The sequence below is a fragment of the Asterias amurensis genome, chromosome 11 (genome assembly GCF_032118995.1).
Source record: "Asterias amurensis chromosome 11, ASM3211899v1".
Classification (NCBI taxonomy): Eukaryota; Metazoa; Echinodermata; class Asteroidea; order Forcipulatida; family Asteriidae; genus Asterias; species Asterias amurensis.
The window spans coordinates 10,001,401-10,235,421 of record NC_092658.1 but is presented as its reverse complement, the minus strand read 5'-3'; the positions used below and the strand labels follow the sequence as shown (position 1 = coordinate 10,235,421).

General features: G+C 38.7%; 12 protein-coding genes, 1 long non-coding RNA gene and 1 pseudogene across 14 annotated transcripts; 10 read left to right on the top strand and 4 right to left on the bottom strand.

Annotated features, from left to right (window-relative positions):
* Positions 1 to 9,742: 9,742 nt before the first annotated feature.
* LOC139943751 (dynein regulatory complex protein 11-like) lies at positions 9,743 to 57,598 on the top strand (annotated as a pseudogene).
* Positions 57,599 to 57,973: 375 nt separating this feature from the next.
* LOC139944114 (uncharacterized) lies at positions 57,974 to 66,162 on the bottom strand. The gene is made up of 4 exons (XR_011786919.1): positions 66,062 to 66,162; positions 64,123 to 64,223; positions 62,845 to 62,936; positions 57,974 to 62,318 (listed from the first exon to the last, which is right to left on the bottom strand). It is a non-coding gene; the product is annotated as an uncharacterized lncRNA (long non-coding RNA).
* A 1,014-nt stretch (positions 66,163 to 67,176) lies between these two features.
* On the bottom strand, positions 67,177 to 83,651 carry LOC139944442 (ADP-ribosylation factor-binding protein GGA1-like). The gene is made up of 16 exons (XM_071941462.1): positions 83,492 to 83,651; positions 80,893 to 80,977; positions 79,911 to 79,977; positions 78,638 to 78,745; positions 78,110 to 78,233; positions 77,331 to 77,431; positions 76,222 to 76,440; positions 75,933 to 76,014; positions 75,352 to 75,519; positions 74,632 to 74,781; positions 74,009 to 74,163; positions 72,996 to 73,483; positions 72,133 to 72,344; positions 71,183 to 71,346; positions 69,895 to 70,005; positions 67,177 to 69,267 (listed from the first exon to the last, which is right to left on the bottom strand). Exons 1-16 carry the CDS (start codon positions 83,532 to 83,534, stop codon positions 69,178 to 69,180), a joined length of 2,367 nt encoding a protein of 788 aa, XP_071797563.1. The 5' UTR covers positions 83,535 to 83,651; the 3' UTR covers positions 67,177 to 69,177.
* A 1,343-nt stretch (positions 83,652 to 84,994) lies between these two features.
* Positions 84,995 to 94,036, top strand: LOC139943926 (intraflagellar transport protein 70A-like). The gene is made up of 14 exons (XM_071940821.1): positions 84,995 to 85,128; positions 85,864 to 85,929; positions 86,381 to 86,590; positions 87,093 to 87,149; positions 87,495 to 87,735; positions 88,287 to 88,415; positions 88,817 to 88,866; positions 89,474 to 89,626; positions 90,009 to 90,271; positions 90,679 to 90,889; positions 91,354 to 91,425; positions 91,891 to 92,073; positions 92,822 to 92,951; positions 93,292 to 94,036. The coding sequence occupies exons 1-14, from the start codon at positions 85,075 to 85,077 to the stop codon at positions 93,414 to 93,416; spliced, it is 1,944 nt and encodes a 647-aa protein (XP_071796922.1). The 5' UTR covers positions 84,995 to 85,074; the 3' UTR covers positions 93,417 to 94,036.
* Positions 94,037 to 94,179: 143 nt separating this feature from the next.
* Positions 94,180 to 104,407, bottom strand: LOC139943925 (ubiquitin carboxyl-terminal hydrolase 1-like). The gene is made up of 7 exons (XM_071940819.1): positions 104,264 to 104,407; positions 102,792 to 102,969; positions 102,205 to 102,511; positions 101,145 to 101,245; positions 99,577 to 100,721; positions 98,856 to 99,048; positions 94,180 to 97,855 (listed from the first exon to the last, which is right to left on the bottom strand). The coding sequence occupies exons 2-7, from the start codon at positions 102,941 to 102,943 to the stop codon at positions 97,459 to 97,461; spliced, it is 2,295 nt and encodes a 764-aa protein (XP_071796920.1). The 5' UTR covers positions 102,944 to 102,969; positions 104,264 to 104,407; the 3' UTR covers positions 94,180 to 97,458.
* Positions 104,408 to 105,753: 1,346 nt separating this feature from the next.
* LOC139943763 (tuberin-like) lies at positions 105,754 to 190,476 on the bottom strand. 2 transcript variants are annotated; one of them, XM_071940552.1, is made up of 38 exons: positions 190,396 to 190,476; positions 189,533 to 189,715; positions 188,373 to 188,459; positions 186,970 to 187,080; positions 186,444 to 186,523; positions 185,840 to 185,950; positions 185,496 to 185,582; positions 184,810 to 184,984; positions 184,116 to 184,189; positions 182,684 to 182,810; positions 182,272 to 182,415; positions 181,634 to 181,774; positions 180,913 to 181,098; positions 180,217 to 180,372; positions 179,243 to 179,386; positions 178,678 to 178,800; positions 177,923 to 178,029; positions 176,707 to 176,842; positions 175,834 to 175,956; positions 174,584 to 174,718; positions 173,693 to 173,882; positions 173,356 to 173,449; positions 171,773 to 171,875; positions 170,839 to 170,930; positions 169,458 to 169,634; positions 168,298 to 168,633; positions 166,890 to 167,265; positions 120,593 to 120,866; positions 118,754 to 118,927; positions 117,926 to 118,047; positions 116,465 to 117,228; positions 115,090 to 115,168; positions 114,636 to 114,722; positions 113,972 to 114,158; positions 112,793 to 112,932; positions 111,624 to 111,702; positions 110,274 to 110,365; positions 105,754 to 109,207 (listed from the first exon to the last, which is right to left on the bottom strand). In XM_071940552.1, the coding sequence occupies exons 2-38, from the start codon at positions 189,668 to 189,670 to the stop codon at positions 108,983 to 108,985; spliced, it is 5,976 nt and encodes a 1,991-aa protein (XP_071796653.1). In that variant the 5' UTR covers positions 189,671 to 189,715; positions 190,396 to 190,476; the 3' UTR covers positions 105,754 to 108,982. The 2 variants fall into 2 exon arrangements, with proteins under 2 accessions (XP_071796653.1, XP_071796654.1); XM_071940553.1 differs by lacking the exon at positions 118,754 to 118,927.
* Positions 122,579 to 128,651, top strand: LOC139944084 (uncharacterized). Its single transcript, XM_071941040.1, has 3 exons — positions 122,579 to 122,971; positions 123,875 to 124,438; positions 128,208 to 128,651. The coding sequence occupies exons 1-3, from the start codon at positions 122,579 to 122,581 to the stop codon at positions 128,649 to 128,651; spliced, it is 1,401 nt and encodes a 466-aa protein (XP_071797141.1).
* LOC139944081 (ficolin-2-like) lies at positions 131,495 to 132,763 on the top strand. The gene is made up of 2 exons (XM_071941036.1): positions 131,495 to 131,863; positions 132,080 to 132,763. Exons 1-2 carry the CDS (start codon positions 131,495 to 131,497, stop codon positions 132,761 to 132,763), a joined length of 1,053 nt encoding a protein of 350 aa, XP_071797137.1.
* LOC139944079 (microfibril-associated glycoprotein 4-like) lies at positions 137,537 to 139,297 on the top strand. Its single transcript, XM_071941034.1, has 2 exons — positions 137,537 to 137,887; positions 138,629 to 139,297. Exons 1-2 carry the CDS (start codon positions 137,537 to 137,539, stop codon positions 139,295 to 139,297), a joined length of 1,020 nt encoding a protein of 339 aa, XP_071797135.1.
* On the top strand, positions 141,475 to 142,908 carry LOC139944078 (microfibril-associated glycoprotein 4-like). Its single transcript, XM_071941033.1, has 2 exons — positions 141,475 to 141,817; positions 142,226 to 142,908. Exons 1-2 carry the CDS (start codon positions 141,475 to 141,477, stop codon positions 142,906 to 142,908), a joined length of 1,026 nt encoding a protein of 341 aa, XP_071797134.1.
* Positions 152,957 to 154,476, top strand: LOC139943764 (ficolin-1-like). The gene has a single exon (XM_071940554.1). The coding sequence runs from the start codon at positions 153,433 to 153,435 to the stop codon at positions 154,474 to 154,476; it is 1,044 nt and encodes a 347-aa protein (XP_071796655.1). The 5' UTR covers positions 152,957 to 153,432.
* On the top strand, positions 159,859 to 161,129 carry LOC139944077 (microfibril-associated glycoprotein 4-like). The gene is made up of 3 exons (XM_071941031.1): positions 159,859 to 159,897; positions 160,017 to 160,301; positions 160,437 to 161,129. The coding sequence occupies exons 1-3, from the start codon at positions 159,859 to 159,861 to the stop codon at positions 161,127 to 161,129; spliced, it is 1,017 nt and encodes a 338-aa protein (XP_071797132.1).
* Positions 190,477 to 190,587: 111 nt separating the features above from the next.
* On the top strand, positions 190,588 to 210,919 carry LOC139944523 (chromosome transmission fidelity protein 18 homolog). Its single transcript, XM_071941565.1, has 23 exons — positions 190,588 to 191,009; positions 191,729 to 192,055; positions 192,479 to 192,804; positions 193,177 to 193,269; positions 193,747 to 193,799; positions 194,720 to 194,867; positions 195,465 to 195,674; positions 196,187 to 196,317; positions 196,902 to 197,025; positions 197,422 to 197,552; positions 198,591 to 198,684; positions 199,428 to 199,526; positions 201,960 to 202,087; positions 202,695 to 202,858; positions 203,583 to 203,635; positions 204,260 to 204,430; positions 204,868 to 205,017; positions 205,559 to 205,689; positions 206,527 to 206,611; positions 206,813 to 206,865; positions 207,581 to 207,704; positions 208,160 to 208,217; positions 209,241 to 210,919. Exons 1-23 carry the CDS (start codon positions 190,931 to 190,933, stop codon positions 209,402 to 209,404), a joined length of 3,096 nt encoding a protein of 1,031 aa, XP_071797666.1. The 5' UTR covers positions 190,588 to 190,930; the 3' UTR covers positions 209,405 to 210,919.
* Positions 210,920 to 218,556: 7,637 nt separating this feature from the next.
* LOC139944327 (protein singed-like) lies at positions 218,557 to 233,583 on the top strand. Its single transcript, XM_071941321.1, has 4 exons — positions 218,557 to 219,769; positions 230,068 to 230,230; positions 230,540 to 230,835; positions 231,114 to 233,583. The coding sequence occupies exons 1-4, from the start codon at positions 218,911 to 218,913 to the stop codon at positions 231,320 to 231,322; spliced, it is 1,527 nt and encodes a 508-aa protein (XP_071797422.1). The 5' UTR covers positions 218,557 to 218,910; the 3' UTR covers positions 231,323 to 233,583.
* The last annotated feature ends 438 nt before the right edge of the window (positions 233,584 to 234,021 follow it).

Sequence of the window (234,021 nt, the reverse complement as noted above, 5' to 3'; positions counted from 1 at the left end):
GTCAGTCTATGGTCAGTCTATGGTCAGTCTATGGTCAGTCTCTGGTCAGAACTGGTGTATACAGCGGGGGACAGCACTGTCAGCAGTCCACATTCCATGCTTGGAGAACGTCACAGCCAACGCTCTATCAAGGGGCTGGATTGCCCCTACAGAGTGGTCGCTGCTCCCACAAGTGGCCCGATCGTTCTTTTACCTGATCGACCGGCCGCAGGCGACCCTGTACCCCTCACATGCGAACAACCAACTACTGCGCAAGTGGCCCAGACCCCACTGCATGGAAGTTAGTGCAATGGGATGGCCTACTGGCCTATGCATTCCCACCCATCTCACTTGTCTCTTGGGTACTGACCAAGATCGAGCAGGAGGACTTCAGGGTCTTCCTCATTCGCCAATAGTGGTTTTCACGACTTGTCAAGCTCCTGTTCCACCGCTCGGTGATCTTACCGTAAGGTCCTCCCAATACGTCTCTAGGGGAGCTGGTAGATTTCCTGGTTTTTCTTCTGGACAGCGGCCTCACCATGGGAACGGTAAGGAATTACCGGTCAGCCGTCGCTGCAATCCACCCGGGTTCCCGAACGGTTCTTTCGTCTCGGAAAATGGGGCCATCAGATCAAGGGGATGTTCATTACCCGTCCTCCAGTATGCAAGCTTGTCCCGCCGTGGGACCACTTTAGCGTACTATGTAATTATGTAAGTTTGTAAGTATTTAAGTACCGTTACAATAAACAACTATGTTATTATGTAAGTTTTAAAACGGAGCTGAAACCAGTACAGTATGTAAGTTTGCTAGTATTTAAGTATTAAACGGGGCTGGAAACCGTTACAATAAATAAGTATGTAATTATGTAAGTTTTAAAACGGGGCTGGAAACCGTTACAGTATGTAAGTTAGTAAGTATTTAAGTATTAAACGGGGCTGGAAACCGTTACAGTATGTAAGTTTGTAAGTATTTAAGTATTAAACGGGGCTGGAAACCGTTACAATAAATAAGTATGTAATTATGTAAGTTTTAAAACGGGGCTGGAAACCGTTACAATAAATCAGTATGTTATTATGTAAGTTTTAAAACGGGGCTGGAAACCGTTACAGTATGTAAGTTTGTAAGTATTTAAGTATTAAACGGGGCTGGAAACCGTTACAATAAATAAGTATGTAATTATGTAAGTTTTAAAACGGTGCTGGAAACCGTTACAGTATGTAAGTTTGTTAGTATTTAAGTATTAGACGGGGCTGGAAACCGTTACAATAAATAAGTATGTAATTATGTAAGTTTTCAAACGGGGCTGGTAACCGTTACAGTATGTAAGTTTGTAAGTATTTAAGTATTAAACGGGGCTGGAAACCGTTACAATAAATAAGTATGTAGTTATGTAAGTTTTCAAACGGGGCTGGAAACCGTTACAGTATGTAAGTTTGTTAGTATTTAAGTATTAGACGGGGCTGGAAACCGTTACAATAAATAAGTATGTAATTATGTAAGTTTTCAAACGGGGCTGGAAACCGTTAAAGTATGTAAGTTTGTAAGTATTTAAGTATTAAACGGGGCTGGAAACCGTTACAATAAATAAGTATGTAGTTATGTAAGTTTTCAAACGGGGCTGGAAACCGTTACAGTATGTAAGTTTGTTAGTATTTAAGTATTAGACGGGGCTGGAAACCGTTACAATAAATAAGTATGTAATTATGTAAGTTTTCAAACGGGGCTGGAAACCGTTACAGTAAGTAAGTTTGTAAGTATTTAAGTATAAAACGGGGCTGGAAACCGTTACAATAAATAAGTATGTAATTATGTAAGTTTTAAAACGGGGCTGGAAACCGTTACAGTATGTAAGTTTGTAAGTATTTAAGTATTAAACGGGGCTGGAAACCGTTACAATAAATAAGTATGTAATTATGTAAGTTTTAAAACGGTGCTGGAAACCGTTACAATAAATAAGTGTGTAGTTATGTAAGTTTTCAAACGGGGCTGGAAACCGTTACAGTATGTAAGTTTGTTTGTATTAAGTATTAGACGGGGCTGGAAACCGTTACAATAAGTAAGTGTGTAATTATGTAAGTTTTTAAACGGGGCTGGAAACCGTTACAGTAAGTAAGTTTGCTAGTATTTAAGTATTAAACGGTGCTGGAAACCGTTACAATAAATAAGTATGTAGTTATGTAAGTTTTCAAACGGGGCTGGAAACCGTTGCAGTATGTAAGTTTGTAAGTATTTAAGTATTAAACGGGGCTGGAAACCGTTACAATAAATAAGTATGTAATTATGTAAGTTTCAAAACGGGGCTGGAAACCGTTACAATAAATAAGTATGTAATTATGTAAGTTTTCAAACGGGGCTGGAAACCGTTACAGTGTGTAAGTTTGTAAGTAGTTAAGTATTGAACGGGGCTGGAAACCGTTACAATAAATAAGTATGTAATTATGTAAGTTTTCAAACGGGGCTGGAAACCGTTACAGTATGTAAGTTTGTAAGTAGTTAAGTATTGAACGGGGCTGGAAACCGTTACAATAAATAAGTATGTAATTATGTAAGGTTTCAAACGGGGCTGGAAAACGTTACAGTATGTAAGTTTGTAAGTAGTTAAGTATTGAACGGGGCTGGAAACCGTTACAATAAATAAGTATGTAATTATGTAAGTTTTCAAACGGGGCTGGAACCCGTTACAATATCTAAGTTTGTAAGTATTTAAGTATTAAACGGGGCTGGAAACCGTTACAATAAATAAGCATGTAATTATGTAAGTTTTCAAACGGGGCTGGAAACCGTTTACAGTATGTAAGTTTGTAAGTATTTAAGTATTGAACGGGGCTGGAAACCGTTACAATAAATAAGTATGTAATTATGTAAGTTTTCAAACGGGGCTGGAAACCGTTACAATAAATAAGTATGTAGTTATGTAAGTTTTAAAACGGGGCTGGAAACCGTTACAGTATGTAAGTATTTAAGTATTAAACGGGGCTGGAAACCGTTACAATAAATAAGTATGTAATTATGTAAGTTTCAAAACGGGGCTGGACACCGTTACAATAAATATGTAGTTATGTAACTTTTAAAACGGGGCTGGAAACCGTTACAGTATGTAAGTTTGTAAGTATTTAATTATTAAACGGGGCTGGAAACCGTTACAAGAAATAAGTATGTATTTATGTAAGTTTGTAAACGGGGCTGGAAACCGTTACAATAAATAAGTATGTAATTATGTAAGTTTTAAAACGGGGCTGGAAACCGTTACAGTATGTAAGTTTGTAAGTATTTAAGTATTAAACGGGGCTGGAAACCGTTACAATAAATAAGTATGTAACTATGTAAGTTTTAAAACGGGGCTGGAAACCGTTACAATAAATAAGTATGTTATTATTTAAGTATTAAACGGGGCTGGAAACCGTTACAATAAATAAGTATGTAATTATGTAAGTTTTAAAACGGAGCTGGAAACCGTTACAGTATACAGTATTTAAATATTAAACGGGGCTGGAAACCGTTACAATAAATAAGTATGTAATTATGTAAGTTTTAAAACGGAGCTGGTAACCGTTACAGTATACCCCCTAACCCCTTAACCCAATAACCCTAACCCTCTAACCCTCTAACCCCTAACTCCCTAACCCAATAACCCTCTAACCCTCTAACCCCCTACCCTCTAACCCTCTAACCCTCTAACCCCCTAAACTCCTAACCCCTCAACCCTCTAACCACCTAAATTATAACCCCCTAACCCCCAAACTTCTAAAAATCTAACCCTCTAACCTTCTAACCCTCCTACCCTATAACCCAATAACCCCAACCCTCTAACCCCTAGCCCCCTAACCCAATAACCCTCTAACCCCCTACCCTCTAACCCTCTAACCCTCTAACCCCCTAAACTCCTAACCCCTCAACCCTCTAACCACCTAAATTATAACCCCCTAACCCCCAAACTTCTAAAAATCTAACCCTCTAACCTTCTAACCCTCCTACCCTATAACCCTAACCCTCTAACCCCTAGCCCCCTAACCCAATAACCCTCTAACCCCCTAACCCTCTAACCCTCTAACCCTCTAACCCTCTAACCCTCTAACCCTCTAACCACCTAACCCCTTAACCCTCTAACCCTCTAACCCTCTAACCCCCTGACCCTCAAACCCTCTAACCCTCTAACCCTCTAACCCCTAACCCTCTAACCCTCTAACCCTCTAACCCTCTAACTCTCTAACCCTCTAACCCTCTAACCCTCTAACCCTCTAACCCTCTAACTCTCTAACCCTCTAACCCTCTAACCCCTAACTCCTTAACCCCTTAACCATCTTACCCAATAACCCAATAACCCTCTAACACTCTAACCCTCTAACCCTGCCCTCTAACCCTCTAACTCCCTAATGATCTAACCCCCTACCCCCTAGCCATATAACTCTATAACCCTTACCCTCTAATCCTCTTACCCTGCCCTCTAACCCTTTAACCCTCTAACCCCCTTATCCCCTAACCCCTTAACCCCCTAACCCGCTAATTATAACCCCAAACCCTCTAACCCCCAAACCTCTAAACCTCTAACCCTCTAACCTTCTAACCCTCCTACCCTTTAACCCTTTAACCCTCTAACTCTCTAACCCTCTAACCCTCTAACCCTCTCACCATCTAACCATCTAACCATCTAACCATATAACCCTCTAACCCTCTAACGCTCATACCCTATAACCCTCTAACTCTTTAACCCTCTAACCCTCTAACCTTTTTACCCCCCAACACCCTAACGCTCTTACCCCCTAACCCTATAACCCTAACCCTAACCCTCTAACCCTGCCCTCTAACCCTCTAACCCTCTAACCTTCTAACCCTCTAACCCTCTAATCCCATAATCCCATAACCCCTTAACCACCTTAACCCCTAAACCTATAACCCTCTAACTCTCCAACCCTCTAACCCTCCAACCCTCTAACCTTCCTACCCCCTAACCCTCTAACTCTCTAACCCTCTAACCTCTAACCCCTTAACCCCTTAACCCCCTAACCCCCTAACCCAATAACCCTAACCCCTAACCCCTAACCCCCTAACCCCCTAACCCCCTAACCCAATAACCCTCTAACACTCTAACCCTCTAACCCTGCCCTTTAACCCTGCCCTCTAACCCTCTAACTCCCTAATGATCTAACCCCCTACCCCCTAGCCATATAACCCTATAACCCTTACCCTCTAATCCTCTTACCCTGCCCTCTAACCCTTTAACCCTCTAACCCTCTAACCCCCTAATCCCCTAACCCCTTAACCCCCAACCCGCTAATTATAACCCCAAACCCTCTAACCCCAAACCTCTAAACCTCTAACCCTCTAACCTTCTAACCCTCCTACCCTTTAACCCTTTAACCCTCTAACCCTCTAACCCCCTAAACTCCTAACCCCTCAACCCTCTAACCACCTAAATTATAACCCCCTAACCCCCAAACTTCTAAAAATCTAACCCTCTAACCTTCTAACCCTCCTACCCTATAACCCAATAACCCCAACCCTCTAACCCCTAGCCCCCTAACCCAATAACCCTCTAACCCCCTACCCTCTAACCCTCTAACCCTCTAACCCCCTAAACTCCTAACCCCTCAACCCTCTAACCACCTAAATTATAACCCCCTAACCCCCAAACTTCTAAAAATCTAACCCTCTAACCTTCTAACCCTCCTACCCTATAACCCTAACCCTCTAACCCCTAGCCCCCTAACCCAATAACCCTCTAACCCCCTAACCCTCTAACCCTCTAACCCTCTAACCCTCTAACCCTCTAACCCTCTAACCACCTAACCCCTTAACCCTCTAACCCTCTAACCCTCTAACCCCCTGACCCTCAAACCCTCTAACCCTCTAACCCTCTAACCCCTAACCCTCTAACCCTCTAACCCTCTAACCCTCTAACTCTCTAACCCTCTAACCCTCTAACCCTCTAACCCTCTAACCCTCTAACCCTCTAACTCTCTAACCCTCTAACCCTCAACTCCTTAACCCCTTAACCATCTTACCCAATAACCCAATAACCCTCTAACACTCTAACCCTCTAACCCTGCCCTCTAACCCTCTAACTCCCTAATGATCTAACCCCCTACCCCCTAGCCATATAACTCTATAACCCTTACCCTCTAATCCTCTTACCCTGCCCTCTAACCCTTTAACCCTCTAACCCCCTTATCCCCTAACCCCTTAACCCCCTAACCCGCTAATTATAACCCCAAACCCTCTAACCCCCAAACCTCTAAACCTCTAACCCTCTAACCTTCTAACCCTCCTACCCTTTAACCCTTTAACCCTCTAACTCTCTAACCCTCTAACCCTCTAACCCTCTCACCATCTAACCATCTAACCATCTAACCATATAACCCTCTAACCCTCTAACCCTCTAACGCTCTTACCCTATAACCCTCTAACTCTCTAACCCTCTAACCTTTTTACCCCCCAACACCCTAACGCTCTTACCCCCTAACCCTATAACCCTAACCCTAACCCTCTAACCCTGCCCTCTAACCCTCTAACCCTCTAACCTTCTAACCCTCTAACCCTCTAATCCCATAATCCCATAACCCCTTAACCACCTTAACCCCTAAACCTATAACCCTCTAACTCTCCAACCCTCTAACCCTCCAACCCTCTAACCTTCCTACCCCCTAACCCTCTAACTCTCTAACCCTCTAACCTCTAACCCCTTAACCCCCTAACCCCCTAACCCCCTAACCCAATAACCCCTAACCCCTAACCCCCTAACCCCCTAACCCAATAACCCAATAACCCTCTAACACTCTAACCCTCTAACCCTGCCCTCTAACCCTCTAACTCCCTAATGATCTAACCCCCTACCCCCTAGCCATATAACCCTATAACCCTTACCCTCTAATCCTCTTACCCTGCCCTCTAACCCTTTAACCCTCTAACCCTCTAACCCCCTAATCCCCTAACCCCTTAACCCCCAACCCGCTAATTATAACCCCAAACCCTCTAACCCCAAACCTCTAAACCTCTAACCCTCTAACCTTCTAACCCTCCTACCCTTTAACCCTTTAACCCTCTAACCCTCTAACCCCCTAAACTCCTAACCCCTCAACCCTCTAACCACCTAAATTATAACCCCCTAACCCCCAAACTTCTAAAAATCTAACCCTCTAACCTTCTAACCCTCCTACCCTATAACCCAATAACCCCAACCCTCTAACCCCTAGCCCCCTAACCCAATAACCCTCTAACCCCCTACCCTCTAACCCTCTAACCCTCTAACCCCCTAAACTCCTAACCCCTCAACCCTCTAACCACCTAAATTATAACCCCCTAACCCCCAAACTTCTAAAAATCCAACCCTCTAACCTTCTAACCCTCCTACCCTATAACCCTAACCCTCTAACCCCTAGCCCCCTAACCCAATAACCCTCTAACCCCCTAACCCTCTAACCCTCTAACCCTCTAACCCTCTAACCCTCTAACCACCTAACCCCTTAACCCTCTAACCCTCTAACCCCCTGACCCTCAAACCCTCAAACCCTCTAACCCTCTAACCCTCTAACCCTCTAACCCTCTAACCCTCTAACTCTCTAACCCTCTAACCCTCTAACCCCTAACTCCTTAACCCCTTAACCATCTTACCCAATAACCCAATAACCCTCTAACACTCTAACCCTCTAACCCTGCCCTCTAACCCTCTAACTCCCTAATGATCTAACCCCCTACCCCCTAGCCATATAACTCTATAACCCTTACCCTCTAATCCTCTTACCCTGCCCTCTAACCCTTTAACCCTCTAACCCCCTTATCCCCTAACCCCTTAACCCCCTAACCCGCTAATTATAACCCCAAACCCTCTAACCCCCAAACCTCTAAACCTCTAACCCTCTAACCTTCTAACCCTCCTACCCTTTAACCCTTTAACCCTCTAACTCTCTAACCCTCTAACCCTCTAACCCTCTTACCATCTCACCATCTAACCATCTAACCATATAACCCTCTAACCCTCTAACCCTCTAACGCTCTTACCCTATAACCCTCTAACTCTCTAACCCTCTAACCCTCTAACCTTTTTACCCCCCAACACCCTAACGCTCTTACCCCCTAACCCTATAACCCTAACCCTAACCCTCTAACCCTGCCCTCTAACCCTCTAACCCTCTAACCTTCTAACCCTCTAACCCTCTAATCCCATAATCCCATAACCCCTTAACCACCTTAACCCCTAAACCTATAACCCTCTAACTCTCCAACCCTCTAACCCTCCAACCCTCTAACCTTCCTACCCCCTAACCCTCTAACTCTCTAACCCTCTAACCTCTAACCCCTTAACCCCCTAACCCCCTAACCCAATAACCCTAACCCCTAACCCCTAACCCCCTAACCCCCTAACCCAATAACCCAATAACCCTCTAACACTCTAACCCTCTAACCCTGCCCTTTAACCCTGCCCTCTAACCCTCTAACTCCCTAATGATCTAACCCCCTACCCCCTAGCCATATAACCCTATAACCCTTACCCTCTAATCCTCTTACCCTGCCCTCTAACCCTTTAACCCTCTAACCCTCTAACCCCCTAATCCCCTAACCCCTTAACCCCCAACCCGCTAATTATAACCCCAAACCCTCTAACCCCAAACCTCTAAACCTCTAACCCTCTAACCTTCTAACCCTCCTACCCTTTAACCCTTTAACCCTCTAACTCTCTAACCCTCTAACCCTCTAACCCTCTAACCCTCTCACCATCTAACCATATAACCCTCTAACCCTCTAACGCTCTTACCCTATAACCCTCTAACTCTCTAACTCTCTAACTCTCTAACCCTCTAACCTTTTACCCCCAACACCCTAACGCTCTTACCCCCTAACCCTCTAACCCTAACCCTCTAGCCCTCTAACCCTCTAACCCTCTAACCCTCTAACCCTCTAACCCTCTAACCTTCTAACCCTCTAACCCCATAATCCCATAACCCCATAACCACCTAACCCCTAAACCTCTAACCCTCTAACCCTCTAACCTTCTAACCCTCTAACCCTCTAATCCCATAATCCCATAACCCCTTAACCACCTAACCCCTAAACCTCTAACCCAATAACCCTCTAACACTCTAACCCTCTAACCCTGCCCTCTAACCCTGCCCTCTAACCCTCTAACTCCCTAATGATCTAACCCCCTACCCCCTAGCCATATAACCCTATAACCCTTACCCTCTAATCCTCTTACCCTGCCCTCTAACCCTCTAACCCTCTAACCCTCTAACCCTCTAACCCCCTAATCCCCTAACCCCTTAACCCCCTAACCCGCTAATTATAACCCCAAACCCTCTAACCCCCAAACCTCTAAACCTCTAAACCTCTAACCCTCTAACCTTCTAACCCTCCTACCCTTTAACCCTTTAACCCTCTAACTCTCTAACTCTCTAACCCTCTAACCCTCTAACCCTCTAACCCCCTCACCATCTAACCATATAACCCTCTAACCCTCTAACGCTCTTACCCTATAACCCTCTAACTCTCTAACCCTCTAACTTTTTACCCCCCAACACCCTAACGCTCTTACCCCCTAACCCTATAACCCTAACCCTAACCCTCTAGCCCTCTAACCCTGCCCTCTAACCCTCTAACCCTCTAACCTTCTAACCCTCTTATCCCATAATCCCAAAACCCCTTAACCACCTAACCCCTAAACCTCTAACCCTCTAACCCTCTAACTCTCTAACCCTTTAACCCTCTAACTCTCTAACCCTTTAACCCTCTAACCCTCTATACTCTCTAACCCTTTAACCCTCTAACCCTCTTACCCTCTACTAACCCGGGGGTCTAAGGGCTAGGATTGACCGGGAATGTGTGCATGTACTGAGCCACTTCACACCTATGAAATGTCCCAGATGGTCAGCGTCTCCAACAGCCTCTCCTAGTCAAACTCCTACTGCCCGGCTTCACGTGCCGATCCCTGTTGCGAACTGTGGGCAGAGGTGTGATGGCGGGTTTCTGGCGCCTTAAAACCAGATTGCTCCGGGCAGATGGGGCTCGTAAGCCTAGGAAGGCAGCCCATCTAGGAGAAGGAAAACTCTGAATTCAAACCTGAGTAGGTGAGGTAAGAATATGCATGCCGTCAACAAGTACTGTCAGGCAGAGCTACCCGTAGCATAACCATCAAGTTGCAAAGCTGCCAAGGCAAAGGTACAAGCAGCAACTCGGGATATGAAAAACAACTGGTGGCTGAGAAAGGCTGAAGAGCTGCAAAGCTTTGCGGACACTAACAATGCTAAGGCCTTTTATGACTGTCTAAAGGAAATCTATGGCCCGACACAGTGCGGAACAAATCCTGTTCTTAGCCCGGACAATGAACAGCTGTACACGTCAACCAGAAGACATACTGCGACGGTGGAAAGACCGTTTTTGTAATATACTCAACCAACCATCTCGCGCTGATGAGGAAGCGATTGACCGAATAGAGCTAGACCAGCGAGCTAGACCACCCACCGACCATGGATGAGCTCGCCAAAGCTATCAAGAACACCAGCTCAGGAAAAGCTCCTGGCGCAGATGGCGTCCCCGCTGAGATCTTCAAGAAGGGTGGACCAGTGCTCCAGGCTGTTCTGCAGGACCTCTTTATTGATGGGTGAGCTACTTCAAGACTTCAAGGACGCCACTATAACTAATGTCTACAAGCGTAAAGGTGACCCGGCTCAGCTGTGGGAACCATCAAGGTTTCTCGCTGCTATCCATCGCTGGTAAAATCCTGGCAAAAATAATCCTATCTCGCCTGCAGTGCATATGTGAAGAAGTGCTTCCAGAAAGTCAGTGCAGTTTCCTCAGCAGAGACACACTCCAGCGCAGTCTTTAGAAGTATGGTTGCCCTCCAAAGCTAACCGCCCTCATCAAGGCTTTTCCCACCGACCTGAAGGCGAGTGTCTCGGTGGCTAGCGAAAGATATTAACCCTTTGACGTGTAGCATGGAGTCAAACAAGTCTTTTGCTTGCACCTACTCTTTTTGCTCTCTTCCTAACAGCAGTGATCAAGGACATATGTCAAGACCTCACCAATGGCATGTACATCCGCACCAGATCGGACGGTGGCCTGTTAAATCTATCACGGCTGCATTCTCACCGAAGAACCCTTGAGAGATGTCTCTCAATCTCCTGTATGCCGAAGTCACTGCACTGGTAGCTTACTCACATCCTGACATTCAAGAAATCCTGTGCCGCTTTGCACAATCATCAGCAAGTGCCTTCGGGCTGTAAACCAACATCAAGAAGACAGAGATGCTATATCAACCTGCTCCTGGTCAAACCCCCATGGAGCCTGACATTCTGCTGGATCGGAGCCCACTCGACGTCGTCCAAACGTTCAAGTTACTTGGCTCCACTCGCGCAGTTGGAAACACCCTAGATGCAGAGCTCAATGGCAGGGTTAAGGCTGCAGCTGCGTCATTTGCTCACCTGATGACAACCTACTGTGGATGTAAGTATGTAAATGTTAGAACAGGCTGCAAACCGATACAGTATGTAGCAGCATGACCTTGGTATAAGTGAATCCAAAATTCAAAATTTTGTTTCTATCAATGTTGAAACCCTGTCTGAGGAACTTTTGAAGTTCTAAAATAATGCTGTTTCCTTTACAGGTCTACATTAGAGACATGGCATGACAAACACATAGGAGAATGAGATGATTAAAAACCTCTTCAACTGTTTGCTTTCTGCTCAAACTTTGCCTAGCGACACTGGAATGCTCAGGTAATACTGCTAAGAAGTATTAATAAAACAAAATCATAAGTGAAAGGTCAAACACATTTTTAAAAGGGCATCAGTATGTGGGCATGAGTGCTGGTGGAACAGGTGAATTACATACTTGTCTATGAAGAAGCTTTAGAGAAGGTAATGGTGGTGTTTATGTAAAATCTGTTTTCATTTTGTTTGTATTTACAGCAATGTCATATCTACGTGTTGATCCTACACTAACATAAAAGTGCTCAAGGCCAAAACTATTGTAATTTTGTCTGTATTGAACCATTTCATATTTGGTGAAATACACAAAGTCAACAGTGGAATTAAGATGAACAGATGGGAAGTTTAGAATGTTTCCATAATCAAGTTGAGGGGTTGGAAAAGCTTGTTGAGCTATAGTGTGGTAGGGTAACCAATAATTCTCTTTATATAACACCCCAAGCAGATCCTTGCCATTTGACTGGAGAGTTGTCCTTCACATAATAGCAAATGAAAGTACTGTCGCACGCTACATCACTCATCATGCATGTTTCATTCCATTCACTGTACATTTTTCTATCCAACCAATTAGAACTATTGCACTGTGCCTAAAACATCACTGCGTGCGCGTGTCTTGTGTAATGCAGCTGTGTTACTGCAAGGCACATAATACATTTGCCGTCTGCTTAAATAACAAAAAAAGCTGTAAGAACGCGCAAGCTGTTGGTTGAATCCAACAGGCTGAACCAAAAGAAATGGTTGTTATGTCACAATTAGAAATTGTAGGCCTTAGCTTTATTTGTTTTGAGTGTTGTGTTCTTCAATCAAAATTACAATGGTCTACTTGGATGTTATGTAAAACAAGTAATGAATGTTTTTCGTTCGTGCAATAATGCAAATACTTTTATTCATTTAAAGATGGAATGTTCCATTCAACTCGGCTCCGCACCTTTGAATAGAACATTCCATCTTTCAATTCATGAGTTGTATACTACTTCTTAGTATTTTGGAAAACTTTTCAGTTTTTGTTTACTTATGATTTTGGTTTTTTTTTTACTTTGATTTTTGCAGTACTTTGATAACATCTTCTAGTTTATAACTCCTGAATTCATGAGAAAGCTGGCAATGGATTGCCTCGTCATTGGAAGAGACTGAAAGAGAACAAGTGAGGGTGTGCGACTCCACTATAGAGATGGCTAACATAGCAATTTGAGGATGAGGCGGCCATGGACGCAAGTATACGCCGAATGGTGGTGTGAGAGAGCAGGCGTTGATGGCCGAAAGTAAACTTGGATCGATCTTCCAACACAGTTTAATAGTAAGTTATTTAATGATGGGTCAAAATTAGTTCATGTTAGTAATGTCTCTATAAAGGCACTGGACACTGTAAGTAATTACTCAAAGTAATTATTAGCATAAAGCCTTACTTAGTTATGAGTATGGAGAGCTGTTTGATAGTACAAAGCATTGTGAGAAACAGCTCCTGCTGAAAGAAAGTAGTGTTTGAGAAAGATGTAATTTCTCACTGGAATATTTGAATTTGATTTTGAGGGCGAAATAAAGCATCTGAAAGCACACATATTGTGCAACAAGGGTACTTTTTTCTTCCATTATTCTCTTGCAACTTTTACGACCAATTGAACTAAAACTTTCACAGGTTTGTTACTTTATGCACCAAGTGAGACGACTGGTCTTTGACATTTACCAATAGGGTCCAGTGCCTTTAGAGACATTACCATCATCAGTTGTCATGTCACTCAAATATTTGCTTCAACGTTTGCCAAATGCAATTCACAAATGCTTTTGAGCGAAGCAGCAAAATTAAAAATGACGATGCACACAAAAATACATGGACATTTTGTTTTTCCTTTTATACTCTTGAACTAACACCAATTTTGTCAAAGCAAATTTGGCACTTCTCAAAATGGCGGACCATTTAAGTTTACACAGTAAAAGGAACACCACATACTTTTGATGATAAACCACTGTAAATAAATATACACTACTTTTAAAGGCAATGGACACTATTGGTCAAAGATAGTCTTCTCACTTGGTGTATCTCAACATATGCATAAAATAACAAACCTGCGACATATGCATATGGTGAGATACAACAACTGTGAATAACCAACAGTGTCCATTGTCTTTAAAGAGACACATTGCATTTGGAATGAACACTTTTGGCCTTAAATCAAGCAGTTGTGCTTGTACATCATAACAAACGCTTTTGTTGCCCAAATTGGCAAATGTTGAATTACCTTACACTTAAAGACACTGGACACTATTGGTAATTGTCAATGATCAGTCTTCTCACTTGATGTATCTCAATTGGTCGTAGAAGTTGAGAGATAATTATGAAAGAAAAAACACCCTTGTGACACGAATTTGCTTTGAGTTGTTTGATTTTGAGATCTCAAATTCTATGTTTGAGGTCTCAAAATCAAACTTTTGAAAAACTAATCGAAAACTACGTCACTTCAGAGGGAACTGTTTCTCACAATGTGCTATACTATCAACCTCTCCCCATTACTCATTACCAAGTTAGGGTGTTATGCTATTAATTACTTTGAGTAATTACCAATAGTGTCCACTGCCTTTAAAGGGACATTGCTTTTGGATTGCGCTTTTTGCTTTTGGAGTGTAAATTTGGGCTTAACAATGTGCTCTCTATGGAATGAATAGGGTTGGGAAGATTCAACATTAGAAAATGGTGAGCCACACAATTATACCTGAAAATTTACTGGTTTTCCTTTGACCCCCTTGAACTATCACAGTTTGCCTTTTTCAGTGAGGCCAGCGAATCACAAAAAAGCTGTAAGACACACAAGCTGTTGGTTGAATCCAACAGGCCGAACCAAAAGAAATGGTTGTTATGTCACAATTAGAAATTGTAGGCCTTCCCTTCTATTGTTTTGAATGTTGTGTTCTACAATCAAAATGACAAAGGTCTACTTGGATGTTATGTAAAACAAGTAATGAATGCTTTTCGTATATGCAATAATGCAAATACTTTCATTCATTTAAAGATGGAATGTTCCATTCAACTCGGCTCCGCATTGTTGAATAGAACATTCCATCTTTCAATTCATGAGTTGTATACTACTTCTTAGTATTTTGGAAAACTTTTCAGTTTTTGTTTACTTATGATTTTGTTTTTTTTACTTTGATTTTTGCAGTACTTTGATAACATCTTCTAGTTTATAACTCCTGAATTCATGAGAAAGCTGGCAATGGATTGCCTCGTCATTGGAAGAGACTGAAAGAGAACAAGTGAGGGCGTGCGACTCCACTATAGAGATGGCTAACATAGCAATTTGAGGATGAGGCGGCCATGGACGCAAGTATACGCCGAATGGTGGTGGGAGAGACCAGGCATTGATGGCCAAAAGTAAACTTGAATCGATCTTCCAAAACAGTTCAATAGTAAGTTATTTAATGTTGGGTCAAAATTAGTTCATGTTGGTAATGTCTCTATAAAGGCACTGGGGTGGATTTCACAAAGAGTTAGGACTAGCCTTTTCTTGAATTAGGACGAGTTACTAGTCCTAACTTAGGACTAGATGTACGTTTTTGATATCTCTTAGGACTAGTCCTAAGTTAGGACTAGTCCTAACTCTTTGTGAAATTGACCCCTGGACACTGTAAGTAATTACTCAAAGTAATTATTAGCATAAAGCCTTACTTAGTTATGAGTATGGAGAGCTGTTTGATAGTACAAAGCATTGTGAGAAACAGCTCCTGCCGAAAGTAAGTAGTGTTTGAGAAAGATGTAATTTCTCACTGGAATATTTGAATTTGATTTTGAGGGCAAAATCAAGCATCTGAAAGCACACAAATTGTGCAACAAGGGTACTTTTTTCTTCCATTATTCTCTTGCAACTTTCAAACTTTCACAGGTTTGTTACTTTATGCACCAAGTGAGACGACTGGTCTTTGACATTTACCAATAGGGTCCAGTGCCTTTAGAGACATTACCATCATCAGTTTTCATCTGTCACTCAAATATTTGCTTCAACGTTTGCTAAATGCAATTCACAAATGCTTTTGAGCGAAGCAGCAAAATTAAAAATGACGATGCACACAAAAATACATGGACATTTTGTTTTTCCTTTTATACTCTTGAACTAACACCAATTTTGTCAAAGCAAATTTGGCACTTCTCAAAATGGCGGACCATTTAAGTTTACACAGTAAAAGGAACACCACATACTTTTGATGATAAACCACTGTAAATAAATATACACTACTTTTAAAGGCAATGGATATTATTGGTCAAAGACTAGTTTTCTCACTTGGTGTATCTCAACATATGCATAAAATAACAAACCTGCGACATATGCATATGGTGAGATACAACAACTGTGAATAACCAACAGTGTCCATGTCTTTAAAGAGACACATTGCATTTGGATCGAACACTTTTGGCCTTAAATCAAGCAGTTGTGCTTGTACATCATAACAAACGCTTTTGTTGCCCAAATTGGCAAATGTTGAATTACCTTACACTTAAAGACACTGGACACTATTGGTAATTGTCAATGATCAGTCTTCTCACTTGATGCATCTCAATTGGTCGTAGAAGTTGAGAGATAATTATGAAAGAAAAAACACCCTTGTGACACGAATTTGCTTTGAGTTGTTTGATTTTGAGATCTCAAATTCTATTTTTGAGGTCTCAAAATCAAACTTTTGAAAAACTAATCGAAAACTACGTCACTTCAGAGGGAACCGTTTCTCACAATGTTCTATACTATCAACCTCTCCCCATTACTCATTACCAAGTTAGGGTGTTATGCTATTAATTACTTTGAGTAATTACCAATAGTGTCCACTGCCTTTAAAGGGACATTGCTTTTGGATTGCACTTTTTGCTTTTGGAGTGGGTAATTTGGGCTTTACAATGTGCTCCCTATGAAATGAATATGGTTGGGAAGATTCAACATTAGAAAATGGTGAGCCATACAATTATACCTGAAAATTTACTGGTTTTCCTTTGACCCCCTTGAACTATCACAGTTTGCCTTTTTCAGTGAGGCCAGCGAATCACAAAAAAGCTGTAAGACACACAAGCTGTTGGTTGAATCCAACAGGCCGAACCAAAAGAAATGGTTGTTATGTCACAATTAGAAATTGTAGGCCTTCGCTTCATTTGTTTTGAATGTTGTGTTCTTCAATCAAAATGACAAAGGTCTACTTGGATGTTATGTAAAACAAGTAATGAATGCTTTTCGTACATGCAATAATGCAAATACTTTCATTCATTTAAAGATGGACTGTTCCATTCAACTCGGCTCCGCATCATTGAATAGAACATTCCATCTTTCAATTCATGAGTTGTATACTACTTCTTAGTATTTTGGAAAACTTTTCAGTTTTTGTTTTCTTATGATTTTGTTTTGTTTTTAACTTTGATTTTTGCAGTACTTTGATAACATCTTCTAGTTTATAACTCCTGAATTCATGAGAAAGCTGGCAATGGATTGCCTCCTCATTGGAAGAGACTGAAAGAGAACAAGTGAGGGTGTGTGACTCCACTATAGAGATGGCTAACATAGCAATTTGAGGATGAGGCGGCCATGGACGCAAGTATACGCCGAATGGTGGTGGGAGAGACCAGGCATTGATGGCCAAAAGTAAACTTGAATCGATCTTGCAAAACAGTTTAATAGTAAGTTATTTAATGTTGGGTCAAAATTAGTTCATGTTGGTAATGTCTCTATAAAGGCACTGGACACTGTTAGTAATTACTCAAAGTAATTATTAGCATAAAGCCTTACTTAGTTATGAGTATGGAGAGCTGTTTGATAGTACAAAGCATTGTGAGAAACAGCTCCTGCTGAAAGAAAGTAGTGTTTGAGAAAGATGTAATTTCTCACTGGAATATTTGAATTTGATTTTGAGGGCGAAATCAAACATCTGAAAGCACACAAATTGTGCAACAAGGGCACTTTTTTCTCCCATTATTCTCGTGCAACTTTTACGACCAATTGAACTCAAACTTTCACAGGTTTGTTACTTTATGCACCAAGTGAGACGACTGGTCTTTGACATTTACCAATAGGGTCCAGTGCCTTTAGAGACATTTCCATCATCAGTTTTTATGTCACTCAAATATTTGTTTCAACTTTTGCCAAATGCAATTCACAAATGCTTTTGAGCGAAGCAGCAAAATTAAAAATGACGATGCACATAAAAATACATGGACATTTTGTTTTTCCTTTTACACTCTTGAACTAACACAGTTTACAGAGTAAAAGGAAGACCACATACTTTTGATGATAAACCACTGTAAATAATTATACACTACTTTGTAAGGCAATGGACACTATTGGTCGAAGACTAGTCTTCTCACTTGGTGTATCTCAACATATGCATAAAATAACAAACCTGTGAAAATTTGAGCAAAATCGGTCATCAAATTTACGAGATAATAAAAAAAAAACGCTTGTCACTCGAAGTTGTGTGCTTTCAGATGCTTGATTTCGAGACTTCAAATTCTAAATATGATGTCTCAAAATCAAAGTCGTGGAAAATTACTTCTTGCTCGAAAACTACGTTACTTCAGAGGAAGCTGTTTCTCACAGTGTTTTATACTACCAATCTCTCCCATTACTCGTTACCAAGTAAGGTTTTATGCTCACAATTATTTTGAGTAATTACCAATAGTGCCTACTGCCTTTAAATTGTGTTTTCAACCGGATTTATGTCTTTAAAAAACGTTTCAGCCCAAATCACCAACCCTAAAAACAATGTGTCTCTTAAAGGCAGTGGACACATTGGTAATTACTCAAAATTATTATGAGCATAAAACCTTACTTGGTAACGAGTAATGGGAAGAGGTGGATAGTATAAAATATTGTGAGAAATGGCTCCCTCTGAAGTAATGTAGTTTTCGAGAAAGAAGTAATTTTCCACGAATTTGATTTCGAGGCACCTCAGATTTAGAATTTGAGGTCTCGGAGGCAAGCATCTGAAAGCACACAACTTTGTGTGACAAGGGTGTTATTTCTTTTATTAATACATCACGCAACTTCGGCGACCAATTGAGCTATTTTATGCATATGGTGAGATACAATAACTGTGAATAACCAACAGTGTCCATTGTCTTTAAAGAGACACATTGCATTTGGAATGAACACTTTTGGCCTTAAAACAAGCAGTTGTTAAATGATTCACTCATTGATGCCTCAAAATTGTGTGATTTATCTTTAACTTTGTCAACTATAGTTCTAACAGTTTTGCATTTTCTTGAGACAATTTGTCGACATCACAAAATTGTAAACCATTTTAGTTCACAAAGTAAGAGGAAAACCACACAGTTTTGAGGCACTACTTTTAGATTATGTTTCCAACAAGATCTATGTCATTTCAAAACTTTCAAAGCCCTAAATCACCCAATCTAAAATCAATGCGTCTCTTTAAGAAGGTTTTGACATTGTTAAGTTAATTACCACATGCTTTAAGAGACACATTAAATTTGGATTGTGGGCAACAAGCAGTTGTTTTGCAATGAATATTGTTGGAAAGATCCTTTAAAAGTAGATTAAAATGATTCACTCAAAAATGTGTGGTTTTTACATTTATTTGTGAACTAACATGGTCCGACAGTGGCATTTTGTTGAGGCAAATATGGGACACCACCTTTAAAATCACAAAGTAAAAGGAAAACGTCACAGATTGAGGCACATTAGTGTCAATAATCTTACATGACATTGAAACGTCCAACCAGATAGCTGTTAAAACAAACGCTTCATAGCCCAAAGTGCCAATTCTAAAAGCAATGTGGATAGCTCAAAGACGCATTGCATTTGGAAGGGGCGTTTGGGCTTTAGATAGTGCTTGCTAGGAAACTAGAAATTTTAATTTCTAATTTCCTAGCAAGCACTATTAATAAACCACACAAATATACCAGGAATCTGTGTGGTTACCTTTTTTTAGTTTTGAATAACAATTTTTGCTGACCATTAATTCACAAGGTAAAAAGAAATCCACACAGATTTGAGCACATTAGTGTAAATAGTTTGTAGCCCTACTTCTTAGAACATGTTCCACCCAGATTCACAATATAACAAACGCTGTTGTTGCCCAAATTGGCAAATGTTGAATTACCTTACATTTAAAGACACTGAACACTATTAGTAATTGTCAATGACCTGTCTTCTCACTTGATGTATCTCAATTGGTTGTAGAGGTTGAGAGATAATTATGAAAGAAAAACCACCCTTGTGACACGAATTTGCTTTCAGTTGTTTAATTTCGAGACCTCAAATTCTATTTTTGAGGTCTCAAAATCAAACTTTTGAAAAACTTCTCGAAAACTGCGTCACTTCAGAGGGAACCGTTTCTCACAATGTTCTATACTACCAACCTCTCCCCATTACTCATTACCAAGTTAGGGTGTTATGCTATTAATTACTTTGAGTAATTACCAATAGTGTCCACTGCCTTTAAAGGGACATTGCTTTTGGATTGCGCTTTTTGCTTTTGGAGTGGGTAATTTGGGCTTTAGAATGTGCTCTCTATGGAATGAATATGGTTGTGAAGATTCAACATTAGAAAATGATGAGCCACACAAATATACCTGAAAATTTACTGGTTTTCCTTTGACCCCCTTGAACTATCACAGTTTTCCTTTTTCAGCGAGGCCGGCGAATCACAATAAAGCTGTAAGAATGCACAAGCTGTTGGTTGAATCCAACTGGCCGAACCAAAAGAAATGGTTGTTATGTCACAATTAGAAATTGTAGGCCTTCGCTTTATTTGTTTTGAATGTTGTGTTCTTCAATCAAAATGACAATGGTCTACTTGGATGTTATGTAAAACAAGTAATGAATGTTTTTCATTCGTGCAATAATGCAAATACTTTCATTCATTTAAAGATGGAATGTTCCATTCAACTCGGCTCCGCATCGTTGATAGAACATTCCATCTTTCAAATGAGTTGTATACTACTTCTTAGTATTTTGGAAAACTTTTCAGTTTTTGTTTACTTATGATTTTGTTTTGTTTTTAACTTTGATTTTTGCAGTACTTTGATAATATCTTCTAGTTTATAACTCCTGAATTCATGAGAAAGCTGGCAACGGATTGCCTCCTCATTGGAAGAGACTGAAAGAGAACAAGTGAGGGTGTGCGACTCCACTATAGAGATGGCTAACATAGCAATTTGAGGATGAGGCGGCCATGGATGCAAGTATACGCCGAATGGTGGTGGGAGAGACCAGGCATTGATGGCCAAAAGTAAACTTGAATCGATCTTCCAACACAGTTCAATAGTAAGTTATTTAATGTTGGGTCAAAATTAGTTCATGTTGGTAATGTCTCTATAAAGGCACTGGACACTGTAAGTAATTACTCAAAGTAATTATTAGCATAAAGCCTTACTTAGTTATGAGTATGGAGAGCTGTTTGATAGTACAAAGCATTGTGAGAAACAGCTCCTGCTGAAAGAAAGTAGTGTTTGAGAAAGATGTAATTTCTCACTGGAATATTTTAATTTGATTTTGAGGGCTAAATCAAGCATCTGAAAGCACACATATTGTGCAACAAGGGCACTTTTTTCTTCCATTATTCTCTTGCAACTTTTACAACCAATTGAACTCAAACTTTCACAGGTTTGTTACTTTATGCACCAAGTGAGATGACTGGTCTTTGACATTTACCAATAGGATCCAGTGCCTTTAGAGACATTACCATCATCAGTTTTCATGTCACTCAAATATTTGCTTCAACGTTTGCCAAATGCAATTCACAAATGCTTTTGAGCGAAGCAGCAAAATTAAAAATGACGATGCACTCAAAAATACATGGACATTTTGTTTTTCCTTTTACACTCTTGAACTAACACCATGGCGGACCATTTAAGTTTACAGAGTAAAAGGAAGACCACATACTTTTGATGATAAACCACTGTAAATAAATATACACTACTTTTAAAGGCAATGGACATTATTGGTCAAAGACTAGTCTTCTCACTTGGTGTATTGGCAAATGTTGAATTACCTTACACTTAAAGACACTGGACACTATTGGTAATTGTCAATGACTAGTCTTCTCACTTGATGTATCTCAATTGGTTGTAGAAGTTGAGAGATAATTATGAAAGAAAAACCACCCTTGTGACACGAATTTGCTTTCAGTTGTTTGATTTCGAGACCTCAAATTCTATATTTGAGGTCTCAAAACCAAACTTGTGAAAAACTTCTCGCAAACTACGTCACTTCAGAGGGAACCGTTTCTCACAATGTTCTATACTATCAACCTCTCCCCATTACTCATTACCAAGTTAGGGTGTTATGCTATTAATTACTTTGAGTAATTACCAATAGTGTCCACTGCCTTTAAAAGGACATTGCTTTTGGATTGCGCTTTTTGCTTTTGGAGTGGGTAATTTGGGCTTTAGAATGTGCTCTCTATGGAATGAATGTGGTTGGGGTGATTCAACATTAGAAAATGGTGAGCCACACAATTATACCTGAAAATTTACTGGTTTTCCTTTGACCCCCTTGAACTATCACAGTTTGCCTTTTTGCTGAAGCAAATTGTTTTACTCCACAAAGAAAATGGCTGACCATTAATTTTAGTTCACAAACTACCAAGTTTGCGCTACACAGTTTTGCGGGAGCACCTCACAACCATTAAAACACTAATTGCATGTTTCCATCCAGATTCATGTTGTAACATGCTTTTATAGCCCAAGGGCCCAATCTAAAAGCAATATGTTTATTCTAGGCACTGGACACTCTTGGTAATTACTCAAAATAATTGTCAACATTAAGGTATCGAGCACTGTACAGCTGTTGACAGTATGAAACATCGTGAGAAATGGCTCTCTCTAAAGTAATGTAGTTTAAACAGTGAGAATGAAGTGATTCTCACTCAAATATTTGAATTGACGAATCAAGGCATCTGAAAGACTGGTCGTTGATAATTACCAAATGTGTCCCTTGCCTTTTAAGAACTTGTTAATGATGAAAATGTAATTGTTGTAATTGAAATTGTTGAATTTAAATACAAGTTTTAACGACACATTGTTGCATTTGTCTAGATTGCATTTGTGCAAAAATGCATACCTGTTTCGTTTATAACATTTTCAAATTACTCAACTGAATTTGAAGTTATTTTTGTATTCGAAGCAGTTATGATCTATCCAGCCTATAAAACAAACCTATTTAGCATAATAACACGTTCAGTAAGCAATTTATGACTTAAAGGTGCAAAATTAATCAATATAATGTTTCATTGCAATTGATCATTAGGAACTAAGCAAAAGGCCCATAGAATAAATCAATGACTTCCGGGTGTCTGAAAATTTTAAACTTAAAGAGAAGGATTTTTCAGCAGCTGAAGCAAGAGATCTGTGATTTATTTTGTATTCGACAAGACGGATAGTGTAGTTTGATGACCGCAAGTCGACTCTTCCTGTTGAATGTTGTTTCCCTTGAACCTGAGCATGGTCTAGTTTGATCTCATGACACAGTTGTATGCTCTCTTCCCTAAAACCAGAGATAGGCTAGTTTGATGATGTGCTTCTTGAAAACTGGAGGATTAAATGCACCATCTCTTTGAATGACATTGCAAGTGTACGGGCAATTTGCAATACAGTTCTCCCTCTAACGCTTGCCCAAAAGTGGCCATTTTCTTAGTGTCTCTTAAAAAAAGGTCAACAGTTTGATCCCAACACAGCACCCATCCCATGCCCTTAAATGTTTGTTCGTGGTTGGCAAAGTAGCAAGGCCAAAGTTTTCTGCCCTCACAGCATCAAGCCTGGGCCCAATTTCATAAAGCCCAATTTCATATTAGCATGAAATTTCTTCCTTGATAAAAACAGGATTACCAACCAAATTGCTACGAGATTTTCAGAAAGCAAACAACAGCTGAATACCAGTATCAAGCAATATGCAACAAATGGAAATTTGGTTGGTAATCCAGTTTTTATTAAGGAAGAAATTTTATGCTAAGCATATTTTAGTGCTTACAGGCTTTATGAAATTGGGCCCTGTGGTTCATACTTCCTGCGAATGCACAATAATGTTTAGGTAATAATGGGTACGCTCTGTTTTTTCCTATTGGGACACAAGAAAATTTGCTTAGCATAAAGCATCCTCAAGAGGTATGAACAGGACTGCATTTTTTAAGCTGGTGACTACAATTTCAGACAGCCTAAAGTGCATGCCCACATTTAAAACTTGACTCGGATTTCTTGCAGAGTTGTGAGTGTAATTTTGCTGGGGTAAGCTGTAGAGGACACACATTATTACTGATACTGTGTGACATTGTCTCTCACCTCAGCTGGGTCTTTCTCCTTAAAGATGGCTGCTGAGCCACCTTCATCCTCAGCCGGGTAGTCTGGGAACTTGCCCGTTGCATCTCTGAAAGAAAAACGATACAGAGAGAACTGAAATATCTAGCGTGATCTACGTCTGATGTGACATAGGGGATGATCTTCAAGTGCCGTGAGTGCTACACATGGTGTACATTATCACCCTCATGAAGATTCTGCCTTTGGATTGGTTTAGAGCGCATCAGATGATATGTCTTAGTTTTACTATTGACCCATTACCACTGCCTTTAACTATCTCAGAGTTGACTGGTTTCCTTATAAACACTGGGACAAGCCTCCTTCTCTTTTGATGTGCCTAACTCGCAGGGCCTAAAGCTGTATTTTGAACCGGAGGGAATATAAACATGTGGTTAAAGTGAGAATTGGATTTGCTTGTTTCCCTAGAATGACATTGAAGTACCCATACCAAAGTACTTCATAAATGAACGAGCTAAGATCCTCCAGGAGCGTGAGAAGCTTCTTGGGCAGATCTTGGCTACGATGGGTCCTCCTGATGAGAAGACAGAAGAGGTTACCATGACAACTGATGAAGCAGCGAGACTCATCCAGGTAATCTTATCTTTCAAGTAGAGACTCTAGATTTTTACAAAAAAGTGTTTGCCAAATAATATTTATCCTGAAATTAGTCAATTTAACAATTACTTTGAAATGTTACCTCCTCACTTTATTCAATCTTATTTAAGAAATTATTATTATTTGTTTGCTTACAAAGCTCACACTGGGAGATATAAATAACAAGCCGGCAACAGCCAGTCTCTCTTATAAAAGCATTTGTCTAAGTCTGTGATTATAAATTGCTAAAATCAAATTTGTGATTCAGTAACATACACAGCAATTTTACTTTATTCAAGTCATTGTGAAATCAACAGTGACCTTAGCTAGTTTCAAACCTACAACCTTGTGATTGCAAGTCAAAGGCTAACCACTGGACCATTCTCCTGTGTCTAATTTTGTAATACTTAGTTTACGCTGTATATTTCTGGTAATGAAAAAACAAACAAACTCAAAGCCATAGCGTGGGCCTGAAGATACCTGTGGAGAGGGGGGATGAAGAAATGTAGGTTTTAGATTAGATGTGAGAAGAAACCCCCAAATCATAAAAGAGTATGCAATCAGAAAGGGATTAAATCCCCAATCCATTTATGGAAGGCTCTGGTCTGGGATTCAACCGCAGTCCACATAGATGGAAAACAGAAACCACTTAGCAAACATGAATGCTTGAAAAATACATTGAGTTCTGAAAAAAACTTTTCTCATAATATTTTCTTATATGACATTTTTTTACAGGTGCATGAGAGGGCACGGCAAGGTCGACTGAGGGCAAAGTTCATGCGTGAAATTCGTCTTCAGGAAGAGCGAGAAAGAATGGCCGCAAATCGCGGGGCACCAACTGTCGATGCTGATGTGGCAGCTGTTAGAATACAGAAGGTAGGGACCATCTTGGTATTTGACTGATATCCTTCAGGAGTCGATGTCTTCAATTCAGACTCACAGCTCACAACAACAACTTTTAATTCTTTATGTCATGATAATTTGAACTGTGTGCAGGCAGGTACGCACCTGGGTGCACAATTTTGAAACAAAACTCAAGCTAAGATTTCATCCTTTTTTTCAAGTGACTTGATCAATCTTGAAAGTGACTTTTGTTAAACATATTTTCTGAATAGGTTTGGAAAGGCTGTGCCATAAGGAAGAGAGTGCGTCGTGAACGAGAGGAAGAATTGATGTTTATAGGAATGGTAAGTCTATTATGTTCAATCAATTGTTATTATCATTAATGGTTCATTTTATTTAATTTTATTTTATTTGAATAAAAAAACAACCAAAAGCTTGACACCATTAAAAGTTCCAAAGTCGAAGTAAAAAAAAAAAAATTAACAATTAAATCAATACACACACACAAAAGCATTTTCAAAAGTCAAGGGATTACTCTTCCAATTCTGAGATTTATTTCTTTGTTTTGATCAGTACCATTAATTTGAATCTTTCTAAAATAATTGTTGTTGTTGTTGTCAAACTGATATAACCCCCCACCACCTCCAAGCAATCCGAAGTTGGCACCGACCGTCCTCGCAGACCGCACTGAGGGCAATCGTAGGGTGACACAGACCGAGCATGAGCGTGAATTCCAACAGGCATTGGTCACCATTAAAGACAAGCTTAGAGAAGTCGAGGGACCAGACATGAAGGAGAATATGCAAGACCAGATCCGTCAGTGGTTCTTGGAATGCAGGTAATAATGATAAACCTAATAGTGTACACTAAGTCTTGATGAATAGACCCCTTGGCAAATCGTCATCGTCATCACCATACATTTATTTCATTGCTATCCTTACATTTCACATTTCAATGCAAAGTTTGTCAATGCATTAGGTTCAAATTATAAGAAATACACAGTAATGGGAAATTAACATAAGACAAAATTGATGTCACACTCTCAAAAAGCGCCCCCTTTTAGACCAAAATGCGCCCTCAATGAGGCTAAACACTGACTCACTGAAGGCAAAAGAGGCAAATTATTGGACGATGGCTATTCTTTGCTATTTGACCACCAGACACGCCAGACATCAGCAACCATGTGGCCTTTTGTGTTATGTAAGAGGTCTTTTAGAGTCTTCAACCTTCATGTCCAAGGCTGAGTTCAGAAATCCAAGTCTACAGTGTCTGAGTCTTAAATGTGGGCAACAACTGATTCCCAAATCATGCAAGACTAGTAAACATAATATTGACTGCTTCAAATGCTAGGGTTGAAACGACGACTCCCGAGGTGATGATCCTTGGTGTGTTCGGTTTTCCAAAGGAGAAGCCTAGGGAAAATAGACCGGTCCGCGGATCATTGAGGGAGTCGAAGTTTCAACCATAGCACGAGTAAAAGCAGTCAATATTTGATTTAAACACCGCAAACATAGTTGTGCCTAGATGTCTAGATACCAAGTATCTAGACTTGGGTATAGACTGGGTATAGTACACTAGGTGCTATAAAATATTGGTCTCTACATGTAAATAGTACATTGATTGTTGTGTATTGACCCCTTGCACGCGTGTCACACGCGGTGACTGATGCCACGCTCACCATGTTGGTGGGCAGTTAGGTTTACGTGTATTAACGCCGCGTCGCCTAAAATGTGCAGTTCACTGTATAACGCACAGCACAGAGTTATATATAAAAACACACAGTGAAATTTCCCACCAGTATGGCGCATTCAAAATTGTTCTGCTGATGACGTCAGGTGTAATGGGTCAATAGTAAAACTAAGACATATCATCTGATGCGCTCTAAACCAATCCAAAGGCAGAATCTTCATGAGGGTGATAATGTACACCATGTGTAGCACTCACGGCACTTGAAGATCATCCCCTATGTCACATCAGACGTAGATCACGCTAGATATTTCAGTTCTCTCTGTATCGTTTTTCTTTCAGAGATGCAACGGGCAAGTTCCCAGACTACCCGGCTGAGGATGAAGGTGGCTCAGCAGCCATCTTTAAGGAGAAAGACCCAGCTGAGGTGAGAGACAATGTCACACAGTATCAGTAATAATGTGTGTCCTCTACAGCTTACCCCAGCAAAATTACACTCACAACTCTGCAAGAAATCCGAGTCAAGTTTTAAATGTGGGCATGCACTTTAGGCTGTCTGAAATTGTAGTCACCAGCTTAAAAAATGCAGTCCTGTTCATACCTCTTGAGGATGCTTTATGCTAAGCAAATTTTCTTGTGTCCCAATAGGAAAAAACAGAGCGTACCCATTATTACCTAAACATTATTGTGCATTCGCAGGAAGTATGAACCACAGGGCCCAATTTCATAAAGCCTGTAAGCACTAAAATATGCTTAGCATAAAATTTCTTCCTTAATAAAAACTGGATTACCAACCAAATTTCCATTTGTTGCATATTGCTTGATACTGGTATTCAGCTGTTGTTTGCTTTCTGAAAATCTCGTAGCAATTTGGTTGGTAATCCTGTTTTTATCAAGGAAGAAATTTCATGCTAATATGAAATTGGGCTTTATGAAATTGGGCCCAGGCTTGATGCTGTGAGGGCAGAAAACTTTGGCCTTGCTACTTTGCCAACCACGAACAAACATTTAAGGGCATGGGATGGGTGCTGTGTTGGGATCAAACTGTTGACCTTTTTTTAAGAGACACTAAGAAAATGGCCACTTTTGGGCAAGCGTTAGAGGGAGAACTGTATTGCAAATTGCCCGTACACTTGCAATGTCATTCAAAGAGATGGTGCATTTAATCCTCCAGTTTTCAAGAAGCACATCATCAAACTAGCCTATCTCTGGTTTTAGGGAAGAGAGCATACAACTGTGTCATGAGATCAAACTAGACCATGCTCAGGTTCAAGGGAAACAACATTCAACAGGAAGAGTCGACTTGCGGTCATCAAACTACACTATCCGTCTTGTCGAATACAAAATAAATCACAGATCTCTTGCTTCAGCTGCTGAAAAATCCTTCTCTTTTGCCGCTCCTAAACTTTGGAATAGTCTCCCCCTCTGCAAATTCACTTCATATTTTCAAGAAGCATCTGAAATCACACCTGTTCCCACAATGATTGTTTTGCTGTTTGCATTTTGTCTCATCGTTTATTTGTTTCTCTGTTTCATCACAAACCTCTGTGGGCTTGATGAAATGGCGGTAGTTAAAACATTTTGTATGTATGTAACTATTTCCTATTTCGTGGGACCAGTTAAAACCTCTCTGGCAAAGCAATTGTCTATCTTACAGCCCTTTTTGGCCCTATTCACAACCACAGCTTTTGCTTTGGATTCGGCTCAGGCTAGATTGGCTGTTGTGACAATTATGCGTGTTCGTACGCGCTCAGGGCCTCAGACGAGTTGATGGAGCCTGAAGTCGAATCCAAAGCTGAGGTCGAGGTTTCAAAAAGGGCTTATGTTCTAAGGAAACTTATTATAATGAATCAAAGTTTTTTTCCAATGATCAGACCTAATTCTCTTCATATCGATCATAAATTGTTGTCCTTTTTAGGTTGAGGCTGAATTGAGAGACAAAGAAGATGACAAAGGTAAAGGAAAGAAAGGAAAGAAAGATAAGAAAGACAAGAAAAAGGACAAGAAGAAAGACAAGAAAGGGAAGAAAGGAAAGAAGGGTAAAGGAGGAGATGATGAGGTAAGAGTTGACAAACAAAGAAAGAAAGATTATAGGGCTCCAATTTTACACTGGACCACAGTTGCAAATGTTTGCGCACAATTGCCAACAATTTCCAGTGGACTGAGTTGTACGCCGCCAGCGTTGGCAAATGTTGGAAACCTTACTCGAACATACTTTTTAAAATGGTGGACAAGCATAGGGTATTATTTTGATGTCAGAAACACAATTACAATGTATTTTCGATGGATGAAATAACGAAGTTAATTAGTTGATGTCATGATGTACAGACGAGGACTACATACAGCAAAAACAAAGTGTGCACATTGTGATACGTTTGCGCGAGTGGAACGCACCCCAGTTTGGTGCTGGGCCTGGCAACTTATGACTAGGCAAGTCCAACAGTCTCGTGTTTTTTCAATTGAATAGTAAAACCACTGTGTAATATTTTATACAAAAACAAGTGATGTTAAAATGTTGGTATTTGAGTCTGATTAAACACTTTTCATCACCAGGTATTGACCCAATTCACACTGGACGTCATCAGAATAATCTTGGATACGCCGTTTTGGTGGGCAATGTCACTGTGCGTTATTCAGTGAAGTGCACATTTTTAGGTGATGCGGCATTTACACGTAAACCTATTGTCCACCAAAACGGTGAGAGTGGCACAGTCGCCACATGTGACGTGCGTGCAAGGGGTCAATACAGTTCTATTGCATATTGGTATAGGGGTAAAAACCCAAACCACTTAGACCTTGTTATGATTATTTGCAGTTTTCTATTGAGTGAAACCTTTTTGTTTTCCATTCAGTATTTGTGACCAATGCTGTTTTATGTAATAATTCAAATTATTTGTGTGTTTTTTTTTTCAGGAAGAAGAAGAGGGATTTAAGCTTCAACCATCTAACTTTCTTGGCACCGTCACGGATTCAACCAAGGATTACGACAGTGAGTTGACCTTGTGACTTTAGTTACCCTTCTCTTATTTAATTGAAAACTATCTGCAGTAAGTGCTGCCTGGAGACTGCCATGTAAACTGTATTATAGGTTGAAGATGACCGACAGCTAATAAAAAACTAGTTCTTAAAGAGCGCATTTCACAAAAAGGCTCAATGGGTTTTACATTAGCGCCCTGGGCCCAATTTCATAGAGCTGCTAAGCACAAAAATTTGCTTGATAAAAACAGGATTACCAACCAAATTTTCATTTGTTGCATATTGCTTGTTACTGGTATTCAGCTGTTGTTTGCTTAATATCCTGAAAATCACGTGGAAATTTGGTTGGTAATCCTGTTTTTTTCATGGAAGAAATGTCATGCTAACCAAATTTGTGTGCTTAGCAGCTCTGTGAAATTGGGCCCTGGGGCCAATTTCATAGAGCTGCTTAAGCAAAAAATTTGCTTAAGCATGAAAATAGCTCGCTTATTTTACACATGTTACTGGCCAAAATTTTATGCCATATACATTGCTTATGACTAGTATTTAGCTGTTGTTTACTTAGCATAACAATTGAGTGGAGTCTTGGCCGGTAATCTGATTTTATTAAGCAATGAATTCTTTGCTTAAGCTACTCTATGAAATTGGGCCCTGGTCATTGGGCCAATAACATTCCTTTAATCTTTCTCAGCTCCCTGGGGAGTAAACAGCCCAGAGCTGCCACATAGTCTAGTGGCTTTCAATATCAACCTCTACCCTCGCATGTACCCATTTATACCCCTGGGTGAAGAGAAGCAATTTAAGTAAAACATCTTACTCATGGACAAAAGTGCCATGCCAGGGATTCAAACCCACACCCCGATGACTTAACCACCAGAACTTGAATTCGATGCTCTTACAACCACTCCGCAATGACACCTCTAAATATCTCCATTTGTTTTTTCTCACGATATTTTTAGCTGTTTGGAAGGAGCGTAATGAGGAGCATAACTTCAGTCAGAAGCACGACTCAGAGTTAATCAAAGAAGAGAAGAGAGTGGAGGTAGAGGTAGAGATAAGGACTCAAGTGGATGAGCTGATGAGACAGGAACTCAAGAATCTTAAACTGGTACGTTTTCGTCTTCCTTGTATCTTGATAAATTGGCCTATAAATCAGCAATATGTTTAGCAACAACCAATATATGACCCTTTAACATCGTTAGTTAAAGTTAAAGGCACTGGGGTGGATTTCACAAAGGTAGTCCTAACTTAGGACTAGTCCTAGGCAATGCTAAGAGGTAGGACTGGTCCTACTTAGCATTGCCTAGGACTAGTCCTAAGTTAGGACTACCTTTGTGAAATCCACCCCTGGACACTATTGGTATACTCAAAATAATTGTTAGCATAAAAACTTACTTGGTGAGAAGGGTCACGCCATATAATTGTTTGATAGTGTTTTAAAATGTGGATTTTCGGGTCATGATTTTTACAAACGAACGGTTTGTTTCCCCCCCCAAAAAAAAAATTAAAATAAAATAGCTTAGCAATGCATACAGTGCATACCTGCCAAAGGCTCAAATCTAATTGGAATTATCCAGATTTTCTAATAATAATAATATATCGAAGTCTTATTAGAGCGCATGTATCTACCAAACAATGTACTCATGGCGCTGAGTATATACAAACTTTCAGAAAGATAGGTTATTGTAGATCACAGGCCGCAAAAAATCATAACATTCCTATTTCTGAGAAGATGAATATTTGGACACCTATGTATGTATTTCCTGAAAACTAAAGGAATTAAATAATTCCTAAATAAACATCTCTTCTATGACACTACAGGCCGTTGACAGGGACAAGGGTAAAGGCAAGAAGGGGAAAAAGGGCAAGAAAAGCGGCAAGAAGAGCGGAAAGAAAAAGAAGAAGAAGAAGAGTGGGAAAAAGAGCGGGAAGAAGGGAAAGAAAGGCAAGAAAGAGAAGGATCTCACTCCGGACAGGTGAGTTATAATCTAAACTTTAAGATCAGTTTCGGAAATGATGATTTCGTCATCAAGATGAATTTTGCCAGAAGCAGGCATGTCACTGATGATGAAGCATTCATACCCAGAGAATGCTGAAAGTGAAATTGACTGCACTCTAAGGATACTTATGTGATTATCATAATTGGCAAAATTATATTGTGATATTGTTGAATGGCAAAATAGCGACACATGCATTGGGCATTTCTCTGTTAATAAATAGTAATAATAATAATTATACTTGGTTCTTATATTGCGCTTTGTCACACCCCTAAGGGGCGTATCAAAGCACACAGTATTGGTCGATCTAAATGAATAAAATTTGTGCCAAAATTGGTCCATACATGCATACCAGGTGATATCATTTTGCCAGACACCCATATAAAGAGCTGCTGCATATTCTCGGTTCTACTTCTATTGATTGGACTGAACTGCATTTGTGATGTATAGTTTTTTGGAAAATAAATTAACTGCAAGCAGTAAAAGCAGTAGTCCCAGCCGATTTTCTATACCTTCCGCCCAGGTAGTAGTTAAAAGCAGAACAGTTCTTTTCAGAAATAAGAAATCTCTTGAACAAGTAGTAGAATATAGTAGAATATAGAAAGACAGTTTTCTAAAGAACAAACTCTACCTGGCAAGTAGATACACACATGGTGTTACCACAAACCAAATATATATTGATACCTCACCATGCAATGCCTCAAATCATATAAAAGAATTGTAGGTTCACACATTGTAATTTACAATTTTCTTTTTTTTAGGACAATGGAATCTCTATATGAGGAGCTGGTTCATGAAGGAATCATTGTACGTACTCCAAAGTTTGGAATGAAGGATTACCTGGGTGAATTCAGCTACCTGGGTACAACGCTACGACAGAACAACATCGAGCCGATGCCCTCATTGTCAGATGTCAGACATCTTGTCACGCTTTATGGAATCCTACCATTAGGTAAGGAACATGGACTAATTTTATAGCTCTGCTTAAGGCCAAGTCACACAGGCCCCGATAATGAGAACGAAATTGATAACAATAAAAATGCACGCCCTCGATTGGTTGAAATGCTCAACGCAGAATACGACCAATTGGGGGCGTGCTTTATCGTTATCGTTTTTTGTTCTCGTTATTCGGGGCTTGTATGACTTGGCCTTTACTGCCGATTTCTGCGCTTCTGCTGACCGTTCCCTGCTTATTGTGCAAGCTTCAAATTACCGCGCTAGCTGTGTAAGCAAAGAATGCCTCTAGTAACATGGAGTACGCACGTGCACAAGCAAAATATTCCCCGCTGACCCGTGAAATATCACTTATAATTTGATACACGATGACATCACACTTTCATATACCTTTCTGTATCAGGGTTGGTGCTCATACAGTTTGAAGTTCATGAATTTTTCTGTTTGAAAATGAAAGCTCTGTAGAATTATTGCCCAGAAAAACCCCCAAACTTCAACACTAAACATAAAGAAAATGAAGACAAAAAATGTGATTGGGTCATACCCAGTTCCATTACTCAAAATAAAACACAAAATTAAATAATTTGTTTCCACAGGTTCCCAAGCTGTCCACGAGAAAGCACCCCTGATCAAGTCAATGCTTCTAGCAGGTCCCCGTGGCACCGGTAAACGCAGCTTGATCAATGCCATCTGCACCGAGACGGGAGCCAACTTGTTTGACCTGACGGCAGCAAACATTGCAGGGAAGTACCCAGGGAAGAGCGGCCTACAGATGTTGATGCACATGGTGATGAAGGTTGGGAGGAACTTACAACCATCGGTGGTATTCATTGGAGATGCAGAGAGGACATGGCTGAAGAAGGTTCCGAAGACAGATAAGGTATGCAGAGAAGCTTTTTCTTATCCCAATTCTCCTGAAGACGAGCAGAGTATACCACTGCGGCTCTTTTCAGATTCAACACTCCCTCAAAAGAGAAACTGTACATGGTTGTACTCGTAAGTTTACTATTAAGTACTTCTTATCCAAATTGTTGATGAAATAAACATGACAGTCGTGTGCTGCCTTTCTTGGTGTAGGCTGTTGAATAATAGGATATTTGGGTGTTCCGGCCATAGCCTCTACCAAAGCCTTTATTTATACAGAGCATATATATTCATAAGGGAGCCAGACTTTTTTTTATCCCAGCGAGCCCCTCTCACCCATAACCCCTGTTTTGCTAATTCAATAAGGCATAGGGTTGGTTCCCTCTACATGCATGTTTAACCGTGGTTACCCGCAAAAGAGGCATACAATCTTATAGCAACATGGCCCTCTCACCTTTGTTTAGGTCAACCTTTTAAAATATGATTAATTTTAAACAAAACTGTGTGCTTAAGTTTCATACACTTGAAGCGCCATACCAATGCTTTTAAGTTTGAAGCAAGCGTGCATGCAAACCAGTCCCTATCAGGAGCCAATCAGCATTGTTCTCCAGAACATCCCTACCAGGGGCTAGTTCATACTTCATTATGTGTATGCGATGCACAGGGCTGTTTTCGCAGCAAATGTTTTGTGTGAGTTGAGCACAAGTCAACTGATACGAATTATTTGATGCAAATTTGTGACATCAAAAATCGTATCGCATTTGCATTCACAGGAAGTATGAACCGGGCTTGAGGCAGGCAGAGATCTTATGTTGATTTTAAAGAAAGAAGCTCAATTTTTCTGGACCTATTCTATTTCTCCGATCTTAATTTTTTTGTCAGACTTAACCTAAGAGACTCAAGAAGGAGATCCCCAAGATGTTGAAGCTGATGAAACCAGAAGATTGTGTGTTGTTTGTGGGGACGTCCAGGTCGCCCTACGAGTGTGAGATGAAGGGACTGACCGGTGCCTTCCAGAAAGTCATCCTCATCCCGAGACCAGACTATGCGTCAAGATATTGTGAGTATAGCTACAGTTCAGAAAGCTTTGAGTCTGGAACTAGACTTCAGTTTAGCGAAACAACATGCATCAGCTTTACTCTTATATGCTCAAGTTGACAGTGAAAGTTAGTTTTTGAAAATATCATTGATAATGAGGGAAAAGGACTGACCTACGTTCATACGGTACAGGTTTTGATAGGCTTTCATAACCACTAAGTCACTAATGTCCACATAGGTGACTTACGACCTTGGTTGGGCGAGAAGTTCAGTGTGATGTTTGCAGTATCCTCAAACGTGACTCTACTTACACAAGTTTTTGCACTAAGCTTAGAGAACCGATACAAAACTTTTATGTATACACATTTCTCTTTCAACAGTGTTATGGCGCAATCTGATCATCCAGAACAGCGGCATACTGACCAATGTAATGGACATCAGCTCTCTGGCCAAGGTGACCGATGGCTACACCCAGAAGCACATCTTAACATCATGCCAGCAAGTCTTGACCGATCGCCGCATTGCTCAGCTCAACAAGAGGGCGCTGACAGCAGCTGAGTTTATCCCTCCACTGGCTCGGATTGATCCAATTTATAAAGAAGAGGAAGAGGCCTTCAAGGTAAATCAGCTATTTTACTAAATTCATGTAATGACATTGTTGTGCTACAATGGAAGAAGTTTGTGGGTGCAAGAGGGCAGCAAACTTACCGGGTAAATCCATTGGTCCAAAGATGTGCACATGCTCAGGGCTACATGAACAATGGATTTTACCCGATATTGCGCTAGGTGAGAACCTAGCGTTGACCGTTTTTCATTCTGTGTACAGAGGAAGAGTCCTAGATAGGGCTAACACATGTCCACCAACTAGACAAACACCCAAGCAAAATGACATTTGGTACCGTCCACTACCCTCTGGAATGGATCACTTGGACAGGTTGCGTTCTCTCAACCAATCGCAAGATTGTTCCTTGTGACCCCATACAGTATTTGTGTAATTGCTACTCCTACACATTTATTTTGCAATGAAAGTACAGACTCTCAAAATTTATTCAAAGGAAAGTACAACTGATGCATATGCCTTTTAAATCTAACCGAGATTGTAATGATCAAAAACTGCATGAGAATTTCTACTAAAACTGTAGTAGAAATGCAAAAGCTCAAATATTATTGATAGTCATTGAATATCAAATTCACTCTGGTTTGATTTCTTATAAACTTAATACTTGGTTATAATCATAGAACATATAAGAAAGAACATGTTTGTAAATAAAGAAGATTTCTTCCAGTGACACTGCAGCAGTAGTATGTATTCTATGATTATTGTGAAACTCTGCATAGAATTAGTTTTAAAAAAATTCAGCATCGTCATCAAGCCTGTTTCACCCCACTGCAGGAGGAAAACTTCTTCACCAATTCTCCATCTCACTCTATTCTGCGCTGTCTTTTGCCAAGAATGCCCCTGTACGTACTTGTTGTGTTTAATCAAAGGCCTCGACAGTCTCTCAGGGTCCAACAACTGATTTATTGCCCCATGAGTCCAATAACTCATTCATGACCTCATTTTATGTGGTGCTGCATTTGTACATAAAAGCTCAAGAATTAGTGGTATAACATAGACTGCTAGGAGCACATTGTCTGATTATCTAGGCCAAGGCAGTGTTTGGGTTAATGACAAGATGTCGGACCGTACTGTTGACATTGATTATCACAAATTTATTCTACTCAATAACACTGTTTAGTATGAGCATGGAGCCAATGTTCTTAAAAGATGGACTCAAGTTCAAATACATTTTGTACATGTGGTACGTGTAGGTAAAGGGGGAGGGGTTCTGAGCAGGGCTCAATTTCATAGAGCCTGTAAGCACACAAAAATGATAGTTACAGAAAAATATTGCTTAACAGAAATAGGTTACCAGGCAAAATTACATAGAGTTTACAGTCATTGTTGTGACTGGTGCCCCTCTCAATTTTTGCTTCGTCGGGAGAAACTTGCTGAGCATTATTTTTCTGCTTTAATGGCCTTATGAAATTGGCCCCTGCCACTGCCTAGATATAGATGATAGCCTTGTACACGCCCATATTTCATCAAAGATGGTGGTCAATGACATCATGTGCAATCCATCTACATTGTATAAACCATAACCAACAAGTCTGTCTTTGGATTGGCGACCTCGGTCTAAAGGAAGACACACTTCCTTCGCAGTATATCAGGGTCAATTTAGAATTGTGTTCTCTTTCTTATTTTTCTCCCCATCTTGTTTTCACAACAGCTGTTAACCAAGTGGGTTCTGAGTCAGAGCTGAAAATGCCAAGGTGCGCTTTGGCTTTGTCGTATAACCAACCTGTTGTACTAAAGTGCTGTTTATAGCACTTGGATTTGATTTCAATGTACAGTATAGGACACTGAGGCACGCACACTCAGAATTCAAGAGGCATAATTTGTCCAGTGGTGAGACTGCAGGACTTGCAATCCCAATGTTCCAATCCTAACGTGGGTTTGAATCCTCCCAAGGTAACTGCTGATTTGACAATGACATGGTTTAGGCGTATGTCACATTGCTATAGGTACTTCTGAGGGTCTATGAGGGTTTTCCTCTCACATCTTTGGAGGTATTGCTAAGTAATAGTCATTTATATGGTTTTATTTGATGTGATTTGATTTATTAGCCCCGTTCGTTCGAAAAGATACATCCCATTTCATGCCTTCTATGATAAACAGTCAAAGAAATGTAGAAGAATTAATTGGTACCTCCTCATGTTATAATGTTACAATTTAATTATACGAGATATCTAAAGAATTACAAAGGAATATCTCAAAGTTAGAGACATTCCAGAAATGAAATAATTTCTTGATCCCCTCCAGGCAGCACAGATTTAATTGATCTTTTCCATGGCATTTCATTCCAGTCCATTCCATTCCCCCAGTGGGATTTTTCCAAGGACACCCGAAGAGCTAAAAATCAATATTCTGTTCCCCCCAAAAATGGCATGCAGTCGTTTCAGGAGGAAGTACAGAATGCTGGATAGGTGTCAATGCTGCTTCTGGGAGTCAGCCAGGGTTGAAACCTGGGAATTGCTGAATACCTGATGACTCAGTCACAGTTCAAGCATTAGGGATTCAACACGGTGCTAGAAAAGGAATTATTTCATTTCAGAATCCTTGCAGTGTTCATCCCAAATAGTGCCGACCGTTATTTTAAAGCACAATGAATTGTGTGACTGTACATGTATGTGCAGAAGCATTAAAGGGACATTCGGAGAGCGAGAAAAGAAAGTCATAACCATCACTTATACATCTCATAATTATGGCTTAAGGGGACGTTTGGTATATAACTCGTCAAATTAATGGCACTTTGTAGTTCATAGATCTGTCATCTTCTCAAGTTGAAAGTAGTTTGACACATTGGGGCAACTAGTTCTCTAAGCCACTTGAGAAATCCAAATACCGTACTATAGGGTAGGTATACATGTACATTTTGGTTATCACTAGCAGTACAGCAGCTTTCAATAGTATCATTTTGAGAAACATTTCACTTCGATGGAATGTGGTTATTTGAAAACATATATACCCCAAATTTGAATATGAGAAGCCTTACTGTCAGTAATCTCAAAAACAAGATCATCTATTGAAAAGAAATTTTAAAATAGTTTTACTTAATATATACATCTCCATATAGGATTAAAACCAGCGAACTGTTCCATAAACACCAGAAGTATGCACAATGTACTTTCTGAATTCAAAAAAATTTCATCCTTGTAATGTGCTTGTTTTGTTATCACTTTTATTGAGTTTTTATTATACATTCTCCTTATGACAACTAAACCTAAGTGAAGTTTTATTAGCTGATCAGTATTAACACAAAGGTCAGTGCTGGATCCTATAGTCAGCTTAATACTGATAAAAAGAAAGAAACACTACTTCCATCTCCCACTTGACAGTAGTTGCCCGTTTTCATCTCGAGTGTTCTTTCCTTTCCCTTCAATCTCTTGCCAGACAGGTTGTCTCCTAGCTATAAGAGACATCCTGTAATTGTCTCAAACCAAACTCTCCAATTGATGTGACATTCTCCCCCTCTCATATTAAAGCCAAATCATAGACTTAGTGAATCGGAACCCTCCATCAACATTATCTTTGATTTACGTGGGTCCTGATGTGGAATAGAGTGCTTGTCTGCATTGTTTTTGTAGGCCTGCAATTTTATTAGGAAATTGATCACAGTCAAGTAGCCCTGCCTATGTCAAATCTCATAGAAACAAATTAGGAACCAACCATCTGTATAACATAGTCCAACCCTTTGTAGAATACAGGATGAATTGTTCACTAGTTTTGTAGCCAAATGGCTCATAATCCTAATGAGTATACCATGTAACAGCATTTATTTATTTATTTTATTTATTTTAAATCTTTAGACATACACAATAGTTATGTACAGGGGCTGTCAAGGTTAAAACAAAAGTATACAACTGTCATCAGAAGATGTGTAAAACCAGACCCCTGCCAACGAAAAAAATATATTTATACAATATAAAAAGGTGATTGCACTGAAACATTTTAAAATCACACAAAAGAAATCATTAAAACACAAGCAAAACCATACTATTTTTTTTTAAGCATTTGCTTTGTATGAGTGCGATAATCTACACAAATCCATGCACAGTGTGGCAACCAAAGATTATAGAGCGCCGCAAGGCGCAAGATGAGGAACTGAAGCTTTATCTATTGTTGGAACGTGAAATACGCATGGGCGCCATTTCAGCAAGTAAATGTTTTGTTTCCCATTGATAGGAATGGTCATTGTTTGCACTGATCTGCACTGATCTACTGTTGTATCAAAAGAGTTACTTGCCGAAATGGCGTCCAGCAGGATTTCACATTTCAGCCCGAGTTCCGCATCTTGCGCCTTGCGGCGCTCTATAATCTTTGGTGGCAACAGAGTCAATTAGAATACATGTGCCCTACACACCAGTGTGTAAAAAGCAAATCTCCACAAAACCCAAATAAAATTCTTTATCCCTGATTCAAAATAGACCTATACCACTGTAAATATATTCAACGTGAACACTGTCCCCCCCCCCCCCCATACTAAAATCTCTGCTCTCGGTTTGAAAGTAGAGGATTTGGGAGTGCATCCTTATCCAGGTTAAATCATGGTTGAATCCTCTCTTATTTCTATACATACCTGCTTTACCCAGCCACTACTTATACACGTTAGTGTGAATTCCCTGGGGGCGAACACATACCCCCCCACCCCCCACCCCCCAACATAATACTGAGTAGATTTCACTGTCTCTATCTAACCCATGCTATATATAACCATCTTCTTGGCTCTGTGCAGATCGAACCCATTTACCTGTAGGGTTTTTATCACCTTGATAGCAAGACTAAAAAATGTGAATTATATTGATGACCTTTTTGGTTCTGTCCTATATGTTAAAACTCTCTCTGAAGATCATTGCTACTGAACACTCATCCATCTGCAGGGGGTTGCATTTTGGATCAAGAGACATTCATTTATAGTCACTTTGAATTACCATACAGTTATATAGCCCTGTTGGGATTTTTTCTGTCTTACTCTGTTTCTCAGTCCGGTGTGTATTTCTTGAGTTTTCTGTATTTTCTTTTCCTCCCTGTGCCCTGCGGGATTGCTTATATTGATCTGTCTGAAAGATGACCTTTCCAGTTTATGTAAATCACTGTGAACATCTCTCTCTTATTGGACAGCCGAATCAGTGCATCCATTCATATGCCATGGGGTGAATGTCAAGATATGATCTCCACTCTTCTCTTTCTACTCCCGCTCAAAATTTCTCCAATTATCTTGGTTTGCCTAACGGCAAAGGTGAAGTCAATACTCTAAGAAGAAGAGTGTGTTTTACCTGATTGCGCTTGAACAACTATTCTTATAGATTGAAAGGAAGACAATAAAGAACAATATACAATACACTGCATGCTTCGTTTTTGAAAGGGCAAGGGCACCAAGGCATTTTTGTCTTGGTAAAGGGCACCCTATGATGAAATTGCAAATTTGTATTAGCATTTCAAGGGCACCAAGGCAATGACCAGGGGACACGGAGGCAATCGTCTTCGTTGCCTCCGTGAAGTATCAGGCCTGCACTGACTGGGCCCCTACATTTTTAAGTATTAATTTTCTTACTACATGCACATAAAATAATACACTTATTTCTGTGTGCATGTTGTTAAGAAAATTATACTTTGGAATTGCGAGATCAAAACAAAGCCAGTGTACATTTTCGTAATATTTTATTTAATTTGAGGGGCTGACCTTTTTAAAGCAATAAATTACAGTATTGGTGGTAGTTTTGTCGAAAACTTTACATCCGATATTGTGCGAATTTGACCTAAAAATTTAGATTTGAATTTTAAATCGACTTTTTTTTATAGATTCCAGAAAGTAAGGCACATTGAAAAGCTTGAGGACAATAATATAGAGTAATAAAAAATAGCTGCGCTTCCACGTATAAGTACTAATTTTCTTATGCATAGAAACAATAGTTTTAGAACTACGAGATCGAGTTGATTTACTGATTCTGCACAAACATTTTAACGTGCGTAATGTAATGTGTTGTAAACCAAGGAGTTTTTTTCACATGCGTATGGGCCTAAAGGCTTAGTTTGAAATAGCCTACCGGGGCAGATGTGGGAAATATATTTCGAGGACTGTACATTTGACGGTACAAGCATGGGATTTTGCGCACAGTCACTGTATTTCGTGAGAAAGATATTGAGCTATTATATGCCCATTGCAGATTTAGAATTTCGAAGACAGAATTACAGGTAAAAAAAAATGAGCAAGATGGCTGCGGTTGCTTTCATATGAAAATCTGGGATGGCCAACCAGTAACTTTTCTGTTCAGCATCTTAAAAAGACTGCTGCATCTGAAGAAGTGTGTAAAGGACATCGCACACCTGCATTCTGCATCTGATTACCCATCTTCTTATCTCAAACACTTGGGATTCTCAGCATTGCACATTGTACCTGTCAATGCAATTATTATTATACTACACAGCCAAATGTGCAGACCCCTTCAAAGTAGACATGGCCTCTAAGATATTTTTTCTGTCTCAAAATTGAATTTTGTTTCCGTAGCTAATGACTCCTTCAGTTGAGGCACTCTTGATTTTAATGAAAGGGTATAGGAAGTGGAGAGATATCTACGGGCAGACCATAACGAATTTCCAATCTGTATTGTTACCTCAGATAACCTTGCAATCAAATTGGTGTGATATGCAAATTTAGTACAAATTTACATATCCTCTCATAATGTTGTTGCTTCAATCAACTTCATTTGCAGTTGTGTTTTAAGGGGGTACAGCTATCTTCAAAACAAGTAAAAATAATTAAGGATTTGAAACTTTGCATATGGAAGTATAACAATAGGGGAGATTTGCTGTAAAGCACCATATTTCAATATTTGTTAATGATTGGTTTGAAAAGAACCAGAGTCAAGCATCCTCCTGAAGAATAATCGTTAATCTGAGAAGCGTTCCTGACAGTGTGACGCTTCTCAAGTTGAACTTTTTGGGCATAGGCCCTTACCAACTTTTGTTAACAACATCACATTCCTTCGAAGTGAAATGTTTCTCAAAATATTTCCCATAGGTCTTGGCCGACTATCGAAAGATCTCAATAGTAGACTTTTAACCCAAAAGTTGTTTTGCCACTAATTTTAAGAGTAAATACCAAAACGCACACCGAATTCCCTTTAAGTCCAAGAGGACATGTAGTTCGTAATCGCTGTGAAACAATTTTTAAGATTCGCAGGTAGGCTCCTTCTCTCTATTTTGATATTGTTTTTACGCATCTTTAATAATTATTTTCCCTCCTATTTGAATGTTTGTACATCTCCATTGAGACGGATATAATGTTTAACAATATTATTGGGGCAAACAATGAGTACAACAAAAATTGAATATTCTTTAAGACTACAGGTACAAAGAGAAAGGATGTAACATCAAAGGTTGCTAAGCAGTAGCTATGCAGTGGCTCGCAATTTGACCGTGTCCTCTGGGCATGGTCTTTATGCATGAAATAATGAAATTAGACACAGAACGTATCTTTGTAGTTATTTGTAAAAAAAAATCATAAGAGGACAATGGAGTTGGGAAGTACGCATTAATTAATTTTCAAATAATAACAATTTTGTGAAGTCACAAACTCGCTAACCCCTCATCCGCACCATCCATTAAACAAAATAATGTCATTATAGCAGAATTTATCAATAAAGCATCGTGTTTCGATATTTAATTTATTTAGTGTTATTTCAGGGGGAGGCAAATGATTAAAATCTCACTTCGACCACTACCATGTCACCATGTGTACTGGGGTCCTTCTTTAAAATTGCGGCAACCCGTCCGGGGGGGGGGACAAGTGGTTTGTGCAGACTTCTTTATGGAGTACAGGGTGGTGATATCACTCCGCCCATACTAGAATTATGATTATAGGGGGAAAATGGTGCTATTTGTCTTCAACGTTAATTGTATTAAACATCTTAAAGTAAACAAAAGTAAATTACTCTATTTAGCAAGAAAGATTTTTCACATTTTGTTTATAACGTTTATTATCAAAATTGGGGAACTTCATGTGGGTGTATGGTGGCCCTTTTCGAAAACACGGCTTCTGCTTTCGATTCGGCAGGCTACGATTCGGCTCCAGGCTCCGCCCTCTCGTCTGAAGTCCTGAGGGCATACGCAAAGCACGCCCCATAATTTGTCGAAACAACCGCGGGGCCATGCTAGCTTGGGCCGAGTCTGGAGCCCGAGCCGTTGTTTCGAGAAGGGCCCGTGTAAGCGAGGACATGCGCACACTGTGTGTTCAACTAAAAAAAATATGGCGCTCTTCGTGCAGCACATGTGTGAACGTTTTAGTGTATCAATTAGACGAAAGAAAACGTCTCAAAATGACATGTTTTTGCACTTGGAAAAGTTGACAAATGCCACAAGAATCGAGGAATATTCTGGTAAGTAACTGTTGCTATTTGAATTTGTAAATGCAAAAATAATTATGTTTTTCGTCGTCGAGTGTGCCTCATAAAAAAATTGAGCTGAAATGGCTCCTTAGAGCGCCCCCTATCGACAGGAGTAAGACAGGGCACATTCATCATCATAACATTGTTAGTTGAACCAAAGAGTATAAGGACAGAAACTGTGGGGAGAGGGGGAGTGGTCTGCACAATTTGTATCCTCTTACCAGTTTTCACGGTATCATGCCTTTTTCTTTGAATTGGGAAAAAAAATAATAATGCCATTATCAACCGATGCCCAAATTATCTTCATTTGTTAATATGAAGTATGCAATAATGATGGACATTGAAATGTTCACAGCACACACCGATCTTGGATGACTTCAACTGGCCCCATTTGTTTTGAGTTTTTCCTGTTTTCACAACAAACAAGAAAGTATGGTTTCCCAGAGACCTGGTAGGACGTCAGTCACTGCCACAGCAAGCAGTTGTCTTCATTTTATTCAAAATATTTTACAATGCAAACACAAATTTGACTACAATTTTCTTTATTTTTTACCTGATTTGAGAAGCTGAAATTATTCCGTTCATATATTTATAGTGGCCCTCACTATATTCCCAACGAGTTATGGCTAAGAAATATATCCATGGAAGAAATTATGTTTGAAAATATGTCGAAGTTCTGCACTGGCGATGTGATCATCATGTACCAATTGATAGTGTGACTCTATAGCCAGCAGTTGTCTTCATTTTATTCAAAATATTTGTTTATTAAATTTTAAAAATTACCATGGTAACTTGAAAAAAAAAAATAATAGTAATAATAATAATAAAAAAGTGTGAATAACTATTGGCTTTCAAATCTGATTTTTATTTTTTTAAATTTGTTTTTCTTCTTACTATTTATAATAAAGCGTATAAATAAACAGTGATAATTGAATCAACAAGCTGATGTTTAAATTTTAATACTAATAATAATATTGGTATGAGGGTTAAAAAATAAAAATCTCCAAAAATATTGGAAAATGATATGAGGCACATGGCTTCTTTAAGCCTCTGTATTTTTTTTCCAGAACGCTCAGCAAAATATTCAGTCATATGATTTGATCATCATGAATTGTGAATTGAAGTAGTGTTTGATGAAACTTTTTCGGTGGGCAAATATTTTTATATGGCCTCAACCATGGAGGAATAAATTCCTCCATGCCTCAACATTGTGACATATTTTTGAACCTTATAGAAATGCCCAAAATACCAAATTTTTTGCATTTACAAGTGCAAATAACCAGTGGAGCCTTACGTGTTTCTAAGTTTCGGTCAAGGGAGAGGAGACTCTTTGCTTGGCAAATAAAACCACACAATTTTTTATCTAGGGACTGTTTACATTGCGCACAGAGAGTGAAAAGATTTGCCAAGATTTTAGGGACACCTCGAAAACAGGACCTCCTACGATATATCAACCGATGCCCTATTATCTTCATTTGTTTATATATGAAGTATGCAAGCATAAATTAAAACTTGATGGACATTGAAATTTTCACACCACACACCGATCTTCAATGACTTCAACTGGTCCCATTTGTTTTGAGTTTTTCCTGTTTTCAAGGCAAACGAGAAAGAATGGTTTCCCGGTGAAGCCATACGTGAAAGAAATATCTGCAGTGACTGCAAGTGTTTTGTGAGACTCTGTGTATGACTCTTTAGCCAGCAGTTGTCTTCATTTTATTCACAATATCTTTTATGACATTTCAAAAATGACCATGGTAATTTGCAAAAAATTATAAAAAAAATCAAAAATAAATAAAAAGTGTGAATAATTATTGCCTTTTAAATCTGATTTTTATTTATTTAAAAAAAAAAAGATTCCCCTTAAATATTTATAATAAAGCGTAAAAATAAAAAGTGATAATTGAATCACCAAGCTGATGTTTAAATTTTAATGTTTATAATAATATTGATACAAGGGTTTAAACAAAAATCACAAAAACATTAGAAAACAATAAGGCACATGGCTTCTTTAGGCCTCTGTATTTTTTTCCCAGAATGCTCAGCAGATTGTTCATTCACACGATTTGATCATCATGAGATGTGAATTGAAAAAGTGTTATAAAACTTTTTCGGTGGGCAAATTTGTTTTAGATGGCCCCAACATTATGACATTTTTTTTGTACCTCATAGAAATGCCTAAAATACCCCCAAAAATCAGTAGAGCCTTACATGTTTGTGTTTCTATGATTTGGTCCAAGGAGAGGAGACTCTTTGCTTTGCAAGTCAAACTACACAAATTTTATCTAGGAACTGTTTACATCGCGCGCAGAGAGGTAAAATATTTGCCTCGATTTTAGGGACACCTTGAAAACAGGACGTCCTACGATATAGCATGGTGGGAGGGGGTGCATAAAGTGTCAGTTTTAACGCACGCTATATGTCCAGCCCAACATTGAATTAAATACATCTTATGCTACCAACCTCCCCTGAACAAATTGCCCCATTGTAAAGAAGCTTTATTATACCAAGGACGTCCTACCACTCAGGCTTTCACTACACCAACCTGTAAATTACAGGTTGGTGCAGTGAAAGCCTGAGTGGTAGGACGTCCTTGGTATAATAAAGCTTCTTTACAATGCGAACACAAACTTGACTAACATTTTCTTAATTTTTTACCTGATTTGGAAGTTGAAATTCCATTCATATATTCTTAGTGTCCCTTATTACACTTTCAATGAGATTGAGTTCACAGCTAACAAATATATCCATGGAAGAAATTATTTCTGAAAATAAGTCCAAGTTCGGTACTGGCGATGTGATCATCATGTACCAACTGATAGTGTGAGCTCATGTGCGCATGGCTTTGAGTGTAGTGCCGCAAATGGCATTATGTCGAGTGCAATATCTGAATATGACCCTTTTTAAATTTGCGCAAGCCAATCGTGCATACAAAAAAAAGGAAGAGGTAAATGAATTTTACGCTGTAAAAAAATTGCAGCTTGCGCAAATTACAAAAAGGGCTGTTACATCTCCAGTGATGGGTTTTACAACTTGCTGTCAACTGGTTTGGTGCTGTCAACTCACCTTCAACTCCTCCTATATATATTTAAAATCTGGAGGCAAAACCAGGAGTCACCCAAATTACAACTTGAGTCAAAGTTGTGGAATCCTATCACCACTGTGTTTTGGATGGCTGGTGGTACGGTGCACCCTACAATTTACAAACTATTAATTTTATTCTCATTCCCTTTATTTTATCTACAGATGAACTAATGAAGACAGAGATGTCTGGTCTTCAGTCACTGTGGCTGTCCATCCAACTGAGCAGAGATTTCTCAATCTATCAATTTTGAAGCCTAGGAGAGTCTCCAGAAATCTGCTTTTTCTATTCAATCAACGTCCTGATATACAGGTACGATTCTTCACATTACTAGTCCTGTGTTGAACCAACTGGTATTGGAAAATTCTGCATCATTCAATACTCAGGTTCTGTTTATGTGGTGAAAACAATCCAAATCAACCGAACTCTCGTAAAACGAGTTCTCGCGCTAAACCATGACTTCATACTCTAAAAACAGATCACTAAGTCTGCATACACTGCAGGAATGAACAATTAAATGGGCACAATCATCATCACAACATTGTTAGTTAAACTGTGATGAGAGGGAATGAGTTCTCGCGCTAAACCATGACCTCATACTCTAAAAACAGATCACTAAGTCTGCATACACTGCAGGAATAAACAATTAAATGGGCACACTCATCATCACAACATTGTTAGTTAAACTGTGATGACAGGGAATAGTCTGCACAATTTGTACACTTAGTAGGATTCTACATTTATTCAAATCCATAAGGTACTCATATCGGTATTTAAATATCATTGGAATCACAGCTCACAATCACTATTGGGTGATTTAATGCACATGCATACTTTTGCGCGACAGCCAAGTTGCGCGAAAGTGATGATGCCCTCTGTTGCCCAGTTACATTAAGGACATGAGACTTTCAACTCCATAAAGTTCATAGTTCATAGTTAAATTTATTTCCACTCAATCATTTAAAATGACAAAATATAACATTACAGGAAAGAAAACTTAGAGATTAAGTGGGGGAGGTCTCCTTAAAGCATGCTTGTTGGATGGAGACCCCCCCCCCCCTCCCCTGAATTTGTGTAATAAGTATTTATAAGAAATAACAATGCAAGAATTTACTGAAATAATTGAAGGCACACAATCTAGTTTATACAGGAAAAGACACAGATAAACATAAACAGGACAACACAGCAACATTGGTTCAGTAAATGGCAGTGTGGAGACGAGATAGGTAGATAGGTAGAGACATTATCGGCAGAAGTTGAATCAATTAAATAGATTAGTGGGCCTAATACAAACAGAAAACTGATTAATAATATAAAATAAGGTATTTTTGTAAGAGGACAGTTTTGGGTTTTTAACAAAAGATAGAACAGGGCTCTTGCATTTTTTAGAGTACCTCTATAAGTAAGTACGAATACTAAGGTCCTTAAAAAGAAACACAATTAATGGATTTGATTGAATGAACACTGGGAATATGGAAACCATCTGAGTGTCTAGTTGGATAAGAGTGGATTTGAGCATGAACATATTCTGGAAGGATTTGGGTAATTTCCTATAAATAAATTGATTCATAAATATACCAACTCAATGAATAGATTACTCACTAAAATGTTTAACTTTTCATTTTCTTATGTGTTTTGTCAACTTGTACAGATGTACTAATGAAGACCGCAGAGATGTCCACTTTTCATTAATGGATGGCTGTCAATCACACTGAGCAGAGATGTCACATAAGAGTCTCTCTCCAGCAGTCTGCTTTGACAACTCAAATCAACTTCAAATTTAAAGGTGCGAAACCAAAATGGATATAAACCATTAAAACAAATAAAAAAATATGAGCTTAAAGGAACCCGTTGCCTTGGATCAGACAAGTTGGTCTATAAAAAAACATTTGTAACCGTTTGTTATAAAATGCATATGGTTGGAAAGACGATGTAAAAGTGGAATACAATGATCAACACAAGCATCCCTCGAAATTCCCTGAAAGCTTGGTGAATTTTTTTATAATTAATTCCTTGACTTTCAGCCAAATCCTTCTTTTTGTTGTGTTTTCACAGTGGTTCCACTGCAGAGATATTCAGAGTGTCAAAGGCAAAGATCACATTTGATTCCCCCATAAAAAAAATCATAAAGTTGTGTTTAGCATCATTCTCATTGGACCTCTATGGTTCACTCATAGAGATAGAAAGTTGTTATAATTCTATGTCTGAAATGCATGCGATTTAGGGACCATTGCCTGCAAGGTCTGCTTCTAAAATAGATCCCTTAGCAGATTTACATTTCATCTAGTTTTTTAAGTATAGTTGGTTTTGGGATCCCCCAGAAGCCTATTTTTTTGGACCCCATGGTCAATTGTAAAGGTCAATATGGCTAAAACTAAAGACATGTTGTCTGGGCAATAACTCAAGAATGAGATTAATCTCAGCAGGGTATTAGTGTTTGTCAATACCCCTTTCTTGTTTCTTTTGATATACAGTGGGAAAATAAATTAACCTTGAATCTCGTTCTCTTTTTTCATCTACAGACCAGGTGATCCAAACGGAGGTTGTCAGATCATCCGTCATGTTGGCTCTCCATGTCGCACAGAGCAGAAGTAATGCTGAAGCTTAGTATCCAGTTATGACAACTCATTCAACTTCATGTTTGCAGGTACGATACAAAATTGATATTGATAATACAAAGTTGCAGGTCGAATTGGTGTAGTGGTATCTTTCCTACATTGCCTTCCACCTGTAGGACCCCCTGTCGAATCACTTCGGGGGAACTATGTGTATTGGGTTATCAGTTCCTACTTGTGACTGCGTGGGTTGGCCTTTGAATAATTTTCTGGGGTGTTTCTGCCACATCTAAAACTGAAACTTCATTCTTCATTGTCTTCTCTTCATAGAGTTCTTGGCTAATACAGTGATTAAGTTCGCTTTTCTGAGAGTCCTTGGCTTCACATTCGCAACCCCCCAAAAAATGAAATGAAATGAATCACATTTCTGACATTGTCAGTGTCACAAAAAAAAGTGAACCCACCCCAAGGCCAAAATAACATTGAGAGTTGAACTATTTTTCATAACTACCGCTAGAATCCTGTTTATAGCTTATACTAGTAAATAAAGTACCAAAAGTGAGCTGAATTTTGTTCATCATATAGAACTGCCAAAATGTATTCATTCTTGAAGCTGTTCATTGAGTTATGAGTGCAGTGGACACTATTGGTAATTACTCAAAATAATTATTTGCATAAAACCTTACTTGGTAATGAGTAATGGGGAGAGGTTGATAGTATAAAACATTGTGAGAAACGGCTCCCTCTGAAGAGACGAAGTTTTTGAGAAAAAAGTAATTTTCCACGAATTTGATTTTGAGACCTCAGAATTAGATTTTGATTTTTGAGGTCTCAAAATCAAGCACCTGAAAGCACACAACTTTGTGTGAAAAGGGTGTTTTTTCTTTCACTATTATCTTGCAACTTCACCGACCAATTGAGCTCACGTTTTCACAGGTTTGTTACTTTTGCATATGTTGAGATACACCAAGTGAGAAGACTGGTCTTTGACAACTACCAATAGTGTCCAGTGGCTTCAATTTACCTCTTCAAACAAATTTAAAAATGATATCTGCCAGATGTCACTTGTTACATATCTGCCAGGTTACATGTCTGAAGATTGAAATGAATTTGATATATGTACATGGCTTTATTGTGGGTATGTTCAACTTTTTTAACCTTGTTTCATTTACTCAGATCAACTAAACCAGACAGTTGAGAGTGTCAGATCTTCATCCAGAGTGGGAGTACCTCCTTGAACACATCAATCAACTCTACAGGTACGACACATTATTGTGTCAAAGATAAATAAAAATTAAATATTTCTTGGGATAACCCAAGTAGTTTGGGTTAATATCCTGCTGTTCCTTGGTTACTAGCGTAAAAACGCTTGCAATCTTTCAAAATCACTGATAGCATGGGCCAAATTCACTTTTCTATCTATCTTCCATTCAGTACATTCCTCCAGTGGAGTTTAATTGTATTTAATGAACGAGCAGAAATGAAAACGTTTGCCTTTTTATCATGGCTTGTAGTAAAGAAGCATAATGTGTGGCGATATTTACTAAACTCTAAAGAGTACTTGTTCGACTAAGAGTTCAACCCTCATGTGCCTCAATCATTGAGTAGCATAGAAATCCCCTACAATCTTGGCTTCTAGATTAGTGGCTCTGATGGCCAACTTCAACTTGGAAAGTTTATTAAGTTTTAACTTGATATACAAATTGTTATACCGACTACTACGTGCAAAATAAGATTGTCCACAAACTTGATTTTGCCTATAAAAATTACATATAGTAGTGCAACATGAACATGCACAAGTTCCAATAAATTTATTGAAGGTATTAAATCTTGTTCTTGTTCCCTTTTTTCCATCTTCAGTGAGGTCAACTTAATCCAGACAGAGAGTGTCGGATATTCTCAAGGAGTTTGCGGCCCATCATACAACCATCAGTATCGATGCCTCAACCTTTTTGTATAGTTTGTATTATTTAGTTGTAGATAAGACAGGTATAGATTTTAGGTTGTTAATTGTATGGTTAATTGTTCACACTTTCCATTGTGTTTAGAATTGATCACACTTTCCCCTGTGAAATTCTGCACTTCCCCTGTGTTTTGAATTTCTTGCACACCCAACTTGTGTTGTGAATTTCTTCCACTTCCACTGTGGTGAGTTGCTCATACTTTCACCTTGTGTCGTGAATTATCAAGTTTATAAACTGAAACGTTGTCTAGGGCTGAGTTGGAAGAATGTTTCGCTATCTGTTCTAGCACATTCATTCTATGTAGATGTATGCTGATGTATGGAGTTGACAAACTTGGTTGCCATATAGTGGAGCCGGTATGGGAATTTTTCCCCACAGGGGTTTTTGCCCATCTCATATATCAGCAATTAGCAGGCATGCAATAACTGATTTGTATGGTTTTGGTTTCTCAGCCATAAAAAAAAATTCAAAAACACAGCACAAAACATTGCTGTGCTTGGAATTCTGGAAATGTCAAATCTTTTATCAAAATATAGTGTTGCATGACTGAAATAGGAGACACTTTAGTGTCTAAATTCTTAGGAGTCAAACAAAATTTGACTGTTTATTTATTAGTTTAATATTTTGGTAGATCATTCAACGTTTCGGGTGTGCCAGGGTGCGTCACACTTCCTTTGTGTGCTGAGTACATACACTTTCACTAGTGTTACTCTGAGTTGCTCACACTTCCTTTGTGTGTTGAGTACAGACACTTTCCCTTGTGTTACTCCGAGTTGCTCACACTTCTTTGTGAGTTGAGTACATACACTTTCCCTTGTGTTACTCCGAGTTGCTCACACTTCTTTGTGTGTTGAGTACATACACTTTCCCTTGTGTTACTCCGAGTTACTCAAACTTCTTTGTGTGTTGAGTACATACACTTTCCCTTGTGTTACTCCGAGTTGCTCACACTTCTTTGTGTGTTGAGTACAGACACTTTCCCTTGTGTTACTCTGAATTGCTCACACTTCCTTTGTGTGTTGAGTACAGACACTTTCCCTTGTGCTACTCTGAGTTACTCACACTTCTTTGTGTGTTGAGTACACACACTTTCCCTTGTGTTACTCTGAGTTGCTCACACTTCCTTTGTGTGTTAAGTACAGACACTTTCCCTTGTATTACTCTGAGTTGCTCACACTTCCTTTGTGTGTTGAGTACCGACACTTTCCCTTGTGTTACTCTGCGTTACTCACACTTCCTTTGTGTGTGGAGTACAAACACTTTCCCTTATTTGGTTAGCCACTTTCACCTACTGTGATTTGTGTTTAGAGTTGCCCACACTACCCCCTGTGTGGTATACTACTGAAACGTCCCCTTTAGTTTATAACGATCCATCCCTATCACACTCAAAGATGTATGATTCAGATTCGTACATGCCAAATTCACAAAACAAAATCTTTGGAAATCATAGAAAACGTTCTCTTGCAGATAATCAGGGCACTCTGATTGTCTTCTTGAAAAACAGTTTTACTAGTCAGAGAGCACTCTGATTTAAACTGTTAACAGATATTTTAAACAAAACTTTGCAGAACTTTTGGATCTTGATTAAATGAAAAATTCTAACTTATTCTTATTAACAATTAATTCTGAATCATACGTCTTTGTACTGTTTAAGTTACATGTACGAGCTGCTCCTACTAAAACCGAGACCATTAAAAAGAGTGAAACTTAAACAAAATAATGACTTTTCTTGCAAGTAAAGCCATTAACTTTGTTTCAATGACCAAACATAAAAATAAAAATCATGGAAATCTCAGTAAAATTTTCAAAAAGTAATGACTTTTCTTGCAAGTGAAGCCATTATTTTTGTTTCAATGACCAAGCATAAAAATAAAACTATGGCAATCTCATTAAAATTTTCAAAACGTAATGACTTTTCTTGAAAGCGAAGCCATTAAGTTTGTATCCTTGACCAAACATGAAAACAAAACTAGGGAAATCTCAGTATCTTGCAGAGATATGAAAATTTCTTTAAAAAAGAATTGCAATATTTGTTTTTTTGTTGCTAATATCTTTCAGATCCTGAGGGAAAACAACAGTTTTTTGCTTTTCTTCAATTATGTTTGCTTGAGGGTCAGGGTTTTTTAATGAAATTTTCAAGATTTAAAACATGGAGTCATTGTGTAGGAGCAGCTCATTTTGATGGATTTAGTTAATGTATGTTAGGGCCTCATCCAAACCCATGAAAAACTCGCAGAGTTGTGCAAACACCTGTGCCTGTTGGTGGACCCCCTCGGCTGCCTGGAACAAGTGGTGGTCCTGCGGGCCCGGGTGCAATGGAAGGTATGTTCTTTGTTCAGTGAAATTCTTTTAGATGCACAACTAGTGCTCTCCTTCACTGGTGTAATGCCTTACAAAATTTGACGAGCTAGAGCAAGCATTTTTGGAAGCATACATTCATACTAGGGCCTGAGCTGGAAGGTAGTGGTTGGTCCCTAAAAAGTTCTGGTCGGCAAGATCTCTCAAGACGTCGGGATGAGGGCCCCTTATTATTTAGCCTTTTGTTGGTCACGTCATTCTTTTGTTCTTGAGTAAACAGGTCTGTACTGGGGATCTTTTGAGATCATCAAAGGTGCCTTGAGATGTCTTCGTTTGAGCCAATGGAATCTGGACCCAGTGGATGATGAGGACTTCTATCCAGTTGATGATATGAGGGCTGGAGAAACATGTTCTGCTTGGTCATGCCACTTCACATCCAAAATATCTAGTAAGAACATGAATTTTATTGCCTGTCGATACCAAAGATGACATTGGATTCCTATAATTTGTAGTTGTTTAAGTTGGATGTTTTTGGAAGAGGTCAAAGGTCAGGTCTATGTCAAGGTTCTTAGGGTCTGGTCATGGTCAAATTACTGCATGAGATCACAGATTTAGTTTTCAAAGCAATACCAAACAGAAAGTTTATGATGAAAGTTCTCTAAAACTTTTAAGATTCACAACTAAAACTTAACATTCAAATATTATCTGAGACAATGGTTTTAAAGAATTTACTAGGTAGAACTAAATTCATTTCCAATGCAGCGACTAAACAAAAAGTTTACCGTAATTGATAAAGTTTATACTTGTGACATTCCCAACTAAATCTTATTCTAGGATTCAAATTTTAAAATCAAATATAGGCCTATGTGGATCTAAACACTTGCGAGGTTAGCTTTTAAATCTTTGGAGAGTAGATTTTTTAAATCAGACTAGGGTAGAACTAAATAAGTGTTCAAAACGTCAAAACAAAACATAGTTTAAACTTCTCTAAAAGCTTGTACATTCACAACTAAATCTTCTAGGATATGTGGATTTTAAATTCCAACTATAGATAGATCTAAACACTTGGGACATTTACATTTCAATCTTCTGAGAACAGTGTCTAAAATCAGACTAGATAGAACTAAACAAAATTTCAAATAAAATCCAAACAAAAAATTATAAAAGTTTACCTTTTTTTAAAGCTTGGGACATTCACAACTAAATCTTATTTTAGGATATTAATTTAAAGGTCACAAAAGGTAGAACTAAACACTCGAGGCATATTAACTTATGGTGGGTTGTTTTTTTGTTTTTGTTTTTTTAATTAGACTGGGTAGAACTGCACAAATGTTCAAAGCATTGTTCGTACATAATGTTGATTGCAATTGTTTATACATATCTACAAGCTTGGGAAATCACACTTAAATCTTACATTAGGATTGACAGAAGAACTAAATGCCTAAAACGTTAACATTTAAATCTTATCTGAGGATATGGTTTTAAAATGATACTAGGTAGAACTAAACTGCAGTTTGTTCAAGTTCAAGTTTGAGCAAGCATGTTTAATGTAATTTTTCAGCTAGGGGTGTTTACTTGTTCAACTCAGTCTCCATTTTGTGTCAAAGGTCATAAATTGGTCAGCCAGCATTTAAATCATTGCATGAAAGGTCACAGGTCATTTCGAGGTTTCAAAGGTTGCAAAGTTTTGTAGGAACATTTACAGCACAAAGGCATCTTGGCATCAGGCTATTATTGCAAGCATCCAATAGGTCTAGTCTTTTAAGTATAACTACAGAAAAAAACTAGTGAACCTATGTGTTACCCAAAACAGGGGTTTGATCTTAAAAGCCAAAATTAGTTTTTGTCACCAAGAGCAAAATTTTGAGTCAATCTTTGACAAAAAGTGAAACCATTTGGTCATATTGTTTGATACTAATTTGAAGGGGAAATCAAATTGTGTTGTGCTTTGAGAATATTTCAGTGCAAACCAAGTGAAAGTATTCATTCAAAACCTTCAATTTAGGAAACAGTTATGTCGCAATTGCAAAGAAATTCAGTCCCTCATTTATAAGGCAATAATTTGAGGGGAAAACAAATGCAAAACACCATGCTTGTAATTTTTCTTAGTACAAGCCCAGCAATGTTGTCGAACAAACCAAGCGAAAGTATTCCTTAAAAAAACTCAATTTTAGGAAGTAGTTGTGCCCCAATTTCCAAAGATCTTTAGCCCCTCATTTTATTAGATAATAATTTGAAGGGAAAAAAAGTTGGGTCTGTACAAAAGTTTTGTCGTACTGTAAGGTCAATAATATTTCAGTGGAAAAAAAACAAAAAAACAAAAGTATTCCTTTCACAAACTTCAGTTCACAATTTAGGAAGCAGTCTGTTGTTTCCTAAGTTGTAATGAAATTTTTTCCTCATTTTATTTAGTTCCTTTTTCCTACTTCAAGGCCAACAATGTTTGGTTGTAACCAAAGTATTCCTAATAAGACTGCAATTTAGGAAACAGTTGTGCCCTAAATTGCAAGGAAGTTTAGTCCCTCATTTTATTAGATAATAATTTGAAGGGGAATTACATTGTTTGTTTTTATTCTTTTGCTTGCTGCTAGGCCAAAAATGTTCACTGCAAACCAAGCGAAAGTATTCCTACCAAGTTCTCAATTTAGGAAACAGTTGTGCCCTAAATTACAAAGATCTTTATTCCCTCATTTCATTAGATAATAATTTGAGGGGGAATCAACGGCATGATTTTTCTCTCTCTTGCCGCAAGGCCTAAAATGGCTGACGCAAACCAAATTAAAGTATCCCTTTTAAAACGTCATTTAAGGAAACACTTGTATCCTAAATTGCTTTTTTTTTCTTATTAGTCTTTTGTGAACATGTGTCTCTTTATTATAATATTCAGAGTTTTTTTTAATCCATAGTTACAGTAGATTTTTTGAAGTGTTATCCTTATCTTCATTATTACTTTCTCCGAGCACAAATACTGAAAATCTCATACAAATAACTCCAGGGGTTGACGTTTACTTTAGGGTCGTGTAGTAGTCTCAAATTTGGTCTATTTTAGGATGGTAGACGTTATATGAATCCAATGTCATCTTTGTTATCATTAATTGGCAAACATAGTGAGAAATTGTCACTGTTCAGCTTACTAAAACTGTTCAAAAATTTGCGACGTTTGCGTCAATACGTTATGCATTTTTCCCAAAGCCTTTGGTACATGTAATGTGTTTTACACGTCATCGTCAATTTGATTTTTAATCAAAGTTGGCCCAAAACAAGTTCAGTTGTAGCCATTTTGTTAGTTGACTACATCCGAGCGTTCAAATTGCAGCCCAATGGAAAGCAAGGGGGAAATTAGTGGCCAGTGCAAGATTTGTTTCTCCAACCAGCACACCATCATCTGGATAGAAGTCGTCATCATCTGTCAAGTTAGGATCCCATTGGAACAAGCGTCGACATCTCCTGGCACCACCAGTGCAGCTTGGTTGCGAGACAACAATCGGTGAAATCTTAGGCCCTTGAGGGCACCAGTTCATTTAAGCAAGCAACAACTACCTTCTGCTCAACACTTGCATCTAAAACGAAGCGCAAAATTGCGTCTAGCTCGTGTATATTTTGTAAGACATTACAACATTGAAGTAGACACTAGGAGTACATCTAATTGAACTTCACTGAACAGAGAACATATCGACCATTGTACTTGGGCCTTTGGGTCATCACGAGTTCCAGGTGGCCGAGGGGGTCCACCGACAGGCACAGGTGTTTGCACAACTCTGCTTTTTTTTTGGCCAAATTTTTTAATAAAAAATTGAACATGACTCTCCTTGTATCTTGCGTTTTATTTGCCTCAACCCTACCCCCCCCCATTTATATTGAGGGCCCATCTTGTCCTGGTGGAACCCTCCCCCACCCTGTAGGGACCAATGGGCAAGTCCCCACAGGGTGGGGGAGGGTTCCACCAGAATAAAGTGGACCCTCAGGCAGTCATTTTTGCCCACAAATGCAATTAGGTGTGTATACAAGTCGCTTTTAGCAAGTAAATTTGCGCAACGAAACTCCCATAAAATTAATACACACCCAATCTGTTGCATTGTGGAAAAACATGGCTGCCAAGTAGACGAGTCAAATAATGAGACAAACAGAGTTAAATAGCATCAGCCTTTATTCTTGTACACATAAAATAACACTCACAATTTGATGAATACACATGTTAGGGCAAAATTTGATAAAAATGTAAGCCATTGCATTTTAGAACAAAATTTGATAAATTCGCAAGCTTATAGCCTTGTTCATTTTGAGACAAAATTTGATGAATACGCAAGCCTTGTTGCAGTTTAGGACAAAATTTGATGAATACACCTTGTTGCATTTTGAGGCAGAATTTAATGAATATGCAAGCCTATATATAGCCTTGTTGCATTTTAGGAATTTGTTTTGATAGGACGCAAGCCTATAGCCTTGTTGCATTTTAGGGCAAAATTTGATAAATTAATTCGCAAGCCTATTATAAGCCTTGTTGCATTTTGGGGCAAAGTTTGAGCAACATTCGATAAATACGCCTTGTTGATAAAAATGTAAGCCTTATTGCATTTTTGGACAAAATTTGATGATTACGCAAGCCTATAGCCTTGTTGCATTTTGAGGCAGAATTTAATGAATACGCAAGCCTATAGCCTTGTTGCATTTTAGGGCAAAATTTGATAAATTCGCAAGCCTATGGCCTTGTTGCCTTTTAGGGCAAAATTTGAGAAAAATTTGATAAATATGCAAGACTAAAGCCTTGTTGCATTTTCATGAAAAATTTGAGCATCATTCGATAAATACGCAATGCCTTGTTGCATTTGAGGCAAAGGTGAAAAAAATTTGATAAATACGCCAGGCTAAAGCCTTATTGCAATTTCAGGCAAAATGTGAAAAATTTGATAAATATGCAAGGCTAAAAGCCTTGTTGCATTTTGAGGCAAAATGTTAGAAAAATTTGATAAATATGCAAGGCTAAATAAAGCCTTGTTGCATTTTTGCGCAAAATGTGAGAAAAATTTGATAAATATGCAAGGCTAAAGCCTTGTTGCATTTTCATGAAAAATTTGAGCATCATTCGATAAATACGCAATGCCTTGTTGCATTTGAGGCAAAGGTGAAAAAAATTTGATAAATACGCCAGGCTAAAGCCTTATTGCAATTTCAGGCAAAATGTGAAAAATTTGATAAATATGCAAGGCTAAAAGCCTTGTTGCATTTTGAGGCAAAATGTTAGAAAAATTTGATAAATATGCAAGGCTAAATAAAGCCTTGTTGCATTTTTGCGCAAAATGTGAGAAAAAATTGATAAATATGCAAGGCTAAAGCCTTGTTGCATTTTGAGGCAAAATGTGAGAAAATTTAATAAATATGCATTTTGAGGCAAAATGTGAGAAAAAAAGGATAAATATATGCAAGGCTAAAGCTTTGCGCATTTTTGCGCAAAGTGTAAGAAAAATTAGCCTTGTTGCATTTTCATGCTAAATTTGAGCAACGTTCAATAAATACGCAAGGCTAAAGCCTTGTTGCATTTTGAGGCAAAATGTGAGAAAAATTTGATAAATAGGCAAGGCTTAATGCCTTGTTGCATTTTGAGGCAAAATGTGAGAAAATTTGATAAGTATGCAAGGCTAAAGTCTTGTTGTGCTTTTTGAGGCAAAATGGGAGAAAATTGGATAAATATGCAAGGCCAAAGCTTTGTTGCGTTTTCATGCTAAATTTGAGCAACATTTGATAAATACGCAAGGCTGAAAAGCCTTGTTGCATTTTGAGGCGAAATGTGAGAAAAATTTGATAAATATGCATTTTGAGGCAAAATGTGAGAAAAAAAGGATAAATATATGCAAGGCGAAAGCCTTGTTGCATTTTCATGCTAAATTTAAGAGACATTCGATAAATAAGCAAGGCCTTGTTGCATTTTGAGGCAAAAATGTGAGAAAATTTGATAAGTATGCAAGGCTAAAGCCTTGTTGCATTTTGAGGCAAAATGGGAGAAAATTGGATAAACATGCAAGGCTAAAGCCTTGTTGCATTTTTGCGCAGAGTGTAAGAAAAATTAGCCTTGTTGCATTTTCATGCTAAATTTGAGCAACGTTCAATAAATACGCAAGGCTAAAGCCTTGTTGCATTTTGAGGCAAAATGTGAGAAAATTTGACAAATATGTGCAAGGCTAAAGCCTTGTTGCATTTTCATGCTAAATTTGAGCGACATTCGATAAATACGCCAAGGCCTTGTTGCATTTTGAGGCAAAATGTGAGAAAAAATTGATGATTATGCAAGGCTTAAGCATTGATGCATTTTGAGGCAAAAATTGGATAAATATGCAAGGCTAAAGCCTTGTTGCGCTTTTTGAGGCAGAATGGGAGAAAGTTTGATAAATATGCAAGGCTAAAGTCTTGTTGCGTTTTTGCGCAAAGTGTAAGAAAAATTAGCCTTGTTGCATTTTCATGCTAAATTTGAGCAACGTTCAATAAATACGCAAGGCTAGTAAAGCCTTGTTGCATTTTAAGGCAAAATGTGAGAAAAAATTGATAAATAGGCAAGGCTAAAGCCTTGTTGCATTTTCGTGCTAAATTTGAGACACATTTGATAAATACGCAAGTCTGAAGCATTGATGCATTTTGAGGCAAAATGTGAGAAAAATTGATAAGTATGCATGGCTAAAATTTAGCCTTGTTGCATTTTGAGGCAAAATGTGAGAAAATTTGATAAGTATGCAAGGCTAAAGCCTTGTTGCATTTTGAGGCAAAATGTGAGAAAATTTGATAAATATGCAAGGCTAAAGCCTTGTTGCGCTTTTTGCGCAAAATGGGAGAAAATTGGATAAATAGGCAAGGCTAAAGCCTTGTTGCGTTTTCATGCTAAATTTGAGCAATATTCGATAAATACGCAAGGCTGAAAAGCCTTGTTGCATTTTGAGGCGAAATGTGAGAGAAATTTGATAAATATGCATTTTGAGGCAAAATGTGAGAAAAAAAGGATAAATATATGCAAGGCTAAAGCCTTGTTGCATTTTCATGCTAAATTTGAGACACATTCGATAAATAAGCAAGGCTGAAGCCTTGTTGCATTTTGAGGCAAGTGAGAAAAATTTGATAAATTAGCAAGGCTAAAAAAGCCTTGTTGCATTTTGAGGCAAAATGTGAGAAAATTTGACAAATATATGCAAGGCTAAAGCCTTGTTGCATTTTCATGCTAAATTTGAGACACATTTGATAAATATGTCAGGCTAAAGCCTTATTGCCTTTTCATGCAAAATTTGAGCGACATTCGATAAATACGCAAGGCCTTGTTGCAATTTGAGGCAAAATGTGAGAAAAAATTGATGAATATGCAAGGCTTAAGCATTTATGCATTTTGAGGCAAAATGTGAGAAAAATTGGATAAATATGCAAGGCAAAGCCTTGTTGCATTTTCGTGCAAAATTTGAGCAACATTCGATAAATATGAAAGGCTCAGCCCTTGTGGCATTTTCAGTCAAAATTTGATAAGTACACAAGGTTATGCCTTGTTGCATTTTCAGGCAAAATTTGAGCAACATTGGATTAGTACACAAGGCTGGAGCAAAATTTGAGCATCATTCACTTAATATGCATTAAAGCCTTGTTGCATTTTCAGGCAAAATGGAGCAAAAATTGAGCATCATTCGGTAAATGCACAATGCTAAAGCCTTGTTGCATTTTCAGGAAAACTTTGAGTGGATAGATATGCAAGGCTAAAGCTTTGTTTATATATTCCGACAAAATTTTAACAAAATTTGAGCAACATTGGATACATACGCAAGGCATTTTCATGAAAATTTGAGCAACATTGGATAAGGCCTTGTTGCAATTTCAGGCACAATTGACGCAAGGTCTTGTTGCCTTGTTGCATTTGCAGGCAAAATTTGAGCAACATTGTCTAAATTCGCAAGGCTATACTGTTGCATTTTCAGGCAGAATTTGAGCAAAATTTGATAAATACAAAAGGCATTTTTGTGAAAAATTTGAGGAACATTGGATTATGGCAAAATTTAAGCAAAATTTGAGCAACATTGGATTATCACGAAAGGATAAAGGCATAATTTCAGGATAAATTTGCATGGCTATACTTCTTGCATTTTCAGGCAGAATTTGAGCAAAAATTGATAAATAGGCAATGCTAAAGCCTTGTTGCATTTTCAGGCAAAATGTGAGAAAATTTGATAAATACGTCTTGTTGCATTTTCGGGCAAAATTTGAGTAAAATTTGATAAATACGCATTGCTATGTAGCCTTGTTGCATTTTCGGGCAAAATTTGGTAAAAACATCAGTTATGTTCATGATCAACACCATCTTCACATTTGCTTCACATGTTGATAGTTCCAAGGCTGCAACAGGTGTCAGCACTCCATTAAGTAGAGCTTGAATCTCCCTGGGTTCGTTCATTCAGGCCTTGCTTCATTCATTCAGGCCTTGCTTATGAACTGACACTGTTATTTTTGGTGCTGCTTCGTGGGTGACAATTGGTCCTTAGGAGATGCAGTTGTTAATACCACCTCGCAGTTGGTTCATATGTAAAATAAAGCAATTATTCTTGCATTAGGCTTGTTTTAATAATCTGATCAATTCAACAAACTTTTGTTTGATGGTTTTTCACAACATGCACTACATGAGGAAAGAACAAACAAAATGGTCAATGGTGTTTATGATTGGCAAGAACCTGTATCTCTTTTGGAAAGGTGTAAAAAGACATTTTGGTTTATTTGGGGGGGGGGGTACTCTGATGAGCAACAAGCCGGGGCTCCGCTTAAGCGCTTGAATACAAAGGGGCAAAGACACTTCTGGGGGGGCGGGGCTTTCAATGTATCAAACTTCACATTATGCATTTTTCAACCTCATTGGGGACAAGAGGGTGAGAGAAAGGGTTTTAAGCAAGAGTTGGCTCCTACTTAATACTAAAGTTAAGCACAGTGTCAATTATTCTAACAATGCATCAGAAATGCTATGAGGGACTTAATATCCCGGCACTTACAGGCTCACAGCTAAATGTCTAAGTTTGTCTTCGCGGTTGTATAAACTCACCTGTATAGTACATGATGGACACATCGAGCTGTCGGTGCCAGTGGTCTTCTTGATAAATGGAATGATTGGAGCTGTCAGCAAAAGGTACACGTCTGAGAGGAATAAAAACAAGTGAACGAGTTAAAGTTATTTCAACAAAATGTTGTTCCCTTAGAAACACTGGACACTATTGGTAATTACTCAAAATAATTGTTAGCACAAAACATTACGAGAAATGAATTCCTCTGAAGGAACATAGTTTTTGAGAAGGAAGTAGTTTCTCACTAAAATATTTAAATTGAATTCAAGACCTCATCTGAGGTCTCGATTTCAAGCATCTGAGAGCACACAACTTTGCGTCAAGGGCGTTGTTTTCCCCCATTATTCTCTCACACCTTTGATGACCAATTGAGTTCAAATTTTCACAGGTTTGTTCATGTATGCATATGAGAATTCAAGACTGGTCTTTGACAATTACCACAGGTGTCCAAAGACTTTAAGCATCTTTAAGAGTGAAGCGTTGCTAAGAGAAGCCAAAATGTATGGCACCATTTACATGAGCACTCAATCGAATGCATAAATCCATTGATCAGTCCTGTCACTACTGAGACATCTCGCTCCTATGACCAAATGCTGCCCCCCCCCCCCCGCCCCATCCATGCAAATTTTAAATTTATTAAAATAGTTTGCTGCTAAACATAGGAAACTTAAGCTACTAGGGCAATCTCGGTGGTCTGTAGTTGTGTAGACATTTAATTTATAACGGCAAAGGTGGTGAGTTTGAACCCCACCCGAGTAATATGCCTTTTGATTTTTTTTTTCCACCTGAGTGCCAGCACACATTTGTATAGGTCAAACTAAAATAATCTTCTTCATCCCCGATGGAAATTTAACACTTATTAGCAAACAACTGCTGCCAAGTTTACTGCATTTGTGTATGTCACAATGTAGTTCAACTTGTACCTTTATTTTGTTACTCACCTGTATATAAAATGGACCAGTCCTTATTTTAACTTACCTTTTTACAAACTTAGTGGAACAGTCTAAACTAGTTTAGATCACCAGGTACATGTACATTCAGGCAGTGGATTGCCTCATGCACTGTTAACCAAGTGGTATATTCCTTTCGTTAAAATTAGCTTTTGTAGCACACACATTACTTGTTGCACCATTAGTTACTTTGTTCATATAGTGGAATGTTTCTTTAAACCTTTAAACCTTTAAGTAGGGTTTCATTAGGCTTAACGTAGCACGTAGAAGTAACAATAAAATTGAAAACTTGTTGTTTCTCATGTTTACCTTTTCTCTGAGACCTCATCTTGATTATAACTTGATTACGGATCCCCAGGCAGTTACATGCTTAGTGGAAATGCAGGTGTTCTGTGGCAGAGATCCCCTCACTATAAAACACAAACAAGTAAGAAATTTATATGGTAAATTAATCTTCCTCCTCCAGAAATAACATTTTTGGTCTTCAAATGTTGTTTGGAGTAGATGTTGGGGTACGCAGGCCCGTAAAAAAACTTTAAAAAAGAGAAACAAAAGTCCGCCCCACAACAGAAGCACAAAAAACACCTAAAAACACAAAAAAATTCCCCCCCACCCCTCAAAAACCAACAAACATTTATGAAATACAATCTGTCCTCCTTTTAAAAAAGCCCCTAGAACCCCCCCACTCAAAAAAATAAATAAATAAAACAAAAATCCACATTTGCCCCCCCCCCCCCCCCCAATCATTCCTGGACTCTCAGCCCAATAGAGGGTGGATTTAAAAAGGGCCATAGCACACTTAAAATTAAAAACACACAAAGATGCGCCCTAGGTGCATGGCAGAAATTCACCCTGTTAATTATCATAGTGTTCACATTGTCTATTTTCAATAAGCTTGTAACCACCCTAACTCATTGCCCATTCAAAGCTGTCACGATTGCCCCATAAATAGTGAACATGCTGGATTCCCTCTACGTATTTGCCACATATTGAGCTAAAATGCCTCAATAGAGCGCCCCCTGGAACGGAGTAGGACAGGCATGTACAACTGGTTGGGCACAACCATCATTACAACATTGTTAGTTGAACTTTGACGAGAGGGAGTGGCCTGCCCATTTGTACACATACATGTATATGGTGCTACATTTATTCAAGATTATCTCTTCCAAAAACTGCGCAATTTGACGACAAATCCATATTAGTACTTATAAATTTAAAGTTCGGATAATCTTCCGGTCGTCGCCACCAATGGCCTCAAAAGAACTTGTAAACAACTCATTTGTGAATCTGAATCTGCATGTGTGGTCAAACGATTGATTGTGGGCAACTTGTACACTTGGTTTATGAATATTAGGCAAAATAAAAAAAATAAAAAGTTGATTGCCCTGCCCGCATCCTTTTTGGGGCCGCATCCTTTTTTTATACTATTTTTTATTTTTTATTTTTGTAAAAAACAAACGAAAAAACCAACATGTTTTTATCCATCCTTTCAAAAGGACTGGCCTAGGGGCTTTTCCCGAAGCTAGCGTGATGCTCTCAAACACGTGTAACCGTCTGTTTCGTAAAACCAAATGAGTGAATGCCTATTTAGCAAATCCTTTTAGTGTAATAACAATCCGACCCTGTTAACATCATGACCTGGGTCCTCATGCAACAAATCGATATGTAAAATAAGTTTGCAGTGGGTTCAAACTGAAGAATGGTGGCCTGTTTGATTTGAAATACTAAGCGACCGCCTTGGAAAAAAATAATAAATACAAAATAAAGAGGCCCTCATCCTCCTCTTTTGGAAAATGTTGCTTTTAGTATGTGTCATTACTAGGAAGTGAGACTTTCAACTCCATATGCTCGTTATGGGGCTGTCATGTTGGGTGGGGCAAGACTGAGTTAGGTTGTCTTCAAATTACATCAAGAAGAAAAATCCCTGAAACATTAAACAAGTAAATGAAGCCATAGCACCCACACACTACAACAAATGAAATTGGAAACATTTTCCAAAATCGCCACCAATTTATCCACCTTAATTAGCGTTTTTGGGCGTTTTATAAGGCTTCATTTAGTCTTCATTATGCAGTGCCCGAATCTACAGGTAAACAGGTAATGTTTAACATGTTGCCACGCGTGCGTTTCGAAACTGCCGCCGTGTCGAACGACATTGTCTATTGTTTGCCTCATTTTTACCGTTTCAGAAACTCATAATGAAACGAAAAAAGTATTCTACGAATGCTATAAAGCATACTCTACTCACCTCTTTCATTGTTGTAGTTTTTGTGTCGACTTAATTACATGTAAATTGTGGAAGAACATGAGAGAAAATTCTTGATCCTTCAGCCATTTTGTCTTGCAAGAGGGCACACCACGTGAGAAATTTGCATATCACGAACGTCCCCGGGACCGGGACAAGCCATTAACGGTGATACCAAAGCAAAGACGTTATGAGAGAGCTTTATTTATGAATGGACGATATAGTATTAATAGTAAACATTTATATGTTATTAAATTTGATAGTTTAGCTATTAGAGGATTTTAAAAACTGTTTTGGAGAGTTTTTTAGCAAGTATTGCGGAAGAAGGAGAGTCGCGATGTTTCAGCCCTAAATGAATACCCCCATTGAATAATGGAACGTGCAAGCTATTTCGGTATGTCCTGGATATGATATCCAGGGGTTGGGGGGGGGGGGGTAGTAGATTTTAGCAAAAACAATGGGAGGTATCATTGTATGCATGTAACTAATCTGCAATCTGCAAGATTTTAATTTCTCTGTACCTCAGACTGACTAAATGAACAACTGCTGGTGATTAGTGCAAATAGAAAGTGTGAACATGTGTTTGAGGCAGAGGAAAGAAGGGGCGGGAGGGCGAACTGGGGGGGGGGGATGCTGTCTTAAAGACACTGGACACTATTGGTAATTGTCAAAGACCAACACCAGACACTATTGGTAATTGTCAAAGACCAATCTTTTCATTTGGAGTTTCTCAACATATGCATAAAATGCATACAAATAACAAACCTGTGAAAATTTGAGCTCAGTCGGTCGTCGAAGTTGCGAGATAATAATGAGAAAAAAACACCCGTCACAAGAAGTTGTGTGCTTTCATATGCTTGATTTCAAGCCCTCAAAATCTAAATCTGAGGTCTCAAAATCAAATTCGAAGAAAATTACTTGTTTCTCAAATAAGAGGGAGCCGTTTCTCAGAATATTTTATACTATCAAAAGCCCCCCATTACTCATTACTAAGAAAGGTTTGAGGCTAATAATTATTTTGAGTAACTACCAATAGTGCCTTTAAACTGATGCATTAGTAGAGTTTTTACTAGACACAAGGATTAAACCACACTTATTAGACAAATTGAATCTTCTGTGCCTCAATGTGTTTCTTTATTCTGTTCTCCAGTTACTCCACAGTTCCCTCACTGTAACCTTACAGTGCATAAAAGTATTTCATTTATCTATTACAAGTGTGATCATGTGTGAACATGCTCAACTGTAGACTTGCGGACAAGTCGTTAAATGTCTGACGCAGTGATAGCATTCCAAGTCTATTCCGAATCTCCCCACGGTATTCTCGCGAGACTGCTGGCCCCCGCGAGACTACTGCTCTCACAACTCATTCCCATTTTTAAAACAGAAGTAGAAGTCGGCAAACCAGCAGTTCGCGCGAGAGCAGTGATCTCGCGAGATCACTGCCAAAACTCGAGTATCTCACCACGGCAGACCATTAACGACTTGTCAACAAGTCTAGCTCTACTAATGCCTTAACCCAAGATAATGCTTTAATTGCTGGAAATATTGAAACTTGAAAAACAGACAAGATCATAAGGGGTTAGTCTTGCATTTTCAACAAATTGTTGTTCACTTTTGAGGTTGCAATTTAAGGCTCTAAACTTATGCAGTCTACTGTAGCCTTCTATTTAAGCAGTTACAGAGATCCAGTCACGAGGAAAGATACCACTACGCCAGCCCGACCACAATTACTGCAACGAACCTTTGGGTTTTGAAATTCTGGGAGTTGAATCTTTAATTGAATCTTCTATTCCTAGTCAGTACTGTATTTTGTTTAAAGAAAATCATCTTTATTTATAAAAGAAGGTACATTATACCTCGAGAATCAAATCATCACAGAGGAATTTAAAACTTAACTGATTCTATAGACCAATCCGACAAAAATTGGTAGCGCCCTCTATTGGAAAAAATTTACAGCTGCGGTGTCTTTGAGCATAATTTAGGCACTGAAGTCACAGCAGCAAATGGCACGCGGTGCTCAACAATTGCGCCTGGATTGGTGTATTCAATTGATTCACATGTACATCCTCCAATTTAATCGAAAGAAAGTATAAATAAAATAATTTTATTTGAAATTACCAAGCAAAGTTCAATACTACCATTTGTACTACATTACCTTTTCATATAAAAGAAAAGAAATTAAGACTATCTTTTTCTTTTAAAAATTTCCGCTTCCCACTTTTTTCTTTTTAGTAACAATGGTTAAGAAGCTGCGTTAACTACAATAATTTGATTAAATACAAAAAAATGAGTAGTGTATAGTGCTGTTACTGCATCACAGGGTACCGATATAAACTATGGATACTATGCAGGGAGCTTAGCTGGTAACTCAAATGAGTATTAGTAAAGATATTTCCTTCTAACACAATGGGTGCGTTCGTTTAGCTTCCCTCGGTCATCCCTGGTCTGCCCCGGTTTGTTCGAATAGCTTTTGACGTCATTCCAGGGGCTCACCCAGGTCAGCCCCCAGTGCCCTCCTTGTGGAGTGGGTTACTTGGGGGCTGGCCCCAGGTAAACGACGTCACTACGAGAGCGATGAGTGGTCGTTCGTTTAGCTCTTGTCAGGGGCTCATCCGAGTGAGCACCGCGGGTAGACCCAGGGCAGCTAATCAAACGCACCTAATGCCTGCTAGTGCATGTATTCAACATCAAATAGGACAAAAAGGTGCCGCTCCATGCCCAAACCAGGGCCAAATTTCATAGAGCTACTTTAGCACAAAAAGGTAGCTAAGCATAGCTACATTATGCTAACCAGATTGAGGTTACCAGCCAAAATACCATGTCACATGTACAATTTGTCACTGGTATCCTGCTTATTTCTGCCGAGCAAAATTGTCTGCTGATGCAGCTCTATGAAATTCTGCCCAGGCACTCGTTTGCGATGGTATGTCAGCTTGATACTGGGTTTAGAACAAATCTTCATGTTACGGTAAAAATTATTATCCAATGCTATAATTTGGTCGTTAAAATACCCCAATAAGTCTGTGTACAAATTCAATGAATATATGTGCAGCTTGTACAGAACCAATAGTTAGTTTTATATTTATAGATTTTATTTTTTACATCATTGGAGGCGACCGTTAGACAATGAATTTATCTACCTCACCGACGTCCATTGTTGGTTGATCATTAACAGTGTACTGAATCTTGAACTTGAGTCGAACCTTCTCCTGTGGATCAAAGGAGAATCAATGGTCAAATCCAATGAAAAATGGTGGCTAAAGGTTGTGGGTTCATATCCCACCAGGGTAATATGCCTGTGGAATTTTTGACAGGACTTGGGGGAAAATACTGAGTATACAGTTCATTACAGACATCGATCTATCGGTAACACACAAACAGTGCATCAAATTTTTTTCTTCTAAAGGTCACTCTACAACCATGTTACTACAGACAAGCTCTAGGTAAAGTGTTAGTGACATAAATGGTTTTCTCAGCTATATTAGTAACTATTTCTTATATAGCGCATTTTACATTAACGTATCAATGCCTTGGTCATTTGGGCCACCCAGTAATCTTTCTCAGCTCCCCGGGATGTATACAGCCCTGAGCTGCCATGGCCAAATTTCTGCGCTAGCTGTGTAAGCTAAGAATAGTAACTAGAAGTATGTACGCGCACAAGCAAAAATTCTCTGCTAACCCGTGAAATATGCTTGACCCAAGTTCGGAATTCCCTGCTTCTATAAGCACAGATTCTGTGCTCAAGGCAACAGTGGACAAAAATCCCTGCACAAATCACATGCTTAGCATAGAGTGGCTGGCTTATAGACCAAGCTGGAGACTAACATTATCTCTACCTTTTGTGGGTTAGCTATGAGCATGACTTGGGTGATTGCTGATGGGGGTAGAATAGGATTAAAGGCTGGGAGATCAGTCGCCGATGGTGGCTGGAGTTTGACTCTCATCATCTGCAACACAAAATCAACAGAACGATAAAAAAAGTAGCAAACCAATTATAAGTGATATTTCAGGCCAGGAGTTTCACCTGTAAGTGGGCAAGGCCTTATTCATTTTCCAAAGGGCGCTTTCATTGGAATATCTTATAGTTTATTGGAAACTTCAGAAGGGGCACCAAGGCCAAGATCAAGGTACATATGCCATGGTCTCTGTGGCCTCTGTGTAATTCCAGACCTGATGTATGAAGTTTTGCATGGAGTGAATAGTACGAGGCAACTATTACTAGTTAACTTGCTGATAAAACCGTGTGTTAACTTCTTTTGGGGCCAGTGTTTGCCGATGTTATGGTGTTGACATTGCGGACAGCGAACTCTGCTCTTCTGCAGGAGAATACTGGACTGCTGCTGCTGCGTTACATTCTACCGCTTTACTCTACACTTCTGTTTAAGTACTGACTTTACCCTAACACAAACCCCAACATTTGTTTCAAGGAGAATTCATCAAAATCACAAGGGAGTAAGCTTTTGCAGGTGACCCCTCCCTCTACTGGAAGTGTCGTGGCCGAGCGGTTAAGAGCATTCGAACTCTGATATTTCTGATCAGCAGAGTGTGGGTTCGAATCCCCAGCCGTGACACTTGTGTCCTTAAGCAAGACACTTAACCATTGCTTCATCCTTCCTATGGGACGTAAAGCCGTTGGTCCCATGTGTTGTGTAATGCATGTAAAAGAACCCTGTGCACTTTTCGTAAAGAGAAGGGGGTTCGCCCCGGTGTTCCTGGCTGTGGCTGCTGTATGCACCGTAGCACCTTGTAAACACTTATAAGGTGCTAAATCATTGGGTCTCAAGATTCATCACTGCAATTACCTACCATTCTGAAAGTTTCTATATACTCAGCGCCTTGAGTACCTTGTTTGGTACATACGTGCGCTCTATAAGACTTCGATATTACTCTACGCTACTGTAAAAATACCCACACTTGTTTCATAGCCATAAAAGTTCTAAACCTAAATATACTCAGCAATAATACATAGTGTAATACATAATGCCAACACAAACTGAAACTTTCCACGATTTATTTTGTAAACTGTCTCACCGCTAACATTCAAAACATCTACTCTCTGGAAGTTTTTTAATTTGAACCAAAATCACCAAATGTATAACTTTTAAACAATTTGTAAAAGCTTACCTTCGGTACTGCTGCCTGAAAAACTACATTTTTTACAGGCGATGGATTCGTACTCATGGTGGAAACAACCAAAACAGTGATGTCAGGCCTCGGGACATTCTTTGCGAAGTGAAACACTGTTTTGATGAGGTTTTTCTCATATGCTGTGATTGGTGGCACAGTGCCTGCAAGAATAAACAGAAGAAACAAACAAGGTTCTTAATCTATGGCATAAACAACACAGAAAGGTGCTTGAAGAAGGAAACAGCAACATGGCCCGATTTTTGTCAAAAGTTTTTTTTTTTAATAAAAGTTTTCATGAATCATGAATTTTTGCTGCTGTTTCAAAGCAAAAATCACACAATTGTTAGCAGCAATATGTGAGCTTTCAGATTGAAACTAGTTTAAGGGGGTTTTAGGTTGTTGCTTTTTCTTCTTTCCACATTTACCAACCCTGTCTCTAAAGTATGTACTTGCTGCCCTCAAATCAAAAACACTACACAGTCGTCGTGTACAACTGATTGGCAGATAACTAGGCGTGACAATCCCTTCTCAGTATTCCTAGACAGGAACACCCAACCTACAGCCGTATAGCACTGATGCAAACACATTGCCGAGCGGTTAAGAGCACCGGATTCAAGCACTGGTGTTTGATCAGCAGGGTGTGGGTTCGGAATCCCGGTCGTGACACTTGCTACCTAAAATTGGGGAGGTAGTGCTTTCTGCTCTACCGGCCAGGCTTCGAACTGATGATACCCAAGCCAACATTCGTATGGACTGTAAAAGGAGTAACTCTGTTTCAGCCCTAGGAGTAGGTGACAATGTCCTCTGGAAAAAATAATTGTAGCCCACATCTTGAAGTGGCCTTCAGGCCTTGTGTGTCAGGCGACTTGCATAAAAAAAAAAAAACACAAGGAAGGTTTGGTATTGGATTGAACCAGCTTCACCAAGCCACTTAAAATACCACTCACCTGGCTGAATTGTTTCAAGCGGTACAAACATGTCGGCTAACGAGAGAACCGTCGCAATGGCTGGAGAAACAGCTGCAGGAGAAGCTGCTGCAGGTGCCACTGACTGTACTACAGACTGTGATGCCCCTTGTGACTGGGCTTGTGTTATCCCTTGCGTGGGTGCAGCTAGCACTTGTTGTGTAGGTTGAAATGTCGACATTTGTTCCTGAGAACTGCAAATATATCATCGAGGAAAAAATAGTGTTGAAACTTAACTCATGGTAAAGACTGGCTCAAATTGGATCTGCTTGATGAAATACCAGAAAATACAGAGCCTATGTATATCTATATGTGTATATAAATGTATATGAAAATCAAACAAGTTTAGGAGTAGGGGCATTAAAAAGAACATTAGTAAGAGTGTTAGTAGGAGAGAAAGTATGAGTCTGTAAGAGTAGGAGTTTTAGTAACAGGAATACAAGTTGGAATGTGACCTCTAGATCTTTATCAGGCTGCCTCCATCTTGGTCATGTACGTGGTATTGAATAACAATAATGAATGCTAATAATCATTTTGCAAATAGGAGCCAGACTATTTTGTTCTTTCAGCCTTGGAACGGTTACATTGATATCAATGGGAAATATTCAAGACGGCTGCACCATGATAAAGGTCTATAGCTTTGCGTCCCATCCAAAGGAGGCAAGTAATAATGGTTAAGTTGTTGCAAGTAATGGTGTAGTGGGAGTTTGAGTACAAGGAGGTAGGACAATGAGTATTGGTAAGAGTATGAGCAGCATGAGTAAGAACACTAGTACGAGTATAAGTTGAAGCAAGTGTGTGCAAGGAAAGATGATAGAATACTGCAACTGTTAAGAGATGCTCACCTCACACCCGGCTGCTTGGTTCCATTGACCTGTTGTTTCATCATACTCTTTCCAAGACTCTCCAGATCGGCAAATGGCGAGTGCACCCCACCCTGAGATGTTGCAGCCCCTCCCCCACTAGGGGGACGACTGTACTGGGGTAGCCTGACTGGTGCAGTATTAGTCCTGGGGTTCATTCCCATGGGTGTGGCCTGGGCGGTGTTCATTCCCATGGAAGTGGCCTGGGCGGGGTTCATTCCCATGGGTGCGGCCTGGGCGGGGTTCATTCCCATGGGTGTGGCCTGGGTGGGGTTCATTCCCATGGACGTGGTCTGGGCAGGGTTCATTCCCATGGGTGTGGCCTGGGCGGGGTTCATTCCCATGGGTGCGGCCTGGGCGGGGCGCACCATCATACCTGCTGCTCCACCTGCTGTTGGCATGGCCATGGGTGTTGGGTTTATTCTTGCCTGTAGGTTATTGACTTGTTGCTGACTATTAAATACAGAACCCTTTAAAAATGACAAAATTTCAAAAGTTCTTTTATTTTCCTTGAGTTTTGAAGGGAGTTGGTGATCATTTGATTAACGACATTGATTACAGTTTGGCCGAGTCAGGCATTCTGATTTTTCTTCAAGGGCAAATCTTGAAAACATACTAAAGAAAGAAGAATATTATAATTGTTTGGGGGCTAACCATCCTTACTCACAGCTAAGAGCTGAATTGCGAAGGACGCGGCTACAACGTGTTCGAGAAGCTGTCATGCAAGGGCGCCTTTGGCTGCCAGCCACATCAACTCATTATAACCACGGAGCACAGCCAAAGATCAAAAGTATTTGATTTTTTCTCATGAGGGAGGAAAACCGGATGGTCTGGAAAACCCTCATGGCACAGCAGAGAACTAACGCACAACTCAACTCACGTATGGCCCTGGCCAGGAATCGAACTGGGGTCACCTTGGTGAGAGGCAAGCACTTTACGCACAAGCCAACCATGCCACCCATGCCTGCCGAGTCAAGATACTATTATATACTCACAGGTTGTTGATTCATAAAGTTGTAGTTGGGCAGAGTAGATGTCGGGGCTGGCCCAAGCATATTCTCTAGAGAGGTTGGGCTTGTCTTCTGGGTGACAGATGTCCTGACGAAGCTTTGGGTCGTAGATGGAACCTGTGATGATGCTGTACTGATACCTATATGACAATTGGGAAAACAGTAAGAAAGAAACACTGCAGTTTCTATTAACAGACTGATCCCGCTAATTATTGCTAATCAGGGATTTTTTTAAGAGCATTTTCTACTGAAGCAGCTTGTATCAAAGGCCAAAAAAGAGCTCAGGCCAGAAATTGGGCCATGGAATTTAGCCATGGCTGTGGCAATTCGCTGCAACAACGCTAAAGAAGACTTTCCCGCACTCGGGCCAGAGCCACTTAAAAAGCCGTCAACTCGGACATGGTCTTAAGGGCAAAGTAAACCTTAGGGTTTTTCCCCAACAAATCTCCAAACCATCATTATTCAAAGAGAATTGTTCAAAAAAATAGTTAACACTTTCAACAGCTGCAGTGCTTCTCACCAATAATATTTGGAGTATTTACTAATCTATGGACCCTACCTGTAGGCGCTACAAAAATGAGATCTTTCAATAAATGTCATAGCCTTACCTAATGATGAGAGTTGATCCTGAAGCAGTTGGGTGCTAGACTGCTGAGTTGTTTGTGGTGCTGATGGCTGGACGTAAGCGGGGAATGGGGGCAGACCATCATTTGTGTGCGCGGGCGGCGGATCAAGCCCAGTCAGATCAAGCAATGAATCTGTGAAAAATGAACATAGTCATAATAAACTGCTGCCAACAGATAGGATTCAAACTGCCTGTAGCCACTAGATTTGTGGTCTAGTGGTGAGACATCTGCTCTAGCAATGCAAATATCTTGAGCTCAAATCCCACTAGAGTAATATGCCTGTGATTTGTTTTCACAAAACTCCGGAAGGTACGGAGTGTGCAGAGCTTTAAATATATCGGTGTATAAGGGTAAGTAAACATAGTAATATTCTTATTCCCTGAGGCAAAAATAAACATTTATAAAATGTTGTGATCTACAAAGACAGGTGTCAAACTTATGGGTCCCCCCCCCCCCAAGAAAAACCCCACAACCATTCACGCTGCAGATTTAGGACAGACAAGGTACGGTAAATAGTTTGATGTTGAGGCCTGGGCCTAACTTCATAAAGCTAATAAGTTGAGAGAGGCACCAGTCACCACAATTAACAAAATGTCTGCCAGTATTCCTTCTCTGTAAAGCAATACTTTTATGTGCTTGACAAGGTTTTGTGCTTAAAGGCTTTATGGAATTGGGGCCTGGTGGTCAGGGTAAGATGTTTACCTTCTGGTTGATTTGTTCTTACTGATGGAGCAGACGGCGGTGTGAAACTACCTTGCCATGGACTGGTTGGTGGAGGGGAGGAGGGCTGGTCTAGACTAGCCAAGCCAATCTTATCTTTGTAGACGTCCATTACTTTGACGAGGGAGTCATTGGTCTGCAGAACGTCAGCTACAATCAAATCAAATTCAAATATTTCATGAAAGAGACTGATGACTACAGCTTCCACAGTTACAACCTAACATCTTCTTAACACCCGGTTCAGACAGCGCTCCAGAGTCGCGCCAAACCAAATTGATGAATTAAGTACATTAACCTTACCACTAGTTTAAATTCCGTTAGAAATAAAGTTGTAAAATGAAAAATATAGACCGCAAGATCACACAGTTTTCAGAATAGGAAAGAGAACTCTTGAGGGTGCTATGGTGACCTTTTTGTGGTGGTTGCAAAAACACAAACAAACAATTTTCTCACTATCATCACTGAAATAAATGATGAATAAAAGGCTTAACAAAGTCTAAAGTCGGATTAGAAGTTTCTAATCCCCACTATAAACCCCCGCTGACACCATGGAGTATACTTACCGATACCATCGTCTTTTTCGTCACTGTCACTGGCTAATCGGAATAGATTGGGTCGCATCTTCTCACAGGAAATGTAAAGCTCCTGATACAAGGAAGTACAAAAAGAGATGATGAAAAAAAAAATGCAATTAATCCTTTTTTTTAATGCTGGTTCCCATGGTTTTCCTTCTCTGTCGGTATTCACTTACCTTACCTAACCCCACCCCAAAACAAAATTATTTTAAATTCCTTCATTTTATCACACTCCTTTCCTCTTTAACAGAGGTACCCCAGAGGTTTAACCACTCACCTTCATCAGTTCCATTTCCTGCTCGCTAGTCACCCCCGGCTGATAGTGCTCCATCATCTCAGTCAGTAATTTGACATTGTTGTTGCAGCTCTCCAGTTCGTTCATCCTCCTTGAGACCTTCTCTGTCTTCTTCTCATCCTCCTTCACCATGTTCTTGATGAGGCGGTTGGCCGCCTGGAGGTCATCGGGGTGTTTGCTCTTCAGGAGTCTTGCTAGAAGCTAGAAGAAAAAATTTAAGCCCCACTTATAACAATAATAATAATACAGGTACAAAAATGTCTTCTCATATCTCTCCCATCCTTTGTGGATCTTGCTGAGTAAACCAACGTAAAAAAACACAATTTACACTGGCTAGACATTAGTTTCAGAATTCAGTACAAGATCAACCTCCTGACATTCAAAACACTTCATGGTTCAGCCCCTACCTACCTTCCGAGCATGCTTCAGCACTGGCATGTCAGGCCAGGTCTGAGGTCATTGGGCGGCATGATGTGTGTTCCAAAGACTTGCCCTGCCACTTATGGTGATAGGACCTTTCCTAACATTGCCCCTCGCCTCTGGAACTTTCTGCCTAAATATCTAAGAGACAAACACGACATTTCCCACTTCCAACAATCTCTTAAAACACAGATTGGCCTATGAACACATCTGAGAATTCTTTGATTGACCTGTACCGGCACTTTGGATGTTTATAACCGGCTGTTTTCGGATACATTTGTGTGGGTTAGCTCACAACTTTGTTCCCAGGGGTGATCAATCTCCCCGCGCCATTTTAGCCTATGGACACGCGGATGCATTACGCGCACAAATGCACATCCAAAAACTCATAAAAATGCACCACACATATAAAGCTGGAAGTTGGAAAAGAGATAAACAGAGTTTCCTACTGCATTATGTTTTTTAACCAAAATGGCATTTATGAATGAAAATAAATAAGTGACTTGTTCTTAAACTGACGTTTAACTCTTGCAGGGTCGTGGCCGTGCAATAAAGGCCCTTGGCTTCGGGGCTCAGGCCATTATCGCACAGCCACGAACCTGCCGGTTATAAACGGTCATTTAAGAACTCGTGGCTACCATTTTATTCCCTTAAAATCAACAGATTCTTACCTTGGACTTCTCTTCGTCTTCAAATGTTGCATTTTTGGGTCTTGGAGGAGGTGGAGGGAAATATTCCTTATCCATATAGACAGGATCCTCTTTCACTAAGCCTATAAACCGAAACAAAAAGAAATAAAGTAGTAGTTTCGGCCGATTTTCTTTTACATTGGTCAGTACTTCATGAGCGGGACAGTTATTTTTATAACTATGGAGTCTCCTAAATTTTGAAATGTACTCCGTGGTAGTAGAATGAAAAGCAAAACCTTTTTCCCAAAGGACAAAAGCTACTCAGCAAAGTAGATAAATGCTTAGCGCTAAACCATAAAAATGAAAAAGTAACAACAAAAATGCCCCGCTAAGAACAACCTATTTATTTGATAGTTGTTGCACACAAGAAAATCATAGACTGGTGGAAGTAGAGATATTTATTTTAACGAAGTTTGGAGTCAATAGATAGTTGATAGGCCAAGTTCTTTTTGAGTTATTGTTCGGACTCCATGGGACAACACTTTGATAAGTGATCAGGGGGTCCACAAGCAACAAGTTTGAAAAATTATTCTACCAAGAGTCAGCTTACAAACCGAGCTCCCCTGAGTGATTTACTAAAATCACTCAAAACAAAATCCAACATCACATTTAAAGTCAAATTTCCAAACTGTTGGACTCAGATGACGACGATGTGATTCCATGTGGATTAAGTACAAAAGAGTTTACTCATGCTGCCCTCAATCCAACAGAACCAATCAAAACATGCAGTTGGATTCTGATGGATTTGGGATCACTCATACCTTGTTTCTTCAGCATTTGGTAAGCCTCAATGATTTTGGGTTCCTCTGGTAGGCCGGCCTGCCAGCTGTACATTATTTCAATTACTTTTTTCTGAACAGACGCAGGTGACTTTGATCCAAGGTACTGTGTGAGTATAAAATATATAAATTTACTATGTGTATTTCCGGTAATGGTTCAACAGTTGGAGGATTAAATTTCAAAGAAATAATTTGAGTAGGTTGAAGTAATTTTTAACTATAAAGAGCAAAACTAATAGGCATATCTCTGCAAAAGTTTTCTTCAGATTTATATTCAAGAAATTAATAATAAGAAAATTATACTTTTGTATTATATGAGATTTTTTAATTTATAAATAAGAGTTTGTCATTTGAGATTAGTGTTCATAAGATCTTCCCTTTCTACAATAAAGTTGGGTCAACTAGGAGTACATCCATCATTGTTGAAATGAAACCATTTCTCAGAAGTTTTATGATCACTTTTTTTTAACATTACATGTTTACATCTTTAGAATGCAATAATGTCCTTACCTTTGGTGATATTAATTTGATCAACTCATTTAGGAAGCGGAATTTACCCACTTGCCTATGGAAGGCCTCTCCGCAATTTTTCACACATGCCTCTATGACTGTTAGCCCCTATAAATGAACAAGATGCACAACAACAAAAATACTGCATTACCGTTATGTAACAAAATAATCCCACTCTAGTCAATTCTTTGTTCAACCCCAAAAACATTTCAAAAATTTACCCAGTCAGGTTCCCTTCTGGTTTATATTGATATCTGAAACAAAAAGTCGCATCCCCTTAAGGCGATCCCCTGGCTGCCGCTTCCCAGGTTGTATCGTAATTTGGGTGTGATCCCTGGCTACACGGCAGTTAACGGTTGTATGGCTTCTGACTGGCACCCCCGAACAAAGATATTGACAAAATAGGGACACCGCCAATATAGGGCTAGATAGCTCAGTTGGTAGAGCGCCGGCACGTTAATCCGGAGGTCGTTGGTTCGAATCCCACTCTAGTCAATTCTTTGTTCAACCCCAAAAACAAAATAAATAATCATCACTAAATGTCCTGGCAGTATGGCAATGTGCACTTCAAACCTTTTATTCGTTTACACATTTTTCCACAATCAGGCACCAGTGTATTTTAATGAATGTCTTGATTTGTATCGACCTTTGCCTGAACTTCGCTCCAATGTAGATCCATTTCACCTTACTTTTCCCATGACTCGTAGTAAGGCGGGAGATAGTACATTCACTGTAACAGCAGCTAAGGAGTGGATGAACTTCCCTCTTATATTAAATCTGCTCCATCAGTGGATGTGTTTAAGAAGGTTCGCAAGATATACCTCTTTCCTAATTGATTTGTTATTGTTTTTTATTTGTTTAATGTTTAATATATTGCTCTTTCTAGTGTAACCGCTGTGATATGGTTTTATTATGAATAGCATACCTAAATGCATAATAATAGTTATAACATAATAATAATAGCAATGTCCTGATCCATTTGTCTAGTGGTCCGACTGCAGGACTTACAATCACAAGGTTGTGGGTTTGAATTCTAACCGCTGGTTTCAAGTTGACCAACAAAATATTTATTGGGAACAAATAGATGACGTTCTCTCTTGCCTAAACGCATAACATTTTGATTGAGCATTGTCCGATAACAATGTGCGAGAATACTCAAGAGTAGGTTCCTGCACAGTACTGGAAGATGATGAGACAGTTTCGACCACAGCCATTTTTTTGTTGACATTCCTTTCATAGCTTTACAGAAATTAAGAGTTGTTTTCAGGCTTACCTGCATAGCTTCTCTTTCTTGAGGAGATTGGATCTTGTGACCAAGGAGTCTACATGCAATCTCTGGCCTGGAAAACAAAGCAACAATTCAATCGAATCAACTCAATACACATCAATTCAACCGAATATGTACAGCGCATAGCCAGCAAGATGATACTTCAGAAAAAATACATGAAACAGCCTTATCGAGAAAGACTGAAGACTCTGGGTCTTATGTTTGTCTGACAGAAGAGCTTTTTTAAACATGTGCTTTATTGTAAAACTGTTGATGTCCACTCGGTATAGTTTTATGAATGACTTAACTAATCTGTCTAAAGTTAACTCCCGTCACACAGAATTGCTCACTTTTCATCACCTAAAACCTCGGACGGATGCTTATAAATTTTCTACGATTGTTCGCTTTCCTAAAGTGTTCTCTGAGCTCACATTGGATACCAGGAACGTTTTGATTTTGGAGGGGTACAAGTCCTTTCGTATGAAGCTGAGGGGGGAATTTTTAGTATGTTAATAGTGCTAGTCTGTCCTCGGGCCCAGTGGGTTTGGCATGAATCTTTTTATTTCTTGAGGGTTTTTAGTCCATTCTGTGGTTTTAAATTTTTTATTGTTATCCCTTCCTTTTATCGCTGCCGTGTTTTGTTGTGGGTGTAGTGTTTTGTTTTTTATAGTCTGGTTTTGCTCGTGTTTTAATGATTTCTTTTGTGTGATTTAAAAATGTTTCAGTGCAATCACCTTTTCATATAATTATATTTCTATCGTTGGCAGGGGTCTGGTTTTACACATCTTTTCATGACAGTTTTATACTTTTGTTTTAACCTTGACACAAAGTGTGGGCCTTTGGACAACACTGTTTACCGAAAGTGTCCAATGGCTTTAAGGCACTTAGCCTGCTAAATACTTAGTCTGGCCACTAATGGTGGTATGATTAAAAGCTGTCCAATGGGTGACAACGAGTGACATGGACAGTTGGCATTTAAACAACTCACCCTTCCAGCTCTTTGTTAACCCTATCACAGAAGTTCATGATGTATTCCCAGTCTTCATCTCTGTTCATTGGATTTGTTGCTTTATCTGAAAATTACACAAAAGAAAAGTATAGATTAATTTCTTTTTCCAGAACATAGGAAAGTCCCAGTGGTAACTTCCCTCTTAAATGGTTTAAGTAACCCGCGCTGACAGTATTAATGAGGGTACAAACATTTCAAATGTTGCTTTAATGTTTAGTCCACCCACAGCCCAGTCAGTCAGTGAATGACGCCGTGAGTTAATTGACATGATTGGGATCATTCAAAATTGCAGAGCTCAGTACACATCAAGAAAAATTAATTCTGAGCATGGAGGTATGATTTCCAAGGAAGCTGACAATTTTGAATTGAAGTTATGTCATTTAATAATGTTATTTATTTAAAAATCCAAAACACTAAGGGCAGGCTAACCACCTTCAATTTTGAATCGCTTTCTATAAATTATTAAAGCTTAATTTTAAGAACAAATTGGGTCGGCTGTATGGTCAAGGATTCAGACCATGGCCACACAAATCAAGTGGGTCTAAGTACCAGTTTACTGCAGTCTGCATGTGCTGCTCTCCTCCATACACGCACAGAGAGGGAGGGCGCATTTGTGCAGCAACTGGGTGAGAGTTCATAATTCCATGTTTTATGGCTTTGATCATGGGGAAGACAAAAGAATGCACAGCCCCTTAAATAAAAAATAGCTGGTGGAGTGGTGGTGCCTGGCAAAATAAAGTTTAGTAATAGTAGGATCACATATTTAAATTTAAAGAAAGACCACAATATAAAGTAACCTACCTGCCTACCAGTACTTTTTGTTAAAAATACAGGACAATAAACACAACTTATTAAACTACTAAAAAAAAAAATGTTATTCTTTATTGATAAAAAATATATAAAGAAAGGATACACACCTATATTCCGACACCGCTATGTTCCGACACCCCTATGTTCTGACAACTCAGCCTATATTCCGACACCCCTATGTTCCGACACCCCTATATTCCGACACCCCTATGTTCCGACAACTGAACCTATATTCCGACACCCCTATGTTCCGACACCCCTATATTCCGACACCCCTATGTTCCGACACCCCTATGTTCTGACAAGTTGTTCCCGCAAATTATTACTCAGTTGATCAATTACAAAAACACAACTTGAATTACGCAAGGTTTCCCAGTAATTTTCGACCAGGTTTAGGTTTGAACATTCATAAAATGAATCTGTACTATTTTAAAATGTGATGGAATCACGCATGCATTTCATTTTTTTGTTTGTGGTTATACACATGAGTATGGCTCCCCGAGGTAGCTGGCAATAAAATACTTGGTACTTTACTATTGTTAGGTGCGTGTCCGTGTTGATAACATTTCATGAGCCTTCAATTAATAAAAATTCCAACCCTCTCCTGCGTTTATTGCGCCGATGTGCAATTTCTTTCCTTTGCCCCCCCCCCACAACCACTTTTGTTTTTAATGATAATAATAATAATAATAATAATAATAATAATAATAATAATTTGTTTACATTTAATAACAACAAATAATTCAGTCCTACCACCCCCTCCATTACTCAGTCCTCTTCTATAGAAACCGAATATTTGTAATAGCAGAATCTTGTTATACAAATTAAAATCCTTTGAGGGACTACATAAAGATAAGTTACCGGTACGTTCATGAACTAAATTGCAAACATGTGTAGTTTCTTCAAGTCACATCGTTTTTCTTTAAAATAAATGGCTAACACAAAATATTGGTACAGGTTGTCGGAACATAGGGGTGTCGGAACATAGGGGTGTTTGGGACATTGGAATATAAGGGTGTCGGAACATAGGGGTGTCGGAATATAGAGGTGTCGGAACATAGGGGTGTCGGAATATAGGTTGCGTTGTCGGAACATAGGGGTGTCGGAACATAGGGGTGTCGGAATATAGAGCAGTCACCTAAAGAAATTACCCTACTAAACTGCACTGGGCATGCTGGGTACTGCCATTGTTATTGTTAAAAACAAAACCCAACGTCTATCACCAGTATTAATTAGTGTACTGTTTAAGGGTTACGTGGGATAACTTTCCGTATGGCGCCACCACTTTTTCACTCATTTTTACAAAAAGGGATATGTCAATCAGGTAAATTAGATACTATATTATTTTATTTCGAATGAAAAAGTGGTGGCGCCATACGGAAACTTTTCCGTTACGTGTAGGAATGGCATGACAGCAGCTGGGCTAGCCCAATAAATTGGTCAAATCCAGCACAGGGTACGGAGTGGATTGGACCAATTTATGGAGCTACAGCCAGCTGGGAGTACAAAAGGGCATACGCCCACCACAGCCGGCCTGCTGTACACAGGCAGTCTACACAACCATCCATTATACATTAGCATTACAAAAAAAAAAACAAAAAAAAACATCACACTGCTCACACACAGTGCATAATTACTAAATTAGTAGTTGCATGTAAAATAAAAATGTGAAAACCTTCCAGTCAAGCTTTAGGCAAAGTCTTAAATAGCAACTTATGCTCACAAATTTAGCGCATAAATCATCAATACTTAGGAAACGAGAACTTACTGAGCAACGTTTCCAGTGTCTCGCTTTCGTCAACGGACGCCATGTTGAATTTCAGCCAATACACCACCGCTGATGTCACATGTAATGCATGCAATCTTTACGTGGATGTTTATGTGACAGGGGTTTGTTAAAAACGTGTTCTTTTTTTACACGTCTGATAACACTGATCTTCTTAATGAATTGTCAACCTCGTTTCACTTCTGAGCTCGACCCCACAAGAAAATGATGGGCGGGGTCGGAGGGCGGTAGAGTAGGAGGAGTGTGCATGCTGAAAGTGCGGAAGTAAATTTTATGCAGTATACACAAAATAGTATACATGTAACAGCAAATCAAAATACGAAAAACTACACGAAGCGGAGTTACAGAAAATTTTGTTCTATTCTTTCTGACAACAGTTTGAATAACTTCAGTATCTTTAAAAATAAACTTGTCCCGCCACTTCCCATCCCACTTGACATTTGTTTTGTTCAAATTAAAAAGTAGCTAACAAGATGTCCTTTAATTATAAAAAAAAAAAAGAGCCGGCATTTCAAGAAGAAAAATAAGATTTAGAAAAAAGGGGAAGGGGATAATGTGGTAAAAAAATTCGAAAAAGATAAAAAGGTTAATGGTGAAAAATTAAAGGGAAAGTGACAAGAAAGGCCAAAAGGATGCGAAATTGTAACCCCCCCCCCCCCCCAAAAAAGGTAAAATAAAAGGGGCAACAGGGAAAACAAGATAAACGAAAATGAAAAAAAAAAGAAAAAAAAGGGCCGGGTCTCGCTGTCTTGTTCGGGCTGCATGCCGCTACCTATTCACGAGCGCAATCCCGCTACTGCTCCACACGGAGACTTTTGCCTGCTGCGTTTCCGCCCTGGGCCGGTTCGTCCCTCATTAAACAACCTGGTTATCCTGGCCTCCGCCAAGCTAACCATATCGGTGCCGAGCTTAGCGTGGACGCCCGATCGCCATAGAGCAACGACATACAGGACTCCCGAACTCAAACGATCCACCAACCCCGGCTTCCATGTAACTGGATTACAGGTGCACGCCACAACACCCAGCCGTCAGAACGAGGGATTTTTGCGTAGATAAATCATACAATATAGCGCCCTCTCTCGATCGACCGATGCACTATTTAACAGGGGAATAATACTACTATTTGTATCTTATGCCAATAACCATTGTTTTTACTTGAAGATATATAATAGTTATTTCAAGAATAAATTAATTATCAATTGTATCTTTAGTACTAAAAGGAAAGGAATTTGAAACATGTACATAGATCCGTTTTTTAAAGCCTGCACACATCACACATCCCTCATTTCATTTGAAAATGAACACCTTTAGCCACCATGGTAAACCAAAACCAATAAATGCACACCCCCTAACAAAAGTTGATCAATCCGCCAATTACGCTGATAGATTTGCATTTTTAACATCTGGCACCCAGACTACCACTGCAATTTACGCGTAATTTTTCATTCAGGATTTGATAATAGTGCCAGACTACACATTCTTTCTCCCTTCAAGTTGCTATGTGATTGACGCCAAAATAGCATCTCTTTCAGATAAAGATTTTACAGGTTTTGAGATTTAGGACAATGTCAGCCTACGATATAAAGGATGGTGAATACACCGCCACCATTTATAACATGGTGAGTAAATATAGATGATTTGTTTTCACCACTTTTAAGATAAAAATAGAACCAACAAGTCACTTTGTGTTTTTGTCTTTCTCTTGACAATAAATCTCAATAAAAAAAAGTCAAACACAACATTCAAATTCAATAATCATAGGCCTACATTATTTTACTTTATAAATAAAAATAATGATTGAAGATAAGTTAAACGAAAAGAGAAGTTAAACCAAAGACCAACCAGAGGTCATGCTTAAAGTTAAAGCAGTGGACACTATTGGTAGTTGTCAAACTTCAAAGCAGCCTTCTCACTTCACTTGGTCACTTTTGGTGTATCTCAACCTCACCTGTGCAAAGTAACTTCTTTCTATTTTTAATACAAGTGCAGGAAAAGTTTCCGTATGGCGCCACCACTTTTTCATTCGAAATAAAATAATATAGTATCTAATTTACCTGATTGATATATCCCTTTTTGTAAAAATGAGTGAAAAAGTGGTGGCGCCATACGGAAAGTTATCCCAAGTGCAAGTGAAGGGAACAAGTTTCAATTCATCAGCAGACAGAATCAAGGCCATTTGATTTGAATTTACAATAAAAACATTTAAACATAGCCTTCCTTCACGAACAAATTTGCTGTGTCGAAATGTCAAGTCCATTAACACTAACAGTAGTGAGTCTGATGTACCTAGTATTAATTTGTTCTTCCATTTTTGTAATAGGCGTAATGATTGTTTGTTAATTTGTTTTCGTCAGATAAAAGAGAGCAAATATGTTGATGCCATACAAATACTATCACAGGAACTTCAGAACCACCCAAAGGTACGTGCTCATTGCTGTCATGCCAACTCTTGGTTACTTACTTATTTATCTCGCGCTATTGCTGGGACAAGTTGAACAAGAGCAAGACTTTTCCACTTTCTGTTTTTGCATCTTTTCCATCCAATTGATATCTCCATACCCGTAATGTGGTATCGTCTCTCAGATGGTCAAGATAGCCATATCTCGGCCTGCCTCATTTTCTCTTTCCTTGTGATGATTCCGGTAAAAATATTTGTTGTGCCATCTGCATTTCATTATATTTTTCTCCGCACACATCCAATGAAACTGACTTCTTTTAATGTATATCATTTATTTGGGGCAGGTTTCCACAGAGTTTGATATTTGTGGTGTCATGTCCATGCATGTGTGTTTTAGTGAGAGTCCAGCTTACATTGCTACTAGTAATCTGAAAATGTCAACTCATTTCAAGTTTTTGTTTTTCTTTTTACAGTCTCGTGCAGCGTTGTCCCTACTCGGTTACTGCTACTTCCACATCCAGGATTTTGCCAATGCTGCAGAATGCTACGAACAGCTGGTGCAGATCTGCCCGACTGTGGATAGCTATAAGATTTATTACTCGCAGGCATTATACCATGCCTGTGCCTACCCTGAGGCAATGAAGGCAACGTTTCAGATTGAAAACCAAGACTACCAGCCTAAGGTAAGATACTGGAAAATCGACCGTGGTCTGGGTGATAGACTGTTGACTTCCAATCCTGAAAGAATAAATAGTTGCATCAGTGCCAAACTTTTGTGTCTTGATTTTGTAAAAAATCTGTGCCACGAAGACGAAAAATGCTTCGCATAAAAACTACTATTTTTGCATGTACACCCAGGTAAAGTGTGGTATAAAAACTAGTTATTGTTATAAAACCATTTGGTTTAACCCCTTGCCTTACACTGATGTATGTAAGCACTATATACTCGGTACGTCCTCGAGTTGTGTCGGAAAAATCACAGGCATTAGGTTTGAATCCCAACCGAGCAGAAGTACCAAAATAACAGCTTGTGATTTTTTGTTAACAGAGCTCTATAAAAAAAAACAAGTAAACAGTGCTTACACACATCAGTGTAAGGGTAAAACCAAACAGGTTTCTTTATCCACGATGCAAATTTAACATCTATTAAAGGTTATTATTATGTTTCAATCCTGTTGTTTTTAGATCACCAAACTCCAGGCAGCTATTAAATATGGGGAAGAGGACCTCTCGGCTGCTAAGGTAAGAATCAGCAAATTGCCAATATGTACCTTGATGAACAAGGCACTTAACCATAATTGCTTCGTAAAAAGGACAGTACTGCAATCTGCTCTGCCAGTCAGGCTCCTAGTTGATGATACCCATGCCTACATTATGGACTGTGAAGGAGGTAATCATGTTTCAGCCCCAGGAGTAGGTGGCAACCTGCCCCTGGTGGCAGTTGATTTGGGTTGATAGCCCAAGCATAGCCCACACCTTGAAGTGGCCTTCCAGCCTTGTGATGATAGGCAATCTCTCTTTTAAAAAAAAACTCCCAATAATAATAATAATAAAATAACAAAATTCTTTATCCATTCATACAATCAGAGTCTTGTGGAGCAGTGCCCGACCGATGACCCCGACACAGAGGTCAATCTGGGCTGTCTCCTCTTCAAAGAGGGACGCTACAAAGTCGCGTGCCAGAAATTCCTGACTGCCATGCAGGTGTTGGGGTACCGTCCTGATCTGTCCTACAACATCGCCCTGTGTTACTACAGCATGAAGCAGTACGCGCCTGCTCTGAAGCATATTGCGGACATCATTGAGAGAGGCATTAGAGAGCATCCTGGTAAGCACATCTTGAAAGAAAGTATCGCCAAGGCCCAGTTGAGAGCTGCTTAAGCAGAAAAAGGAGCTTAGCACAACAAAATTGTGCTTGCCAGAATAGCTTTACCAGCCAAACTGTCATGTCAAACTGTCTCCTGTTCACCATACTTTGTAGTTCCAAGAACAAGTCACATCACTTTTGCCGATAGAGCCTTCTCGGTATATGGACCCAAACTCTGGAATAAACTTCCCAATCACATCAGGGACACAACATCATTCAACACATTCAAGGCACTTCTGAAAGCCCACTTGTTTCAGGAGGCCTACCATCAATGACTTGTTATTTCTTCTGTGCCTCAGCGCCTTTGAGCAAACTTTTGATTTAGGCGCTATACAAATTACGTTTGATTGATTGATTGATTGATTGAAATGCTAAATTCTCCCTAGCAGCAGACAATTTGTGAGCAATATGAAATTGGGCCCTGAATCCTTAGACATTCATCCCCTGGTATTGCCTGATATTGATGATTGATGGATTGCATTTTCCTACTTGTTTTGTTTTTGTTTTTACAGAATTGAGCGTTGGAATGACCACTGAAGGTATTGATGTACGTAGTGTCGGCAACACCTTGGTGCTCCATGAAACTGCGTTAATTGAAGCCTTCAACCTGAAAGCAGCCATCGAATTCCAGCTCAAAAATCGTAAGATGACTTTCCTAAAACAGGCTCTACAAAAGTTTACTATGTGACTGTTGTAATCCTATATAAATATAGGAAAAATATGTGAACATTTCAATTCAAAAGGTCAATCTTTAGAGATATTGCAAAAAGTCCACCGCAATTATGTTCATGCAGGAAGAATAATCCTTAATTGGTTACACAATCTGAGAAATGTTACTAATAGTCCGGCTTCTCAGATTCAAATTTGAGGGCAAAAAAAAACTGATATCATTTTACATATTCAACATTAATTACCTTTAGGTGAAATGTTTCTCAAAATGCCTTATACTATTGAAAGTTGCTGTAGGCTTCTAACCAAATGTTTTTGGCTGTTAATTCTAAGAGTGATTACCAAATGTATACTTGCCCTTTACTCTCAACAGCTGAAGCAGCCCAGGAAGCACTGACTGATATGCCGCCACGCTCTGAAGAGGTGAGTAGAAGAGTTCATCGAACTGACCCCTTACACTGACCCCTAAGATACAGCTACTACCTGCCCACTGTCTGCCACTTTGGGAGTAAAATTGCATGCCAGGAAACAGTGCACAGCGAACTGCGCGCGTGTTGCCATGAGTGGCGCATGTTGCCTTGAGTAAGCTCTGCACAATAACACATAAGGAATACGACTCCCGAGATTAACTATGTCACTTGATTGGGCCAACAGAGGAATTCCTGAATAAGCGGGCTCCCCTTAATTATGGCATGCCTGTGGCTGCACATTGAATTATGAACTGCACCTCAAGTACTGCACAGACGTAAAGTGATGGTTAGATTGTAAAAGGTGCTGTCATTATTATATTGTTATGTGACCGCCAGCACACACACAAAAGCGGTAACTTACCTCCAATATGAAATATGGTGATATTGACAAAATAGGGAGACTGCCAACGTAGGGCTAGATAGCTCAGTTGGGAGAGCGCCAGCACAAAAAAAATCATTTAAAATTTACCCAGTCGGTTTCCCATGTGGTTCTTCAAAATGAGAACAAGTGGCTGATGGAAGACGATAAAATCTATGACTTGAAATTAATCTGACTACAGGAGCTGGATCCAGTGACCCTTCACAACCAGGCCCTAATGAACATGGAGGGCAATGCTACACAGGGCTTTGAGAAGCTTCAGTTCTTACTGCAGCAGAATCCATTCCCACCGGAGACCTTTGGGAATCTGCTGCTTCTCTACATCAAATATGAGGTTAGTTTGAAACTCTGGTAATTCACAGGCGATGCAATTTAAAGGCAAAGTATTCGGTTTTTGGAATCGTTTTTTTAAAAACCCTATACAAATGTAGATGTATAAAACAAAACTAACATGGTTGCGTTTTTTAGATATCAAATGACAAATCTGGAGCTGTTATGTCCGTGCAGGAAGAATAATCCCAAATACGAATACACAATCTGAGAAAGGTTACCGCTCAGCCATGACTTACTACCCTGAAATAACCAATGATAGTGTAGCCAATGGAAAATAAATAAATTTTTGGGGAACAGAACAATAAAAATCAGCAATGTAGTCTTAAGATTAACCACCAAAACATGACAATTTCTTGTATCTCTTATATTTTGTCCAAACCCAGTACTATGACCTAGCAGCAGACGTCCTGGCCGAGAACTCACACCTGACCTTCAAGTACCTTAGCCAGTATCACTACGACTTCATGGACGCGGTCATCACCATGCAGACAGCTAAAGAAGAAGCGTATCGTAAACTAGACGAGATGGCCACGCGTCATACTGACCAGCTGCGCAAACTGACCAAGGAGGTCCAAGAAGCCAGACATAACCACGACGACGAGACCGTGAAGAAAGCGGTCAACGAGTATGACGAGGCATTGGAAAGGTATTTCATTTCAATATATCTAATTGTTTAATTCTGGTTGTTAAGCCAAGGACTCTCAGGAACTTAACACTGTACAGTTCTAGATGTGGGAGGAAAACCTTAAAGAATTATTCCTATTGATAAGAAAGTTAGGAGCATTTTGCGGTGTCAGTGCAAAGGCATTGTACCATGAAACACTACCTTTTCACAACACAATTAAAACGCCATGGTCCTCAACATTCCTTGTTCTGAACACACTTGGGAAGTCTGTTTTCTTTTTCACATGCTGGACCATCTCTTTGGAATGATCTTCCATATTTGGCACAGCTCTTTACATAGCAAACAATCTTCAACACATTTTCACAGTGGTTCTACCTTAGGATTCCCTAAAAAAAAAAAATCCAACCTAAGCTATCGACCCTTCTCAGGTACATCCCAGTGTTGATGCAGCAAGCTAAGATCTACTGGGACATGGAACACTACACCCAAGTAGAGAAGATATTCCGTAAGTCTGTGGAGTTCTGCAACGAGCACGATGTCTGGAAACTCAACGTGGCCCACGTACTCTTCATGCAAGAGAACAAGTACAAGGAGGCCATTGGATTCTATGAGCCCATCGTCAAGAAGAACTATGATAATGTAGGTTGATAATAATCACAAAGAAACAATTAAATTATGCCAAATTAGCCTTACAATGCTCCAGATGCTTCACACACACAAAAACAATTTATGAGCATATTACTTATAACTATTTACAAATGGTTATTTAAGCAAAGTAACATGGAAGATTTGTTAAATTCAATAAGCATATCAAATGGAATTTTCAAATAAAAAAATTAAAATAAAGCCAGTAATTATAAAATCAGAAGAAGAAACAAATCAGATACAAAAATTTCATCAGAGCAGATCTTTAAAAATTGACATTAGAAAGTGTCAATTCAGAAAATGAACTTTTCCCTCAACCTTTTTGTTTGAATGAAAGTAGGTCCGATCTCGCAGCCATTTGCGCCCACTTTGGGCATTTTGGCACAAGCCGTTTTTTCACCGCCATTGTCTAAAGGGTCATGCCAACTTTGATAACTTGGAATTTAATTTTTCTGCAGATACTGAATGTTAGTGCTATTGTGTTGGCCAACCTCTGTGTATCCTACATCATGACCAGCCAGAATGAAGAGGTAAGTCTCTATTAAAGGGAGGTCAAACTACTCAAAAAATTAATGACCATAAAAACTGACTTGGTAAAGAAGCACTGCATCTGTTGACAATGTGTACAATTTTGAGGAGCTATTCACTTCAAAGGAATGTGGTTTTAGAGAGAGGGACTCAAAAACATTTCAATCTAAGACAAAAATATTTCTCAGATTGTGTATGCCGCTTACAGGTTATTCCTCTCTGCGGACATAACTGCTCCAGATTTTCGGCAATATCTCAAAAACAATTCTAGCTTTTCAAATGAAGTTTTCACCGATAAGTTTGATTGTATATATCTACCTTTTTATAAGACTATAACAGCTGGAAGTAGCCAAAACTTTGCAGTAAATAAAGCGTGTGTGTGACAAAATGCAACAGGATATCCATGTGTTACTATAAATCTATCTTGCCTCGGTAAATTAAAGTCCATAAATTCCTGTCGTTTTTAGGCAGAGGAGCTGATGCGAAAGATCGAGAAAGAAGAGGAGCAGATAGCGTACGACGAGCCAGATAAGAAAATCTACCATCTTTGTATTGTCAACCTGGTCATCGGTACCCTGTACTGCGCGAAAGGCAACTATGAATTTGGCATCTCAAGGGTCATCAAGAGCTTGGAACCATACAATAAAAAGGTCAGGGTGGAGCTAGGGTTAAAGATCAGGGACCAATTTTATAGCACTGCTTCAGGAAAAAAAGAAGCTGAGCACAACAAAATTATGCTTACCAGAATAAGGTTACCAGCCAAAATACCATGTCACAAGACAATTTGTGACTGGTATTTCGCTCATTTCTGCTAAGCATAAAATTCTTAAGCATAATTTTCTATGAAATTGGGACAGATTATAGAGGGAGAGACACTAATAACATTTTGTAGGGAAGGTTTACGTTTGGTGATCACTCTTAAAATCAATGGTAAAATAATCTTTTTGTAAGAAGCCAACAGCAGCTTCCGATAGAATAAAGCATTTTGAGAAACGTTGCACTTCAAATTTATAATAATAACTATGAAACATTCATGTATAGCACATATCACATTCACAGGGAAGTATCTATGCATTTTAAGATGGAAAAAGAAGTTATAAAAAAATAGAAGAAGGAATGCGGTTATCTAAATTATATCAGTATGTCCCAAAATTTTAATCTTGGGGATTAAGCTACCTGTTTGGACAATAATGGACATATTTTGATCTGGATTTTTTACAATATCTCAAAAATGCAACCACCTTTTTCATATGTTAGTTTTGTTTGTATACATCTACATTTTTATAGGACTACAACAATCAAAAAGTTCCTGAAAAAACTAAAGATAAACTTTGCCTTTAACTTGAGATACGTATCTTTTCAAGAATTGCTTTTCTTATTTTCATTTGTTGGTAACAGTTGGGGACTGATACCTGGTTCTACGCCAAGAGATGTTTCTTATCTCTACTGGAGAACATGGCCAAGCATATGATCATGCTACGCGATAGCGTCATTGGAGAATGCATACAGTTCCTTGAACACTGTGAATGTAAGTTCTTCATGTATCACATATAACATTGCTGTGGTTGAACAAAGAAAAATTTGCAGCAGGATGTGAACCTGCACTATCTGAATTAACATGCTGGCGCTCTACCAACTGAGCTATCTAGCTCTAGTGTTATGAAATAAGCAACCACAAAGGAAACTGACTTGGTAAATTTTACATGATTTGGGGTTGAACATAGACAAATTAGCTAGAGCCGGACTTGAACCACAGACCTTCGGATTGACATACCGGCACTCTAATAACTTTGTTCAGGGATGCCAGTCAGAAGACTTGCAACCTGTAACTGCCAATTTTTTTATAATCTGTCTTTTTATATTTCCAGCGTATGGGCGTGATGTGAAGGCAGTTGTGGAGCAGCCGTTAGAGGAAGAACCCTTACACGAAGGCAAGAACACCGTCACCTATGAGTCTCGTATCCTCAAGAGTCTCTTCATACAACTGACATAGGGTCATATCTATTTACAGATAAAATACATTTCTTAAAGCCATTTGACACTTTTGGTACAAAAAAGAAGAAAAAAAATGCACAGATTTACAAATAATTTACAGGGTTTACAGCTGGATTTATTTAAAACACATGTCATGACATGGCGGAACATGCGGAAACAAGAGTGGGTTTTCTCGTTATTTTCTCCCGACTCCGCTGACCGATTGAGCCTAAATTTTCACAGGTTTGTTATTTTATGTATAAGTTGTGATACATGAAGTGTGGGACTTGGACAATACTGTTTACCGAAAGTGTCCAATGGCTTTAAACTATCTATCTAATTCATTGATCAAAACACTATGGGGATTAACCCTCCAAAGTAACATTGTCTTTAATTAATTTTGACAAAGCCCTTTTGTATATAAAGACATTTGTTTCACTACTTTATGTTGTTGACACTGTAGTCACAATATTACCCTATGATTTCAAAACAACATAAATGTTTGTCCCTCATACACTACATGTACTATGCAATGAATTTAAAATACACATGTAAAGTTTACCAAACCAAGTGTAAGATTATTACACTCCAACTTCTAAGGGCCCAATTTCACAAAGTGATGCTAACCAGAATAAGGTTCCTAACCCAAATACCATGTCGCATTTTGCACATTTCTTGCTCACAAATCCCTGGGCCCAATTTAAAGCCTGTAAGCATAGAAACTTGCTAAGTAAATAAAAATTCTTGCTTTAATTCTTGCTTATCAAAAACTGGTTACCAGCTGGTAACAGCAAAACTGGTTACAGCGAATGGTTATAACTGGTGCCCATTAATTGTTTTTGCTCAGCTAACATTTGCCAAGCATTTTTTTTCTGCTTTTAAAACAGCTTTATGAAATTAAGCCCACGTGGTAGATTGTGGAATCCATTTTTGTGAGGAATGGATAAAAAAAATTGTAAAAATATTTTAAATCAGGCGAGGTTTGGGGTAGCAAAATGTTTAAATCTTTTTAGAGAAGTGTTTGTTCTAAAAAAGAAAAGGCGGTTGAAAAATTTACGTTTTGAGCAGTAAGTTCCGATTGTCTTCAGACTAGAGCATATTGATAGAAACGTTTAGTTGTCAACCACCGGCGCTACAGCAAACCTCACCTGACTATAGTCCCCCCATGTGCAGTTTTAAATCCTACAGAACGAGTTACTGGTGCACTGTTATGTAATACATGTATAAATATGAATAAATATCTGAAGAAAAAGAGACAGATTATCAGATGTCGTCATTCTTTTGGTTTATGGTTTATTATGCTTTTAACATGCATCATAAATATTTGTACCTTTAAATGAACTCCAGCTTTGCAGAGAGCCAGGGGGAAATATTACAAGTCCGGTTCAGATGTCTGTGATTAAAAAGAATCTTAAAAATATTTTCTTTTGATAATTAAGTAATTTTTTTATTCTTACATGCATAGTTATTTTTTTTTCTTTTACACGAATTACATATATAACATTTAGATTTGGAGGATTATTTACAAATCGTCAAAGAAAAAAATAATACCTGTTAGAACAACATCCAAACTATGTGAACAACTTTCAAGGTTCTCCAGAAAAAAAGAGGAAAAAACTTATTCTACAGATCTTACAGGTCAAGAGGGACGGAACTCAATTTAGAAAGTGATCTTAAATTTAAAAGGCTGAAAACCACCGAACTGGGATGGATAGAAAGCTCAATGTTTGACTGGTGACTCAAGTCAATCCAAGTTATTACGCACTGTAACAACAGACAGTTTGAAGACCTTGACTGTAACAACAGACAGTTTGAAGACCTTGACTGTAACAACAGACAGTTTGAAGACCTTGACTGTAACAACAGACAGTTTGAAGACCTTGACTGTATCAGTCTTGCTAACATTGGCAGTATGCCGTATCGATACCTCTCGACACTAAACCCCTGGTAGGAATGTACTGAAAAACAATGCTGATTGTTTGCGTGCATGCTTGTTAATAAATTCTGAGCTTGTGTGGCGCTTGTACATAGGATGTTAGTGCAAACATGTCAAAAAGCAAGTACATGTATTGTGGTACGATCCCATTTCAATTGAAGCAAGTTTTTACACGGTCACCCTAAACTGCATACAGTTGTCACAAGACCAAGGAAGAATGAGAGGGGACCAGTTGCTCTTTGACTTGATACCTCTTTTGCAGGTTACCTACTTGAGCACGAGTGTAGAGTGGATCGACCGCAGGTCTTATTAAAATAGGCCAGATTCTGGCACATTTTAAGATCCCAGGGGTTATGAGCGAGTAAGACAGGCTGGGCAGTGAGATCAATTACCCTTGGGAATGAGGTTCTGACTATGACTTATTATCTTGAACCGAATATTTATTAATTGAACTATCACATAACACACCCTTGCATAAACACAAAATAAGTGCAACAAGTTTGGCTAAAAAACCCTCAAAAAATTTAATTCCAGAGATTATCAGTTGCAGAGTAATATGACAACAAGTCAATACAGGTCGAGTTCAATAAAAAGTAGCTTGAACTCTGGCTTCCAACATTTAAATATAGACAAAGAGATCACAGGCAATCTACGATGCTGGCAAACCTCTTGCAATGTAAGCATGTGATCATTTTGCAAAATCGATCTGCGATATATTACAGAACACTTGTGTGATGGTCTGTTGAATTGCAACTGGTGCAAACTGAATGTAAAACAAAGTAGAAATAACTTGCACGGTAGCAGTTGTAGCTGCGTGAAAGGTTTCACTCACAGTCAATGCATTTAACAAATTTTCTGATCTGGGTTAAAGTTCATAGAAGACCTCTGTGATTATAGAGCCCTGTCATCAAAGGCATGACAGGCCTCAAAATATCCCGTGGCACCAACAGCAGTTGCCTTGGTGCCCTGTGCAAGGTTCCTGTACAAGTTTCTGTAAGTTACCCTCACCCATAGAGCTATAAATATTGACTAGAGCGCTAACTTGCTCTGCGTTTTGAAGCCACTCTGGGCGCAGACATGTTTGACGTGTTGCGTGACTACGGAACGATTTTAATTTAAGAGAACACACATTGCCGGTGATTTTTTTTTACATCCGGCAGGTGCGCTTACGTACGCAACTGCTCATTCGCGTACGCCGCGCTACGAAAACCGTAAGTTCGACTTGATTGATGTACTAAAAAAAAGCATACACGCATTTTAAATATGACGCACATGACACTCGCAGTTTGTACGCTTATCAGCAGATTTTGCGTTCACATTTGCTGCATTGTTTGGTTCGATGACACATAGAAAAGAACAAAACCACTGTCATGCAAATAGCCGTACAATTGCCGTACAAAGTTTCAAGCTTTTGTTCTGGTTTGTTCATACACATGGATGCGCCCACATGGCTTCAAAACCTTAGTGCGTGTATAGCGGGGTGTTAGCGTCCTAGTCAATATATATAACTCTATGCCCTCACCAGAGAGAACCAGCTGTGCTCCTTCAAGAGCGAAGTTTAAGGCCTGCACAACTCTCAGCCAATGACGGGTCTTCCTTTTACCTCGCATTATCTTCTGTTACTGAGACATTACCAAGAAGTCATGAGATAAAATAAGATCATTGCATGTCACTTCCTAGAGAATGTATTTTATCTATTAATTATCCTGGTTAAGTCCTGCTTTAATATCTTGTTTTTAAAGCAGCAGATTGAATCTTCAGAGCAATCTACAAATCTACTGTGTAAGTTTTTCAAACAGGATGATGAATTTGTTTTAAAAAGATTCACGTAACATCGGTGTACAAAAATACATAGGGTGTGTTCGTATTTTTTAAAATTTCGAAGACGAGTACTTTTGTATCAACGTGGGCTTGTAAAATATTTGAATGTTGCAGTTTTACCTGGAGAATAACAGTCTTTTCATGAATCCACGGACTTAAAGCACACAATGTAAGTAATTACGGCCAGCTGTCAAGATTGGTGTCAATTTGGCGTTCGATTAGCTCATTCATGTCAGGTGCTCACCCGGATGCGCACACCAGGGTCAACCAGGTGAAGCAAACCCATTGCAGCCATAATAATTAATCAGTCCGATTCCTGCACCTGCCTGTAGAATAATAAATAAGGCGTTGCCGCACTGCTGGAGCTGGACACAGGATGGAGGACCGTCGAAGCCAGTTCCTGCCGAGTAAGAATACTAACCTTCTCATCGTCAAACTTGCCCCAGCGCGGCTCTCCAGGATCATCCACCTCTCTGTCTTCCTCTCCCTCCACCCCGGATCGCCAGGGCCGGTGCGGGATCTGGACGTAGCTGATGTAATGACCGCTGGAGCTTGACACGCCACTGTGCATGACGACGGCGCACAGGTCGTACTTGCATTGGAGTTGCTTGCATTGTTTGGCACACCACTGGCTCAGGCACAGGGAAAGGGGAGTGGCCAAGTGGTCATTGATCTTTGACACTGTGCTGTCTGCTGATAAACTGGGAAAAAAAGCAGAAGCCTTGCTATCAATCAATGGCAGTCATTAACCAAACTATTAGGGCTGGGCGAATAATTTGAATATCCTGTTAATGGCGAATAGTTTTTCCTAACCGTAACCGCAAATACCATTTTTGACCTAACCGGATATTCGCAAGGGGCGCGGATACCTTTTAATAGACCGAATAGTCCTCTATTTACAACCAAGAAAACAGATTCCTATTATCCGCGATCGTTGGGTCGACGACCGATAGGAATGTTTTGTCTGAATCCTTATGAAACTTAATAAGACAGCATAAAATAAGTATTTAACTATGCTCACCTCCGTAAAGAGTGAAAACAATGACAATTCCTCACGTCGAATCAATCACGATATCAAAAGACAGCGCAAATCGCCATCTTTAAATTAGGTCCGGTTATTTTTATGAATGAACCGAGTGACACTAGCACTGTCTAAAACTAATACAATCCGCCTTACGAACAACCACAAATGAACAGCGCCCTCTAGCGGCCAAAATAAAAAATTAAAATTAAAAAAACAAAAAAAATAGCGCCCTCTAGCGGCAGGAAAAAATAGTCGAATATCAGGTAAATTTTGGATAGTTGGCCAGCGGTTAACCGTATACCAAATTTCACTATTCGCCCAGCACTACAAACTATGTACATTCCATATTTGACCTGGGTTAAAATCCAGGTACCTCAGGTTTGTTGAGAAAGTCCTTATATGCATTGACAATAACCAGCCGCCATCTTGGATGTAAACCGATGACGAAACAAACGCACAGATTTGTATGTGCAGCGCACAGGAACAAGCCATGCATAATATTTGGTCCGTGGAAAAAAAAGGCTGACCTTCATGTACATTTTAATTTGGACACAATATTTCAGATTTTTCCAAGAGCCCAAAAATTGAAGATCAGACTAAAGTAGGAATATTATAAGGTCTGACAACCCTATTTTGACCTCAAGGCGAGGGTGACCTACTCAAATATCTGTACTCACAATCCAGCAAATGCACTGAATCTCTTGAGATGAATGGTGAGGACTGGTGGTAGCTCTCCAAACAGCATGCTCCGCTCCGCCTCCGCATGGTGTCTGCACTGTTCACAGAAGTACTTGTTGTCGTCTGTCAATCGCTCCACGCAGGCAAACTCTGAGATGGCCCAGCTTAGCGACAAGTCACCCGGTATGATTTCTATAAGAACAAGAACCACAAAAATGTCTCAATATTAGAGAGCTGCCAATTACTGTGAAGTTTCCGACTGTAATCCAGACATCTTAAACTTACGGAAACCCATTTCATACAAAAAATAAATCTGGAAAAAATCTAATGCTTAAAATGCATCTGAATTTGGGCAAAGTCCAGAATTTGTGTGTACGTGTAAGTGTACTTCGATACTCTTGAAAAGACCACTGGGCTTGTCCCATTGTGAGTTTACTGGCCCCGATACTAAAATCACATGACTCTGGCCTGTCAGGACTAGAAATAACCCACGGCACCCACAGCAATTGCTGTAGTAGTGCACCGTGTTTTTGCTGTGGTGCTCTCTGCAAGGTTCCAATAAAATTGCTGTGTCCCTTCAAGAGCAAAGTTCAACGCCTGGCCTGTGGTCCAGTGTTTATTTCGAGCCCTGCGGACAATGGTGCAGGGTTATTTAATTGAGAAGTTGTGGGATGTAAATTAAAACAGACGAAGTTGGTTTTGAAATGATAAAAAGTGTACCTGGAACACCTTCATCTTCCTCCATCCCTGTGGATCTTTGTAAACAACGCACTGGAAGACTGATATCTTGGAATTCCTCTCTCCTCTCCGTGTAGCTCTCGCACTCGTTGCAGCGTGTCCTCAGCACCAGGGCCCCTTGAAACAAACCCTGAATCAAGCTCAGCTCTCTCACAATAATATCATCCTCGACGTCGCAGCTCTCTGCTGTGCATTCAGCAGAGGGAGTGTCAATGCAGCCCATGTTGTCGCCTTCACCATTCAGGTTGGGTGATAATATGTCTTGCGGTGTATCGTCCAAAGTCGAGTTGGTGATTATCTCATGGACAGAGCCACTCCAATTGTTCGTCTCACTGCCTTTTAGGTCATTTTCTTTGTCACTGATGTGTGTTTCACTCATGCCCTCTATGATATCTGTCTTAACACCGTTGAGTGGAACGTTTCCTTTCTTCAGTGGAGCGAAAGCATTTTGGAGAGTTGACTGGTTAGCAGAAATGCGAAACTTCCCCAGCCGTTTCTTCTTCGTCGATGTTCCGCTTTGCTTACCATTTGCAAGAGGGGTTTCGTTTCCGTTACTGAGATCAGAGCTGTTTTTGTTTCTGAGTGGCTTGCTACCATCCGATTGACTGTGACTGCCACACCCATTTGGGATATTCCCATTTGTTTGGTCGCTCGCTTGCGGCGTCTTTGATTTGCCGCTAACGACGGAGTCGTTACTTGGTGTCGACAAACACTTCTGTGTCTTTGAACTGTTTTTCATGGTCGAAAGGCAATCAGAGTTTCCCAGTGTCGCAGAGTCTTTTATAACATTCCCAGAACCATTTGCAGTATTAGAAGGTGACGTACAATTCAAAGGGGAACCAAGTCCAGCTGGATTTGACCCTTGCATTTCTGGTTCTCTTTCAGAAACTGAGTCCTTTACGCTTCCGTTAAGAGTCTCAGTTTGCGACTTTACTTCACACTTGGACTTGTTCTCCTTGCTGGACTCCACTCCAAGCTTGCCTGCCTTGATGTCTAGTGGCATCTTGTGATGCATCTTGAACTGTTTCTTGAGTTTCTGACAGGCGTCAAGGAGATAGCTCAGGAGACAGCACAGCATCTCTTGAGAGTCATGCTGCAGGAAGCCTTGAAACATCGGATTCAAATCCCTGAAAGTTAACCAAACAAATTTTTGAAATGTTGTGTAATCTCTTTCTCTTAAACCAAATTCCTTTGAAGGGAATCATTTCTTAAAATGTTATAAATACATTATTAAAAGCTGCATGGCAATTTGTGGAGTAATTATCAAATTAACAAATTACATATATTACAAAAAAACAAAAATGAAATTTGACTTACAATAAAAATTGTACCCCTCAAAGTGGTAACAAAATTAAGGCCTTATCTGAATTGGAGTCTACAGCGCTGGCTAGGACTACTGAGGACTTCCTATACTTTAACGCATGACGCCGCGATTGATCCAGCCTTAATCATAGCCGCCAACTACGACACTGCCCAAGCAAGATAGAAAGTAGAAGGCATTATTCATTCACGATTCTTACTGAGGATTATTGCCCCCAAAACACCCTTACCTGATAGTTTCCAGCACTTCATCAGGTGAGGGCGACATTAGTGTGTCTGTGGCTGGATCTGCAATGTAGTCATCCTCTCTGACAGACATCTTATCATACAGCTACCAAGAACAAAGCAAAAGTAAATTGTAATTTATAAAGTGCAAGAATACAAACAAATATTAAGTGCACATTGGGGTCCTTAAGCAAGACACTTAACCAATGCTTCATCCATCGGATGGGACATTAAGCCGTTGGTCCCATGTGTTATGTAGTGCATGTAAAAGAACCCAAGTACACTTATGGTAAAGAGAAGTGGTTCAACCCGATGTTCCTGGCTGTGACTGCTGTAGGCGCTGTAGCACCTTGTAAACCCCTATAAGGTGCTACATAATTGGGTCTCAGAATTCACCACTTCAATAACCTATCTTTCTGAAAATGTATATACTCAGCGCCTTGAGTACCTTGTTGGTAGATGCAGGCGCTATATAAGACTTTGATATTATTATTATTTATTATTATTAGATGAACAAGATTATATAATAGGAGCTTCTTAAATAGCACTCATATCCATCACTCAGTGGTGCTCAAGGCACTTTGAATTGAAATTTATAACAGTATTTATTTACTTGAAATCATCATTGTTGTATTTTTTGTTGTGCAAATGGAAATAAAACAAACAAACAAACAAACAAACTTTGACATTCAGTATTTTCCTGCAAGGTATTGTGGAGCTTGAAGTATGAGACTAATTCCTTCACATAGCACCACGTAACAGTTTACAAAGTGTTGTGGCGTAATATGCATCCAATAAAACCTGGAAAACTGGGGCGCACCCCTTCTCTTTTTTATTAAGTGTACTTGGTCCTTTTACTAGCATCACACTTCACACAGGATCCATGTCTTTACGTCCTATCCAAGGGATGCAGCAATAATGGTCAAGTGTCTCGCCTTAACCGGGACGCAAACCCACACTCTGCTGATCAGAAACTCTAAAGCTCGAGTCCAGTGTTCTTATCTCCTCCCTCAGCCACGACACCCCACAAGTGTCTGATCCAGAGTATCAGTATTATAATCTTACCTTCTTCAAATTGATGACAAACTGCATTTCCCGTCCGCATGCCTTTATGTCGATATGATCGCCCGCCCCGTTCTCTTCTCTTAGTTCTTCCCTCAGCTTCTCCCACACCCCAGTCAGCTGACACAACCCCTGACAGAACCCAGGGCAGAAGCGAAGGGCTTGGAGTACACTGTTGAGGTAGCAGGTATTACCAAGGTTCTGCAGACCTGAATATGGGGGTGGAAGCGAGCGCGCTACCTCAAGTTGGCTCTCTCTATTGGAAGAGGAACTCGGATCCATGGTGCTGCTGTTTGTTGTACTCGACTGGCTGTAAATCAATTGTTTTGTTAAAGAAAATTAAATCCCAAATCCTGCTTGAAGGATACACAGCTGATAAAAGGAAAGACATTTGGTAATCAACCTTAAAATTAATGGCAATCAACATTTTTGGTTAAAAGAGGCAAGCCTACAGCAGCTTCCGATAGTATATAAAGTATTTTGAGAAACATTTCACTTCGAAGTAATGTGGTTACCAGCTTCCACGTCACATGAATTGTTATCCTACTCATTTCTTAGAATAAAATTGGACCCTAGTGGGACCTCCTTACCTAAACGGGGCAGAGCGCGCGGTCCTTCCACTACTGCTCATCTGACTACATGACTCATCACTTTTTTCATCTTTTATTGGCTGCTTCTCCTTCCTCATAAACTTCAATGACAGTTTGGGTCTCTTCTTGGGCGGACTGGAGCAACTTGCCATCTTAGGTGAAGCTTCAAAACAATTGTCTGGAGGTTTAAAGATGAGCATTCATCAAGCTTGTTGCGCATGTTATTAGAATAATCAAAGCGTTTTTCCTTTAACCAGTGGTCCGCTAACCAAATACCAGTTAAACCACCTGTGGTAACATCCACTGACCCGTCAGTGTAGGGAAAGCACCTTCAATTTCCAACCACTAAAAGTTTATGATATTAAAATTTCTGGCCAAGGATTCAGAGACCGACCTTGCCTTGGCCATAATTATAAACTAGTTGGGCTAGGCTCCAGAATAAGAAAAAAGATCACTTTGCGTCAATGCTCATTTTAAAGACTCTGGTCTTAGGACTGAGATAAGGGTCTTAGGGCCGGGATAAAGCTGACAAATAACATGAACAATATTATTATTTGTTCAAAGTGGAAAGTAATCTTCAATACTAAAAACCTGGAACCTTTTCCTTTCATGTTTCGATCGCAGATAGGTTAACATCTTTCATTCTGATTGAGAAACATGCTTAGTCACATGACCTGCTTAGTCATTGGGACCAGTCATTGTTACCCAGTCACGCCACCATCTGACCATCATACTGATCATGGCCACCACAGCACATGGCCACCATCTGACCATGGGCATAAGGTTTATCGCGAATAGCAAAATATCAAGAGAGGGCGCTGTTGAACCCACACAAATGTATAGGCATTGCGTGCGCGAGTTGTAGAAACTGCATAGAAACCGCCCCATATTCCTTCCCATAATGCATTGCATTTCTGAATCGCGATAAACCATGGGCCATCATGATGATGGAAATATAAATGGAGTGGAACTTGGAAGTGGAACATCAGAAGTTCAACCTGGGCTAGGTATAAGATATTCCATTCAACACTAAATTTATTGTACGCACATATCAATTTTTTGCTTCAAAAGAAAAACCTAGCCCTACCCTACGAAAAAGAAAAAAATATATATATATATTTTCATTTTTAAAATAAAAAAAATTAAACTAAAATAAATTAATTTAATTTTAATAATTAGTTTAGACATGTTAGATAGAATAATTTGTTCAGCAGACAGTACAGTAGGCCTAATAAAAATGACTTTATGGGTGAAATTTGAAACAAAATATCGAGTGAGAAGATTTCAAAATGATAAATCAATACTACTAAGAAAAACACTAAAATTGTCAACTTTCTGTGGCAGTAATCGTCTGTCGGAAATAGACGTATTTGGCTATCGCGAATGCTAGGTCAGCACAGAAAGATTATGACGTTTGTATCGCAATTCTTGTCATTTAATTATTAAACATTCAGAAAATAATTGACACTCACCTGAGATTCAGTGAGGAGACAAATTTATCATAAAGAAGATTAGCAGCTCATTAATGTTACTTGGTAAACAAAGATGAAAACAGTTTAACGTCTTACAACGCTCCAACTTTCTCAACTTCTCTACAAGTTTACCGCCATTTTGAGAAGTTCACATTTCCGTCAAAAAATTTAAAGCCCGCCCTCTCTCGGTGGAAGAGTCTAAATTATATTTTGTTGGTTGTGTTGTGTTATGCAATAACCCCGCCCCGGGGGGGGGGGGGGGACACACAACAACACAAACAAACAAAATTTCCAATTGTTTTTTTAAACAGATGTTGGCCGTTTTATTAAAATATTTTTGCTTTTCTTTCAAGCATTGGGAACTGACTTGAAAATTTTGGGGACATGCAAAGAATGTCATTGTGGGTTTTAAGTTCTTCAAAGATTTTAAGCTCTAAAACCATACAGAAGGCTCTTTTGGTGCCTTCTTATAAAACTTGAACCAGAAATATTAGCTTTATTTGGTGGAAACAGTGTTAAGTGGCAATTTTATGCTCTAAAACTATGCAGTATAGACTCTACTGTTTGTTTAATTTTATTTGTAGGATTACTTTGGTAAAATCATAACAATTAATGCTTATCAAACTTAAGCAATCTTTTCAAGATTTTAGGTTCTAAAACCATGCAGTAGGCTCTGCTGATGCTGTCTTATGTAGCCCGACTCAAGATTTAAGCCTTATTTAAGAGAAAAATGGAACATGAAAAAAAAACCTCACAAGGGGATAGGACAAAGTCCAGCATTTTATCAAAGTTTGGGCCCTGCAAGCAGAAATTGTGATATTCATGTTGTATGCTAGCTTATCACTCTTTCGTGAGCAAAATCAAGACGCTGTGTGAGTTTTAAATTCCTCATTTTGATTAAAAAGGTAGAATAAGTGAACTGAGGTAGCTTTTGTGGTCATCAACAATTATTTTCTAAACTTCAACCATCCTTAGATAGAAGCATTCCCAAAAGGTTGGGTTTTCATTTGTGAGGGGTGTCTGTCCAACACATAATTGGGGGGGGGGGATACACGTTGCCTTGGATTGGACGAGTTGTTCTTTGAAAAGCGCTTGAAACTGTTTGTTATGAAATGTATATGGTTAGAAAGATGTGTTAAAAGTAGAATTTAATGATCCACACAAGTATCACTCGAAATTGCACGGTTTTCCTTTTACCTCGCCCACTGACACGGCAGGCCTTAATGATGGCCGACCGTGTTTCTTTGCGATGTAAAAGGAAAACCGTACATTGCAAACGGTTTCAAACGCTTTTCAAAGACCAACTCGACCGATCCAAGACAACGTGTTCCTTTAATGTATTGAACAAGTTATTTTGTGCATTAATTTTCTGCTTCTTATACTTTATGTAATTACTTCTTATCATTGCTATTTTATAGAGTACTAACACTTTTTGACGAAAACCTAAGAAGAAAAAAAAGTACACATTGAAGTGCAATCATGACTTGTTTCATACTGAAATACTTTATTCAACTTTATTTCAGGTTTTTACTTTGAAGCAAAACAATATATATTCTGGTTTGTATTTATTCAGTTACTTTACAATGCCAGTAATAGATCATTAAAGGCACTAGACATGTTCGGTAATTGTCAAAATTCCAAAATAAGCTGTGAAAATTTTTTACTCAATTCGAAATAATGAAAGAAAGAAACACTCTTATTGCACAAGTTTGTGTGCTTTCAGATGTCTAATAAAAGGCTTCAGGCCAGTGAGTCCTTTTTTTATTTGAGTAAGAAATTACCTCTTTCTCCAAAACTATGTTACTTCAGAGGGAGCCATTTCTCACAACAGCTCTCCATTGTTTTTTTGCTAATAGTTATTTTGAGTTATTACCAATAGTGTCCATGCATTATCTGCCACTAGAGGGCAGTATGGATAACAGACTTTAGAAGTAGCTCCATCGTTCATGTGCATTATGTATGAATAGCATTAGCAAGTGCATTACACACGCTTCATTTGTTGATATCTGAGATGTGATTACACTAATCATAAAAGTACAGTGGCATGCCATCCTTGGGCAAGACAATTAACTAAAATTGTTTAACTTCCATTAAAGGCAGTGGACACTATTGGTAATTACTCAAAATAAATATTATCATAATACCTTTCTTCGTTACAAGTTATGGGGAGAGGTTGATAGTATAAAACGTTGTGAGAAACGGCTCCCTCTGAAGTAATGTAGTTTACGAGAAAGAAGTGATTTTCCACGAATTTGATTTCGAGACCTCAGGTTTAGAATTTGAGGTCTCGAAATCAAGCATCTGAAAGCACACAACTTCATGTGACAAGGGTGCTTTTTTTCTTTCATTATTATCTCGCAACTTCGACGACCGATTGAGCTCAAATTTTCACAGGTATTTTATTTTGTGCATATGTTGAGATACACCAACTGTGAAGGCTAGTCTTTGACAATTACCAATAATGTTCAGTGTCTTTAAGGAGTTAGGTACATGGGGCAAAAGGGTGACTGATTTAGCTTGACAAATGATGCGCTACATTTGGTGACAGGAAATTGGCTAAGGAATGAGATAAATGGTCCAGGAGTAATAAATGACCAGATTAATAGTGTTCATGCACGATGATCATTAAAATTGGAAGATATCGGAGCAATAAGTGTCCATTAAAATTTTACAGCAGAAAACATTAAAGACTAATAGGCCTATAGACTGTAACATTTGTTTATGAAAGGCGCAACCTTGTACTCTCTGATAGGCGAGATACTGCACTGGTCATATGGGGAATCTTACATTTGACATTAGTGTCATAAAGGAATAGAAGAGTTATACAAATAACAGATCTACAAGTTCTGAGATGTCATACATAACAAAAGTAAATTAAAATCCGATGCAGTCTCCGTCAAATAATTTACCCTTTTCTTCCATTAGGCTGTGCACAAATCAAGCTGGCAAGAAGTCAAGGGCCATGTGGCTCTTTTGGTGTGCTTTGTCACAAGTTACAAGGTCTATAGAATTGAGATTATCAAATGTAAAACTGGTTTATACCAGTACCAATAATCCCAAGATCTTACTCCTTTAAATCAAAGTCAGCGAAAAAGTCTTTAAACATCCCATAAATCAGTTGGTATTGCTGCAATAACCGGGCACAAAATCCAGGACAACAATGAAACAATTTGTAATGCTTTCACTCATACGCGCTGACGAATATATGGTTTGTTTACCAACAACTTTACTGCCAGCCTATAGGAACGGAATGATTTTAAACTCTTCCCCAAAACCATTTCTGTCAAGACAGAGTATTCAAAAGTGGAACTATTTGATTGTTTTGACCCAATATAAATGTAGATATACAATATAACCTATGAAAATTTAACCTCAAAAGGTGGTAGTGTCTTTAAGATACATGTATCACCAAAAGAAAACCGAAGTGGTTTAGTTGAAACAGAAAGAACACACAATCTGAGAATCGTTTCTTACAGTAGCGTGTCTTAGATTAAAATTTTGGGCATAAAAACTGGAATACATATATCTCAAAGTGAAATGATTATCGTTATGCTTTATCTTTTGGAAAGCTGCTGTACTTCAAACCAAGTAAGCTTTTAGTGGCAATTTTTTTTAGAAGTGGTTACCAAACAAATCCATTCCCTTTAAACAAACAGTCAATGTTTGGACGATAGGTGGCAGCAGACTTACCAAAGAAAACCATTGTTCTCATTAATGTGCGCATGCTCAGAATGCTGTAAACAATGCAAAATTACCTGGTAACTGCTGACAAACTGTCAATTTTGGGACGATAGGTGGCAGCAGACTTACCAGGTAAATCCATTGTTCTCATTAATGTGCGCATGTTCAGAATGCTGTAAACAATGCAAAATTACCAGGTAACTGCTGACACCTAGCTTTTCAAAGTCTCCCACTGTAAGGTTGTGCGTTAATTAGACACACTCTCTAAAAACTGAAATGCAAGTAAGATGCTCTGAGTGCAGGAATATTTATTAATTTATCAATCATTGCACTGTATTACATGGAGTTTGTATTTATTAATAATAGTTTTATTAAGTGATGACACCAAATTCTGTTTCATATAGACAGATCCACCATCACTCAGGGCGCAAGGACTATCATTGACCATAGTTCAACTAAAATTAGCACGAACTCTGGCTAGAACTCAAGTCGTGAGTAGTATAACCTGTGTGCACATGCACAAATGCAACTAAACAACCACTAGTTCAACATTGGTCCTTGTGAGAACTTGACCCAGGATCAGCCCTTTTTGTGAAACATGCAAATTACATTTGCACCTACACTTTAAACATCACTGATTTCGCAAAAGTAGAGAACACCTTTTCGTATCATCCAGCTGCCATCTTAGAGGTGACATCGATAAAACAATAAGATGCACAGAATTTTTAATGTACACTTTGGGCACAGGATTGGCAAGTGAAGGACCATCTTTTGACCTCTACACGAGGGCACCCAACTCAAATGGTGTCGGGTTCAAAAACAAGGATAGCTCACCTTTAAAGAGCGACTTTCGTTCTCTATGGCACTATCAGGTCAAATGTTTCATAGATTCACAACTTGCAAATGTTTTTTTTTGCATGCAAAAAACAAAACAGTGAAAGAAATTGTATCATTTACTCCAAATTCTATATTTAATAAAATATAAAGAGAATTCTGGTCGTAAAGTATACTCCTCTTCCTAAAATCCTGTCGATGCCCTCAAGCATAATCAGTAAAATCTTCCAGAGCCCCTGGAGATCCTTTACGCTTCTCCTGCTGTCTGACGGAAGAAGCAGCGGCCATTGCAGCCAAGGAGTTGACAGGAGTACCCTGAGAGATCTTGCCACGAAGGCGTTTGATTTGTCGCAGACGTTCAAGCCAGTTGGAGGTGTACGCCTCAGCCAGGGTGCCCCTCATCTGACTCTGGTAGATTTGAGACGCTAGCTGTTGAAAGGAAACAATGATCAAAACATTATATGGGATTTGAGGCATTGCATGGTGAGGTATCAATAAGTATTGCTTTGAGTTTAGAGGGCACTTCTGTATAAGAGGAAAGGAGCGTTAAAGCCATTGGACACTTACAGTAAACAGTATTGTCCAAAGGCCAACACTTCGTGTATCACAACTTATAATATATAAAATAACAAACCTGTGAAAATTTAGGCTCAATCGGTCATCGGAGTCGGGAGAAAATAACGGCAAAACCCACCCTTGTTTTCGCACGTTTCGCCGTGTCATGACATGTGTTTAAAATAAATCCGTATTTCTCGCTATCGAGAATTAATAATTGTTTAAATGTTTTCTCAAAAAGTAAAGCATTTCATGGAACAATATTTCAAGAGGAGTCTTTCACCATTACCTTCTGTAAACCCTGTAAGTTATTTGTAAATCTGTGAACTTTTATTTTTTGTCTTCCTGTTCTGAAAGTGTGTAATGGTGTTAACGAACGGCAACATTTTTGGGAACACCCTTTTACCATAAATTTATCGGGCAAGGTATATAAATACAAATTGAAGATAAAAAACCTACACTTGTTTCAAAAACATTTTCTTTGTATTTATATTCACTTATTTTAACAGCTGCATAAACCATTACTCCTGATACGCCAAAATGTTCCAAAAAAATAACACCAGTATTGAGGCACAGACAGTTTTTGAGAATACAGAAGACACTAAAGCCCTTTTCACACTGTATCGCTCATCCCCGTGGAATACAGCCCTGGGGAGGCCTAAGGAGTTTTTCTTACCTCACGGTTACCCCTGCAGACTTTCAAACTGTCCCCGCCAAGGTCCCTATTCAACTGGGTTTCACTTGGCTTTACCGCTTACTCATACTCCAAAGCAGGGGTAGGTGCGTCCATTTGCCAGGGTAGCTCAGGGGTAAAGAAATCAAAGTTTGAGAGGGCCGGCTATTATTCCGTATGGACGCCCCCGGGGAATAGATAAGTGTGAAAAGGGGTTAGGTGGTTAATAATTTAACTTTTTTTTTATTTTCCTGAAGGAAAACTTACATTGGCATGCAGCGCCATCTGTCGAACCAAGAGGGGCAGATTCTTATTGGTTATCATGCGTGGACCTCTACTTCCAATCATTGCTTCTAAATCTATAAACAAATCAGAATTACATTTTCTTTAACTATTAATTTATTTATATTGTTATACATCCAACAACGCATGTGCAAATAACAGAATCAATATGAGACAATGAAGAAAGGTTCAACTTAATCGATGTAATAATTAAGAGATAAAAAAAGTACAAATGAATGGTTCGATACACTAAAAAATCCCCTTCAGAATTTTGCTTTGCCCCTGCTCCAAATCCCAAATGAAAATCTCTGGTTACTCCACTGACTAGTCACAGATGCTACATGTGACATGACGTTTTGGCTGTTGATCTTAACCTAATAACGCTTAATAAAGCTACATTACGGGCCCTGGGCTTGATTTTGTTTGAGTTGATAATAGAGTGGTTTACATAACGTCACATTGTTTACAAAAAACGCAGATTTGTACACTCCAGACGTTTCCTGGCAGGAAAGATACAACATCCGTCATATGAAAAATTGAGCACTTTGTAGTCATATTAATCAAAAGAATTGTAAACAAAATATCAAGATTTGTTAATAAATGTTTAACACTGCAATTTACTCTGTTCAGACAGAGTAAAATGGAGGAAATTGCAATGTAATGTTCACCAAGTCACAGAGACTGCTCTTTCTGAACAAACAAATCACACCTGCAGGAAGCCAGGCCTGGTTTGTATCAACATTTGACCCACAGATTAATCATTTACATGGTCTATGGTGACATCATAGTTTGCTCAGGCATTTCGATCAATCATGCTCGCAGTTTGTTTATTCTATAAAAAAAACTTTACAAAAAAACGCAGTTGTGAGGAAAGAAAAAAAGGAAAGAATGATATCAAGAGGAAATAAGCTAAGATTGCTCATGCTTGATCAATCTATTACTTACTAGTCTTTATATAAATCTAAGCAATTGTCCAAAAACACACCGCCTTTTTGGCTGTGTAGAACAGGGTCCAATTTCTTAAAGCTGTTTAGCAGAAAATACTGCTAAACAAATTTCTTTGCTAAGCAAAAAAATGAGTGGGGCACCAGTTGCAACAATAAGCTTCATGGAATGTTGGATGGTAACCTGTTTTTGCTAAGTAAAATTTTTTCCTGTGCTTAGCAGGGTTTTTACTGACAGGCTTAATAAAATGGGCACTGTTTCTACCAAAAGCAAGTAAAATAATCAGTTGATAGTTTTGTCGACGGGGTCACAAGGAACTATGCAAGAGAACAAAAATCAATTTCTGTGTTGATTCTTTTTGTATAAATAGACGCAGAATGTGCCTTGTACCTGGTTTTGCCTGAACGGTCACTAAATTACTCTCACTGTCCAACGGTTCAATGACAATCTCAGCAAAGTTGAACTGACCCTAGAAAGACAACAAAAAGAAGAAGTTAAACATTGGACAAGATGTTTTCACTGAAAGCCAATTTCTGAAATATACATTACAAGAAAGCTCCATTAAGGAGTTATTCCAAAATGAAATATCATTTTCATCTGACAACTCACACCTGGTATCTCTATGTGTAATTCCTTTTCTAAACAGTGGACTCAACTTGATCATGCACACGCCAAGGACTGCTGAATGCCCAGGCAGATTAACTGCTCATCCATTAATATTAATGACGTAATTAATTAATTCACTGTAAACACACCCACTCATGGAAAAGGATGTACACTTTAAAATTTTTGTGGCTAAATTCAGAGTTTCTTTTTTGGGCCTATCCCATAATTAGGCACAAAATGACAAAATGTTACACCACGGCTATAAATTGTAAGTACAATACAGCACTGGGTACATAACCTTGATCGTGCCCACTGTTTTGTAATTCCCCTCCTTGTAACGTATTAAAGATGACCCTGAGATTGTAATTAGGCATAATTGCTACCACATAAATTGATTTATGCTCTTCTGAGATGTGCTGTTGGGTACAGTGAATCAATATTTCTGTCAACCCAATGCCATTGTTGTTTGCAATCGTTCGCCGGCGGTAATAACTAAGCCAATTTTTTTCATAATATAAATATTGGAAGAAGACAATAATTGCCTCCAACCCCCCCCCCCAAAAAAAAAAAAAACAAAAAAAAAGTTTCCTAATAAAGAGTTTGAATTTGTTTTACTTACTTTAAAAAATGAAGTGCACTGTTCATCAAAAAAAGAAACAAAGCAATCTAATTTATTTCACAATTGGTCCTTTCTCTTTTACTCAAGTGCCATGTTTTCTACAAAATACCGTGGACTTCATCACAGCGTGCGTCAATTGTACAGTGTCATAGTAGCTGATGATCGACCAGCAGGTGGGCGTCAGCATAACTCCCCCATCGGAGCACTTCTTCTTCGTGTAATAAAGTCATGACTTGTTGAGTGTAAAATAAGCTCCGGGAACAAGGGACAGAAAACCCAGTAAATAGTATTCTTGTGTTATTTTAAGTTGGTCATCGTTACAGTGTTAACTCACCTTGATTGTCCCCAGTTTGTAGGGCTCGTTTCTCTCGTTGTAAACGATGGACACAAAGTCGTTACCGATGTGGAGCTTCTTGGAGTTACACGTAGGATCCGACTCTTTATTGGGCATCAAGGTAGCAACATGAAATATAACTACAAGAAGGAACAAAACATAAACCCTTAAAAAATCCATTCATAGAAACACATCAAATATAATAATAATTATCTATAGCGTTCTTACACAGAAAAGTTAACAAAAAAGGTTCTGGAAAAAGCGTCCTGTATAATTTCCGGGGGTTATTGTGTGAGAGCCCCTGCCCCCAACCCAGATTCCAGACCTTTGTTATGTAGTTTTACAAATGTGGCATAATGGACAGGCTGCCACTATTGTTTGTCACTATATTTGATTCAATGGGAGGTAAGTCCGAGCATTCTGCGATCCCAATATAAGCGTGGTAGATCTAGGCCAAGGCTTAGGTTTTGCAAATCGTAGTGAGTGCCTGCTCAACATCAGAGCTAATTACGAGAACCTGTTGTTGTCTTTCCTTTGTCAAGTCAGGGTTTTATTGTGGAAACAATAATTTCATTGGAAAATTATTACTAAAAAAGCTATTTAAAAAATCAGAGAAAAAAAATCCTGCGGATTGGCATGGAAATGTTTGAAATGGTGAAGATCTGGCATGAGGGTCATGGGTTCAAATCCCATTCAAGCAGTATGCATGCCTATGTATATCACACATTACTTTACCAAATGGCTTTAGAGCTACATAGTCGCATTTTAAAATTATTCAATTATTATTTTATTTGCCATAGCAGGAAATTCAATCTGCTATTGGTTTAAAATGTATGCTCTTTTGCAGGGTTTCATGGCCAGGTAGTCTAGAGCATTCAAATCATGTTCTGGTGGTTAAATCATATAAAAGGTGAAAATCACAGAGCAATGTTTCCAGGGAGTCGTGTAAATACCAGTACTGGTAAATTCATGGTAAAATAATGTTCATCTCCTGAGACAAAAATTATTTTTGTAACATTGTTTTACACATTTCTCAAAATCTACAGCACCTCAGCACGTTATATTTTAATGGAAGCTATCGATCTTCATTATCTTCAAATATCAAAGTTTAATGTAAACCTGTGGACATTGTGTTTTGTGGCCTACAAAATGTACCCAAACCCTCTAAAATGTTCATACCTTGCATGATATCATCATGCCACCAGTAAGCAAACTTTCCATCACTCCCCTGGTGGTCAAGACCTCCAGTGTACACCTCATTAGGACATACATCCTTCAGGGAGATCAGTCTACCAAGACCCTGCAGGAACTCCACATAGCGAGCCGATCCATAGAGATTGGACAAAATGGTCGCTTGATCATTCGTCTGTCAGGGGTGTAACAAAATCAAGGACTTGATTACATGTAGGTATGAAAACATACCGCAAACACACAGCACCCTTTAGGATTGGTTGGAATGGTGTCTATTTTGCTTAGAAATTAATACTGATTTGCACTTAAAATTAATCTTAGTTTTGTGTGAAATCGAGCCTATGGGGAACAAAATGCTTAAGTTTGCAGTAGGACTGTAAGTCTATTCGAAAATTCTGATTCAGATTGTTTTGGTTAAATAGATGTCTATTAAATCTTGAGTTTGAATCCCAGCCAAATAAAATGTATGTGATTTTCTTTTCACAGAACTCGGGAAAGTACTGAGGATAAAGTGCTTCATACACAACAGCGTAAGAGTTAAACCAAGTAATATTCTGTATCAACATCTACTGTATTCCATCTGGTTGGGGAAAATAAACGTAAACTCCCAACCCTAAGATAGGGTCGTCATTTTTATGTGATCAGATCATACCTGCCCAGAGCCAACGTACAGCACTCCTATCTTATGTGTGTCGTACGGTGGGATCCTGTCGAGCACCTTCACAGCTCTCTGAGTCACCTAAACACACACACACACACATATGACAATAAGATCAACATTATAGCAGTTTGCGGTAACACCATGTAATGATAATCTCTAAATAAGTTGGGGTGGTTCTGAAAAGAACCATTGGTTTCAACTCAAAGTTTCGATCAGTATGCTCTGATTGTCTTTTGGAGAAAGTAGAAAGATCAACATTGAAAAATTGTGTAGATTCTCTGATAAATCGGAATACAGATGGAAAACTGAGTTAAGTAGGAAAAATACTATGCCTGTCACATGGTGTTCACTTTATTACTCTTTTCGGGCAAAAACAAATCGGAGATCAGACTAAAGTAGTGGAATTTCCAATTTACATTTCTAGTTAATTTCCTCATTGACTCACCTGTGAAAATGGCAAAGCCAGTGGTCTCTCTTGGTCATCAGAGAACACTGGAGAGTAATACATTTGCAAGAACACGAAGCTGAGTAGAAGGAAAAGATAAGTCAAAAACTAATAAAAGTCAAGGGTTTAGCTTTGGAAAGTAGCCAAGAGAAGTGTCTGGTGCTTGGTAATGTATAATTAATATTCATTTCTTTTATTGTATTTATTATTATATTGACTGTGTATCCATTAAAAAAGTGATATTAGACAAGCTGATACCTATTCATTTACTTGCACAAAAGATTGACCTTATTGATGCAAGTATCTTAAATAAGCCAATTTATTAAAGGAACACGTTGCCTTGGATCGGTAGAGTTGGTCTATAAAAAGCGTTTGTAACCGTTTGTTATAAAATGTATATGGTTAGAAAGATGTTACGAAAGTAGAATACAATGATCTACACAAATATGCCTCGAAATTGCCTGGTTTTCCTTTTATCTCGTCGACTAACACGGTCGGCCATTAAGCGAGTCAAATTTTTGACTCCCATAAATGGCCGACCGTGTTAGTTCGCAAAGTAAAAGGAAAACCACGCAATTTCGAGGCAAATTTGTGTGGATAATTATATTCTACTTTTAAATTATCTATCTAACCATTTGCATTTAATAACAAACGGTTTCAAACGCTTTTCAACGACCAACTCGTCCGATCCAAGGCAACGTGTTCCTTTAAATCTTTTAAAAATTAAACTTTAGTACATTAAAAACACACAACATGTGTGTTGCTTTTGCGCCAAGTGTAAACTAGATTAGACTATGTCAACTTTCAGGTATGATAATTGGTTCTTGGAATAAAAATAGGATTATTTCATCAAGTACAAGACCTGACCTACATTTGATGTGGGCTTTAATAGACATTTCAGGCTATTTGATCACAAACTTTCAGATAGCAAAATAATTCAGCAATCAGACTTAAGTAGGAAGCAGGCATGCAACTACCCGTTGAAAAAAAAGAGGAAAATTTTCAAAGGCACAAGGCAAGTGCAGAGCGAGGCGGCCGAAATGCCAAGGGACATGATACCCACAATGGTACCCTAGAAAATGTTGAGGTTTATTATGCTCTAAGGTGCATTTTTAGCATGTACTAGGCTTATTTAACATGATTGTAGTTGTAAAAATCTGTGAAAAAACAGAAGAAAAGAAAAAAAAACTTTTTTTTAACGTTTTTTTTTGTTTTTTGTTTTTGTTGTTGTTTTTTTCTTTTCTTTTTTCCTTTTTTTTCATGTAAAAATAAAAACAAAAACGCGGAATTCCGCGGAAACGCGGAAGAGTTGCATGCCTGAGGAAGAATATCATGCCTGTCTTTGCAACATAGAACCACCCTTACTGAAACATACCTTGGACTAAGACCAGTTCTGGTCATCACTCGGGATCGGTTTTCCGAGGTTCGTCTTTTTCTCCCGGCGTGGTCCTCAGTGGTGGAGTTAGGAGCCAAAGAGGACATTGTGTGCCCTCTTGGCCGCCTTAAGGGTTGTAAATCTGCTCCCTGACTACTCCTTGAGGGGTCATCTTCTCCAAGAAAACTTTGCTGTTTCCCATCCAGGTTCTCTGCATCTGTCTGAGGTGGCAAGGAGACAGGCCTTGGTCTCTTCTCTGCCGGCCGGATTCGTCGTCTCATCTGACCAGGGGTGTCCGGAGCAGAATCGTCCGGTGTTAGAAACTTAGGAGGAGGCAGTTTTGAAGCTGCTACAGAGGGGTCAGTCTTCACTGATGATGGGTCTTCGAGGTCTTTGGCTTTGCCAGCTTCTCCAGAGACAGTTTCATCTTCATTTGCAGTGGTTGAGGCCCTCCGGACAAATCCAAGAGCAACTTCATCTCGCTGAAGTCGCTGCTCCAAGACGGACATCTCCTTGTAGGAGCTAGAAGTGGGCATCTGTTTCTCCATAAAGGATTTGACCATGTTTCTTGGAGAGGTACTGATATTGTCTTGATCGTCGCTCCCCATGGAGGACGTCTGGATGGAAGCAACAGTCTCTATGATATCTGGACATGAACTGGACCGGGGAAGAATCATCCTGTTTGGGTCGGATTCTTCAACAAGCTTGGCAATGTTCTCGAGATCTTTGGCAGTATCAGCAAGTATTGTTGCCATGTTGATGCTCTACAACCAAGTAATCAAATAGGCAAGCTTAGTTAATACATCAAGCAAGTACTGGGCTCTGTGCTTTATAAACAATTACACACGGCCATGTAATAGTTTACAGGGGATGATGGTGCACGTTTTATTGGACATACTGTCTTATAAGACAGACTCTATCTATGATAAAAATATTTATATACATTTTTAGTAAGAACACAGTGTGTTGGTTGCTTGACTTGGACTGGAAATCATTGACTTGTGCCTTGGGTGGGAGCTGAGTGACTTGGGACTCATTTCATGGATCTTAGTACTCAAAGGTATTTCTTATTCTTGAGAATAATGTCATCATTCAAAGCAAATTCTTTTGACAGAAACTAATAAATCTCAGTGGCAAAACCATTTCTCTGCAAAACATGTAAAACCCAAGTCCAATGATCAATTTCTGGTTCCATGCATTTCCTACAAACTTCCGGTAATCATTGAAGTAATTTTTTGTGAAGTAGAACTCAACGTCACATGTAGGCACACTCTGGGTATATTAGGCATGAAAACATTTTATCAAGTGTAAGTGCCAATCCTTCCACATGGTGTTAGCTTTCATAAATAAAAATCTGATTTTTTCAAAGGACTAAAAAAAACCTTGAAATCAGACTCAAAGTAAGGAAAAACATCAAGCCCGATATATTAGCATTTAGATATCAATGTTACACACTCTTACCTGATCCATGCTGCCCCTATGCGCTGAGCTGTATCTAATATAATAAGACATATCATGCCCCAGAGGGGACAGACCAAGCTCCGGTTTGGAGAATCCTTGCAACTGGAAATCTTCTCCACCATCTTCATATACAAAGCAAATCAATCAATAGATAAAACAGTAAGTAAACATTATATGAAAAACAACAACAAAATATATGGATCTTTTGCTTTGTGTTGTCTAAGATTTGTAAGTAAAGGATAATCATATTTTGTTCTTCATTGAAAAGAAAATAGGTTGTAAAGAATGAGACAGAAAGTAAAGCAATACAACAGAAACTATTGAAAAATTCTTTAATTATACTTTACCATTGGCCTTTGAGAAAGAACCAACTACGGCTGAAGTATCAAACCCTTAACAATTTTTGCAAATATTTGCATTTAAAAAAAAAAAAAAATTCTTCACTGACAGACTGAATACAAAATTGCTAAGAACCCCTCCCCAAACAAACAGTAAATTATAATTAGGAAATAATTTTCAGCTTTCGAGAAAGACTCTGCTAGGATCAAACCCTTAACAATTTTTGCACATCTGCATTTTATTGACAATTTTTATTCACTGACAGACTGAATACAAAATTGCTGAGGACCCCTCCCCAAACAAACAGCAAACTATAATTACAAAACAATTTAAGCTTTCGACTCTGCTAGGATTGAAACATCAGGCCATTATTAACTACTTTTTTGTTATTGGCCTTGGCTGAAAATGCAAAACCTTAATGTCAGTTGAGTCTTATCACTTTTATTAAAAAGTTGTGATTTCATTGATTAGTTTCTGTTTTTTGCTGACCGTCAGAGAAACTGCTGCGTCGATCAAGAAAAGATGAATCAATATTGATGGCCGGCCTTTGGCCAAACGAGAAATCCGCCATTACTGGAGGAGAGAACCCACAACCATCATCACTGGAGGTGTCAGTGTCCTCGCTCTCATTGGGGTCAAAGGTTAAAAAGTCAGGGCAGCGAGCTTTAGTTGTTAGACATGCAGGTAAAACAAAATACAAAAAGGCACAAAACAAATGTTAGTTGAAAAACACATAATTGTTAGAACAAGTTGATGTTCATCCTCATGAAAGGCTAGGTGATGGACCATGTAACCTTTGTTTACAAAAAAGAGTGACATTGTACATTCAAGGGCATTTCCTGGCAGGCAAGATGCCACTCTGGTTATGTTTGAATGGTTCATTTTGTGTCATAATTTCCACATATAAACACTTAACAGCTAAACCAATTTTTTTTTAGATGTGCCTCCTTTCTTTGTATCAAACCTTAATAAAATCCAGACAATGCAATCTCCATATAATAAATGACTTTGTGTTAACTTCCATTGGGCTGTCTACAAATCATGCATGCCGGAGGTCCAGGCTATTGCTGGTTTGAAACTTATATTGTCACAGGTCAAATGGTCTATAAAAATTACTTGTATTTTCCTCTCTTTTAAATTTTTTTTTTTAAGTTAGAGGGTTTTTACCAGTTTGTTAGAAGATATTGATCTTGTTTTATGAGAGCTTCATTTTTTTATCAAAGACTCTTGACATACTATTCTTTATAGAATTGGTTTTAGAGGATGATCATCAATCTGTTATCCACAAGACTTTAAGAACAAGACATCTCAAAGAAAGAAAAAAAAAGAAACACACAGGTGCCACCACCAAAACTCAGAAAAATAAGTGTAGCAAGTTTGTTCTAAAACAGCTGTTTTAAAGGCACTGAACACTGTTGGTAATTGTCAAAGACCAGTATTCTCACTTGGTGTGTCCAAACTTATGCATACAATGAAAAAAACTGTGAACATTTGAGCTCAATTTGTCCTCCCAAGTTGCAAGAAACAAATGAAAGAAAAAACACATGTGTTGCACAAATTTATGTGCTTTCAGATGCCTTAAAAGGAGTTTTAATATTTGAGTGAGAAATTACCTTTTTCATAAAAACTACATTACTTCAGAGGGAGCCGTTTCTCACAATGTTTATACTATCAACAGTTCTCCATGCGCTTGTTACCAATTAAGTTTTTATGCTAACAATTGTTGTCAGTAATTACCAATAGTGTCCAGTGCCTTAAAAGCAAACAAGTTCAGTATAAAATAGGCTGAGAGAATTGAACCTTAAAAAGTTCTCAAAAGAAAAAAGGGTGAGTAAGTGATATCACGAATGGAACTGTAGAAATTGTAAAACAACAATTACATGAAATTGGAAAACATTTACCTCCCCCCCCCACAAAAGACAACAACAACACACTGAAAGTTCATTGATTAGTAAGTGCAGAAATATTTTAAAATAACCTTTTTATTGCAAGCACAAGTATTTGAAAGTGCACAAACATTCTACCTGCCAAAATCTACGCTTGTCTCTTAAGCTGCAGAAGTATTCATTGTGTATACAGTATACCAGAGCTGCCAACATTTGCATCTTGCAACAGGGAAATCATGCACAACAATCAGGGAGATGTTTAGAATTGCATTCAATATAGTAGGGGAAAAGATACCATAATCAGGAAAAGTGTCAAATCTGTTCATCAAAACATGGAAAGATTGATTTATTTTCAGGGAACTTTCTGCAGAATCATGGAGAGTTAGCAGCTCTGGTACAGTTAGTTGCCTCCAATCAATAGAAAAGTGAGAATATTAATTACCCTGTTGTTTTGTGGCCGATTGGCTCTGGTGTGCTCCCTTCATCTCTTGATCCTCTAGCTCCGCCTCTCCTTCTCTGTCATTGTCCAGCATCATCTCCTGGTCACTGTACTCCACAAAGTCCACCCTGTCTATGTCTAAATCCAGCTCCCGGTTACGGAGAAGCAACGAGGAAACGTCAGCGAGGGGAAAGTCTTGGGTGGTTGGGAGGAGGGCACCCCCGTTCTCGATGCGCATGATCCAAGATGTGCTGCCAGTTGGGCGTCTAACGTACACCTATAAAAGGAAAAGATAAGACTTTTAGGATGTTGAAGTAATAATCTTAGAGAAACAACACAAATTTAAGAACTGACTCCGCGGTAGTGCAGTTAATTACAATCCTATTAGCCAAAGTTGTCCCAGCCTATTTTCTATACCATCCGCCCGGGTAGTAGTTAAAAAGCAGGACAGTTCTTTTCAGAACTGAGAAGTCTCCTGAACATCCGATAAATCTACTCATTTTTATTATTATTGTTATTGTTTTTATTATCAACCAAATATATTGATACCTCACCATGCAATGTCTAAAATCCTATATAATAATAATTTAATCAGGTGATGTTTGCAGTAGCGCCATGTGTAAATTTCTTCAGAGTAATTTTGGTTATAAAAAGAACCAGTGGTTGACAACTCAACGCTTGGATCACTATGCTCTGATCGTCTTCAAGAGAAACAACGTCCCAATTATCCACAATACCAGCTTTAAGTAAAGTCCTGAATGCCAATATGGGACCTGGTGGTGGTTAGTAGTTACAATGAGCACCATACTCCCTCCTTGATTTATAAAATGATACATAACTTTTGGCGATATGCTGTGTTAACTTATGCTGTGTATTGCTTGAACATCCTTGCTCTTGTGTGTATGGATATTAGTAACTTTAACTTTTTTAATATTCTAATGCAATTTTTCCTTTAAAATTTGTACATTTCAGACTCTTTATTTTATTTTAAAAGTCAAAACATTTCCCTAAAAAATAAAGCACAAAATCTGGAGTGGAGTCTTAAATTCAACTAGGTTTAAATTAAGTTAAGGTTTCGTGTTTAAAACTTTAAAGGGGGAGGGGCGACATTGCTCACAAAAGAAAAGTAAAAAAGTTGAGAGATTTTTAAAAAACATCTGCAGTTGATGTTTACTAGTGCTCTATAGACACCCAGAAAAAACAGTCAACAAAAAAGTCCTTATATGTACATTGATTTGGATTTGTTTGCACAATGCAACATGGTCAAAGCTGGCGTGACACACTTGAAAAGCCTACTTTTTGTGACTAAAAATGAAATTGAAGAGGCTTAAACACATGGCCTTCAGTTGGCTGGCGTCAGATTCGATGCCATTAATAAATCCGTATTTAATTGAGAAATCTCAGCATGGCTTTGAATGTGGGGTGGGGTGGGGTAGGCCAGATGCACACCGGAGAAAGGCTCTTAATACGTTAAGAAGATTTACAGTCGGCCAGAAAATAATCTGCTAGTGACTGTAAATTTAACTCTTCTTTTGTTAAAACTTCTATGTCTTTGAGAGGGCTTTGTTTAAGCCCAACATCTGTTAAGGAAACATGGCTTACTTTGATCATTTGCGATTGATTAAAAAAAATTCTAAATAAAAAACAACACAAAAAGGACATTAAAAAGAGGTTTCTATTAACTGCATTGACGAAAAAAGAAAGTCCATCATGTGTTTCTGGTTGATAAGTTAAGGCTCTTGGGAAAAGTAGCCGAGCACAGCTCGCTTGAATTCATTTACAGCTTAAAAGACATAGAAACTGGTGGGAAGAGAAAACAGCTGATTGGTCATCCAGCGAGAATAGACAATCAGTGACTGATAACGGTTTGTTAAGAGCCTGCACAAATTGGCACCCAGAGCTCAATTGAATGTCTAAGGCCTTCAGAAGAGAGTTGTAGTTCTTAAAAAGTAGCATCCAATTGTTTCGTTGGATAAATATTACGAAAAGATGGCTCCAAAAGGATGGGCAGTCTTTTTATACTCGGCAAGTTTTTGTGTGTTTTCTATGCTGATAACCAATGCTATAGAGTTTCAGTGTGGTGAAACTGAACACCTACACAGTGCAGAAAACAGAGTTCTTCAAAACCTCGCACACAAACAGAAAACTGTTGCCAATTACGTCATCTGTGGACGAGACTGCAGCATGGATGAGGACTGTAAGTCTTTCAACTTCTATGAATGTAACAAACTCTGTGAGTTGAATAATGCAACAAGAGCTGAGCATCCTCAAGAATTTCTTGAAGATCAAGGGAGTGTATACTTTGATGCAGATAGGGACACTCCCTTCTACTCAGTGGCTGATAACTCTCTCACTCTCTTCAAAAGTTGTAAAGAATTTTTGGTACAGCCAACAACTTACCCCTCATCCACAGAGCCAACAACTCAACCCTCATCCACTGAGCCAACAACTCAACCCTCATCCACTAAGCCAACAACTCAACCATCATCCACTGAGCCAACAACTCAACCCTCAACCACTAAGCCAACAACTCAACCCTCATCCACTAAGCCAACAACTCAACCCTCATCCACTAAGCCAACAACTCAACCCTCATCCACTGAGCAAACAACTCAACCCTCATCCACTGAGCCAACAACTCAACCCTCAATCACTGAGCAAACAACTCAACCCACATCCACTGAGCCAGCAACTCAACACTCATCCACTGAGCCAACAACTCAACCCTCATCCACTGAGCCAACAACTCAAACCTCATCCACTGAGCCAACAACTCAACCCTCATCCACTGAGCCAACAACTCAACCCTCATCCACTGAGCCAACAACTCAACCCTCATCTACTGAGCCAACAACTCAACCCTTAATCACTGAGCCAACAACTCAACCCTCATCCACTAAGCCAACAACTCAACCCACATCCACTGAGCCAACAACTCAACCCTCATCCACTGAGCCAACAACTCAACCCTCATCCACTGAGCCAACAACTCACCCCTCATCCACTGAGCCAACAACTCAACCCTCATCCACTGAGCCAACAACTCAACCCTCATCCACTGAGCCAACAACTCAACCCTCATCTACTGAGCCAACAACTCAACCCTCATCCACTGAGCCAACAACTCAACCCTCAACTACTGAGCCAACAACTCAACCCTCAACCACTGAGCCAACAACTCAACCCACATCAACTGAGCCAACAACTCATCCCACATCAACTGAGCCAACAACTCAACCCTCATCAAGCAGGATCCCAATGCCTAAACCTGGAACTTGCAAGCAGCTCTTCAACACAGGAAAAACCCAAAGTAAAGTGTATCCCATCTACCCAGGTGGCAGCGCTACTCAGGCACTGCAAGTATACTGTGACATGGAGACTGATGGTGGGGGATGGACTGTATTTCAGAGGCGACTGGATGGCAGTGTAGACTTTGACCGCAACTGGGATGAGTACAAGTCTGGCTTTGGTGATCCCTTTGGTGAGTACTGGCTTGGCAATGATATCTTAGTGGGCCTGACCTCTATAGGGTCATGGGAACTCAGAGTAGATCTTGAGGGATTGGACAGTACAACAGCTTTTGAAAAGTACCAATCATTTACGATTACTGGTGAGAATTACAAACTTACAGTGGGTGAATACACAGGTACTGCTGGGGACTCTCTTGACATTCACAATGGGCAACCCTTTACTACAAATGATAGAGATCATGATGAAAAAATAAATGGTAACTGCGCAATAAATCACAAGGGTCCCTGGTGGTATGATTCCTGCTTGAAGTCAAACTTAAATGGCAAATATTTTCCAGAAAGCACAAAGGTTTACCAGGGTATTTGGTGGGATACCTTTGTAAAAACCCGTCTCAAAACATGTAACATGAAAATACGTGAAAAACAATTACCATTAAAGTAAAAGCTCTGAATACTTTCATTTAATATTCATGAACCAGCATTTCTTTGTAGCATGATCAGAGTTTTATATAAAAACGATATCATGTGATCTGTAAACGCAATGCCATACTACTCTCTGCCCACTGAAAAAATGGCTCATATTATGTGTCACATAATAAAACTAAGGCAGTATGCACATGATTATGGCTGCGGCTGTTGCTATGTGAGAATCACGCAATAGCTGTAGCTGTACCATGAATTCAAATTTGTGCAATGCATGTTTTTTTCTTTAAGTGTTCTCTTGCAACTTCGTTGACGAATCAAGTAAAAAATTTCAAAGATTGTTATTTTATGCATATGTTAGGATACACATTTCAAGCTATTTAATCATATTTTGTTGAATTCAAAGGGCTAAAAATTATATAGCGGGTGCCTGTTTAAGTATTCAAATTTTGTGTCTGTTCTGAAGTTTGAATAGATCAATGGCCATAGTGGATTTCAAAATGTTGATCCTACCATGGTAGCAAGGGAGTGGTAAGATGGGGGTCATTCGATTTCTTCTTTTAAACTGAACTATAAACATGCAGCTCTGTCGACGAAGTGTCTTTTGTACACAACACTTTGAAAAGTGGTTTGGGCTTTGGGGGTTTTACTGGGCACAAAAAAGAAAAAGACAAAACGAGGAAATCAGCTGAAATGGGATGAGAAACTGCATGCTGGTAAATAACACAAGAAAGGAAGATTTGGGGATAAAATTACATCAAAAATGGATTGTTCTTGTAAATAATCATTTTTAATTTTATGGTGTAAACAAACATTAATGTTATGTTGGGGATTGAGTAGGGGTGGGTTAGTTGATGTCTACTAACGTGAGTGAAATAATTTTTAAGTTATGTGAAAATCTATAAACATTTGACCGTAATTCACATCAATAAAGGGAAAAGTAATTTGTTGGCTTAATTATTTCCTGTCATCTTATTTTTAATAAATACACCCAGTATTAACAAGCTGTGAAATTATATCAAACTAGATGGTCACATTGCAGAGAAAACATCAAATAACAGTTTATGTATTGTCACGCTTATTCACACTGGGCTTATTTCAATCATGGAAATCAAAGTATGTAACATGTAGGGGGTTTTCAGCTGCAAATTTCTTAAACTTGGGACAGTATTTCAGACAGATTTCAGGCATGACCTTAAAAATGACTGACATTTCAAATTAACACTGAGCGATTTTTGTTTCTACATCTATCGATAGCGCTCTGCACTAATGACGTCACTTGCTCAAAACACCCAAATGTCATACAATCTTTCCACCACATATATGATCACCACATCAGCGCGCTATACCGTAGTAGTATGGTACAATGACAGTTTATAAAACACTGACAATGGCTTGGCGCAAGTACGCCAGCGTAATTCAATACAGGGGTGACACCACCATATTGAGCTTCTTTTTTTAGCATTAATGCAGGGTGCTATTCTATATACTTTGTCTTTATATCAAGTTTGTCAATCTAAAGAAATCTGCGCAAAAATAAAACTGTTAATCCAAGATGGATGAAAAAACTCAATGCACAACAAATCAGATATTAGAAGAGAAGCTGTCTATGCAGATTACTTAAAGGAATGTTACAGAATTGGTAAGAAACACAAATCGTGAAGATCACAGATTTACATAAAACTTGGTCTGATGATGATAGTAGGTAACATCCCTTGAAATATTTCCGTCTGAAATGTCATATTTCTCATTTCTAGTTTCTCGTTTGGAGTTTATCGCTCAGTGAGCGTTTTATTCATTTTTGTTTTGGCATCGATGCAATGCAAAATTTGCGATCGGTTTTTCACTATTCTCTCGTGACCCAGATGGCCGATCGATCTCAAACTTCTGCAGGTTTGTCAGTTTATGTATATGGTGGATTACATAAAGTGCTTACACTGCAAGCAACTTTTTTGCTAGCAAAACCAATTCTGTATTGTTCCTTTAAATAAAAAACAACCCTGTGTGGGATTTGATTAAACCACTACAAATCTCTAACGCATTAATCTGGAGTTATTTTCCATTTGTGTTTTGGATAACTGGCGTTATCGTTTAGCGTTTTGTAAAACCTTTAGATGGCTTAACTGTTGTCCTTGGTGGTAAATCACAGAAATATCTTGTGAGAATTTGGTTGATTGTTAGTGCACAATTGGCGAAGTAATTGTATATTGATTGATTGAGTAGAAATAAAGTATTGAATTGAATTGAACCGAGGCGCAAGCATTGATTGGTTTTGACATCAAAGAATAAAACCACTAGAATAGCCTTCCTTTATAATTGAAATGTACTTGAGATAAAAACAGATCTTCAAACCCTGATCAAGGTTGGGTGCTAACCTTTTGTAAATTTGACTTTTAGATCACGCATGCGTGGTCTGTGTTTCACTCTAGTTGATTAGTTTGTTAATAAAGGCAACAAGGTGATGACGTAGAATACAGAAAAATGTATTGTCCTTGTAAAGAAACCTTGCATCATAGTGCAATAATAATTATTATCTGGCACATTTTGTTGGCACAAAAACATTAACTGTTGAACCACTATTCTAAGAGATTTAACTTTTTGTGTGCGTGCATAAGTTTACAAAAACGTTTTCCCATTACATTACCTAACCTAACCACCATTTTGAAATGGTGATGTAACATCACAAGTTGACTTAAGAAACAGGGCTAGCTTAGTCCAGTTGGCCTAGCTAGTCAAGTGTTCGGCTGACTTTTAGAGTATCTATGGCTATGTCTAGTCAACTATGTTACAAAATCTGTAACAAAATCTGGCGATACGTCTTAAATTCAAATCTGGGAAGGTACATGTTTGATAATTCAAATTTTAAAAAGGAAGTGGTGGCATTGGTTATAAAAATAAAGGAAAAAGTGAATTGAGTCAGGAAAATAAAAAAACATGTAGCTTTGTTTGTCTGCAATTGATATTAGTTTCCTTTCAAAAACCCAGAAAAAAAGAAGAAGCTGTTGTCATGTTGTTTACTTGTTTTGGTGGCACACTATAGAAGCTTCGGTTTTGTGACTAAAAATCAAATTCGATGGCCTTCAGTTAGCTGGTGGCAGATAACAGATAACTGTATCATCAATGCCATTGCAAGCCTGATACTTCACGGAGGCAACGGAGGCGATTGCCTCCGTTGCCCCTTGCCATTGCCTCGATGCCCTTGAAATGCTCAGTAAAAATTTACAATTTCCTCATAGGGTGCCCTTTGCCAAAGAGAAAATGCCTTGGTGCCCTTGCCCTTTCAAAAACGAAGCATACAGACCTGCCATTGATAAATTCGTATTTAATTGAGACTTCTATCTTGAATTGTCTTTCTTTTTTTTAGGGGGGGGGGGGGGGAGGGGAGGGGTGGCCTGTTTGATGCAATCATTGTTCTTGATTATGTAGATTCTTTGCCCATTTTTTCTTACAAGTTGTTCACAGCAAATCAACTATTGGATGAGTGTTCAGAGTAGTGAATGCAAAACAATTTTGGGGACTTTCCAACCAACACACCCACATGAAATTTAGATTTTAAGATTTTAAAAGATTGTTCAAAGGGAAGGTATACGTTGTTAATCAGTCTAAAACTATTGACACTAAAAACTCAACACTAATCCACTGAGCCAACAACTCAATTCTCATTCACTGAGTCCACAACTCACCCCTCATCAACTGAGTCTGCAACTCACGTCTCATCAATTAAGTCTAGACCTCATCTCTCGTCAACTGAGTCTACAAGTCATCCCTCATCAACTAAGCCCACAACTCACCCCTCATCAAATGAGTCCACATCTCACCTCTCAATGACTGAGTCCACAACTCACTCCTCATCAACTGAGTCTATAACTCACCCCTCTTCAACCGAGTCTACAAGTCACCTCTCATCGACTGAGTCTACAACTCATCCCTCATTGACTGATTCAAAAACTCACCCCTCATCAACTGAGTCTTCAACCCAACCCTCATCATCTGAGACCACAATTCACCCCTCATCAAATGGGTCCATAACTCACCCCTCATCAATCAAGTCCACAATTCACCCCTCATCAATCAAGTCCACAATTCACCCCTCATCAATCGAGTCCACAATTCACCCCTCTTCAACTCAGGAACTGATGAAACCAATAGAAACATCTCAGTATTTTTAAAGGTTTTATGGCTACCTTGCATAATTCAAATTATGCAATACCTTTCATTCAACAAACCTTGCATTTTTAAGAGAAAATTACACTATTGGAATTAGGTTAAGATACAGCGTTATACAACTGAAGTTTGTTTGTGGGCTTCACATGTAATTGGCACAGCTAATGAAAAGTAGGGATTTTTTCATAAAACAAAAGTTTTGACCAATCAGAAACCCTCAACCAAATGATAATGTCGTACATATCTACCGCCAACCTGGTTTTTCACTCGGATGCACTTTCATTTAATATATTTGAACAAGCATTCCTTTGTAGCACAACCCAAGTTTTATTTAAGAACTGTATCATGCTATCTGTAAAACCAAGGCCACATGGAACATGTACAGAGAGGAAAATTGTTTTTTAACCTGACCCTTAACCAGTAGGGAATTATGCCAAGCAAGCAGTAACAACGTCTATCCCTATAAAAGATCAAACAAAATCCATGCACCAACAAATTTTTCAACAATGGACGCCCCATTAAAATAAGATTATCCCCGATGCAAATTTAACATCTACTAAAATGATTTTGTTATGCAAAGTTTGAAACTGTTTATACTCCTGTGAAAGTACTTGAGTAGCTCTAACTGACACATCACTGCTAGGTATTGATGTCAGTTTGGTACAGGCACTTCCCAAACCTTGGCTCATTTCAAATAGTTACTCTGAAACTACATCAAATGTAGCAACATGTGTTTAGCTATCTTTCAAAATTTTATGGTACCCTAATCCCAGCCCCCCCCCCCCCCCCAACCCAAAACAAAACAGGCACACAAACACAAGGTCTAACTAAAACATCTCTAACAAGAGATAGTTCAGAGTCGACAATCATAGAGGCGTGATATTACAGTGTTATTTTGCCAGGAAACGGATTACCCTTTGATACTGAACCTGTATTCAAAACATTTATCTGGAGCATCGACAAGGTTCAAATTGCCCCCCCCCAAAAAAAAAAACCTACTATGTCATGATTGACAAGAGGTCTGTTAATAGCCAGTGGTTAAATTTGATCTGATCTTTTATCTGTGGCCCTTTTCCTATTGAAAAATAAGCCAGTCAAACATTTTTGTTCACGAATTGAAAGACCAACAACCGTTTTGTTTCTGGACATATTGTAGGAACCAATTCTTAATAAGTACATTTCTTTGGTATAATTTTGTAACCAACAAGTAAGTGCACTATTTTGCAACTACAGTGTTAAAGAGATTGTATACACTTGGTTATTGGATTCCACTGTTTTTTTTTAGTCCTTTATAACACCATAGAGAAAAGACCCTAACCTGTAAAAATTGAAATTTAAAAGATTGCCAAAAATCTAAAGCAGTTGCAACTAGGCCTGGGCGAATTATTCGAATATCCGGTTAATGGCGAATAGGTTTTCCTATCCGTAACCGCGAATGCCTTTTTTTTCTTAACCGGATATCCGCATAGGGCGTGAATACCTACTCACAAACCGGATAATTCTGTAATTACAACCGAGTAACCGGATATTCTTTAATATCCGAATATCCGCGGACGTCGGGCGACAACTGATATGAATGTTTTGTCTGAATCCTTATGAAACTTCTATTAAGACAACATAAAACAGCATATATTAAGTATTTAACTATGCTTACCTCCATGAAGAGTTAAAACAATGACATTTCTGACGTAATTTGTTCAAAGATTACAAAAGTTTTCCTTCACGTAGAGTCAATCACGATCAAAAGAAAAAGCAAATCGCCATCTTTAAATTAGATCCGGTCATTTTTATGAATGAACCGAGCGACACTGTCTGAAACTAATATCAATCCGCCCATCAGATCTCATTCACAAACGAACAGCAAAATTTTTTTTTTTTTTTTTTTTTTTTTTTTTTTTTTTAAATAGCGCCCTCTATCGGCGAAAAAAAACTATTCGAATATCCGGTTAATTTCGGATAGTTGGCCAGCGGTATCCGAATAACAAAATTTCACTATTCGCCCAGCACTAGTTGCAACCATGCAGGACAAAGAATCTGCAATTGGAATACAAAATCTGAGATTTGTTACAGTCAGTAACTCTTCTCAGATTCAATTTTGTTTACAGAAAATTAAGATATCATCCTCAAACTGCACATACTGGACTTCAAAGAAAAGTTTTCTCAAAGTGTGTTATGATATCCAAAGCTGCTGTGCTTCTCACCAAGTACTCTTGTTATTGCCATTAGCATTCAGAATCATTTCCAACAATAAACAGACCCTTTAATGCTTATTGCACAAGAGGGCTAAATACAGGAGTGATATTTGGGGGGGGGGGGTAGGAATATTTTATTGACTGCAAGGGCTGACCCAAATGTACACAAGGTAAAGGCTTTAAAAGACATTTAAAGCTATTCAATAAAAGTATTTCTGACTTTTACGAGAGCAAGCAAATCAGAAATTAGACTTAAGTAGGGAGAAAATCATGCCTGCCAATGCAAACCAATTTTCTTTTCTACCTGTCCTATTGTACAAACCAATTTTCTTTTCTACCTGTCCTATTGTTTTGCATATGACAGCTTTTATGCAAGGTTACAGATGAGTCTTCATTTCCTGCCCAAATGTAATTTCTTCTTATGCTGCGTCTTCTGATTCAGCCAATCACAGGTTCCAGACATTGTTGTCAGCCATCAGAGGTGAAGATAAGTGACTTATGAAAACAAAGCAAGCTTGTTGGCAAAGCTTACCTTCGATCTCTAATGGCCACATTTACGAATAGTGTCAGTTCTGGAATATTATGTCTCCTAGTAACTTAGCATCAACTTCACATTTCGTTTGGACAGTTTTGGAAAGACAAATTCAGACTTTAAGATGATTCAACAGGTGTTGATGATCTGTGTTGTACAACTGAATGTTATTTTTATACTGTCATTAGTAAATATAACATCGGTGAAGAGCTTTGGACTTGACAGAGGGAACTGTGGTACACTGAAAAAACAATTTTTTAGTGCAGGAAACAGAGTTCTCAAGAATTCTGAGTACAGGACAAAAACCACACTTAATTATGTCATCTGTGGACGAGATTGCAGCATGGATGAGTACTGTAAGTCTTTCAACTTCTATGAATGTAAGAAACTCTGTGAGCTGAATAATGCATCAAGAGCTGGGCATCTTCAAGACTTTCTTGAAGATCAAGGGAGTGTATACTTTGATGCAGAAGAGGACACACCCATCTATTCAGTGGCTGATAACTTTCTCACTATCTTCAAAAGTTGTCAAGGACTTTTGGATGAGCTAACAACTCAACCCTCCTCCACTGAGCCAACAACTCCACCCTCATCCACTGAGCCAACAACTCAACCCTCAACCACTAAGCCAACAACTCAACCCTCATCCACTGAGCCAATAACTCAACCCTCATCAACTGAACCAACAACTCAACCCTCATCAGCTGAGCCAACAACTCAACCCTCTTCCACTGAGCCAACAACTCCCTTCTTTTCAACTCAGAGCCCCCTGCCTAAACTCAGCAGCTGTCAAGAGTTTCGAGATGCTGGTTATAGCGAGAGTAATGTATACACAATCTACCCAAGTGGATCCAGTGTTATGAGGGTGTACTGTGACATGGAGACTGATGGTAGGGGATGGATTGTATTTCAGAGGCGAATTGATGGCAGTATAGACTTTTATCGCAACTGGACTGAATACCAGACTGGCTTCGGTGACCTATCAGGAGAATTCTGGCTTGGCAATGATAACTTAGTGGAACTGACCTCAGCAGGTTATACCAATCTACGAGTGGATCTTACAACATGGACAGGTGAAGAAGGACATGCAGAGTTTAGTGGAGTTCGCATTACTGGTATTGAATATATATTCAGTTATGACAATTTCGTAGGTGGCAATGCAGATGACTCTCTAAATGACAACAAGAATAATCCATTTCAAACAAAGGACAACAACGATAATGGCGAGAATTGTGCAGAACAAACTCGTGGAGCCTGGTGGTTCAAAGACTGCACAGTTAAGTCTCACTTAAATGGTGAATATGAGCAAAACCCTGTTGGCAGACGAGGCATTGTATGGTACAAATGGAATCAACCCATCAAAGCATGCAGTATGATACTACGTAAACCTTAATAGTGAGTACATCCTTCTGTCCCATGCTATTTTTCTTTTGACTGGGCTGATCGAGAGTCTGGTTTAGGTTTCCAGCAAATTATGTTTGAGCAATGAAAATTGAGGTAGTTTTGTTTTACCGCTGAAGGCCGATTGTAATTTACAAGTAGAATGGAAAAGATGCATTTGTGTATGTTTTTTATTTCATTTATCGTGACATGTCGTGACTCAAGCTCCGGTGTTTCTGGTCAGCAGAGTGTGGGTTCGAGTCCCAGTCATGACACCTGTGTCCTTGACACTTGCTTTCTTGTGTCCGTTGTTGCTGCATCCTTTGGATGGGGCATAAAGCTGTAGGTACCGTGTGTTAGGTATTGTGCATAAAAGAACCCTGTGCACCCATCATAAAGATAAGGGACTCTCCCCAGTGTTCTAGATTTGATCGGCAGGATATTGCGCCACCGCACCTTGTAAACTATTACATGGTGCTATAAATGGAATAGGTCTCATACTACAAAAACATAGCCCAAAATGCATGTAGGAAAAAGCACTAGGGGTGTGATAAAGCGCTTTATCTTCAAGTATGCGCTAATCCTCCAATCAGATTGGCAGAATGGAGTGGTGATAAAAACCTATATTACACGGCTAATATCACTACCATGGGTCTTGTGTGTTCTATGTCACGCGCCAAGTTTGCTTGAAGATAAATACGTTATCACACGCGTGCTCGTGGAAATACGGAAAATATAGCGCGTTCGCGTCCAACATCCAACTCAGCCTTCGGCCTCGTTGGATATGGGACGCAGAAGTGCTATATTTTTCCGTATTCCACTCACGCTTGTGTGATAACTTATAATATATAAGAACCTATTTTTTAAACTGTGAATGGGGTCTTTTTCATAACAGTACTACTCAAAGAACATCTGCTAGAAACTTGACCACTGTGTTTGAATAACTTCTGAAAGTCAAACCAACTGATCAGTTTAGATACTATACCCATAGCAACCAATATATACAGATTGAGCCAGGCTGGATCTGTTTTAATTATACACATAAAATAAATACATTTAAAATAAATAGTTGTATAAATAGTCTTTAGATATCTGTGATAAGATAGTCCTCAAGTTTGTACCACCATGAAACACCACCACTGTCCTCACAGATGTACAAAGTATCACAAACTTTTCAGTTCAGATGAACCTAAATAATGTTTATCGGATTTGAGGCATTGCATGGTAAGGTATCAATATATTTTTGGTTTGCTGAAACACCATGTGGGTAACTAATTGCCAGGTAGAGTTTGTTCTTTCGAGAACGGGTCTTGCTTTAAGTGTATTCTTCTACCGCGGAGTAGATTTTCAGAGTTGGGGAGATTTCTCAGTTCTGAAAAGAAATGTCAGACTGCAACTACTGCCAGGTAGAAATATGGCTGGAACTACTACTTTAGCTTTAGTGGATCTAGGGGACTTCTTGTTTCTAACTTTACTACCACGGAACCATTTCTTCATTGGACTCAATGTTTCAACTAGCTTGCTCTAGTCACCATCAGAAGTAAATAGTGCTTAAGTGTCACGACCGTCACTGAGTGACAGACCCGAGTGCTATATGAGAAGCCACTGTTATTGAATAGACAGAAAAAAAATCCAGACTTTCTAGCAGATCAAAAAAATACTAGATTGTTCTTGATTGCATTATGAGATTTCTCAGAGAGATGCCTGCTCTTAATGCCAGCTATTCATAAAGAGAACAGAATGGAAAATAATACTGTCAAATTGCATTTGACCGGAAACCAAACAAAAGGACCCACTTTGCATCCATCACAAAAGCAGTTTTACCTTGACATTTATTGAGGGGGGGGGGGTCCACAAAAATACCAAGTTTTGTGTTGACATGCCAAGTCCTTCTTGAGTTAGCGCTCAATTATTGTACACACACAGACTCGGATGATAAACCTCATACTTTGTAAAATAAGAAGACTTTCAGAAATTTGAGCGAAATTGAGTACCAGTGTTTAACTTTTCTTCTTTTGCAATTTAGAATAGCTAGCCCATATACGGGTAATAATTTTAATATCTGGTCTCCAGATTGAAAAGTTATAAGAAATTTAGAAAAAACAATTATTATGAGTTTTTGTATGAGAATACCTCATAAGCTAATGGGCTGTCAGTTGAATATTGATCCTCTATTCTTTTGCAACTAAGCTTTGTCCAGCTGGAGCATACGTTTATTGCAAAAAAGATGTGCCTGGAGGATTTTTTTTTTTTCTTTTTTTTTCTCAGGATGAGTCGTTTTGGTGACTGAAGCACAAATGAGTAGCCATCCTGATCCCTTCATGTGATAAAGCGCTATATAAGAATAAATTTATTAAACTTTTTTTAATAATGTGATTGGGGTCTGGAATATTAAATTTGTTTTTATGACAGTAGCTACTCAAAGAACTTGTGTTTGTAAAGAACATCTGCTAAATAAAAGCCATTGGACACTTTCGGAACAGAAACAAAATTAAAAGTTCACAGATTTACAAATAACTTACAGGGTTTACAGAAGGTAATGGTGAAAGACTTCTCTTGAATTCCATGACATGCTTTCCTTTTTGAGAAAACATTAAAACAATATAAATTCTACGAATTTATTTTAAACACATGTCATGACACGGCGCAACGTGCGGAAACAAGGGTGGGTTTTCCCGTTATTTTCTCCCGACGCCGATGACCAATTGAGCCTAAATTTTCACAGGTTTATTTTATATATAAGTTGTGATACACGAAGTGTGGGCCTTGGACAATACTGTTTACCGAAAGGGTCCAATGGCTTTAAATGAAAGCCAAACAAATCGGACAAATTATACATGTAGCAACTGAAATACTAAACCCATAGCGACCAATATACACAGAATGAGCTGCTGTAAAAAATTTGTAAAACAAATAGTAGTATAAATACCGAAGTGACATAAAGGACAGCCTCTGTGGGAATGATTAACAAGTCACCTCGCTAGAAGCTGGAGGGTTTAAAAAAAATTACAAGATGGAAATTTGCATCCGGGATAAAGATTATTAATTTTGGTTTCACCCATATACACCGATGTGTGTAAGAACCGTTCAGTCTGTACTTTCTCGAGCTCTGTGAAAAAAATCACAGGCATTACTCTGTGCTTGACTGTTGAAGCAGCATTATGTAATTGGTCCTAGATTGGTACGAATGTAGACTATCATTTTAAGGACTTGATGGATATATTCATCTAACTTATTATGGAAATAAATAACAACTACATGAAACCTGCAGGAAAGGTTTACCTTAAAAAGATCTAATTGAACGAAATTATTGTGCTATGGTAAAGAAAGGTTAGCAAGTGTGTATTAAATTGATTACATCTAATCAAGTATTAAACCCAATCAAAATGGTTTCATAACGTCACACAAAATCAATCACATTTTTATTGATCAATGACATGCAAGGAAAATATTTTGAGTTATAAAAAAGGCCTTGAAGACCCTAGGAATCAGAACAGCACGGTGACGTCCCGCTTCAGTCACGGTCCAAGCAAAACAATGGAAAATGCACAGCAATTATTGAGATAAAACAACCTTCATTAAGTCCTTGTTGTTGTTTATGTAATTAAGGTTACAACACAGACTGCTTTTACGCTGGTTTACTGAGGTCACTGGTCCTTTAGTGTTGATTTCACTTTCATTTTTTATGAGTCTTTGATGGGAAACAAGTAGGACGCCTTTTACTGGCAGGGAAAAATCACAAGTTTAATAATTGAAGAAGGACAGGGGGTGGTTTTTCTGATTAAATTTAATTAAAAAAAAAACTATAGGAAACTTTCACTCTTGTGACCAAATAATTACCAAAAAATACAAAATTCAAAAACAGATAAGTTGACAAGTTAGTTAGAGTGATTTCGTTAAAGTTGATCTGTAAAGAAGCAGAACAGTGTCAGCGGATACCTGACTAAGTGCATTGCGCGTTGGGCACGGGGTCTACAAGTTTCTTTAGTAGTTCTTAGTTTAAAGATATAAAGTTATCCAGTAGTGAAAAACAACGTATGACAATGGAAGAGTGGATATTAAACCCTTGATTTCAGAAACTGGGGTGAAATTAACTACAATTTGTAAAATGTTCTTCTTTTGCAATTAACTCAATAGAACCTATACATGGGTAATGAATTCAATTTCTGGTTTCCAGTCGAATTCAAAGGCAAAAGAGATCTGTCCATGAAATATTGATCGTTTATTCATAGATCAACGTGAGACACAATAAGGCATAGGATCAGTCGATGCAATTAAGCTTTGCCCAGTTGGAGGGTATATTGCCAAAAGACGTATATTGCAGGCATTTTTAATGATTGATTTCCTGAAGATGGGCTGTTTCGTTGACTGAAGCACAAAGGAAGCCCTTGATTTGGAAGCGGTGCCTGGTTTAAAATTGATTGAGTGACATTAAAAACAGCCTCTGTGGGAGTCACCTAGCTAGAAGCTGAAGTATTGTAATACAATTACATGAAGACCAATCACTGGATAAGTCATCGAAATGGTCACATGAAACCATAGAATAGTAACCAATCAGGTGACTGATAGGACAAGTTGCATCGTCTCAGAGATATATGACCAACTAGTGGTTGTGGAAAGAAACCACTGGGGGAAAACAACGACCACACACTAGAACTGCAAGTTGGAAACGATTCTAGACTTTGCCGTGTGCTCAAACTAACACTTCAATAAACAAAAATTGCTGGGGGCAATTTATAGTCATCATTGTTTCTTGAAGAATGAATGTTGTCAGCTCTGATTCAATATGAATCTGCAAATTCTCTCTGTCCTCTATTTCATGACAATTTGGTGGTTTTCTCCATTGATGGTGGCGGAAAAGTTTGGCATTCAGTGTGGTCAGTTAAAACACCAGTTCTTCAGTGCTGAAAACATGGTCCTCAAGAACTTTGTGTACAAGAACAAAACTGTGACCAACCATGTCATCTGTGGACGAGATTGCGGTCTGGAAAAAGACTGTAAGTCTTTCAACTTCTACAAATGTAGAGGGTTTTGTGAGTTGAACAATGCTACAAGAAAGGAGCACACTGAAGACTTTGTTGAAGATCAAGAAAGTTTGTACTTTGACATGGATGAAGGCACACCTACTCGTTCCATCGTTAATAAAACATTTGAATGCCTCAAAAGTTGTCAGGGAGGGATTGAGAAAAGTGGATATTACACCATCTGCCCTGATGGGTTGGTGAACTGTCAGCAGATTTACTGTGAAATGGCAACATCCTCTGTGAAGACGTCTATATCAGACCAGACCACTCAACCCTCATCCACTGAGACAACAACTCAACCCTCATCCACTGAGACAACAACTCAACCCTCATCCACTGAGACAACAACTCAACCCTCATCCACTGAGACAACAACTCAACCCTCATCCACTGAGCCAACAACTCACCCCACATCCACTGAGACAACAACTCAACCCTCATCCACTGAGCCAACAACTCACCCCACATCCACTGAGCCAACAACTCAACCCTCATCCACTGAGACAACAACTCAACCCTCATCCACTGAGCCAACAACTCACCCCACATCCACTGAGCCAACAACTCAACCCTCATCCACTGAGCCAACAACTCAACCCTCATCCACTGAGACAACAACTCAACCCTCATCCACTGAGCCAACAACTCACCCCACATCCACTGAGCCAACAACTCAACCCTCATCCACTGAGCCAACAACTCAACCCTCATCCACTGAGCCAACAACTCAACCCACATCCACTGAGCCAACGACTAAACCCTCAACCACTGAGCCAACAACTCACCCCTCATCCACTGAGCCAACAACTCAACCCTCATCCACTGAGCCAACAACTAAACCCTCATCCACTGAGCCAACAACTCACTTCTTTTCAACTCAGAGCCCCCTGCCTAAACTCAGCAGCTGTCAAAAGTTTCGAGAGGCTGGTTATAGCGGGAGTAACGTATACACAGTCTACCCAAGTGGACCCAGTGCAGCTGATATGCGGGTGTACTGCGACATGGTGACTGATGATAGGGGATGGATTGTATTTCAGAGGCGACTGAATGGCAGTGTAGACTTTAATCGCAACTGGGCTGAGTACAAGTCTGGCTTCGGTGATCCATCTGGTGAGTACTGGCTTGGCAATGATAACTTGGTGGCCCTGACCTCAGCAGATTTTACCAAGCTACGGGTGGTTCTTGAATCAGATGGCGAAACAGGATATGTAGAGTATGATGGTGTAAGTGTTACTGGAAGTGAATATATATTCACTTATACCAATTACATATTAGGCGCACCTGCAAAGAATTCTCTTAATGACAACAAAGGCAAAATGTTCACAACAAGGGATAGAGACAATGATGAGGCGAGCGGGAATTGTGCAGAACAAACTCATGGAGCCTGGTGGTTCAAAGACTGCACAGTGAAGTCTCACTTAAATGGTGAATATGAGCAGAACCCTGTTGGCAGACGAGGCATTGTATGGTACGAATGGAATCAACCCATCAAAGCATGCAGTATGATACTACGTAAACCTTAATAGTGAGTACATCTCTTCATTTAAACAATAATAGTAAACAGGGTGATAACTGTAACAGCATGTTAATAACAATATTTATTTTTGGTTATTATCCAAAATAAATATTCATAAATACCTCAGACAGTTTTGCTATTCCTAATGGTGGAGAGCGCGTCACGTGGGTGTGTATAAACCTTTGTTTTTGACCAGTAAAAAGTGTTGAAACATGGGCGTGACACGCGAGCTTGCACCTGTGATTATAAGACAGTTTCTTCATTCCTATTGGTCGAGAGCAATGGCCGGGACAGTTGTGCCACATCATGCGATACGCGTGATGCGCACATCATTCCCTTATAAGGAGTTGTTAACCCGATCGGGCCACAGGCCTTACCATTTCATAGCTGGAGGGGTGTTGTGTTGAAAGAAATCATTGAAAAATAATAATTTTTGCATTTATTTTACTTTTTGACCAAAAAGTGTTGATGTTTTTTGACCAAAAAGATATTTATGACTGGGAATCAAAGTGTGCTGAATCGGTTTTCAACAAGTGGTTTAAACCCGCCGAGGCCTGGCTCTTGATGATTTACCTCGACTTCGTCTCGGTAAAATTATCAAGAACCAGGCCTCGTTTGGCTTAAACCATTAGTTGAAAACCTATTCACCACACATTGATTCCCTTATTAATAAATACCTTAGACAGTTTCCAGTCTTTGATTCGTTAAAACCCGATCACGTGGGAATGTATTCACGGATGATTTAGGACCGGCTTTGGAAAATAGCGAATAAGTGGCCCCTAAACCAGCATACATTGTGTATAAGTAGTTTGCGCTTTGCACAGTATCGCATGCTTATATTCATCTTAGTTTCATTGCAACTTCGCACACATGCATGTACGCACTGAAAATGCATCAGTTTTGTTTTAACAGGTGCGGGCTTATAAACTAATTTGTCCATATATAGTCTTGTTTACAGCGACATAATACATGGAGGCTGAGCTTATGCAATATCCTCACTTGGTGTATCCCAACCATATGCATAAAATAACAAATCTGTGACAAATTGGATGGTCGTGTAATTATGCCTACAAGGGCCTGCAAATTATGCTCTTAAAAGTCATGTCAGTTCCTGTAACTTAAAATGAAGAAAATGGAGTTGGGGGAGGATTTGATGTTTGTTTTAGACGATCTCCAATCAATAACTCGATACTCAGTAAACTACCACTCGGTAAACTCCCACAAGGGAAAATAAACACCAAGCTGGCAACAGTCAATCTCTCAATCACGTTTTGCCTCATTATGCCAAATAACTAGTTGTTTGAAACACTGGTTTAACACATTGTGATTATGAATCGCACAAATCAAGAAGTTGTGGTTAAGTATTAACTAGAGAACAAGGTGTTTATGCAACAAGTCTTTTGATGAAGAGCGAGGCTTGGAGATTAAATCCACTGATTCATATTGGGTGAACTTCCACCACCAGCCCCTGCTCATCATCAATCAATATTTAGTCCGCCTTAAAAATTTTTTAGCAGCGTATCTAGGTTGAGAAAACCGAAAATGCTGTCAATAAACTGAGGGTTTGTTGATGGAATATTGATTGATCGTCCATTCTTAAGATCAATGAGGGAGAATGGGCTATGTGGTCAAACATTACAAGCTTCAGTTGGAGCGTAAACAGCTAAGAGACGTGCTTGCCAGGTGTTTTCAACCAGTGATTTTCCCGGAGGCGTTTCAGTGACTAAAAGCACATATGAAGCTTTTTTTGAGTTGTTTAATTAAACATGTGAACCTGATCCATGGTTGATGTCATAGTAGTGATGCTAAAAAGGTCTTGTGTCACTTCATGATGTAGGAGTCAACTAGCTGGGAGCATTGCTGTATTGACATTTACCGGTTAGCCAATCACAGGGAAATTAACAGAAATGGTGAGGTAAAAAAACACAAGCCATTAGCCAATCAGATGATCAGTGGGACAAGACGTATTAACTTCCAGGTTTGACCAATTAGTGCATTTGGAGTGTTACTCTTGGTAATAAAACCAAGGTCCACGTCAATTACAGCCAGATGTTAATTCCAAATGCTGGTGTGCGTTAGCATAAACTGCACTCCAATTATCTAGCTACTGAGAACAGATTGCTGATACACAGTTTTTCTTTTTCCTTTATTTTGAAAAGTGAATGTTGTCAACTCTGATTCAATATGGCTCTGCGAATTCTCTCTGTCCTCTATTTCATGACAATTTGGGGGTTTTCTCCATCGATGGTGGCGGAAAGGTTTGGCAGTCAGTGTGGTCAGTTGGAACACCAGTTCTTCAGTGCTGAAAACATGGCCCTCAAGAACTTTGTGTACAAGAACAAAACTGTGGTCAATCATGTCATCTGTGGACGAGATTGCGGTCTGGAGAAAGACTGTAAGTCTTTCAACTTCTACAAATGTAGAGGGTTTTGTGAGTTGAACAATGCTACAAGAAAGGAGCACACTGAAGACTTTGTTGAAGATCAAGAAAGTTTGTACTTTGACATGGATGAGGGCACGCCTATCCGTTCCACCGTTGATAAAACATTTGAATGCTTCAAAAGTTGTCAGGGAGGGATTGAGAAAAGTGGATATTACACCATCTGCCCTGATGGGTTGGTGAACTGTCAGCAGATTTACTGTGAAATAGAAACATCCTCTGTGAAGTTCACATCTGACCAAACCACTCAACCCTCAACCACTAAGACAACAAATCAACCCAAAACCACTGAGACAACAACTCAACCCTCATCCACTGAGACAACAACTCGACCCACATCCACTGAGCCAACAACTCGACCCCCATCAACTAAGCCAACAACTCGACCCACATCCAATGAGCCAACAACTCGACCCCCATCAACTGAGACCACAACTCGACCCACATCAACTGAGCCAACAACTCGACCCCCATCAACTGAGACCACAACTCAAGCCTCAACCACTGAGACAACAACCCCCTTCGTTTCAACTCCAACGCCCCTGCCGAAACTCAAAGACTGTAAGGCATTTCAATCTGGTGGTTACACTGAGAGTGGTGTATACACAATCTACCCGGAGGGTACCAGTGCACCTGGTATGAAGGTGTACTGTGACATGGAGACTGACGGTGGAGGATGGATTGTATTTCAGAAGCGAATTGATGGCACTCTAGACTTTTATAAAAGCTGGACTGAATACCAGACTGGCTTCGGTGACCCATCAGGAGAGTTCTGGCTTGGCAACGATAACTTAGTCACACTGACTTCATTAGGTTATAATAATCTACGGGTAGATGCTGAATCATGGGCAGGTTCTAATGGATATGCAAAGTATAGTGGAGTACACATTACTGGTAGTAGGTACCAATTCAGTTACAGTAATTTTGAGAGTGGCCCAGCAGACTCCATGGGTGATAGCAATGGGAAAGATTTCACAACAACAGGTAGAGACAATGATGAGTATGACAGTGGGAATTGTGCAGACACAGCTCATGGAGCCTGGTGGTTCGGAGACTGCACAGTGAAGTCTCACTTAAATGGTGAATATGGGCAGAGCTACCCTACCGAACGAGGCATCAGGTGGAATGAATGGATAAAGGATAAACCAATCAAATCATGCAGTATGAAGTTAAGATAAACATGCCAGTGAGTATAGCTGCCTAACTTCTCTACATTCTTTAAAAAGAAATAAACATTTTCAGAAAGTTTTGTTTTTCATTTCCCACTTCTAGTTAAGTAGGAAATCTAAGTAAAAATGGGAACTATTGTTGTGGTTTAGTTCAGTTTTCTGAAACCACAGCTGTGACATTAATAAACAATTAATCATTTTAGGAATTGTTTAAATTGTCAATCAAACTGCAATTCCCTTTTTGCTATAGGTCCTAAATGTGATAGGTTAAACAATCAATCAAAACCTTTTTCAGATTTAAAAGTGTATCTTCCCTAAAAAGAAAAATTCAGTGACCCTTTTTGTTGTGTTTTGAACCTTAGTTCATAAATACCTCAGACAGTTTCGCTATTCCTATTGGTGGAGAGCACGTCACGTGGGTGTGTATAAACCTTTGTTTATAACCAGTTAAAAGTGTTGGAACATGGGCGTGACACGCGAGCTTGCACCACCTGTGCTTAAGACAGTTTCTTCATTCCTATTGGTCGAGAGCAACGGCTGAAACAGTTGTGCCACATCACGCGATACGCGCGACGCACACAGCATTCCCTTATAAGGAGTTGTTTACCCGATCGGGCCGAGGGCCCCACCATTTCATAGCTGGAGGGGTGTTGTGTTGAAAGAACTCATTGAACAATTTTAATTTTTGCATTTATTTTACTTTTTGACCAAAAAGTGTTGATGTTTTTGACCGAAAAGGCCTGGTTCTTGATAATTTACCTCGACTTCGTCTCAGTAAAATTATCAAGAACCAGGCCTCGTTGGGATTAAACCACTAGTTGAAAACCTCTTCACCACACATTGATTCCCTGGTTTAATGCTCAGCTTTTAAAGTTTTTTTGAAACTGTGCAAAATATTTCTTTGAATGTTTTTCACAAAACAAAATGTATCTTGTTGATTTGTTTGACTTTTTACATCCCAAAGTCAATAGTATTTTTTGAGTGATCATACCTTCTTGTGATAACATGTTTATTGTGGATTTACATGAATTATTGATGACACTTTTTTAGTATATGGAATAGATCGTTTGATAATGGCCCTTTCAGAATACTTAAAATAGATCGTACATGTCATCCTTGGCACTGAAATAGTTAAATGCTTGAAGTGCAGGATTTCGACAGTGAAGTCAGTTTGTCCATAAAAAAAATTGGTTATCCTTCACCAAAATCCTAAAAAGCCATATTCTATCTTGAACAAGATCATGAAGAATTGAAAACTTGTGGGTTTTTTTTCCGCTTTTGTCTTGTGTCATGGCCAAGCGGTCAAGCACACTGGACTCAAGCTCTGCATATCTGATCAGCAGAGTGTGTGACTGTGTCCATAAGCAAGACATTATTGCTTCAACCTCCAGATTAGACATAAAGGGCTTGGTCCTGTGTGTTGTGTAATGCACGTAAAAGAACCAAGTGCACTTATTGTGCACAGAATGGGGGTTTGCCCCAATTCGTCTGGCAGTGGCTGCTTAATGCGACACCGCACCTTATATAAACCATTATAAGGTGCCACATAAACGGGTCTCATAATTAATAGCTTTATTTACAATGAGCGCTTTGATACACCACCCTTAAAGGTATATAATAAGCACTTTACAGAACCCATTATTAAATACAATTAAAATTAAATTAAAGATTAAAAATAGGGGCTCAAATTAAGTTATGTGGGCCGAGGCAGTCATTTTCAAACAGATAGAGTTCTAACGAAAGTAGGAAAAACTGTGCACGTCTCTAACCTAGCGTTAAAATGTTAGAAACCTGTACAGTAAAGTTACATTTCAAATATATTGGTCTTTACATTTTTGAACAGACTGTTTTTAGTTTCTTCAGGAATTTTAATGATATTCAGTTGAAAAAGCATTAAATTTGGCATTTTGAATTAAGCATTTAGACCAAAATTTCCCCTTTGGCATGCAAAGTTCCAATTGTTGTTGATAGATTATATCCAGTGAAGCCTTATTTCAAATTTCGTGCTGAAAGATCAAACATAAGGCAATCTACACCATTCCCCCCCCCTCCTTCATCAGAACTCTATTAGAGACAATATCGTTTGATTTGGCTTCAGTTTTCTGCTGTAGCTAACTGTTCTTATGGCTTTTAAGAGAGTTAGTGATTTTATATCATAGAGTTATATATAAGAACTAGAGCGCGCACTGGCCTATATACGCGCCCCGGTATGCGAGCAGGCGGCCATTTTCTAAGTTGACAAAACAGCTATCTCACAGCGTGTGTTTGTGCGGCCATTTTGTAAGTTGAACAAACAGCATCGCGTGAGCGTTCAATAAAAAAAACCTCAAATGTGTATTTCATATTCAGCGCGCGTGCAGAATGACGCGCTTGTCATCTTGCGGTCCCGTGGCGTTTGTGCATGAAGCATCATTCGTGCGCCCTCTAGTTCTTATATATAACTCTATGTTTTATATTCACTACCTAATTATGGGGACCGAGAACGAAACAGAAAAGGGTAAACAAACGGGCTCTGTAGGGAAGTTCTAAAGACTGGGTCGCTCAACAAGGAAATTAGCGAATAGAGTCCATGGGAGGTTCTTAATTAAAGGGACATAGGAAAGAAAACAAAAGTCTCCACAGGGATGCAAACAGGTGTGACGGTTATAAAGACACCCCACAGAGTTTTCTTATTTTTCCTTTAAATGTACTATTTTCTTTCATTTGTTAAGGTATTACTTACCTTACTTTTTATCCATCCGCCAATTCAGTTCGTTTTAGAAACGTTTATTTATGCAAATCAACCTGTTTACATTTGCGCCCTCATAAGCTCATGTTCACACTTTCACTCACTTTCAAAATATGTTCACGAGAGACGACACCTTTCTAACAGACTCTCTCCTCTCCGATTTTCAGAATAAATGATTCGAACGAAAGCCGCTATTCTCCTCAGTATCCCTTCTTTCGACTTTTATAAACATCCTGGTCACACAGGGATGCTGTGTTTGAAAGCAAAATCTCCAAAGACTGTACTGCAAGCACTCGTTTTTATTTTTTCCAGGTGGCTTGTTCAAATCTAGCTCCAGTCAATTTTTCTTTGTTCAACCCTCAAATAAAATAAATACAAGAACATTCTTAATTTTAGGGAGGATCGTTGAATACTCATTTCCTCTTTTCGATCTTGACATTTCAAATCAGAACATTACACTATAAAGCAATTAGTGAGGCCTTAGTCGTAATGAAATAAAAACACAGTCTATGTTGCCAAAGACAACATTTAATAAGTGGCAGGGACAAATGCAGTAATTTAGAACTCCTATTTTCAAATGTAATCAATAAATTCAACAATGCCCTTAAATTGGCTGTTGCGAGGTACAATCCGTTGACATTTTCGGATAGTGTTCCGTTAATAGAAGCCGGCAATTCCATTCAAGATTTATTGTTTATTGTAAACATCCAGTACTGAAAACAGTAACAATTCTATATTGATAGTTTTCTAGGTAAACTAAGAAAGGCTTTTATTCAAAATAAGGTCTTGAAAAAAAGCACATGTAATAACTGCTTCTCCGTGTAACAGGTTGTTTATTTTTATATGAAACTGAACTCTTATAATGGTGGACAATTTCCCTACCTTAATTAGCTAGTTCGAGAAAGTTTCAAATAAATAAATATCCCTTTGTGACCTATTTCTATGAATTAAGATATTGACTCGGCTTGAAACTTCGGCAATAGTATTTGTTGGAAGTCCAAAGCGAAAACAACCTTGGCCTAGTTGAATACATGTAGATGCCTTAGCACAGAACTAAGCAAAGCACAAAAAGTTGCGTTTACCAGAAAAAGTTAACTGACCAAACTGCCATGTCATGTGTACCTTTTGTGACTGGTTTTCTGTTTATTTTTTTGCTTAGCAGAAATTTCCAGTTATGTAGCAAAATGAAAATTTTGCCCGACTGGCCCAGTCAGGCTCAAAATTATCATTGGACCACAGGCTCAAGGCCAGTGATTCCAGTGTTGGTTAGCGGGTCAATCTCATTTGAGCAACCTTTGAGGTAACTTCTGCCAATTGCACCAGCTTGAACATATTCAAAAAGCACATTTTGTCTCCTTACATTTTGTTACTAAGCACTCATTTTTTGTTCGGAATTTTACAGGTCAATATAGCCCTTGATGTTAAAAATTTAACCCTTGAAATTAATAAGAGAAGAAATTGATTGAGGTTTACCAGCAGGGCTGATGTTCAGAACCCAATTCCACGGCTCTGTTTAACGCCCTCTTTGTGCGCTTGCTGTGTGAGTGAAGTACGTAGCAGCGTGGAGTACGCCCGCATACAAGCGACCCTGCTAATATTCTGTAAGCGCTGTTCTTTCTTTACGGTAAGCAAGGCCATGAGATTGGGCATTTTGAAATTGGGTCAAGTTAAAACAGAAAGCCTTCATGGGCATACCTAGATCATGCACAAATACCTTGGCGAAACAGAAACCATTAATTGGTGCATCATTGAAAGCATGAGAGTATAAAAATTGAGGAGTTATTCATAGGTTGGTTGCATGGAGCGGGTGGGGGGGGGTATATAATGCCAGATCAACTGAATGATCAGAGTGTATCAAGTGTGCATACGCCTGCAACTGTGGACCCCTATTGTCCCTCTTTTGTTTCTACTTCAACTTTTTTGCACCAGGTCCCATTGGTTTTGTAAAGTTGCACCAGGTCCCATTGGTTTTGTAAAGTTGCACCAGGTCCCATTGGTTTTGTAAAGTTGCACCAGGTCCCATTGGTTTTGTAAAGTTGCACCAGGTCCCATTGGTTTTGTAAAGTTGCACCAGGTCCCATTGGTTTTGTAAAGTTGCACCAGGTCCCATTGGTTTTGTAAAGTTGCACCAGGTCCCATTGGTTTTGTAAAGTTGCACCAGGTCCCATTGGTTTTGTAAAGTTGCACCAGGTCCCATTGGTTTTGTAAAGTTGCACCAGGTCCCATTGGTTTTGTAAAGTTGCACCAGGTCCCATTGGTTTTGTAAAGTTGCACCAGGTCCCATTGGTTTTGTAAAGTTGCACCAGGTCCCATTGGTTTTGTAAAGTTGCACCAGGTCCCATTGGTTTTGTAAAGTTGCACCAGGTCCCATTGGTTTTGTAAAGTTGCACCAGGTCCCATTGGTTTTGTAAAGTTGCACCAGGTCCCATTGGTTTTGTAAAGTTGCACCAGGTCCCATTGGTTTTGTAAAGTTGCACCAGGTCCCATTGGTTTTGTAAAGTTGCACCAGGTCCCATTGGTTTTGTAAAGTTGCACCAGGTCCCATTGGTTTTGTAAAGTTGCACCAGGTCCCATTGGTTTTGTAAAGTTGCACCAGGTCCCATTGGTTTTGTAAAGTTGCACCAGGTCCCATTGGTTTTGTACACTATGGACCTTTCCGAAACCGTGGACCCTATAGACCGATTGCGCTCCGTGCGTCAGTTGACTTATAGTGGGTGTTGGATATTAAAAAAACATGGCGCATTGCATATAAATGTGCGTTAAAAAGACATGATTACTGAAGAATATTCCGGAGTTTGTCACATGAGACCTTACCGATGGCTGAACAATGCCAGTAATGGGTAAACACAGTTCCACCAAATAGATAATTCCAAGAGAATCATCACACGGAAAGTGTGGTTTTACACTGCCCTCATTTTAATGATTTTCCTGCCAATATTTTCAATAAAAAATCTCATTATGAAGCTGCAAATCCCTTTATTTTCACCCTCAAAATATTTGCGATCTCCCTTATCACAGCCCAACTTCACGCCGTGCACAACGCAAAATCCACGGCGCGTGAGCTCAAACCTCAGTAATTTACGTAGTCTAAACCATACTCTCAAAAGAAACCTCTTTTGTAGTAGAATACTGGGAACATCAAACAGCAAATGTGATTTAAATCAATGTCACAATATTCAACTTTATAAAAAGGGCTATGTTTTTAGTTAAAAGTGTTATTTATTGAAAATGCAGCCATTTATGGTCAATCGAGTTTTCCCATGTCTTTACTGTGTAGCTGTGTTTTTCTATACCCACTATAGGTCACGTGATCACATGTAAACGTTGGTAGCGCAATGGGTCGATTGTCCTCTTTTGTTTTAGGTCCCGGATTGAATGTGTTTACCTACTCACACACTCGAAACACGCACAAAAAACACTTTAGAAAGACTGTACAAGCCACAAGTGGTTTCAACAACACAAAAAACATGTGAAATATTACTTCTAAAATATCTTTCCAACCATTTATATTTCAAAACAGACGCTTTTTTATAGCCCAATCCTAAATGGAACGTGCCCCAATTTATGCAAGAACGTTTTTTCTCTTAAACAGTTAACGATCTTTTTCACCAGTTAAATACTAACATGCCTCTACACCAAGGCAGCTCACAAAGCAAGAGCTTGGTTGCCAGTGGCAACATATCTCAGAAAATGATATCTGATAATTGAGTTTAATTTGTGGCACAGAGTTCGAGAGTCTTGTCCACAAAGCAGTTTGTGGTGCTTTGTTAATTCAGTTCATGCAGGGGATCTATAAAATTTGATCAAAATATTAAAAAACTCTGGCACCATTTTTTTTTATATGGAAAGACTACCAAGCCCCTGGATGTAAAAAAAAAAAAAAAAAAAAAAAAAGGAAAAAAAAAAGAGACTGTGGCCATGGTACGACGTTAGTAAGACTGATAAATGTTCACAAATTTGCACATACATTATTGTGCATGTAACTTACATGGAATTAAGACGGTCATAATGGAAACATCCTTTGAAAATTTTTTGCTTGGAATGATAAAAGTTTGTGAGAATTTAGTAAAACGATTAGTTTTGATCTAGAGAGTTCAAAACCAGATGTTTGAAAACATGAGTTCAAAACCAGATGTTTGAAAACATGTAATTGGGATTTTCACAGTTTTCTTGTGACTCCAATGAATGGTTGAGCTTAAACTTTTGCTATTTTTCATTTAATGTTTTTGTTGGGTCACATCAAGCGTTGATACTGTTCTTTTACCAATGTTGTCCTTGTGCAACACATTTTTACTCCACAAAATGGCCGACCGTGTTTGTTCGCGACATAAAAGGAAAACCTTGCTGCGATTTTGAGGCATGTTTGTGTGGCTCATCATATTCTACTTTTAAATTATCTATCTAACCATATGCATTTCATAACAAACGGTTTCAAACGCTTTTCAGCGACCAACTCGTTCGATCAAAGGCAACGTGTTCCTTTAAAAAAAAAACTCAATTATTATCTATTTGAAAATATACCATACAGCATTAAACTTTGATGAATGATATATTTAATTGATGTAACAATTGCAACGGGATAAAGACATTTGCTTTTACCGATACACCGATAAGTGACCAGAATTGCATGCTACTCAGTATATGAATGATATATGGATCTACGGTACCGACGAGTCTGAGTAACTAATCCAGATGTCATTTTAACAGATGCTCTTTCTGAAAGATTATGAAAAACGTAAATATCGGTAAAAATAATGTAGATGGATCACTGATTGGTTGGTTTACTTTAACATTCTGTACTGAGGAAATGGTCATCAATCCAATCTGAAACTTTTCACAGATGCTCTTTCTGAGAGATTATTATCAGAAATGTAAATAACGGGGGAACAAAATGAAGTTGGATCACTGATTGGTTGTTTTACTTTAACAATCTGCGCAAGGAAAATGTTCATCGATCGAAACTTAGAACCACTAAAATTGCACTAAACAACTTTTCAAAAAAATCAAGCAGCAACCGATTACTGTTCAAGGTCCCCCCAAAAAAGCTACCTGTGGTGAACACTAATGCAAGAGCGGTGATCTAGTCATGGGTTAAGTGCCTGGAAATGCTGTATTGTGCATCCGGTCACAGGAAATTGAACCTGACTGGTCTGTATACATTAGAGCCACCTACATAGCGCCCTCTTGCTGCTGTCAGTTTTAACAAAATGGCATTGTGTACATTAACTAAATTAAAACCAGGCGTTATTTGGGCACTAGTGTACACCCAGGACAATGTTTCCCTCATATCTTATCGACTAAAAGTTTACCTTTTGTGGTCACTTATAAACCGTGGATGCATAGAGCAACCACTAATGCTCCCATTACTGTAGGGTGTCATGGTCAAGTGGCTTAAAGGGAAGGGACATCTTTGGTAATTGTCAAAGACCAGTCTTCTCACTTGGTGTATCTCAACATAAGCATAGAATAACAAGCCTGTGAAAATTTGAGCTAAATTGGTCATTGAAGTTGCGAGGAAATGATGAGAGAAAAAACACCCTTGTTGGACGAATTTGTGTGCGTTCAGATAGGAATAAAAGATTTCTGGCTAGACAAAGTCTTTTATTATTTTAGTGAGAAATTACCTCTTTCTCAAAATCAGAGGGAGCCAATTCTCAAAATGTTTTATACTATCAACAGCTCCCCAATACTCGCCAAGTCAGTTTTTAAGTTAATATTTGTTTTTGAGTAATTACCAAACGTGTACCTTCCCTTTAAAGCCATTGGACCCTTTCGGTACAGAAAAAAACAAAAAAAGTTCACAGATTTACAAATAATTTACAGGGTTTACAGAAGGTAATGGTGAAAAACTTCTCTTGAAATATTAGTCCATTAAATGCTTTACTTTTTGAGAAAACGGTAAAACAATATAAATTCTCGTTAGTGAGAATTACGAATTTATTTTAAACACATGTCATGACACGGCGAAACGCGCGGAAACAAGAGTGGGTTTTCCCATTTTTTCCGATGACCGATTGAGCCTAAATTTTCACAGGTTTGTTGTTTTATATATAAGTTATGATACACGAAGTGTGGGACTTGGACAATACTGTTTACCGAAAGTGTATAATGGCTTTAAAAACTCTAATTTCCTGCATATTATGAAAAGTGTCTTATGTGACTTTCACTGCGATATTTTGTGATACTGATGGAGTTCATTGTGATGATCACTATATTTAAACTTTAAAGTAAATCCTTTATTTCATCCAGGGTAATTCTACTTGCTATTCTTTTATTAAAATAAAACCTGCTGATGTATAGTTTTGACAAGCTTTGACAAAACTAGCCTCATCAATCATTCTGTAAATTATAAAAAAAAAGTGGAAGAACTTATTTGTTTGCTCAGTGGGATGATCCATTTTTGTACTTTGACAATATTGCCCAGAAAAAAAGCTCAGCTGGAATCTTTTGAAGCGTGTCTTTTTCTTAAGACTGAATAATATACAGCTACTCTATCATTAATTATTGATTTACGTGGTAGTCTAACAACTCAAACATGACGAATAATAAACCAACAATCATGTTTTTATTACAAATTTAGTTCCTGGCACAATAAAAAAAAAAAAAAAAAACCAGCCACTTGTCTATTTGCAACAAAGCAATAGGCAAGAGGGCACAACACACTGTAACTTGACATACACACTTACTGTGTCATCCAAATTGGAGACTTTGGAGAAGGTGGTAGCAGATTGTTTGAACGATGTGCTGGCCTCAAAATTAAAAAAATTGATTTACCTGGTATGTCTGCTGCCACCTTGCGTCCGAAAATAAATCCATATGAATTTTAAAGATTAGAATTTTAAATATATATATAATATATTGATAAAATTAAATACCAGGTTATTATAAGATATATGGCACTTTATCACACCCCTAGGTGAAGTATTTTTTACTTCTAGGTATGTGAATCTACATTCTGAAGTACCAGAACTATAGGACCATGTATTTCTTTGAAAGATGGTCCATTCCACTCAGCTGGTCTCGTCGAATGGTACTTTATAAAAAACACTTGAAAATTGTCATTACTGCATTGATTATAGCAATTAAGATCGATTCGCTGTTAAGGTCAAGCTCTCTTTGTGAAATCTGCCCACGGTCGGATTAAAACTAAAATCGTAATTTAATCACACACCCTGGTAGCAGGCGCTGGTAACCTATACTTGGTTACATAACGACTGGTGCTGTTCAATCACAAACCAACACTGGAAGTTTTACACGAAACAACAGCCAATAGAGCTTCATGGTCAATCGATTGTATCCAATTAAACATTATGGATTACTTCAGTCACCTACTCTTTAAGGTTTAGCTAGTCACAAACACCTTCAGAACAGCACTGACGATATACTGTGCTTATTGCACTGGTATCTTCACGGATTTAAGGCAAAACATATTAAAATTACACCTAAGAAAATGTACAAGTTGTGTTGAGGAATGTGGTTCTTTTTGGACAAGTGCCACCAACTGCTCTCCAGTTAATCAACCAATCAGTAAGCTGCAGATTTGATTTGACCAATCTTTGCCATCAGGTATTTGTTGTGGGGTCACTGTTTGGTCTCTACAGATAAAAAGTGCAAATTAATGTTGTGGTTTTTATTCACTGAATCTTTGATGACTCCTCTCATATGAAGACGTACAGTGTCTCTACTACTCAAATTGGTTGACCATTGTCTTATTAAAGAGTTCCAGTTTCACGCTGTGCTCTACACTGTGTGTTTTTCTCTACTTTACGAGAGATTGCTCCTTACTTTGTAACCATCAAAACCAAATGGGGAAAGTACATTTGATGACATCTTTTCATTGCGTGGGTCTACTGGTGTCTCTGCTAATGTTGAAGCAAGCTAGGAGCTTTGGAAGTCTGTATAGTGGGCTAAAACATCAGCTTTACCACAGTGCAGAAAACAAGGTCCTCAAAAACTATGTACAGAAACAGAAAACTGTTGCCAATTATGTCATCTGTGGACGAGACTGCAGCATGGATGAGGACTGTAAGTCTTTCAACTTCTATGAGTGTAAGAAACTCTGTGAGCTGAATAATGCAACAAGAGCTGGGCATCTCCAAGACTTTCTTGAAGATCAAGGGAGTGTTTACTTTGATGAAGATGTCGACACAACTCACTACATATCAACTGAGTCCTCAACTGCTCATTCGATCAACCCGTTGCCTAAACTTGGAACTTGTAAGCAGCTCTTGAACGCAGGAAACACCCAAAGTAAAGTGTATCCCATCTACCCAGGTGGCAGCACTACTCAGGCTCTGCAAGTATACTGTGACATGAAGACTGATGGTGGGGGATGGACTGTATTTCAAAAGCGACTGAATGGCAGTGTAGACTTTGACCGCAACTGGGCCGAGTACAAGTCTGGCTTTGGTGATCCATCTGGTGAGTACTGGCTTGGCAATGATATCTTAGTGGCTCTGACCTCTCTAGGGTCATGGGACCTCAGAGTAGATCTTGAGGGATGGGACGGTCAAACAGCGTATGCAAAGTACCAATATGCCTCGATTATCGGTGAGAATTACAAACTTAATCTTGGTACAGTCACTGGTCCTGCTGGTGGCTCTCTGGCCTTTGGCCAGCCATTTACAACTAGGGATAAGGACAACGATAATGTCCATGACAAGAACTGTGCGGAAGTCCACCGTGGAGCTTGGTGGTTTAATTACTGCTCACTGGGTTTGGATTCTAACTTAAATGGTGTATACCATGACATAAGCTCAATATCTTCAGCTGAACAGGGTATTTGGTGGAAAACCTTTAAAAGAGAACCCCTGAAAACGAGCAGCATGAAATTACGTGAAATTCCTTAATCTTTCTGATAATTCCAAGAATTAGGAAGTGCAACCCTAACCTAAACCCTAACATTAACACAAACCTTAACCCTAACCCTAAATTAACCCTTAACCCCAACCCTAACCTTTCCCCTAACCCCAAACAGTGCATCTTTTTCATAATGCGATTAATTGTGCGATTCTTGTACAACTACATACATGCATTAGGCATTAACTTTAAATTGCCTGATTAATTGTGCGATTCTTGTACATTTTCTTCAAACTGCCTGGCTAATTGTGCAATTCTTGTACAACTACATGTACATACATACATTAGGCATTTACATCAAATTGCCTGATGTGCGATTATTGTACATTTTCTTCAAACTGCCTGGCTAATTTTGCGATTCTTGTACAACTACATAAATACATCAGGCATTTATTTAAAACTGCCTGATTAATTGTGCGATTCTTGAACATTTATTTAAAACTGCTCGATTAATTGTGCAATTCTTGTACATTTATTTAAAACTGCTCGATTAATTGTACAATTCTTGTACATTTATTTAAAACTGCCTGATTAATTGTACAATTCTTGTACATTTATTTAAAACTGCCTGATTAATTGTGTGTTTCCTGTACATTTACTTCAAAGAAAAAAAAGTACTATATATAAAAAAAATTCTCTCCATAAAATTTGGCTGAAGCAGTCCACTTGTCTCTTTGTTGCAACAGTGATGAACTTTACACACTATAGTACCACACAGACAAAAGCATAAACAAACATCTTCACAGGAAAACTGGTTCCCAAATTGCCCGACCAATGTTATTGTAAGAGTGACTATTATCTTCAAGTACGCGCTAATCCTCCAATCAGATTTGCAGAATGGAGTGCTGATAAAAACCTATATTGTGTTGGATATGGGACGCAGAAGCGCTATATTTTTCCTTTAACTTATTTATCTTCAAGCAAACTTGGCGCTGACATACATTTGTACAACACACAAGACGCAGGTAGTGATATTAGCCGTGCAATATAGGTTTTTATCACCACTCCATTCTGCGAATCTGATTGGAGGATTAGCGCGTAATTGAAGATAAATATAAATATGAATAGTAGACTTGAGGGTACAACCATGTGTAAAATCTCTTTTGAGGGAGTGTTGGTTCTGAGAAGAGCTGGTTTGGTCTCGACATTTCGAACAGTATACTCTGCTCAACTTCAGGAGATATTATTGTGTTGATGACTTTAGGTGAATTGGATCAAAAAGGGCGATTCTTTAAATATAAAAGTAGTGGTTTCTATTAAAAAAGTGGATTAAGTTGTACAAATTGTATAAATTGTATTAGATTTGTGCTTATGTGTTATAAAAAGCCATATCGAATAATATGTAGATAATAATGGAAATGCAAGGTTCTAATGTACCTATTTGTTGAAACTGCTTTTCAGGAGACAGAATTTAAAGGGGCTGTGTTGTCATGAACACAGGGAAATAAGATATCTCAACCAGTTACTGCGCCGTACATGCCCTCCCTCTGTATTACATGTAAATCCAGGCCTGCATGCTTAATTTATACAAGGGCAAGGGCACCCAGGCATTTTTTCTTTGGTAATGGCACCCTATGAGGAAAATGTAAATTTCTACTGCTCAAGGCATTTCAAAAGCACAAAGGCAATGACCAGCAGGGGGGCATGGAGGCAATCACCTTTATTGCCTTTGTGAAGTATCAGGCCTGCAAATATATTGACCCCGTCACAGGCGGTGACTGTGCCACGCTCACCATTTTGGTGATCAATAGGTTTACCTGTAAACGCAGGGTCGCCTAAAATACGCACTTCACTGAATAATGAACAGTGATGTTGACCACCAAAATCATGCATCCAAGATTATTCTGATGGTGACATCAGGTGAATTGGGTCAAGGGCACTGTGTGCAGTATCTTGGTGAGATAATTCCATATATTTCTATACATGTACAGCCACAGGCCTGCTTTGATCACAACAACACAGCCCCTTGAAATTTCTTTTCACGCAATGGGCCATATTTTTGACCATGTGAGGGCGCTCCCAATCACTTCCGGGGGTATATTCATTCATACCAAAACAGTTATTAAAGATTGGAACACATTACCACCACAGACATCTAATCCATCACGGACAATAAGACTTTTAAAGGAGCCGTTATAATCCACCTTTAAAAAAGCAAATTGAAACTACGGCGCAACAAAAGTGACTGAACGCCTATTAATCTGTGCAGGGCGAATCGCTTATACCCTAGGAAAAAATTAAAACACTATTTATTGGGCCCTCGCGCGGTCAAAAATAAGGTGCATTGTTGTTCGGGTCTAGACTCTAGATGCCTTTATTTCACAAGCAAGCTTGATTCATAAACAAGTTTGGCGATATAAACAATTTCATAAAGCTTTTAAGTAAGCACAAAAAGTAGCTACGAATTGCAAGACCTTCGAGAATTTCTCTGCTTTTTATTGTCATTAAATAAGCAGCCTTGCATAGAAATTGCAGTTGTTAAATAATAGCTGTAAACGTAAACATTTGCATTTGTAAATATGTTTTAAAATTTAATCTAGTAATAACGCTGAGTGCAACTAAATGGATTGATCTACTGTCATGAAGCGACCTTTGCTGTTGCCATAGTTTGCCACCTCACCATTTGTCAAGTTCTAGTAACAAATACGCATTTCTTAAAGGAACACGTTGCCTTGGATCAGACGAGTTGGTCTATAAAAAGCGTTTGAAACCGTTTGTTATGAAATGTATACGGTTAGAAAGATGTTTTAAAAGTAGAATATAATGATCCACACAAGTATCACTCAAAATTGCACGGTTTTCTTTTTACGTCGCGAACTATCACGGTCGGCCATTTATGGGAGTCAAAATTTTGACTCCCATAAATGGCCGACCGTGTTATTGGATGAGGTAAAAAGAAAACCACGCAATTTCGAGGCATATTTGTGTAGATCATTGTATTCTACTTTTAAATCATCTTTCTAACCATATGCATTTTATAACAAACGGTCACAAAACGCTTTTCAAAGACCAACTCGACCGATCCAAGGCAATGTGTTCCTTTAATAGGCATAATGTTATCATTGTAATTCAAAACGAAGCTATTGGCACAGTGCCACCAAAACACCGATCCAGTAAGCTCCACCCCATTTTAGCTCGTCCAATTACAGCCACAAAATCAGTGGTCACCATTTAGCGCTGCGCCTGTAGCCTCGTTTTTTAATTACAATGATGCTTAATATTAATATAAGGCATATTACATTGTTCTTGTAGAGAGAAAAATACTGCGCATCTTCAACAGTGTATTTCTAGTTCGCTGTTTGCTGTTCATAATGTACATACGATATATAATGTGTTCCCAGTGATCAATGACGTTGAATAAACTGAGTGATGGAAATCAAGCAAAACTTGTAGATCTTTCTTTTCATTTCTGTAGTTTGGTTTAGACAGGGAATTACTGAAGTATTTAGGGATTGTCCAAAGTTTCAACATTTGATAGGTTGTACTTAAAGTTCTGACTTTCAAGACCTTCTCCCTACCCCCTCCCCCCCCCCAAGCCCCAAAGAATTTGCCATTGAGTTTTCTTGAGTAATAATCTTCGTTGTTAAAAAGGTATTCCTATAAAATTTGTTTATTATTATTTATTATGATTATTTAAGCAACAATGTTTGCAACAAAAATATATCCCAGAGTAGATAGAATGCTGTCTTAATTGGATAACAACAAATGTTGTTTCTTGACATCAGTAGAATTTAATATCAGGCTGTGAACCCGATGCTAAATTTACCCCAAAGACCATAGCTATTACACTGCGCTTCATTGGCTTCAAAAAGATCTACAGGTTTCAATACAAGCAAGGATGACTTTGGTGTTTACAGAGACCTGTTTTTTTTCTGTAGGAGGTAGACCTACTGGAAGTCCTTGCTCACTGTTCAACAAGATCAACTTGAGAAAATTAAAACAGTTTCTAAGAATAATATCAATTCTAAGAGATACGATGTGCCTCCCCTTATGCTGTCTTAATGAAATAACAAATTCTGTTTTTGCATGAGTAATTTTTTATTTCAGACTGTCAATACCGTGCTAAATTTATCCCATGCACAATTAATATTACACTACGCTAGAGTGGCTTCTACAAGATCGCCACGTTTCAATACAAGCAAGGACTGCTTTGTTGTTTACAGAGACTTGGATATTTTCAATAGGAGAAGACCTACCGGAAGTCAGGGCTCACTGTTCAACAAGATCAACGCGAGAAAATTAAAACAGTATTGATTGTAATCGATTTTGGTCTAAAGAGATACAATTTCACCTGCCTTTAGAGAAGCGACGGTTGGAACCAACCAATAAAATCTCCCATGAGGCTACCTTGAGAAATTTAAATGACACTACGTGGCCTAAAAATTACCTCCCACAAAACTTACATGGTTGGAATTAGGTTGAGTGGCCTACAAATTACATCCCATGAAACTTGCATGGTTGGAATTAGGTTGAGTGGCCTACAGATTACATCCCATGAAACTTGCATGGTTGGAATTAGGTTGAGTGGCCTACAGATTACATCCCATGAAACTTGCATGGTTGGAATTAGGTTGAGTGGCCTACAAATTACATCCCATGAAACTTGCATGGTTGGAATTAGGTTGAGTGGCCTACAGATTACATCCCATGAAACTTGCATGGTTGGAATTTAGGTTGAGTGGTACGCTCTGGTCCAATAAAACGTTTGCATTTCAACATTACAGAAAAGTTCTGGCCAATCACAAATCCTTGGGTGTTATTGATGTCCTACTTTTCCAACAATACAATAGACCAGCACTACTGCGTTGAGTTCTGACCTATCACAGCGATGAATTGCAGCGCTTGTAAGCAAGATGAAGATTACTAACTAGCTTAATAGTAACTGTTGCTAAGCTCACAAACACCTAATGATTATATAGAGCAATACAAAAAATGAAAATGGCAAAACAGCGCTGTACTGTATTAACCAATCAGAGGCTGCCAAGTAACTGGTGATTAGAGTTTGACGAATCAGAGCTTCACACCGCTCCAGGCAGGAGACGTTCCCAGCATATTTCTTCTCACATAATAGGATCACAAAACCAGTATTTCCACTCAGTAACTTGGCTGCACAGACGAGTTTGCATCCACTGCATCTTTGATGCCAACTACTAGGGTGCAAGAACTTGGGTAGTTTCAATTTTTTCTGAAGAGTATTTAAAACATCAACAATTCTGTTTAATTTCTGCTTTGAAAGAGTTGCTTCATGCATATGTTTTTTTCTCGTTTTTTTCAAGCAATCCACTTTGCAAAAAAGTGGATGAGAAATTTGGCGTTTACAACATTTAAATTCCAACATGAGCATTGGCTACACAGTGTGGAATTTGTACTAGATGAAACCCTCAAGTGCATTTGAAGATCATCTACATCAGGTACATCTTCAAAGTTTGAACTTGACAACTTTAAGATGATTCAACGGGTCTTGACGATCTGTGTTATACAGCTGAATGTTATTTTTATACTGGCATTGATAAATTTTATATCGGTGAAGAGCTTTGGAATTGACAGAGGGAACTGTGGTTCACTGAAAAAACAATTGTTTAGTGCAGAAAACAGAGTTCTTAAGAATTCTGGGTACAAGACTAAAACCACACTTAATTATGTCATCTGTGGACGAGATTGCAGCATGGATGAGGACTGTAAGTCTTTCAACTTCTATGAATGTAAGAAACTCTGTGAGCTGAATAATGCAACAAGAGCTGAGCATCCTCAAGACTTTCTTGAAGATCAAGGGAGTGTATACTTTGATACAGATGAGGACACACCCATCTACTCAGTGGCTGATAACTCTCTCACTCTCTTCAAAAGTTGTAAAGAACTTTTGGTTGAGCCAACAACTCACCCCTCATCCACTGAGCCAACAACTAAACTATCATCCACCAAGCCAACAACTCGACCCCCATCAACTGAGACCACAACTCAAGCCTCAACCACTGAGACAACAACCCCCTTCGTTTCAACTCCAAAGCCCCTGCCAAAACTCAGAGACTGTGAGGAATTTCGCACTGCTGGTTATGGCGAGAGTAACGTATACACAATCTACCCGAGTGGACCCAGTGCACCTGGTATGAAGGTGTACTGTGACATGAAGACTGACGGTGGAGGATGGATTGTATTTCAGAAGCGAATTGATGGCACTCTAGACTTTTATAAAAACTGGACTGAATACCAGACTGGCTTCGGTGACCCATCAAGAGAGTTCTGGCTTGGCAATGATAACTTAGTCACACTGACTTCATTAGGTTATAATAATCTACGGGTAGATGCTGAATCATGGGCAGGTTCTAATGGATATGCAAAGTATAGTGGAGTAAACATTACTGGTAGTAGGTATAAATTCAGTTACAGTAATTTTGTGAGTGGCCCAGCAGACTCTATGGGTGATAGCAATGGGAAAGATTTCACAACAACAGGTAGAGACAATGATGAGTATGGTGGGAATTGTGCAGACACAGCTCATGGAGCCTGGTGGTTCAAAGACTGCAAAGTGAAGTCTCACTTAAATGGTGAATATGGGCAGAGCTACCCTACCAGAAGAGGCATCAGGTGGAATGAATGGATAAAGGATACACCCATCAAATCATGCAGTATGAAACTACGTTAACCACTGTGGTGAGTAGCCTACATCCTTTACTTAAAGGATTTGGGTACTTTTTGTAACACAAAACACAACGTCCACAGATTTACAATAAACACCGTTTGATGAAGATGATGAAGATAATGATGGTAGAAAGCTTCCCTGAAAATATTTGTTGCTGAGGTGCTGTAGTTTTTGAGAAATGAGTAAAACAATGTGATGAAAATACGTTTTTACATGCTAAAATAATTTTTGTCTCATGATCACTGAGAAGAAAATTATTTTCATGACATTGTTTCACTCATTTCTCAAAAACTACAGCACTTCAGCATATAATATTTTCAGGGAAGCTTTCTACTAGCATTATCTTCAAACTGTGTAAGTTTAGTGTAACTCTGTGGACATTGTCTTTTTTGTCCTACAAAAAGTACATAGACCCTTTAGAGAAACATTATAGAATTGTTTTTTTGCTAACAAAGCAGTTGCTGGCAGTGTAAGCAGCCATATGTATCCACCATACACATAGGCTTACAAACCTGTAGAAGTTTGAGATCGATCAGCCATCTGGGTCACAAGAAAATAGTAAAAAAGTGGTTAGACATTTTGCATGACATCAATTTTTTTTAATGAATAAAACGCTCACTGAGCGATAAACTCCAAACGGGAAATTAGTTTTATTTATTTCTCATCAAATATGACATTTCAGACAGAAATATTTCAAGAGATTTTTGTCTACTATCATCATCATTCGACTGTGTAAGTTTTATGTAAATCTGTGATCTTAGACGAGTTTTATTCTTACCAATTCTGTAATGTTCCTTTAATTAAGAACTTTCTCAAAGATAAACGAACGAAATTGCTTCAAAATATGATGAGAGAGCTTTCTTGGTTTGCCTAAACCACAATCTGATTGTCAAACCAGAGGTTATGGTGGTTTATCTTGCATCATTGTTGATAACAAATTTCTCAAAACACCAGCATGTGATTATTCTGAATTTTGTGGTAGTGTATGCCTCTTTTTTTCTTTTCTCTTTGTAAAAATTGCCTTAAATGCTAATGTGATCTAACAAATACTACAGTTTATTTATTGTCAGGATTGCTTGAACGTTTGGGACTATTTAAGAATAAAGTCTAACAGACAAACCTATTTGCAATTGCTGCTCACTTCAGCCAGCATGCTTAAGGAGCAGTTTGAAATGGACACACTTGATTTACCCAAAATTGTATACAGATAAAAGTACCACTTTCTAATGTTGGGTACAAAGTCATTTTTTCTTTCTCTGGCCACAGACATCTGTTTGCCCCCCTTCATTGCTCATTGCATTTATGTGATTCAAAATGTTGACCGAAATTGAAAATGTTACAACAGCTATGTATACCAGTCTTATATAGCGGATATCTACCCATAAGGCACTTGAACCAAGAGGTGCATTTAAGACAGATTTTTGAAATGTTTGGAAAAGAAAGACCCAATTAAGTACCAACTAAATTTATAGAGTTGACAAGGTGATGTGGCACATTCAGCAGAAACTGCCAGAAACACTGGGGAAACCTCTTCTCAGGTGGTTTGTGTATCTGGGTTCTTTCACACAATGCAGGGGACTAAATGTATACCTTTATGCCCATCCAAAAACAACAAAAGTAATATAGTTAAGATGAATTCTATTGGTTGAGTTATCTAGTGGCTGATATCATAATCCTGAGATAGCAATGAAGTATGAAACAAAAAAAGTGCTTGCAAAAAACAAAAAACAAAAGGTATTGGGGTATGTATTGGAGTGCGTTTTGGTGGCGTTTTGGTTTCGGTCGAGTTGCCCATTGGTTAAGCACTGGTCAATGATCGAAACAGTTTATGGTTACAACTGCCAGAACGCACCCCTGGAGACCCCCAGTGCATCCCCTAAAAAGAAACACCAATTTTTGGGGGTGCATTTTAGGGCCCTTCAACACAATTGGGATGTTAAAGGAACACGTTGCCTTGGATCGGTCGAGTTGGTCCTTGAAAAGCGTCCTGTAACAGTTTTTTATAAAATCGGTATGGTAAGAAAGATGTTGTAGAAGTAGAATACAATGATCTACACAAATATCCCTCGAAATTGCGTGGTTTTCTTTTTACCTCGTCCAGTAACCCGGTCGGCCATTTATGGGAGTCAAAATTTTGACTCCCATAAATAGCCGACCATGTTAGTTCGCGACGTATAATGAAAACCGTGCAATTTTGAGTGATACATGTGTGGATAATTATATTCTACTTTGTAAACATCTTTCTAACCATATGCATTTCATAACAAACGGTTTCAAACGCTTTTTATAGACCAACTCGTCCGATCCAAGGCAACGTGTTCCTTTAACAGTGAACAAAAAACCATGCTCTGGAGATACTCAAGATAAAATAGGACAATATGGCCAACACAAATTAAGAAATAGTCATCAGCCAAATAGTATGATAAAAGTATCAAAAATGTTTGTTGCCCTTAAATATTTATTTTGATATTTATTTTCTGGTATCTATTTTTTGCTTTCATGCTTCAAATTCAAAATAGTGGCTGATCTTGTTGCCAAAAGAGGTCAAAAGTGCAGGAAAAAATTATATTTATCAAGCAAAGATTCTAAGCAATGCATAAATTATATTATTAGATAAATATTTGTAATCCTTGAAAGTTCATCTACATGTATGTCACTCACCAAATGTTCTGGTGCAGCTACTATAAGGCCCCTTACCATAGAGTTATATACAAGAACTAGAGGGCGCACTGGCCTATATACGCGTCCCGGCATGCGCGCAGGCGGCCATTTTCTAAGTTGACAAAACAGCCATCTCACAGCGTGTGTTTGTGCGGCCATTTTGTAAGTTGAACAAACAGCATCGCGTGAGCGTTCAATAAAAAAACTCTAACGTGTATTTCATAATAATAATAATAAACATTTATATAGCGCCAAATCCATTAAAAATGCTCCCAGGCGCTTTACAACAACAACAATTTTAACCACAAAAACAAAACAAATTAAAAGGTCCAAAATTAAAATCCATAAAGTATGATCATAAAACAATAAAGATACATTTCATATTCAACGCGCATGCAGAATGGCGCGCTTGTCCTCTTGCGGTCCCGTGGCGTTTGTGCAAGCAGCATCACCAGTGCGCCCTCTAGTTCTTATATATAACTCTATGCCCCTTACCCAACGGAGGGTGCTTGTCAGCAGTGGTAACTCACATGTCAGTAACTCTTTCAGTGCCCACTTTTTGCTTGCATTTTGAACCTAAAATGTCCAGCTTTTTTTGGTTTTCAAAATTCTGTATAACAAACAAGCAAATAAGTCTTTCTAACCAAATAAAAATATATCTTGCTATTTTGTGTTGCCTTGGTACATCCCAAAGTCTATAGTATTTTTTTAGTGATAATGCGATAACATTATATTATGGGTTGTACATGAATGATTGATGACACTTTTTAAGTACATACAAAAGGTTGTATGTACAATAATGGCGCTTTCAGAAAATATAGTAGATTGTACATGTACGACCCTGGCACTGAAAGAGTTAGTAAAAATCCAGCCAAAATATTTCCATAATCCTTATTCGGTATAGAATTTCTGTGGTCTCAGACCAAAGGTATATCAATATGGTAATTGAAAATGGGAAAGAAATAAGCAAGCAACAATGGCTTTGCATTTGGCATATTTTTGGAATTCTTGCGATTTACAACACTGCAATTTTTGGGCTGCAACCTTTTCAAAAAACCACACCCAAAATAATGATAAGACTTTAAATGCAAAAGATCTATTGGAAACACCAAGAAAAAGTGACAAAGGGAACATGTCAGACATGCTTGGTAGTTGTGTCAGATGTTCAGGCTAGTATTTAACCAACTTGTAAATAAATAAAATGTTGTTTTTTGCACATAATTAATGTCTATAATGCATTCCATGATCAATGACGTTGAATAAACCGAGAGATAGGAATCAAGTTTATTTTGTAGCGTTTCCTTTAATTCCAGAATCTGGTGTAAAACCTTGTTTGTTTGGGTTTGGTTTTTTTTTTGGGGGGGGGGGGGGTAGGCCTGTTTGTCTCAAAATAATATACTTTACAATACTTTAAACAAATATATAAAAACCAGGTCTGCTGTTTTCCAATCATGTAAAAAAAAAATGAAAAGTTTACTAATAACGTAATTAGGCTTATTTCCATGGAAATTAAACAAATTATCTCAAACACAGGTTGTCATGTAAGCTTGGGTGTGATCACTAAGTACATGGCAGTTAACGAGTGTATGGCTTCTGACGGGCAGCCCCGCACAAAGATTACGAAATAGGGACACCGCCAACATAGGGCTAGATAGCTCAGTTCAGAGAGCGCCGGCACGTTATGTTGGAGGTCATAGGTTCAAATCCCACTCCAGTCAATTTTTGTTTGTCAACCCTAAATGCTTAACTCAATGTTTTCAATGTATGCTCTCACTGTCCACAGAAGAATAACTGTGATGGGATGCCTCATGTGCCTGTAATGCAAATATCAATGAATTGTACTAGTGAGGAAAAGAATATGTCCTGTTGTCTAAATAGTCAAAAAGGCATTCATGCAGATTCATAACACACAACCCCCCCCCCCCCCCACACCCCCCAAGAAAATAGCAAGCTAAATTTGGGAACTCTTTCTTCACATTACATTTCTCCACTGAGGCTATAAATAATAGTCCCGAAAAGTACAAAGAACTACATGTACTTGCATCTGTGCAGGTGAGATGATGCCACAAACAAGATTATAACTGTAAACACAGATCTTACAAACACAATGGTTTCATTGGATAGACATTACAAGCAATGGCACATTTTAAACATACTGGGAATTGTCTGCCCACTCAAATCAGGGACTTTATCAAAAGGGATCCGGGGAAAACGACATACTGGGGACTTTGCTTTGTGTACAATACCAATGGGGACATCGCTGGAAAAAAACAAGACTGAACATTGGACAAACAAAGGGGTGTCTTTCTTTCACACCAGCTTTATGGCATGCGAAAGATTAAGTGGGTTAGGTCGATATGTGTTGCTATTTAGACCTCTTAAAGTCCGAGATCAGATGTGGTGGTTAGATTAAATCTAATGAAGTCAGTTTGGCAAAAGTTTGCTAAGTAACAGCTTCAATGTTGCTGCTCATACAACTTAAATTTTGTGAGAATTTAAATCTCTATTGTCACTTGCTTTACTCACATTCAGGACAGGTCGATATCTTGTGTTATTCACACCTCTTAATTTCCGACGCCAGATGATGGAGTTAGATGGGAACTTCCATTGATTATACGGAAAAATTTGCTAAGTAACAGCTTCAATGTTGCTGCTCATACAACTTTGATTGTGTGAGAATTTAAACCTTGGTTATCGACTTGCTTTAGACACATTAAGGACAGGTCGATTTCTGTCTTTATCTGTTTGACGGCAGATGTTGGGGGTTAGATTGAATATTCCATTGATTATATGGAAAAGTTTACTAACATCTTCAAAGTTGCTGCTTACACAAATTTAAATTTGGTAAGAATTTAAACTTCGGTGGTCGTCTTGCTTTACTCACATTAAGGAAAGGTCATAACTGTTGTTATTCACGCCGCTTAAAGCCCGACATCAGACTTACATTGACCATTTTGGAAACTTTGCTTCGATGTTGCTGCTCATACAATTTTAAATTTTGTGAGAATTTAAACCTCAGTAGTTGTCTTGCTTTATACACATTTTACCACCTGTTGAGAAAAAGTGCCGCTCTGTTTTTGAAACAAAAAGTAGTAAGCTTACCTCAGCCCATCCTTGACACCAGCAGTTGCATTGATATATGTTGACTGATGACAGCTTGCGTGTTGACGCCTCCACTCTCTCATGCAGTGAGGCCTGCACTCGCTCCACAAACTCTTTATTCGTCTCTGCCGGTAGGCGTGGCTCAGCACTCACAGGAGACCCAGCTCGACCACCAGCACTCCCTGGACTCGTGGCACCTGACTTGGATTTGTGGCTGTCACCGCTAGTCCGTCCAGATTTTGAGGGGGGCGGGCTGCTTGATTGAGATCCGCGGGTCTCAGAGGAAGTTTTCTCGGGAGTGGCTGGGGCGTTAAAGTCAAATGATTTGCGTTTGTCGGTTGGATGGGGGGACGATGTTGGGGAGGTTGTCCCTCGGCTATTAAAACAAATAATAAAAAACAGATCAACTATTTGAAGGAGCAGATGACAAGGTGGTGAGTGTTATTTCAGAATCTGTAAAACAAAAATCAAGCTTGTTTCATTTTGTTTTCTTAGATTGATAAAAAGCTCCATCACAGTTTGAGCAATCTTTTTGAGAAGAAAACATATCTGACTGCATGCTCTTTATAAAAACCAGTTTTAAAGGTTGCTCAACAGTATGAAGACTTCATATTAAAACACATCGCCTTACTTTTACAAAGTGAGCTGGTAGAAAGAAAAGAAAAGATGGTTGTTTTACTCTTGATACTACTGAGTTTCTTTAAATATAGCAGCACATTAGATTGTGAAGCTAACAAGCACGTCCATGCATCAAAGGTACAACAAACATCGCCACTGAACATCACTTATCTGCTGTGTGCCATTGTCAATACTATAACAACAGTGAACATTAAGTAATTGAATAATGCCTGCAGCAATTTTGCAACAGGTTTTTGCTAACAAAAGCTAATTTTAATGATTGCAGGGGTGAGAGTCATTACAAAGAAAAAAGTCTGAAACTTGGTTACAAATTCAAACGTATGTTGAAATGATGGCATTTCTACCTTTTGGCAACCCCGGGAGTTATAGATTACAATGAGCTTTTGGGAATATCAACCAAAGCACTAGAGAAGTAGACCAAATCTTTATTTGTAGAAAAAATATTGTCTGATTGTCTAACCTATAAATGTTTCGGTCACTGGTCAGTGATCAACCAATGGCAAGTTCAGCTGAAACAGTTATTGGTTACGATAGCGAATGCGCACCCCTGTAGTTAGAAGCAAACACCAAATCAAATAGACCTTTATCATGGTGCAGCCATCTTGACATTTCCCCATTGATATCAATGTAACCGTTCCAAGGCTGAAAGAACAAAATAGTCTGGTTCCTATTTGCATTATGATTATTAGCATTCATTATTGTTATTCGATACAAGGAACGTGACCAAGATGGAAGCAGCATGATAAAGTCTATAGTGCTGGCAATTTACCTTAAAGACTTCTCCCCAGAATCATTCCTCTTGTCGTGCTGCTTCCCAGACTTTGATCGCTGCCTTTTCAGAAACCCCTTGGACGGCACTGGCAGCTCTACAGAAGGCTCATCAACAGCCTTGCCAGAATCCCCTGTCCTTAAGGTGGTAGAGCTCAAAGTGCTCGGCTTCACATCCTCTCCAGTCTCTACCTGGATGAGGGAGGAACACTTCTCGCAGAGTCCATTCTTCTGTCTCCTGGAACTCCCACCACTCGTTGTTATGGTGATAATCTTGTTGCCTAGCAACCAAGATTGGGATTGGCCACCAGAAAGTAAAAACTCCGCCACGGGAGATCTGCCAAAAAAGTCATAATTATTATTGAAACCTTTTATATGTTGAGTTCTCATGAGACATTAAAATGGTAAGTACAAAAGTAAATACATTTTTGATAAATATGAGTATCGGACGAAATTATAATAATAAAAACATGTTATTCACTACTTTTATGACAAGTATAGCCACCAACTGGAACAAAAATGTCATGAGACTTAGGAGCTTTTCTTCATTTGTGCATGAAATACTTGGAAAACTGTTTGAATGTTTAACTGAGAACAAGAGCCGACCTTAAAAATGTGCTTGGGTAAATGGCTTTTATAGACTTTTCAGGCAATTTTATTTTAAAATATTTTTTCCAAGGTCAAAAAAAGGGTAAAGTCGAAAGGAAGAATATCATATTAACGATTGCTTCGATGATAATATTTAAAAATTTACAAAACAAATTTTCCGTCATACCAACATAATCACTGTGGTTATTTTTAGTTACAATTAAACCAAACAAAACACCGAGTATGAACCAGTAAATAAGCGGTCGATAAATTACGCAATTAACTACATGTACGTGAAAGGTTAATTGCTTGAAACAGTGAGGAATGGCTGGATGAGCTAGAAGACTGTTCCAATTTTTTGGAACCACTCTGGAGCGCCTGGGTTCCAGACGTCGGTCTTGTAATGAGCCGAGCCAATGTAAATTTTATGTTAATTTCACCTATTAAAACCAAAACTTTATTTGGCTCGACCTAGAGTCACTCCTAATCTATTTGCTTCGGCTCAACTCTGGCACGCCTGTATGAGACTGGTCTTATCAGTGGGCCAAAGTAATTATATAACATAATCCATACCTCTTTGGCACTGTGGTGCAGTTAGAATACGTGTATCTGGCCATCATGTCCAGACATCCCTCAGTGAGTATTGAGTGTAACTCACTGAGTATCTCGTTACTCGCTCGCTCAGACGTTGCCGACGACTCCTGGCCTTGCTTATCACTGGATTTTTTCTGCTCGTTCTTTTTGGGCATCCTATAGGAATAAAAAAAATTAAAAATTAGAGGAATTCGTTTTTAGAAACTCCTTAAAAAATACTTTCATGAAGATGTGACTATATTTGGCAAGCTCCCTGTACACACAGGGAGAATAAAGGTTGTAATTCTGATTGTATATACAGGGACCAGACTGTTTCTCATTCAAGCTTTTATTCATATAAAAAACCTTAAAGACAGTGGACACTATTGGTAATTGTCAAAGGCCAGTCTTCTCACTTGGTGTATCTCAACATATGCATAAAATAACAAACCTGTGAAAATTTTAACTCAATTGGTCGCCGAAGTTGCGAGATAACTATGAAAGAAAAAAACACCCTTGTCACACGAAGGTGTGTGCTTTCAGATGCTTGATTCACCAAGTAAGGTTTTATGCTAATAATTATTTTGAGTAATTCCCAATAGTGTCCACTGCCTTTACGTCGTAACCGAATTGGCTGCAACAGCTTCGGCTACTACTGATGCTAAGGGATTTGCGAAGAAAATCCTTTACTTCAACACATGACGAGACTTTAAATGGACACATTGCCTTTGGATTAGATCTTTTGGGCTATAAAAGTGTATAGCTAGAAAGATGCTTTAATAGTAGAATAAGTTTTCAAACAAAAGTATCCCTCAAAAACAAACACGTTCCGCCATTTTGTCAAACCAAATTTTTTACTCCACAAACTTATGTTTCATGTTGTTTCGCAAAGTAAATGAAAAAGCAATTTCAAGTGTTTTTTGGTGAATCATTATATTCTACTTTAAAACATCTTTCCAACATTTTCATTTCATAATATATGCTTTTTTATAACCCAGGGCGGGAAACCCATAGGCAATGTGTCCCTCACCAAAGAGTTTTTAGCAGAAAAAAAAACTGCACTGATATATCCCCAAAATAGCGCTCTTTCTTAAATTTTTGAAATTAAATAATGAAGTGTAACTAGCCGTTAATATTTAGTAGACTAATGCCCAGTTCATACTTCCTGCGAATGCGAATGCGAAGCGAATGTTGGCGTCACAAAATTGCAACAAAAAATTTGCAGCAGTTGAACTCTGCTCGCCTCACTTGTGAATATCGCTGCGAAAGGAGGGTTGTGACGTCAAATTCACATCAAATTCGCTTCGCATTCTCATAGAGTATGAACCGGGCTTTACTTATAATTTTACATGGAATTTACAAGCTACTAATCCCAACTTACAGACTTGTTTTCTCTGTTAAACTGCTACTTCTCCTTAGCTTGACACGCCCAGGGCTATCCAATGACATCCTTGGAGCACTTGCTCGCAGACCCTGGAAGAAAGTTTGAGCAATGACTCCTTAAAATTCTTACAATTGTCAAGTTTACAGATCCAACATTTTCTTCACTGTCACTTCTCAGCTGACCAGAGTTCTCCTCAGGATTTCCAAAAACTGATGGGCATTCTGGACTCAAATTTTTTAGGTTTGGTCTAGACATTATGAATTGAAACAATGAAACAAGGTCCATGAAATTTTTTTGCTACTTGGTGTTTACCTTTGGTTTTAAAAGTTCAACTGTGAAAATCTGGAAATCCGAAGATCTTTATTTTCTTCATGCAGGCTGCACTTACAGCCTTTATCAGCATGTAATCCATATACAGTTTTTGAGGCATTGCATGGCGAGGTATCAATATATATTCGGGTTGCAGTATCACCATGTGTTTATCTACTTTGCTGTGTAGATTTTGATGCAATTCACATGTATCAACCTGATACGCTAGCTTGCGCATGGGGAAAACCCCTTTTGACCTTGTATCTCAAAGCCTATGTGGGTAAGAAAACACTAGCCTCTCAAAGACCAACCAAACTGGCTCAAATTTCATGGCTCTGCTTATTGTGCAAGCAATTTCTAGCTGTGTAAGCAAAGAATAACTATTAACGTGGTATGCACACGCACAAGTGAAAATTCCCTGCTAACCTGTGAAATACGGAAGTGTGGAAATACCTGCTTCGTAAGCACAAATGTTTTACTTACGGTAAGCAGGGCCATAAAATTCAACCCCGATCAGTGTATCTTTCATACTACAACTACTAAAATATCCATACTCGGGAGTGGATGATGTACACAGCCTTTTACAATAGATCTCTGTGTAATAGTCAACATTTCCGCTTACCCTTGTGATGCAGTTGACAAATTCTCGACGGAAGGGGAGACGACATTTGATGAACCACATCGCGATGACATGATGCGCCAAGGAAACCACATACAGCGAAAACCTAATTGTTTCAGAACGGGGAAGGACTTGCATTAGAATTATTTTGATTCTTTGTTTTACAAAACACAAACTTGGTATTTTGGGAAAGAGAAAGAGTTTTCATAATTTCCACAACACTGGTGTATGTAACTTTTGTAGCACAAAAACACAATGTCCACAGATTTACACTTAACTTACAAAGTTTGAAGATAATGATAAAAGAAAGCTTCCCTGAAAATACTACGTGCTGAGGTGCTGTAATTTTGGGGAAATGAGTAAAACAATGTCATAAAAAAAAGCTTTCGTCTCATGAGCTCAAAATTATTTTAAGCATTTACAAACGTATTTTCATTATATTGTTTTACTCATTTCTCAAAAACTACAGCACCTCAGTAAGTAATGTTTGAAGGGAAGGTTTCCACTATCATTATCTCCAAACCCTGTAAGTTTAATGTAAATCTATGGACATTTTGAAAAGGTACCCAAATCCTTTAACCCCCAACCTCCCCCGATGGACAGATTAAAGGGTGGTTCAACCATTCAGACATAAGCACAAGCACACAAGAGATTATTACATTTCATGATCCTACCCCCAAAAAACAGTTAACAAAATGTTCTCTTCTCCCTCTTCAACTGAGCTTAGAGCCTATTGTGGATGTATGTAGACCACTGGTCATTATTAGGTACAGAACTTCAAATACAGACAAAGGCTTAAAGAGGAAAAAACATACAATACCAAATTCTGCATTTGCAATCAACACTAACAACAACATTCAGTATAAGAATTTCCTCCCAATTCTCCTCTTAGTATCATACATTTGTGTAAAACTCTTTTGTTCTTTAAAAGAAGACAACAAAATAGAAACAAATTACAACATTACGCAAAATAAACACACACCCACAACAGGTTAAAAATAAACAAAAAACATGAAAAACTACAGAGATTACTTACATGTAAAGGCACTGGACACTATTGATAATTACTCAAAATAATTGTTAGCATAAAAACCTACTTGGTAGCGAGCAATGTAGAGCTGTTGATAGTATAAAACATTGTGAGAAACAGCTCCCTCTGAAGAAGCGTAGTTTTTGAGAAAGAAGTAATTTCTCACTAAAATATTTGAATTGAATTTGAGACCTCAGCTGAGGTCTAGAATTCAAGTATCTGAAAGCACACAACTTGTGCGACAAGGGAATTTTTTCTTTCATTATTATCTCGCAACTTCGACGACCAATTGAGTTCAAATTTTCACAGGTTTGATATTTTATTATGCATATGTTGAGATACACCAAGTGAGAAGACTGGGCTTTGAAAATTACCAAAGGTGTTTAGTGTCTTTAAGAAACTATGTGAAATTTTCCCAAACTAGTCAGGTTTCTGCAGTAATGGATCTTGATAACTGCGACGGTGCAAGCTCCAACTACAAAAGTCAAGACATGTGGTTATTAAACATTTTGTTCCCAGACTAAACTGAAAATTAGAATGTTTGACCCCAACTCACTTGAATGGATTTGTGTAGTGCAGAGCTACAGCGAAGATACTCATGTACTGATTCTCAACAAAGCTGGTATAGAGGTGAGGGAACCAGATCAAACCTGAACATGAAACAATGAAAAAAACAAAACATCTTCATTATACCCCGTTCACACAGCTCTGCAACATTAAAAAGACCATGCCATTCACCCCAATCTCAAAAAGTTATCAAGTCTGTTTGCAATAGCCAATTTAATTTTCTCAAATAATATTTGACACACATCATTCACCATCAAAACATTTTGAATTAAGCCCCCTCAGACTTTACCCCCCACCCCTCACCCCTCCTACCCCTTTCTACTTACTTGATAGGAACTCCAATACCGGTATTGCCATCGTTGGAGTGGCAGTCATCTTAGACATTTCCAGAATGACAGAGGGCAGTATTTTAATCATGGTATCCTGCATCTCCATAACGCAGAGGGTCAATCCATCCACGCACTGCTGAGCACACTTCAGCTTCAAACCCGCCTCTAGACATTTAATTAGGTCAACCTGAAAGCAGCGACAAATAAAATATGGTTTGCATACAATATCGTTTTAATAGTTGTTAGTTCTTTAATTTGACTTCAATTAAACTGCAATTTTTTTTTTCCTCGGTTTGATGCATTCCTTAACTTTTTGTTATATCTCACAAGACTGTTTATTTCGTCACTGCTTTGATGAATCAAAAAAAAAAAAAAAAAAAAAGGATATAATTTTAAATCGGAATTAAGAATAATATTTGGTTCTTGCTCCTACACCAATGTGCATTTAAGGGAAGGTATACATTAAGTAATCACTCTTAAAATTAATGGCAATAACAACTTATGGTTAGAAGCCTACAGCAACTTTCGATAGTATAAAGCATTTTGAGAAACATTTCACAATGAAGTAATGTGGTTATGTAAAAAGATATCCGTTTTGTTTTGTCCAAAATTTGAATCTGAAAGGAGTTACTGTCAGAAACGATACTCAGATTGTGTATTCCTAATGGGGATTATTTTCCCGCATGGACACATTCACTCTTGATTTTTTAGGCGATATCTAAAAATGAGACTACCTTTTGAAATGAAACTTTCACCTAAAAACAACTTAGCGGTTCGAAAAAACCAAAGGTAAACTTTGCCTTTTAAAACAAACTTTACACTTATGCTTCTAGATTGGAGGACAACAAAATAAATTAAACAAAAATACTTTGAGAATTTAGTCCTTACTTGTTTCCGGCCGTCCAACTGGTTATGGTACGGGACCAACGCTGTGAGAATGCGATAAACACCGGCATAGAAATCCGCTCGGTTGAAAGATGGGGGTGTATGGTGCAACCTACGGATGTGACTCCGATCATCAACCTGTCAAGATGATAAGAATCATAATTCCCTTAAAGGCAGTGGACACTATTGGTAATTACTAAAAAATAATTATTACCATAAAACCTTTCTTGATTACGAGTAATGGGGGAAGTTGACAGTATAAAACATTGTGAAAAACAGCTCCCTCTGAAGTGACCTAGTCTTCGAGAAAGAAGTAATTTTCCACAAATTTGATTTTGAGACCTCAGATTTAGAATTTGAGGTCTCGAAATCAAGCATCTGAAAGCACACAACTTTGTGTAACCATGGTGCGACAAGGGTGTTTTTTTCTTTCATTGTTATCTCGCAACTTCAACTTCGATTGAGCTCAAATTTTCACAGGTTTGTTATTTTAGGCGTATGTTGAGATACACCAACTGTGAAGACTAGTCTTTGACAATTACCAATAGTGTCCAGTGTCTTTAAATAACATAAATACAACTACAGACACTCAGTTTGTGTTTTATATCTAGATGTTTTGCAGAACCCTTGCACGATGCACAGCGCAAAGCGCACACACATGCGCCTATCCCGTCCTCCATTATGGGAGTCAAAAATGTGCACAAACAATATGCACAAAAGATTTGACTCCCAAAAAGATGGAAATGGTAGACGCGCATTGTTCAGAGGTGTGTTCCATGCTGGGTTGTATAATGCAAAACGCTCCCAGGTACCCTGAGGTCACAAGCACGTTTTTATGCACAAAGAACAGCTTTTGTCCAATTACCTGCCCCCTAGACATACTTCAAATAGCATTGAGCAACACTTTTGCTTTGTTGTTGCAATAAAGTGGCTATACAAAATGGAGCTCCCACAAATATACAAAAAATGAGCGATAACATCACAGGGTTTTTTGCCAATCTTTCATTGGTTTAATTTTTTTATTTTGATTAAAATCTGTTTCATTTCTATGTGAACTAAATTTCTTTCTAGATTGAACACATTTGAAATTAATTTAAGCAAAGCTCTCTTGTTACCATTTTCATTCAAGCTGGTCGTTAAACAACAGACAAATATCTACATCAAGCACACGTACTGAATAAACAGAGCTCAACACACATCTGTGTATGGGTTTTAAAAAAAAAGTCATATTCTTTATCCCCCTGTGTTCTTACCATTGAGCAGAGAGTTGCACAGAGTCGATCAAGGTTTGCATTGGAAGCCAGTACAAGAGGACGATTCTGCATGGCTTTAGCAAGACACTCAGACACCATGGTCAACACTCGCCAATCTGTCTCCTAAACAGAGATTCACAACAACAATTAAAAGGTAACTGTTGTAGGTTTCTAAAAGTCAAGATGTAAGATTCTGCATGGTTTTAGCAAGACACTCCGACACCATGGTCAACACACGCCTATCCGTCTCCTGAACAGAGATTCACAACACAAACAAAAATATTAACTAACAGAGAGGTTTGCAGTAACAATAATGTGATTATCTTTATAAAAAGATAACTGTTGTAGGTTCCTAAAAGGCTACTTGGAGGATAATTTATAAATGATGAAAAGCAACTGGTTCTGGGAGTGGTTCATTAGAGTTTGAAAATTTCATCATTTTCTCTCATATTCATTAGTCATTTTCACATAAAGAACAGAAATGAAAAGTGCATAACTTTTAAGTTTATAATAACTTCACATTAGATAATATCTTTAGACAAAACAATTTGGGAATACTTATGGCGGGAGTTTCTTCTTCGACTTTCCAGTATGAAGCAAGTTGAGGCAGGCACCTACCAAAATAAGCTTTGTTTCACCCGAATCAAGAGCGACGCCAGGTTCTGGAAAACTTGCCTTGTAAAATCCCTTTCCAGGGGGTTGGATTCCAGACCTTTGTCTGGCAGAAGAGCCAAAAGAGGCAAAGGAGCAAATATACATGTACATCTGCTCTGAAGCATTGGATGTATAAAAATGCCCACAATTTTATTAATAACAAACTATTAATAACAAACAAGTCTGCTGCCACCACTGGTTTAGAGGTCTTGTACTCACGTATTTCAAACAGATGGTTATCACTTTGAACGCATCTGCAAATGGGATGGAGGTCGTCTTGCAGAAACGCTCCGAGAGGGGCGGAGACGCACAAACAGAGGGCGGGGACGCCTTGCCTGTTATGTCCATCTCCATTCTGTCAGCAACAACAAAAAACGATATAAAAAAAATAGATTGGTGTTTCATGGCCGTGAGATCCATTGGACTCAAGTTCTGATGGCTGAATCATCGGCGGAGTGTGGGTTCGATTCCTGGTCATGACACTTGTGTCTTTGAACAAGACACTTAACCACAAATGCTTCTCTTAAAGGGACACGTTGCCCTGGATCGGACGAGTTGGTCTATAAAAAGCCGTTTGTAACCGTTTGTTACAAAATGCATATGGTTGGAAAGATGTTTTAAAAGTAGAATACAATGATCCACACACATTTGCCTCGAAATTGCGTGGTTTTCCTTTTACTTTGCGAACTAACACGGTCGGCCATTTATGGGAGTCAAAAATTTGACTCCCATAAATGGCCGACTGTGTTAGTCGACGAGGTAAAAGGAAAACCGTGCAATTTGGAGGCATGTTTGTGTGGATCATTGTATACTACTTTTACAACATCTTTCTACCCAAATGCATTTTATAACAAACGGTTAAAAACGCTTTTAAAAAACCAACTCGACCGATCCAGGGCAACGTGTTCCTTTAACCTGGGTGTAAAACTAGGAAAATGCAAGGGCTGAGATAGTATTGTGCTGTTTCCACAGAAGTTGAGAAAGTTTTAACTCTTTCAGTGCCAAGGTCATACATATACAATCTCTTTCATGTACTTAAAAATTGTCCTTAATGCATAATACTCATAATATACACGTTAACAGCAACAGGGCAATATCACTCTAGGAATACTATTTACCTTGGGATGTACAAAGGCAACACAAATCAGCAAGATACACTTTGTTTGGTGAGAAAGACTTATTTATTTTGTCTAATGCAAAAACCGAACAGAATTTTTTTTTAAAACTAAAAAAGATGGGCATTTTAGGTTCAAAACACACAAAAATGGGCACTGAAAGAGTTAAGAATTGCTACTACACACAATTCACACAGTAACAGAAAAACAAAATTTTCCTCATCTTTAATTTTGGCCATGGGTCACATAAATGAACTTTAAAATTTTTCAAAATCCAAATAGGACTGTTTGGAGTAAAAGGATTGGGTACGGATACTCACTTGCGATCACACAGAACATAAGGGCTGTATTTAATGACGCCATCTTTGTCTGGTAGTCCGATGTGAAACGCACAGTCAGATCGAAGCTGTAAAAGATACTCAAACACCTGGAAAAAAAGTAGAGACAATACCACAACCATTAGAAACCCCAACTTACAAAACCGTCTCAGATTTTCATATTAGTCATATAGAATTGATAACATTTTCTTTGATGTAAGTTTGAGTGCTGGTCAGTGATAAGATTGTAGGACTTGCAAACACAAGGTTGTAGGTTCGAATCCTACCAAGCTAGCAGCTGATTTCACAATAACTAGTAATGTTGTCTAGTTACTGAACCACAATGTTTTAGTTTGTGCAAGTCAAAATCATAGACGTTAAACCAATATTTGTATGAGAGAGATTGGCTGTTGCAAGCTTGGTGCTAATATCCCCTTGTGGGCGTTTGCCAAGTTCCCTTCACAAAATCTTGTCCAAACTTTTAGGCCATGGTGGTTTACAGAAAGTTGTGATCACCTAAGCATATGCGGGTAATGTAGCAATGGGACTCTTTGGTTAAGGGGGGGGGGGGGGCAGAGGAGTTGAATTGTCTGAAACTTTGCACAGATACAAATATAAGTACCAACTTCTAATACTTTTTGGCTTTCTCTGTCTAATGTTTTTCTTCTTCTTGCTGTGCCTAAATTTCCCTCGCCATTCTGCCCAAATTTGGGAGGGCAGTCCTTATAAAACGACAATAAGAGTGAAATACTTCTCACCATACTCCTGATCCTCCTGGCCGTTTCTGATTGGTAGCTGTGTTGATACTGCGCTTGCATGTGATTGGTTAGCAGTTCAAATGCCAACACGCAGTGATTGGATGGCAGCCGATACAATTTTGACTGCAGAGAAACACATAAAATATTGTAAAAAGGATGTGTTATAGCACAGCGGTCAAGAACGCTGGACTCAAGCTCAGTGTTTTTGATCAGCAGAGTATGGGTACGAATCCCTGTCTTGACACTTGTGTCCTAATGCAGGGCATTAAAACATTATCGCTTTGTCCTTTGGATATGGCATAAAGCTGTTGGTCCTGTTTTTTGAAATGCAAGTTAAAGAATTCAGTACATATCGTTAAGAGAAGGAATTCCCCAAGTGTTATGGCTGTCTGCAGATTGCACCACAGCACCTTATAAACATAACATGGTGCTATACAAATAAGTCAGTCTTACATTTCAAACTTAACTCTGCATACTTTCTGCTTAGGCAATTTGTTTCTGCTATAATAAGCATGAAAACTAGCTTACTGTTAAGCAGCGCTCTGTAATCGGCCTGAGTACTCACCCTGAACAGTTCCATGAGGCCCTGCACGGCAGCCTTGATATCAACGAGGTCCTCCTCGCTCTGGATGACCCTCTGATGGGCTGGGTCTGCTTCTTCCATTGGGATGCCGAGACTCGCTATGGTATGCATCGGCTTCATCAATACCTGTTAGTACGATTCAATAGAGCGTGTAAGGGCCATGTCACACCAGGCACAGCACCGTATTTTTGACCTTCATGCGTTAAAGACACTGGACACTATTGGAAATTGTCAAAGACCAGTCTTCTCACTTGGTGTATTTCAAAATATGTATAAAACGACAAACCTGTGAAAAAATTAAGCTCAATTGGTCGTCGAAGTTGCGAAATAATAATGACACAAAAACACCCTTTTCAGACAAAGTTGTGTGATCTCAAAATCTAATTCTGAGGTCTCAAAATCAAATTCAAGGAAAATTACTTCTTTCTCGAAAACTATGTTACTTCAGAGGAGCCGTTTCTTACAATGTTTTATACTATAAACAGCTCCCCATTACTCGTTACCAAGTAAGGTTTTATGCTAATAATTATTTTGAGTAATTACCAATAGTGTCCAGTACCTTTAAAGCAATGTACATGGAACCAAAGTGGTCCCAAAATACTTGAATACGCACAAGACTTTGTAGAGCTGTTCATGCAGTAAACCACCTTCAGTGTGTTGTCATGAGTGGGTAGTGAACAAAAATACATAATTATCCTTCTTGAAAAAACAACCAGCGGAACATATAGTTTGCCATTTTATCGTGTCAAACATTTGATTCTACAAAATAGTGAACAGTGTCATGAACACAAAAAAAGAAGAAAAAAAATCAAGGAATATTTATGTAAAGCATTATTTACTACTCTTCAAATATCTTCCAAAACATATTCATTTCAAAACAAATTCATTTTATAGCCAAAAAGCACCCAATCCGATAGCAAAATGCCTCAAGAGCAAGAGGTGATGGGGGTCGCTACCTTCTGAATGATATCCAGTATGTCTAGACAACGATGGGTCTGGCAAACTTGGGCGACGTCCACAAGCAGCTGGACTGCAGTGTACCTCACGATGGGGTCAATATCCTCCGAGATGTGGCTGAGCTGAGGTAAGACCACCATCTCAATCAGATCATCCTGTAGACAAGAAGGGAAATACACAAACGCTACTTCATATGCAAGGGGGTCTATGTATTTTGGGCAAAAATGACGTCATTAGTGCAGAGTGCTTTTCACAATTTAAAGCTATTTGGTACTATGCCATCCCTCAAGAAGGGACCCTGTTGCCCCCTTACCAATTATCGACAGCTCTAGGCTCGATTTTTTACAAAAATCTGCACAAGGGCTAGAATTCCACAATAAGCAGTGCCAGGAAATTATACTAAGAGAAATCAGCTATATTTGAGCTGTTGAATGTTAAATATGAAATGGTATCAGTAGTCATTTAAAAAAAAAAAAATTCAAATGCATCTTTCTCAAAACATAAAATTGTGGCTGAAGTGTAAGCCTCCCCAAACCCATCCTCACACAAGCAAACATTCAATCAGAACAATTCTGTAAATTGTTCATTATTGTTGGATAAACTGTTATTATCTAAAATTTCATATGTGCAGGTCAATGAAACAGAAGTGGGGATTGGGACTCGGGATGGAATTTGACCTTTGAACTTTGACCCACCTCATAGAGATGACTCGTTGAGCTGATTACCGATGACAGGACCCGGAGAGCCGCTTCTCTAATTGCCGTCCGATCCTCATTCCTGAAGTAACGATCCATAAGGAGTTGTAGATTCTGGATCCAGTCTACTTTGGTTGGATGGATGGACTGGGCTCGGAATGCCACAAGGGTCAACACGGAACTCTCCTGGTATAGCACACAATAAGACAAAAAATGGGTAGATATTTAATCCTGCGATAGATTCATTTCAGGGAAAGTATACATTTGGTTTTGGGAACCCTTTGATTGTAGATGTATACAATAAAACTTACCTGTGATTAATCAGGAGCGGTTATGTGCATGCAGGAAGGATATACACCATCTCAGTCTCAGATTCAAATTTGGGGGCATAAATTGATATATTTTTCTATAATCACATTACTTCAAGTTGAAATGATTCACAAAATGCTTTATACTATCAAAGCTATTGTACAAACCAAGTAAGTTTGTATTGCCATTGATTTCAAGAATAATTACCAAAAGCATATCTTCCCTTTAAGAATAAAAAGATACGTTTAGGTTGTGTCCGATTAAAGCGCCATTGGCTACGGCGATGGGCCTTGGTTGCAGGGACAAAGATTAGGCCTTTTCAGCATTCAGTCATAGCCGCTGCCAAAGTTTCACTTTAGACAAGACCTTTGACAGCAAAACTGACTGACTGAACATAAACTGTGCACTTTACCGGCCTGATGTTAGCAAACTCCTCTACAATGCCAAAGAGTCTGGTTGCAGACCCACTGAATGCCTTGGTTTCGTGTAGCATCTCTGTTGTTGTCACCAGATCATGCAGGTCATTGGGCAGCAACTCATGCGTGGAATAAATCTGGAGGAATAACGATCAGAAATCTCTTCACCTAACGCCTCTTGCAATGACCCTATACCAAGATTTTGTTCACATACACTTGTCAATTCTAACTAATAGAACCCTACATGAAACAAAAAATACTGATTTTGATTAAACATGAAAATTCACAGGAAAGTTAATAAGATTTTTCTATAACATGAACTTTTACAATCTTTGATTTACCATGAAATTTCACATTACTTATAATAACATGCAGATTCAAATTATTGAGACCCCTCCTGCACTTAAAACCCTTCCCCTCCTCCAAAAATAAAGATTTTTTCTTTAAATTGCTATACTTTTAACAGTGGCTTCAGACTTTTTCAGATTTAATTCTTTTATTTATTCTGCTTAATTATCATCCAATTTGGCCCGAGGGCCAAGAAATGTGATGAAAATAATGTAGAAATAATAAAATGAAAACAAAAACCACAAAAACATGACGCAAGTTTCAGAATTAATGAAAAGAAACCTACGTTGATTTTTCTAAACAGCTCCTCGATGATGTCCAGCACAATGTCCCAAGTTACTGGCTGAATATCTTTGCCGTACTTCTTAACAAGTCGCTGTAAGGACAGGGTCACTTCATATGCTACGAGTGGGTGCTTACAAGATAGAGCCTGCGATGGAGAAGTTCAGGGGAAGATTGGGAGTTTTTAAAAGAATCAAAAGTACATACATTCTAGGACATTCTGAATGAGTTTTGTGATACCGGCATTTAAATTCAGTAAAGGAGGCTTAAAAGTCCAATTCATTTTTTGATGTAGTAATTTTCAGATAGATGAAGTCCAAGTGGGGAAAAAATAACGCCACAAAGAAAAAGTGGTGAAAAACTTGAGACTTCACATGCCTGGTTTTAGTGTGTCGTAGTTTGATTTTTTGAATTACCTTTAGGAATGATGGCAGCACTGAAGTGAAGTTGTGTTTGAGAGATTGTACTCTCATGGATCCCCAACGAGCCATCCCGACATAGAACACTGCACCCCTCAGCAGGATGATGTCGCCTTTGTTTTGCCTGTAAGGGGGCGGACATCAACAAATAATATCAACTGAAGTGTTGTGGTCAAATGAATAAGAGCACTGCACTCGATCAGCAGAGTGAGGGTTCGAATCCCCAGTCGTGACACTTGTAACCATTCCTTCGTCCTTCGGATGGGACGTGAAGCCGTTGGTCCCATGTGTTGTGTAACACATGTTAAAGAACCCAGTGCACTCATCGAAAAGTGAAGAGGTTCGCCCCAGTGTTCCAGGGGTGGATTTTACAAAGAGTTAGGTTAGGGCTAGTCCTAGGAGAAATAAAAAACGTATGGCTAGTCCTAAGTTAGGACGAGTAACTCGTCCTAACTAGAGATAAGACTAGTCTTAACTCTTTGTGAAATCGACCCCTGGTCTAATCGGCACCTATTGTACCACAGCACCTTGCTAGAAAGGAGAAGGGGTCGATTTCACAAAGAGTTAGGACTAGTCTTATCTCGAGTTAGGACCAGTTATTCGTCCTAACTTAGGACTATCCATGCAATTTGTATATCTCCTAGGACTAGTCCTAAGTTAGGACTGGTCCTAACTCTTTGTGAAATCGACCCCTGGTCTCATACTTCAAAACGTAGGCCCACATACCTTGCAGGAAAAAATACTGAGCACTTTAATACGCCCTTAGGGGTCAATATAGCACTCTGTAAGAACCTGGTATTATTCAATTCAATTCAATTTTTATTGGTCCTACCATGTAGGAAATTCATTTTGAATACATGCAATACAGACAAAATTAATAAAGCACAATCATAAATAAACTACTGGAAATACATAATATTAATTAATCAGAAAACTACATAATAAACCACAATGGAATCATACTGCAAACAACATCTAAGCAGAAAGTAAACAAAGTAGTTAAACACTGAGGTTGAGTAGACGGACAGAGTACAGTATGAAGGAGATGAGATACCTGTTTGTTTTGCATCGAAGTGACTGTCTTAACTTGATGAAGAATTTGTTCAATGGATGGTTAGTGTTACATTCGACTGCCTCTGCTTTAGATCGAACCTTATCTTTGCAAGTTTCATCAAGAAAATTAGATCGATGTCTATCCCTAGGATTTTTGATGCTTGTTTCACAACCCGTTTCATTTTACCAGTATCTTGTTTTCTTGCTCCATTGTACCAAACCACACAATCATGAGTAATAGCACTTTCAATAACAGATGAGTAAAACAGAATCATAATTTCCTTGTCTACTTCTACATGAAAATATTATTTACACATTATTATTATTATAAAAACATTAAGAATCATGTCCCGCTGTGGGGGGACCATAAACTTACCCACTCTCCATAATACTGCACATTGTGTAGATTGCACTATGGCCAAGATGGGTCCCCAGCAGATTACGCATCAACTGAAAAAAGAAAGAAGAAAAAAACACGAAGGAAAATATCAACAGCTAGAAATTCTACCGTCTAGTACTTGGCCAAATTCTGGTACTCGCATGGTGTGACAGACTAGACACTAGAAGGAACTCTGTAGAAAAAAGATGGGTATGGGGTAACTGGGCGAGGGTGTGGGTGGGGTAGTAATTCTACCTTCCAGCTTGCTTGGGCAAATTCTGGTACTACCAACGGTGTGACAGAATGCAGTAAATAGGTTATAGAGAAAATTCTAGGAGGAGATGGGTAGAGGGCGACTGGGCTCTGGTGATAGGGGTGCGACAGAATGTAGTAACTAGGTTATAGAGAGAACTGTAGGAAGAAGAGATGGGTAGGGGGCGACTGGGTGAGGGTGGGGTTTGGTTGTGACAGAATGCAGTAACTAGGCTGTGGGGCAAATTTTGGAAAGAACAGATAGGTACTTTGGGGCGGAGGTAGGGTAGGGACTCTACCTTCCAGCTTGCTTGGGCAAATTCTGGTACTCCAACGGTGCGACACAGTGCAGTGACTAGGTTATAGAGAGAACTCTAGGAAGAAAAGATGATGGGTAGGGGATGACTGGGCAGGGGTCTGGGTGGGGTTTGGACTCTACCTTCCAGCTTGCTTGGGCAAATTCTGGTACTCCGACAGTGCGACACAGTGCAGTGACTAGGTTATAGAGAGACTCAGTGGGGATACAGCTGTAGCAGACAACAGCTTCCAGGACCTTCAAGGATTGCTCGATGTCATACTCCCGACCAGTGCGGCTACAAACTGTGCAAGTATGCCTGCAAAGAAAATGATTCCCAAAAAAAAAACATCAGCTAAGTAATTATCAGAAAACAAAGCATATAGTCCTAGTCAGCATGTTAGCCTTAATGTGCTTACAGGGGCATATAATTTTTCAAATGCTTACCATCATCTCAATCCACAAAAAAAAACTAAAAAACTAAACCAAAGAAAACAAAACTGGCTTACAGCAGGCATTCTTTTTCTGCCCGTAACAACTTCAGAGCTGAACTATTCACGAATATAACAGATTTATGTTTAATACCTAATGTCCGATAAATGAATGCTGCCACGGAATGCTAATCCATTGAGCTTAGAAGCTTCTAACAGGTAAGATTTGAACTCTGGAGCTCTGAAACTATTTCACCTCAAAATTAAAAGGTACCCTCATATCTAGGACATCACAGTAGTATGTATACAAAAGTGAACCGCCTCTGAGGCTAAGCAATTCACCTACCGTACTACGCATTATGATAATATCAAACATACAACAGTTAAAAGTGATCTTACTTGACTAATCCTGAGACAATGTGGTCGTCCAGGTAACAGGAGTTAAACTTGAACAAATTGATGAGTAGGCCAAGAAACTCTGCAGTCCTGAATTTAAATTAAAAAACAACACATCTCCATTAAAAACTACATTTTGTTTGATTTGTGTTTTTCAACAAAACAAATTCATTTTTAAATTAGAATATCGCAAGTTCCCTTTTGCAATGATTGTCATTAACAAATAAACAAATAAATAAATACAAAAATAGGAAGAAAATCCACAGAAATTGTGCACACCTCAGTAAATTAAAGTCAGTTTTCCCTGTGATTTATTATTTAAAGTAGAGGCCATGAGATTATCTTACATGCCGTAACTAATAACATCTGGCATCCAGGCTAGGAGAAATGGTCCCATATCCTCCTCAAAGTCAAGGAGGTTTTTACCGTTGGCACTCAGTGACTTCAGGACATCCAGTCTATAGAAAGAAGCAGACATTGTCATTAATTATTCATCAATCAATCATAAGGCATTTCCTCAAAGTCAAGGAAGTTTTTACCGTTGACACTCAGTGACTTCAGGACATCCAGTCTATAGAAAGAAGCAGACATTATTATTAATTATTCATCAATCAATCAACCACATCTAAAACTGAAACTTCCTTCCTTGTCTTCTCTCCATTTGGTTCTTGGCTAGTACAGTGATTAAGTTTCTGAAAGTTCTTGGCTTCAAACCAGTATAAATAAAATGAAATTGCACAGGGTGCTGTCATTGTTACACAGATAGAATTTATAACTCTAGCCGTCGAATTCACCAAACTCTTCCTAACTTAGGATTAATTTTAGGACTTTAGGAAAGTTCAGTTCCGTATCCAAAGAAGTAGGACGCATTGATCATGATGACAGTGCTCTTTGATGACAGTGAAATATGTTTCAAACAGAGCACTGATAGTGTTAAAGTGAAAAACAAACCTTTGCGGCAAATCTTCAAAGATAGAGTGGTTCTTGATGACCTCGAAGAACAGCGCCCTCATCAGCCCAAGCCTTTCACTCTAAGCAATAATGACGAATGATGAAAACAGAAGTGAAAAACACTTCTACAATTTATCAAAATACCCTAATAATTAAATCAGGCAAAAACATCGCTCCCCTTGGTTTTCTCTTTTTATTGAAAAACAAACTTAACCCTCCACTGAATATGCAACACTGGTTGAAACAGATACTTTCATGAGCAGCAATTTATTACGGAGGCCAAACAATTAAAACCCTTTAAGGTGAAATGAATCTGCCCCACATTTCTCCATTACATTTTCCATAATCTGAAATACGTACAAGCAAAAAATAAAACTTAATTGAAATTTCAATAAAAAAAGTTCTAGCTTTGATTTTTTTTTTTTTTTTACAATAACTGCTGCTGGTCTGATCATGTGATAAACATGTGATAAACATGTGATTATCATGTGATAATCATGAGACAATAGTCTGCAGGGGGTCTCACCTGACCATTAATGATACACTTGATGAACGTCAACATGAGGTGTCTGTGCTCCGTCGGTATGTGTGGCTCCAAGAGGTCAGAGGTCGATACCCATAATGCCTCAATTCCATTCTGAAATGAAAAGAAGAAAACAAAATTCTCCATAAAATAAATACAGATTTATTTGTACTATAAAGCCTGAGGTTTTGTTTTTACACAATGTGAGAGAAAAGATTTGGTCAATGTTAGAGACCAAAACATTTTTTAAAGGCACTAGACACTATTGGTAATTACTCAAAATAATAGTTAGCATAAAAACTTACTTGGTAACAAGCAATGGAGAGCTGTTGATAGTATAAAACATTGTGAGAAACAGCCCCCTCTGAAATAACGTAGTTTTTTCGAGAAAGATGTAATTTTACACTCAAATATTTGAATTCGATTTCGAGACCTCAGAATTAGATTTTGAGGTCCCAAAATCAAGCATCTGAAAGCACACAACTTTTAGTGACAAGGGTGTTTTTTTCTTCCATTATTATCTCGCAATTAATTTCGATGACCAATTGAGTTCAAATTTTCACAGGTTTGTTATTTTGTGCATATGTTGAGAAGAATGGTCTTTGACAATTACCAAAGGTGTCCAGTGTCTCGAAGTCTTTTCTAAAAAACATTAGCATTTTAGATAACATGCGACAACTTCGATGATTTTACAAAATACTTTTCCATTACAACAGTAGTGTTGTACCTCGATGATGGCAAATAAAATAAAAAACATGGATGACAGGGAATTGGTGAAGCAATGCGCCACATCTTTTACTGCGAGGGGGTGCTCTCAAACATATCTGTATCACTTCCGGGATATATTTATTCATACCCCAAACAGTAATTCAAGACTGGAACACATTACCACCACAGACATCATATCCACCAAGGACAATAAGACTATAATCCAATTTGAAACTACGGCACAACAAAAGTGACAGGATGCCTATTAAAACTGTGCAGGACGAATCCCGTATACCCCTGGAAGTGATACAAATATTATTTAGTGCGCCATCATGCGGTCAAAATTATGGTGCATTGCAATCAACATATTTGTGTTTGTATAGGCCCTAGTGTCTTGCACTTTGATAAAAAAAAATATCAAGAGTGGAGAGCATGAACACTCCTCAATAGACTACAGAGGAGGGACAATGCAAGACAAACATGTAGAAAATGGACCGACAATGAAGGGCACCAGTTGCGATTGTGACACATCACCCCCAATCTATGCCCCACCTTCTACGATGCCCAGCCCTGGAGGAGCAGAGCTGCCTTGAAGACCAGATGGCATCAAACAAGTGAGATGCGCCCAATCCTGGAGAGACACTAGATGAGTAGATGATGGACTCGAAAGAAGAATAAAAATTTGATGAGTTACTTACGTCTTCTAGTCGCTTGGTTGTCACCAACTCACACAGGTCTCTGATTGCCTTCACTCTCTGGCTGATTGGACTCTCCTTGGAAATCTCCTAGAGTTTCACAAATCATACAATAAAAAAATAAGATTCAAACAAAAATTATATGAATGATTTTATGATTCATTCCTTCATTAATCAAAATGAAAATTAGCTCTAGCCTGCAAGGTATCCTGTTCTTAAGTGTGAGCAATTCCACTGTATGCCACGCCCACTTAACACAAATTGGCTCCACTGATTACCAGAAGCACATAGGGCTTGCATAGAGCTAGTTTACTCTGCGCTTTGCATACCCTGATTATTAATCGACTAAGGTCTTCTCAGAATAAAGTTGATATCATAAACGCATCTACTGACCATGACTAGTTGAAACATTGAGATTAATTAATTAAGTGAAGTTAATAATGAAAAGTCCCCTCAGGACCAGTTAGCTTGGCATTTCACTAGTCCATCAACTTGTTCACTGTTCCATATGAAATACGGAAGGATTTCAAACTGAACTAGCCAGCCTGACCACTTGGGAGTGAATTTTTACTTGTCCACTGGTGTTCTGACTGGCATTTGGCCAACGGACCACTGTTAATGGAGAACGAGGCCCCTCAGTCCAAGAACATAAAGTGGTAGTCCCTGTCTTTTGATTTGCCCACCTCCCACGACAGTTCTTTTCGGAACTAAGTAGTCTCCCAAGTTCTGAAATCTACTCTCTACAGGAATAAATAGCCAAAAAGATTGCAAAAACAAATATACACAGCAAAGTAGATGTCTACACATGGTGTTATCACATAGCAAAAATACATTGATACCTCACTTTGCAATGCTGGAAAACACATAACAATTTGAATATTACTGTAAGACTCCTCAATGGTACATATACAACAAGCTCCTACCAAGCTTAAAAGTGATTTCACGATGACTAGAATATAAGTATTGTCCTTCCTGATTTGAGCAATTCATGATCGTGGACATTAAAGTTAAGCCAATGTTTGAGAAATGGGCTGTTGCCAGCTTGGTGTTATCATCTAAATCTAATGGGAGTTTGCTGAGTTCTCTTGACGGGAAGATCATCTAAACAAACAAACAAAACAAACAAACAAACAAACAAACTTGTCATTATAATCAGTACAAACCTTCAGAAGGGAAGGGGTGACCAGAAACTCTTCTGATTTGGACTGAGTTGTTGCACCAGTATTGATGGCTCCTTCTCTTCGACGGAAGATGTTCTGAAACTTCTGCTTGAATGTCTCCTTAGATACTGGCCTGGCCATGGTGACTTCCTATCTCCGGACCTCTTCAGATCCAGTTAAAACATCCTGAAAAAGAACATCAATTATCAAGTTCTGTTAAAAAATACATATTTGGTGAGGTTATGATGACGACGGATGTCTGAAGTGAAAGTGAATGCGAGAATTGGATTGGTCATTATTGGGGCATTATTGGACATGTTGGATGGAGGATAGACCTTGTTATGCATTGACGTCATCCAGCCGCCCTCTTTGAGGTCAAACGGTGACGAAACAATCAAAACGCACATAGATTGGCCAATGAACAACCTCCTTTTGACCTCAATGCGGGGGCGCCGTACTGAAATGACGTCATGTGCATAAGGTCTATTGTCTGCTACTATCTATACTATTACTAAAATATAAATACATGGTTTTCTTCAATTTTACTGCTGGAAGAATATTGTATTTTTTCCCACAAAAGCCATGTATGTGCCTGGGGAATACAGAAAAACAATGGGAAATATTACACTAACTGGAGTTGGACTTTTGTTGAAGAGGAGTGATTGGAAATTTGTGTGTGTGACTGAGTGTGCGCATAATATTAAGATAGCATGCACATTCCGATTAGCAATAAATCAGCATCTTCCAATTTCCATCTGAAACCTCACTAAGTTGTGCCAAAATAATTAAGTCATAGTAATGACCATACGACTGAGATTTCCCCCTTTCTTTTGCTTAACGTCCCTTTCACGATCCCGTACACTTACCGATCAAAAACAACGATCAGATCCGCCGATCAGCACACTGCGAACTTAAAATGGGAGGCCATGAGCGCCGCCATGTTGAAGTATCCCATCATGCACTGCTCCAATAGATAATTTTGCCTGGTACGCGAGCACTTGAACATAACACAGCCTTGCGAATTACAGGGAACCAGCTGTGATGTTTTGGTAGCTTTCGCGGGAATATCTTCGAGGTAGAGAGAGATACACATGTCAAGCAAGTTTTTATTTACTTCGAAAAAGGGTGGAGATCGCATGTGATTTGTAAAATGTATCAATTGAAAATGAACATAGGACTACCTTAAATAATAATAGAACACTTTGTAGGCTGATAGACTACAATTATCTGTGTAGTTGGAAATATCTTTGTTGAGTTGAGTTGTGACTTGTGTTGGATTGGTTATTCGTAGACCACAACAATCCACATTGAAGTCGATGTACTTTACTTGTTAGAAACGTTTACTTAGAATCCTTGAAGTATCGAGTGAAAGATTGACTTCTGTCAACCAAGTTCGTCATCATGGAAGATGATTTTGACTTTGAGAATGAATATGCGGATGATTTTGAGGCAATGCGAGAAATGGAAATGGAGATGGAAGGTAGGCCAAACTACTGACAACTGTTGTTTTGTTACTCTTTATTTTATTTTTGTAAATGCGCACAATACAATTTATTTTGTAATACTATCATGACTATTATAGGCTATGTCATTATTTATATTGATTTGTTTAATATTTATCAATAATATATAAATGATGTGAAAATTATTGTAATCCCAGACAGTTTGGTAAACATTCTCTCCAGTGCAAAATTATGATATCTATTTTCTATGAAAAACAATCATGTAGGCCTATAAAAAGTAAATATTAAATTATAGAACTAGAAATAACTTCAAAATCATAGTTTGGAAAAAGAATTAGCTGTTGCAACACTGCTTACCAACCAAAAACACCTATGGTCTTAGTTGCGATAATGTAACCCTCCTCCTGACCGACAGGCTCCGGCCGTCGGAAGGAGGGTTACGTTATCGCAACTAGTATTGTCTAAATGCAAAAAGTAGTAAATCAAAATGGCCTGAAAATGCCCTATTATATATGGACGTCATTGTCAGAACAATGGGAAATCATAATTCCTAACATATCATGGATGTCTTAACATGGACCAACCATATTTTATTGTTGGAGTCCAAGACTAGGACTAGGAGAACATGAAATTCTAGCACTCTAGCTGAACTCTGTAAAGGTTCTCAATTCAATTCACTTTATTTCCAGTTTAGGCCTAATGCAACTTTTTAATTTTGTTTTCATATAATATTTAGCATCAGAGAGAGGTTTGACTCAAAAGAAAACCACGTCCTCGGAAGCTGTTAGTAAATCTCAGAAATCGTCATCAGAAAGCATTCTTCAAACTTCAACAAGAGATAAAACCAATGGACTCCACCAACTTCAGGACAGTCAATCAGACCCAGTGTCCGCCCTGAACAAAGACAATCAAACGTCGAGAAGACTTGAAAATGGACTCGCAAGAGAAGATGAGCATACCTCATCGGAGAGGAGAGCCAAGAAACGAGATATTGAAGAGATGTTTGGGCCGATGTCTGACAGCGAAGATGAGTTGGTCATAGATGCTCCTCTTCCTACTATCAGTAAGAAGAAATCTTAATTGTTTTTTCCTGTGATGTGCAAGAAGAAGACGTACCTCATTCAAACCTCAGTTGTAGACCAAGGCCTGCAGGGGCTGAGCTGATTTCATTTAAGTCCCCCTTTGTGATTACATAGCTATCACACTTGCGATGAGATCGCAAACTGCAAACCTGTCGCACTTGCGACGTTGCAATTGAGATGAAACAAAAAGGAATTTATTTTGTGTTTTGTTTTTGTACAAATCAACTCACATTTTAATATTCACATATCCTTGGGGGATCGTAAGAAATATTTTGAGCAATTACTCATGTGCTAGCAAAGTGTTAGCATGCACTAAAGTTGGTTCCCACCAACCAAGTTGCCTGTAAGAGTTGCCTTGTGTCCCAAGGCCCTAACCCTTCCTTAACTACTTATATCTCCATCAGCACCTACTGCAAAACGTGCCCGGAAGCTCTTCCCTGAGTCTAACAAGACAGCCGATGAGAGTGTAATCACGCCACCTGCCTCACCAACAGCCAATGAGAAAATCCTTCAACAAGTTCAACGACACAGAGAAATGGCCGCGCCGAAAGGTCAAACCCGTGACCACACGAGAGCGGTTTCTGCAGGTGATCCAGACAGACCGGTGGGATACAGACGTCTTCAGGTATTGCTGAGGGAACCGCCAGGATTGTCAGCTCGACTCACCTCGCAGGATGGGCGACGAGTCTATTTAAGGATGAAGGAAGTGGAAAGTGTTGAGGACCAGATGGTGAGAATTAGTAGTAATTATTACACTTTTTTTCTTTGCTTCAGCCATCTGATAAATTTCTGTAAATAGTTGACTTTTTTTATGATGATGTATAAAACTGTTTCTTGTTTTTAAGCTTTTATTTGCTGTTTCATGCCTTGTAATTATTTATTTATCTTCTTGTAGTTAAACTTGATTTTTTCCTTGCTTAAATTGCTTCTTTTTTTCTTTTCCCTTTTTTTTCTTTTTTTTTTTGGGGGGGGGGGGGGGGGGTTATATATCTAGTTCATGTAAGTCATTTTTTTCAGCGGGCTTAGCGACGTCCTGTTTAATGCACTCATGTGCTTATTTTGATGTTTATTATTTGTCTTAAATGCAATTGTAACAATACAGAAAGGCAAGACAGTCTCCAAGCCGAGGCGGGTTGGTCCTCTACGTCTCCTGTCAATACCCGTTGAGCTGATGAGGGATGAAATTGAGAATGAGGTAAAATAAGAGACGCTTTGATAGTTAGTATTGTTTGAAGCTTTGCATGGTGTGGATAAATAGGAAGAAACTATAAATAAATTGTAGACCTGTGGGTACAACCATGAGTAAATCTCTTTTGTGGTACTGTTGGCTCTGAAAATAGCCGGTGTAGTCTCCTGTTTATAGTTTCTTTCTAGATTTCATAGTCAACAAAACACATCATACCATGACAACAGTGTGTCATGGGCGAGCGGTCTAGCGCGCCAAATTCAAGTTGTGGTGGCTGAGTAATCACAATGTGGGTTTGAATCTCGGTCCTGGCAATGTGTCCGTGGTGCCGTGTGCTTTTTCCATGGTGCCCTCTGCAAGGTTCTAATAAAAACTTTTTTGACAGAAGTGCCTATACGAGAGGAAAATTAATGTGCCCCTTCAAGAGCCCAGTTCAAGGTCTGGGACTAAAATATTTCTTAATAAAGTTTCTTTCTTTTTCTACAGAGACATGAGAGATTAATGAAAGATGCAGACAGGATCTCATCCCAACTCAAGAGGTATCAAAATATTTTTGTCTTTCTGATGATGCCATTCATTTTAGGAGTGGTTACCAAACGTATCGGTACAAGAAAGTTCCATTCAAGAAATTCTGAATTTGGTCGCAAAAATTCAGAAAGTATACAGGCCTTTTAGTGAGTAAATGTGTTAATCTTGAATTACTTGAATGAAACTCAATGGATGAGCAGTTAATTTTACTGGGGTATTCAGCAGCACCACTGGTTTGTGCATGATCCATTTATGTTCACTGTTTGGAAAAGCAAATACATGGAGATAACAGGTGTGAGTTGTCAGATGAAAAGAATGTGTCTGCTCTTTCTTTAATAATGGAGCATTCTCGTAATGTACTGTACCTTTAAGTCATAAGATATTGTGAATGTTTTGAACCAAAATACGACAGAGTTAAATTTGTATCTGGATTAAAAAATAATATTTGGTTTTTACCCTTACACTGATGTGTGTAAGCACTGCATAATAATAATAATAATAAGACTTGTAATGCGCACGTATCCACCCTGCTGGGTGTTCAAGGCACAGTAAAAACCAACAACAAAACAAAACAAAGAAAAACGGACACAAAAAAGTTAGTCCTTGAAAACCTGTGACATAAGATAAGTTTTGAGAAGAGATTTGAATGTTGTGGTACAAAGACAAGATCTAAGATTAAGTGGTAGAGAGTTCCAGATGCGTGGCGCAGTACTTTCCGTAGAATCTTTGCTACAGAGCAATCTCGGTGGTGTAGTTGGTAAGTAACTGCTCTAGATTGGCAAAGGTGGGTTTGAATCCCCTCCGAGTAAAATGCCTGTGATGTTGTTCACAGAACTCGGGAAAGTACTGTGAGTACCCAGCAGTGTTTATACACATTGGTGTAAGGGTAAAACCATTAATCTTCCATTCATTCGATGATTGTATTGATCAGAGATCTAGCCAAGAAACTTGAGATGGTTGAGCCGGAGGATGCAGACGATGAGAGAGAAGATGAGGAGGAGGGAGTAGAAGAGAAGTCCTCTGCATTGTGGGTCGATCAGTACGCCCCAAAACGCTACACCGATCTACTCAGTGATGATGTGAGTAACACAAGAAGATTTACTAAGTGGAGGAGGGGCTCTGCCTTATATGTAGTTGTGGGGCCACGCCAGTTTCATAAAGCAGAAAATACTGCTCAGCAATTTTCTCTGCTTTGCAAAATTTGAGCTAAATTAAGTGTAATTTTGGCTGGTAACCTGTTTCTGTTAAGCAATACTTTTCTGTGCTTTGAAAAATAAGTGCTTTGAAAACACACAAATTAACCAGAACGACACTTTGGAGTTGAAAATAGTAGACTCTTCTTGAAATTGTTCATATTTTGCGGGAGATTGTTCCTAAATAAAGGTGTTTCGCTGTGTTTCGCATAGTGGCCATATGAGTTGAATTTCCATTTTGAAATGTGGTAAGGAATTAGAAAAAAATAAGTGGTAAAGTCACAAAACTTGTTCAGCTTTTGTTTTTACTATTCTGAATTGTTTGCATTAATTTTAATCACAGTTTCCCAACTGACCAGTGTGGTATCTTTTCAAAAAGGAGACAAGTTCTACAAGCTGACCTTGATTAAAATGCTAGCACTTTTATTTCTTTTTTGTTTATGATTTGCCAATCATATCACTTTTTAATTCCATTTGCAACAGGGAATAAATCGCAATCTTCTTTTCTGGCTGAAACTCTGGGACATATTGGTATTTGGAAAAGAGAAAAAACAAAGGAAAAAAACACAACATCATCAACAACAGCAGCAACAACAACAACAACAACAACAACAGCAGCAGCCTGATGGAAAGGGCCCTAAGCAGTTTAAGAAGAACTTCAAGTTCAATTTCCAACATGAGGAAATACAAGAGGTAATCTTCTGGTTTAGATTTATATTTCTTTATTTTGACAGCATAAATTCCCTCTTCGAAAGGAATTAAACCTTTGGTTTTTGAACCGTTCTACTGTTTTAATCCTATGTAAATGTAGATATATAAGTAAGTAATACATAGGATTTGAACTGCCTTTAGCTACCGGGCAACCTCGGTAGTCTAGTTGGTAAGATACTGCTCTAGAATTGCATGGGTCATGGGTTCGAATCCCACCCGAGTAACATGCCTGTGATATTTGTTCACAGGATTCGGGAAAGTACCGAGTATACAGTGCACATCGGTGTATGGGTAAAAACCAAAATTAATATTCTTTATCCCCGATGCAAATTTAACATCTGTTATAAGTAATACAAGTTTATAAATACTTGACAATACTTATTCTATTCATTGTTAAATCAGCAGCTAGTTTGTTAGGATTCGAACCCACAACCATGTGATTGCAAGTCCTGCAGTTCTTGTATAATTACTGTTATTATTTTGTCTTTATTTAGGAGCTTGATGCACAGAATCGACCTGTTCATAAGATAGCTTTGCTGTGTGGTCCACCAGGTCTAGGGAAGACGACATTAGCGCATATCATAGCAAGACATGCTGGATACAACGTGGTAGAAATGAACGCCAGGTAGGACACCAGCAGCCGATTTCACGAAAACTGCAACTGCGCAAGTCCACTTGCCAAAACTTGTCTATAAACGTTGCATGCGTCAAACGTTGCCGAGTGGACTTACGAGTTACGCAGTTTCGTGAAATCAGCTGCAGGGTCCAATTTCATAGAGCTGCTTAAGCTTGCTAAGGTTACCAGCCAAAATACCATGTCACATGAACCTTATTTTGACTGGTTTCCCGCTCCTTTTTGCTTAGCTGAAAATTGTTAAGCAGTATTTCCTTGTGGTTTTGTTTTTTTACTGGCACTTCTTCTTTCAGTTTGGTTTAAGATGCACAGCATCGGTAAGATTGAAAATATAAATAGTTACAGATTCTTGAAATCTGCAGTTTTTTAGAAATGGGTAAATGGGTTACTTTTATTTTGCAAGTCCAAAACCTGACGACATTATATGGGTATTTTTTACAGTACTTTCTCAAGACTCCGCTGTTCACAGATTTACATACACATTGCAACCTAAGGTATAAAGATTGTCAAGGTCCAAAACTACCCTGAAATTATTTTTGGCCGATTCATACAATTACACCAATACCCATTTTCAGTGATGATCGTAGCGTAGATGTTTTCAAGAACAAGTTGGAGTCCTCAACGCAGATGAAGTCTGTTCTTACAAAGGAAAGGAGACCCAACTGTCTGGTCATTGATGAGATTGATGGTGCCCCAGCGGTAAGTTTGAAACTTTGCTCTCTTTTTTTTCAAGTTGTCAGAAACTTTAAGGCCACTTCAACGTGTTGGCTACAATCGACTATTTTTCCGGGGGCTGTTTCCACCTACTCCTGGGGCTGAAACAGGGTTACCCCTTTTACAGTCCATACAGATGTGGGCTTGGATACGATCTATAAGGTTTTATTCGTGGTAACACCATGTACATGAGTAGAATTTTGTTCACAACTGTGTTTATTTTGAATTGCTGCAGTGGCTAAGCAACAGTGCCATTCTGGGGCGTCAAATTACTTAAAAAGGATCTATATCTCTGGACTGAGGTTTATAATCAGTTAGCTTTGAGATTTTCTTATTGGTAGTTTGCTATCATTATTTATTTGTGTATCTATTTGTTTCCAGCCTGCAATCAATTGTCTCCTAGCATTCATCAAAGGAGGTCCAGAGGGCGCTGCCTCAGCAGCTGCCCCCAACTCAAAGAAGAAGAAACCCAAGCTGTTATTGCGACCGATTATCTGCATTTGTAACGACCCGTAAGTGACAAGGACCAATCCACAATCTTACACTAAAATAAAGTTGAATAGAATAAATAATAAATCATTAACAGTGCATTTTATAGCCCATCAGTCGGTCTCAATGCACATGATCAAAAGAGCACTTAACTCAAGCTCTGGTGTTTCTGATCAGCATTGTGTGGGTTCAAACATAGATGGTTAGAGTCCTGGTCATTAGTGCTGGGCGAATAGTGAAATTTTGTTATTCGGATACCGCTGACCAACTATCCGAAATTAACCGGATATTCGAATAGTTTTTTTCGCCGCTAGAGGGCGCTATAAAAAAAATTAAAATAAAAAAATATAAAAAAATTTTTTTTTTTTGTCGCTAGAGGGCGCTGTTCGTTTGTGAATGAGATCTTCTGGGCGGATTGATATTAGTTTTAGACAGTGTCACTCGGTTCATTCATAAAAATGACCGGATCTAATTTAAAGATGGCGATTTGCTTTTTCTTTTGATCGTGGATGACTCTACGTGAAGGAAAACTTTTGTAATCTTTGAACAAATTACGTCAGAAATGTCATTGTTTTGACTCTTCACGGAGGTGAGCATAGTTAAATACTTAATTTATGCTGTTTTATGCTGTCTTAATAGAAGTTTCATTAGGATTCAGACAAAACATTCATGTCAGTTGTCGCCCGACGTCCGCGGATATTCGGATATTAAAGAATATCCGGTTACTTGGTTGTAATTACAGAACTATCCGGTTTATAAATAGCTATTCGCGCCCTATGCGGATATCCGGTTAAGAAAAAAAAGGCATTCGCGGTTACGGATAGGAAAACCTATTCGCCATTAACCGGATATTCGAATAATTCGCCCAGGCCTACTGGTCATGACACTTGTGTCCTTGAGCAAGATACTTTACCATATTTGCATATTTGCAAGCACCCTCAGTTTACAGGTTTCCTCAGGCTTGAGAGCTAAAGTGATTAAGTTCACTTATTATAAGGCATCCTTGTTTCATTACAAGAAATATCTAATAATAATAATAATGTATGTTTTATGACCATCAGGTATGTTCCAGCTCTGAGGCAGCTCAGACAAGTCGCGTTTGTGACGCACTTTCCCTCTACCCTCACCACCAGGCTAGCGTCAAGACTCAATCAGGTAATTTGTTCAAGAGCTAAATAATAATAATAGTAATATAGTGGGTTCTTAAATAGCGCTTTCTCACACCCCTATATCAAAGCGCTTAGTATTTTTTTCTGCAAGGTATGCCAAGCTACGAATTGAAGTATGAGACCTATTCCTTTATAGCACCATGGTGCTGTGGCTCAATATGCAGCCGATCAAATCAGGAACATCGGGGCAAACCCCTTCTCTTTTCCACTAGTGCACTGGGTTCTTTTACATGCATTACACAACACAGGGGACCTTTATGTCCCATCCAAAGGACTAAGCAATATTCAATAGGTGTCTTGCTTAAGGACACAAGTGTCATGAATGGAACTCAAACCCACACTCTGCTGATCAGAAACAACTAAGCTTGAGTCTGGTGTTCTTATCTGTTTGGCCAAGACACGCCACCATTTTATCTCGAAACATAATAGATAATAGGGTTACACGCCACCATTTTATCTCAAAACATAATAGATAATAGGGTTAATGTAATATTAATTTTGGTTTTACCCATATACACCGATGGGTGTTAGCACTTTATTCTCAGTATTTTCCCGAGCTCTGTGAAAAAATCACAGGCATATTACTGGGATTGGATTCGAACCCCAACATTTGTAATTTCAAAGCAGTCTTACCAACTAGACCAACAAGATTGCCCGGTAGCTAGAGGCAGTTCATAAGGGTTAATATAAAGTAAGAATCTGAATTGTTCAAACTTTGATGTTCCACAGATTGCAAAGACCAATGCTTTACGTACAGACATGACGGCACTGATGGCTCTATGCAATAAGGCAGATAATGATATACGATCCTGTCTTAATACACTACAGGTATGACCTTTGGCCTTCAACTCTGTCAATAACCTATTTGACCTTAACTCTGTTAAAGCATTCATTTTTAATGTCACAAGTTTGTCCACCTTTCGCTCTCTGCAATATTGGTACCTGTGAGTGTAAAATTCTGTGTCTAAATTATCACTGGCGATGATTTAACAAAAGCGATTTTTAATTTCTTTTCTAGCAAGGCTTACACTTACTTAAAACCATGTGCATGAAAATTACTCTTTATGAGTTGTGTTATGTTCTGAAAAGAACTGGTGGAGTAACAACTTAACGCTTTGTTCAGTTTGCTTATTTTCTTCAGGAGAAAGTCTTTCTCCTGAATTCCATCAAAGTATCTCCACCATGCAAAGTTTCAAATCCTACTCATGTACATGGTGTTACTGCAAACCTTACTAGATTGTATCTCCACCATGCAAAGTTTCAAATCCTACTCATGTACATGGTGTTACAGCAAACCTTACTAGATTGTTTCTCCACCATGCAAAGTTTCAAATCCTACTCATGTACATGGTGTTACTGCAAACCTTACTAGATTGTATCTCCACCGTGCAAAGTTTCCAATCCTACTCATGTACATGGTGTTACTGCAAACCTTACTAGATTGTTTCTCCACCATGCAAAGTTTCAAATCCTACTCATGTACATGGTGTTACTGCAAACCTTACTAGATTGTATCTCCACCATGCAAAGTTTCAAATCCTACTCATGTACATGGTGTTACTGCAAACCTTACTAGATTGTATCTCCACCATGCAAAGTTTCAAATCCTACTCATGTACATGGTGTTACAGCAAACCTTACTAGATTGTTTCTCCATCATGCAAAGTTTCAAATCCTACTCATGTACATGGTGTTACTGCAAACCTTACTAGATTGTATCTCCACCGTGCAAAGTTTCCAATCCTACTCATGTACATGGTGTTACAGCAAACCTTACTAGATTGTTTCTCCACCATGCAAAGTTTCAAATCCTACTCATGTACATGGTGTTACTGCAAACCTTACTAGATTGTATCTCCACCGTGCAAAGTTTCAAATCCTACTCATGTACATGGTGTTACTGCAAACCTTACTAGATTGTATCTCCACTATGCAAAGTTTCAAATCCTACTCATGTACATGGTGTTACTGCAAACCTTACTAGATTGTATCTCCACCGTGCAAAGTTTCAAATCCTACTCATGTACATGGTGTTACTGCAAACCTTACTAGATTGTATCTCCACTATGCAAAGTTTCCAATCCTACTCATGTACATGGTGTTACAGCAAACCTTACTAGATTGTTTCTCCACCATGCAAAGTTTCAAATCCTACTCATGTACATGGTGTTACTGCAAACCTTACTAGATTGTATCTCCACCGTGCAAAGTTTCAAATCCTACTCATGTACATGGTGTTACTGCAAACCTTACTAGATTGTATCTCCACCATGCAGTTTCCAATCCTACTCATGTACATGGTGTTACTGCAAACCTTACTAGATTGTATCTCCACCATGCAAAGTTTCAAATCCTACTCATGTACATGGTGTTACTGCAAACCTTACTAGATTGTATCTCCACCGTGCAAAGTTTCAAATCCTACTCATGTACATGGTGTTACCGCAAACCTTACTAGATTGTATCTCCACCGTGCAAAGTTTCAAATCCTACTCATGTACATGGTGTTACTGCAAACCTTACTAGATTGTATCTCCACTATGCAAAGTTTCAAATCCTACTCATGTACATGGTGTTACTGCAAACCTTACTAGATTGTATCTCCACTATGCAAAGTTTCAAATCCTACTCATGTACATGGTGTTACTGCAAACCTTACTAGATTGTATCTCCACCGTGCAAAGTTTCAAATCCTACTCATGTACATGGTGTTACTGCAAACCTTACTAGATTGTATCTCCACCGTGCAAAGTTTCAAATCCTACTCATGTACATGGTGTTACTGCAAACCTTACTAGATTGTATCTCCACTATGCAAAGTTTCAAATCCTACTCATGTACATGTTGTTACTGCAAACCTTACTAGATTGTATCTCCACCATGCAAAGTTTCAAATCCTACTCATGTACATGGTGTTACTGCAAACCTTACTAGATTGCATCTCCACCATGCAAAGTTTCAAATTCTACTCATGTACATGGTGTTACTGCAAACCTTACTAGATTGTATCTCCACCATGCAAAGTTTCAAATCCTACTTATGTACATGGTGTTACTGCAAACCTTACTAGATTGTACCCTCCACCATGCAAAGTTTCAAATCCTGCTCATGTACATGGTGTTACTGCAAACCTTACTAGATTGTATCTCCACCATGCAAAGTTTCAAATCCTGCTCATGTACATGTTGTTACCTCAATAAGTACTCTCCAATCACAGTTCCAAATCCTCTTTTAATGTTTGTTTTTGTATTCTGCTGATAGTTTATCCACAGTCAGCGCAAAGTATTGAGTCTTGGCCTCGTGCATTCATTAAGCATCGGCCAGAAAGATAAAAACAAAGGCTTCTTTACAATCTGGCAAGAAATCTTCAAACTTCCCTTGCCTAAAAAGTAAGTGTAATTTTTTAGGGTAATCAGACGTGATATTCTTCCTAATTTACTCTGATTTCTGATTTTATTTTTTTTTGCTCCTTAAACAAATCAGGAAGAATTTGATTAAATAGCCTACACCATGTGTGTTTGTAGGTCAGCTCTTGGATAATAAAATGTTCTTACTTGTTACCACGGACCAAATATGCTCAAAGTATGCCGTCATCCACTCCGCTCCCCCTCCCCCCCCCCCCCAAAAAAAAGGAAAAGGGTCACTTATTCTACCAGCTGATCCATCAAGCCCTATGTTGGCAATCTCCCTACTTTACCAATATTTTTGTTTGGGGGTGTCACTCAGAAGCAATAGACCGAACCATTAAGCTCCGCCCCATTGCATATTGACCAATCACAACCAATTGCTCAACCAAAAGTTCGACCAAAATAAGGTCCGACATGCGTGCGCATATGCTTGGCGTGCGCGGAAGAGTTGTGCAGAATGTCATTGGAGAGGCTCACGTGTTCTTCCTCACACGTGTGCCGTGGGCAGAGCATAATGGATTGGTCTATTCAATCCGTAACTGCTGTATATAGCCAGAGATCACACCCATTTTTGTTGTGGTTTGTTCAGAAAGCAGTACGCCAATCCACATGACGTGGCCTCTGGTAAAGCAACGTTAGGCCAGTCATTAGACGGTTCAAATGACAAGAAGAATCCTACGTCGATGACAGAACGCTTCTACAATGTGGTCCAGTTGGCGCAGTCTGCTGGCGATTACGATAAACTCGTGCAAGGTAAAAACAACAGTGGTCCAGTGGATAGACCAAGATGTGGGTTTGAATAATACCAAGCTTATTGCTGATTTTAAAACAACATCGAAGTCTTATATAGCGCACGTATCTACCAAACAAGGTACTCAAGGCGCTGAGTATATACAAACTTTCAGAAAGATATGTTATTGAAGTGATGAATTATGAGACCCAATTATGTAGCAAGTTATAAGGGTTTACAAGGTGCTACTGCGCATTTAGCAGCCTCGGCCAGGAACACAGGGGCGAACCCCTTCTCTTTTCGATAAGTGCACTGGGTTCTGTTACATGCGTTTTGGCTGGGATTCGAACCCACACTCTGCTGATCAGAAACACCAGAGTTTGAACTTGGTGCTCTTAACTGCTCGGCCACGACACTTCCACAATAAGTATTGTTGTTTAGTTTTGAAGCACAATTTCTTGATTTGTGTAATTCATAATCATAAACCTTAAACCAATGTTTGTATAAAGGAGATTGGCTGCTGCCAGCTTGGTGTTTATATCCCCTTAATAGTTTGCTGAGAAGGTCATCCAAACAAACTTGTTGAACCCTCTAGAGACCATTCATTTCTGTATAATCATCACCATACGCTTATACATCACTTATCTTGTTAATATTTATTTTTAGGAAAAATGTCAGAAACATAAATAAATTGGTTTGTTTTAGGATTGTAGATTCTTTGTTTTTATGATTGCTTGTTTCTTTCAGGAATATTTGAGAATTATTTGGAGGTGAAATTCAAAGACCCAAGACTTGATGCAGTGAGTATGTTGTTATGTTTTTGGGTTGAATGTGAGTTTACATAGGCTCTTTTTTAATCTTTCACTTTGCCAAAGGCAAGCCCAGGTCATCATTTTGAAAAGGGCCTTTTTCACATGCCATCACCAGAGTTTATTTCTGTGTCTGTTTTGGTTTTTTTTTTTTTGCGTTTTGACCTAAAATGCCCAGCTTTTTTAGATTTTTCGAAAATTGTGTAAAGACCCCTTGCACAACATGGAACTCGCCTCCGAATAATGCATGTCTACCATTTCCATCATTTTGGGAGTCGTTTCCTCCGTGCATGTTTGTGCACGATTTTGACTCCCAAAATGGCAGACGGAATAGGTGTGTGTAAAGTGCACTGCTCGTAATGCAAGGGGTCAGAAAAAAAAATTCTTTGCTACCAAAAAACATGTATCGTGTTGATTTGTGTTGCTTTGGTACATCCGAGAGAGTCAATAGTGTTTCATGAGTGATAATGCCCTTTCATGATGTAAGATTGATGACCCTTTAGAAAACATAAAATAGATTGTATGACCTTGGCACTGAAAGAGTAATCCAGCATGCAGTAAGCAACAGCTCTTTCTGTTTTCCTTTCTAAATTCTTTTCTATCTAATTCCCATAGGTGAATCTGGCCAATGATTGGTTAATCTTCCATGATCGTTTGAATAGTGTCATAGCTCACACTCAGAACTACGTCTTCTATCGCTACCTTCCATACACACCAGTCACATTTCATCTACTATTTGCATCGTCTGGCCAGCAACGCCTAAAGTACCCCAACTCTTCATATGAGGTATACCTTTGTTTTGTTTTTAACCATTTGGTTGTTTTAATCCTAATGTAGTTGTATACAATAAAACTAACCTGTGAAAATTTCATTTCAAATGGTGGTCGCTTCTTTTTAGATTTCGCGAAAAACTGGAGCGAATATGTCCGTGCCGGAATCATAACCTTTAATAGAAAAAATGGTTTTAGTATGAACTTCATGATCAGTTAGATTTCAAATTGAGAAGAATTGTTATCCTTATCAATCCTGTCTAATACCTTTAAGTGTGATTGGCCATTGTTTGTTTGCTCCCCTATTACAAAGCTGCACTTCTTATTACAGAAGCAATAAAATAACTTTTCATGTAAACAAAAAAGTTAAAAATAAATATTTAACAAATTTGTTTGTAAACAAGTTTGGGAGCAGAGGGATTTTTACCCTATACTTTGTTTAAACCTGTACAGAACTTCATCAAGCAGACGAAAAATAGCAATCTGTTGACAACAATCTTGACTGGAGTGTCTCCAAACACGGCTTGCTTCTTAGATCCACGTCTCTCCGTCCAAGAAATCTTACCCCTCCTCTTGATTATCTTGCAACCAACCTTTCGACCGGTGAGTACAGTCAAAGTTTTCCTCATCATCTGCTCTTCACACTCACAGGTGTCTAAAAGGGAAAATATGCCTTTGGTTTTTGGAAACCATTTGATTGTTTGACTCCTATATATTTGTATATAGATAATTCAATCAAGCTAACTTGTGAAAAGTTTGTGTCAAAAGGTGGAGTGATTATTTTCAAATGTATTAGTCCACAATTGGAATACACAATCTGAGAGATGTTACTGTTAGTATTGCTTCTCAGATTCAAATTTTTGGGGATAACAAGGATTATCTTTTTCCACAACTGCAGTACTTTAAAGTAAAAAAGTTTCTCAACATGCTCTACACCATTGAAAGCTGCTGCTTTTATTGCAATTCATTTTCAGAGTCAATACCAAACAAATACGGACTCTTTAAAAGCACTGATAAATCAAAGCTAACACAAACCAACACCAGGTCATTAACATGTAAAAAATTATTACTTATGATTGGGTTCCCTGCAATCTTTGCTTTTCGTTAGTAAATTTGTTCAGCAACATTTCTTCTATTTCAACAGGTTAATACACAATTATTCAGTGCTCAGGAGAAACGCCACATGAAGGAGCTGATAAACACAATGATTGCTTACAACTTGACATACAACCAAGAACGCAGTGCTGAGGGACAGTACAACTATGTCCTGGATCCGTAAGTACAAGTTTTCATCATCATCATTTAGCCGTCACAACCGAGATCCCTTTCACAACATCCTGCTAGAGGTGTTTATTCCTCGTTCAGTTTGAAAGGTCCTCATTAGTTTCAAACTCTGTATCTCTTCCGATCACGACAATGTAGTTAAAGGTCTGCGTTCTCTATTAGGGCGCTGAAGTCTCCAATCTAGCACATCAGGTATGACCAGGGGCCGATTTCTCAAAATTCATTGCCAGACAAATTGTCAGTATTGCCATAGTAATTTGTATTGTGACATCACACTTTACTTAGAAACTACGATTGATTTGCAGTAAAAATCCATCTTAGCTCCTTGTGAAATCGGCCGCTGGTCTTTAGCACGATGACAGTGGCCAGCAAAGCAGACTTACAGTAGCAGAGATTGGTGGAATGTCTCCGTAGATCTGTTATTTGTACTCGTGCCGGCCATTGTCATTCTCTTAAAGCACTGACTACTCAGTACTTGTTTGAGTCCTGTGCATGTGGTTGTCATTCTCTTAAAGCACTGACTACTCAGTACTTGTTTGCGTCCTGTGCAGGTGGTTGTCATTCTCTTAGAGCACTGACTACTCAGTACTTGTTTGAGTCCTGTGCATGTGGTTGTCATTCTCTTAAAGCACTGACTACTCAGTACTTGTTTGAGTCCTGTGCAGGTGGTTGTCATTCTCTTAAAGCACTGACTACTCAGTACTTGTTTGAGTCCTGTGAAAAAGAACAGGCAAATTTGTTTGCAGCTTCTGTTGATATTTTTTTCTTAAAACCACATTGATATCCATTATGGAGGAACTAATGATTATTTGTCCGGTTTTGTTGCAGGAATCTGGATTCTGTGGTCCGTTTCAGCAGTACACCCCAAATGAAGCAGATGACATACGCAGCTAAGCAGCTCATTGCCAGAGAGGTCAATATCAACCTATGATTATTTATGTATTCAAATATCAACTTATGATTATTCATGGTCTTATTTATCAACTTATGATTATTCAAGTTTTTAAATATCAACTTATGATTATCTATAATAACTCTTTATTTTAAAGCGATTTCTGGTATCAAAACATTTCCTTTGGTTTTGACTGTTTAATCTTTCTTTGATTTTCTTCAGATTGGCCTCGAAAAGATGCGACGTAGTGAAGCAGCTATCGGAGGAAAAAATGCGTAAGTTTCCTTTTTGTTTTTTATAAAGAATTTTTGTTCAGGTTATTAGTGATGTTGCTGTGTTTTATTTGATAGATGTGCTGTGCTATACCATTGTAAGGATTTCAAGGCTGAAACTGCACATCCACAATCATGGGTACACTTTTTGTTCCAAAGGTACCAAATGAACAACAGATCAATATTGAGCAACTCTTTGCAGATCTTGTATCCGACAAATTTAAGCACTGACACAGTGATTGTTAATTGATATATAAATAACATTGAATTAATCAATCAATCAATCATAAATAATTTGTATAGTGGCTAAATCAAATGTTTGCTCAAAGGCCCTGAGGCACAGAAGAAATAAAAAGTCATTGATGGTAGGCCTCCTGAAACAAGTGAGCTTTCAGAAGTGCCTTGAATGTGTTGAATGATGTTGTGTCCCTGATGTGATTGGGAAGTTTATTCCAGAGTTTGGGTCCATATACCGAGAAGGCTCTATCAGCAAAAGTTATGTGACTTGTTCTTGGAACTACAAAGTATGGTGAACAGGAGCTACTTGACCGAAGGAGTCTCCGTCAGTGGTTTTCAAACTGTTATGTGCGCCCATGATTTTGGCTGTGCACTAATGCAATATATTTTATAGATCCAACTACCTCTTTGTGAAATTCTACGCCACCCGCCGCTTCAACCTCCTAAGTTTCTTTCTCTTTTATTTGTCTCTCTGTACCAGACCATACGAAACATCTAAGAAGGCAGTCAGAGTCACAGCAGGTGGCAAGAAGGACGGGCCCAAGGTCCCCGCCAGACATCTGGAGAAATTAAAGCCCAAGAAAATACAGGACGAAGAAGAGAAGGTAGATATAGCTCAGTAACTTCTTGAGAAGCTTCATTAATGCAAGAATTGTTAAAACTATTGCAGGGCCAAGGTGTAACATACAATGTACTTAATTTATTTTATGTATTCTGAAAGCGCCATTATTGTACATGTATAATCTTTTATATTATGTCCTCAAAAAGTGTCATCAATCGTGCATGTATGACCCATGATACGCCTCTCTTAATATATATGCATGACGTCATAATTCTTACTTACTAAATGAGGCTATGGGCGCACGTTCCCCATAACTTGCAGTGGCTGCGCCCATCGCCTTGTTTTGAGTTAGCATTGTGACGTACCTCATGCATAAATATTAAGAGAGCCTAGTGTATAAACAAGTTATCACAAGAGGGCATTATCAGTCAAGAATTTTTGACGTTTGGATGTACAGAAGGATAACAGTTTTAAATTCCATTCACTTTTTTCACTCAGCCTTTGAGAGACTTTTTTGGTCGAATCATCAAGAAGAAAGTTCCAGAGCCCATAATACGTAAGTCATCCGAAAAGATTTTGGGGACAGGTCACTCTTTCAATCAATTTCCTGCTTTTAGTAGATATGCATGTGTCCTTATAAAATATTGTGGCCATGTTTTTACTCGGTGTATTTCTTAATGTTATTATTTGTTTTATTGTAGTTGCATGTCTTTGTGAAGTGAGTCACATACATTTTTATTGTGTACTTATTGTACACATGTATATATATAACGATGTAATGAACTCATGCGCGCCTCAACTTGGGCTTAATGCAACTTTCTTGTTCAATGTTTACTGCTAAAACTTTGAGTGTTTGTCCACAACCTTTGGACTTTTCTCTTTTCCTTTTATATTAAGGTTTGAGGAAGAGAGAGCCATTTACTTTCTGTGGGTATTTCGCTCTATTTTGTATGGCCACACTCCAAATAGTTTTTTCTTGGGAGGGATAATGTTCTAGAGCTCTCGGTGAACTGAATGTTGTTTTGTGTTTAAATGATTCATCAGAGAAAATGGCTTGTTGAATCGAAGATTGTAAACTTGTGTATGTTGTCAGCCTTGTGTTGATCTTTTGCCCTTTCACATTTTTAGTGACTGGGTTGTGCTATTTGTATCGCATGTTATTGAATTGACTGGAGGGCTTGAAATCAATTCAAATGCACAAGACCATTTGTAAGACGTCAATATTTGGATGTTACTGTTGTATTTTATTAAATGCTCTTTACAGGGTTTGCCCTTAATTTTTTTTAGTGACTGGCCAGAAGGACCAGTTAGCTTTTTTGTCTTTAACTATTCCGTAAGTTTTTTTCACAAGTCACTTAAAATAAAATATGGAAGCTTTTGACCACTGAACTAGCCAGCCGAACCACTCGGGAGAGAATTCTGACTGGTACCCGGGTGTTTAACTGGCATTCAACCAGCAGAGCTGTTAAGGGAGAACGCTGTTTTAATTAGACTGGTGACCTCCTTCCAGTGCCTCTACAAAAACAATTTCTACTAAAATGTCCGTCTAACTTGTCTTTTATTTTTCATCTCTTTTTAGGGGATAATGATCAAGATGGTACCAGTACGGACACCAGCCAAAAAGACAAAGCAAGTACCAGGCAACAACAACAGCAAGATCTGTCCGGTAAACTGTGGTACAAGTTCAATCAGGGTTACAGTAACGCTGTACGTAAGACAGTACGGATTCATGATCTAATGTAAGACCGAGCAGGAGGGAATATAGATCCAAAGGAAAGAATTTGAATAATAGTAATAATAATAAAAATTTCTTATATAGCGCGTTTTACAAAAAACGTATCAATGCGCTTTTATTAGTGCCCTGGGGTGGATTTCACAAACAGTTAAGATTAGTCTTATACTCGTCCTTACTAAGGACTAGCCTTAAGTTTTTAATATCTCCTAGGACTAGTCATAACCGAACTCCTTGTGAAATCGACCCTATGGTCATTGTTTCAATAGACCTTATGCACATGACGTAATTTCAGTAGGGCGCCCTCACCTAGAGGTCAAAAGGAGGTTGTTCATTGGCCAATACTGTGCGCCGCGCGTACACATCTGTGCATCTCGATTGTTTCGTCACCGTTTTTCCTCTAAGATGGCGGCTGGATGATGTCAATGCATAAGGTCTATAACACTCTTTCTCAGCTGTCTCGGGGAGCTGTGGTGCTCAGAAGGCTTTTTTGCAGACACAATATCAACCTGTACTCTCACAAACAGGTACCAGTTTATACTCATTGGTGAAGAGAAGCAAAAAAGTCTCATTCAGAATGATTCAGCCATGCTAGAATTTTTTTATGATTGTTCCTCCCAAAAAATAATTAGGATAGTTTTATTATAAATATTATTATATATGAACAATGTTTATCATAGATTATATTACAAAAATCAGGTGGAATATCAGGCCCGAAATATTAAATGTGGAGACCTTGGAGGCCTTGCCCTGGTATTGGCCTCGTTGCCCCTTCACTGAGAAGTTTCCCATAGACTTTAAGATTGTTCAATATGATAGAGCAACAGGCTTTAGGCTTCGCTCTTGTAGGGGCACAGAACTTCGCTCTTGTAGGGGCACATCAATTTTTATCTGGTAAGGGGCTTGCTATGAGTTTAAGTTTGTCTTGGAAACTTTCAGAGGGCACCACAGAAAAACCACAGGGCACCATGGCAATTTTTGTGGGTGCTGTGGGTTATTTTGAGGCCTAGAGTATAGACTCTGTACTTGTACAAAACTTAATAAAGGGAATTTTACGGACGCAGACTTTTCCTGTTTTTCCGCTATTTTGCTCTATGTGCATAAACAGATTTTATCAGCAAGTTTCCTGCTTAATTTATTTTTCATGGCATGCAATGTTTCAGCTGATTTCCTTATGGGTTTCTCATCTGTGCTATTCAGAATTGTAGTACAATACAAAGCGCCTGGAAATTTTCCCCTTTTGTGTTATCAGAGATGGCGAAAAAGCTTAACATGTTTTTTTTATTTTTAAATAAACATTCCTGCATCAGTTGCAGCGACACTGAATCAATGTTCATTGTTGGTGTACTGTTCACAGTTGTATGGAAAGTAAATGAAATACAATATGAATATGACATTAATATTTAACTTCCTTTACTTTATGAATGCATAAACAAACATTGCCTTCCTTTCAAAATATTTTGTATAATAAAATATTTTAGTGATTATAATAAAACAAAACATCATGGCATGAATGAGCTACATACCAGCTGTAAAGACTTGATTTTGTTTTGTCTTGTATATTAAAAGTACTTTAACTGTCATTTGGTGCTTGATATAGGGCATGGTGTGGTGATGTGTGTGTGTGTGCCCCCCCCCCCCCCCATTGTATCATTTTGGGGGGGTGATGGGAAGGGGGTACATTTCAATTGGGAGGGAGGGAGGTGTCTCCCTCTGCCACATATATGGTTTGGTAATCGGTTGTTTCTTTTGATCTCTACTTGTAAACATATGTTTTTGTTTTGTTTAAAAACAAAAATGATGTCAAAGCACTCGTCCATGCATGAGTCAATTACGTGTTTGTGTTTTTTATGTCCGTTTGTTTTAAAAACTGGAAAATAGACGTGCCCGATGTTCTGTAAAAAATAAATCATAGAATATTCGTGTACATGTACTCTTGTTACTGTGATGTGTGATGTGTACCTCGGCAGGCAGACTTACATTTGGGAATTGGAATATTTTAAACTCTATTTTACTCATGTTCAAATATTCTGGTAAAATAAAAGGTTACAATACTAATTCCTTTTCAGCCATCTTGATTGAATTCTGGCGTTTGCTGTTATTAATGAGAAGTCTTTCACTGACTGAAATAAAATGAACACCTTTGGACCCGCAACCTAATTCCTAATATTCTAACTCATCTATAAATACTCGTAGGTTGCATATGCACTAACTTTGTGACGGTTAATTGGTCATTATGAATTCAGTCTGGTTCCCCGTGGACGCAAATGGCCTTCTCAGAAGGAAAAACCAATAATGATTTACATAGCGAGATACTGCCTCCCCTAGACGTAGTCCATATGTCAAGTAATTTGCTCGTGATGATGTGTTAGATTTAAATTTCCCTGGAAACGTGGCACATGCGTTGGCACTCAGTTTCAGTCGTTTTGAGTTCTTGACGAGTCACACTATAATTACAATGTCTGTATTTTCCTTCCTCCATGGTGAAACTAACATTAAAAGCAAAAGATACCTTTGGTTTTTTGGAACCATTCGATTGTAGGCCTTTGCAATAAACTTGGTGAAATTTAGTTTCAAAAGGTGGTCGCTGAAGAATAACCCATATTTAAGGACACACAATCTGAGGAACGTTTTTTACTAACAGTAACTTTTCTCAGAATTAAATTTGTGTACATAATCTTATAGCTTTTTACATAACCACATTACTGCTTAAGGCTTCTAACCAAAATGAGATATATTTTGTTCTTTCCTTTGCCACTGTAGTCCTCCCATTTTCTTTTGACACAAAATTCCTTAGGCCTATATGGAGGACCCCGTCTTGAGAATCCCCCTATAATATGGAGACCTTTTTTTTTCCTTTTCTTGTTTCTCCTCAGGTCTTCATAAGGTAACGAATGGCAGACACTGTACAGTTTTAATTTTTGCCACACTGTGTAAACTAACATCCGTCTTGGCCTCAAAAACATAGTTATTTGACCCAAATCAGAGCAAAACTTCGAAGAACGAAGATGCAAATCCCACGCATTAGGATATCATTTCCATCGCCTGGAAGATGTTTGTACTGCTATAGCTGAGATGCCCAATTAGCATGAAGAAGAATGACAAGTCATGTCAGGAACAATCAGTCCATATACCCTGGGGCAATTTCAATTCGAAACAAGATGTGTTTTTTCCCCTCAACTAAGCTGGCTGGGAGATAGGGAATGGTGTTTCATTAGAAAGGTTTATTGTAGAAACTCGAAGGAACAACAGGCTATGAAGGAAATGAGAAACATGAACGCAAGAAGACAAAGGAGCTATAGGCATATCCTCTTATGCTAGAAGATAGGGCAGTGTCATCTTATGACACCTGAGTCACCCTGTTTCTTGTATTTGCTGACTCTGAATTTGCTGAATAAACATGTTTTGTATGTCATCCATTATATTTCTTGCTAGGATTTTGAACTTAGCAAGTGGGAGTCTTGCGGTAGCACCATGTGTAAATTTCTTTTGAGTATAGTTCTGAGAAGTACCAGTAGTTGACAACTCAATGTTTCGTTCTGTATCCTCTGAAAACTGGTTGAAAACTCAACTCAACAGGCCCTAATGATCCAAACGTTGAGTTGTCAACCACCGGTTCCTTTCAGAATCAACACTACTCAAAAGAGATTTACACATGGAGCAACCACAAACCTCACCTGAATATTTCTTGTTGTTGAACCTAGGGTTTAAAATATTCAGTTGACTGCTTGAGTAGAACTAGCAGTTTCCATGGTGACATATTCAATGATGCGCCTAATAATACCTGCCACTTAACGGCTTGATGCCTGACAGGCGTTAAAACCACGCATTTTACTTTCTGGTCGATAGCTCTTTTTGTAGACAATTGAAGCAATTACGATCATCCTAAACCTCCAGAGATTTCGAGCATCATTTTCAGATAGAATGACATAACAAGAAGTCAGATTCATTGGATTTAGTCATATAACACGTTCATTTGTTTATGCTTGAAGCGATTAGTTTATATTCAGACAGTCATGAATATTTGTTTTAACATGACCCCCCCCCAAAAAAAAAAAAGAGTTTATGTTTTCACAGCTACCACAGATCTGCAAACTTTGATCAAGTCCTATTTCATATAGCTGCTTATCAGCACAAAAAGTAGCTAAGCACACTACAAGTTATGCTAACCAGAATAAGGTAACCATCCAAATTACATGTCTGTGCACCATCTTTTACTGGTATTCTGATAAAAATTGAAGCAAAATTGTTTGCAAAGTAAACCTTCAGTTTTTGGAATCGTTCGATAGTTTTATCCTATATAGGCATACACATACTTTGTATAGGTCCACAATAAAACTACGAGTGAAAATTTCATTTCAAAAGGAATGCACAATCTCAGAAGCGTTACCGCAATAACGCTTCTCTGATTTAAATGTTGTAGCATTACCTTTTTACATAAGCACATTAATCTTCGAAGTGAAATGTTTTTTCAAAATGCTTTATATACTATCTAAAGCTGTTGCATGCCTTGTTTTAAGATTGATTACCAAACTTATCTTTCCCTTTAACTTGTAAAATAAAATGCCTCTAAAGAGGCAAGTAAGGACATCGATAGCACAAGGCCCACAACTGGTTATGTGGCGCGTAAATAATGAGAACAAAAAGCGGCAGTTTTCTGCTCGTCTGCCTCGTCACGTAATACGCACAAATGATTTCTGAACAACATGACCAAGGTGAGTGACTTATTGCATGTACATTCCTCCTCTTCATGTACAATGCTACCTGATTACATGTATTCAAAGAACAATCAAGTTCTGTCAGCCCCAGGTATCACAAACACTTCCTATGGTTCTCGCTCCTGTCAGAGCACTGCTGTGCATCTTTGGAACAATACCACACAATGTCAAACAATGTTAAACTACTGCTCAATTTAAAACCCGGGTTTAAAGACAGTGGACACTATTGGTAATTACCAAAGACCAGTCTTCTCACTTAGTGTATCTCAACATATACATAAAATAACAAACCTGTGAAAATTTGAGCTCAATCGGTCGTCGAAGTTGCGAGATAATAATGAAAAAAATGCACCCTTATCACACGAAGTTGTGTGCTTTTAGATGGTTGATTTCGAGACCTCAAATTCTAAACTTAGGTATCGAAATCAAATTTGTGGAAAAATACTCGAAAACTATGTCACTTCAGAGGGAGCCGTTTCTCACAATGTCTTATAATCAACCTCTCCCCATTACTCATTACCAAGTAAAGTTTTATGCTAACAATTATTTTGAGTAATTACCAATAGTTACCACTGCCTTTAACCACACGGCCCTGTATAATGCCTTCCCTTTAACAATTTCAGAATATGTAGATTTGTGTGTGGTTTAATCCCATCTTTGTACAAATCTAAAGTCATGCATCCTATCTTAATTTTATCCCATTTCATCCTTTTGCTACCAAAAGGATCTGCAAAAAAGATCCTCTATCTCGAAAAGACTACCGAGCAGCACAATCAAAATAGATCACACTTTCTCGGTTGGACTATTGCCCCAACACCCCTCTGTTAAAATAACAAAAGAGGAAAAAGCACAGCACGGTTCCCATTTTGGAATTGTACAATTACAAGTCAACCGATACAGCGTCACTGGATGGGACAGCACCAACAGTTCTATCCAATCCTCATTTGGTTTTTTTTTTCCTCCAACACTTGACTTATTTCCGGAGTGCAAAATATCTGCGTCCACAAATAATATATCAGAGAAGTGAACCTTGGCCAAGTGTTGGATGATTTTTTTTTGAGAGAGAGAGAGATCTAAAAATAAAACCTGACGCCAGCAGGTGATGGTAGCATCTGGTTCGTGAGTGTCGATAGAGAGTTCATAATTGCCAAAATGGATTGCAATTTCTTTTATGAAAGATTATTGTAAATGATAGTTTAAAGGGATTGTGTATATGTTTGGTAACTTGAGCCCATTGTTTGTTCCAATCTGTGTTGAAGATATATATACACCGAAAAACTAACCTGTGAAAATTTCATTTTAAAAGGTGTTAGCGTTATTGAGATAATATTGCTAATAATCTGGACGCACAGGTAGATAACCTGCAACTGGAATACACATTCTGAGAAACGATACTGCAAGTAACGCTTCTCAGAATCAAATTTGGGGAGACAAAAAGGTGATTCTGTATTTCAATAACCGCAGTATACTTCTAAGTGAATAGTTTCCTCAAAATACATGATACTGTCAACGCTGCCGTACTTCTTACCAAGAATGTTGTTGTTGTTATTGCCATAATTCTCAGAGTCATTGCCAAACGGTTACAGCCCTTTTAAAGATACAAACATTTGATTTGAAAACGCTTTAAAGATACCACTATTTTGTTTGAAAACGCGTTTGAAAGGAGGTAAGAGGGAGATTCAAACGAAAGCAAACATTCTCGTATGGTTTCAGTCGGTTTCAACACCCAATTTATATGGCGAAAATGAAGATACTTTTCAAATAGCTTGGTTTCCCGTCTTGGTAAAGACGTCATTTTTACAAGCAATGATTTTATTTTGGAGTAGACCTTTTTAAGACTTAAATCGCCCTAGCCTGTCGACTTTCGCTTTTGAAGGACAACTTGCAAAAGACAGTAATTTAAAAGTGCAGCAATTTTAAAAAGGGTGGAGTTTATAAATTATGTGGATACTCTTTAAATAGCAAGGACCTTTTGGCGTAACGACTTCTCAACTTTTGGTGTCATGTCGCTAAGATGACACCCCCTGATGACGGACAGAGGTGACAGTCATTTTCACGGGTCATCAAAAAAATATATCAACATCTTTAAAGGGAAGGTATTCGTTTTGTAATCACTCCTAAAATTAATGGCAATTAAGTTTGAAAGTACAGCAACTTTCGATAGTGTCAAGTATTTCGAGAATAATTTCACTGCGAAGTATAATGTGTTGAAGGAAAAGATATACGGTTTTTATCCCCCGAAACTTTACCCTGAGAAACGCTACAGTCGGAAACGTTTCTCAGGATAGACATCACCACTCTGGATTTTCGGTGATGTCTTAAAAACGCTACCAGGCTTTTGTTGGAAATGTGAAACTTATAAATGCGGAATGTATTGCCGCTACATGGATAAAACAAAATCTCTCTCTCTTATCGTGAACGTCTTATCGTTTATACGTAAACGACAATACAAAACTTATCGTGTACGTAAATGATAACTTGTTGTGTACGTGTATACACGATAAGAATTTTTATTTCTTCATGTGGCAGCAATACAATTCCGTACGTTTATCATAATTTATATGGTAAAAATAATACATCAACAATGATGGGATTGTGACAGCCGCGGGGAACACATGCTTCAGTGAGTCAGTGATAAATGTGATGTCATCTGGGGAGCTTTGACCTTGGTACTATCACAGCCAGCCGTTCATTATCACCATTATACATTAATAATAACTATAGCTTTCATATTATGGTAAATAGGTCTATTTCACCGTATAAAAATGTCGGCTACGTCGCTGGGTCTTGGCCCAAATTCATAGAGTTGCTGAATCATAAATAGTAGCTAAGCACAGCAACACTGCTTACCAGATATAGGTTACCAGCCAAAATACAATGTCCATTTTGTTATATATATGTTCGTTTTGACTTTTTAATGGTTAATTCCCGTCTTTCAACTATGTTGATCCGGGTTCGAATCCCACTGAACAAACCATACGATGTTTAATATAGGTTGACACATTACATTTATAGCATCGTGTCTCGGGTAATCACAAAAAAGCTAAATGGCACCATTACCCAGAATATTATACCTGTTGACGTTAATTTATACACACCTACACGCACGTACTCACTGTCACCATGTTACCATGGCATTGCAACAATGCCATGTCTCTAGGGATTCATATCTTATCTCTGTTTTGTGATATCTCGTTTTTCAATCGTGATAGCAAACGGTTAAATTGGACAATCTTGGGTGTTTTTACGCCATGAATGGCAAATGCGAGAATTTACCGTTTCTAAATTATTGGGTTTACATTCATTTTTGGTTATAAGACATTGACTGTTGTATATTATGTAGGCTATTAACACTGTAGTTCTGGTAAGTACTGAGTGCTGGCTCAAACTTATTTTGTACCTGCTGATTTCTTTTGTGCTGCTTGAAGACGAAAATAATATTCAAAAATTTGGCTTCTGTGTTAAGTTATTATGATAATTGTGCTTTACCTTAGAGGAGGATTACTTCCTCTATGACGTTCCTGACCCACTGAATTCTTCCCCACTGAATCACGATTTTATTATCATCATATTTTTTTCAGAATCTCACCACAACCAGCTTGCCCGCTGATGTGTGATAATTATTGCTTTATTACTCCTTAAACCATAATATAGCTGCAAAGAAAAAGTCGGGATCTCACATTAATCAGCTATGTACGAAAAGCATGTATTGTTTGCAGGACCCGTGGAATTCTGTGGTTTGTTTTTCGTTTCATCGGCATAAATTGTTAAGAGAGAAAAAGAAAGAAAAATAACTTTAAGCGAAAATCAGGCCATGCATTTAAAATATTATAATGTTATGGTATTATTGAACAGGTGCTATTCATACCCGTATTGAGCAATTTAAATACACCAGACAGCAGTAATCAATACGTGTAATCCCAATAACAGTCTCGATCTATGTTTCGACTGAAGTTGTGTTTTTTGTTACCCTTTTTTTTTTTTTTTTTGCCTGAGTGGATTTTTTGGGCACGAGCAGCTTGAATATTTCCATATTATAACAACACAGTAACCAAACTTGCATAGTCACCTACTTTCTATTATATCTGGGGAGTTATGTTTATGTTTCACAATTTCAAACAATCTTTAATCCAAATATAGATAATCGTTATCCAGTTCGTTGGTATGCTAATCACAATCAGGCATTCGTCCACCACCACACTAACCACCTGGTGACGTAGCAGACTCCATGACCCCAGATTAGCATGACAGGGGTCAGCGGGTAGTTACTGTTACATGTGGCGACTCTACTGCACACGTAACAGCAGTAGCTAAGCACATTCTACAGCAAGCAACGTGGTGGGGCCCCCTCACTGAGCAAACTGCACGCACCCATGCACCCAAACAACAGGGAACTCTGTGTGACACAAAGTACTAGTCACGTGGTGGTATTAACCAACGCCCCATGAAACAGTAGTTAGCAAACTGTTTCCTGCGTGTAGAGTAAAGGGGGTTCGACCAGTGACGAATCCTGCCTAGCATTTATAACACACGGACGGCGGATGTGCATACATACCACGGCAACCACGCATTGCGTAGGATCAGAGTGTACTGAGCAGTCGGTAAAAACGGAATACCATAACAGTGCAGTAGGATTGTAATTTATAGCACAGGAGTCATCAGAACAACATTTACTCCCGTCGTATCAGCTCAGTAGTGGTTTATCAAAGTGGGCAGTGTCAACTCACATTACTTCAACTTCAACTTGTAATATTTTGTTTTAAGGTGAACTGTATCACTCTGTGGAGCCTTAAATCATCATGTCAGCAAATGGTACAACAAGAGGGGATGTCCTCCAGTTCGACGTAGGATTGATAAATGCTTCAACCAAGAAGTACCTCACAACTGAGCTGGGCAATGTGAACGTCAATGGAACGGCCCTCAAGATCAAGCAGGTTTGGACCCTCAACCCTGCCAGCCCAGACGGCAAACTATTCTTCCTGACCAACAAGGTGGCCAAGATGGGGATGATGAACAGCTACCGTCTGACGTACGATAAGTACGGTAAGGTTACCGCGGAGAAGATGGACGAGGATACCAGTCCGGACCTCATGCAGAAGTTTCTGGTCGAGCCGATTGGGGATGGTAAGTTCGCCATCAAAGCAGAGACACTAGACTACCTAAGTGGTTCTGGTGAAAACCCCACATGCAAGGCCAAAACACCCGGGCCTTCGGAGATGTGGAGCATCCAGCTAGCCATTCATCCACAAGTGAATATCTTCAGCGTCCAGCGTCATCAATTTGCCCATCTAGACTCCGAGAGGGAGATGGTCCTTTTCAACGAGGATATCCCGTGGGGTGGGGACGCAGTTATCACCCTCATCTGGGATGCGAAAGCAAGCCAATATCTCATCCAAGCCTCTGATGATCGTTATGTGAATGCTGGTGGTGCGCTCTCCAAAGACATGACCGCTGAGGCCCTGTTCGCCTTGGAGTTCCACGGGGAGAGTATCGCCTTCAAGAACGGAGGAAAGTATCTTTCAGTCGGTGGTCGAGATGGGGAGTTGAAGACGAGGAAAGCCACTGTTGGGAATGAGGCTCTGTTCCGACTTGAAGACAGTGCCCCACAGGGTGTGTTCTTCTCATTGGGCAACAACAAGATTGTTTCTATGAAACAAGGTGAGTTAATCCAAAACTTGTCAGTTACTTTTTCTTCTGAGTTTTTCTTTTAAATGTGCAATTTATTTTCTGTCTGAATCTTTCTCCTAAAAATGCCTGTCATTACATCATAAAGAGAGAGGAATTATGCACGCGTGAAGTTGAAACTATACTTTGAACTTGTGAGATTGTGTGAACTTTCTGTACATCATTGGTGTAGCACTCTGGCATGTCTGGCAGCATTATAATTCAATATTTACGGTTTGCTGGATAATTTTGAATGTATGAATAAATTCTTGTTACAATTATGGTATCACTTTGTTTTGAAATTATTTGTAAAAGTATAATGGACATTGACAGGAACTTTGAAAATGATATCACACGGACACGCCCACTGTTCGAAGGTCGTAAAATAATGAAATCCCATAGTAGGCCAATTTGATAAACACCTGGGTCCACTTCCTTTTTCATAAAACACCGACAATACTTTCAAGGAAGTTTGAGATCTGGGATGGTTGGTAACTCTGGGTCGATGGACGGTTGAAAAGTCGGGTCAAAAGAGTGTTTGGAAATTTAGTGAAACTTTAAAGACCACCTTCTTCAAAGACAAAAGACAGGTCGTCCTAAATCCTTTATGCTTTACACTGAAGGTTTTAGACACTAGTCATCAGATGATGTCATTTTGTATCAAAGAAGTTGTGAACTTTCTAAAATACCGAGTGCATGGGTTAACATCTAAATCTTACACACGGTTCCAGTTCAGGGCATTTTCTAACCATATTTGGACTGCGACATTCCAAAATGCGATGATAAAAGCAAACCATTACGTCACGTCTGGCATTGTCCTTCAGGCTTGGGTGAAAAAATAAAGTTTTGTAAACCATGAGTAAACAGGGAATTTCAAAGGACTTGTGTTGTGTCACCCTCAATGCTCGGATTTGGATGACTGTTCGTATGAGAATTCCCACAGGAGAGAAATGGCAGCCATGTGCAGCCAACTGAATCTTCCAGTAGGCCTACAACATGTATAGGCCTAGTGGTTTATAGTGTACCAATTGTGACTCATTTGCTAATCGTCGTCAGGATTGTCGATTATTCCCCGGAATATCGACAGTGAGGTTGATTGAGCATAGAGAATTGTGCGAGAATGCGTGAATTACATTTGGAGGTGTCATTAGTGCTAACATTTTGGTCCATCGAGATTGAGAACATGTTAACGACCACGCCCCCCCCCCCCCCAACTCAAACTCTTGCAAAATCGGGGTTCGGCACCCCAATGGCATAATATGCTTCACGTGTGCAGTTACTTTTTTCCATATAATAAAGGACGTGATCAAACACATTTTCTGCTACACAACCCGGCCAATCACTTAAAACAAACAAAAAAGTGCTCTTTTTAAGTTCATCGAATTAATTCTCAAGTAGTTCTCATTTCTTTCATTCTTAACCATCAGGACCATGTCAACATGCTCTCAGTCATATTTTATACAAACTAATGTCATTATGAATACTAATTGGCAAAGAGCATGTGCACGTATAATGACATCCATTACTTTTTTTTAATTAGTTGTAATTATCGTACATTATTGTTTTAATTAGGTTGAAAATGCCACTGAATTAGAGCTGGGTTAGTCTACTTTAAAATGCATGTATCAGGACAATGTTCCGGATTTGAAATGAATACATGTTCTCCTCCGGCCGGACGCAGCACACCGGAGTATAGGTGTCACATTAAATATTTGTCTTACTGATAAAAAAAACCACATTAATAAACATCCATGGTAAAGTCTCTCTTCTCATATTTGTTAAAACTGAAATCCAAATTGTATGTTTTAAAATGACACAGTCACAGTGACAGCATTTTGAAGAGCACTTTACTTTGAAGTGTATAAGCTACTGTTTACCCAGTCGATATTATGCACGCTGTGTACTTGACCGGTACCGTCAACGACAGATTTTGTCTATAAATATCAGTGTACATAACTCAGTTACCAGGCAAGTTATACACTTGACATTGCACAGCCGGGGTTTGCCTTTGCATAGTATGCTGTACTTTCTAATAAGATTTCATATAATTCATAATAAAATGAGGAATTCATGACGCTGTATGAAGCCAATGTCAAGTTTATGACGCGTGTATAATACTTGAAAGCAATTAGATTCCAGCTACATGAATCATCATACGTCTGGATTTATGATGTACAACCCATTATAGTGGTAGACCTACCGGGTTATTTATAAGGGTTTATGGTGGTCGTTGAATTTGGAATGATACGATTATCAGTTTAACATCTGTCTGCAATAGACGTGAATATTACAATTTGACAATGTTGGTTTTGTGTTATGAATGGAATATTCTAGAGTTGGCAGCATGGCAGTGTTAATTGTCTGGTACGAATAGCCAAAATAAAGTAGATTCTCGTAATGTTCCTTTTTGGGAAGGCCCCTGCCCTAATTCTCACAAAAGAATTGATCGCACAATGCTCAAAGTTATAAAATGGAAAATGGCTAGGTTGGCAGAAAACTCAATTGTGTTGGCACTTTGCAGTACACTTTGATAAATTAGTAAATACCACGTATTTCAACATTCATTTGTTATTGACTCTAATGTTAGTTTTGCGTAATTTACCTACAATTTTAGCAACAATTTTATTATTTAAAGTTTTTTGAAGTTCAACATTGGATCGAGTATGTATAACTATGGAGCGGTATACTTGTACATGTGATATCGTAAATCTAGAACACGGAATCCATCTTGGATTTACCCGCACACAGGAAACCTGGAAAGTTTGACCCTACTCTCTTGGAACCACTTCAACTTCAACCGGATAGCCAATTCGAATCAGATAACTCTATTTGTCATTGTATCCTTAGTGCAAACGTACGAGATAACAGTAAATGGTTATATTATGTGCAGTTCAGTTTGGCTCCGGACCCGCTGTTCTACAAAACGACGTAGCTGGCAAATTTTGGGGCTTTGACGTTTAGTAAATGCCAAAAGACCAATAGTCTCACTTGGTGTATGCCAAATTATGCATAAAATAACAGACCTGTAAATTCGGGCTCAATTGGTCATCGGAGTTGCAAGAAAATAATGAAAGGAAAAACACATCCTTTTTTTTTGCACAAGTTGTGTGCTTTCATGTGCATATTAAAAGGCAATAGAGTCCTACTGAAGAAGATGATGCAAAAAATTATGATAATGTATTAAAAGAGAGCAATATTCCTGTGTTAGAATGATTTCAGTCACAACAGGAAACGAAAATCATTTGGAAATTACGATAACCGGTCATTCTGTGTCTCGCCAAGTGCAAAATTCATTGCTTTTTCCAGACTCTTGCTATGGGGTCAAGGTATATTGTGTCGCTATAGGAACGTCTTCAAAATGTTTGAAAAGCATGGACATGTACAGGTATACAGGCCTTGCACGTCGCTCTTGAAGGGGCACAGCAGTTTTATAGCTCAATGGTCATGGTAAGGGACACTTGGGGAAAATGTAAATTTGTATTTAAGCTTGACTGGCACAACAGCAATGCACATTGCAGCGCAGCAATGGCTGTGGGTTATACATGGGCTGTTTCGAGGCCTGACATGCACTTGATGGTAGCTTTAAGTCGATGAACTTTGATGGCTTTGAAAACTGAGGAAACAGGATATTGCATTACATGAGAAGAAAAGAAAAGGGTTATCTGATCCCAACGTCAGTTTCTCAATTAATATAATGAAAAGTAGAACTGCTGCAAACAGTTAGGAAAGTTTTGAGATATCAAGTATTATGCTAATACATGTAGTAAAATACAACACCAAAACTCAATTTTTTAAAATACAGAATTACCCATTAATTCTGCAATGAAACTTTCGTTTCCTTGCAATTTAGTAATGTTTTCTATATGACTCCCCTGGAAACTCATATCTGCAAACGGGCAATGAAACTTTCGTTTCCTTGCAATTTAGTAATGTTTTCTATATGACGCCCCTGAAAATTCATTTCTGCAAATGGGCACCGCCCACATTGGCGCTGCTGATGTGAAGAAGGGTACGTAGGTAGAGTTAACGCCGGTCAATGAGTTCCTGAATCTGTGATACATGTATAGCCAGAATGCCATGGGAGTATAGGATTTGTCTTGAGTAAATAAATCAGAGATAAATACAACATGTACAACCCCGGAGTTGCTTTATCATCATCCTTTACATCCTGTATGACGTCACTAAACGCTCTGAAGCTTATTATTAATAATAAATTGTCATATTAATATATATTTAGGGACCTTTAGATAGGGTCCATGTCAAATAAACATTGTATAGTGACCACTCCTATTATAATTGCACATTAATTTTATCTTTATATCCGGGCAACGCAAATAATGTGAATTCATTCTACAAAGGGGTGATTGACTAATGAAACGAGGTTTATGGTGTGATGGAATTCTGCTGAACCAATAATGCATGTGTTTTTATGAATGGGTTTATCTATGATGACGTTGGGGTTTGTTCTTTTACGTGTTTTCAGTGTACAGCAGGGCAGGTTTAGCTTGCCATTTCATGAGTCTCAGAACTACCGGGTCGACTTGACCCAGATCGGGGTTCCGTGGGTCCTGACCCATTTGCTGTGTCAGGAGTGACATTGAATCTGTATCAAAATGACACAGACATTGGTCAAAAAAGAAAGGATGCAGCATCAGGGTCAGAATTCAATTTTGTTTTACTGATACCAGTTTTTAGCAGGTTTCCTGTGACCCGGAATGCGGTTCAATTCTGAACAAGGTGTTTTCAGAGTGTACATGGTGTGTCTTATATGTCATCACGTGTAATTGTAGGCATTCTGTATTAGTGCACAATCGATACATCACTTTTTAAAATTTCATGCAAATTTGGAAATACTTTTACCTAATCCTTGCTAACACCCTGCGTATAGGACCACTTTGAGGGGATCCTACACGTCAGTCCGTTTTATCTGGCATTTGGACATACAAATAGGACATTATTTGTTAATTTTGTGCATGGAGACTCTAAAGTGAGAAGCCAATCTGAGATTCGTGTCATAATTCTTATTCTGATGATCTAAACCATTTTCCTCCAACTCGAGCAAATCGTAATGGACATGGTGTTTCAATACTATTTGTGGTTTGAGCGGAGCAGACGCCCAATGTGCAATGGGGTTGGTTCCTTTGGACTTCTTCACTTTGATTGTGTACAGAAATATTATCGAACGGTGAACATTGGAATATGACAGTTGACACGATAACAGTATCATGCAAATCGCTTTGCCTCACAACCACACACACACCCCCTTCAATATGCCGCATGCATGATATCATATTCTCTTATTAAAAAACACTGCAATAAACAAAATGTCGCAATAACAAAACAGCGTGTGATTTCTATCGATGGTTCGATGTTGTAGTATAATAGATTTAATTTGGATAACCTTGTCTGGGCTTGTATTCATAGCTCTGAATAGGTTTGCAGGTTTTGCTTGTCGAATAAAACATACCACAGTAAACTGTGAACGGGTCAATACAGGGTTATCGTGTGTGATTTGTGTCGAGTTACGAGACCTATACAAGCCCTACCTATGTTAAACCAATTGTCCTTTCTCTATGGTTAAACCATGGAGCTATAACATGGGGTTGTTTTTATAATGCTGCCTTGTCTGGTTCAATTTGAGGTGTAGGTGTCAGTTTTGTAATGTGCAAGAAGAATGACCTTGTGGACGCTTGAAATGTTCAAGTGGAAAGTTCTATGGGGTGTAAATATAAGTAAGTGCAGTGCATTTTCCCACCAGTTTCTGCATAATAATCAAATTTGACCAAAATAACGTTTTAATTCAATTTAATTAGTGCTTCAAGCTTAGTACCCATTTACCCAGTCATATTCCCCTTGTGGTTGATCTTGATACTTTAAATAAACCCGTGAATAAACTAACAAATATGAAAGAACCACACTCTCAGCAAAATTCAATTCTGCAAAAATGATTTGTGTGGGGAGGTCGTGGACGTCCTCTGCCTGCTGACCTTTGACACTGTATGTCATTTTGGATATTGTGTGATTGTTTCATTCAGTATGTTTGAGAAATATAAATGAATCAATTTGCATAAATTCTAAAGACGAAGAGTGCAGATTGAAAGAAATTGAGATTGGATCTTCAGCAGATATTTGGAAAAGTCTCGCAATCACTTTTTAGCTGTGTTTTTGGTTTCGTATAATCAGGTATTTAGGCCTATGGGTCAATGATTATTCAACTTGACAAAACATTAAAACTTTTCTGATAAGTAAATGTGGACATTGAGGATGTATGACATTCTTGGAGATGTTCCAATGTTCTCACCAACCAAAAAAACCTGGTGGTTTGCCTCTCACCCTCACAGTTTGGGACTTGGTAAATTGGCACTTCCCCTACCGGCTGTACCACCAGGGTAGTTCTCCGGTCCCTTTACCGGGATTTCCTTGGCTTGCTGGTGGGGTGGTGTGCTTCAGATTACGGTCCAAGGACACCGGACGTGCATCCAAATTGACAAATTGTGGTTGGGTGTCTTTTTAACCACATTTTAGGCCCGTATACTTGATGTATAAAGGTGTTAACGAGCATAGTCTGGAGAGAGCCGACATAACCTCATTCATGCATATTATACAAAAACAATGGACAAGTATTGGGCTTGAAATGGAATGTTTCTTTTCTTTTACAACTTCAGCCAAAGACTATTTACGACAACATACATTTTTGGTTTTTATCCAAATTGTGAAATCACATTTGGCCGCTGTCTTATGTTGAAGAGCATCTGTCAAAACTGACTGTGGTTTGAAATACACGTAAGGCCTGCCTTGCTTGCATGTATGCGTTAATAATTTCGAATCAAATTAATATATACTGCGCTGCGTCGAGCAGCAATAGCAATAATATCATATATTTTCGTGAAAGAACTCTTCTATGATTAGACTTTTTAAGAGCAGCAAGGAGTTGAAATTGTACACTCTAAATAAGCAATGACAGAACTAATATGACTGTGAGCACTCAGAAAAGTAATCGTGATGACTTTTGATTTCGCGCCAACGAAGTGATTATCGTACCCCAGTCCCAGCAGGTAGAAATTTGAAAGCCTGGATCCATCCACACATTGATAATGGTCGATGGATTCTCTTACAATCTCTGAATAATTTTCTTGCCTGCTTTCTTTGTTCGTTTTTGCCAGTGTAGTCATTTCGATGTAGAATAATATGCATCTGAGGCAATGCCAAATATTGTTGGAAAGATGTAGATTATTGTATGTAATGCGATCCTGAAATCCTGAATACTTGATGCTGGGTCATTAATTTTTAAGCGGTCCATGTTGATATTCGATCAGGCATGCCGTCTGCCTGGCCCTCGGATTGGCGTGTGTGACACAGCAAGGAGTCGCCACTGAATTAGGGGCGAGGAAAAAAACTACGGTAGAGTTCATGAGCAAGACTGTACAAAACTTAATATAATGTTGATAGTGGAGCATGCGATCCCTGTGGCAAGCTTACGTGTTAGCGTGGATTGGGAGAGTAAGTCTAAATTTTTGCAAATAATTCACACAAAAATGTGTTAAAATTGCGGAGGTTAAGTTTACTTTGTAAAATGTACAGGTTGAAACCGTCAACTGTATAACAACAATAGACTTTTGTCATGGTGCAGCCATGTTGATTTTTTCCCATTTATATCAATGTCAAACCGAGGCTGAAAAAAAATAGTCTAGTTCCTTTTTGCAAAATGATTATTATCATTCGTTACTGTTATTCGATACGAGGAACATGACCAAGATACTACGTAAATGCATTGTGTCCTTCAGCAATGGTCTGCTGGTATAACGGCTGATACGAGGACCAGTTACAATATTCTGTCCAAGCATCATGCAGGTAGAACCCTCCATGGTCCAAATAGTCTGGCTGGCTAAAGGCCTACCTGTTAACCCAAGCCTATGCATGATTTCAAATTAAAGTTAACCCATTTGATATTCTAACATTTGGACTGTTTTGAAGAATGTGAACCAGTGACAACGCTGATGGACCAGTGAAACTAGGTGCCAGCCGGTCTCGCTGGCTGTAGTCACTGAACAAGTTGAGGACAAACCCTGCCGTGTTCGTATTCATCATTTTGTTTTTATGGGTGATTCAATTCATGGCCGTAATAAAGGTGATGATAAAGCAGAGTGAATCCTTGTTCCGGCTTATCATACCTGGGTTACCATGAAGAGATTTTTTTGATTGTCTGTTTGTCCTTGGTTGTGTTTTTGTGCTGTTGTATTTCCTTGATCCATCATGGTGTTCTCATGTAGGAATATTACCGTACTAACTGTTACATGGTGCTATGCCGTCCAGTTTTTGGTTAAACCATGGAGGAAGGTTTTTAACCTGTTTCAGTTAAAGATGTGGCTCATTTTCATATGGTTTGTATTTGCAATAAATGGTTCTGGCTTAGCAGTTTTTTAAAGGAGGTATTGGGGTCAAGCCCTGACCTACTTCAGTGACAAGTGCGTTATCTGATCGAGAAAGCTGTGATTGTTTTTCCTCGTTCCTTAACCCTATGCATCCTGAATATTTCATGATCAAACTGCATGTTTTGGCTGATTTGGTATTTGTGAACACCAGAGTCACCATCAGAAAATGTTGTACTCTTTCTTACGAAAGTGTTCTTGGTTCTATCATGGAGGAAGCCCCCCATGGTTCTATAGCGCACGTGGCGAGATGGTAAAGGATCTCCCGAACTAATAATATCTTTACGCATCAGACCAGACGACCAGACAGACCATCCTGATCAGAGTCCAGCAGTTTGGGTTGGGTCTGTGGTGTTGGATTTTTATGTGGGTTAATTGAATTTGCCGCCATTTTCCTCTCGTCTTCAACAAAATAAACGGTTATTCACCACATATAGTTAGACCTCAGTTTGGTTTCATTGATATTATGAGTGGGTTGAAAAACCAGATGGCGTGTCCCATGTATGCACACCTCGATAGAAAAAAAGAGTCTCTCCAAAATTTAGTTTACTCCAAACATTGTTCATTTGATTGCCGATTAAAAATTGCCCATTCAAAGAAGTTAGAGTGTATTTCATCGGAAATTAATTGGTATTTTCAATTTACAAACAAAATGTCACTGGCTCTGGGTTCATGGTTAACGTGCATTACCCCTCAGGGAAATCTCCACTTGGCCCACAAAAATCAACAACCATGCTCTTATAAAGATAATGCAAGGTTTCCACAATATTTGGAGGGCCTGATGATGTGGTCTACCCCACCACAGAGATGTTTGTGTCCTTGTTCTATGGTTCTACCGAAGAAGTAATAATAATATCTCAGACAAGGATACTTCCACTCCGAACAAAGGGTGTGATTGTGGGAAAATTTGAGAGTGTCTGACGGCAGAGTTGAGGAATGTTATTCTTGGCCAGCTGATGAGAGGGGCTATTGTGTTTACATTTTGGTGTCTGCGGCGCACCAGGGTCGACCTTCCTGCGTAAAGAACCCTGAGGCCTCTTGATCACTGGTACTTGGCCGCTAGTTGGCTCGCCAAAATGACGTCATTATTTATTATTTGGAAAAAGGCCTACAGCTACAAGAAGTAAATTGCCCTAAAACCGTTTAAAATTTGAGAACTAAGCAATCAATGACCAAAGACGGCCTTTGCAGGAAATGATATTATGTTGTTTGTTTGAGCACTGGTTTTCTATGCTCCAACTATTATACACTGATTAACATTTACCAATATGAAAACAACTCAAGTTGTTTGTTAACCTTAATTGTCAACCATTCATGTTTCTGACATGGGACTGATTGCGGAAGATTGCGATTCTAAAGGAAACGAAACAAGGTGTAATGGTAGGAATTGTGAGCTTTTCCTGGGCGTCAAATGCAATCAGCAATCGGTGATGACGCTGGGGGTCATAAAGCGTCAAGGTGCCAGATGAGGTGATATCAATGGTGACAATACCAGTATTGTAGGCTGCATGCGGGGGCTCGGTCGCAGCTGTGCCTGATAGGTTTGGGGCTCAGGTTAAAAGGTTTACTACCATTGTGTGATTGCGTGGTGTTGGTTTGTTATGCTGAAGACAGATTTTGTAGTGTTGGCAAACATCGCTGAAAGTCCGCAGCGAATATTATTTCTACGCAAAGAAGAATAATCCCAAATAGGAATAATAATAAATAAATAATAAGACTGTGGTTTAATCTAACAAACTTCATTTTCTTTTCGCCCAATAATTATGAATAATGGAACAACGGAGGTAATTCTATGCCTGCGTCCAATTGACATCACGCACAATATTCAAATGTATTTTTTTTTATATTCCCGCCATTTTGCAGATATTCACGTGTCCGCCAATCAGCATGAAGAATCAGACACCGAAACCTTCCAGCTGGAATGCGCCATTGGCAAGAGGAACGAGTGGGCCATCCGCAGCACCAACGGCAAGTACTGGGCCATGGATGCTGGCAAGCAGGACATCCTCAACAAGGGATCGTCCAGGTTAGTGACTGATCCATTCTCAAGAACAATATCAGAATAGGAATACATTGAAGTAAACTTAACACCCGTTTCAGACAGGCGCTTAAGAGTCGCGCCGAACCAAATTCTAAATTAAGGTCATGAGAAGTTCAACGTCTGAAACAGTTAGGAGCGACTGGAAGTGGAAATATCGACTGTTGCAGTTAAGTTATTATGCGGAGTGCTGATAGTGTGTGTTGATGTCAGAGGATACGTTTATTGAAATAAGAAATTGACTCAATGTGCCTTGCTTCTTGTAAAACTTTGTCTTCCCCTTTTCAAATCTTCTAGAAAAGAAGCCTGCCTGTTCGAGCTCGTCTACGGCGATGAAGGCACCGTATCGCTTCGTGCCGTCTCCAACGGCAAATTCGTCGGCATCAAGAGCAGCGGCCCACTGGTGGCATCCGGCTCCGAAGTCACGAACACCGAGAAGTTCCGCTTCAAGCTGAGCAACCGACCCAACCTGGTACTGAAGGGTGAACATGGCTTCGTCGGCCTGAGGAAGATGCTCGAGTGCAACCGAACAACAGCGGACAGTGAGATCATCCAAGTATCCTATGAGAATGATGGAACTTACATCTTCAGAGGTAAGACTTTTGTGTTCAATGTCGGTTCAGATTTTAACTAGGACTCCCGTGTCGAAACGTCAAGCCATTGTTGTTGTTTTTTTTCAAAGAAAGACTTACTGCTGATAGAGGGCGCTATCTTTAACCAAGGGATGGATCACAATCCAAGTTCTTCTCAAATGAAAACAAACAACTTCAATATTCCATTTGATTTAAACGGCAGAAATGTAAGTAGGTCTAGAGTACAACTATTGACATGCGTGAAGCAATAACATTTTCTTCCGTGTATTTGGGTACAGGTCGTGACGAAACCAAGGCATGGACAGCCGACGGTGACGGCAACTACACGTTGAGTGAAGGTGCACCAGAGAAGTTCACCTTGGAGTTCCTAGAGCGATCAAAGTTCCTTATCCGTGCTTCCAACGGGCGACTCCTAGAGGGCAAACAACACGGAGAAATGCGTGCAACAGGGGTCGAAGCAAACAAAAGCACCCTCTGGGAATTCTAGAGCGTTTCTTATCATAAGCCTTTTCTACAACCAAACAATTAATGTATAAACATTTAAAAAGCTGTTTTTGTTTTTTCTATACTTGCAAACTTAAAGAAATTTTCACAAATTGCCTCATTATTCCAAGAAAAGGAAATATTTTGTAGTGAAACTTCCATAAAGGGGTTTTGTGAAGATAAATGGTTTCAGCTTATAGTTAAGAAAACAAAAGAGAAATTGTACTTAAACTATCCTGAAGTAGCTCTGTCTGTGACTATATAAGCAGAAATGAAAGCTTGTTGGCTTAACATACAAAATCACACAAGTGCTGACAAGTTCAGTATTTGTATTTACCAAATCAGGAGAACTATGCATTTTTATAAAAAGGTAAATTTTACCAACTTCTCAATGAGATTGTTGCCCTTTGAAACGGGAATTTTCAGTGTTTAGCTCAATGACAGCGTCATCGTTGCACCATTCTCGCATTCACACGTACTGTGAGTGATGAGGTCGAGATGACATGAAAATGAGTTTCACACGCTGACTCTATGGCGGTGTAACTATGGTGTAACATAAATCACCGCAACGGGAGGACACCCGTTAGGCCGTCTTGCCGGCGCGCTACTCGGTATAACCTGCTCATCAAAAGTCGCTTATTCACAGCTCGTTTGATATCCAACCATCTTCCCATCTGGAGATGAGAGACCCAATTTTCTCATATTATAAGAGGCAACACCACATTCCATAATATCGAGTGAGTAAAAATTAATTAATTAATGTGCTTCAGATTGCTTGTTTTCATACGAAAGTATTACATTTGTGGTCAGGCGTTGCACAAATTGTTTGTAAACCCATACTTGGGGTTAACTAAGCATTATTTAGACTCACCGAGGAAAGTATTTCATCCGCAAGAAAATACGAGTAATATTTAATAACAAAATATTAAAGGAGATGACAAGGTATACTTTTCGTTTTATATAAAAAAAATAAGAGTCTTTAAAACGCTTCTGTACTTGGGTTTCGTTTGACGGTGACTTTTATACTCGATGCGCCTAACATTGGTGGTAACTTTATGTCTAGTTAATTATGTTGTACTTAATGTTTGGGTGTCACTTAATGGTGCACAGTCCCTGGTTTTGTTCATCAATATGAGTGTATTTGGCGAAAGACCCGTACTTGTCAGAGAACCGGAGGGGTAAAACAAATATTGAAGAAACTTAGATTTGTGAGAGTATAACCATGGTGGTTTTCTGACAAAATCTTTCATAAAGAACCCCAATTTGATTTGATGACACCACAACTAACTGTTCGTTGCTTATTAAGGCCTATGGCGCATGCGCGGTAATTTCTAACCAAGTTTTCTTCCAAATCAGCAGTCTTTATACGCAACTTTGTCCAAAACTTTGATAATGGAGATTATGGATGGGGATTACACTCTCATTATGATTAGATGTATTTGTTTATGACGTGTATATAATGTTTACTTTCTAGAAATCTTGTGTTTACTAAAAGAAAATGACTAAGACTTATTTGGGGAGTTTTTTTTTGGCCGTGTGAATAATAATATTAAGGTTGTTTTTTGAGAATGTAAACCAATGGTTTGGACAAGATAAAAATTGACTTGTACCTACGAAAGAAATGTGAGCTAATGTTTACGTTGATTATATTTTTTTTAAATTGACCTGTGCTTTCCTATCGAATTCCCAGCAAATCAGGGTCGAATGTCATGGCTCTGCCTGGAATTCTGCACTATCCCATTATAGAATGGTGTGTTTAATAACATGGCTCTTTGCAGATTTTCGCGGTGAGCAAGCATAAGCCTTGAATTTGGACGCAGGTGGGGTCGGCTTATTCGGATTGGATGCCCTCGGCACTAGCCCTATAAAGAACCCTTTCTCTGTACACAGATAAATAGTCACTGTAGTATAATACGAACGTGCAAGGCCAACAGGGCTACCCTCGGCACCAGAATCGAATATTATTTATGTTTACTTTGTATTTAAGAACAAACCTGATGTATGTTTAATATTATCGACTTCCGTTTCGGAGGATATGTTTGTTGTTTTAGTGTTTTCTTGTTGATGCTTAAAAACTGTGATACGAAACAATCATATTGTTTTTGGTTTTTGCTTTTTTGTTTCTTAATTCGCCTTGAAATACAGCAATTGATTAAAAAAAATTAATATGGGTTTTTATAGTTTGTCAGTAAATAACAGTATAGTGCATCGATAATTAAAATGTAACTGCACAATAACGCTATAATAAACCAGTATATAAATACAAACAAATAACTGGTTGTGAGGATTCATTTCGGTAGTTTGACATTTTGTTTATAAGAAGCTATTTATGGTTAACTGTGGTTGGGTTTTCTGTTGTGAATAATATAAGCTTGTCTTAAATTTACCAGAGCTGTATTGATTCAAATTGGTCAAATTGTAATGCCAACCTTAATTAAAGATAATCAAATTAAACTGCAAAAGAAAATGGGACGCATTCAAGACACTGGACACCTTTGGTAATTAAACAAAAAAATTATGCTTATAATTGTTTTGAATAATTACCAATAGTGTCACACTGCCTTTGAACTTCAAGCTGACCCTCGGACCCCTAAACTGATGTTGTCTTTTTGAAATTAAGATGGGTTTCCAATTCTGTCGAATGGAAGTTTTACAAACAATCAAATTAGTTCACAATGCCGTCTATGGTAACTTCCCACATTA

Bases quoted from the DNA above. Each gene is read 5' to 3' on its own strand.
- LOC139944078 (XM_071941033.1), top strand. From the start codon at position 141,475: ATGGCTCTGCGAATTCTCTCTGTCCTCTATTTCATGACAATTTGGGGG. The intron at 141,818-142,225 runs GTTCCACCGTTG...CCACAACTCAAG, and splicing joins GGATGAGGGCACGCCTATCC to CCTCAACCACTGAGACAACA.
- LOC139943764 (XM_071940554.1), top strand. From the start codon at position 153,433: ATGGGGAAAGTACATTTGATGACATCTTTTCATTGCGTGGGTCTACTG.
- LOC139944081 (XM_071941036.1), top strand. From the start codon at position 131,495: ATGATTCAACAGGTGTTGATGATCTGTGTTGTACAACTGAATGTTATT. The intron at 131,864-132,079 runs GTGGCTGATAAC...TCATCAGCTGAG, and splicing joins AGGACACACCCATCTATTCA to CCAACAACTCAACCCTCTTC.
- LOC139943763 (XM_071940552.1), bottom strand. From the start codon at position 189,670: ATGGCCAGGCCAGTATCTAAGGAGACATTCAAGCAGAAGTTTCAGAAC. The intron at 179,387-180,216 runs GTAGCGACCCCC...TCGTACTAACAG, and splicing joins TACTGGATATCATTCAGAAG to GTATTGATGAAGCCGATGCA. The intron at 114,159-114,635 runs GTATGATCTGAT...CACCCCTGACAG, and splicing joins TGTACGTTGGCTCTGGGCAG to ACGAATGATCAAGCGACCAT.
- LOC139943926 (XM_071940821.1), top strand. From the start codon at position 85,075: ATGTCAGCCTACGATATAAAGGATGGTGAATACACCGCCACCATTTAT. The intron at 85,129-85,863 runs GTGAGTAAATAT...TGTTTTCGTCAG, and splicing joins CCGCCACCATTTATAACATG to ATAAAAGAGAGCAAATATGT. The intron at 88,867-89,473 runs GTGAGTAGAAGA...ATCTGACTACAG, and splicing joins TGCCGCCACGCTCTGAAGAG to GAGCTGGATCCAGTGACCCT.
- LOC139944327 (XM_071941321.1), top strand. From the start codon at position 218,911: ATGTCAGCAAATGGTACAACAAGAGGGGATGTCCTCCAGTTCGACGTA. The intron at 230,231-230,539 runs GTTAGTGACTGA...CAAATCTTCTAG, and splicing joins CTCAACAAGGGATCGTCCAG to AAAAGAAGCCTGCCTGTTCG. The intron at 230,836-231,113 runs GTAAGACTTTTG...ATTTGGGTACAG, and splicing joins TGGAACTTACATCTTCAGAG to GTCGTGACGAAACCAAGGCA.
- LOC139944077 (XM_071941031.1), top strand. From the start codon at position 159,859: ATGAAACCCTCAAGTGCATTTGAAGATCATCTACATCAG. The intron at 159,898-160,016 runs GTACATCTTCAA...ATATCGGTGAAG, and splicing joins TTGAAGATCATCTACATCAG to AGCTTTGGAATTGACAGAGG. The intron at 160,302-160,436 runs GTGGCTGATAAC...CCATCAACTGAG, and splicing joins AGGACACACCCATCTACTCA to ACCACAACTCAAGCCTCAAC.
- LOC139944442 (XM_071941462.1), bottom strand. From the start codon at position 83,534: ATGGCGTCCGTTGACGAAAGCGAGACACTGGAAACGTTGCTCA. The intron at 79,978-80,892 runs GTGAGTTGTTTA...TTTGTTTTCCAG, and splicing joins GTTAACAAAGAGCTGGAAGG to GCCAGAGATTGCATGTAGAC. The intron at 76,015-76,221 runs GTGAGTGGTTAA...TCCTTGTATCAG, and splicing joins AGGAAATGGAACTGATGAAG to GAGCTTTACATTTCCTGTGA.
- LOC139944079 (XM_071941034.1), top strand. From the start codon at position 137,537: ATGAATCTGCAAATTCTCTCTGTCCTCTATTTCATGACAATTTGGTGG. The intron at 137,888-138,628 runs GTTAATAAAACA...TCATCCACTGAG, and splicing joins GCACACCTACTCGTTCCATC to CCAACAACTCACTTCTTTTC.
- LOC139944084 (XM_071941040.1), top strand. From the start codon at position 122,579: ATGGCTCCAAAAGGATGGGCAGTCTTTTTATACTCGGCAAGTTTTTGT. The intron at 122,972-123,874 runs GTACAGCCAACA...ACTTGCAAGCAG, and splicing joins AAAGTTGTAAAGAATTTTTG to CTCTTCAACACAGGAAAAAC. The intron at 124,439-128,207 runs GTAAAAACCCGT...TCATCAATTAAG, and splicing joins GTATTTGGTGGGATACCTTT to TCTAGACCTCATCTCTCGTC.
- LOC139944523 (XM_071941565.1), top strand. From the start codon at position 190,931: ATGGAAGATGATTTTGACTTTGAGAATGAATATGCGGATGATTTTGAG. The intron at 203,636-204,259 runs GTGAGTATGTTG...TAATTCCCATAG, and splicing joins AAGACCCAAGACTTGATGCA to GTGAATCTGGCCAATGATTG. The intron at 204,431-204,867 runs GTATACCTTTGT...AAACCTGTACAG, and splicing joins ACCCCAACTCTTCATATGAG to AACTTCATCAAGCAGACGAA.
- LOC139943925 (XM_071940819.1), bottom strand. From the start codon at position 102,943: ATGGCAAGTTGCTCCAGTCCGCCCAAGAAGAGACCCAAACTGTCATTG. The intron at 102,512-102,791 runs GTAAGGAGGTCC...ATTGATTTACAG, and splicing joins GCGCGCTCTGCCCCGTTTAG to CCAGTCGAGTACAACAAACA. The intron at 97,856-98,855 runs GTGAGTACAGAT...TTTTTTTCCCAG, and splicing joins TTCAGTGCATTTGCTGGATT to TTTATCAGCAGACAGCACAG.